Source organism: Ambystoma mexicanum, chromosome 3p (assembly GCF_040938575.1).
Source record: "Ambystoma mexicanum isolate Mex_15411 chromosome 3p, UKY_AmexF1_1, whole genome shotgun sequence".
Lineage (NCBI taxonomy): Eukaryota > Metazoa > Chordata > Amphibia > Caudata > Ambystomatidae > Ambystoma > Ambystoma mexicanum.
In genome coordinates, this window is record NC_090925.1 from 733260723 (window position 1) to 733545775 (window position 285053).

The 285053-nt window shown below is 47.6% G+C and overlaps 1 protein-coding gene across 1 annotated transcript; it reads right to left on the minus strand.

Moving 5' to 3' along the window:
• Positions 1-32209: 32209 nt before the first annotated feature.
• On the minus strand, positions 32210-243314 carry RPUSD4 (RNA pseudouridine synthase D4). The gene is made up of 7 exons (XM_069651606.1): positions 242859-243314; positions 154997-155162; positions 112194-112395; positions 78490-78583; positions 78111-78261; positions 34106-34203; positions 32210-33979 (listed from the first exon to the last, which is right to left on the minus strand). Exons 1-7 carry the CDS (start codon positions 243012-243014, stop codon positions 33764-33766), a joined length of 1083 nt encoding a protein of 360 aa, XP_069507707.1. The 5' UTR covers positions 243015-243314; the 3' UTR covers positions 32210-33763.
• Positions 243315-285053: the final 41739 nt, after the last annotated feature.

Genomic DNA, 285053 nt, shown 5'->3' on the forward strand with positions numbered 1-285053 from the left:
TTTGATATTTCCTGGATGCCAGACAACAAACTTCTCCCACCAGCCCATTGTCAAATTCGCATACGAGGGAGCAAACGTAGTACCCATAGCAGTGCCTTGAAGCTAGATAAAGAACTCTTTATCAAAGAGAAAACAGTTGTTGGTTAAACAGAATTTGATCATCTCTAGTATCATGAGGCCATGTTGCATATAGTTCATGGATCTGGTATACAAAAAATACTTGCATGCTTTAAGACCATCAGAGTGTCGGATTAAATAACACGGTTCCCATGAGATACCTTCTATTCTACTCAGAAAATCTTTTGTATCCCTTAAATAAGAGGGCAGAGTAGTAACAAAAGTAATCAGTGTTTCATCCACAAACCGTGAAAGATTTTCCAATAATGCCCCACATAGTGTAACAATTGGTCTGCCTGGGGGTCTAGTCAAACTCTTGTGAACTTTAGGCAAAAAATAAATTGTTGGAATGGTAGGGAATTTGGGTTGTAAGAATGTGCAAATGTCTTTGTCTAACAGGTCTCTCTCCTTCCAAGTCTGTAAAAGATTAAATAGTAAAACACTCATAACTTGTTAAGGATCATCTTGTGATTTAGCGTAGCAAGTCTTGTCCATTAGTTGTCTGTGGGCCTCCTTAATATAGTCATTCCGATTGATTCATCATGACTATATTAGTCCCCTTATCAGATGGTTTGATTATGTACTCCGTCATTGCACCAAGTTGTTTCAATGTGCGTTGTTGTACCGGGGTTAGGTTTGTTCTCGTAGGAGACCGTTTCTTCCTGATCTTTTTAAGATAATTAATTACCAGGTCCTGGAAAGCCTAAACATGGCCTCCCGGATTAAACATAGGGTTAAATCTGGGTTAAATCTGGATTTAATTTTTAATGCCGTTTTGCCCGGCCAACTGGTATCAGCATTCATTAGTTCAAGTTCTTGGTCTGTATTGTTCATATGGTTTACATTTTCAAATTCCAAATCTTCAAGAATATGTAAGGTGAGAGTGTCCTGGATGGAGATGTCTGTAAGTCCTGGATAACAGGCTTTGGGTTTTGGTGGAAACATGGCAAAGAATTTTTTTAGTCTGATTTTACGCATAAATTTATCAAAGTCTATGCAGGTATATATAGATATTAAATCTTACACAATCTTACAAAAACCATCATCCAAAGTACAATATCATCATCAAGCAATGAGGCAAGAAAACTGTAAAAATGCATACCTCTTCCCAATCTGCACATTTAAAAATGACAAATTCACAGCAGTTTCTGGAAAGATGGGCCTGCATGTTGGCGAAGGCCTCTGCTTTACGTTTCATACAAGAAGCAAATTGATCCAACAGTATACACACACTCTACTAAATCTACCCAGTGTTCTGTGTAATCATCTGGGTCACGTGGGGGGGGGGACTGTGATGGTTCCTGGGGGGTGGAGGCATTGCCCTATTGCAACCATGCGTTGCTTATCCGGGTCAACAGTTTGAAAGGTGCTATTTTTTGTACCACAACGTGCCTCCTGTACCCCTGTTGAAACCATCCTCATTGTGCTGCTAGGCACTGCTTTGGCACAGCATCAGAGCCCCAGCTGGCAGGTGCAGAAGATCACCAACATAAACACGATCACAGGAACCAACATCTTCATGATATCCCCCATCCAGGATGGTGCCCACGAAAAAAGGCTGTTGAACCAATCACTCCCATGTATGGCAGCTTCAGTTTGCATGTGAGTGCCAAGAATGTGCAGGGCCCCTATTAGGTTGGTGATGGACCCATTTTCTGCATCATTAGGAGGTACGTAGGTGCAACAGGAATCAACGCTCTTTTTGCAGACAGCAGTTTCTGGAAAGATGGGCCTGCATGTTGGCGAAGGCCTCTGCTTTACGTTTCATGCAGATCAGTGAAAAGAATAAACACGTTTAAAAAAGAGAAGACCGTTAAAGGGGTCTACAGGTATTGGTTATGCCAACGTTAATGGACAAACACTCGCTACAAGAGCAATTCCCAAGTACAAAGCCATTCGCACTGCACATAAAATCCCTTCAGGAAGAGAACCAAGAGATGACCTAAGAAAGAAGGTGCTGGCATCGCCCCAGGCCCAACTAGGGCCAGGATTTGAAAATAATTCTTTAAACAACACAAATAGACAAATGGAAAGCAATTCCTCATAATGATTGCATCCCATAAATGGCAATCTGAGCGGGCGAGAGCCATTGCCGGCAAAACCAGGTTGATTAGTTCACCCACCGACATTCCAAAGTCGAATAACACTAAAAAGAATAGATGAATGCCAAAAAGATCCAGCATCATTTGCCTCACTAAAGGCCTTTCGTCCCACCAGACTAGCAATGCAAAAAGCCTTCGCATAGATGCTACATATTTTTACATCCAACTTTAAATCATTTTTAGAAGGACCCTTTGCCTACCACTTTGGGGGCGGGGGGCTAGAATTCCAGAATGACCATGACCAAGTCCCACTGGCCAGTGAAAGTAGCCACTGCCCGTCAGAGGGCGAGCAAAGCCCTGCCTGCATGCACACTAGGTGGCTACTGTAGAGAAATGCACCCCCATCACTCCCCAACGCCCAAACCATTAAAAAAATGCAACCCACTAGGGAAAAAGGTCCAGCACACCTCTTGCACTCTTGCAAGGAGAACAAGGTTTTATTTCCACAAAAATAAAGATGCGCCAGTAAAGTACTCTCCTGCCACAGGACTTTCTGGCGAAATCGGTATGAGCAATACTTTATGGAGGCACACATCATCATCAGTGACGTAAATTTATTATTATTTTTTTTCTCGCTGTTTTGTTTGGTCATAATTGTATCGTTCTCCAATTAATTGTTGATAAATTAATTGTTCACGATCCTGTTAAACTTGAAATGATGAATTGATAATGCAATGTTATGCTTTGTTGAATAGAGATGGACTTGAGGGAAGATAATGAATTGTTAATTAACCTGTTAAAGTTGAACTGATGAATTGATAATGCAATTTTATGCTTTGTTGAATAGAGATGGACTTTGAGGGATGATACTCTAGACTGAAAATTTGATGCATTGATATAGGGGCTCCTTCCCCTTGCATTGTCACTATTACTGTTGGATCAATTTGCTTCTTTTTGAAAAAAATGAATAAATATATATATATATAAAAAAAAAAGAAATTACATAATGTATAAATCCAAATGGCTGGTTCGTGAGACCCTGTACATAGGCTACCTGCTCTTTAAGAGATGCCAGGCCATTAGTCCCAGCCCCTTCTGTCCATCTTCATCCACATGGGTTCCTCCTTGCACGTCATCAGGCATGAAGCTACAATTAATTGGTCATTATGTGAAGAAGACCAATACATGCTCCAACCTAATGTGCACCTGGTACTGCAGACTACGGCTAAGAAGACACTTCGAGGTCATTGCATCTAACTGACTACAGCTCGATTCCAGACACATAGGCGCCCATCAAAAGCTCCCACCCTAGTTTTAGATTTGTTATTTTGCCCCTCCTAGCACCTCGCTTGCACAAATCATATGACCTATGATGAAGGCAACTGGTCTCTGCCTTCTGATCTTTTCTGATCGATTGGGGGGTCTAACAGTTTCATGGTCGGTGGTCTGGGACTGACTGGTACCTAGGAATGCTGGGGTTCTTGGGACGGGGCCTATGAGTACTATTACTTAGAGCTGGGACCGGGAAGGTTGGAGGTTTGTGCCCTCGTTCTCGTGGGATTGCTTTTCGCAGAAAGCTCTCAGCCCCTTGTGGCCTTGCATGGCGCATTCCTTCTGGGATACGAAAACTGGCAACATGAGACAATGAAGGGAAGGGTCTATGAATCTCTGCAGCTGTGGCCTTTCTCTCTGGTGTCCAAGCTACATCCTATTCCTGCATGCATACACTTATTTCTGTGTGTGTGGCTTGGGCCTGCGCCCCTGGTTGCAGTGCAAAGCTAGGCCTCGATTTCAATACAGCTGCTACTATCTACGATGGCATTTGATTCCCCATGTACTCTAGAGCTGAAGCATGCACCACCCTCCCTGCACTATAACCCCCTTCAAAATAAATCTCCACCCTCCACCCTGTACCCTCCTAGAGTCCCTACTGCACACTTCCATGCATCTGCCTCATCACTTGGGGGTTTGGGACGATCATCCCTCCTTCCGAACATTGCCCCCTTTCGTTAATACTACACTAATGAGCTCCCAGGTGACCTTCCTGGTCTATCATTCTCTTCCTTTTCAATCTCTCATCTTCCAAGTATGGAGGTGACCCTTCCTTTGGTACCCATGTCCTGCATATATACACCCATATACACACACTCTACTAAATCTACCCAGCATTATGTGTAATCATCTGGGTCAAGTGGGGGGGGGGGACTGTGATTGTTCCTGGGGGGTGGAGGCATTGCCCTATTGCAACCATGCGTGGCTTCTCCGGGTCAACAGTTTGAAAGGCGCTATTTTCTGTACCACAACGTGCCTCCTGTACCCCTGTTGAAACCATCCTCATTGTGCTGCTAGGCACTGCTTTGGCACAGCATCAGAGCCCCAGCTGGCAGGTGCAGAAGATCACCAACATAAACACGATCACAGGAACCAACATCTTCATGATATCCCCCATCCAGGATAGTGCCCACGAAAAAAGGCTGTTGAACCAATCACTCCCATGTATGGCAGCTTCTGTTTGCATGTGAGTGCCAAGAACGTGCAGGGCCCCCATTAGGTTGGTGATGGACCCATTTTCTGCATCATTAGGAGATACGTAGGTGCAACAGGAATCAATGCTCTTTTTGCACACCCCTCCCTCCTTCCATGTCTTTGAGGAGGACCAGCACATAGAGGTTCTGCAACATCATCAGCCATTTCCATCTTGATTGCGTTGAGACGTTGTTCAGTGTTGTTGGCCATCTGGATCATTTCCCAGCGTACAATTTGGAGTTATGTGGCATTCATGGCAGTCTCCACTCCTAGTAACAATAACAAGGTGTTAGAAGTTTCTTCTTTGCTTTGGGTCTTCTTTGGGTCTTCGAAGGGCAACCGCCAATGGAACAGGCAGGCATTGTGGAAAGTTCTGAAAAGTAAAGATCAACAATTCTCTATGAATACCAATGTAAACTCGGAACATGTGACTAGTTCCTTGCATGTACTGTCTTGAACGAAAAGAAATTGGACGCAAAATGATTATGGTACATGGCCTTACCTTGACGAACAAACAGTTAGATGCAGGGATCAGAGTAGTTTCTTGTCGTAGAACAGGGAGCAGTTCACAGGTTGCAAACTGACGAGTTTCCTCGAAGTGGTCACGGAAGTTCACAGAGACGAAGAGCAGATAACCAGCACCTTCACGGGTTGACTAGCAAAGCGCAAAGAAGTGCTCATTAGAAATATGAAGTGGGTTATAAAGAATTCGAAACAGGGGTGTGTTTGTGAATGAATGACGTGTATATGTCGTGGCATTATGTGGATTGCAGGGGGCCGTCCAGCGTGAGGGGGGATGCTTGGCAGGAGACACGGGGTCTGGAGGTAGACATGGGAACAACAACCCATGCTCTATAGACCACTTTGAAGTGTACATGGTCTTTGGCACCTCTTGGCCTTTATCGCTCCCTGACTGCTCCAGTTGCCAGCACAAGTACCCCGGTGCGAACTGCCTTTGATAGGGCGGGGGGTGGATTGGGGCGGTGGTCGTGCAGACAAGACACAGGAAGACTCGTGAATGGAGACACACTTATGTGGATTGCAGGGGGCCGTCCAGCATGAGGGGGGATGCTTGGCAGGAGACACGGGGTCTGGAGGTAGACATGGGAACAACAACCCATGCTCTATAGACCACTTTGAAGTGTACATGGTCTTTGGCACCTCTTGGCCTTTATCGCTCCCTGACTGCTCCAGTTGCCAGCACAAGTACCCCGGTGCGAACTGCCTTTGATAGGGCGGGGGGTGGATTAGGGCGGTGGTCGTGCAGACAAGACTCGTTTGCCGCAGGGCCTCACCAAGGAGAGGCCATCTAACTGCATGTAAGAGGCTGGCTGCAGGATCTAGTACATGGAAGGCAGGGGGGTGAGTTTATAAATACCTCACCCTCCCAGGAGAATATATGGGTGCAGTTCACCCTGGAGACCCTGGATGCCTAGGCAGTTAGTCAGCAGCAGGCTGGCCTGTGGTGGCAAGGCGGCACGGGCCAGAGGTGGTCATCCCTGTACCCGGTGCCCAAAAGGATGATTTATTATGATCAACCATATTTACCTATAACCATGTTTTGTATCAATAAAATACAACGGCCTTCCTTTTATTGCCAACGCTTGAACAAATCAAAACAACCATTGTTAAAATATATGTTGGGTTTTATTTTAGATCTTAATTTCAATTGAACATAAATAATAAACATTACACATTGTAAATTTGCGGTTGCAGCACATCCAGGGAAAATCCGCGGTATTGTCCACTGTCTCTGGGGAAATGTTGTCTAATGGCAAGTACCGCACAGGCAGGTATTACTCTCCGAACGCGGTGTCCGAGCCTCCCGTGAAGCCACCAAGTGAAGCAACGATAGGCCACCAGCCTGTACCACCTGTGAAAACGAAAGATGCAAACTGTATTAAAATGACAAAACTTTCTTATCACTGTCGATTCAGGTAAAAAATGTCATTCTGCTTTGAAAAAAATTCTATCTAGAAAATGCACAATATGGAACCAATTTACATGCATTTGAATGATATGTAGATGTAATTTTATATGTGGGAGACGACCATGACATAGTAGTGGCATCACTGACATCACAACCAGAGTATACTTACTCGTTACTCGGATTACGCGGACGAACATCATCATCATCCTCAACACGGTCCGTGAGAGGCAGGCTTCCCTGAACTCTGGCAGCTCAGTGATGCATTGCGGACTTGGCTCGCCTTCCGAAATGTAGGCCAGGCATCCCGAGTTTTCTCGGCAGCAGCAGTTCTCCTCCTCAGTTGGCATTAGCTCGCACCGATTGCACGTGCACCAGGTGGAGACGCCGTCCATGCGACATGGTCCAGGCTCTTCATCCGTTGACTGGTCCTCCCAACTGCCGTCCGAATCCCCAACGTTTTCGCGTGCTTGCCTTTCCAGTAGTTCTTCCTCGGTGTACTCGGGCTCGTACATATACGGCATTATTGTAGCCATTGTGTGGTAAAGAAAGTAAAATAATTTATAGCGGTGGTACTGGTATCTGTTCACACGGGCTACAATCAACGAAGGTAGCTGACCAGAGCACAGAAACGAGTCACAGAATACTCAAAGTAACACAGAGAGAGGAATGGATTCGAAAATCTACTGCTGTGTGTTGTGAAACGGTCTGTGTATACTTATTGAGGAAAGAGGCGTCCTGCCATTTCCATGGCGACACTTCATTAGCTGAGGCGCAGCGATTGTTGACACGAAACGGGAAATGGGCGGTACGCGTCTGCTGATGTCAGGCTCAGGGGCGGGGGATTTGATTTAGTGCAGCAAAAGCAGGTGAGCCAGGGCGATGGGGGGAAATGATAGGATTATCATAAAATGGCAGATGTTTTCGAGTGCGTTAATGGACGAAAAGTCGGGTAAGGTCCATAGGAAAGTTTTCTACGATCTACCGATTTATGCTTAAAAACACATGGCGGAACCATAGGAACAATAAAAAAAAAGTCCCGGAACTATCCTTTAATCTATTTCTTGAGTAATTGTGAAGAATTTTGCGATTGATAATTAGATCTTCTCCTTCTCTGAATACCAAATATGGGCTTGTGTGGTGGCACTGTGGTGGGGATGCCGGACAAGGGTGTAGATGTTGGGGCCGACAAGCCACGTGGTTCCACTATCAAATGTTCTTCAGGTACTACCAGGAGTGCCGAGTGCAATGAGGTCAGCGTGCGGGTGCCCCTCCATGATGGCAGGAGGTGCAGAAATGCCTGCTGGCCACACACTCCGTAGTTATCCATCACAGCTGCTGTGCCTTTCTTGAGATTTGGGACGTATAGTGTTGTGTTGCACCTACTGTTGGTCGTCACAAAGATGCTCCCTTCATTGCAAAAGCACAGCTCGTTTTCTTCCTGCTTTTACACTTTCACTGGTTTTTCCATTGCCTCGTTCCACGCGAGTTTTGCTACTTGCTCATTTCAGTACCCACTGCATTCACTTTCTCAATCACTTCTTCTCCGAATCCTACGAGTCCACCTGCTATGCAGCTCATTTTAGTTTCTTGCCATCTGCTTGCCAAAAACCTCATGCCTTCCAACTTTAGGTACAGTCTTTGCAAGCACTGCACACTCTTGGAGTTTTGAGCACATTGCAGTTGATCAGGGTCCATTACTTCGAGTCACATGCTTCGTGCCTGGAAAGTGCTTTGCCATCTGCACAAGGTCAGATGAAGTAAACATTGACTCTCCAAAATTGGAGTTTCCTGTGGCATTAATACCTTGGGTACTCCCGACACATGCGGTATCGAGGAAAAAAAATATCAGCTTCCATTAACTTTTGTTTTCCCCACTGAGCTTGTGTCTGCATACCAACTATTATTTAACTCTGCATGGTACACATCTTCTATTGTGCCTAACCCAAGTCCTTGGTACTGATCGTATTTGGCTCTTCAAACTTGTCTTTTTTTAAAAAAAACAATGCAACAATTAACAATCCAAGAATTAATTTTGTACAACTTAATATAACCTTCATATCTCAACAGTTCTTCAGCGTTTCATGTGTGCAACATAAATGTCAGTGTTGAATAACAAAGTGTACAATTCAAATTTTCTCGATCATTTGGTATATATAAAAAAAAAAATATATATATATAGTTCGCCGATGTGAGTTCATCAGGTCAATCATTTCTCTTTAGCCAGCGCAATGCAGAAATTCATTGAGGGGTGGGAGACATCCAAATTCATAACACAGTTACTGCTGGTGCGTCTTATCTACCTGAAGCACACAAATACAAAGTTAATATGACCATGGGGATTTTAAGCATTCATAAAGTGCTTTAAGAGTAGTGGCTGAAAATACATATGTTCTTTATCAGACACAAAGTACAAAAAAGGGCGCCATATTTTCCGATATCTCGAGAGTTTCCCCTCTATCACAGCTGTAAGTTTTTCTAAGCCCAGCAATTCCCACAATTTGAGCCACCAGTACGCCAGGTGTCGACCTTCTATAGTCTTCCAAAATCTAGCTCTAGTGGTACGGGCAGCCACTAATAAGTGGGAGATTAGACTTGCTTTGTGTCCTGACATTGGAAAGGACCCATCTTCCGGGGCGTCCCCCAATAAGAACACTCTAGCGTCCATAGGGAGCAAAGATCCTGCGATTTCCTTCATTTTTGATCTCACCTTCAGCCAATACGATTGAATAATCAGGCAATGCCACCACATGAGCCATATCTCCTTTTTCACCACACCCATGCCAACATATGTCCGGATATTCCGGGTTAATGGAGTGAAGCCTGCTGGGGGGGGAGGGGGAAGTACCATCTAAAACACAGTTTGATAGCATTTTCTTTTATTTGGGTGCAGCGGGAGCTGGTCTGGGCACGATACCAGATTCTCTGCCACGACTCGTCTGAAATCTCTAAGCTCAGTTCCCTCTCCCAAGCTTTCATATATGGGAATTTCTCTTCTATGGAGGCTCTCTCCAGGAGTTTATAACATAACGAAATCTTATGGGATTGGTGACCTTCAAAGATTTTCAATTCTATGCCAAGGGGGGTTCTTTGGGCTGCTCGGCGGATGTCTCTATTAGTAAGCCAATGGCGCAGTTGTATGTATCGAAAGCGTTCTGTCTCAGAGAGACCAAACTTGCATGCTTGGAAGGTCAGTGGTTCCTGATCTACGTATAGATCTCTCAGGCACAGCGGTTTGTCTCGACACCAGGTTCGGTATGCTGCAGGCGCAAGGCCAGGGGTGAAAGCGGGGTTTTGGGTGATAGGGGACAGTGGCCCTAGCCCTTCTGGAATACCTCTCTGCGATGGTGCTTTATCCCAACACCTTAGGGTAGACAAAGTGATTGGCAACATTCCAGTTTTAAAGTTACGTGCTTCTTTCTGAAGAAACGGGAGATAAGCCAAAGGGAGTGCGGAAGCGGCTTGTTCTATCTCTAGCCATTTGGGAGGGTCTGGGGAGTTCTTCCAGGAGAGCATTATGGCTACCTGTGCAGCTCTGTAAAAACGTGGTAGCGAGGGAAGGCCCAGATCTCCTAACATTCTTCCCCTCGTCAAGAGTTTACTGGGGATACGCGGTTTCTTCTTCTTCCAGATAAACTGGTATATTTCCCTTTGGAGATTTATAAGCTCAAATTCTGGGATGGCTATTGGCAAAGAATGAAAGGAGTATAATAATTTCGGGAGAAGTGTCATTTTCACTGCATTGATAAGTCCAAGCCATGAGATTTCCTGATTGCCCCACCGCTGTGGTCATTCTTTCAATTCTTTAAACAATGGGGGAATGTTCGCTCTATAAAGGTCTGCGTATTTTGGAGTTCGTTTCACCCCCAAATATGGAATCTCCGTTAGAGACCAGGGGAAGCTCGTCAACCCTCGCAACTCCTCCATTCTACCCAGATCTTTAGTCAGGGGCATACCCATTGATTTAGTGGGGTTAATTTTGAAGCCAAATATCTCAGCAAATTGATTTAGGAGACCTAAAAGGGGCTGGAGTGTGCGAGGGGCATCACGTAGGAAGCAGAGTAGATCGTCAGCATATAGTGCCAGTTTATGTGACTGTCCCTCTACCTCAAAGCCTTGGATGTCTGGGTTTGGTCTAATATGTTGGGCGAAAGGCTCCATTGCTAAGGCGAATATCAATGGGGACAAAGGGCAGCCCTGCCTCGTACCCTTGGCCGATTCAATAAGGGGAGTCCAATTCCTATTAACTTTAATTTTAGTCGAGGGAATTTGAAAGTTTGAGAATATTAATCTGGAGAATTCTGGCCCAAAACCAAACCTCTTCAGTACTAGTTCCAGATATCCCCACAACATACTGTCGAAAGCTCTGTGAGCGTCTAGGGACAGGATAGACAAGCTGCCTGGGATCTTGGGGGCAAGGGCAATCAGATCAATGGCACGGCGTATGTTGTCATAGGTGGACCGATTATGTATAAAGCCTGTCTGATCATTATGTATCAATGACGGGAGAGCCGGGCCTAGGCGATTCGCTATTATTTTCCCCTAGTAATTTGGCGTCCGTGTTTAATAGCGCAATAGGCCTGTATGAGGCACAATCTGTAGGGTCTTTTCCAGGTTTCATCACTAGTGTAGTAGCTGATTCCGCCATAGATGTCGTGACCACCCCCGTCCTCCATATTGAATTAAACAATTTCGTTAGGTGAGGGGTTAGCCCCTCCCGAAAGGTCTTATAGAATTTATTGGTAAGACCATCCGGTCCTGGAGCCTTCCCTGATGGGAGGGAGCGAATTGCCCTTTCTGTCTCCTCTAGGGTTATTGGGGCCTCAAGAGACTCTCAAAACGCAGAGGATACCTGTGGGAGGTCAGCCTTCTGGATAAATTCCCTGGCTAATTGCGGGTCGGTTACATGGGCAACCGAATGGTTCCTGAAGAATTCCTCTACAATCCGAAGCTTCCCTGATTCAGTGAAAACCCGTTTCCCCTCTTTATCTTTTAAAGAATCTATATGGTTCGCTTTGTCTGTTGTCTAAGTTTGGCTACTAGCAAGCGATTTGCCTTGTTCCCCTTGGAATAGTAGTACTGTTTTGTACGCATTATACCTAAAGCTGCTCGACTCACATGGTGGGCCTCGAGAGCATTCTGTGCTGTGCGAACCTCCCTAAATGCCTGTCTGCAGGGTTTCTTTCTGTGCATCTCTTTCGCTTCACGAAGCTGCGCCTCTAATTGCATTTGGGTCTGCCTATGGACTCTGCTACGCTCAATTGTTTGGGTTATGACCTGACCCCTAATGACCGCTTTCGCTGCGTCCCACACTATTGCATATTCCAGATCCCCTGTATCATTATCTACAAAGTACTGTTCTATACTATCAGCAATGCAGGAGCGTGCCCAAGAATCCAGCAGCACAAATTCATTCAACCGCCAGGTTCGAGAAGGCGCTGGAAGCACATCAGGCGGAGGCATGGAGAACAGCACTGGAGCGTGATCAGATAAAGCTTTTGGGAGGATCTCCACTTCCGCTACATGGGGGATGAGGGCATCAGAAAGAAGGAACATGTCCAACCTAGAAAACCCTTTGTGTACGGGAGAGAAAAAAGTATAATCCCGCTCCCCCTGGTGGAAAAATCTCCATCCTTCAATCAACGAATGTTCCCTAAGGAGAGAGGTCAGGGCTACAAAATTCTTCTTGTCTGCCAGGGTTGGAGGGAGAGACTTATCCTCTAAACGATTAATTACAGCGTTAAAGTCTCCCCCGATTATGAGGTCACCCTCCGCCTGTTCATTCAGCATTCTCAATACGGTGTCAAAAAATTGGTGTTGGTTAATATTTGGTGCATACAGTGATAATAGGGTCATCTTCTTACCATACAGTGTGACTAGCGGTAGAACATACCTTCCCGCCTTGTCTGACCAGGTTCTATGAATTGTCAATGGGGTCCCCTTCCGGATAAGGATGGCTACACCACCCCTCTTTGTCCCTGAAGAGGCACAGATTCTGGTTGGGTAGAGTTTATCATTCAGGCGAGATTCATCCGCCGGCAACAGATGTGTTTCCTGTAGGAACAATATTGTAGGATTGTATGTCACCAGCTGGTGAAATAACGCCCGTCTCTTAATTGGGGAATTGAGGCCCTGGACATTGAGGGTCAAACAGATTATATTCCATGTCAGTGTCTCAGTGTGCTCATCCGCAATAGGCATCTTTTACATAAATATCTGTCATGCACCATCCCTTCCCCAACGCCCTCCCTGCCCAGGTCTGGGAGGCCCAAAGTTTAACTACCAAGACACTATTCAATTCATCCCTGCTAACCCATCCATCGAAGCACTTTGCCGATATTGAAGATTTGAAGCCGATATTATGAGGATTGCCCCATTGCTGATGGTCTCCTTCCGAGCCCAACTCAACCTTAGTGTTCCAAAATAATAAAAAAGGATCGATAAAAGTTTGGAAGGAAACCAAATCAAAAGAGGAACAAATAAACATAAATAAAACAGATTGCACTGTCGGATAATATGCTGTAACATCTTGAAGTATGATAAACCAGAAACTGAAAATAATTTTCATTAACCTCAATTTCCACTGTAACCATAGTCAACTTCCAACAATACGGGCGCTTTCTGATTTAGGGCCCCCATTTTGAAAGCCTTATAAAGTCCTGTACATTGCATAAATCCCCTGCAAGAATAATTTCCCTTGGGATTACTCAACGTCACAAGTCTAATCAGGAGACCCAGGCGAGGCCGCATGGCCCCTAGTACCATTGCACAAAAACAGGTTCCTTAGTAGTGATCAGACCCATCAGGGTTTCAAGCCGCACTAGGCTGTATCAACCGTTCAAGGTACAGTTCTACCTCTTTGTTTTCTAGTAGAGGAGGATGTGTTCTCATTTCAACTTTATTTCTACTCGCCGTCAGGCAGGTGCTTCATCCATCTGCAGGAGATTAGGTGAATTAGAGCGATCGCCTGGGCTATGTGGGGATAAACATGTCTGACCCACACTTGTAGCTCGTTCATTGTGAGAGGTGGGATCACCTACTCGCCTCCAGCCTCTAGGCTTCTTTCGTCTGTCTGGCGAGGCAGTTCGCAGGCTGGACTCTATCCGGAAGAGCTTTTGGACCCAATGTAGACGCCGCAGGAGATTCCATCATTAGTTCTCCCGCTTCCATCTCTGTAGAAATCGCATAGTATTGATTGCGGAAATCAAAGAGTAGTTTGCAAGGGAACCCCCAGCGGTAGCAGACTTTCTGGGCCTGCAGCCATGAGGTGACTTTTTGCAAGCGGCGTCAGCAGGATAAAGTATATGGGGAGAGGTCCTGGAACAGGCGAACCGTCGCACCTCGAAATTGAACCATCTCTGTCTTCCTGGCCATCAACATAATCTCCTCTTTTTGGCGGAAGTAGTGGACTCTAGTAAGGACATCCGGGAGAAGATTCTTTCTCTGCTGTATGGAAGAGTACACTTGGTGGGTTCTGTCCAGGGTCAGAGCGTCAGAGGAAGCCAGACCCAGGAGGCCACGAAACAGGTCGCTTACATATTCTGTTAATTCCTGATCAGTAATCTGACGGGGGATACCTCGAATGCGCACATTATTACGCCTAGATCTATTTTCGAGGTTATCACTAACTCGTCCCGAGAGCACCTCCGTATCACGTGTTAGTTCGCAAGTGGTGTCTTCAAGATCATTCACTCTAGTTTCAATGCCACTAAGGTGGGAGGTAAACTCAGCCAAAGACTTAGCCAGTGAGTCTCTAGAGGTGTTTATCTCTGCCGTAATATCCCGTGTGATCTCTTGCTTGAGTGCTCTCAGCATGTCTAAGTCTGGTTTCGAGAGAGCCATGTTCGCTATAGGAGCTGCAGCAGGAGCAGGGTGTATATCTGCAGATATCATGTGCCTTTGGGGTTTAGGGGCTGCGTGGGATGTCAGGAGAGTCTTGATATCCTGCAATTGATCTCTCTTTTTAGAGCCTGCCTTGGGCATAGTTGGGGAGGCAAATCCCAAAACCCCAGGCAGAACGTTGCAAGAGGGTTGAGGGTCCCAGTGGTAACAAGACTCCACAGTGTCGAATGAGGTGCTCAGAAAGGGCCAGCGCTGGGTCGCGTGATAAAGTAGGGATTATCCCATCGATGATTGTAATCAGCCAGGGCAATAAAGCCTGGCGATCCTCATGAGCACCCCTTCTCTGCCTACCACCGGGAGCAGGAGCTCAGTACCGGTCCCCCTGGACCTCCTCCCTCCGAATGTGTTGAACGGAGTCTGCTCCCCCTCCTCCGACAGGACAGAAGATCACCCCAGTCCCGAGACAGCAGCTTTACTCTTCCCAGGGTCCCAGCATCTCACCTCCAATCTCGGAGTCCTGTCGCCGCAAAGCAGTTCGTGCTGACAAGCCCCGATATGCGACGCAGCGGTCCGCGTCGTCCGCCAGCACCGGTGAGCTCCAAATCTCTCAGCTCACCTCCTCGACTGTAATCAGTTACCTCCGCCGCCTTCCACGTCAGCACAGGGCCCAGATCGCTCGCTCCCCCTCCGATGCCCCTGGAAGGCTAGTCAGAGGTTAAGGGGGGGTCCTCCCTCCCGTCGAGAGCACAGGCAGGTGTCCGAAGCAAGCTCCCCAAGGAAATGAAGCTCCGACTCCGCCACTCCAGCAACGATCCGGAGCCGGCCCGCGCCGCAGGCGTCCCTCCTGTGATGAGGCAGGGGAGGGCCCTCAGGGTCTCTTCATCTCAGCCGGAGGATCGCAGCCCCAGACATCAGGGCTCCCTCCGGTGCCGCGAAATGGCACGCACCGCCATCTTAATCGCGATCATCATCGCCAGGGGACTCCAGCTTATCTCCGCCAGTTCACCCGCTTTCTCGCCTCGTTTCTGCTCCAAACTGTAATCCGCAGGGTCCCGGTTTATGTATCTCCAGTTTCCTGCGTTTGGGGGCAAAACAAATGCACAGGACTATGTAAATAACGCTAATAAGGGGGCCCGTCAGTAGAGCTCATAGCAGACACGTCTTCATCGTGTGCTGCCTAGCCACGCCCCTCAAACTTGTCTTTTAAAATGTTTCAGACCAACAAAATGAGTAACACTAGGAGAGAAAGTATCATTTGCACTCATGCTAGAAAACACATTAGGAAATAATGATAACATGAGTTCATTTGCAAGATTCCCTGAATGTTGCTGGGTGACAAGTGATCATTACCAGATGCATTAGGCTGTGTATAATGGACTGTGGCTGCAGTATTAATCATTTCAGTTACATTTGCAACATTTTCATGTGTTAAGGAACCCAAAGAGCCATTAGTGGTAGTTGCATTTTTTTATCCCGCCCCTTTTATATGACCACCCCATACAAAACGACACCCTAGATATATTCATATTCCAAACATAGAAATTGCAAATATACCAGCTACCCAATGCATAACACATGTATACTTGGGGGGAAAACACTGTTAAATGAGAATCTTTCTGAAAACGAGAAAATAGCTTTTTATAAATGAGTTGTTAGACCTGTGGGCATCCATTTCAGAGTAAACGATAGAGAGATAGCGCTTTTGTGCAACTAGTGTGCAGCAGAGTGTCACTGAGGTAGGTTGGTTGTAAGACCTTCAAAAAATAAAATCAAGAACACTCCGGGAAGGAAGCAGCAGTCACTATGCTGTTAGACATGCTTCTTAAGTAATACAACTTGGAGGAGAGGGTCAGAGTGCAGTACTCAGCTTTCACTGTTAGTATTTTACTGAACTTGGGCAGGTGGTGTTGCCTGGGGTGCTTTGCGAACATCAGACAGATGCACCCATTATCGCAACTCACAAACCTTTACCGCAAGGGGAGTAGGATAGACGACCACAAAGGGGCCGTTATAACTAGGCTCACTCCACCAGCAGGCAAAGTTCTTTACGTAGACGAGGTCAGCAGGGAAGAGCTGGATAGGAGGTGATGGTGGAGCATCAGATGCAGCGCTGGTCGTCTCTTCAGTCCTTGATCGGTTGAGAGATCAATTTTATTGCTTTTGTTAAGGCACATAAATCACTTCCAAATTAATCCCCTAGAATAGGCAGCCCTGTGAGCATCGGATCCTCTCCTGATTGGAGATATGGGCATGTGCATATGCCATCCAGTTACCCCCTCATGGGGCGATAAGTGGTGTTCCTTACAGGGTTGCGTGCACATGCTAAACAGAGCAAGAGGCAAGCAGCGCACTCAGTTCTTTTTTGATATGGTGCACAGCTTGGACAATTTGCTTTTTAGAAGACCATTTATCCTCTCCACAATCCCGTTGGCCTGGGGGTGGTAAATTGTACACATCTGATGCTTGATCTCATTGAAAAAGTGCTTGTCGTTGTCAGGCCTTAATACTAATTCGCACACGCCCCACCAAATGAAAATCTGTCCGCACATTTTGTAACAGGGTGTTCACAAGGGCCAGACTCCACCTACTGTGTTAAAGCACACACAACTATTAGGTAGCGAGACCCATTACACCATCGGTGCAGAACATACGGCCCGCGGGCCAGTTGCGGCCCGCCATGCCGTTTTGTCCGGCCCGCGAGGCACAAAGACTTTCCTAATGGAGGGCGGCCCACAAGCAGCATCGGCCGCCCTCCATTAGGAAAGTCTTTGTTGTCTTTCGGGCTGTACAAAACACTGGCCCTCATTGGTTCAGTGCACACGAACCACGCAGCTCCTACGAGCCACGTAGTGCGTGTGTGCTGCACCAATGGTGTGCCAGCACTACGGCTGGCGTGGCCAGTAAGACTTGATGCTGGTAGGCATTTCAGCCTTGCTTGCCACGCCAGCCGTAGTGCCAGAAGCCTCGCCAGCGTTCCAGCATGTCTGGGTAAGTACATGGGGGGAGGGGAGGCTGTATGTTTGTGCGTGTGTGTGTGTCTGTCTCGGGTCCATCCTGACTGTTTTTTGTTTTTGTATGTATGTTGAGATGCAGAGGTGGGGGGGAGGTGTCAGGTGGGTATGGGTGTATTTGTATGTCTGCAGTGTATGTTGAGATGCAGGGGTGGGGGGGTGTCGGGTCTGCTTGAATGTGTTTGTGTGCAAGTGTAGTGTGTGTTGAGATGCTGAGGGGTGTGTTTGTCAGGTCTGCCTGAATGTGTTTGTGTGCAAGTTCAGTGTATGTTGAGATGCGGGGGTGGGGTGCGTGTCGGGTCTGCTTGAATGTGTTTGTGTGCGAGTGCAGTGTGTGTTGAGATGCGGAGGGGGTTTGTGTGTCAGGTCTGCCTGAATGTGTTTGTGTGCAAGTTCAGTGTATGTTGAGATGCGGGGGTGGGGTGTGTGTCGGGTCTACCTGAATGTGTTTGTGTGCAAGTGGATTGTGTGTTGAGATGCGGAGGGGGGGGGGGGTCGGGTCTGCTTGAATGTGTTTGTGTGCAAGTGCAGTGGGTGTTGAGATGCGGAGGGGGTGTGGGGGTCGGGTCTGCCTGAATGTGTATGTGTGCAAGTGGATTGTGTGTTGAGATGCGGAGGGGGGGGGGGTCGGGTCTGCCTGAATGCGTTTGTGTGCAAGTGGATTGTGTGTTGAGATGCGGAGGGGGGGTCGGGTCTGCCTGAATGTGTTTGTGTGCAAGTTCAGTGTATGTTGAGATGTGGGGGTGGGGTGTGTGTCGGGTCTGCTTGAATGTGTTTGTATGCAAGTGCAGTGTGTGTTGAGATTCGGAGGGGGCGTGGGGGTCGGGTCTGCCTGAATGTGTTTGTGTGCAAGTTCAGTGTATGTTGAGATGCGGGGGTGGGGTGTGTGTCGGGTCTGCTTGAATGTGTTGGTGTGCAAGTGCAGTGTGTGTTGAGATGCATGGGTAGTCTTTTCTCTACCAATACCTCAGATCCCATCTACTAGGTGGACCACTGCCGCTCCAGTATGCCTCAAACCCATTCCTAGTAGATAGTTTCTGATCTGTCAACAAAAAGCACCCCCTACCCCTTGGGTAGGGTGTCCCTTACTTTCGGGACATTGTTGTCCTCTCCCTGAAATGTCACACAGCCGTGCACCGCAAGGTCTTCCTCTGGGCATGATTCTGTCAGAAAGGTTGCAGGATTTACAGTTTTGCACCTCACTATATGAACGTTCGGGCTGGACAGAATGATCTCAAACGCAGATGCCAGTTGTGTGGATTTGGAGGATTCCAAGATGGCGAACACTGTGTGCTCCACATACAGTGTTACAGAACACCCCATGACAATTGTGGAGCTTTTCTTAATCGCAAATGCAGCTTCAACAAGTGCCTGTTTGTATGGGAACTGGCCCTGCATCACAGAATCTAGCACTCCAATGCAATAGGCCAATGGCTTGTGGCCCATCATGCTTTTTTGTGTAAGTACGCAGTCATCAGCTGGCCATTGGAATGTGAGCACAGGTAAAACTCTTTGGTGGGATCAGGGGTAGCTAGCACTGGGGTTGTGGAAATGACCTTCAGATCTTAGAAACTGTTGAGCGTGTCCTCTGTCCATGCAATCTTATGGTCTTTCTTCAGAGCCTCCTGGAGACCCTGCCCTGCAGTAGTTCCACAACCCTAGACATTTCTGCATCCCCTTGAAGGTTTTGGGCTGGGGAGTGCTGAACACTGAGGCAGCACGATCAGGTATAATTTTCTTCCCATGGACAGATATCAGCTGGCCCATATGGAGTACTTCTTGGAGGCAAAATATTGCAGCTTCGCCTTGTCTAGCTTGTACCCCTTGCTTGCCAGCAGCTGCAGGATGGTAGTCATTCCAGCACTACTGCTCACTGTGGCAACACACCAGCAAATGGTCAACATACGAAATGATGGTACTGGGCACTTGAATGTTTCTTAAGTCTGCATGCAATATCCTGTTGAAGATGCTGGGGGACTCACAGTATCCCTAAAGCAATCTGGTGTGCTTGTAACGCATCCTCCCCATGCGTAAAAAGCAGCGAGGCACTGCAAATCGGGCTGCAGAGGTATGGAGAAGGCAGCTCTTTTGAGGTCCACCACCGTGAAGTGGGTCGTCTCCTTGGGGATGCTGCACAGTATCATTGCAGGGTTCAGACCAATGGGAAATTCCGCCTGGACAATGCCATTTAGAGGGCAGAGGTCCTGTATCATCCTCCAACTCTCCCCTTTTGCCTTTCTTAATCAGAGATAGCCATGTTGCATGGGGAGGTGAAGGGCACTATTATTACCTAATTCAGGAGTGCCACAATGGTGTCCTGTATGCCCTCTGCTGCCTCTTTGGGCAGCAGATACTGTTTATCTCGAGGAAACAGTGCACCTGGCTTGAGTGTTATTCAGACCGGTGTCACCCCCTGCAAGAGCCCTACGTCGTGGGCGTTGGTTGTCCATTTTCTTTCTGGGACTTGCTCTAAGTCAGTTTCAGTGAAGGGGGCAGGGCAACAAGGGCCATCAAGGAACACTGTACCTTCGAAATTGCACCATAATGTCACAAGGGATGTAGATGGCTAACACAATCTCTCCATATTTAATTCTGTCTTCAAACAATTCTGCATCCGTCACTTCTTTGAGGTGCACCATTGGGTCAATACACAATACAGTATGCCACTCGCACTCACCAGAGTCCATGCCCACCACAACAATCATTTTACCTGACTCAACCAGACCCTGTAAATCTAGAGAAAGTATAGTCTCTGTCACAAACTCTGGTGGTACTCGCCAACACGCCGTACCAATCTGGGGCACTGCATCAAGCAATACAGTCATCCCGTACACAAGCATGTCTGGGTCAACAGTGATACCGCGAACCACCACTTCCCCTCCTCTGGCCTGTATGATGACCATGGCCCTAAAGGCGCACATGCCTGGCGTGGCACATACCACCCCACGGTCGATAAAGGAGATGAACATGTTCAGTTTGCTCAACAAATCTATCAGGAAGGCCTCTGAATACAGTAAGGGTGCACGAACCACTTTTCCTCTTATTTTGATAGCTACCTCTTCTGTATAGGGAACCATTGTGACATCCACAGAGAATCCCCGTGTGTCAAGAGTTTCACCTGATAATGGAAAGTTTCCCCCACTGGTGCATGATTTAGTGGCACCTATGTCAACCATAAGGATGAATTGCTGATTACCTCTATCAGCGCCCACCAAGGGTTCCTCATCAGTGAGGGTAGTCATGTACAGGACTGGGCATGCAAGGGATTTCTGTGGGCTGATCTAATCAGGATACATATTGGTACCTGGGAACATGAAGTGGTTTTCTCCCATGATGTTGACCCCTCGGTAAGGTGCTACCTTTCCATTCGGCACTGCATTGGATGGGGCCATTGGGCCTCCGTACAAGACATTCTGCTGGGCCGCTTGCTGTTGCACATTAGGTGGTGCTTGGGCCTGCATGTGTGGGGGGTTTGGTGGCAACTGGGTGTAGGCCTGGTGCATTGCATAAGGTATGGAGCTGAACATCGGGGGCGCTTTGGCAGGTTGATTGTATGGGTTGTACCCCGCTCCCTGCCTGCTTCTACACCCTCTTACAAAATGTCCCCACTTTCCGCAACTCTAACACTGAGACGGTCCCATACCACCTTCTGAGTACCATTCCACCAAATCCCCTCTGCCCCCTCCTCTTCCCCAATGCTGACCTCCTTGGTGGCATTCAAGATACTGATGCAGGGGTCCGCCGTCCCACTGCCCTTGTCCTCCAAAAAAACGCTATCCTCACATCTGTGTGAGCTGCAGCCTGCTCTGCTGAATTTATTTCAGTGTTCACTGTCACCGCCCCCTCCACTGCTATTTTAGCTAACTCCTTCTGCACCAGTTTCGTTCGTCGGCCTGCAACCTTTGAGCTGTTTTCTTTTCTCGTTCTTTGATCCTTTTACAATGGATGGTGTATAGTTATAGTCTGAATCTCGGCCCACACCTTCGCCTCTATGCCCACTCTTGTCAAGCGCTTTCTGAACTTCCTTAGGCAATCCCCTCTTGATAACAAAATAGAAAAGTGGAACTGATAAGTGCCACTGGTCACCAGTCTCTTCTCTCCAGATCTCCTGCACTTTTAAAATGTACTGAATAGCGCCTTCATCATCCCCCATGGTGTACTGCATTATGTACTGTAAGTCTGGTGTGTTAGGGTACCCCGCTGCAGCACGTTCCACACCTGCCCTCTAATATTGTTGAAAGTGGCCCCATCCTGCGCGTCGTCATGCATTTTCACTCCTGGATATACTGCCTTGACCCACGCGTCCCCAGCCTGATCTCCCAAAATTGCAACAAGTAAACTTTTCATGTCTCCCACCGGACAAAGGAATTCCTGAAGTCTGTTTTTCAAATGCATATATCCACTTGCCGGCCCGGCAGTAAGTGGCGGGAGCGATTTGATCAAATTATTCTCATCCAACTGAGCCCATGGCACATAAGGCGCCCTTGCAGGTCTCTTATGCAATAACGGGACCTGCAAGGGCATGCTGTGCCTATAGTCTGACATCTAGTGGTAATTGCGGAGTATTGCATCTTTCTTTTCGAGGATCGAAAGTGGACGTCAACCTAGGCATGCCTGTAACACTATCTCTAACATGACGTGTAGTGTACCCAAAATCCATCACGCGTCATGGGCCTTCCGATTGTGTTTTTTCTGCCGTAAGGGAGCCTTTTGACCATCGTGAGTACAGAAGAGAGAGGTGTAAGATGTCTATGTTCCTTCGACTCCAAGAGGAGAGGAAGAGTAGGCTCATGTGAATCTAAGCAGATGCACCCATCAGAAATGCTATTACGGTAAGTAATATGCTTGTGAATCTGCTTTGAATCACATGCTGTGCATAGACTAGCGAGCAGTGCCCAGAGATGGTGGTGGGATGTGTGAAGGAACAGTAGCCAAGAGATATCTTCGCACCGCTTGTCCCACCTGAGAATCGGACCTAGAGCGAGTATCGAGGAAGTAGTGTTTTGTAAAGGTGTGTACAGAGCTCCAGGTTGCTGCTTTACAAATGGACTCCAGAGGAACATTTGCAATGAAGCCCCTGTGCCCCGAGTAGAGTGTGCTCTAGGCTTGAAGGGCAGACCTCTTTTGGCAAGAGTACAGCACAGTGTGATGCAGTTTACGATCAACTTTGATATAGCTGATTTACAGACAGAGGCCCCTTCTCTGCCAGCTGCCACTGAAACGAAAAACTGGTTAGTTTTCCTTAGTGGTTTTGTGTTTCCAGATAATAGATTGCTGCTCTCCTCACATCAAGTGTGTGGAGGCTTCTTTCTGCCACATTAGTGGGGTTCTGGAAAAAGGTGGGTAGTTCTATCGATTGGTTCACATGGAATGTCAAAATAAATGTAGGCGCAAATTGTGGGTGGGTGCGCAGGAGGACCACCATATCTTTGTGAATCGTGACAAATGGGTCTTGAACTGAAAGGGCATGCAGTTAAGTAACTCTCCTTATTGATGTGACTTCCACCAGGAAGGCGATCTTGTAAGTGAGCGCTTTAAGGCTAGCCTCATGCATAGGTTCAAAGGGAGACCCCATTAGTCTACTCAGTACAACGTTCAGGTCCCATCCGGGAGCTGGGTTGGAGATAGGATGATGAAGTCATTTAGCCCCCTCGATAAAGGCCTTGATTACAGGAATTTTCCACCACAAGACCTTCTTCTGCGACATGGTGCAAGCTGAAAGTGCAGCTAAGTGGACTTTTAAGGAATTTAAAACCAGGCCTGAATCTAGTAGGTAAGTTAGGTACAGGATGATATGTGTTGGTGAGCATTCAATAGGATTGATGCTCTTGGCATTGCACCAGATGACAAAGCGTTTCCATTTGCTGGAGTAGCAATGTCTGGTGTTAGGTTTTCGTGCTTCTCCAAGTATGTCCATGCATCTTTGAGGGAGCTTGAGGTGTCCGAACTCTATGACCTCAGGAGCCAGGCTGCTAAATTGAGAGTTTGCGGGCATGGATGAAGTGTTCCCCCCTGTCTTTTGACAGCATGCTGTATGGGCATGGCAGCTTCCTCGCAGGGGAGACTGACATTGCCATCAGATAAGAGAACTAGGGTTGGCGGGCCTACATGGGGCCACCAGAATCTTCATGACTAGTTCCTGGTGCATCCTGTGGACTATCTTGTTTGGTAGGGGAATCGGTGGGGTGGGAGATTGGTGCATAGACACATTTCCCTGACCATGTAATCCAGAGTCTGTTCCCTTTGGAGAGGTTCTGCAGGTAACCGGAGGCCTTATCTGGGCATTGTGCGTTCTTCAGAATTCTGAACTGGTCCATCTCTGGGATGCCCCAGTCTACAAAGAAGTTGAGGACAATGTCTTCATGCATGTAATCACCATTCATACTCTACGGGTAGTGGGAAGTCTCTGCTGAGCACGTCCGCCTGAAGATTGAGGTCCCCTGGAACATGTGACAGGAGGAAGATCTTGTGTTTGAGAGCCCATTTATTATGTTCTCTGACAGTTTGGATAGCCCTGGCGAGTGTGTGCACCCTTGCTTGTTCAGATAATACATGGCAGTGGTACGGTCCGTGAGGACTAAGACTGTCTTTCCCTTGAGGTATGACTGAAAGGCCTTCAGGGCCATGAACACTGCTAGCAGTTCCAATAGGTTTATGTGGTTGGATGCTACTGCTGGGGACCAAACGCTGTGCACCGTCTGATGAAGGAGAGGAGTCCCCCACCCTGTCAGATATGCGTCCGTGGTAAGAGTTTCTTTTACTGCAGGGGTGGTGAAGGTCTTCCCCCTGCAAGAGGTTTTCCCTCTGCCACCACTGCAGAGAGAGAACGAGGGCTGCCGGGACAACCACTAGATCATCCCATTGTCCGCTGCCTTGAAACCACTGTCTCGAGAGCCACTCTTGGGGCAGATGCGCAAACGTGCGTGTGGGACTAGATAAATGCAGGAGGCAATCATCCCCAACAGTCGCATGGCTTTGCGTACGGTCACCTTGCGATTGGCTACATAGTGAAGGATATCGAACAGCATGTTTTGAACTCTCTTGCTGGAGGGGAAGACGAGTCAGTCTTTGGTCCGAATTGGTGCCCCCAGAAATTGCTCGACTGGGCTGGGCTGGGGTCTAGGCTGGACTTTTTCTCGTTGATCGAGAATCCCAGACTGAAGAGGAGATGTACCGTTTTCTGGGTGTTTGATAGGCATATTCCATACGAATCCCCAGTTTTTAGCTAGTCATTGAGGTAAGGATAGACTGGAATGGACCTCCTGCGCAGGTGAGCCGCTACTACCGCCAGTACCTTCGTAAACCCCCTTTGGCCTGAGGCAATGCCGAAGGGAAGCACCTTGAACTGATAGTGTGTGTTCTAGATTATGAACCTTAGGTACTTTCTGTGCGCTGGCAACATTGAAATATGAAAGTATGCATCTTTCATATCCAGTGTTACCATGTAATCCCCCTGCGTCATCAGTGGGATTACTTCCTCCAATGTTGTCATTCTGAACTTTTGCGGCTTGACAATGTGTTCGCTGGGTGCAAGTCTAACGCAGGGCGCGTGGGGAGATCATTTTTGGGTACAAGGAATTACACTGAATAAATACCCTTGTTTACCTGATGAATGGGGACGGCGTCTATGGCACCCTTTTTCTGAAGGATCTGCACCTCTTCCAGCAGAATCTGCAGGTGTGCTGGTGATAGGGGTCTGCATCTTGGACGGTATTGAGGTGGCCGGTGGAACTCGATACAATAACCATGGATGACGGTCTTGAGCACCCACTGGTCTGAGGTGATCCCCTCCCATGTGTGAAGAAAAGATGTTAAACGTCCCCCAACCGGGGGGGGCCTGGGAGCGGACCTGGACTGGCGAGTCATTTCGGAGCAGATGCCAGGGAGCCTCTTGGGGTGGAGTTTCTGCCCCTACCTTTGCCTCTTCATTGTCCCCTTTGCTGGTATCGGTTGTTGCCTTATCCGGAGGACCATGGGGTACCTCTTGTGCTATACTGGTTGTGTGGAGAATGGGAAAAAGACTGGCCCCGAAAGGAACGGTGAGAGTTACCTCCCCGTTGTTAAGGTCTGTCAGTGATCTGATTCAGAGAAGAGTTTTGTGCTCTTTTTTTCGCAGTCTCCAAGGCATCATCTATAGCCTTGCCAAACAAATTTGTCTTCCACAACCAGGGAGTCTGGAGTGGAATGCCCTCAGATGTACAACGGGTCAGAAGGAGAGGGGCGAAACTGTTTTTCAACCCGAGGGTTGACAGCCCTTGTAAGGGAAGGGGACAGCAAGGAAGGTGCGAGGCACTTCTTGATGGAATTTAACAGGATGATTGACAGGATGATTGACTGACTTGTGGTTTTTTTTTTCCTTTAGAATGTCCTCAACAAAGTCTGTGTCTTGACCAACTTCCTGCGTGGCAATTTGGAAATGGTCTGCAACCCTTTTCAGGATTGCATTAAAAGCCATATGTTCATGAGGGGGCGCTGTTGCGCGCAACAGAAAATGGCCGCCTGACGGAGAGCTCCGGCTCTTGAAAAAATCCTGCCGCTCGAAAATCCTTCCATTGCTGTCCCGAACGCTTAAAAGAGACAGAATCTGCTGGCAGAGGACTCCGGGAGCAGGCACCCGAAAAATAAAGCAGATCGGTGACTGCGAACCCCTCACAATCGACAGGAAGAGTTCTGGCAGTCGAGAAGAGCTGGCGAGGCCGACCGCCGGCTCCACAGATTATTCACTGTGTGCCGGTGGTGCGCCGAGGGAGGCGGGCCCTGCGGGGGCCGGGCGCAGCGGCAGCTTTCTTGCTGTTGGTCCGGAGAGAGGGGAGGCCGCCGTCACCCGCAGCTATGCTCGGCGAAGGAGCTTGGCGAGAGAGCTGGGCGTGCAGCAGGCCGCGAGGGCGAAGGTGTCAGAGGCGGCCACCGAGGCCGTGATACGCACAGTGCCGCGTCTGCAGCGGCGGTACAGCCAATCTGTCCCCGGCGGGCCGTGTGAGACACGAAAGGAAGACGTGCTGGAACAGGGGGGCTCTGTGTTGTGCCCCCCATAACAAGTAAGTGCAGCAGGGCCCCCTCCCCACCAAGGCGATGTTGGGGCCACGCCATAAGCCTCTGGCGAGTCACGGGAGTAAACAAAGTCACAATTTGAATACTTTTATTGAAATGAACTTACTTCAAAATCCTATGCAAGAATATAAAGAAAGAGGATAGTGCCCCGACGAACAGCACCGGAGGAGATCCTGGTCCCGCTGCAGACAAGACGCGCAGTAGGCCAATTGTACCTGCACCACCCACCTTGCTGACATCCTTGAACCTCTTTACAATAGCATGTAATACGAGGGAGGACATAATCCACTCTAAAGTCCACTCTAAGGCCGCGCATCACGCCACATGGGACGCACAGAGAGGAAAGGCACAGGAGGGAGAAAGACTTGGCCAATGGACTCCTTCGCCAGCTCCCAGCCACAAAGGGCGGCCGACGAGGCCCCACAAGACCACGGCAAGCAAGGGGAAGACCCTCTAGATCGTCTGGCGACACTGGTCCAAAATGGATTCATGGCAGTAAATGTAAAACTCAATGACATAGTCGCTACAATTGGGTCCCTGAACGCCCGGGTGGAGAAGGAGAGCATGCAAATCACAGATGCGGAGACCAGGATAAGCACGAACGAGGACACCATCCTACAACACAGTCGAGACATAGCCCACCTCCAGACAGAGCCGCGAAAAACACAACACAAATGCGAAGATTTGGAATCAAGATCTCGGAGGAACAACATCCGGATTGTTGGAATCGCGGAAACGTTTGGGGAAAGCGACATGGAAAGACAAGTGGAAAACCTGTTGAGAAACATCCTAGGAACAGACTCTTTTTCCGAACATTTTCTGGTGGAGAGGGCCCATCGTACGCTGGCACCAGTACCAAAACCTGGGGCACCTCCCCGCACAATAATAGCTCGCCTTCTCAACTATAGGGACAGAGACTTAATACTCAGACTGTCCAGAGAGAAAGGCACTCTACATTTTGAGCACAACAGGATCCATATATATGCGGATTTCTCCACCGGTATACAGACGCAGAGGCGATCCTATGAACCAGTTAAAAAACAGCTGCGAATGCGCAATGTGCCGTACGCCTTCATCTTCCCAGCAAAAATTAGACTACAGCATGGAGGGCGAGCTAATTTTTTCGAAAACCCCACGGAAGCCATGCAATACATAGAAACCTCCATTCCACTACCTCCCAGAGACCGGATGGTTGACCAGAACGCCAGACGGCCACTCGGAGAGGAAATACTGGATGCGGCTGAATGACCAGGGTACACGGTCTGCTCTAAACACTAATCAGCAGGGGAAAATGTGTTCTCTTTTCTTCCTAGAGGGGTGGCCGGCTCCTCACCCTTCTGAGCAAGGACATTTTACAACATGGACTGACTGGATAAAGACTTATGATTTTTGAGCCGAGAGCCTCCATCGGGGTAAGCCAGGTGCAAGCAACGGGCGACCCTCAGGAAGGTTCCACCAGTTTGAGGGGGTGAGCAAGATGGGGAGGCATTGTCAAGTTGGGGGAGATGATGTGGGAGGGGGGCTGAAGGATTACAGGATGTGTAGCTCCGTTGAGCAACTCAGGCAGGGGTGGGGGGGGACTGGGGGTTTGGGACTCAGTTGGAGGAGTCCTACAGGTTAAAAATTGTGGTGACATTGCAGTGCATGGAACTCTCCTGAGTAACCGTAAATTTAGAGACATAACAAGGGTATACGGACATGGTTGATTCTGGTATGAAGGCCCAAGGGCTTAGACTTAAACTTCTTACATGGAATGTCCGGGGACTGAACAACTGAACTAAGCTGCGAAAGGTGGGAGCTTATGTCACTCGGCACCATCCCCAGATAATTATGTTACAAGAGACTCAAGCGATCCAGAAGGTTAACACTGAATTCTTGAAAGGGTGGGGGTAAGCACAGATATAATACTGAATACTCTTCGCAAGCCAGGAGTGCTTGTTTTAATCCACCACTCTGTGGGGTTCAGATTGGGGAAAAGTAAAATTGACCCTTTGGGTCGCTACGTAATAGTGTGGGGCAACATCGCTGGGGTAGAATTGATATTAATAAACACTTATGGTCCGAATTTAGATGACCCAGATTTCTAAACTGATGTAATGCAAGAGGTGGGCTACTCTGGAAGCGAGCAAATATTGTGGGGGGGAGATTTCAATACCATATTGGACACTGCTCTAGATCGCTCCACATCCACACATCGTAATCCTACAAAAACGGCTGTTATGCTACAACAAATAATGTTACAATCAACACTGGTGGACGCATGGAGAACTTTGCACCCCCACCGAAGGCAGTATTCCTTTTACTCCTCGGTGCATGATACCGAATCCCGTATAGATTACTGGTTGGTCTCTGCGTCCTTAGCAAACCATATTGATAAAAGCAAAATACTTCCCTGGACCTTGTCAGACCACTCCCCCGTCCTGTTAGATATGACACTAGGCGACCTGAAGCCCCCCGACCAGGAGGTGGAGAATGCCCCCTGGCATACTTGAAGACCCCGCAGTGGCAGAGGAATTACACACAGAGTTAGAACACTTCTTTAAAATCAATAGGAACTCTGCTGACAGCCCTGCAACATTGTGGGAGACATTTAAGGCATGGATAAGGGGGATACTGATTTCCAAATCCACTGGGCTGCTGAAGGCGGTTAGAGGGGAATTGGCCGAAATAGAGAAGCGACTGGGGGTGCTGGAACAGCGATACACAGCCAAGCACGAAGATAGTACCCTTGCAGACATAAATAGTGCCCTACAAGAATTTAATGAACTGGCTACCAGGGAGCTTCTATACATGGCTACTCCAATCAGAGCATGCCGGTATGGCGAGGAAAACAGGGCGGGTCGCACCCTAGCCAACCTATTGAAAACCGAAAGACGTCCCACTATGATTTCCAGTATAGTAGCAGGGGATGGCATGGTAACCATGAGCGAGGAGGGCATAAACAGAGAATTTACCCGATTTTACACAGAACTATATGCCAACTAGCGACCACGATCTGAAAACTCCCGATGAGTGTGGTGCCCCCATTCTCGGTGACGGCCTCTACGGGGGTACCACACTGTGCCTGCATCGCGTAGGCCGCCCACCAGTTCGTCTGCCTATCTTTTACCGTCTCTGGACGAAAAAGCTTGCAGGATCGCTCGTCGTGGTCACGAGGTAAGCACCTATTGCACTTGCAATGGGTGTCCTTCCAAGGGTGTTTTCCGTTAAAATATGGACAAAATTTAAACAGAGTCTTCTCCATAGCAGATGTAAAGGGCGGCAGCTAGACCAGAAAAGGGAAGGGGGGGGACACATTCTCAGAGAATCAAACCCAGAGGTCCCACTCTCCCTAATGTATAGGCCTGGCCGGAGGGCCAAGGCCATGCGGTCGAGAGCATTGACCGGTGCACCAGTCGCCGAAAGCAGTGGTTGTCTACGGCGTATGGGTCCACGAAGTAGCCGTCGAAGATGAAAGTCGCAGATGAAAGTCGAAGACTAGACGACCATCAGAGAGAAATGAAACCCCAGTCGTGGCTCGTGAGGATATCTGCAGCATAAGAGTCTGAAGAGAGCAGTCTTCAGCCCTTTTCTGAATTACAGGAGAGCAGGGACGTCTGATGTCAGGTAGAATATTGTTCCTTATTCTCTGTGCACCGGTTAAGGTGGTTTGCTTCCTGGTCCTTTCCTTTATCCAGTTCTTGGTTTGCAACCTGCTAATATCCAGACCTCTGGTGGCAAGCTGGCCTTCAGAGATGGTAAATTTGTTGGCAGGTAAGTGTGGACATTGATGGTTAGCCCCTTGGAGATGTGTCAGGCTGAGATGCAGACCCAAAGGGACAGTGTAGTTCAGTCATGGTCGGGCAAATATGGTTGAACTGAATAGGCTCTGTTACGTAATCTTCAGGGGTCACTAGCAAGGAGGGTGTTGCCATCATCCATGTGAGATACTGTTAGTCATTTGGCAATGTCCTCAAGTCTGATGCAGGTGTGATTTTGCAGAGGAAGTAGTGTTGCTATCTTGCAATTTACCTCTTCATGCTGATATGAGTCCTGAAAGCTGTGTAGTAGTCGTTATAGAATCCAAGTAATTTGGTGTGGATTCTCCAATTGATTCAGGTAAACAAGCCAGGTCTGTCGATATCTGTGCTTATTGCATGTAAATGAAGAGAAGGATGGATTTGGCATTTGTTGTGTTATTTTTCAAGTATAACTTGGACATCCAATCTCATTCCTATATAGATGTGCATCTCAGAGGGTGTCAGTGCATGGCAAACTGTGCAGGCTCACAACTGAGACCCAGCCACTCAATTCTCTGAAAAAGAAGCAAAACAGCCCTGTAATCCCAATGCAATGACAGAGGTCACAGGCATGTTGCCCTTGAGCTGTCTGAATGAGAATATACATTGTAATGTTACGGTGAGTGTGTGAAAAATGAAATGCAAACCAAGCCCAGTGTGGATTATGTACTTTGTGATTCAAGTGACCCTTTTATCGCAAAAATACATGTAAAATATAAATCTATGTGGCCATTCTTGTTCTGCCAAAATACTCTTTGGTGCAATGCAAATCAGCAGGAAACCACTATTGTGGCCAGTTGTCCCATTCCCCGGCCTCACAAGGGTATTTCAAAAGGGTACAATAGGGTTTACCAGACTTTCCATTTCGCCAAGGTAAACATCAAAAAATAATTGTCATAGCTATTGTAGGTTAAGATAATGTTCCTTGGTAATTAAGACAAGTGCAACATTCTTATTACGACTACAATATTTAATAAAAGTCAGTGCTCCACATAAGAGTTCTTAGGTATGTTACTCTCAATTTCTGTGATTAAAAATTATTTTTGGGGTTTAAAAAAAGTAAAGTCCATTCCAATGGCAGTATTTTTCTACTAGCTCAAATATATTTGAACTCAAATGATTATCTTTTTGTAATGCATACTTCTTTGCACCTAGCAATTCATGCAAATTATAAGATGCCTTTTACCTCTAGGTTTCTATTCGGATCACATTTCCCTCTGACGCTGCTCTGTAGTTGCAACTAATCCGAATATGTTTTGTTATTGGGCATTTGTATATCGCCTTTTACCATTGGTATGATTCCAAGGTGCTGTAAGCGGAAGATAGAGGCAGCATCCTCTTTGTCTATTGTTTCCTTTTTGTTGGGAGCATTTTGACTCCCTATTTTTTATTTTGGGCGTATTTGCTATTTTTTGGGAGGAAAAGTGGCTGGTATACCACACATCTGCAGGCTGCTGTGAGTGTTCAGTGGAAATGAGCATTATAAGAATTTAAAAAGTCAACAATCCATTAATGCCGATCCAGAAATGCACACTGAGCGCTAGCGGCCCAAAGAGGGAACAATATTATGTGGCTAGTAACCTCATAGTTTAGATGGGGCTTTTCATCTAATACATGTGACCACCTCATCATTAACAGCTACAGAAACCTGCGAACATGCCCCATCTCCCAAGAGGCCACCCTCAGTGAACAACGTCTGGGTCATTTTCATCCAACTGGATTATGCTCACAAAATTCAGATGCTGTAATTCTGCATCTCGTCATCAAAGTACCTAGAAACACCTGTGAATTTAGTAAGCGGACAGAAAGCTTTGGCTCTATAAGATAGCATTTCTGACAGGAGAGACACACACACAAACACACACAAACAAACACACACAAACACACACACTCTAAATAAAAGAAGAAAGAAGATTTCATTGTGCCAGAAGAGCTTCAAACTTTTTTTGATTTATGGGAATATAGAGGTTCGGGTTTTATTCAAGATTCTTACAAGTACACACATTTGACTCTTATTCAGTTGTTATTTACAAAGATGCACATCGCAGGAATGTTTTGGAAAAATCCCTCCAATCAAGACCACATTCTCCTAAAATACAAATTTCTCAAACATGATTATAAGGGACTTCACCAAAAAGCATATGTCTGGCTTTTCTATGATGTTATGGCTTTTATAAGGAAACTATTTGCATTTCCATACTTTAAATGCTCCACCAGTCCAACCCCTTTCCTGTAGAACCTTTACAGAACCACTAATATATGTATTGTGAGATATTAGGCAATGAGGAAGTAGCGCAGTCATCAGGACAATTCACATACCTACAACTATCAAGAAGGTACATAGAGCATATTCCTCAAAATGAGCTTCAAAACCTTGCTTTCACAGGACCCCAAGCGCTATGAAGACAGAACAGTTCATGCTTGCTGGCTAAAGGAGCCTGGTGAGCTTGATGCACCCAGTTAACTTTAAGCCTGTGCTTGCATCCATGCTACAGATCACTCAGAACCCTGCTTCTCCGTGGGATAGGTGGGTTAAAGGGCTTTAATGCAAGTCCTTGTTCCGGCAGCCTTGTGGCATAAAAGGATGCTCACATTTTCCAAAATCCTAAAAACGCCCATGAATCACTTAAAGGAAGAGGGTAGGCATTTATAAACAAACAGGGAGGTAGATTAAGGGCACATTAAAAGGAAAAACTGCATCTCAGAAAAATGGAGGAATCGATAGGAAAATAAGAAGAAAAACCAGAAATCGGCATTCTACTTGAATGAGATTTTACAGTTAGAACGGATCGTTTACGCTGTATGCTGAGTGTGGTACTGTGGACATCAGTCAAATCTTCTCACCCAGATCCCATCAAAGCTCTCGTCTTTTTCGGTTCTGTTCAGTTCCTCGAGTGTAGAAAGGGCATCGAAATTGCTCCTTCCTCTTATTAACCCTTACAGACAGGACTGCTGGCTATGGAGCAAAGGTTCCCACAGAAAGTGGGGGAGAAGTAAACAAATGCATGAAAATATAAAAAAGTTAAACAGTTGAGAAACTAGGGCCCACAGAAAGCCTTTGCTTCAGTTTTGGGTAGGCTCCATCAGACTTTGACCAGCAGATTGCCTAATGTTGCAGGGTTTTGGGAGAGAGGAGTTAAGCGAGGAAAATACCAGTAGGAGTATTGCAGGAGAGAGACAGGGGTTCATCCCACAAACATTGCACCTTACCCACACATTCCAAAGTAGACTATCCCCACTACTCTCTTCCAGATCTCAGGCACATCACTGACTCATCAAAAAACAAAACGTCATACTTCCTCAGGAACATTGCCATTGCCTATTGCTTCTGTTATCCACACCTGCATCAAGCAGCCTTCAGGGCGAGTTTACTGCCACTAGAAGTAGGGAAAGATCACCACACTGTTTTCACCTCCTTCAACAGGTGGCCCCTGAAATAAACTGGTGCCTCCATTGCAGCCACTTCCTTCAAACCTCACTCCCACTGGAATCTGGCTCACTGGCAGTCAGTTTCAGTCTCTGCAAGGTTTTCAAGAAGAATCGCGGAGGTTTGCACACTAGAGTGACATCTTTCCCGCCCTGCAGCCCTGGCAAGCAGAGCTGACGGGCATGGAGATGGAGTGGCAGATAGCGGACCTTAGCCTGTTCCAAACCTAGCTTCTTTAGAGCACCATCTGAAAGCTTCTGCAGGGACACAAAAAAGAGAAATCAGGCGAAGGCCACAGATCAGAATTCTAGCAAGTAGACATTACCCCACCTCCCTCTCCACCTTCCTATAACAAGGATCACTTGGTGACAAACATATTTTACCTGAGGTGCCAGTTTGTCCCAGTGAGAGTATTTGTGATCCCCCAGAATCGGGCACCCCAGTCCAAAGGCCATGTGAACTCTGAGCTGATGCTTGATGCCTGGAACCAAATAAAAAAGCAACAATTTCATTATGGAAGGGAAGCATCCCCATCATATTTCCTTTAAATAAAACAGGCCAACAAACAGGAATGATGGGATTCAGCTTAAATGCCTGAACTAGCCAAGATAACCAATTGAATATTAACCACAGTGCAAAGCATCAAAGTAATCCTCTCCAAATCCCAGCGCCACAAACTAAAATCAATTGCTCTTATCCAGCTTTGCATATATTTTGTTTACTCGTGCAAAGAAATTAGTTCTTACTTTAACTAGATTTGTATTGGTTCATTAATGCAAACACATTTATGTCCAAAATGAATCACTTTCTTATACTTGCATACACAGAAGAATACATTACATCGGTCTAGCATCCAAAACTAATTAAACTTATCAGAGCTTATAATGCCTCTCTTGGAGAATGAAGCAGACATTAGCAAAAGCTTTGAATCCTTGTACACAGATTTGTACAGTTGCACACACAAAAACAAGACAAATATGGAGGCGTTTGAACAATCTTGCTGTGCAAACAGTAATTGAGGAAGACAAGGTAATGCAAGTATCAGATTAGAGGAGGTGAGTGAGGCACTACGGCCCAGATAGTAAAGCACATTTCTGGGACTGGACAGTCTCCTGGTGGAGTTGTACAAAATACTAAAAGAGGACCCATTACCGTTCGACACCCAGGTTAAAAGGGGAATACTGCGAAGCAAGAGAGTTCCCAGGAGAAATTGAACAAATCAACTGTGACAGTAATACACAATGTAGGACAAGACCCTGAAAAATGTGGAAACTACAGACCCATTTTCCTCTAAAGGTGGATCACAAGTTACTGGCAAGAGTGCATGGAATCAGTACTCTGCTGTTTTTCACGATGAACAATCTGGCTTTGTAAAAAAACATGAGAGGAAAGGAGACAATAGTTCTAAGACTAGATGCGGAAAAGGCATTTGATAGTATCCTTCTCCCTACTGCAACGACTAAACTTCCCAGAACAGCTTGGGTTGGTCGTGGTGTTATATGCATGACGCAGGATAAGGGTAATTTTAAACGGATGCCTCTTGGACGAATTCAGAGTGGTGAAGGAGACTAAACAGGATGACCTTTGTTACAGCAGTAGAGCTTGCCGCAAAAGGATGGAAGAAGCAGTACAATTGGTGCGTGGAACAAGGAGATGTAATCAAAGGTTCTGTTCTCCATGGATGACCTCGTTTTGACACTTAAGCAGCCAGAGATATTGGGCCAGGCTAAGATCAGCATCCGAGCTGCTCCAAATATTTGCGGCATATGAAATGAACTGAATATTTGCAGAATATAGGATGAGCTGGACAAAAAGCTAAATGATGGATCTGTAGAGTAAGACATCAGAATTGCCTTTTGGGGTGGTGGGGGGAGCATAGAAATGGAAGAAATGCATATAAAATATGTGGACATTTGGTTCCTGAAAAGGATCAAAAAGGTTATTCAATACAATATGACCCTGCTTCTTAACGCCCTGAAAAGAGATGAGATATGCAAAAATCTAGGATTAGCATGATGTGCAAATTTAAGTGTCATTAAGAGGGTCATGTTACTCTGGGGGTGCTGAACAACATGCATGTTGCGGTACATGACAGAATAGATCTCAAACTAGACACTCATTTCAGCGTTCCTATAGGCAGGGAAGAGAAAAGACTTCAGACGCCCATTCTCTCCAGTGGTTCCGAGCTACCATGCTTTGAACCATATCAGAACAGCGTTGTCTTTCAAAGGCTAGGCACACTTCCACAGCTGGACAGAATGACGTCCCTGACTCAGTGAAGGCTGAATCCACTACAGCACCACCTGAATGTGCACCAGGAGCTTGATTAAGAAAGATCTACAATTAAAAGACATATGGTACTGATGGACTTTTCCGTTTAAACTGGTATTTGAGCATGAAGGTCTTCGATATTCCGTTGTGGAAGAGGTGAGTGACCTGCCGGACTAGGCAGAATCGGCACAGAGCGAGATGAACGACACAGATGATCCTCAGGGGAAAGCAAGGAGAAGACCTCGGGCGGAAGCCAAGAAGGGGGCGGGGGAGAGCGGAGCGGGACAACCCAGCAAGGAGGACCCCCACCTTCCCTATGGACACAGAGGTCGCATGAAGAACGTGATGGTAATCAGTATCAAAACTGTGGTTGAGTCTTCAGATGGTTCTGATGGGGGTGGAGATATGGTGAAATGGGGACTTGCCGGTATGGGATGGAGTTGGACTCTGGGCACGACATGGGGATTGGGGTGAATAGGTGGTGCCGGATGACCTAGGCTTGGCCCGGAGCACCCAAGGGCTGCTGCGATACTGGGAAGAACTTGGGGTGGGGCTGATTAAAAGGAGAATGTTGTGAGGCTTGGATCGGGGATGGGGGCTTTGGCCCAGGGGAGTACTGAAATACCGACCCAGGAATGTTATCAGTTAATGTTGATATGCTACAGTTAATTCTTGATCCACCAGGATTGCATGCTTTGTTGCGTTGGGACCATTTTGATTCGAAGTTTATTATTTTTTGGAGTATAACTGCTCATGATACAACGTCCTTTTGGGAAGGGGTGGTACAGGCAGGAAAGGGGGGCTAGAGATTTTAATACAAAGGGTAAGATGGAAGGGAGGAGAGTGCAGTTACTTTTAGACTATGGCTGAGCTGCAATGCTTGACCCTGAATGTTCAAGGCTTGAATCCCCCCCAACCCCAAGAAAAATCGATTTTCGGCAGGTTACTAGAGATGGAGGTGGGGATCACATTTTTGCAGGAGACCCGCCTACTCCCAATAGATGAAAAGCGCATGCAGCAGAGATTTTTTCCAATGCCTTTAATTTGCATAAGGGGAGGAAAAAGATAAAGGAGGTGGCAATACTGATTCACAAAAGTGTTAGCTTTCAAAAGAAGGTGGTATTTAAAGACCCGGACGGTAGGCTGCTTATGGTCAGGGGAAATCGCTCAACAACATTTATATCCCCTACACCCCCAACAATCACCAGGATATATTTTTCAAACAAGCCCTGTATCGGATTGTGGCTTTTTGCGAAGTGGAACTGATAATAGGAGGCAATTTTAATACCATATTAGATTTAGACCTAGACAGGTCGTCTCCCATCACCAAAGTGGATAGGACAAACCAACAAACTCTTGCAAAAACAGTCGAGAGATTTGGCGGTGATAGAAACAAGCAGATTTTGTAATAACACTGGTAGGGGTTATACTTTCTATTCGCCTGTGCACCAGAGCTTTTCGAAAATAGATATGTTGCTGGTTCCGGATACCCTGATAAATAAAATCACAGATGTCATAATTGAGATTAGACTTATCCCCACAATGCCCCAATTAAGGTTAAAATTAGGGACATTATACCAGAAAGGTTAGAAAGGAAACAGAGTTGACTTTGGGGGACCGAGAAACCTGACGGTGTCTCCCTAGCTAGCCAGTAATCTGTCATCCAGGTGGCCAGGACACAGCCATTGCTATTGGATCCAGTTCCTGGGGGTGGACCAGTGAGGGAGGATCACCTGGATGGGGGGTCCTCGGGGAGTGGGACACAAGACAGGCGAGACACGGTATCCCCCTTACTTTGACTCCTTTTCCCCCATCCTCTCACATAGGGCATTCCAAACCTCTGCCCCAGTCCCCCTTTTCCAACACAAACACTTTTGCACAACCCAAAGGACTAACACCAGAGCCGTTTACCAGACATGTCCCACCAATACAAGGGTCAGGCAAAGTCAATTGAACCGGGGGGAGGGAGAGCTCCCTCTCTCCCTCCCTCCCTCTCTCCCTCCCTCTCTCCCTCTCTCCCTCTCTCCCTCTCTCCCTCCCTCTCTCCCTCCCTCTCTCCCTCCCTCTCTCCCTCCCTCTCTCCCTCCCTCTCTCCCTCCCTCTCTCCCTCCCTCTCTCCCTCCCTCTCTCCCTCCCTCTCTCCCTCCCTCTCTCCCTCCCTCTCTCCCTCCCTCTCTCCCTCCCTCTCTCCCTCCCTCTCTCCCTCCCTCTCTCCCTCCCTCTCTCCCTCCCTCTCTCCCTCCCTCTCTCCCTCCCTCTCTCCCTCCCTCTCTCCCTCCCTCTCTCCCTCCCTCTCTCCCTCCCTCTCTCCCTCCCTCTCTCCCTCCCTCTCTCCCTCCCTCCCTCCCTCCCTCCCTCCCTCCCTCCCTCCCTCCCTCCCTCTCTCCCTCTCTCCCTCTCTCCCTCTCTCCCTCTCTCCCTCTCTCCCTCTCTCCCTCTCTCCCTCTCTCCCTCTCTCCCTCTCTCCCTCTCTCCCTCTCTCCCTCTCTCCCTCTCTCCCTCTCTCCCTCTCTCCCTCTCTCCCTCTCTCCCTCTCTCCCTCTCTCCCTCTCTCCCTCTCTCCCTCTCTCCCTCTCTCCCTCTCTCCCTCTCTCCCTCTCTCCCTCTCTCCCTCTCTCCCTCTCTCCCTCTCTCCCTCTCTCCCTCTCTCCCTCTCTCCCTCTCTCCCTCTCTCCCTCTCTCCCTCTCTCCCTCTCTCCCTCTCTCCCTCCCTCCCTCCCTCCCTCCCTCCCTCCCTCAGGGATAAAAGAGCCATAGAGCACAGTATGAGCACGGCAGACAGCACGACGAGACGGCTAATCAGGCGCGGCAGTTCAAACAAAGGAGAAAGACGTCAGGAATCGAGAGGATGGCGAGGAGGGAAGTGACTGCACCCTTTTCGTCCCAGATCCGCAGAACCTTTGGGGAAGAGAGTCTAAGACCATGAACAATAGCACAAGGTGTCTTGCAGCAGATGTCAACGGTACACGGGGCAAGCCTATGCCGAAAAGCAGGAACGAGGGAAGCTCCCGCAACCGTGGTACCAGCCTTGACTCCAATGAAGAGGATAGCCAAGCGGTTCATCACAGCGGTTGAGTTGAGGGGAGAGCTGATAAGAACCGGGCTGTGTTAACTGATAATCGCAAAGTGGCAAGTTTTGAACCAAGTTTGAGGAACTGTGAAAGAAATGTAAAGTGTTAAGGGAAGACCAGCTGCAGAGGGAAACTGGCACCACGTGGGTGCTATCTCAAGAGACTCTGGTGGATCCCCATGAGAGAGAAACTCCAGATACCAGCAGGCCATAGGAGAGCCAGCGGAATAGGTCAAAGTCGTCATACTGAGGGTCAAGCAAGATCCCTGTACAATCGTAAGACTTTGATCTACAAACCAAGTTAAAGAAAGGGAAGCGAATCCCAAGAGGGGCAAAGTCCCAAGAAACAGTGTTGACAGACGTAAAACACGACTGAGGGACATACACTATGGACTGTTTGAAAAGACATTGAGAAAACAAGGGAAGTGAATCCTGCTAAAGAGAGAAGGGTCAGCGGCCAGAAGAGGGGGACATGTATGTGCATTAATCAGTCTTAAAAGGTATTCTAGCTTGAATAGGGAGCCAATGTACTTCTCTTCTGATGTGAGAGATATGTTCATTCCTTTTTAGTCCAAAGGCTGCCCGTAGGGCTTTGTTCTGTAGAAATTGTAATTTGGCATGGTTGGTCCTTGTAGTTCCTAGTAGAAGGATGTTGCAGTAGTCAAGTTCTATTCCGTGGTGTTTGGAATTGTCAGCCGAGTGAGATGATTTTGGATGTATACGCATTAGAAGAGGATCGGGCATGAAAATGTTTAGTCAGAGAGATTGGCATCTAAGTGGACGCCCAATGTTTTTACATGTTTGAGGACTGGGATGGAGGTCTCATCGATGGTAATGGCATATTAGTCAGTGTGCAGAAATTTTAGGTGGGCAGGCGAGGCTACAATGAGGAGCTCTGTTTTTTCGTCATTCAAACAGAGGCTGTTGGTGGCCATCCAATTCTGTATGATGGCATAGATCTTATTAATGGTGATGGAGTCTTGTTTGTGATCTCCCATGATGGGGATCAGGATCTGCGTATCATTTGCAAAGTTAGTGTAGATGACTCCCATAGAATCAAGTGCTGTGAATAGGAGTTTAGTGTAGGGGTTATATAAAGTGGGAGATAGACAGGAGCCTTGAGGGGCCCCCAAGGGTACAGAGATGGTGTCAGTGGCCTTTTCCCCAATAAAGACTCTAGAAGTGCGTTCCGACCAGAAAGACTTAATCCACAAGGTGGCTTCTGGGGAGAAGTTGAAGTTTTCTGTCAGAGCAGAGCACAACTTGTCATGGTCTACCAGGTTGAATGCCGCCAACAAGTCAAGGAGGAGGAGAATACCCATGTTACCGGAATCACGAATGCTATCCATCTGGATTTTTAAGTCTAGTAGAGCTGTTTCGGGGCTATGTTTAGGCAGGAAGCCCGATTGCCTAGCTCCGAGCAAGTGGTGGCTTTCCAAATAATCTTGGATTTGGGTATAGGCTATTCTATTCACTATTTTCAATAGGAATGGGACGGTGGTAATGGGGCGGTAGTTAGTGAAGATGGAAGGATCAAAAGATGGTTTAAGTAGTGGGGTTACCCATGCCGCTTTAATGTTAGAGGGGACTGAGTTGGAAGTGAAAGAGGCATTAAAAAAAAGTCGGTGATAATGGGTACTAATGCAGGAGAACACAGTTTGGCCAGCCGGGCAGGGAAACTATCGCCTTTGCAATTAGACGGTTTCAAGGTCATGATGGTGGTCTGGACCTGGTCCTGTGATGCAGAGTTACATTTCAATTGGGTGACAGTGTTATTAGTAATGGTGTCAGGGGTGATCGCAGGCATACTTGACAGCCAGTAGTTTTCTCTTATTCAGTATTTTTTCTTGTAATGTGAAGATTTTATGTGCTAAGGCATTTTGGATAGTGGTGCACCAGGCTTTGTCAGTGTTAACAGCAGTAGATGAGGGCATAAGAAATTGTAATTCTCTATGTATAGAGATTAGTTCTTCAGTGTTGGAGGACGCATTATTGATGCGAGTATTAAAGGAATTGACTTCATGGGATATCACAGCTGATTTGTAGGTTTTAATAGCGGCCAAAAGGGTTTTAGTTGTGGTAGTGGACCGTTTATGTTTGTGGAGGTGTTCCACTGCTCTTTTGTTGCAGCGTGGGAGGGTGAGCTCTTCATCAAACCAGAAGTTAGCTCGTTTTAGTTTCTGAGGCGTTTTAGAAGAGTGGGGCTACTGAGTTAATAGTGGACTTAAGGGAATTCTGATAAAAGGTGGATATGCTGTCTGGGTTGGTGTCTGTCGTTGGGTAGGTCTTGAGAGTGTCAACAAGAATGGGCATAAGATTTTCTACTGTGAGTTTGCAGGTGTTTCTAATAGAGATGGGACATGAGCTAGTTTGAGGAGAAGCCGGAAGCTTCGTGGTTAGGATATCAAAACATATTAGGTGGTGATCCGTCCAGGTAACTTCCGAGATAGATTCTAATGCTATTCTTACATTTAATATCAAGATGCAGTCCAGGATTCTTCCTTTGGAATGGGTGGGTGAATTGACAATTTGAGTGAAATGCATTTCATGAAGGGCCGCGGAGAATGCAGTAGCTTTCTGGTCCAGTTTATCATTGTATCCAAGGTTGACGTCTCCTAGGATAATTAATTTAAGGTTAGGTTTAAGGAGAGGGGTGATGGGTAAAGGGATGTCAGATTTGGGGTTGTTGGGGCTATTAGATTGTCTATAGATTATAAGAAATTTGACTGTAGTTTTAGGGTAATTTGTAAGTTTTAGTAGAAGGAGTTCGTATCCAGGCAATGGGTCTAGAGGGCATGATCTAAACTGCAGTGTACTCTAAAGATTGTACGTCTGGTGAGATAGCTAGAGTGAGAGACGATAATCTCAATTGTCTTGAGGCCCCTAGAATGGGTACAGTAGTGGGTTGTAGGATTACTGCTCTCACACTAAGGTGCTCATGACAAGTCGTGCATAGGCACAGGTTAGTGGGTCCTGTTTGGCCTAAAGTGCTAGATACAGTGGTGGATAATGTGGGGGGTAGGATGTGGTTTTTAGGGAAGTGGGTGAGAGAGGGTGGCGGGGAGATGTGGAGGCATGGGGGGGGTGCACCCGGGATTGGTGTTTAGAGAGGAGGAGCCATACATGTGGCTAGAAAGGAGTTTGGGAGCTTCTATGCCTTGAGGTTCAGTGGATGCTGTCGCAGTGTCAGAAGGTTGTGTGGGGGGTGGTGGGGCTTTCGGTAGAAAGGGTGTGGGCAAGGGTAGGTGTGGTGGCGTGGACACCAGAGTCGAGCGACACCGTTCTCGAGCTGATCAAAAGTGCCAGCCGTGCAAGGCCGTTTACTCATCTTGATTGGTGTTAAGGCTATGATTGGCCACCTGTGCAAGTGGTAAGCTTTAGGGTACTCGGGTTGGGGCCATAGGCCTTTCCTTCCTACTTGAATGATACGCCATGTTCTGGAGGGTAGATCAGCAGGCTACAATAGGCAAAGGCTAAATAGAGTCCTGGGGTATGCCGGTTCCTGGTTTGGGAATGTCATCAACAGAGGTCAATGTTAAGGGTAGCTGGGGGGCTTGGCTACTGTCAATAGGATGCCATGGTGTCTGCTACTCAGGCATTTGACTGATAACATGTTTTAGCATAGCTGAGACTATGGCACAATCCGGCCGTCATGGGTGGATACTCGCCTTTACACGAGGAGTGGAAAGGAGATGCAATAGTGGGAGGCAAAAGAGCATGAGTACTATGGCTCAGTGCAGTACAACAAGTGAATGATTAGGATATTACTTCAGTATGGAGTACATTCGCACAATGTGGTTTCATCTACAACAATAATTAAACATGAATACAGTACGAGCAGGTACTTGATTTTCGACAAGCACAAAAGTCATTGAGGGGGCGCGGCACAGCTGCATAGGACTGGGATAGTCTGATTGGTCCTCGAGCATGAGCAGTAATTCCAGAAGGGGTGCTCATAGGTCACAGCTGAAGAAGTATGTTGCGGCCGTGATGCGAAATAAGTGAGAGGGCAGAATAGATGAGACAGTGACTTCTTTCCGTGAGGTTAGGGATGCGGGGCAAAAGAGGCGTCGGCTCACAGCTCCACAGCCACGGACAGGCACAGATAGGGGCCTTAGCGATTAGGCATTAGCAGAGAGGGCCAGCTTCAACGATTGGCAGAACTTAAACAAATGCAGGCCAATCACGATCAGTTGACGAGTTGTTAGGGAGAATTCTCAGAAATGTGCTAATTCCTATCTACCTTAAAGACCCCCAGCACTGTTGCTGGACTTTAGGACTTTTAATTGCTAACCAATGGTGTCGGTATTGTAATGACAACAACTGTATTGAAACCCTCAAACATTTAGTAGTATCTTGCTCTACATTAGAAACACTACGGCAAATATATTTTAAAACTTCCCTACAGCTCTACTGCTCTCGTTCTGAGGATGAAATTTGGGGCCTACTAATCAATAGTGAACGCCCAGCGATTTTAATCGCTTTAGTTAAATTCATAACTACTATCCTCCATTAGATGAAATTGTTGCAAATATAAGGAGGTATTAGACAATTTCATGTCGCTTTGTATGTTAAAGATGAAATGTATTGAATTTTAAGTTGTTATATGTTGTTAGATTCAAAATAACTCCTTTCTTCTTTTGTTTTATTGTGTTTGTTTTATATTAAATATTTGAAAGGTTGAATATCAGCCAAACAAATAAAAAAAAAAAAAAAAAAAAAAAAAAAAATTGCTAACCTGGAGAGAGCGAGACCTTCCCCCCCCCCCCTCTCATGTATTTTTCTGTGATTTGGACTCGGTGTTCTTTTGACTTTTGGAGTTGGACAAACTCCATAGGCATCTTTACATTGTGACACAAAGCACCTTCAGTGAAGTGACACTGGGGAGTCTCTTAGATTTCCCAAAGCTAACTTTCTAGACCCAGCACACAGTATCTTACAATAGGGTGCTGGAGGGGTTACCTAGTATCCCCTTTGTCTAGTTTCCCATGTAACATTTTTAGGTTACCCTTTCTACAATGAAATGCTGGTGGCAGTGGTTTACTTTTTACTACCATTGTGTGTTTTTACCGCGGGCTGCGTTCGCAGCTGCAGTAAGGCACCCATGGGTGCCCATTTTGTCAAAATTGCCCGGTCTTCTTTTTTCACCATTTCTTGCTGGAAATGTCCTTTTTGAGATTTACTCTGCGCGCTAAACCAGGTTTGGTCCCTTTGTTCATTTTTGTCTTTGGCGGAATTCACGAGTGAAGCCCACCTCTGGGATCCAGTATGTCTGGCAGGGGCAGGAAGTGAGGGAGGTGTCCGAAACTCCCTGTGCTTAATCCCCTTGGTTACAGGAATGCACCCAAAGGTCACTGGCTGCTAGATGTCTGGCAAGGACAGCCACCCTGCTGTGTGATTGACAGCTAGGCTGGAATGAATGTGAGAACCCTGCATAAAAGGCAAGGCTTTTTGGCTTGGAAGGCAGAGTCAACCACAGGCCGAAGGAATCCGAAGAATTTGGAAGAGGCGCCTGCTGCTGTGTTGAAGCTCCGAATTCTCCTCGACTAGAGAAGCCCTGCAAGGACGACTTCTCCCCTTGGGTTGGTGGGGCCAATCAACCCCAAAGCAAACTCGTCTGGACATCCTCTCGGGGCTGGTTGTACTTCTGCTGCTGGAACTGAAGTGCCAGGGAGAGGAACACCAAATCGAGTGCATCGTTTTTAAGTTCGGACCTGAGCCTCAGGAAGATCCTCTGGACTCCCTTGAAACAGGACTGACCAAGCCTGAGCCACCTCAACAGAGTGCTGGACCCCAGTTGTGAGTAAAGGCTAGCGTGGTATCCGAGAGTCCATGGTGATGCTATTTGCTGAGACGCGAGGAGCTGAAGCCGCAAAGTGCCACTGAATTGAAGTTTGACCTTTGATGCCGCCGACCGTCCCATTGTGTTGCAGGAGTCCCCAGAAGTCCTCCCTCTTGTCCCCACGACTGAGGCACAGGAACAACAGGATCTGTAGAGCCACGCAGGAACAGAAGCCAGCTGGACCATTTCTTCTAAACAACGGTACTGTAAACCTAAAAGGACTTACCTCTTTTTGTGTAGCCTTACTTGCTCTCAGTTGAGACTTGTCTTGGTTGCCCTTGCAGAGTTGCTTGCAGCTTTACCCTTCAGAAGCATCACAGCTTGTGGCCATTCTGTGAATCTTATTTCTACAAACTTTTCTAAAAACATTGTGCAAGACTAACTTACCAGCAAAGAGGATCTTCAGCACCCCTAGACTGTGTTCAACTAACCTTGACTGTCCTGGCTCCCTGAGAGACTCTTCTACCTCTGACTTTGTGCTTTTGCCTTTCTTCCAGGAAAGGGTTAATTTGCTTTGCATTGGAGGGTCTTAAAAGTACTTACCAGTTGATTAATTATTTGTTAACCTTCGTTTTATTCCTCTACCTAATCCTTTGCCCCCAAACTCAGTATTGCTCTGAATGTAACAGTGATAAATCAATGTCCACAGTGTCCTAGCTATTTAAGTCACCTTAGGGTGTAGGAAGTGTCTGTGTGCCATCCCCAATGGGTATCATCTGATTCAGAGAAACAGAGTGTGCTTTGAAGTGTATTCTAACTGTTACAGGTTTTGTCCCTTCTGAAGAAGGCTTATATAACTGACTTATGAATACATTAATAATTGTTTAATCAAGAAACCTTGAGTATAAGTGTGTATTTGTATAATTGTCACTGTAACACTCTGTTACAACCTTACTGCTCACATTGACCCCTCTGGAGATAAGCCTGGCTGCTCAGCCACAAGAGCAACCTGTGTGGTAAGGTCTTATACCAAAGGTTGGGTTCCCATTGCCAGGAGGTCAAGGTTGCTGTAGTCTTACAAAGGATACTGCACACAATCTTGCCTAACAAGGGTCTGCTGGTTTGGATGCATAAACAATGCTGTTGCTATGATACAAGCCCGGCAGCCATTTTAGCAAGTGCAACGGTGCTCTTAATCAGGGAATAAATGAACATTTCAGGGTGCCTACATGGCAGATGCAGTCGATGCGGTTGGATTGTAACCTGCAAGGAGGGACAATTAAATGTGCATGAAATCCACAAATAAGCAACAACAAGTAGCGGACTCAAATAGCATGCGGCTTGGCCCTGGTGCTGATTTTAGCCTTACCTAGTGTGCTAGGTCTGTATTAGCTGCTCCTGCAGCGGCGGTGGCGATGTATGGGCTCCTGCTACTGAGGAAATGGAGTGTCAATTGCAAGGAACTTTTGCTTTTGTTAGTTGAAGACCTCAGGTCCTCAAAGGCAAGAGACTTTCAAGTAAAACGAGTGTGGCCATCGACAGTGCTGAAAACTGCCATTAGAACTGTCGTCTCGTGCCGGAGAAGCCAAGACTCTACTGTGCTCCAAGCTCCCATTTTAAGTCTGTGCTCAAAACGTGGGGAAGGGAGACCCAGGCTACCCGAATCCTGACATATTATTTGAGAACACTTTTTTCTTTTCTTGAGAACTATCCCACACCCTGGCAATAGGTTTTTTAGTATAGACCTTTTTATGTTTATTATTTGATAATGCACACAAAACCCAGGGGTAGCCGGGCGCAGCAGGTACAAGGTTACTTAAGCTTAGGTTGCATACAGAGTATATAAAAAACATAGCAATGCGGTACATACATGTCAAAGCAAGCAGTTGGAATGAAAAGCTAGTATTGAGAGAAAGTACTACAAGGTAAAGGTGTGAGAGCAGAATCATCTTAGATTAGGTTGCAAGGGTATCGTGGCCGTTGGGAGCCATGAGAATTAGTTGTCGTTGGACCAGAGCCAGTTTTTTACCTTGCATCTGAAGTTAGAATAGGGTATGTTAGCTCTCAGTGCAATGGGCAATGCGTTCCAGGCCTGGGCAGCTCTGACAGGGAAGCTTGCTCCGCCCGCTTTAGATCGTCTGAATCTAGGAGTTTCGAGCAGGTTGTGGTTGGAAGCCCTAGTGTGGTGACTGGATGATTTTCTGGTCAGTCTGGCCGAGATGTAAGGGGGTGCTGTGTTGTTGAGCCCTTTGTGGGTGAGCGATAATGTCTTCAGCAGGACTCCATCGCTGATTTTAAGCCAGTGGTGGTCTTTCCTAATGTTAGAAATATGTGCCCTGCGTGGTATGTCAAGGGCTGCTCTAAGAGCGTTATTTTGGAGGATTTGCAGTTTCTTTATAATGGATTTGTTGGCACCTGCATAGAGGGCATTGCAATAGTCCAATTTGGACATTACTAATGCGTTAGCTAGCATGATGCAATTTTTAAGAGATAAAGTGGAATCAAGGTAAAAGCCTAGGGTTTTTACCTCAGTAGCCACCTTGATAGTGTTACCATCTATATTGAAATTGCGATAGTTGGGACTCAATTTTTTTAGATTGGAGTCGGAACCCAAGATCAATATCTCAGTTTTGTCGTCATTTAGGCAGAGGCCATGGGAGGCGATCCAAGCCTGAATGAGGAGGTACATTTTGTTTACTAGAGCGGTGTCTTCGACAAAGTTGCCCAATAGAGGTATGAGAATCTGCGTATCGTCCGCGTAGTTGGTATAGGTTACCCCTAGTTTGTCAAGTTTGTTGAAGAGAGGCTTAGTAAAGATGTTATACATTGTCGCGGAGACACATGAGCCTTGTGGGACACCACAAGTGATCTGGATTGGGTCCGCTGCCGCTACAGGGGAGAATACTCTCATCGTACGGTTAGCTAGAAGGATTGTACCCATGCTATAGCTTCGCTTGAGAAATGAGCGGCGGACGCTAGGTGGTTGCATAATACTGCATGATCCACTAGGTCGAAGGCCGCTGATAGGTCAAGGAGGAGGAGCATAGCTTTGGTGCCATTATCCTTCAACTCGTCGATTTGTGTTTTGAGGTCAATGAGGGCCGTTTCAGTACCGTGCAGTGGTCTGAAGACCAATTGCCGTGAACCCAATAGTTGGTGTCTCTCCAAATAATTTTGGATTTGGAGGTAGGCTACTCTATCGATAATTTTAAGGAGAAATGGGACCATAGTAATAGGCCTGTAGTTAGTGGGGATTGCTGGGTCGATTGTCTGTTTTTTGAGTAGGGGCAGAACCCAGGATTCTTTAAGGTTAATGGGTACATTATTTTTATTTGACAACGCCACTAGGGCTGCCTTATTTTTCATTTGATGGTCAACGCTTGCTCCCATCTTAGATTTAGGTTTAGAATAGGCGTTTTTCCAACCTGCATACCAAATTCATTGTTCAATAAACACCCTTGAACTTGGATCACTTGGGTCTGTCTTATTTGTTGCCACCATGAGTTCCTCACAGGGACAAAGTCATCAGACAAGAAATAGCAGAAGTGATCACTAATTACTTCAACGAAAACGTGACCTGCTGGGGGGAGGGGAAATCAACCTGGGAAACTCTCTGGGATGCTTGCAAGGCAGTGGTTAGGAGAGAATTTATTAGCAAAACAGCTAGATACCAGAGGGCTTAGGAAGATCAGCGCATAGACTTGGAGAATATGGTTAGGGCCTATAAGGAACATCATAAGAAAACACACTGCTTAAGAGCGCGTTGAGAATAGATAATAGCTAGGAGCTAATTGGAGTTGTCATTAGTGGGCCAGTCAGCACAAACAATACTCAATGCCAGACAGACCTACTATACAAAAGGGAACAAGACAGACCGCTTACTGGCAGCAACATTACAGAAACATAAGGCCAGGAACTATATTGCAACTCTTAGGGACCTAGATGGGAGGCCTAAATCCACAGAGGATAAAAGGGTAATAGTATACTCCTCCTTCGATAAGCTTACAGCAAAGGGCCCAATGGACCCCGAAACTCAGGACCTCTACTAGGAGGGTTTCAACCTGCCAAAATCTCAACAGAAGTATAGGAAGAACTGGATCAGTTTCTCCAGAGGACATTTAGAGCCTTTGGGTTTGGGGCCACGTTTCCTAAAATGGTCCTGGTGAATTTCCAGAACTCTAGCACCAGGATGAATAACTCTTCTCAATAATAGCACGCAACGTATCAATATAAGACAGGGAACTCGGCAGAGTTGTTCCCTGTCCCCCCTCATTTTTACCCTAGCGTTAGAACCTTTGGTGGTGCAGATACCAGAAGATGCAGAAATTACGGGAATGTGGACCAGGAAGGAATCTGATATAATTGCGTTGTACGCTCACGACATGACTTTTCCATCAGATTCAGAACATACCATTCCTAGACCCGTTCAGGTTCTCACTGACATTAAAGTAGTATTGGGCTTCACTATCAACCGGGGAAAATCAAACACCCCAAGCATAATTGAAAAACCAAAAGTGATCAAAAGCTCAGTGAAGCCTACTCCTTAATATGGCAAAATCCTTTACTGTCGTATCTGGGGGTAAATCTTACCACCTCATATGACGGCCTTTACAATGCAAACACACCGGGCCTATAGAGAGATGCAGAAAGGGACCTTGAAAGATGGGAAGCGCAAGAAATCTCACAGGTGGGTAGAATCGCAGCAGTCAAAATGATGCTCTTGCCCAGGCTACTGTATGTGTTTCACACCATCCCGATTCTTGCATCAGCACAACTTGGGAGGATCCAGGGACAAACATTGTTGTTCTCCCCCCCCTGCGGGGGCAGGGGAGAATAAATTGCAAAATAATGATGTTACTATCTAGCAGCACAAATAAAACCAAGCATGGATTGGGCTTCTCAGAGCGGCATAAAGAAATGGAAGGATGTCTAAAAAATGGGATAAGGATATTCCCCTGACCAACCCACCTTTCCTCACAAGGGGAGCTAGGCAAAGAGAAGAGAAGCTTCTGTCCTCTTCGGATCACTCACTGGCCTGCTAGGAAAAGGGATAGAGGAGTAAGGGCATACCTCGAGTGGGACCGATGGCCCTGATACTTTACAATTCTGAATTCTATCCTGGAATGGGGGAAAAGGGATGGGGGAGGTGCAAGGGACCCTTAGAATGCACCACATGTACTTATAAGGAGTGCCCAAGATGCTTAAACAATTTAAGAATGCCTGGGGTTAGGAGAAGGGGAAGGAAATCATTACGCTCCACCACTGGATAACACAGATATCAAGGAGGCAGGGATTGGGGAAGCAGAGGGGATAGGAATGGCGTTGGCTGAGGGGATGGAGGGGAGACAGCTCTCTAAATTATATAGGCTGCTAATACTTCAGATAGCAGGTTGCCCTCATATGTGACTAAGTAGGAACAGGAATTGGGTATGACAATCCCAGATGAATCATGGGGCCAAATATGGGAGAGAGCACATAAGATGTCTAGGTGCACCACCATGAAGAAAGGGATGATTAAGATCACTCAGAGGTGGTACGTGACCCCAGAAAGGATCCATAGAATCAATCACTCAAACCCACGACAAGCTCGAGGGGATGCTCACAGATGGTCAACACGGATCACATGTGGTGGACATGCCCAATAGCCCAGGTATACTGGAAAGGAAGTTCATTAAAGATATCACAGGATGTGTACTTCCAATGTCACCGCGTATTAGTGTTGGGGGATGTTGACGGAGAGGCGGCGAGGCGTACAGTATGACAGGTGCCACATCCGATTTGGTCACTAATTTCTTGAACGCGGCTAGTCGCAATCTGGTGCTGTCCTGGAGGACCAAATTGAAGGGTAAAGATATGGGAGGTGGTTGTCGGAGAAAATATGGCATTAATACACAATGACTTTTCAAAGTATTACCGCATCTGGGCCACATTCATCGATTAGTAGGGAGATAAAGAAAACTTCTACCACAGAACATTTCTCCTCAAACAATTTGCACTGGTTTAGAGGAACTTAGAGGAACGTGCCTTATGGGGCAAAGGGGAAAGGGCATGTCGGAGTTGTTTTAAAGGGGATTTTTTCCCCTTCCATTTCTTTCTTCCTCCATCTCGCCATAGAGCTGACCCCCACTGGTCCCGGGGAGCATATTGTATTCTGTTTTTGGAGTTACTGAAAATAAAGAAAATAGGGAATGGAGAGCTACAAGAATGTATAAACTTGCCTAGGGGTTACTGCAAGTGTATTGTTCACAGGAAGCAGATAAGGGTATTGTTTCAATTGTAGTATGCAAACAACTTCAGTTCCCAAAGAAAAATAAAGGTAAAAAAAAAAAAAAGAATTGGTCTATAATTCCCTACAAAGTATGTAAAACACACGCCACACCATGAGAAAGCTGTGGGCCAACAATAAGGATACCCTGGACGGTTCAAACCATGCAGATCAGGCGCAATCCATTCTTTAAAATGACATGAAGTGCTGGAAAAATGGGCTAACAGAAATGTTTGGCAGCTCAGACAACTGATTAAAGTGGAGTGAAATCATTCAGCACCCTGATGATGGAGTTTAAGCTTCTACATCAAGAACTTTTGTTTCAAAAGTAGTTCCACTACTTGATTGAGATAGGGCAGAGTGACCTGAGCGAGCCAGAAAGCCTCAAGAGGAACTTCTATACCAAAAGGTGGGTTACCTAATACCAAGAGGACAAGGGTTGTGTAATCTCCCACAGGGTTACAACATCAATTATTGCCCAACAATAGTCTCAACAGAGGGGGGAAACCCAGCATCCTGCACGGAGCAGGAGGCAATGGAGAGACAGCAACATAAAAGCCTTCATGAAACATCTGGATGAATGGTGCTCGACGTATCTGGCTATAACTGGGGAATGTATTTTTGAGCGACCTCAGAAGTTATTAACTGGACTAGCCCAGACATAAAAAGCGCTGTTTCTGAATGCACTTGACACCACAGCACATATTTAAAGCTAAACTAAGCAGTACAGAGGACTGCTGAAAATGCTGAAGGTGAGAAGTGGGACTATAAACATTGCTTCTGGTCGTGCTCAAGGACGAGCCCTAACTGGGAGGAGATGGGCGAGCAGATGTTCTTGTGACAGGGAGAGAGACTCCTCTGGTTAAACCGACTGCGCTCTTCAACAATATCAGAGATGGGTAGGCTGGGAATGGACTGAAAAGACTCTGGGTGAAGAACCTTGTTCTAAGCAACTGGAAGAATGAAAGAGCACCAAGAGTGGAGGACTGGCTAACAGATTGGAGGAAGCCAGTAACAATAGACAGTAATTCTAAGGTACCAGAGAATACTTTTTGATGGAATTGGGGAGAGGTGGAGTGGGGCTTAAATGATTGGAGTGCTATGATGTTGGCCCCTAATGGCCACACAGAGGACCAGGGGGTGCTGTGTTGCCTCCAGAGACTGGGTTGTAGCTTTCCTGGCCGTGAGGCAACTTGATTCTGGCGAGTAGACTTACCTTACTGTTAGGTTGAATTTTCATATTGTGTGTAATTCTCCCCACTTGCTGAGTGCCTGAGCCCTTTTTGCTGGACTATTGGATTTTTGTCTGACTTTCCCGAGTGAGTGGGAACCCTTTTTTCTCACTCACTTTTCGGTGACTCCAAGAACCCTTTTTAGTTTCTCTTGATGGAATCGGCTTTCCTCCATCTTTTTGTGGCATGTCCAGTTTTCTAGTGCATTACACAGCACCTTCTGTGCAGTGTTGCTGGAAGCTCCTATAGTTTACCTCTTTGGTTTTCTTTTACATTTCGGTGATAACATACTGTTACCAGGATAGGGGGGATATTTTTTCACCTACATATGCTTTTCTTTTGCGAGATCCTCACACCTCACCTTATGTGGAGTGATGAGGAGACACATGGTATCCCTTTTCTCAATTCTCCTGTAATTTTCTAGTTACAGTGTCCAGTCTGAATGGCTGGCGGCAGTGGGTATTTTTGAATGCCTTTTGTGAATTTTAAACACATGCTGATATCACAGCTGCGGTAAGGGACACATGGGTCACCATTGACCTGTTATGGTGCCCGCCTACTTTTTTCGCCAGCTCACAATGGCTTTCCCTTTGAGCCTTCCTCTGCTAACCCTGGAGGAGGCCAGGTGGGCTGAGTGGGGAGCGGAAGGAGGGAGGGGAATCCTGCTCCCTCCTACGTCTTCGACAGACTCCTACTGAGAAGCCTGCAGAGAGGGTGTCTGGGAAGACACCAAAACTCTTAAGGTCTTTGTCCTCCAGCATGTCTGCCTAGATCCAGTTCTGACTGGGTGCCTGGCTGGCCCCTTGGGACAGCCATCACCAAAGGTTTGAATGTTGCATACATGCCGATTGGCTGGGATCCTGCATAAAAGGTGAGGGTCTTGATGCTGAAGCCAGAGTTGACCACTGGAAGATCCATTCTGAAGAAGAAAGAGGACGACTTTGGTAGCTAGCTCCTGTGACCGCCAAAGCCGACTGAGTGACCACTGTTGCTCCAACCCTCTATTCTGTGCGACAGGGAGGATCCAGATCGAATCTCTTGCTCCCGTGGACTGGGGAGCGTGACCAGTCTCGAGACCAGCTACAGTTTTGAGCCATCCCATGATGTGCTGTGACCTTTTAGGCCTCTAATACCCAAATACTGTGGGGCCTCTGGCACTGCTGCCATGCATAGTTTTGTCCAGTGCGGTTCCGGCTGCAAGCTTGTAGGCATCTGTCTGGGCCTACAGAGACTCCATCCTGATCGTAGCAGTCCCCTCAGAAGAGTCGAGGACCGAGAGAAGGAAGAAAGTCTGCCGGAAGACAACTGTTGCTGCTACAAAGCCTGTGTCGACAACCAAGTGCTGCAAAGATCATTTGCTGGGCATCCCTGTGACTGAGTCAGACCGCCTGCTCCCGCCAAAAGTTCCTCCTTCTCCTCCTCCTATTCACATTGGAATAGTTGTTCCAATGTGGATAGGAAGTGTCTCTTAACAACAACCTGAATTTGGATCAGACTGCACACTACTCACTCTGGATGTACAGAGCTTATATGCATCCAATCCACACAGTGAAGGACTTGATGCCCTTGAATGGGCCCTATTGAAAGAAGTACACTTTCTATCTAATATGATCTTTACAATTGAACTTACCAAAATCATCCTGTACAATAACTATTTTCGATTCAACAAATACTACTATCTACAAATATCAGGTACATCCATGGGTTCCCTCCATGGCACCTGTATACGCAAATCTATTAATATAAGCCTTTGAATCTGAACATAACCTACAACATCCCAGCTGGAAAACCAAACTGGTTGAATGGAACAGGTACATATTTGGGATCTGGAACGGCTCCACAGAAGAATTACAATCCTTTCTGGCATATATAAATGGACGTCATGCAAGAATCAAATTTACACTGGATATTGGACCGCCTAACGTCCACTTCTTAGAATTACTTGTGACACCCTGTGTGAATCACCTTAAAACATCCATTTACCGCAAAACCTCAGATTTAAATAACATGTTACACTATACAAGTTACCACCCAACCATCTCAAGGATAATTTGCCAACAAGTCAGTACATGAGGATCCGCAGAATTACCTTAGATGAGACGATGTATCAAGAAGTCACTGACACTATGACCAAGAGAATTAAATTGAGGTGCTACCGAGACGACACTAGAAGAAGCCAAACGAAAAATCTCCAAAGGAAGAACAAACTTCCTAGCACCCAAGAGGCAGAATACCGATCCACCCCGGATTCATCTAATGAAGTTCTCTAAACAATGCTACCAAATTAATTGTTCCCGAAACCACCAATGGTAGCATACAAACGGCAAAAGAACTTCAGAGAGAGTTTGGTCAGAGCAGAAAGACCTGTCCTGAATCAACAAAGTTTCTTGAACAAACCTAAAAACGTCACGTTTCCATGGTTACATTGTGGCACGCCCTGTGTCGACGCCCATTTTCGAGTTTTGAAAAACAAACTGTAATACTCCGCAGCTTCCACTAGATGTCGGCCTATGCACAGCATGTGATCTAAGCAGATTCCACAAGCCTCAGAAATATATATATAAAATCAAGAAAAGGATTATTGACCATAAATCAAACATCAGAACGCAAAACACCAAGTCTCCTGTGGCAAGACACTTCACAGAAAAAAAAGACACTCAATAGCACAGTTGAAATTCATAGGGCCTCATTAGAACCACCCCGGTTCGGTAACATGGTGCCAGTAAGCCTACGGGCACTGTTGTTACCGGACCGACACAGTACGACTCTGCAGGCAGGTGCCGTCAGGCCCGCCAGGGTCAGACCTGGTGGGCGGAACGGCACCCGCCCGCAGAGTTTCACGGAAGCACCAGCACCGTTAACGGCGCTGATGCTTCTGTGGTCCCCATTCCCATGGAGTGGGAATGGGGACTTTCAAAATTACTGATGCCCGACTTCCCGGTCGCCGGGGGTTGTAATACCCCGGTATTATCAGGAAGTCAGACGCTGTTAATTTTTTCCAGGTCTGGCGGCAAGCTGCTATCACCGGCAGGCTTACTGCCAGACCCGTAATGAGGTCCATAGTATTGGAAATGGTCAGATCCCCACCAAGAGGTGGTAATACACAAAAACTATTAGCCAAAAGCGAGATGGACTGGATTCACAAACTAGACTCAATGAACCCAACCAGAATGAACAAAGAATTTACACTTACTCCGTTTCTATGAAACCAGGAACTTGTCATTTTCTAACTTACACCACAGATAGCATTAACAACCCCATCTATACTCTATTTAGAGCCTACCCTTTACTTGACGTCATCTATACGATTTATTTATCATGTTCATCTATATTGTTGACCTTAGATGCAGAACTAATGTCCCAGAAATGATAATATAGAGACATACCCAAGACATAATGATAATTTCATTACTTAATTGCAGTGCCATTCAAAAAACAATGTTAATCAGGTTTCTGTATAAATCTCAAGAATGGTAGATGCTAGTATCACAGGACAGTTAAACAACTATTGCAAAATCAAGATGATCATGTGATGAACAATGTATATTGATGAACAAATGAGATTTTATTAGATTCAGAATAAGAATATGATCAAAAGTGCTCAAGATGCCTACTATGTGCATTTATTACATCTATAATATGCTAATTGAACTTAGATTCAGACATTGATCTGCATTAGAATATATACTTAGTACTTCATTCATAAATATGTATAGGCATTGATCTAAACATCTGGAAACTTTGAAAATCCATTTGATTCGCAGCACTGGTGAATTGTTACACTTATACACTATTACATAGAAACCGGAACGATGTTATGCATTGCCACTTAGCGAGATAGAATTAAATAATTTTTAATAGGTGCGCGCTCTACCACCTTGTCCTAATATCATCCACACTTTAATTTAGCTAGCGAGTGACAATCTATTCACTTTTGTATTACATCATTCACAGGTATCCATTTAGATACCTTGGGACCTTCAGACTTGGTGTACATACGACATCAATTGCGCATACTGAGTGCAGCAATAAACTGCTGATCACGACATTAATAGTCAACACAAATGTTCTATTACCATCAGTTAACCCCTATATTTAGCTCACATGAGATCGAACTACAGCTTACTCTTGAATTGCATCACAGAATTACTGTACAGGCATTCTCTTAGCCCTCTGATAATATGACGTCACTTCCTGCGACTAAGGCCCTGGTATATGCTTTAAAAAGCTACCACCAGCCGGAGCATGTCCTTTCAGTGCCTGACTCCACACATACACGGACAACCAGACAAATCACAGGTAAGACTATTACACATCGACAGGTCCTTTCACATGACCTGACAGGCATATTTTAGAACCATAGACTTTTTAAGAATCTTCCTTACGCTTTATGCAGACTAGACCTTGTAAGTAGCAGCACTTACCTTTTTCATAAACAAGATGTCTTCCAGCAACCTGTTCAACCTATTGAACCATTCCCTAACAAGCACGCTTTGAAACTCTGGTGGGAGGTACAACGCTTTTATATTAAACTTCTTCTCTATCAGTGAATCACGTTAACATTCCAATTATCCCTAGACAACATTCGTATCTTTTTTCACCAGACCTCAACCGATAATTGACAGGACGAATTGACAGGACGCATACTGCGGACATTTGAATCCTATTGACACCAGACAGGTACGAACAATGATACCCTACATCGATTCAGTAGTTGCGACCACATTAGTTGTTATCTTCTTATACATCACATGTTTTTTGGTTTAGCAATCTTCAACAAAGTGGACACAAGACACAGACTTTCACATTGAGGCACTTGAACTACAACCTAAGTCGACTCTTTAATTCAGACTACTTGATGTACTTTAACAATGATTATGTAGAAAAACACTCACGGGTTATCCTTTATTTTACTTTGTAGAACGTTTCTGAAGCTAGAATTTCAAACTCCAACTTCATGAATGTAATGAAAACCTCTCTCCTGATTAAGGGAATTGTTTCCCGAAATGCATCAAGCTCATTCTTAATTTATTATTACTTAAATGTACATATCAGATTCAAATTCATTTTTTTAAATAAAATTAACTGAGTATATGTTGAATGAAAGTGAAATCACAAATTTACATGGACAAATTGTATTTGATCTCTTAACCCAAATGATATGTCTCAAATCTAATAAAAATGTTGACTGATAACTTGATCCGTTTATGAGGTGTACAGGGAATACGAGTTCCACTAGTTTCGGACACTCATTTTTCCTGTATGTATTGGTGACTTATTGTGCCAGAGCCGCATTTTCTCCCCTGCACCTTTAAATATACATAGAATACTCTTTACCTATCCCTGACCATATTTCAAAAGAGGTGTGCGCCCCTTTCTTCTTTGTAGTGGATACCTTTTTACCATTTATGTGCTAGCTATTCGCAGGCTGTTTCACAGCTGCAGTACAGCACCCATGGGTGGCCATTTCCCCAAAATGGCCCCAGACTTCTTTTATCGCCATTTTTCGTTTGTGTGTCCCTTCCTGGCCATTTTTCTACCATTCCAGGTGGGGGTGGGTCCCCTGAATTTTGCCTTTGGCGGGATCCTTTTGTGAAGGCCTGCCAAGGCTGCAGTGTCTCTGCTGAGACAGGAAGTGAGGGAGGAGCCTGAAACTTCTCGGGCCTTTGTCTGAAGGTATGCCTGGATGGAAGCAGTTATAACTAGGCAGCTGGCTGTCCTGCAAGGGCAGCAACCCCCAGGTGATTGACAGGTCCACAGGACTGAATTAATGGGTTCCTGCATAAAAGGCAAGGCTTTTGGTCCTGTAACCGCAGAAGCACCACGGAAGTACCGCTGCTGCCCTGACCCCATTTTTGAGTCGACATCGAAGTTTCCGCCAAGGACGACTTCCTCCTCTGGGCTGGTAACCAGCCTCAAGACATTCTCCGATTTGAACTATCCCCTGACCTTCCTGAGCTGTAGAACCCCAATACCCGGGGTACCTCGACCACCCTGAAGTGTGGTGACATCGGTGTGGACCTCCAGAAGCATGAATCCTCTTCTCAAAATCCCCTCACCAGAGTGTATGACTGGGAAACAAAGAAGATTCCAACTGGCAATGATCGTTAGCCACTGGTGCTGAGAAAAAGACGCCAAAACCATGTATCGACGCCGGAGTAAGAAGAATTCTTTGCTGGCAAGTCTCTCTCTCGACAACTGCTGCAGGTGCCCATCCAGACCCCCATACCCTCCCCACACTTTCGTCACCACTACCAAGGTCTAGGAGACCAGGTTTGCAGCCGTGCATCCAGAAGGCGTCCAGCTGCAACAGCTTCTTCACTCACAAGGTTCTGTGGGGCTTGGAACTGGGCGGGTGGCTTTCCTGCAAGTAAAACAGTGCTCCAAAGCAAAGGAACCACACAAATTGCTTCAGGTAAGTTTGGTAAACTTACCTGAAGACGTGTGTGTGGCTCATTTGCTTTGGAGAATTGTTTTACTGTTTGGGTTTCATTTTCAGTCACCCAGGCCTAACAGCCAGTGTCCCTTCAGGAAGGTTTCTCCTAAGCCCCTGAACTTCTACAAAGACCAACTAATGTGTTACTTACTTGTGTTAAGAAAATTTGCATCAAAACTGCCGCATTCCTATGGACTTGGGCATTGCTGGTTTCCCAACAGTAAATCTTCTAAACCTCTTGGCTTGGGTGTCGCTTGTTTCCACCAACAACCTGAACTGAAGAACTCCTTTCTTGTTAGGGAAAAGACTGCCTAAACCTTATAAGAGTTGCTACTCGTAGTGCTTACCTGTGATTATTTCTCTTTACATTCTTAAACTTACCTAACTTGAATAAGGCAGAGTTAATTTAAAATAAGCACTTTTACTGACCTCAACTGAAGTCACTCCGTGTATGGATAAGAAAAGTATATAACAATTTACTCACCTGCTTTATTCTTCCTTGCTGTTCTAAATGTACATTTGAGGTTGCTAGTTGATATAATCTTTTAGTTTTTAACTGCCTTGGGTATATATAAAATAAATCATTATTTTTGATATAACTGCAAGTGGGTAAGTGTTTCTTTGGGTCTATGTATCTTCTGATTTCTTTGTAGTGATTTACAGCTCACATTCCTCCTCCCAAGATAAGCCTGGCGGCTGTGCCACAGTACCAACCCTGGGTAGACCATGCCTAGATTAGAAGTTGGGCCCTAAAACCATGGGCTACGTCTTGTAGCGTCCAATGCCAATTGGACTGTAGACAAACATACCCAACAGCTTATCATTAACTAGATTGGTTGGCATAGATTTTAGAATGTATTTAGTTGAGAAGCATGGGTGCATTCTGACGACCACCTTCTTTTCATGTATTGTGACAAAAGGCTCCGTCACAGGCAAAGCCTGAAGCTCACTTACCCTGCAAATAGATGTAATGGCTATAAGGAAAACAACCTTTTAAGTGATATCTTTGAGGCTTGCTTTCTGCATTGGCTCAAAGGGAGAGGCCATGAGTTTACTCAGGACAATATTTAAATCCAATCCTGAGTGTGGGTTTGCAATTGGAGGTTAAAGTTGTTTGACGCCTTCCGTGAAGGCTTTGATGACTGGAACTCTCCACCATGAAACTTTACTCTGAAATGTTCTATAAGCAGATAGTGCTGCTAGATGGACTTTTAGTGAATTAAAAGCAAGACCCGAGTCTAATAAGTGCAATAGGTAGTGCACTATATGTGATGGCGAGCAGTTAATTGGGTTAATATTTGACTTTTTACAACACACTTCAAATCATGTCTATGTGTTAAAGCAGTGCCTGGTGTTGGGGTTACAGGCTTCCTTTAGAATTTCCATTCATCCGACAGGAAAATTAAGGTGTCCAAACGCTATGACTGCTAAATTGGTTGTCAGGGGTTGAGGATGCAGGATTAACCCCCCGATTCTGTAAAAACATGTTGCAAGGATGTGTTAGCTTCATTGGTGCTCAAATTGTCCAATTGCTCAGGTGGGAATACCACGCCTGATGAGCTCACATTAAAGCTATTAGCATCATTATTAAGTGCTCCTAGTGCATCTTGTGGACTATTCGGTTCAAGAGCAGGGTTGGAGGAAACGTGTATGCAAATCCCTGTCCAACTGATCCACAGTGCGTTCGTTTCCTTGGATGCTTTCTGCAGGAACCTGGAGGCGTAACATAGGCATTTTGATTTACCACTGTAAATAGATCTATGTGTGGTTACCCCCATAGTGAAAACATTTTATTTAGAATTTTTGAATGCAACTTCCACTCGTGTTCAGGGGGATGATTTGTGTCTATGCTTAGTGTGTCTGCTAGGTAGTTGTGTTCCCCTGAAACAGGTTGAAATTGGAGATGTATTCCTCTTTGGAGGCTCCATTTCCAGGTTTTCTGTGCTAGTGTAGTTTGAGGAAGTGCGTCCCGCCCCGTTTGTTGATGTAAATAAATGACTGTTGTGCTGTGTTATAACCAGCACAACATTCCCAATTAAGTGATGATGTTGGAAAGCTTGTAGCACTTTGTAAACTGCTAGCAATTGCAGAATATTGATGTTTCCTGGAAAGTTTGTGTGTTCACATTCCTTGCCCCATTTGGTGGAGACAATGGGCTCCCCAACCGGAGAGTGATGTTTCTGATGGGAGTGTGAGGTGTGTTGGCGGGTGAGTTGTACCTGCAACATGTTCTCTTTCGTCCACCACTGTATTGCCAACACCAATGTTTGCGAAACCTCCACTAGATCGTACCAATTGCCTTTTGCATGCCACCATTGTTTTGCTAACCCCTCTGGCACTGGACACAATTGTAACCTTGCATGTTGCACGATTAAGATGCATGGTGCCATTATGCCGAGTAGTTGCAATATTTTCCTGTTATCTGCTGACCAACTGTATAACAAGGGATCTGTTGAATTAGGTTTTGGACCCTATCGTTGGAGGGAAAGACCAAGGTGTTGGTACGAATTACTGCTCCTAGGAATTGTGTGTGTCGGCTGGAGATTAGGCTTGACTTCTTTTCGTTGATAGAAAAAAGGCCAGCTGCTGCAGAAGATTTGTTTTCTGTGCATTTTGATGAACGACTTCTGGTGTCACTCCTGTTATTAGACAGTCGTCCAGATAAGGGTATACTGGAATACTCACTCTGCATAGATGTGCTGCCACCACAGCTAGCACTTTTGTGAATATGTGAGGGGCTGATGCGAGCCCGAAGGAGGGCACCTTGAGATGGTAATGCACTTGGCCCACTTTGAACCTTCAATATTTTCAATGTGCTGGCAGCTTGAAATATGAAAGTATTTGTCTTTAATATACAGTGTTGCCACAGAGTCTCCCCTTTTGAGCAATGGGATGACTTTTTGTAACGTTGTCAATCTGAATTTTTGCAGGTTATGTGAGAAACCCGAGGGCGTCCACACTTCTTTTCCCCAGGTGTCCTCTTCTTAGGTGTACAGGAAAAGGCCATCGCTTTTGGATCAAGACATTGGGGGTGGATATGCGAGGGAGGACCACCTGGGTGGAGGAGACTTGGGGAGCATGGAGAGGACGTCCTTAGGAGGGACATGGTATCCTCCCAATTTCCCTTTCACCACAAACCCTCCATACTTCAAGCCTTCATAGGCTTTGGTCAGCCCTTTCACAGTGACTCTCCTTAAGTAGCCCCAAAATTTCATCAATATGGTACTGGGACGAAGAAGAGGACACATAGACCAACACATACTAATTTCTTAAACACTAACATTTATCAACCCCAATTGAGTAATGGGACGAGGAGGACCACCATAAGAGCAAGGTAGGATTATCACTTTGCCGGTGAGCAGTCTAGTTATTTTTGAAATGCAAAAGGCGAGAGCTTGAAAAGCTGGAGACCAGTCACAAATGGAGTCCGCTGCGGAAGCACGGTCAGCTGTGGGAACACAGGCAGCTGTGTGCAGGGAGACCTCTCTGGAGGCTGTGTGGCAGAAGGAGAGGTGGATGCCCGGGAAGCAGTGCCGGACCAAAGGAAGCGGTCCTACATATCCTGCTTCACCATGGAAGAACTGCTGGGTGTACGCAAGCCACAAGACAACCGCCGGAAGAAGCGATCGACCACATGGAGAACCAGAAATCCGTGGCGGTGGAAGGACTCGGGAGGAGCCATAAAACCGGCCAATGAGTGAAGTCAGAGAGGGGGGGAACACAGGACTGGCAGGCGGTGATGCTGAATGGAATTAAAGCAAGTTAAAGCACATTTTGAATACCGAACTAATTGAAAGCAAGTTGGAAATATTTTGGCATTTTGAAAAGAGTGAAAGAAAGACTGTAAACTTCATTGAACCGAAAGTTTGAAACCACATGGAAATAATGAACTGCATTAACTGAAACAAGTGCTAGCAAAGCCAAGAGAGCACAGGGAATCGAATGCAGGATATGATAAATCCAATATTAGTGCAAATAACTGTATAAACAAGCATTGGCAGGAGGCAAGGTAATATAAGGATGTGTCACAAGCAAGATAGTTGTCCAAGCCACCATACCGTTTCAGGAGAGTGTGACATGTGACTGAGGCAAACCTCACTGCTGATGAGAAGCATTGGACTGGTGTCAAAGGAGAAGCAGTCAAGGAATGCATGGCCTGTAATGGGTGGGCCGTGTGGTCTGACAATTGCGCCTGGACCGGGTAACCCTAAACAGTAAAGTCACTGAAAACACCTATAAAGAATATTGTGTTGTGCCAAGACTGTGTTGTGATACTTAAGTCAAGTGTTGTTTTGAAAGCTGGAAGATTTGAACTCTTGGGGAAGGAAACCCCTGTATTTGATCAACTACTTTGAACTTGGGGAAGGGGGAGCTGATCACAAGCCCGAGAGCTAGAAAATGCTCTGAACTTTACTTTGAACACCATTCCTTTTTGATGCCGACATCCCCACACATTCTATGCAGTTAGTTGCGAGGGCAAGTATAGGTTTTGGACAACGACAGCCGTTTTATTTTGGACTTCTTGACATAGACTATCCTTAGTTTTCTTTAGGTAGGGAAATGCCACCTTAGCATAAGGCATAATAGGTATTCATCCAGCCTGCCTTGTAAGTTAAATAAAACTTGTTTAAGAAAACTGTAACCTGTTGTCTGTGACTCAATGATGCCTTCATACTGGACGGTTGTATACGAATAGTTCGAACTACAATTGACCGAATTGTGAAGGTCAATTGTTACATATATGCGGGGGGAAAGCCCCCGCAACCCGTATATCACACACACACACACTCAATTGTGCAAAGGTCAATTCGGACCCTTGACTTAAGGTCAATTCGTTCATTCAAACAATTGTGTTCGAACAATTTGGGTAATACCTACTGGACATAAGTGTCTGCTGGTCCTAGGTCCCGCACTGGGCATTTTTCTTTTTTTGGAGCATGGGGTTACACTTCATAAATACCCTTGTTTATCTCTGATGGTGGAACAAGTTCTATGGCTCCCTTTTGTAGTAGTGTTTGTACTTAGTCTTGTAGAATTTGAAGATGTTCTATCAGTATTCTTTTGGGTCCTGGAGAGTGATCACGGGGTAGTTCTTGAAACTCTATGCAATACCAGTTTCCTACTGTTCACAGCACACATTTGTCTGAAATGATGCCCACCTTCTATATGCGGGCAAATGAGGTTATGCAATCCCGTATGGGGGTGATATGGGAGAGGACCTGAACCAGAATACTTGTTTTGCGGAGGTAGGCAAATCTCTTGCGGTTTGGCCTCTGCCTTTACCTCATCCTCTTCTAAATTGTCTTGGAAACGAGGACTGAGTGGTAGACAAGTGTCCTTGGTTACCGAATCATGAGGAGGAGCCAGCACCCGAGTATTAAGTTGCAGACTTTGAGTAGCTTTCGCAACGAAAAATCTGATTGGACTGGGTTCCTCTTTGATGAACAGGCCGGTTTGAAATCTGGTTCAATGTCTTGAGCGTTTTATGTTCCTCTTTAGCAGTTTACACAGCCTGATCAACTGCTTAACCAAATAGTACCTACTTGTCTATTGGCATATTTAATAATGTAGCTAGAGTCCAAGCTCTAAAGCCAGAGATTCTGAGCCAAGCATGTCTTTTTATTAAGGTTCCCCCAGCAATGATTCTACCAGCAGTATCCGCTGCGTCTAGGGTGTTTTTAGAACCGCATTAGCCCTTTGTTTCCACTCTGATAATGCTTTGAGTATTTCAGTTTTAAGGGGCTCATGGACATTAGTAGTCAGTTCTTCTACATGGTCCGATTGGGCTCTATTGAAACCAGCCATTAAGGCTTTATTGTTGGCAATGAGCATTTGATATGCTGTAGAGGTTGCCACCTTTTTGCCCAGCGCAAACATCTGTTTGCGCTGGGCAAAAAGGCCTTCAATGTTGCCAATGGAGTACACACCCTTTTGCATGTTGTAGTCACGACCAAAGGGTCTAGTTTTAAGTGTCCTTTGATTAAAAAAAAAAAAAAAGGCTCTGGTTGGTAGGGGTTTCAACCTTTTCTCAACGTGTGGGTTAACTGACTTTGTTAACCCTGGAGTTGTTAGGGAGGGGCCTAGTCGTCTCTTTATGGATTTAAGTAATGGAATGTACTGGCTAACCTGTTTCTTTTCTTCTCGTTGGGGAAGTCGTCCCCAAAATCTGTGTCCGCCTAAAATTCTGGGGCATCAATCTTGAAATAATGAACTGCTTTTTTAAGTAGATCATTGTGCAGGACATTGTTATCTATAGGTGATGTGAAAATGGGGTCATCAATATCTGGTATGGGTACAGTGTCTTCCTCAAAGTCTTCCTCTTTTTGTATACATGTCTATCTCCACTGGTTCCTCTTAAGGGACAGTGGGTTCCAGTTCTTGACGTCTTAAAAAGGTACCTCCTCTTCTTTTAAGTGCCGTTTGTATTTTAGTGTTTTTTTTTCTAAAACCTGCTCATAGTGACCGAAAAAATGTTTTTGTTCATTCCCCTGATGAACTTGGGGCATGCCCCCTCAGGTGGAAAAACAACATTGACCCTTTTCTTTTTAAGTGCCAGATACAGAGGAGCTAACTTCTGTGTGTGTGGGCTTCTTTTTTCCAACATGCGCCCAAATGGGTATTTTCGTCGCATGCAATTTTAATTTATTTGTACTATCCTTCGGTGCAGAGACTGTCGGCGTGGACAGTCTTTTTTATTTGCGTTGAGTGAGAAGCACTGGAAGCAGATGTCCTTTGCTCGACTGACCAGCTAGGCGCAGAGGTTGCCTGCTCCGGCGAGGACGATGAAGGTGTCAAAAATGGTGAGGGCAAAATGTATTTTGTACTTGCAATGTGCTTCGATTTGGTCTGCGTCCCTGCACAATGCGCCGAAACGTTCCAGTGCACTGGCTCAACGTGTTTAGCCTTGTCGCCAGGGGAAGCCTCCAAAGTACCGCTTTGACGCCTGCCATTCGGAGCTGGAGACTGGCCCTCGGCAATGTTCCGTTTGCAGATCTGAAAGCGATTCGGCTTCTGATTCTAAGCCGGGTCTGTCCTGTTCTGGCTCGGATTCCTCCACACTTTCAGGGTATTCTGTTGATGACTCAGCTTGCAACACAAAAGCCACCAAGCATTTCAACTGCCGATCTTTAAGTGCTTTCGCTTAAAAACCTTACACAACAGTCATTCATTCAGCTTCCCGGTGGTCTCTCGGAAGTCAATCGTTACATACTTTATGTGCGTCTTTCCACAGAAACATCTTGTTACATGTAGGCTGTATTTTTTGGTTCCTTGATCTCTTTTTGGTGGCCAGAGGGACTTCATCTGAGGTCCCCATCATTACATCCCAATTTACCTTATAGAAGGTATATGGAATTGGATCGCCCCTAAGGCATTCACTCCCATGGGTGTCTTTCAGGTTCCCCAATGTTGCCCTAGTATGATTATACCACTCTAGACATGTTTTAGTGAGTAGGCCGGTGGCAGTTATTGTTTAGTTTTGGCTTCACTAAGGGTGCACACCATTTAACTGCATTGGTAGCTAAATGTACCATTTTCATAGCCACTAGGGTAAGTCCTGCTCTCAAGTCATTATGCGTTTCAGGACTTTCCTTTGTCTAGACCACCATGCGATATGCTTAAATTGGCCATCCTGTCCATGTGGGCTCTGGGAGCCCACAATGGCAGCCTCTATAGTGGTCCCAATTGGTTTAGGCCAGTATCAGTCGCTGGACTATCCCTCTCAGTGGGGGCATCTAAAGCCAAGTGGCAGCCCTACTGACTACCCCAATGACTAACAAGTATGGTTGATAATTTGACCCTCAGACTTGTTTGTCCAACGGTATTTAGGTTTTGTCATGCCCTGTTGCACCCTCTTCCTTTCCTGTTCCTATAACTTGGAGGTGGCAGGTCTGCTGACCGGTTAAAGGAGTTTTACTGCCGATTCCTGCTGTTTCTGGCATTTCTAAAGCCCTCACTTAGCAATACTGCTAAGTGCAGTGGCATGGGCATATCCTGGTTTGGGTTTTTTGCTGCTGGGTGTCCAGTCTGGGCTTCCTCAAGCTGCGTGGTGACTCCCCATATCTGGTGGGTCAGGTTTTCCACTCTTTATCTGGGCCATTTTACTGCTGCACACTGAAGTTCACCACCAGAATAATCTGACTGGCTTTGGGTCACTACCGATGTTCAGAAGGTGTTGATGCCTCAACTACCTGCTAGATCATCAGCTTAGGACATCCAAGGGTGTCACCAGAAGCTGTCCCCTTCCTGGCACCATTTGCTGCTCTGCTGCTGCAGGCTTTTGTTCGAACTACTGGAAGTGGGATTCTCAGGTTCCCTCTTCTTCTGGCAGGAGTCTTCCTCGTCAGATTTATCACTTCCAGCTTAAGAAAGATGTCCCGCGAAGAGCCTTTATTACTTTTCTTGGCTGCTGGGATCTGCGTTGGCTATGAAGAATCAAATCCTGAAAGCTGCGCCTGTGGAAAAGAGCCGTTTACTCACTGCATTGTTTTGGGTTGCTGGAACAGTTTTTGCCAACGCCACCGACGTGAGAACGTACTTTGGGGACGTGAGGTGGGTGATTAGTTGAGGTACTCAACCTGAGTTGTCCCCATTTCATGGTAGGGATTCCTGGGCAAGACTTCACTGCATTTCTATGGGATTTAGGGGGTTTCTCCTGTTCTGCTACTTCTTCTGGGGCATGGATCCATCTCCAGACATATGGAACACTTTTTTGGGGTCGCCACTAGCATTCCCTGGGATTGATCATCATAAGAGGTAGATCAGACTCACCTCCACCAAAGCGGATGGCTTTAACTTTTCTCAAATGTGAACTTATATCTGGAACCTACCTAAAATTGACTCGGTGGTACCTGCCTGCTCCTGGATACTTTTCCTGGAATACCTAGGTATTCAGTAAGCTCTTGGTCAAGTTTTATATTGTTGGACAGTGATTTTATATTCATTTTTGCAGTCGTACTCTGCATTCCTATCAAGGTGAATATACTTTAAACATGAACTCTTTCTGGCAACCAAATATTTGTCTGTGGGTTACACCCATTTAAATTTTCTCTATGGTTTTAATGTATTATTATTTGTGACTGTGCATTAGTAATTACCTAATGCCCTGGGTGTCTACACGATTGTGTATTAATGTTATAGGCCTCAGGCCTAAATATTTTTCCTGTGGGTAAAATTGGGTTTCTCTGTATATTAGGGTTGCAGTGTTTATTGAGGACACTGTACATTATTGTAAGCCCATAGGGGACTTTGCTTGGTAGGTTTTCTGGTTCCCAGGTTCTTCCCCCTCCCCCACTTTTTTATGTTGGGTGCCAACCTCTGGTAGTGGGACCACATACAGACTTTGGGGTGAGGAGAGTCCTTGTATAGACGTTAGTGTTTTTATAAGACGCCAATTTCTGATGGTTGTATCTGCTTAGATTCACATGCTGTGCATAGGTCCGACATCCAGTGGTCACTGCGGAGTATTGCATTTTGTTTTTCGTAGTCGAAAAGGGGACGTCGACAAGGCGTGTCTGTAACACTATCCCTATAGTGACGTGTGTTGTACCCACAATCCCTCACGCGTCGAGGTCCCTCTGTTTGTATTTTTCTGCCCTGAGGGAGCCTTCTAGACGTGAGTGATTACAGAAAAGAGAGAAATATAGAAAGATGTCTATGTTCCTTCCATCCAAGCGGGGAGGAAGGGTGGGCGCATGTGAATCTAAGCAGATACAACCATCAGAAATGCTTTTACGGTAAGTAATGCATTGTCTTCTGATGTTTGTTAATCTGCTTAGAATCACATGCTGTGCATAGACTAGCGAGCAGTACCCGGAGTTGGCGGTGGGTTATGAGAAGGAACAGTAGAGAAAAGATGTCTTAATACTGCCTGTCCCACCTGGGAGTCAGATCTAGAGTGTGCATCTAGACAGTAGTGTTTTGTAAAGGTGTGCACAGAACTCCAGGTAGCCGCTTTGCAGATGGACTCAAGGGGAACATTTGCAATGAATGCTATGGACGCCCCCGTGCCTCGAGTAGAATGTGCTCTTGGCCTAAAGGGCAGTTCTCTCTTAGCAAGAGTATAGCAGAGAGTGATGCATTGAACAATCCATCTAGAAATAGAGGACTTTGAAACTGCATCCCCTTCTCTTCCTGCTGCCACCGAGACGAAGAACTGATTAGTCTTCCTCAGTGGTCTGGTTCTTTCCATGTAGAACATGACCGCTCTGCGCACATCTAGTGTGTGCAGAGTCCTTTCTCCCAAGTTGGAAGGATTTTGAAAGAACGCTGGTAGTTCTATAGACTGGTTTACATGGAATTTTGAGATGAATTTTGGAGCAAACCTTGGGTGAGTGCGTAGAACCACTTTATCTTTGTGAACTGTAACAAAGGGGTCTAGAACAGAAAGAGCCTGTAGTTCACTTACTCTCCTGATGGAGGTGATAGCTATTAGAAAAGCAGTCTTAAGGGTGAGGTCTTTAAGAGATGCTTTGTGCATGGGTTCAAATGGTGAGCCCATGAGTTTGGTAAGTACCACGTTAAGGTCCCATCCGGGAGCTGGGTCAGCTATCGGGGGGTGTATTCTCTTTACTCCCTCCATGAAGGCCTTTATAACAGGGATCTTCCACCACAACACTTTGAGTTGGGAAGTGGTGTATGCAGAAAGTGCCGCTAGGTGGACTTTAATGGAATTGAACACTAGACCTGAATCCAATAAATGGGTCAGGTATAGAATAATATGTGTGGGAGAGCAGTCAATTGGGTTGATGCTCTTTCCTCTGCACCAAATGACAAATCTCTTCCATTTGCTAGAATAGCAGTGGCGAGTGTTAGGTTTTCTGGCTTCCCTGAGGATGTCCATGCATCTCTGTGGGAGCTGTAGATGTCCAAATTCTATGATCTCGGGAGCCAGGCTGCTAAGTTCATGTTCTGGGGGCATGGATGCAGAGTCCTGCCCTTGTCTTGTGACAGCATGTTGTACGGGCAGGGGAGTTTCACTGGGGGAGATAGAGACATCTCCATCAAGTGAGCGAACCATGGCTGTCGGGCCCACATTGGAGCCACCAGTATCATGGTTACTTGTTCCTGGTGCATCTTGTGCACTACCTTGTTGAGAAGGGGAGTAGGGGGAAAAGCGTAAACAAATCTCCCTGACCATTGAATCGACAGACCGTTCCCCTTGGATTGGTTCTGGGGGTACCTGGAGGCGTAACTTTCGCATTGTGAGTTCTCCAGGGTTGCGAACAGGTCTATTTCTGGGAACCCCCATTGCGTGAAGACGTCGAAGACGATGTCTTCGTGCAGTCGCCATTCGTACTCTTCGGGCAGGGGGAAGTCTCTGCTGAGTTTGTCTGCCAGCAGATTGAGTTCCCCTGGTACATGTTGTGACAGAAGGAACATATTCTGTTTGAGAGCCCACTTCCATATGTTTTGGGCCAGTTTGGACAGTCCTGGAGAGTGGGTTCCCCCCTGTTTGTTGATGTAATACATGGCTGTGGTGCTGTCTGTAAGGACCATCACTGTCTTGCCTTGTAGGTGTTCCTTGAAGGCTTTTAGCGCCTTGAACACCGCTAGCAGCTCCAGAAGATTGATGTGTTTGGATGCTACGTTCGGAGTCCACTCTCCGTGAGCAGTTTGATGGGATAGGTGAGCCCCCCATCCTGTAAGGGAAGCGTCTGTGGTTAGAGTGGCTTCCGCCGTGGGTGTGGCAAAGGGTTTCCCTTTTTCTAGGTTTTCTTTTGTCCACCACCGTAGCGAGAGAACTAAGGCCTGCGAGACCACCACTAGGTCGTCCCATAGTCCGCTGGCCTGACACCACTGGCTGTTGAGCCACTCCTGCATTGGGCGCATGCGCAGGCGCGCGTGAGGTACCAAATAAATACACGACGCCATCATGCCTAGCAAGCGCATTGCTTTGCCTACCGTCACCTTTCGACCGGACACATATTGAGGGATCTGAAACAACATGTTTTGGACCCTCTCTTTGGAGGTGAAGACGAGGCCGTCCTTTGTTTGAATTAGAGCCCCTAGGAATTGTTTGATTTGGCTGGGGTCTAGGCTGGACTTCTTTTCATTGATGGAGAAGCCCAACTGGAACAAAAGGTCTACAGTCTTTTGGGTATTGGAGAAGCATGTTTCGTAAGAATCCCCTGTTATGAGCCAGTCGTCGAGGTAAGGGTAAACTGGGATGGACAACCTGCGCAGGTGGGCCGCTGCCACTGCCAGTACCTTTGTGAATACTCTCGGTGCTGATGCTATGCCGAAGGGTAGCACTCTGAACTGGTAGTGTTTGCCCCCTATCATGAACCGGAGGTATTTTCTGTGCGCTGGCAACATTAAAATATGAAAGTATGCATCTTTCATGTCCAATGTTGTCATGTAATCTCCCTGTGATAGCAGTGGGATCACTTCCTGTAGGGTCACCATACGAAACTTTTGGGGTTTGATAAACTTGTTCGCTGGGCGCAGATCTAATACAGGGCGCATGGTTAGATCCTTTTTGGGTACAAGGAAGTACACTGAATAAATACCTTCCGTTACCTGAGATAGAGGCACGACCTCTATGGCTCCTTTTTCCAGCAGTTGCTGTACTTCTTGTAGAAGGATGGCAAGATGTTCCGGTGACATGCGTCGTCCCCTCGGGGGTTTGTATGTTGGGGAACTGTTGAATTCGATGCAGTATCCGTGGGCTACGGTGGAAAGTACCCAGCGGTCTGACGTTATACCCTCCCATGCTGGAAGAAAGGATGTTATCCGGCCCCCGACCGGTGTTGCATGGGAGGGGACGCGAATCTTCGCGTCACTTGGTGTTGTTGGGGGCTTGGGAACCTCTGGGGGTGGACCCTCGCCCTCTTCCTTTGCCCCGGCGCTGTCCTCTTTGGCTGTACTGGCCACTATTGGTCTGGAAATTGGTGGCAGGGTACTGTTGCTGCTGGTTTTGTTGTTGGCGTTGGCCACGAAAAAAGCGTTTATTGCCATAGCCGGCTTAGAGATTTGGTCAAGAGTTTTGATCGTATCGAACTCTTTTTTAGCCATCTCCAGAGCCTCATCCACTGCTTTCCTGAAGAGGTTTGAGTCTTCAACAGGTTTATTTATTAAAGACGCCTGTGTCTCCGGTGTGAACCCTGAGTTGGGCAGCCATACGTGTCGTTTTAGGACTATTCCCTGAACTAGGGAACGTCCCGCAGTTTCTGCCGCATCCAGAGAGCTCTTTACAATACTCTGGTTGACCTGGGTTCCTTTGCCAATAGTTGAAAGCAGGCGTGTACGTAATGGTTCCGGCGCTTCTTCGGCGTCCTTGCGCAGTTTGGCCCACTGCGCGTCCGCATAGCTAGCGAGCAAAGAATTGTTGTTGGCAATTCTTGCCGAAAAGGCGGCCGAGGATGTAATTCTTTTTGCAAGGGCATATAACCGCTTGCCCTCCTTGTCAGGTGGTGCCTCACTGGTGGAAAGTGGTACCCCTGCCCTCTTTCTTGTGTTGGTTACCACCAGGGAATCCGGAATGGAATGTCCCCTGATGTACAGCGGGTCTGAGGGTGAAGGAGTGAAAAGTTTTTCAATTCTAGGATTGACCCCTCTGATTAGTGCGGGTGTGGACAGCGAAGGGATGATTCTTCTCCTCACTGAAGCGAGGAGGGGAATTGTCTGACTGACCGGGGGTTTCTCCTTAATTACCCTTTCTACAAAGTCTAATTCAGGGGAGAGCTCCCCAGTGGCCAGTTCGAAGTGTGCTGCTTCTCTGCGCAACAGGGCATTAAATGTGGGTTGATCGTCAATGGGAGACGTGTTTCTAACAGGTGAAATGTCAGGATGATTTAGGTTCAGGACATCAGTGTCGGAATATATTGATGGTGATTGCCAGGGGTGAGAAGGTCCTTCTTCTGGATTTTCTCCGAAGCCTTCTCCTACCAAGTCTGGGCTGTCTTCCAGACCTTCCTCCTGGTTCCGTCCGTCTTCCTCGTCCATAAAATCATCCTCTTCCTCAAAATAATGTTCTTCCCCAGTGAGGTCATACACACTGTGGAAGTCTGAGGCTGTGTCCTGGTGGGGATTGCCTAATCTTGGAATTTTGGCCCTGGGGTCCTCCTGAGGCCCTTCTCTTATTCTCTTTGGAGTGGGAGGGTTTTGGGCATTCATAAACCTCTCCATTCTTTCCATGCAGAGATGGAGCCTTTCCATGGTTTCATGGGGTACCCCTGAACGGTCTAGCGGGGGAAAATTGGTGTCTTGTAGCTGAAAACGGCTCGACCTCTCCCATAACGTCGAGGAAAGTGTCCCGTCACCCTCCGAAAAGCCTTCAGGTGTGCTGGGAATCCCTTCGACTGAAGGAGATCGTCCCTGTGTTTTCGGCGTGTCTTTCGACCTTTGCGTAGCGCTCGACGTGTCTTTCGGCGTACGCTTGTGGGCGTCGGCTACCACGATCCTCGCCAAGCTCTCAGCGACTCTTTTGTCAGCGGAGAGCTGTGGTTTCAACGTTATGGGTGTCGAACGCTCTACGGCGGCATGCGCTTTCTGCTGATGCGCTCCGGCCGATGATTTGGGAGCGGCGCCCTTATTTGCCGAAAGCCAAGTCGCTGGTCGCGGCTGCGGTTGCGAGAGGGGCTTCGAACCCGAACGGTCCGAGGAGGCCGCCGGTGAAACCTGCGTCTCCTTGGGCGCTGATGCTCTCTTTGCCTTCGGCAAAGAAGAGCCATGGGTTGTGTGCTTATGTGTGGTCTTGTGTGCGTCAGTGTCGCCGGGGTGTTCATCCCCATAAGCAGGGCGTGAGCCGAGCCCGTCGGGGCCGGGGACAGACGACGAAGCGCGTGTGCGCTCTCTAGGGGGGTTTACGACTTCCGTAGCGGAGGTCGTGGTATCACGTTCCTCGTCACTGTCGGAGGTAGCGACGGTGGGTGGAGCGTCGGCCTTCGACATAGCGTAGGCCGCCCACCTTTTGACCCTACGGTCTTTTAGAGTCTTCGGCTTAAGAAGCCGACAAGCCGTGCAACCTTCCTCCTTGTGATCGAGGGGCAAGCAGCGGTTACACCGTGAATGCTTGTCCTTCCAAGTAAACTTGCCCTTGCAAAGCGGGCAAAACCTAAAGGGTGTCCTCTCCATAGCCAAGGCAATAAAACGTGATAACCACCCCAAGGGAAAGGAAGGGGAAAAGGAAAGGCATTCTCAGAAAAGAATTAGAGATGTCCCACGACCCCCACTCTCCCAACTGTATTTGGCCTGCGAGGCCAGGCCACGTGTTCGGCAACGCCGAAGGATCTCCTCCGCTCGTCCCCTCCGTCGAAGATCTTGCTCGGCGGAGACAGCTTCACAACAGCGTCGAGGGGGGGATCGATATGTTCTATATTAATATAGGAAAACGACCAAAGGTCGAGGAGATGAAATCTGCAATGTCTCTCGAGGAGCTCCGCATAAAGGCGACCAGTAGCTGGGCGGAAAAAAACAATCTGAGGGACCTCGACGCGTGAGGGATTGTGGGTACAACACACGTCACTATAGGGATAGTGTTACAGACACGCCTTGTCGACGTCCCCCTTTCGACTACGAAAAACAAAATGCAATACTCCGCAGTGACCACTGGATGTCGGACCTATGCACAGCATGTGATTCTAAGCAGATTAACAAACATCAGAAATTTAAATACTGTATATTATTGCTAAAGTCCTTATTTCACCCGTTAGTTTTACGTGTTTATTAAAGTACATCTTTTGCAGTATGGTGTATTTGGACTAATTTGACCAACGTTGTGTCCGCCTACTTCCTCCGAGAGTTTAGCTTTGTCGCTCAATGTTATTTACACAGAGGTTTGGCTGCACTTTCTGGTCAGGTGTGCTTAGCCTCAATACCAAGGTTAGTTTTTGTAGCATCCTAACACCACCCAAAACAAACGAACAGGGGGTTGGGAAGACAAGGGAACCACACAACCTAACTAGCATTGCCTGGGGTTGAAGTGTTAAAGCATTGGCCCAATCTATCCATCCTACAGATCAGGACTGTGAGGACGTCCAATTTGCCTTTGCAAACAAACTTAAGACTGCTCATGACAAAATCAAAAAGGGGCCTGAAAAATTAAGCTGCTTGTCCGACCGCTCCTTCTTTAACATCAAAACAAAATATTCGACTACGTACAGAGAATTGGTTGTCAACAGCCTACCTCAAATTTAACCCCACAAAGACCAAATTCATCATCATCAGTCCTCCCGCTAAACAACAACTTGTTCAACAATTAATCAATGATATGCGCCTAGAAGGATTAACTTTACAACTCTAGGTTTCAAATCCTTAGGCTTCACCATCGAAGGCAGCCTGTCCTTCCCGAAACAAATGACCAATAAGGCCTAAATGGCCTGGCGTCAAATCGCCCTTCACAAAATCAAACGCATCATTTTACCACAGGAATTATGGATGGTAGTGCAGGTCCTCATTGTCCTGCACCTAAAAGGAGGAAATGCCCTCCAGACAGGGCTCCCAGACGCTCACTTGGATCCCCCTAATAGCAGTGTACCACATCGTAGCATGCCTCATAATGGTGTGCAGAAATGACAACTAATCACCCATGTCCAATGCAAACTACATGGTCTTCCTCGAGGCCAGGATACTTTAAGGCTGCATATATCATCTACAAAGCAGTCACAAGTAGCAGGTCAGCGTATCTAGAAGCTAAGCTCCACCTATCTGGTGGCACCTGCTCCTCTCGCAGAAAATCAACCAACTGTAATGCTTGTGCGAAATGCGAGCTAGAACAACATGGCGCCGGTGCACAGCCATTTTGGACACTCATTTCCAATCACTTTAATAAAAGCCTGCGTCACCGCGGGCCTCACAGAATAAAGGAGCATTTCAGTAGCGAAAGCAGAGCAAGGTCACCTAACTACATAAATATTTTTTCTGAGTAGACTTGCTGTGGAGAATAGTTATGGTATTGTCCACTGAAGGACGAATACGAGAAGGGAGTTGGAGCATCCTGCAGGTGCATGATAAGGGGTTCTGGGAATGAATGCGAGAAGAGGGGCGCTGGGTTTTTCCACTCTCGGCCCCTTCCACTTGTGATCTGCTCTGCGGCCAAGTGCAGACAGAACAGAAGGGCGGGGACATGCCCCCCCCCATAAAGAAGAGGGCATTCTGTGGCAAAGTTAGCTAGAATTTGGACCCCCGTGTGATTCAGTTTCGCTGAGAGGGAGGACGCTCCGCCTCAGACCCCGTTAGCACAAGTGATCTCTTCACCTACCTGCTCAGGGACTAAGCAGTGTCGTAGTGGCCAAGATGGTTTCTTCTGCATCTTTGCTAACGGTAGAGCAATTTGTATCTATATTTCTATATATCTAAGTGTATGTTTGTTATGTATGCCAAGTTCATATATACATATATTGTGCGAATAAAGGGCCTATAATGAGCCATCTTCATTAGTCTGTGTGATTTCTTGCCTGTAGGAGTCCAATAACTTGTTTTGCCTGGGGCCAGGGAAACATAAGTAAGTGTTCCCCTCACGTGACCAGGCAAAAGCAAAAACACCAACTGACTCGAATCACAACTCATCCGCTAAGAGAAGACCCACAAACCATCCTCCTCTTATCATTCACCCACCCTCTAGAAATCAACCCCATTATAGGCTTGGTATGCTCCCACAATTCTCCAATTTCAAAAATCTCACACAATGTGGCTTTTTCAACAACACCTTACCAAGGATTAATCCCAATGGATGCACACACTGCAACTCACAGTACTGCACTACTGTTAAGACGCAGAAGCCTGGGTGTACCTTTCTAGTTTATAGGTAATCACGAAGGGCAACTTTACCATAACAGGCCCAGTCTTCCACTAAACAAGTAACTCATTCGTGATTGCTACAAAAACCTAAACTGCCATTAAAAGGAGGGTCTAGGAGATCCTCAGCAGCCTGAATCAATACAGATAACCTCATCTTATGTGGCCCTCCAGACACAACCCTATGCCATTGGTCTCAATGTGCATATGCAGTCGCTCATAAAGGTCAACAATTACGTATCTTTATCATTGGACAGTCTAACACAGAAATTCTTAAGAGGAAGGCATCCTTCAAGGGGAAAGGAAAACTACCATGGGGTAAAAAAAATGTTTTTAAAAAAGTTGCCCAGCAAAGTTGTCCACGATAGCAGAGCAACTGTCACTGCAGGGTTGTTGTGAAAACCCTTTTGTTACAATATAATCCTCCTCGCCCAGACCAAGTTATTAGGTTGCACAAGCACTTGTGGGTTGTCCCACAAATCCCACTCACTCACTGTTCGCACTTGTGAAGGCTTTGCAGTCTCGCTAGGATAAGAAGCTGCTGGAACAGCTCACCCTTTCACTTAAGCCTATCCTAATTGCTGCCTGACCAGAAACAATAATCAGTTATCTATTTCATTTCCTGTTCACAACAAAGCCCTAAAAATCCCAAGAAGCCAAAGACTACAGTGTAAGAGGCTAGTAAAATATCGGATAGCAGAGATGAAAATAAGGTTTTAGCAATTCCTGGTTGTCCGCCTGCACCCCAAAAGAAGGAACTACCTCGGGGGAACTAGGAGCAATTATAGAGTGTGCCACAAAAGTAACTCCCATGTGAGATGCAATTATGTTTGTTAGATGTGACCAATTATGCTTAAAAAGGTCTTCTAGATGTGCTCGAATGCTCATTTATTCAGATTCCCGAACACACTGACATGTCGGGTAGGTTGGTATGTATTGCACTAGTTGGCCTGGGGAGCCAAATGTAGCTGCTGGTAGATGTTGGTGTCAAACTAACCAGGCTATTCTAGGCTACAACCAATAGCTCAAAAGCTCTCCAGCAATTTCCAAACCTGGAAGTGTGTGTGCAGAGAAGTGCCATGCAGGTTTAATTGTAGTAGGGACATCGTCCTTTGCTCGGAAGGAAAATAAATGCCAGGCATATGGAAGAAAGGGTTAGAGAAAGAAGTTGGCAATAACATACTATCACAATATTGTGTTTATAGGTCGTCAGGCTGCATTTCTCCTGCCACTAGGCACTATAATAGCAGCTCTTATTACCTAATGTATTGGTGCCTAAATGTGTCGATCTTGGAAGGACAAAGGGCTTAAACAGCCCTGCTAGGATTAGAGCGTGGGAAGTACAGGCTGGCCCATTTCAAAGTCAAGTGCTTAACTTATCAGCTACTCTATGAAGGCACTCAGCACATTGAACTGTCCTAGAGACTTGAAGACAACAGGCTTCACTTTCTGCAGGGCTGACGGTCTTTCATGCTACGATATATAATTCAGTTTGTAATGAACATCATTTTAAAGAAAGTGAGCGGGCAGGAACAACTTAAAGTGGGGGAGTGCCGTCACTCCCCACTGCCCGCAGTAGCGATGCAGTAAACTCACCTGTGATTGGCTGTAGCTCCACAAGGGCACTGGACCCTAAGCTATCTAGCACCCGATACTGGGTCACTGCGCTCTGTGCATCACGCCTCAGACGTGTCTTCACCAGTTTCCCATCAGTGCTGGATACCCGGTAGTTTGGAGCCAACATCATCTAGAAGAAAATGGACACAAATATCTTCTCAACTGGAAAATCACTGCTCCATAAGGGGCAAAGGGGAGGCAATGTGCGTCAGCAAGCAGTGCAAAGAAAACAAAGTGTCTGAAGCGCAGTGTAAAAACTAGTACTGGTTTCCCCTCACTGATCGAGGGAAACAGGAGGCTCTATTAAAAAGGTGTACAGTGAAATATATGGAGTAAACAGATCACAGTCAGTGTTCACCTTATAGTGCTGCTGCCGGCCCTGCACCTCCTGTTCCAGGATTGGAATCTCCAGGATACCCTCTGAGGGCACGGGGACGCCAACACTTAGAGCCCTGCGCAGAAAACACATGTTACCCGAAGTCACAGCAAATCACAAAATAAAGTAATTTATCACCAGTATAAAATCAGAATTAGTTGCATACAAGTAAACAAAAGTGTTCGAGCATGGGTCACAAAATAACAGAGACTGATAGAGTGGGATCTCAGAAGAATATGCAAATTACCACATGGCAGAGTGCCTAAAGAGCCCGAGCACCTCTCGGGAAGTACACATTGCCCACAACACATATTAACTAATAACTATAGCAAAAATCAGTTATGGAGCAGTTGTAAGACTATAAAACCTGTCCTGCAACTCTGAGGTGATGATGCTCTTTTACTTTCCCTGCCCGGTTTAGCTCACGTTTTCCATGATGCACCCTTATGTGTGGCCTTATCCAAGATGCAAATACTGTTAGTGCCCTGAGATGTCTTGCGTCCCCCTGATTCAGGGTAAACCATGTGCCCCGTTTTCCATGTGGGAGTCTCCTTGCCTTGCACAGCAAGTGGCCCTTTTGGACCCAATGGTTGGTGGCAGCCTTAATGCAATTCAAGTAGTCTACAGTCTGCTGCACTCTGCAGGTGTCCCTACCAGGACACCCCCCACCCTTTCCCCCAATCTAAAATGCAGACCCTGTTGCTTCCTTCAGGTTTGAGAGGCGAACACAGATGTGATTATATAAAGTCAGGGTAAATGCCTACATCAGACAGCGAGAGCTAAAACCAGCTTGAACCCACACCTGAAAGTCCTACCAAGACTTCATAAAACCATACATCCGAGGAAGTACATACGCTCCACTCTTAGTATAAGGCTGTACCACCTGAGAATGCGGTAGCTGGACAGAGAAGCCAGGCTTATCTTAGGAGGGTGAGAGTGCTGCAGCTTGGTGCGAAGAAATTGTAGCATACATATGGTCCAAAGAAACACAAACACTATGTATTGTAGCAAATAAATGGTTAAATATAAGTAGGCCAACTAGAATCTTGGGTAAATAAGTACCAACACATTACATAAAAGCACAATTTTAAAAACCAACTCAATACTTAATGGATACAACCCAAAGTATAAACTTATTAAGAATAGCAATCAGCAGTTCAGGGTGAGCCAAACCTGTAACACATTCAGAATGCAATCAGCTATTCTTGGGGAGTAAAACCAGGTTACATATACTTTCTGAATACAGACAGTAGTTCAAGGGTAGTAGGCTCTGTCCGTCATGCAGTGACGCTCAGTTAAGAAATTGCATAGTAAAGTAACTCTGTTACCAGGATACTTTTCTGAATAGTGGAACACAAATTCATGGAACAGTATCAACCTATAACTACATTTAGGATAGCCTCCAGTCATACCAGGTGAGCAAGACCTAGGATTGTAATACACTATTACAGCTGAATTTCAGATCAGTGAAACACAGATTAAGTTAAGCAATTGCACTATTTTAGGATTGCACAAAGCAGACCAAGGTCAGTAAAACCCACAGTAGACTTATTCAGAATGGCACACAGCTATTCAGGGTAGGTAAAACCCAAAGAATACTTATTCTAGACAGGCTATACAGTAGGTTAAGGAAGCAAACCCCAGTTGGTGAGCTTATACACTTTTATTCTGAAAGAAATATTTAGATGAAGCCAACAACACTACTTTTGGGAAGAGGAGGATCCTATTCACAGTTAAGTAAAATAACCCTACATACTTTTACGAATGGCAGAACACGTTCTAAGGTAAGTAAGAACTTTTGTAACTGTTGATATTTCAGAGGGACAGTTACCAATACAACTCCTACATCAGTAAAAGACTTTCAAAACTTGATACAGTTCAAGTCAAAGGCCTGAACTTGTAAGTCTGTCCCTAATCTTTAAGCATGAGTTTGTTTTCTCAGTGGCAGAAGAGGGACCCCTTTGGCCTCGAGGGCAGCTTTTGGCAGGGTCAGTATAGGCACAGAATGCTGAAGAGTCAGAGTTCCTGAGGAAGGCTCTTCACTCAACTTCAGAGTTGTAGAAAGGGTCGATGGATTTCAGAGAAGACACCCTAGTGGGATTCCAGCATTTGACCTGGCTGAACTGGATAAGAGGACTCCCAATCACATGAATCACCCCCCCAAAGATTCACAGGAATCACACATGGTTTAAGGTAATACCCCAGCAAACACAGAAGTACAGAGGAACAGTTTGCAGCAGGACGTGTTCAGGATCTGCAACCAAAAACACCATCCTTGAATTCCTTGTCGTGGTGACTGAAGAAAGGACACTGGATGGGAATTTGCAGCAGGGATCAACGTGGAAGGCTCCAGCAAAGAGTTTCTTCGTGGCTGGATGCAGCTCTGGTTTTGGCACCCTTTTCAGAGGAGAAGTCTGAATATCGCTAGTCGGATTCCCGCCACTTATCTGGTCCAGCACTCTGGTGAGGGGACTTCAAGGATTCAAATCAAGTCTCTAGAGGTCCAGCAGAATGCCCCTAAAGTTTCTGCAAGATTTAGAATTCGGAAGACTGTGCATTGCGCAATGGCTCGAGGTCACACAGTTTTGGGCAATTGCAGCCCAGCAAGCCATGTGATGGCTCAAAATGCAGGTCTTCTTGAGACTAGTGGATCTCACCAGCTCTGGGTAAGGAACAAGTTACTGACCTGTAACTGTTGTTCTCCAGCATGGGTCTGGCATGGATTCACATGCTCATGAATATTCCCCGTCGCCAGGCCGGGAATCCTCGGTAAAGATAAAAATCAGTATCAGTTTCGTTTCTGATCTGTCTTTCTCAGGAGTAACCAATCACTGGTCTCTGGGTCATACTGCCCCCAGCCAATGACTGCCCTCTCCCTAAGCCCCGCCTCTGGCAGCCATCCTCAGATTTGGTAGCACGTAAAGTGGCAGTATGACCAAGTGAAGAGCCGCAGACGGGTAGGGAGGGAGGTAATCGCATGTGAATCCATGCCAGACCCATGCTGGAGAACAACAGTTACAGGTAAGTAACTTGTTCCTTCTCCAGCATGGGGTCTGGCATGGATTCACATGCTCATGAATATAAGAATACATAGCAGTACACACATGCACAACCACGTGAGGTGGCAAAGGCTCAACATTAAGCATTACATCAAAACTCAACATTAAGCATTTCTTACCTCCTCACCAGGCTCACCTTAAGCAAACAGGTTACGCAGCACTGCTTGGCCGACCCTGGACTCCTCCCTGGAATCCCAGTCGACGCAGTAGAATCTCGTGAAGGTGTGCGCCGACCTCCGCATAGCAGCCCTGCAAATGTCCAGCAGGGGCATAGCAGCGATAGCTCTGGTCGAATGGGCTCTCGGACGGCCGGTCAACGGTCGGTTTACCAACCGATGACAGTGCATGATGCAGCCGGAGAGCCATCTGGAAAGGAACAAGTTACTTACCTGTAACTGTTGTTCCCCAGCATGGGTCTGGCATGGATTCACATGCTCATGAATATTCCCCGTCGTCAGGCTGGGAATCCTCGGTAAAGAAAAAAATCAGTATCAGTTTCGTTTTTCATCTGTCTTTCTTAGTAGTAACCAATCACTGATCTTTGGGTCATACTGCCTCCAGCCAAAGACTGCCCTCTCCCTAAGCCCTGCCTCTGGCAGCCATCCTCAGATTTGGTAGCACGCCAAGTGGCAGTATGACCAAGTGAAGAGGCGCAGAGGGGTAGGTGGGAGGGTTCGCATGTGAATCCAGGCCAGACCCATGCTGCAGAACAACAGTTACAGGTAAGTAACTTGTTCCTTCTCCAGCATGGAGTATGGCATGGATTCACATGCTCATGAATAAAAGAATACATAGCAGTATACACATGCACAACCACGGGAGTTGGCAACAGGCTCAACATTAAGCAATACAACAACTCAACATTAAGCATCTCTTACCTCCTCACCAGGCTCACCTTAGGCGAACAGGTTGCGCAGAACTGCTTGGCCGACCCTGGACTCCTCCCTGGAGTCCCGATCGACGCAGTAGAATCTTGTGAAGGTGTGCGTCTACCTCCACATAGCAGCCCTGCAGATGTCCAGCAGGGGCACACCAGACAGGAACGCCGTGGTAGCAGCGATCGCTCTGGTCGAATGGGCTCCCGGACGGCCGGGCAGCGGTCGGTTTGCCAACCGGTGACAATGCATGAAGCATCCGGAGAGCAATCTGGAAATGGAAGTCTTCGAGAGAGCCTTCCCTTGATTAACAGACCCAAAGTTCACAAACAGTTGTGATGTCTTCCGAAACCGAAAACTCTTTGTGCGGTCCACGTAGAACTTCAGCGCTCTAGCTACATCCAGCGAGTGCAAAGTCCTCTCGGCCGGCGTCGAAGGCGACAGGAAGAAAACTGGTAACACCAAGGGCTTGTTGAGGTGAAGTCCGGTGGCACCTTGGGCATGAAGGAGGGGTGCGTCCTCAGCACCACCCTCGTGTCATGAAAAGTTAAGTATGGAGTCTTGCAAGATAGTCTCTCCCACTCGTCGTGCAGAGGTGATGGCCACGAGGAACGCTGTCTTCCATGACAGGAACTTCAAAGGCGCCGAATGCAGAGGCTCGAATGGGGCTCCCATGAGCCTGGTCAGCACCACATTAAGCTCCCACGCCGGGGCAGGGGCCTTCTCCGGCAGGAATGATCGGAATTGTCCCTTCATAAATTCCTTTACCAGGCGATGAGACCACCAGGACGCCCGTCCCGTAGTCCTGGTATATCGGGAGATGGCAGCCAGATGTATTTTTATGGAGGCGTGAGCCAGTCCAGCTTTGGCCAGCGACAGTAGGTACGGCAGCACTTGAGGGGCCGTAATCCGCAGAGGGTTAATCTTCTGTGCACGGCACCAGACAGAGAACCTCTTCCACTTATGACCGTAACACTTGACAGTCGAGGAAGCCCTGGCCTTTGCAAGAACCTCTCTGCAATCAGCCAGGATATCGTACCAACTATAGTGCTGCAGGAGCCTGGCCTGCAAGTTCAGCGACTGTGGGTCGTGAGAATGGCGCCTCCTTCTCTGGAGAGAAGATCTGCGTCCGCCGGCAGCTTGACTGGTGGGGACGTTGACACGTCCAGAAGGTCCAGGAACCAGAACTGCCTCGGCCATGCCGGTGCGACGAGGATCATCCTGCACCTGGACTTCTTGAGCTGGCTGATGAGGTGGTGCAGCAATGGCAATGGAGGGAACGCGTATAGAAACAGGCCGTCCCAAGAGAACGAGAAAGCATCGCCCATGCTCCTCGGCTGTGGGAACCTGCTGGCGAACCTCTGGCACTTGGAGTTCGTCGCCGTCGCGAACAGGTCGATCTGGGGTTTGCCCCATCGGTGGAAGAGTCGATCCACTTAATCCTGGCGCAGTTTCCACTCGTGGCACGAGCGCAGCTCCCTGCTGAGTGAGTCAGCGATGGTGTTTTTTATTCCTGCCAGGTGGAAGGGAACAAGAAACATCCCCTGGGTGACGGCCCAGTGCCACAGATCCTGGGCCTCCTTGGATAGGGCTGGGGATCTGGTGCCCCCCCTGCTTTCGTATGTAGGACATCGTGGTGGTGTTGTCGGTGAAGATCCTCACCACTTTTTCCTTGAGGGACGGGAGGAACGACTTGAGCGCCCAGAACACTGCACGGAGCTCCAAGATGTTGATGTGAAGAGACCTCTCCTCTGGGAGCCTAAGGCCTCTTGCGTGGAAATCTCCGGTGTGGGCCCCCCAACCCTCCAGAGAGGTGTCCGTAGTCACCGTCTCCTGAAACGCCAGGGTTTGAAAGTCCATGCCCGTCGTGAGGGGAGCCCGGGTGCCCCACCATAGGATCGCCCGACGGAATTCCTCGTCGAGGGGGATCCTGTTCTCGAAGCAGCCCCTCGCCTGAAACCAGCGGGCGTCGAGGAACTCCTGTAGCGGACGCATCCGAAGTCTGCAAAGGGGTACAAGGTAGATGCATGAGGACATCATCCCGAGAAGGGACTTGATGGACCTCACCCTGGCCACGTCCGTGGCTAACAGGTGCCGTACCTTGCCCAGGATGGTCTTGGTCCTCTCCTCTGAAGGGGAGGCCAATTGCTCCACTATATCGAGCTTCGCCCCCAAAACAGTGCTACTTGCGATGGAACCAGGTGGGATTTGGGGTAGTTGATGGAGAACCCCAGCTCTGTGAGCAACCGGACGGCCCTCGCCGTATGATCAACAGCGAGTTCCCTTGACCTTGCCCGGATTAGCCAGTCGTCCAGGTAGGGGTAGACGTGGATCCCCTGCAGGCGCAGCCACTGGTGCCAGGCACTTGCCAGGCACTTGGTGAAAACCCTGGGTGCCGACTTTAATCCGAACGGTAGGGTTCTGAATTGGTAGTGGCATCCTTGAACCACGAACCTGAGGAACTTCCTGTGCCTTTATGAATGGGGATGTGGAAGTAAGCATCCTCCAGGTCCAACGACGATAGGAAGTCGCCTTCCTCCATCTGTCCCAGCACGTGCTGGAGGGTGACCATCCTGAATTTCTGCGCCTTGATGTATTTGTTTAATCGGCGCAGGTCTAGGATGGGGCGCCAAACGCCCGTCTTCTTTCTGACGAGGAAGTACCTTGACTATACTCCGGAGCCCCGGAGCCTCCTGGGGACGAGCTCTATGGCACCTTTCTTGAGCATCGCCTTTAATTCCAACAGCAGTTGCGGGACGTTATTCTCCTTCCTGGCCATGGGAGGAATGCGAGGGCACTTCTTTAGGAATTCCAGCGAGTGCCCGTTGGCCAGGGTGTCCAACACCCAACGATCGGTGGAGATGGACTCCCAAACCCTGACGAACTTCGTTAGCCGGCCTCCCACTGGGGTGCTTCGGTGGGTGCCCGACAACCCGACAAGTCTGGCTTGGAAGGGGCCTTGCCGCCTTGGTCTCCTTGGTGACGACGGCGGGAACCCCCTTGCTTGCCGTGACCTCTGTAGGCCTCCTGGGAAGAGGAGCGGGCCGTCTGGCGGTAGGTGGAGGAGCCACCGCTGGATCCTTTGGAGGCACCCTGTCTGCCTCCAGGGCTCCGAAAGGGCCGTCGCTGCTGAAGCACCCCAAGGGCCCGGGCCGTCTCCGAGTCGGTCTTGATGGCCTGTAGAGACTCACCTACCGCCTTACCAAAGAGGTTGTTGCCATCGAACGGCATGTCCAACACTCTGGTCTGGACGTCCTGGCAAAAGTCTGTCCCCTTGAGCCATCCTCGTCGTCGGAGGCAAACTCCGTTGCCCAGTTGGCGAAATCCGGTATCTGCAATGTCCGTTGCCACCGTAATGGCGTGATCCGACGCCAACTCACACTCCTGCAGAATTTCTAGGGCCTCCGCCCTTTTGTCATCAGGCAGAAAATCTAGCAGGGGAGCTATCTTGAACCAGAGCTCCGTGTCGTAGCGGGCCACGATCGCTAAGGCTTTGGCCGCCTTAATCGTCATCGCCGCCGAGATGACTCGCCGTCCCATAGAGTCGAACTTCTTACCCTCGCTGTCCGGCGGGGAAGTGGAAGTTGAAGCCGCCGCGCCTGCTGCCTTCTTCTTAGCCGCTGCCGAGACGACCAAGTCCGGTGTGGGCTGGGCCCTGAGGCACAAGGGGGCGGCATTGGGGACTTGGTACTTCTACTCGTACCTGTCCCTCTTGGCAGGTGTCATGGCAGGGTTCTTGAGGACAGCAAGCCCCTCGTCCCAGATGTCGTCGAGTAAAGGCACCGCGAGGACCGTCTTCCTCTTAGCCTCTCGTCGTTGGTACAGAATCCCCTCCTTTCTGTTCTTCAGGGGAGACCTGGAAGAGCGCGGATGCCCTGGTTATCATGGCGTGGAAAGAGCCAATCTCGTCGGCTGGGGACGTCCGCGGGAGGGGGGGGGGAATGTGGAGGGGTGACGACGTGATGTCTGCTGTGTCTGTGTCATCGCCGCCGTCATCGTCCGTCCCTGTCGCCGTATCTGTCGCCGTATCCTCTCCCGACGAGGGGGATGAGGGGTCCACCGGTCTCGCAGGCACGAAGGGCGGAGCGGGGTGGACTCTCCTCCGCTTGTTCGGAGGACTTCCCGACGGGCCTGGTTCTGGCTCCTCCGTCGGGGTGCGTGGTAATCTCGTCCTTATCTCGGTACATAAGGATTGGATTGCCAACAAAATGGCCACCGAGCTATCCTGGGGCTCGGGTAATGGCTGCGACGGACGGGATGGCCGCTCCACTGGACCCTGTTCATCGTCGCTATCTTCTATCACGTCAGCAGGGACCGTCCCCTCGGATCGAACCTTCTCGAACCTCTCGTTGAGGCCTACAGACCTTTCGTTGAGGCCCTTCTCGGTCTCCACCAGTTCCTCCTCAGAGGCTGATTCCGAGTCTGTAATGGCCACCGCCCCCCCCCTCTTCTTCAGCCGGGGGCTTCACGGGGGTCATAGGGATGGGCTGGAAAGAGGAACCCCCCCGCGGCGGCAGGGATACTCTGGGCCCAGAGGCCGTTTCCATTGGCGTAGTCTCAGCCGGCTCCGCCAGGGTCGCAGCGACCACTTCGGTAGAGGCCTTAACCGGGTGGATCAAGGCCCTCACCACCTTAGGTGCGTCCTGGCCCTTTGCCTTGGGGGGAGGGTCAACGCCTCGCTCCCCCTTCGAGATCGACCGGGTCCGCTCCAGCGGCCTACCCGGGTTCTCGGACTTCCTCTTCCCCGAACCAGAGCGCTGGCTCGTGGTCGAACGTGCCGGGGAAGTAGCACCCTGCTTGGCAACCCGAAGAGCCCGACCTTTCGACGCTCCCAGACTCACGGTGCTTGGCCTTCTGTTGGGCCCCTGTCGCCAGGGCGCCCTCAAAGGACTTAGAAGCCCGTTCCGACTTCTTCTTTGCCTTCTCACTTGCTGTGCCCTTCTCCAGCGAGGTGGCGAGGCGGGAACGATGATCTTGTTTGGTCCGTTCCGAAAGGTTCTTGCAGAACGCACAGTCCTTCTCCATGTGCATCTTGTCCCCATGGAGGCAGTAGAGACATCGCAAATGCTCGTCCTCCTTGAAAAAGTTATATAATCCGCATCCAGGGCAGTTCCTGAACAGCTTGGATCCGGACGTCAAGCTCCCTTTGTCCTGGGCCATGTCCGTTGAGGTAGGCCGCAGATCTTCCGGAATCCTCCAAGAAGTGTAAACTCGATGAAAACTTCACCCTTGAGGGGCGTAGAAGAATTCCGAAAAAGGGTCCCCGTTATCGGAAGTAGAAACGGTGGAGCTTGAGGCTTGGTTAAACCGAAAAAATGAGAAATTCTCCTGAAAAAACGTGAAAACGCAGTAAAAAAACTCGAGAGCTAAGCACGAGGACTCCCAACACATGAGCGTGCGGTGAAAATCTGAGGATGCCTGCCAGAGGCGGGGCTTAGGGAGAGGGCAGTCATTGGCTGGGGGCAATATGACCCAGAGACCAGTGATTGGTTACTACTAAGAAAGACAGATCAGAAACGAAACTGATACCGATTTTTTCTTTACCGAGGATTCCCAGCCTGACGACGGGGAATATTCATGAGCATGTGAATCCATGCCAGACCCCATGCTGGAGAATGGAAGCCTTCGAGAGAGCCTTCCCTTGGTTCACAGGTCCAAAGTTCACAAACAGCTGTGATGTCCTCTGAAAACTCTTTGTTCGGTCCACGTAGAACTTCAGCGCTCTAGCTAAATCCAGCGAGTGCAAAGTCCTCTCGGCCGGTGACGAAGGCGACGGGAAAAAGACTGGTAACACCAAGGGCTCGTTGAGATGGGAGCCCGACGGCACCTTGGGCATGAAGGAGGGGTGCGTCCTCAGCACTACCCTCGTATCGTGAAAGGTCAGGTATGGGGGCTGCAGGATAGCGCCTGGATCTCTCCCACGCGTCGTGCGGAGGTGATGGCCACCAGGAACGCTGTTTTCCACGACAGAAACTTCAACGGGGCCGAATGCAACGGCTCGAATGGTGGACCCATGAGCCTGGTCAGCACCACGCTGAGCTCCTACGCCGGGGCTGGTGCCTTCACCGGCAGGAATGATCGAAACAGTCCTTTCATAAATTCCTTAACCAGGCGATGAGACCACAGGGATGACCGCCTTGTAGTCCTGGTGTATCGGGAAATCGTTGCCAGGTGTATCTTGATTGAAGCGTGAGATAGCCGAGCTTTGGCTAGCGACAGTAGGTACGGCAATACTTGAGGGGCCGTAATCCGCAGAGGGTTAATCTTCTGTGCCCGGCACCAGATAGAGAACCTCTTCCACTTATGTCTGTAGCACTTGAGAGTTGAGGACACCCTGGCCTTCGCAAGAACCTCTCTGCAGTCGGCCGGGATATCGTACCCTCCAAACTCTAGTGCTGCAGGAGCCAGGCCTGCAAGTTCAGCGACTCTAGGTCATGATGAAGAATGGCGCCTCCTTCTCTGGAGAGAAGATCTGCGTCCGTCAAGACTGGTGGGGACGCCGACAAGTCTGGGAACCAGATCTGTCTCGGCCACGCCGGTGCGACGAGGATCATTCTGCACCGGGACTTCTTGAGCTGGTTGATGAGTCGGAGCAGCAACGGCAACAGAGGGAACGCATATAGGAACAGGCCGTCCCAGGGGAACGAGAAAGCATCGCCCAGGCTCCTCAGTTGGGAAAACCTGCTAGCGAACCTGTGGCACTTGGAGTTCATCGCCGTCGCGAACAGGTCGATTTGGGGTTTGCCCCATCGCTGAAAGAGTCGGTCCACTTGGCCCTGGCTTAGTTCCCACTCGTGGCACGAGTCGGCGATGGTGTTTTTTATCCCTGCCAAATGAAACGGCACCAGAAACATCCCTTGAGCAACGGCCCAATGCCACAGATCCTGGGCTTCCTTGGATAGGGCTGGGGACCTGGTTCCGCCCTGCTTCCGGATGTAAAACATCGTGGTGGTGTTGTCGGTGAAGATCCTCACTACCTTGCCCTTGAGGGACGGGAGAAAGGACCTGAGGGCCCAGAACACTACCCGAAGCTCCAGGATGTTGATGTGGAGCGGCTTCTCCTCTGGGAGCCAAAGGCCTCTCGCGTGAAGATCTCCGGTGTGTGCTCCCCACCCCTCCAGGGAGGCATCCGTCGTCACCGTCACCTGGTGGGTGGGGGTCTGAAAATCTGTTCCTGCCGCCAGATGAGCGTGGGTGCCCCACCACCGGATCACCCGATGGAAGGTCTCGTTGAGAGGGATCCTGTCTTCGAAGCTGCCCGTTGCTTGTATCCAGCGGGCGTCGAGGAACTCCTGTAGAGGGCGCATCCGAAGCCTGCACAGGCGCACGAGATATATGCAGGAGGACATCATCCCGAGGAGGGACTTGATGGACCTCACTTTGGCCATGTCCGTGGCCAGCAGACGCTGCACCTTGCCTAGGATGGCCTTTATCCTTTCCTCCAACAGTGAGGCCAGATGCGCCACTGTGTCGAGCTTGGCTCCCAGAAACAGTGCGACTTGCGAGGGGACCAGGTGGGACTTGGGGAAGTTGATGGAGAACCCCAGGTCTGTGAGTAGCTGGACGGTCTTCGCTGTGTGTTCCACGGCGAGCTCCCTCGTCCTTGTGCGGATGAGCCAATCGTCCAGGTAGGGGTAGACGTGGATCCCCTGTAGGTGCAGCCGCGCCGCCACTGGAGCGAGGCACTTGGTGAAAACCCTAGGTGCCGATTTCAGTCCGAACGGGAGGGCCTTGAACTGGTAGTGCCGCCCTTGGACCATGACCCTGGGGAACTTTCGGTGTCCTTTTAAAATGGGGATGTGAAAGAATGCATCCTCCAAATCCAACAACGACAGGAAATCGCCCTCCTCCAGCTGTCCCAGCACGTGCTGGAGGGTGACCATCTGGAACTTCTGTGCCTTGATGTACTTGTTCAGTCGTCGCAGGTCCAGGATGGGTCGCCATCCTCCTGTCTTCTTTTTCACGAGGCAGTACCTTGAGTATACTCCGGAGCCCCAGAGCCTCTTCGGGGCGAGCTCGATGGCACCTTTTTTGAGCATCGCCCTTACCTCCAATAGCAGTTGAGGGACGCGATTTTCCTTCCTCACCATGGGTGGAATGCAGGGGCACTTACTTAGAAATTTGAGGGTGTGCCCCTGGGCCAGGGCGTCCAGCACCCAACGGTTGGTGGAGATGGACTCCCACACGCTGACGAACTTCGCCAGCAGGCCTCCCACCGGGGTGCTTCGGTGGGGGCCCGACACCACGGTCGGTTCAATCTTGCTTGGAGAACGCCTTGCCGCCTTGGCCTCCCTGGCGATGACGGCGGGGTCCACCCTACTTGCATCGTCCTCTATAGGCTTCCTGCGACGAGGAGCGGGCCGCTTGGTGGTATGTAGACGAGCCACCGCCGAATCCCTTGGAGGCACCCTGCTTGCCTCTGGTGCTCCAAAAGGACGGCCTTTGTTGCCGGAGAACGCCTAGGGCCTTAACTGTCTCCTTGTCTGCCTTGATGGCTTGGAGGGACTCATCCACTGTTTTCCCAAACAGATTGTCCCCATCGAACGGCATGTCCAAAACCTTGGCTTGTACGTCCTGGCGGAAATCCGTCGCCTTGAGCCACCCTCGTCGTCTAAGGCAAACGCTGTTGCCTAGCTGGCGGAAACCAGTGTCGGCAATGTCCGTTGCCACCGTTATGGCGTGGTCCGGCGCCACTTCGCCTTCTCCTTCTTGCAAGATCTCCAGGGCCTCGGCCCGCTTGTCGTCCGGTAGGAAGTCCAACAGGGGGCGATCTTGTACCATAACTCCCTGTCGTAGCGGGCCACGATCGCGAGGGCGTTGGCCGCCTTAATCGTTGTTGCCGCCGACGAGATAACTCATCATCCCATTGCATCCAGCTTCTTTCCTTCGCCGTCCGGTGGGGAAGTTGATGTTGGGGCAGATGCCCCCCCCCCAGCTTTCTTCTTGGCTGCCGCTGAGACGACCGAGTCAGGGGTCGGTTGTGCCCTAAGGCACAAAGGGGCAGCGTCAGGGACCCGGTACTTCTTCTCGTACCGATCCCTCTTGGCAGGCGTCGTAGACGGGTTCTTGAGAAGGGTGAGACCCTCGTCCCAGATGTCATCCAGCAGAGCCACGGCGAGGACTGTTTTCCTCTTGGCCTCGCGCCGTTGCTAAAGGAAGCCTTCCTTCTTCTCTTCGGAGCAGAGCTGAAAAAGCTTGGATGCCCTGGCGATCATTGCATGGAAAGATCCGATCTCGTCGGGCGGGGAGGCCCGGGCTGGGGGCGATGGGAGCTCCGTCCCGTCGTCACCGCCGTCGTCGTCGGTACCCGTCGTGGCCGTGTCCGTCCCCGTGTCATCCCGGGGGACGTGGGCAAAGGTTGAGTAGGCCGCGAGGACTGAAAAGGCGGGGCTGGATGGATCCATCTTCTCTTGTTTGGGGGGCTTCCCGCCGGGCCTGGCTCTGGCTGCTCCGTCGAGCCTGGTTCTGATTCCTCCGTCGGTGGTAAGGGCAATCTCGTCCTTATCTCCGAACATAAGGATTGTATTGGCAACAAAATGGCAGCCGAGTTGTCCTGCGGCTCCGGAAGCAACGGGTGACTAGGACCCTCGCCGGTGCCGCCGTGGGGGGGGGGGGAGGGGAGTCACCGCCTCGCTCCCCCTCGGCTGGATCCTTCGAGCTCGACCGGGGCCTCTCCAGAAGCTTCGCCGGGTTCTCGGCCTTCCCCTTCCCTGAGCCAGAGCGTTGGCTCGTGGTTGATGGCGCTGGAGAGGATGCGCCCTGCCTGGCAGCCGAGGAGCCCAACCGGTCGGCGCTCCTGGTGCCCGCGGACTTGCAGTGCTTTGCCTTCTGTTGGGCCCCTGTCGCTGGGGCGCCCTCACAGGACTTAGAAGACCGCTCGAACTTCTTCTTCTTCTCACCTGACGGGCTCTTTCCTTCCAGCCAGTTGGAGAGACGAAGGTGTCGGTCCTTGATGGTCCGTTCCAACATGTTCCTACAAAACGCACAGTCCTTCTCAATGTACGCTTTGTCCTCGTGAAGGCAGTAGAGACATTTTGAGTGCTCGTCCTCCTTGAACACATTCTGCCGCTGGCATCCAGGGCAAACCCTGAACAGCTTTCCGGCCGTCCAGCTTCCTTTCTCCTGGGCCATGTTCGGGTAGGCCGCAGAAACACCTGGACTCCTCCAAGAAGCGTAACTTGACGAAATCTTCACCCTTGAGGGGCGTAGAAATGTAGAGACGGTAGAGCTTGATGCTCTATTTGACCGAAAAATGAGAAATTCTCTTTGAAAAAAGCGTGAAAACGCAGCAAAAGCTTGAGAGCTAAACACAAGGACTCCCAACACTTGAGCGTGTGGTAAAAATCTGAGGATGGCTGCCAGCGGCGGGGCTTAGGGAGAGGGCAGTCATTGGCTGGGGGCAGTATGACCCAGAGACCAGCGATTGGTTACTACTGAGAAAGACAGATCAGAAACGAAACTGATACTGATTTTTTCTTTACCGAGCATTCCCGGCCTGATGACGGGGAATATTCATGAGCATGTGAATCCATGCCAGACCCCATGCTGGAGAAGAGTTGTTGCGTTTGGGACACCCAGGTCGATTGGAAGAAAGGGCTACAGCAGGCTACGGTTACACAGCAGGCTCTCCTGTCACTGGAAATCACTACAGCTGTTGTTTCTTCATCTTCCTCCTCGGTTTCAGCTCCTGTGGATGACTTGTCAGCAGCTTCTAGGTTCTGAGTATTTAACAGGAACTACAGCACAACATCTGCACTCTCCCCCTGCATTTTACAGAAAAGGGCGGTCTGGCTGTCCAATAAGGACAGCCAGTCCCCCACTGGGGAAGTTGGTTCCTTTCAGGCAAGGTGGAACTGCAGAGTTCTGGACTCCTCCCTCGCTTTCTGCCTTCCCAGACATTCTGGAGCCTGGGTGGGGAATCTAAAGAATTCCCACCGAAGACAAAACATCCACCGAGGTCGTTCCCACCTAGAATGGCAGGGGAAGTCCTCAGAAACAGCAAGCACACAAGAAATGGCGGAAAAGGAAGGAGCCCACCATTTTAGGAAAGTGGTGACCCTTCTGTGCATAACCGAGGCTGAATTAACAGCCTGCGAGTAATAGTGACTAAAAGTCATGACAGTAGTTAAACTACCACCAGCCATTCAAGTAAACTTGCAATTGTAACAAAATGTTACCAGGTTAGTAAGAAAGTAGATACATTGTATCCCTCCCAGCACTCCACATAAGGTGGGGTGTGCTGACTCACTTATACAAAATGTAAAGGGGATGAAAATCCCTCTTTACTACTTCTGAACAGTAGCTCATCGAAGTGTATGAAAGAGACAATAACAGAGGAGCCCAAAGGGGCAACTCAGCCTAAGCCCAAAAGTTGTAGGAACCTATAACTTCAACCATACACTACGGAGAGACATAAAAATGCCTCCAACGATTGCGGTCTAAATTTTCCCAATATGCTAAAGATAATGGACTTGTAATCAATCCTATTAAGACCAGGAGTTTAGCAATTTCACAGGGAAAAAAAGCATAAATCTATAGTCTGGTCGTAGGAAAACAAGGCGATAGGGACGATTGATTTCCTGGTTTACTTGGGTTTCCAGATAAGTGCTCAGCCAGGGCTGAAAAACATTAGACAGAGCCGACTAAATAAAAGGGAAAATGCTAATTAACCGAGCCCTAAAAGTTGAGAAATATGGCTGCTTTTTTTTCGATTAGACCGGTGTTCCATTTTTTTTAAGGAAAGATTGTGCATAAACTGATACATGGTTCCATTTTTAAAGGTACCGAATAACATGGAGGCCAAATTATGCTATAAAATTCTGAAAGTCACAAATGCTACACCATTGGCAGAGATTAGATTTGAATTGGGGAGCACCTCAGTGGGGGCACAGGTGCAATGGTGGCTGTTCTTATTCTCGAAATTGATTGACCAGATGACAAACTCCTTATAGGAGGACCTGGGTGCACAATTGCTGGTTACGAAGGATCAGCGGAACAACAGTGATTTTCCCCTATTGCTGGGAGTGAGTTGTATTGGTATTTTAATGAATTTGGCGATGGATAGGGACACTTTGTTGGCTAATCCAGAGAAAGTAAGGAAAGCTCTCTACGAGCAAGACTGGGTGAGCACCAATGATTTATTCCATTCTTACCCCTCTCGGAGTAATCTGGTATATGAACATAAAGGCATGGAGTAGCATTGTTTATTTTGTCTCAATTTCCAAATCATTACTATAGAACGATTCTTTTGAGATTACGCTGGAACCTACTTTTAACAAAAGAGATTTTATTTAGGAGAGACATTACTGAGCAAGAGACTGGCTGTAGGTTTTGTTATGAAGGCCCCATGGAAACCTCAAGGATGTTGATGCTGTTACACTCAGACACCTCTGTACGAATAAGATTAAACGCGGCAGGTAAACTCTCCAAACTCATGGCTACAAGTTGTGGAGTGAAACAAGGGTGCATGATCGCCGCAATCTTATTTAATTTATATCTGTCAGATATGATGAAAGTATTTACCCTACCATAGGCAAACCCTGTGAGGGTCAATGGTGCGACTATTGGTTGGCTCGCCTATGCGGATGATCTGCTGTTATTGGATTATACTCCAGCAGGTCTTCAGCATATGCTCGACTCCTTGGTCACCTATTCCACTGACAATGGATTGACCATTAACAGATAAAAGCAAAATTATGGTCTTTTCAAAGAAACGCAGACCGAAGAAATATTCATGGAATCTCGCCCTTAAAAAAGTGGAACAGGTGATATACAAATATTTAGGAATTATCATCGATGAAAAGATGAATTGGGACAAACAATGGTCTGCAATCAAAAACCGTTGTTTCGCGGCTACAAATGCCCCGAGTGTTTTTATCAGCAGAAACTGTGGTTTCTCGGCTACTGCAGTACTCAATCTCTATTTGGCGAAAATCAGGTCAATGTTATTATATGCTGTTGAGATATGGGGTCATAAATTTGTCAAACGTATTGCGATACTTGAATCTCAACTTTTGAGAAAATTACTGCGCCCACCTCCAAATTTAAGTGTAGAATATCTGTACCTCGAGTTTGACATCAAAGGTTTCTGGTATGCATATATCTGCCAATGTCTCCTGTCCTATAAAAAAGGGGTTACACTATCCACGGATACGATCATTGTGCCATATGTGAAAGTGTATCTTAGTCTTGAAGGCAATGTGCTGATTGGTACAATTGGCACCTTGCAAAGATTACATCGTAAATGGTCATTTGGGTGTGTCCCAGGAACCCTGCCCATAACAGTCTTAAAGAAGAGACTAAAGAAGAAAGTGTTTGACTTCTGGCACGAACAGAATACGATCAATCTAGCATCGAAAGCCTATAGTAGATACTACTTAGGTGAGTATTTGGCCAGAACCATGCTTCCTAAGTATATTGAAGCCTATCCAAGCACAAGCACTTTTCGTTCCTACCTACTGATGAAATTCAACATTAGAGAAGCATTGGAGACAAAAGGCAATAGAATGGGAGTTCCATGTACTTCTAGGAACTGTCGCCTATGTGGTGTAATTGTTTGAGTCATTTTATCATCTTATTATGTGCTGTGAAAGTTTAAACGATCTCAGAACTATGCATTTTAAATCTTATAACAATGGAATTGAAATGACAGATATTTGATCTGTGGATGATTTTTATGAGAGGTAATGATATTAATCTTATATATTTTATTGTAGTATTTAAAAGATTGTGGCGATTTTAAAATGTATTGAATGAAGTATTTTGGAAACGTAAATGATTTTAGATATGTTTATTAATGTTGTATGTCTATGTGTTATACAAACCCTTTTGGCTAGATGTATATCTAATAAATAAATTAAGTTATTAGAATGTGTGACACTAAATATGTGTAGAAAATTGTGTGATCAGAATAATACAATGAGTTTATCAAAATGTGATTATTATTGGATGTAATGTAGGAATATAAATTCTGTATCGGAGGGTTTAGCGGTGGGCGGTTTTATTAACACTGTGACTTTGATTAATTGATGTATTGAAATTGTGTCTTCAATGTTTTTGCTGTTTTCTTGATTCATTGTTTTGTAAAGTTTATTTTTTTTAAACCAGATACAAAGTAAAAAGAAGAAAGATAAAAGTCACCATAAAAAGAGTAAAATACCAGGTGAGAAGGGAAAAAAAGATTCCCCTTCACCTAGGGACATGGTAATATAGTCACCAAGTCAAAGCAAAATGTTCTGGGGTTGACACAGGTCAGGAAGATTTATCATAAATATGAAAACCTTACCTACCACAGTCAAGTGCGATGGTTTACACAACAAAAACATGCCTCTTGGATGAAGAGATATAATTGCAAGTACTTATGATGGCTGCTTCTAATTACAAGAAAGTCAGAAATTCCACTGTCTTTCACAGAAAGCTCCACTTGACGCACCGAGCTCCGGCATGGCTTCTTTCTATATCACAAGCTCAAGTCCTTAACTCGCACTCTGGCGGACGTTCATCTCCAGGTTCTAGCATACAGTGGGGGTTGGTCTGTGGTCCCTAAGTGTAAGATACTTGTTGCCATGTCAATGTCAATTTTTACTCTGTGTATGTACTTCAAAGGATTCACACTATGTTCTAAAAAGCTTGCTCTATTGTCTGTGCTGTGAGTTGTTACTCACACGGTCCCTTGCTGGAAACCTTCACACAAAGTAACAAAATAGTTGGTCTCTTAGCTCCTCAGTGTTGGTAGTGGTTACAGTGAGTTTTTCCACAGCTCTCAGGGATACCAGGAGAGGAAAGGGTGTCCACAAAAACAGACCAAACACCTATTAGGAGCTTTTGATGTGAAACCATCTGGCCTAATGGAAAAAAGTGTTCGAACCAAAAAGGTATACCAGGCCTTTCTATAAATGGTAGCTGTGGCAGGGCAGTCAAGCTTAACTCAAGGGAGGGAGAAGGCTTGTAGTGAAGAGCAGTAGATCCAAATAAGATACTACACCGGTATATTGAAAAATATACACTATTATTAAAATCAGAGAGTGATTATTAGTTCAAATAAGTACTTAGGTTAAACAAAACTCAGTATAAAAACACAGTGCAGGTGTGAAGATCCTACCTGCTCCCTATACTAAATGTAGGTCCACTATCTGGTGGCAGGCCTTATACATATGGGATAAAGGGTGAAAAGAAAAGGGAACCCTAGCCAAAAATAAACATTTATGATTTGGGGTTGTTTTACTGTGACTGAACGTTCGCGACGGAAATTACCGCATGAGAAATGTACGTAATACAAAATTGTTCGTACATTTCCCATTCAGTCATCCAAGGTAAAACAACCCCAAATCTATAGAAACCCTAACCCCCTCCCACCGCCACACCCCTACTTACCTTTCCTTCCGTCTCGCTGGTTTCTGCGACCCCAGTTCCCTTTCACTTCTGTATGTATGTACCCAATGTATTTTTGTAACTAAGCTTTAAGTTTACTTGTCCTGTTGGGCCCAGCTACCCAAGGGTTCGGTGCGCACTACCAAATAAATTAACAAACAAAAACAAACTTCTGTGATCGGAACCGGCGCTGCAGCCTTTTTTTTGGTCAGGTCAGCTGCAGGGTTTCCCCCGCATCCCACGCTCACTATACTGTATAGTATAGTGAGCAGGGTGTTGCAGGGGATACCCTGCAGCTGTTCCGACCAAAAATAAATAAATAAAATATGACCTACACCACCTAATAGATACTACAAAATGTCCTATGACCATTTAGTCAGGAGACCATTTAGTAATATCTATTTTAGGTAATTTGGTGGTGTAGGTCATTTGGATTCGGTCATTTTGACAGAATCCATATTTACGAAGTCATAATCAGGACCCAAAATACCACACAGAAAGAGCAACAACAAATCCTAAGCCTGAAAGTAGGAGGAGGGAGAGACAAACAACTTCCAGATCAGGCTCTCAAAGGAAGAGTACTGCTGGGTGGGTATAAGGGAGGAAGGAACCCACTCAGGGAAGATTAGGGCAACCCCTCAGCAAGCACGGTGGGGTTGTGGCTTGTAAACAATCTTGAAGCCATCAGGAAGAAGGGAGTCAAAAGAAGTGACTGAGCCCACATTGAACCAAGTCTCAGTAAGAGCGAGAATATCAAGGTCAGTGTCTTCAAGAAGGAAGCAGATGTCGGTGTTTGTTGGCTGAACGGATGTTAAGAGTAGCCAGGTGAAGTAGGTCTCGGCCTTTGAAGGTGTTCCGAGGAGGAGTACAGGGGCGTGGTACACTGGTTGAAAGGGGAGGGATAGAGATAGCAGATGGGGGAGAGGCAGGTGAAGGAAGAAAGTTGATGAGGGACAGCATGCGCTGGTCAAAAAGACAGAGGTTCGGTTGAGGGCCCTGAACCAAGATAGTGCCAGTATGGTAGACATTAATGGTGCAGCGTGATAGTAGGAAGTCTGCCAAGAGGACTTGCCACTTTGTGCCACAATTGAAGGGAGAGTATGTGAAAGGAGAGAGATGAGGAGTCCATAGATCTGGGGAGGGGACAGAGAAGAGGATACCAGTGAAGACCTGTCTGGAAGTTGCAAAGAAGTAGGCTTCTGCGATGGGTAGGCCAGGGTTTGCACCGAGGATGTCTTTTTTGTGCTTTTTCCTTCTAGACTTTGTGAGAGAGGGAGCATAGGTGATAGTGCAGTTAAAGAAGATCGGAGAGATGGTGAGTGCCATCAGGGTGGCAGAGGATAGTTAAATGAAAGAGGGGGAGCGCTGCACAGCAGAGTTCTGGCCCTAAATCACCAGATGGCCTAGCAATTCCAGGAGGGGCACAACATACAATGCAAAATGTAGGGTGCAAGATTTGATTTTCAAAAGCAATACAGAATGCAGTGCAAAAGAGGTGCAATGATGTAACAGCACACAACTAAATTAAATTTTCAAAAAGGTACACAGAATTGCAGTGAGAGAAGTAGAATAGGTGAGGCAGAAAAGGCAGAGTGAGATGGGCACAGTTATGGTTCAAGGTGATTAGTGGAGGAGGCAATGGAAGAGTTCAGCCATCACTCACTAGTAGAACAGGAGAGTATAGAGGTGTTGGGGCCCAAGTTTGTGGGAGAGCAGGTTGAAACCACGGCAGCATCATTGTTGAGGAGGTGGGGGCCTTCCTCGGCACGGGCAAGCCCAGGCAGGAGACTTAGGAATGGGCCCTTGGGCAGGGGGGCCGGTGTTCACCTGCCAGCTTCAGGATTGGCTGCTAAGTGAGCCTGGGCAGCCAATCAGAGCAGCATCAGGCTGCAGGAGGCCCAAGACACTGCATTGAATTATGGTGCTGCCATTTTGAAGAGGTGTAGCTGGTAGTGATGTGCTAAGAAAAGCTACACACAGGCCGATATCGTAGCGCACTTGTGCGCTTCAAGAATAGAAATAATGCTTTCTTGTTAAATCCCCAGAAAGGCGGAAAATGTACACAACGTAATGCCTGGTTCTTCCTTTTAGCCCGCAATGGTCTACCTATATAAAAGAAATGCTGCTGTGTCCTCTGCAGGTAGCATAAGCCTCGCAGAGATGAGGGAGGCTCTCAAGTGTGCCCGGTCCAGTGATCGACAGGGCTCTGTTGTGGTTATGAAGGAAATCTCGTTACATCCATCGCAGTCCATATGCAAAGGGTGAAAGTACAGTACCTTTATGTAGCCGTCTTCCACTTGTACTGTTATGCAGTGCGTCAAGCTCTGCTCTGCTGTGGATGGCTGCCATAGGCTACATGAACTGCTCAAAGGTGTGGCATGGATGACATTATAAACACATTTTCCTCCATGGTGGTGTTATTATTAATGTTAGAGCTACAGCAGCGCAAGTTTTCTCTGCAGCAGAACAAGTTAATTCTTACCTTGTAACGTTCTTTCGATGGGATGTTCCTCTGACATATTACTTATCTTGATAGATTACTTCCAGCTTGCTGGCCTCAGAATTGTTTTTCAGTAGAGGGCACTGCGCATCGACATCCCTCGAGTTGGTGTCCGACAGCCTCCGTATCGGCGCCGGCATCATCGTGTGTATAAATAGACTCGCGCAGCGTCCGTTGCTCAGTTCCGTTTTGAAGCTTAAGAGTAGCTGTGCATGAATTGGTTATTGACCTTGAAGGAGCATAAGCTGCAACTATGAGGGAAGCTTTACTGAGGGCATGGATGGGAGGGGCGATAAGGAATACGTTGGAGGAACATCCCATCGAAAGAGCGTTACAAGGTAAGAAGTAACTTGTTCTTCCAAGGGATTGTGTCCTCCGACGTATTCCTTATCTTGATAGACTCCCATAGCAGTGGTGTGTAAACGGAGGTGGGAGTAAAAATTGAAATATTTCCCTTTAAGAATGAACAGAGTGTAACACAGCTTTGCCAAATCTTGTCTCCTGGCTAGAGGAGGAATCCAGATTGTAGAATTTTTGTAAAGGTATGTGCGGACGACCATGTGGCAGCCGCACATATGTCTCGAATCGGTACCCCTCTTTGGAGGGCCGAAGAGGCTGCGATGAATGAGCCCTAAGGTGTTGAGGGGGCTCTTTCCCTGCCAATTTGTAGCATTCTAGAATGGCTAAAATAATCCATCTGGAAATGGTCTGTTTTGTGATTGGCAATCCTAATTTGAGTCCTGCATAGCCTATAAACAGTTGGTCTGCTTGCTTAATCCTAGCAAGTCTGCTGATATAAAAACTCTAGGTTCGCCTTGGATCCAGCCCATGTAGCCTCTCTTCCTCTTTCCCAGGATGGGGGGGGGGAGATAGAATGAAGGTAAGGTTATCTTCTGAGTGATGTGGAATTCAGAGACTACCTTTGGGAGGAAATTAGGTTTCACGTGTAGGACAACTTTGTCTTTGTGAAAAATTGTATGAGGAGGTTTGCAAGATAGAGCATGTAATTCGTTCACTCTTCTGGCAGATGTCAAAGCCACTAGAAAGACTGTTTTAAGGGTGAGAAATCTTAATGAACAAGAATGGAGTGGTTCAAGGGGAGTACCCATCAGGAAATTTAAGTCCCACAAGGGAACTTGGAACGGCTATGGGGGATAGATATTAGTCAACCCCTTCAGAAATTGGATTACTAGGGGTAATTTGAAATATGATGGCTCCTCCGCAGTGCACTTGAAGATCGACAGCGCTGCGAGGTAGCCCTTGATCATATCAACTTGAAGACCTGAATTTGCCAAACAGCAAAAAAGATAACACCATTGGTGTACCAAATGGAAAGGGTTCGATATTCTTTTCTCTACACCAGCTGCAAAACTTGTTCCAACGGCAGCGGTATAAAGTCTTTGTTGCTGGTCTTCTAGCCGAAACCAACACCTCCATGACGTCATCTGGGAGGTCCCAAACCTTGTATCTCAACCTTTCAGAAACCAAGCGTGAAGGTTGAGGGTTCTGATGTCTGGATTGAGAACCCAACCTCCCTTCTGCGAGAGAAGATCCTCCCTGTGTGGAAGACAAATCGGAGGGCAGATGGACATGTCCAGAAGGTCCGGGTACCACATTCTCCTGGCCCAGTCTGGGGAAATTAGGATCATAGTCTTCCAGAATCTTCACAGCCTCCTGATCATCTGAGGAATGACAGGGACTGGAGGAAACGCATACAGAAGTGGAAACTCCCAGTCCACTACGAGCACATCCCCTAGAGCTCCTCTCGGGGGAAATTCCCTTGAACAAAACTGATTGCACTTCCTGTTGATACTGGTGGCGAACAGATCCACTTGAGGGGTTCCCCAAAGGTTGAAGATCTCTTGAAGGACTTCCTGAGCCATCTCCCACTCGTGGGAAACTGTGCTCTGCCTGCTCAGAGCGTCCGCTGTCAAGTTCTTCTCTCCGGCTAAGTGAACTGCCGATAGAGAGATTCCTTCTTGAATTGCCAAAAACCACAGCTGCATCGCCTCTGCACAGTGGCAGTGATCCTACGCCTCCTCTTTTGTTGAAGTAGTGCATGGCCACTGTGTTGTCCGTCATTATTAGGACATTTTTCCCCTGTACAGATGGCAGAAAAGCCTTCAGCGCTAGTCTGATAGCTCTCATCTCCAACAGGTTGATATGTAGTCTGGACTCCGATGGAGACCAACGACCGCTGATGGTTAAGTCATGGCATGGGCTCCCCACCCCGTGAGTGAGGCATCCGTGACTACTGTTATGTCCGGCCATGGTTGCCAAAACAGTTCTCCTTTCAAAATGTTCTCCCGAAAGGCCCACCACTGAAGATCTCAAGCCACTTTGTCCGGGACCTGAAGGAGATCTGTCATTCTTCCTGAGAATTGCAACCACTGGGTTCTTAGTGCCCACTGGAGAGATCTCATTCTCAGGCGAGCCTCTGGCACAAGGAAGATGCAGGATGCCAAGAGGCCTAGCAACCTCAAAATGTCGAAGGCTGGGAGACGTTGGGCATTTTGAAACTTGGTGACCATATGCAGAATATCTTGAGCCCTCACCTCTGGTGGCGAGGCTTTCCCTAGGGAAGTGTCCAGGACCGCTCCGATAAACTGGAGTCTCTGTGATGGTATCATCTGTGACTTCTTTAAATTGAGGGAGAAGCCCAGTTTGTGAAGGAAGTGGCAGACATAATCTAGTTGGATCTTAGCTTGTTCCGAAGATACTGCTCTGATCAACCAATCGTCTAGGTAGGGGTAGACGTGGATCCCTTCCCTCCTTAGACTTGCAGCCATTACCGACATTAGCTTGGTGAAGACCCTCGGGCGGAGGTAACTCGAAATTGATAGTGAGTTGCCAATTGCGAACCTCAGATATTTCCTGTGTTTGAGATGGATTGGCACATGGAAATTAGTATCCTGAAGGTCTAGAGATACCAGCCAGTCCTGAAGCTGGAGGGCCTGAAGGATCTGAGAGAGAGTCACCATCTTGAACTTGTCCTTCCTGAGGAATTTGTTCAATTCTCGTAAGTCCAAGATGGGTCTCAGTCATCCGTCCTTCTTCTGTACTAGAAAATAGGGGGAATACCAACCCTTGTTCCTCTCCGCTACAGGTACCGGTTCTATGGCACCTTTCTCTAGCAGTTCTAGAATCTCCTGCGAAAGGAGCGGATCTGGAAACTTCAAAGAGTTGTCCCTGGTGGATGACTCTGAGGGGTGCGTAGAAAAGGAAGGCAGTAACCTTGGGCAACTGTCTCGAATGCCCAAGCATCTGACGTAATAGCCTGCCATTCCGTCAGATGTTCAGTTAACCTGCCCCCTACTGGTGTCTTGTGAGGAGAGACCTCAGAGTGGTTTAGAGGCGGCTGACGCAGATGCCGAGGGCAAGGAGGCACCTGCTGCGGCTTTTGTACTTTTAACCCGTCCACCGCGGGTGAATCGTTTCTGGCCCCTTTGAGCGGCTGTCCTCTGCCTTTTCCGAATGCGGAATAAAAGCTAAAGGACCTACTTCTCCAAGAGGTTCCTGAGGGGCGATACGGAGTTTGACGGATTACAGCTCCAGGAGATTTCGCTGCTGCCTTGGACGTTTGTAGCTTCTCTAGACTGTCATCAGCCTTCTTACCAAACAAAGAAGTGCTGTCAAAGGGCATATTCAAAAGTCTGGCCTGTACATCTGGAGCAAAACCACCGCGCAAATCTACGGATTGTAGTACTTGCCGCCATGGCCCTGCTGATACTGTCAGCAGAATCAATGCCAGTTTGAAGGGACTCACACATTGTCTCTTTACCATCTTAAATGATGTTCAGAAATGCTTCCCTTTCCACTCCTTCCGGGAGACAGACAACCGCAGATGAAGCACACTCCCAAAGTGTATGGCTGCATCTTGCGAGCGTGCAAGTAGCATTAATGGATTTAAGCGCCATGCTACATGCCGAGAAGACCTTTTTTGACATAGCGTCAAACCTTTTATCATCCCTGTCTTGTGGAATAGTAGGGTATGCAGATCTACTGTTCGATGAAGTTGCTGCTTGTACAACCAAACTCTCTGGGGTTGGATGTTTGCTCAAATATTCAGGGTCAGAAGCAGATACCCTATATTTGGCAGATAGTTTTTTGTTAACTGCCGGGATAACCTCAGGGGTTTCCCAGTTGACAGATATTTTTCTCTGCAATGCAGTATGAAAGGGAACCACAGGATCTTCCTGTGGGCCTTTAAGTAAAATGTCCGTAAAATCATCCTGTTGAAAAGAAGGTGAAGGTGTAGACCACCCCATGAACTCTATTATTCTGGCCATTAAGACCATATAAGGGGTCTCAGCATGTTCCCCTGGGTCTGGTTTAGCGAATTCTACTTCTGGAGAAGTATCTAAACCACTTGCTTCATGCAAAGAGTCTTGAAGGTCCTTCAATCTATTCTCTTCAGAGATAAATTCCTCTGGTATAGGTGTAGTGGTCCTCTGTAACCCAAAAGGTCTTTCATGGTCAGAATCCTCCCCATCCACATATACAGAGGACAAAGCTCTGAAATAATCTGACCTTGGGTATGGTTTAAAACCCATTTCTAAAGCAGAAGGGGCCAAACTTGTAGTCACCAGTTGAGAAAACGTCAAAGTTGTCGACGCCGAAGTCAAAGGCTTTGATGAAAACGAAAAAGGCGGAGAAAAGGTATGAAGAGGCCTCGAAGAACTCAAGAGGATCGGGATCCTACTCTGAGTCGCCGAGGTTATTGACGACATCCTCGAGGTAATGGTCGAAGCCCTCAGTACGTCTACTGACAGATGTAGTAACAGCAGTAGGTCTGTCCTTTATCGGTGTCGACAGCGGCGTTGAAGACGGCGTCGATTCGACCGATTTGTGTATCGACGGGCCCTTCGATAAAGGCGTCGATGATGCAGATTCATGAGTCGAAGGAACCTTCGACGACGGCGTCGATGACGCAGTCTTACTGCCTTTGCTCGAGGGTTCATGACGCTCTGGGGCAGTTTCTTTCGCCGGGTGCAACGACTCGCGGCGTTTCGATTTTTCAGGTCTTTCACCCAGGGTATCACCTTTAGCCGTCTCCGAGGGGGTCGAGGCCGCTTTCTCGAAGACGCTAAGCATTTTTTTGCAGAATTCCTCCCACTTAGCTGGAGAGCTGTGTTTCGTGGGGCAGGTGACCCTTTCCGGGGAAGTGGAAGAAGACGAAGAAGAGGGAGATCTACGATGCCTCTTTTTCAAGTGTTTGGATCTCGAAGACTGATGGGAACCGCTTCGAGACCTTGAGCAGGAATGTTTCCTATGACGGCTAGGAGACGAATGTCTCGACTCTGCCGAGGAAACTTTCGAAGAAGTAGAAGTTTTAAGAGTCTTACTTCTTTCTAGCTTCCCCTTACGCTCCTTCAAGGCTTTCGCCGTCATGGACATACAGTCCTCTCATTCCGAACAGTGATGCTCCGATCCCAGGCACCACAAACAGATCCTGTGAGGATCCATCAACGACATTTTCTTCCCACAATCTCGACACTTTTCGAAGCCGGACCGTGGGGTGGAAGAGGAAGCCATCGAATGAAGAAGATATCTTTGAGGAATAATAAGAATATACTTGAACAAAGAACTGAGCAACAGGATTCCGAGGCCCACGAAGCGCGGAAAAACATAACTGAGCAACGGACGCTGCGCGAGTCTATTTATACACACAATGACGTTGGCGCCGATACAGAGGCTGTCGAGGAACACCAACTCGAGGGACGTCGACGCGCCCTCTACTGAAAACATTTTCCGAGGCCAGCAAGCTGGAAGTGATCTATCAAGATAAGGAATACGTCGGAGGACACAATCCCTTCGAAGTGTAGTTACTGGTTAGGGATCATGGAGCCAAATTTCCTCTATGGTATAGTTTCATTTGAGTCCTGAGCAGAAGAGCCCTCTGCTTGGCTCCGCCCAACTGAGTGCAATTCGCCAATACGGTGTAACTGACAACATTTTCTTTGAATAACAGAAGAGGATACCAAGCCCACCTATTAAGGCTCTCGATTTGCGGACAATAGCCTTGAAAGTCAAAACACGTGTTGGCTGTTTCAAACAAAAAAACAGATTGAATGATTAAAAGCACCACTCAATACTCTCAAGAATCAGGAATATTTCTTTGAAAGACGGTTTATGAAATTAAACTCTTGTTTACAGCAAGCCAATATTGCAGGCAAAATAATGTTTTTGTAAACAGAGGCTAAGCGCAAAGCGCTAGTGGATACTAAACACATTTCTCGAAACTCTATGGTTTAAGGGTTAGCCATAAACCACCAGCCACACAGCAGGCCCATCTCTAAACTCCACCTGTCTCAGTGCATTTGGACACATTATACCCTACCCTCACTTTGATAGCGCGTGGAGCTTAGCTACACCAATTCATCATGATTGTGATGTAAATATGCAGACTAGTGTTATCTGAAAACAGAAGGGAATTACGGTCAGGATTGTTGCTGCCCAGAAGCTCAGCCCTCACAACCCCCCCCTTTTTTTATAGCCCCAATTGCCTGAATGTTCTACAAGCAAGGAAGAAATGGCAAAAGAGAGGGGGAGACCCAGGACAAAGGAATGCCAGGTTGCACCAGGATGCAAGAAAGAATGTATGAGCATTAATGCTGCATATAAACAATCATCCAAACTAGTTCCACCTCTCGCAGCACTTCCATTGAATTCATTGTACCGAATGTGGGATACTATAGGCAAGACCAGAACTGGAGGGAAGGTGGGGCCTCACTACATGACAAACGTGGACACAGTTGTAAAGCAAAGTATGCAATAGCCAAGATGCATCCTGCCCGAACGCAGACATACAGACCAGAAATAATCTGCTAGCGCCCAGACAGGAAGAGGTATAAATAATGGCCATAGTGAGACAGGCTCAGGTCCCTGTCTGGAGTGGAGGACCTGAGCCTTTGCGACACCCCTTGTGTGCCATAATAATAATAAATAATAATAATAATAATAATAATATTTTGGCATTTATATAGCACTACGAACCCTCAGGTATCTGAGCACTACTTATTATTACCCACGGTGTGTGGTGCTCATTTATTGATCTCGGAAGGATAAAAGGCCGAGTTTGGCGCTGCCGGGATTCGAACCTGCGTTAGCAAGCTCTGCACGGATGTCAAAGTGAGCGCTCTACTCGCTGTGCCACTTGACTGGCATGTGGATACTGGCGCAGCCCTGTGTTGCGAAAAGCCTCATTACTTTTTCTGTCAAGTGTTCTCCATTTTCCGTTTCAGAACTCCACCTCCCATGATGCACCTGGAAGCAACTTAGAAAACTGCACTTGAGTTAGAAGCAAAGAATCAAGTACATTTATTGATCTCGGAAGGATGAAAGGCTGAGTTTGAATGTCCCTATCTACTTATTATTACTCACGGTGTGTGTGTGTGGAAGCAACTTAGAAAAGTGCACTTGAGTTAGAAGCAAAGAATCAAGTACAGCCAGGAAAATTGCCTTGAATGTCCCTATCTAACAAGAGTGCGACATCCAACGCCCGACCTGACACACCCAGATGGACCCAAGGTGAACGGGTGCCGAAATTAAATGAACTGGGAGTGAGGGTAGACTGCAGGGAGACAGGAGAGATACAGAAAGCCTCCCCAAACCGAATTGGCAACAAAACCCACCAACACCCAAGGAAAGGCACTGGGAGAACAAACAGATTGAGCCCCTGGTTACCACACCAGAAACGGTTTCCAAAATCATGCTGGAAAAGGGGCAGGATCTTACAGAGGTTTTTAAAGCCGCTCACCTGCCCAATCCTGCTCCTGAGGAAAAGGCGGGCACAGTCAGGTTAGTGCTGCAGTCAATTAAAGAGGATGGGGCAGAGAAAACCACAGTATAAAAAGAGACAAAAGTAACGTCAGTGTGGGGGCTGTCGGGTGAGATCAGAGAACAGGAGGCAGATCATGAGACCAGGTGGAGGAAGGACGGTGCAGAGAAACGTGGATGCAGATTACTCAGGGAGTGTGCACAGTGAGGTATTTGTTAGGGAGAGTGGTGCCAGTTTGTGAGAGTGAAGCAGTGAATGAGGGAGCATTTGTGAAGGGGAGGGCAATATGGAGGGAAGAGTTAAGATAGGATTAGGGGAGTGAGGGTAGAAGGAGTGATTGTGTGTTGTGAGAGCGTAAGTAGAGTAGAGAGGAGTGCAGGAGACGAGGGGGGATGAGAATAGTGAGTGTATTGCGAAAATGAGCAGGGCACTATATCTGCAGGTACATGGTGAGAAGGGGTGAAGAGAGGTGTAGGGAGTGGTATGGTGAGAGTAGTAGTGGAGAGGGGAGAGAAGTAGGGGTGCAGAGAAGGGAGCGCATTGGTCAGTAAACGCACAGGGTGGAGGTGAGAGAGGGATGATCCTTGGAGGGATCGAGAAGGAAGTGTCAGCGAATGTGAGCAGAGACAGTGGGTGGAGTAGGGGGGGTGAGAGTAGGAGCAGAGAAAGGAGCGCGATAGGGAGACATAGGGAGAGGAACAATAGTGTGTGCAAGGAAGAAGATGGAGTGGGGCTTAAGCATCTGCGAGGCACAACCCTACAAGCGGGAAGACAGTTACCAAAAAAGCAGTAGAGCAGAAAACTAAATGGAATCCTAGAAAAGAGCTGGGACAAAAAGGTTGGTGGTAAAATGAGGAATGAAAGAAAAAAGAAAAAACTGCAGTAGCCTAGGGACCGAAGGACATAAAATCAATGTATTAAATGGGCAAGGGTCTCCATCGGCAAACTAAGAAAAAGGAGACAATCCAAGGAAACCTGTAATAGCAGCCAAACAATCGGTCAACAAAGCTGGAGCAAAAGCACTTTCCCAGGCACACAGTTCAAGAAGTGTCGAGGAGTGCTGGAATTCAGCATATTAGGCCGTTAGAAGTTGTAGTATTGCTAGATCATAGTCCATGTACTCTCCACTCATGCCACCCATATGCACTATATGGGGATGTACGCAGAACACTGCAAGAGCAGCCGTGCGAGCAGGCAGATTATGTCAATTACCCCCTCTCCACTCCCTGCACCCCCACCACCTGCCAAAGACTCAGTGTGGAAGCCACCAGTCACCAGGCTACTTTTTGTTTCAGATTTGTTTGTTTAGTTAAAGCACCTGAAATCTCAGGAACACAAAACTCCAACTCTAAGAATTTTGCATATGTACCAAACTGCTGCATTTACCATTTAGAGGAATCACTTTGCTCCGTGTAAAAATTCACCCAAAGTTCCAACCATGCTGCTGGCAGAAGTCCCCTGTAGCCCGCTATATAGAGGTTATTTTTATTTATTTATTGTGCATTTGTAAGGCGCTTGTACATCAAGTAAATTGTGTTTCAAAGCGCCCACAGGGCAACAGGGAGGGACCATGGGAATGAAAGGCAAATATAAAAATTAGAAAGAGAGAGAGAAAGAGAGAGAGAAAGAGAAAGAGAAAGAGAGAAAGAGAGAAAGAGAGAAAGAGAGAAAGAGAGAAAGAGAGAGAGAGAGAGAGAGAGAGAGAGAGAGAGAGAGAGAGATGGTCCTACTAGGCCTTATGAGCATTCAGAGTGTGCAAGTGCAGAGAGAGAGAGAGAGAGAGAGAGAGAGAGAGAGAGAGAGAGAGAGAGAGAGGGGGAGAGGGATGAGGGAGGGGGTGTGCTAGAAGTAACAAGGAGGGAAGTGCTAGGGAGTAAATTGCAACTGTTAAGTGACCGTCAGCGATCACTTGGTGAGAGTGGTCAACTGCCAATAAATAGGTGCAGGCCTGTGATGACAAAGGCCAGTGGGCACCTAAAGCAAACGGGAGCCAGTGACGGGTTTTTAGGGCTGGAGAGATGCGGTCCCCTGGGCTTGAGACCAAGAATAAGTATTGCAACTCTATTCTGGATTAGTTGGAGGGGATGTAAAGAGGAAGAGGGTAGATTAAGTAAGAGGCTGTTGCAGTAGTCAAGCCTAGAGATTACCAGAGCTCTAGAGCCATTGGGCTCCTGGGGAAAAGTGAGGAAAGGAAGGATTCCTTTGAGGAGGTCTAGTTGAAAGTGGTCCTTCTTGGCAAGATCCTGAAGGTGAGGGAGGAAGGAAGGAAAGAGAGGAGTCGAAGCAGACTCTTGGCTTCAGATGAAGGCGAAGGGGAGAACCCATAGAGGGTGGCCAGAGTGAGGGGAACAAAGAGGGAGCAGGAGTCCCAATGGGAAGGATCTCAGATTTGCTGACATTGAGGCTGAGATCATTGCAGGCTCGCCAGGACTGGATGGCAGATAGGCAGCCAAGAATGATGGAGCAGGTAAGGAGAGGATCAGAAGGAAGTGTGAAGAAGAGTTGTGCGTCATCTGCACAATACTGGAAGTAAGGTGAGTAGGTGGAAATTAGGTGTGCAAGCAGGGCAATATAGATGTTAAAGAGCCAAGGAGAAAGGTTGGAGCCCTGGGGTCACCACAGGTGGGAGAGGAGAGAGAGCCCAGCATAATCTGGGAGGTCCGGTCATGGAGAAAGGAGGTCAGCCAGTCCAGTACCTGCTCCGAGATACCTAGGGTATCGTGTAGCTGTTTTACGAGGATGGAGTGGTTGACCATTTCAAATGTAGAGGAGAGATTAAGTCGAATGAGAATGGCAGGAGAGTTAGAAACAAGAGATGTGAGTAGTTCTTTCACAGGTGTTCAGAAAAGCTGTTTCCGTGCCTCTGGATGCTCGGAATCCAGACTGATGGTCGCCAAGGCAACCAACAAGCTCACTGTGCTGGGTCAGTTGGGGGATGACCAGCTTCTCCAGGACTTCCCCAAGGAAGGGAGTGATAGAGATGGGGCACAAAAGAGTGCTTGAGGCAAGAGGGGAAAGACCCAGTAGCAAAAGAGTGATTGCAGAAATCAGCAAGTGCAGGGGCAATAGAGTCAATTTTGTCCTGGATAGTTCTCAAAGAACAGGTGGAGACCTGTTTGGAGGAAACCTTCATAGAGTGGACGACTCTAGTGAACTAGTCAGCTGTGATGGGAGAGAAGGAAGAGGGGAAAGGCAGAGGGAGGATGGGACACCATAGGTGGCAGGAGGGTGGGAGAAGGGGAGGGGGACAAAGAAGCAAGGGTGCTCAGGATGTCCCGAGTTTTTGCAGTGAAGTGTGCAGCCAGTGTATTGCAGAGAGCCTGGGAGCGAACAGGTCAGGTGGAGACTGCAGAATTGTTAGCTAGTTTCTTAAAGATTTTAAAGAGTTCAGCCGTGCTGTCAGATGCACCAGAGACGCAAGTCTGGACGTGGGCCCTTTTCTTGGAGCAAATGGAGAGTCAGTATTGCCTTTGGAGCAGGCGACAGGCCAGTTTGTCAGAGGGTGAGCCTGAGGCCTGCCACTTCCGTTCTGCAGCTCGGAACTGGCATTTCAGGGCTGCAATTTCAGAGTCGTACCAGGTGTTACGCTTGCAGGCATGTTGCAGACCCTCATGACTGGGGCAAGAACGTCATCAGTGTTAGTGATGGCAAGATGGAGGTTGCTGGGAGCGGAGCGAGAGGTAGAGTCTGCAGTGGGGGGATAGATGCGAAGGCAGCAGCGGACACTCGTTTCATCGAATGGATGTTCATAAACGAGGTTGGTAGGGCTGGGGTAGGTGCAGCCAGACTGCAGAGAGGGCTCAGGTGGGAGGAGAGCATGGTGTGAACAGGAGAGTGGGGTGGTGAGAGAGGAGGAGAGCAAGAGATCAGTGTGGATGATGACATTGAGAGTGTGTCCAGCCGAGTGGGTAGGACCAGAGGGGAGAATGGAGAGGGAGAGCAAGGTGCAGAAGTCACAGAAGAGAGAGGATGCTATGATTGAGGAGTCAGGGTGGAAGTTGAAGTCACCCAGGAAAAAGGGTTTAGAGGTGGATGAGAGGAGGAGAAACCCACCCATTCAGAGAGGAACAGAGTTAGGCAGCGCACTTCACACTCATACGCACCAGTAGATCTTATGCACTTGGCGTGTTCTGAAGAGTTTATGGACACGGTCCGCAGCCTCCTCGCTCCGAGCTAGAACCATCACCCCTGTGGTCTCCTTGTCCAGACGGTGGCAAAGCCGCAGAGGATCTGCCTGCATCCCGAACAGCATCTTGGCAAGGACTGGCAGCACATCAGAAACACAGTTCTTAACCCCAGGGCCACCTGGAAACAGATAATATAGAGGTGTGAAGGGCAGAGAAAAGAGGTAAAGGGGGCACAAGGCAAGAGAGACACTGAGAAACTAGCAGTGCGGTGCCCCAAGTCGGGGGGCGATTCGCAAAGCAACGAGGCACAGCGAACAAGGGTTTCAGGTGCAAGGGACTAGAAGCATGCAGGGGACACAAGCCTCCTAAAGCATGCATGAGGCGCAAGGAGTGTAGAAGGCTAGAGGTACAGGAGGTGCAAAGTGTGCAGGAACATGAGCCACAAGGAGCACAAGTGGTGCAGAGGGCATGTGGAGCAAGGGGCACAATGTACAAGGGGTGCTTGGGCACGGCACGCAAAGGCAATATATTTTTATCCGAGAGGCCATTCTAGATGACATTGCAGTTGAGAAAAGAGGACCCACTGCAGGAGGGTCAGGGCTAGGAGGCTACATTGAAAGAGAAAAGGTAGAAAACATTCTAAACTGCATTATTGTTCTGTAGGACCAGTGAAAGTTCAGCATCAAAAAGGTAAGCAAGTTACAGGACTGCTGTGTGGGTGCAGGTCAAGAGTATTTAGTAGCTCAGGGGTTCTGTCGAGCAGCAAGTGGATGAGGATGTGAGCCACTGCCGCTCCGCTGGGGCCACCAACATCCTTAAGTCTTAATCCTGTTTTATACACGTATCCTGAAGGAACAAGTTACTTACCTGTAACTGTTGTTCTCCAGCGTGGGTCTGGCATGGATTCACATGCTCATGAATATTCCCCGTCGTCAGCCTGGGAATCCTCAGTAAAGAAAAAATCAGTATCAGTTTCGTTTCTGATCTGTCTTTCTTAGTAGTAACCAATCACTGATCTTTGGGTCATACTTCCCCCAGCCAATGACTGCCCTCTCCCTAAGCCCCGCCTCTGGCAGCCATCCTCAGATTTGGTAGCACTCCAAGTGGCAGTATGACCAAGTGAAGAGCCGCAGAGGGGTAGGTGGGAGGGTTCGCATGTGAATCCATGCCAGACCCATGCTGAAGAACAACAGTTACAGGTAAGTAACTTGTTCCTTCTCCAGCATGGGGTCTGACAGGTGTCCAGTCATAATTTCGAAAACATAATTTCGAAAGTCAAAAAAGTCGAATCAAAAATGTCGAAAAAAAAAATGTCGAATTGTTTTTTTTTTCGATATTTTTTTTTGGGCTCTAGTTTCTGTGAAAAAAATAGGTAAAAATAAAAAAAGGGGGGGTGGGGGGGGAACCCCCCCATTTCGAAAAAAAAACGTCATTAAAAAAAAATTCGACATTTTTTTTTCGACGTTTTTTTTTCGACTTTTTGACTTTCGAATATTTTGTATTCGAAATTATGTCTATGAACCGGTCTGACATGGCTTCACATGCTCATGAATAAAAGAATACACAGCAGTACACACATGCACAACCACGGGAGGTGGCTCAAAATTAAGCAATACAACAACTCAACATTAAGCATCTATTACCTCCTCACCAGGCTCACCTTAGGCGAACAGGTTGCGCAGCACTGCTTGGCCGACCCTGGACTCCTCCCTGGAGTCCCGATCGACGCAGTAGAATCATGTGAAGGTGTGCGTCGACCTCCACGTAGCAGCCCTGCAGATGTCCAGCAGGGGCACACCAGACAGGAACGGCGTGGTAGCAGCGATCGCTCTGGTCGAATGGGCTCTCGGACGGCCGGGCAGCGGTCGGTTTGCCAACCGGTGACAATGCATGAAGCATCCGGAGAGCAATCTGGAAATGGAAGTCTTCGAGAGAGCCTTCCCTTGATTCACAGACCCAAAGTTCACAAACAGTTGTGACGTCTTCCGAAAACTCTTTGTGCGGTCCACGTAGAACTTCAGCGCTCTAGCTACATCCAGCGAGTGCAAAGTCCTCTCGGCCGGCGTCGAAGGCGACGGGAAGAAAACTGGTAACACAAAGGGCTTGTTGAGGTGGAAGTCCGGCGGCACCTTGGGCATGAAGGAGGGGTGCGTCCTCAGCACCACCCTCGTGTCATGAAAAGTCAAGTATGGAGTCTTGCAAGATAGGACCTGAATCTCTCCCACTCGTCGTGCAGAGGTGATGGTCACGAGGAACGCTGTCTTCCATGACAGGAACTTCAAAGGCGCCGAATGCAGAGGCTCGAATGGGGCTCCCATGAGCCTGGTCAGCACCACATTAAGCTCCCACGCCGGGGCAGGGGCCTTCGTCGGCGGGAATGATCGGAATTCATAAATTCCTTTACCAGGCGATGAGACCACCAGGACGCCCGTCCCGTAGTCCTGGTATATCGGGAGATGGCAGCCAGATGTATTTTTATGGAGGCGTTAGCCAGTCCAGCTTTGGCCAGCGACAGTAGGTATGGCAGCACTTGAGGGACCGTAATCCGCAGAGGGTTAATCTTCTGTGCACGGCACCAGACAGAGAACCTCTTCCACTTATGACTGTAACACTTGACAGTCAAGGAAGCCCTGGCCTTTGCAAGAACCTCTCTGCAATCAGCCGGGATATCGTACCAACTATAGTGCTGCAGGAGCCTGGCCTGCAAGTTCAGCGACTGTGGGTCGTGAGAATGGCGCCTCCCTCTCCGGAGAGAAGATCCGCGTCCGCCGGCAGCTTGACTGGTGGGGACGTTGACAAGTCCAGAAGGTACAGGAACCAGATCTGCCTCAGTCACGCCGGCGCGACGAGGATCATCCTGCACCTGGACTTCTTGAGCTGGTTGATGAGGCGGAGCAGCAACGGCAAGAACACGTATAGAACAGGCCGTCCCACGGGAACGAGAAAGCATCGCCCATGCTCCTCGGCTGTGGAAACCTGCTGGCGAACCTCTGGCACTTGGAGTTCATCGCCGTCGCGAACAGGTCGATTTGGGGTTTGCCCCATCGTTGGAAGAGTCGATCCACTTGGTCCTGGTGCAGTTCCCACTCGTGGCACGAGCGCAGCTCACTGCTTAGTGAGTCCGCGATGGTGTTTTTTATTCCTGCCAGGTGGAAGGGAACCAGAAACATCCCCTGGGCGACGGCCCAGTGCCACAGATCCTGGGCCTCCTTGGATAGGGCTGGGCATCTGGTGCCTCCTTGCTTCCGTATATAAAACATCGTGGTGGTGTTGTCGGTGAAGATCCTCACCACTTTGCCCTTGAGGGACGGAAGGAACGACTTGAGAGCCCAGAACACTGCTCGGAGCTCCAGAATGTTGATGTGGAGAGACCTCTCCTCCGGGAGCCAAAGGCCTCTTGCGTGCAGGTCTCCGGTGTGGGCCCCCCAACCCTCCAGTCTGTCGTCACCGTCTCCTGAAACGCCGGGATTTGAAATTCCGTGCCTGTCGTGAGGTGAGTACGGATGCCCCACCATAAGATCGCCCGACAGAACTCCTCGTCGAGAGGGATCCTGTCCTCGAAACAGCCCCTCGCCTGAATCCAGCGGGCATCGAGGAACTCCTGTAGTGGACGCATCCGAAGTCTGCAAAGGGGTACAAGATAGATGCATGAGGACATCATCCCGAGGAGGGACTTGATGGACCTCACCCTGGCCACGTCTGGGGCTAGTAGGTGCCGCACCTTGCCCAGGATGGTCTTGGTCCTCTCCTCTGAGGGGGAGGCCAATTGCCCCACTGTATCGAGCTTCGCTCCCAGAAACAGCGCTATCTGCGATGGAACCAGGTGGGATTTGGGGTAGTTGATGGCGAACCCTAGCTCCGTAAGTAACCGGACGGTCCTCGCTGTGTGTTCGACTGCGAGTTCCATTGTCCTTGCCTGGATTAGCCAGTCGTCCAGGTAGGGGTAAACGTGGATCCCCTGCAGACGCAGCCGCGCCGCCACTGGTGCCAGGCACTTGGTGAAAACCCTGGGTGCCGACTTTAATCTGAACGGTAGGGCCCTGAATTGGTAGTGGCGTCCCTGAACCACGAACCTGAAGAACTTCCTGTGCCTTTTTAGAATAGGGATGTGGAAGTAAGCATCCTCCAGGTCCAAAGACGATAGAAAGTCACCTTCCTCCAGCTGTCCCAGCACGTGCTGGAGGGTGACCATCCTGAATTTCTGTGCCTTGATGTACTTGTTTAAGCGACGCAGATCCAGGATGGGGCGCCAACCGCCTGTCTTCTTCTTGACGAGGAAGTACCTTGAGTACACTCCAGAGCCCCGGAGCCCTCTGGGGACGAGCTTGATGGCACCTTTCTTGAGCATCGCCTTTAACTCCAACAGTAGTTGAGGGACGTGATTCTCCTTCCTGGCCACGGGAGGAACGTGAGGACACTTCTTTTGGAATAACAGCGAGTGCCCGTTGGCCAGGGTGTCCAACGGTCGGTGGAGATGGACTCCCACACGCTGACGAATTACGTCAGCCGGCCTCCCACCGGGGTGCTTCGGTGGGGGCCCGACAACCCGACCGGGTCAGTCTTGCTTGGATGCGGCCTTGGCCTCCTTGGCGACGGCGGCGGGAACCCCCTTGCTTGCCGCGACCTCTGTAGGCCTACTGGGAAGAGGAGCGGGCCGCCTGGCGGCAAGTGGAAGAGCCACCGCTGGATCCTTTGGAGGCACCCTGTCTGCCTCCGGAGCTCCGGGGCGTCTCCAAGTAGGTCTTGATGGCCTGTAGGGACTCATCAACTGCCTTACCAAAAAGGTTGTTGCCGTCGAACGGCATGTCCAACACCCTGGTCTGTTCGTCCTGGCGAAAGTCTGCACCTTGAGCCATCCCCGTCGTCGGAGGCAAACTCCATTGCCCAGTTGGCGAAATCCGGTATCGGCAATGTCCGTTGCCACCGTTATGGCGTGAGCCGACGCCACCTCGCCTTCATGCAGAATTTCTAGGGCCTCTGCCCTTTTGTCATCAGGCAGGAAGTCTAGCAGGGGAGCTATCTTGAACCAGAGCTCCCTGTCGTAGCGGACCACGATCGCTAAGGCATTGGCCGCCTTAATCGTCGCCGCCGCCGACGAGATGACTCGTCGTCCCATAGAGTCCAACTTCTTTCCCTCGCTGTCCGGCGGGGAAGTGGAAGTTGAAGCCGCCGCACCCGGTGCCGTCTTCTTAGCCGCTGCCGAGACGACAAAGTCCAGCGTGGGCTGGGCCCTGAGGCACAAGGGGGCGGCATCGGGGACTCGGTACTTCTTCTCGCACCTGTCCCTCCTGGCTGGCGTCGTGGAAGGGTTCTTGAGGACAGCAAGCCCCTCGTCCCAGATGTCGTAGAGTAAAGGCACGGCGAGGACTGTCTTCCTCTTGGCCTCTCGTCGTTGGTACAGAAACCCCTCCTTTTTCTGTTCTTCAGGGCAGAGCTGGAAGAGCTCGGATGCCCTGGTTATCATGGCGTGGAAAGAGCCAATTTCGTAGGCTGGAGACGACTGCGGGGGGGAGGGGGTGAAGACTTGATGTCCGCTGTGTCATTGCCGCCATCATCGTCCATCCCCGTCGCTGTATGCTCTCTAGGGTCCGGCGACAGGGATGAGGGGTCCACCGGTCTCGCAGGCACGAAGGGCGGAGCGGGGTGGACTCTCCTCCGCTTGTTCGGAGGGCTTCCCGACGGGCCTGGTTCTGGATCCTCCATTGGGGTGCGTGGTAATCTCGTCCTGATCTCGGTGCATAAGGATTTGATTGCCAACAAAATAGCCACCGAGCTATCCTGGGGCTCGGGCAATGGCTGCAACGGACGGGATGGCCGCTCCACTGGGCCCTGTTCATCGTCGCTATCTTCGATCACGTCAGCAGGGACCACCCCCTGGGAATCGAACCTTCTCGAACCTCTCGTCGAGGCCTATGAACCTCTCGTTGAGGCCTAAGGACCTCTCGTTGAGGCCTAAGGACCTCTCGTTGAGGCCCTTCTCGGTTTCCACCAGTTCCTCCTCAGAAGCTGATTCCGAGTCTGTAATGGCCACCGCCTCCCCCCTTCTTCAGCCGGGGGCTTCACGGGGGTCTTAGCGATGGGCTGGAAAGAGGAATCCCTCCGCGGTGGCAGGGATACTCTGGGCCCAGAGGGCGTTTCCACAGGCGTAGTCTCAGCCGGCTTCGCCAGGGTCGCAGCGACCACTTCGGTAGAGGCCTTTGCCGGGTGGATCAAAGCCCTCACCACCTTAGGTGCATCCTGGGCCTTCGCCTTGGGGGGAGGGTCAGCGCCTCGCTACCCCTTCGAGATCGACTGGGTCCGCTCCAGCGGCCTACCCGGTTTCTCGGACTACCTCTTCCCCGAACCAGAGCGCTGGCCCGTGGTCGAACGTGCCGGGGAAGTTGCGCCCTGCTTGGCAACCGAAGAGCCCGACCTTTCGGCGCTCCCGGTGCCCGCAGACTCGCGGTGCTTGGCCTTCTGTTGGGCCCCCGTCGCTGGGGTGCCCTCACAGGACTTAGAAGCCCGCTCAGACTTCTTCGCCTTCTCACCTGCTGTGCCCTTCTCCAGCCAGGCGGCGAGGTGGGAACGACGGTCTTGTTTGGTCCGTTCCGAAAGGTTCTTGCAGAACGCACAGTCTTTCTCCACGTGCGTCTTGTCCTCATGAAGGCAGTAGAGACATCGCAAATGCTCGTCCTCCTTGAAAACTTTCTGCAATCCGCATCTAGGGCAGCACCTGAACAGCTTGGATCCAGGGGTCGAGCTTCCCTTGTCCTGGGCCATGTCTGCTGAGGTAAGCTGCAGATCTTCCGTAATCCAGCAAGAAGTATAAACTCGATGAAAACTTCACCCTTGAAGGGTGTAGAAGAATTCCGAACAGGTCCCCGTTATCGGAAGTAGAAACGGTGGAGCTTGAGGCTCGATTAAACCGAAAAAATGTGAAAATCTCCTGAAAAACGTGAAAACGCAGTAAAAAAACTCAAGAGCTAAACACGAGGACTCCCAACACTTGAGCGTGCGGTAAAAATCTGAGGATGGCTGCCAGAGGCGGGGCTTAGGAAGAGGGCAGTCATTGGTTGGGGGCAGTATGACCCAGAGATCAGCGATTGGTTACTACTAAGAAAGACAGATCAGAAACGAAACTGATACTGATTTTTTTCTTTACCAAGGATTCCCAGCCTGACGACGGGGAATATTCATGAGCATGTGAATCCATGCCAGACCCCATGCTGGAGAAGTGTTTTTACCTCTGTGTGAAAGCGGAAACTGCTTTGCTGTGCTCATGAATGAAAACGGTAGCTGGGAACCCCCAGGACAAACGCCTTTTCGGCAAGATCCCAGCCAGGTGCCATTTTGTGGATGAAATCTGTGCTGTTGCCTAGCGGATCGAGGCGGCAGAGAACTGCGGGAGAGCAAGGAACGAGGCACCTGCTGAAGCACTGCTGAGCAGAAGTGCCAACAGCAGCAGCCCGTAGTGGACCGGCAGGTGACCCTGGGTGTGCCCGGTGTGGGAACACAATCTCCGGAGAGGCGAAGAGGGAGCAGGGTCACCGGCGGTGAACATCGCAAGCGGCAGGCTGCCGCAGTGGGAATTCAGTCTCTGTGGTGGCAAGGACAAAGTGGGAGCTGGGCTGCGGCGGGAAACTGTGTTTTAACAGAGATAGAGGTAAGATCTCGGAGAGTCTGCCCGGAGCGAGACCCTGATCCTCACAACAGCAGCTACATCGGAGGTAGTGAATATTGCAATACCTGATGAGGTGGGTCACCTAAGATAAGATCGGAGGGCCGGCACAGATCGCGCCTTGGCAATAGGACCCTCCAGGGTAGACCGGAGCGTCCAAGGGCCACTGGACAGTACAGACAGCAGCAGCAGGAGGACCGCACAATCTGTGGATACACTGCTGTATGTGGGGGCGGTTAGGGGGGCACAAGTAGGTGGCATTGGAGAACTGGGCCTGTGAGATGCCCCCCCCACGCAGCCTGTGAACGTAGCGCAACGGGTGCGTGGCAAATGCAGACAACGGTGGTCTGAGACCAGGCCACCCGTGATGTGCCCCGGGGCAGAGAGAGACCCAGGCAAACGACCTGGCACCTGCCGCGTGGACCGCCGTAAAATATATATGTGGTTGCATTGGGGTGGGTGGCCCAGTGCCTGTGGCGGGTGGTGAAGCCAATAAAATAGAAGAGAGAGAGACCAAGGTGATACCTGCAGTGCAACACAGGGTGGGGTCCGAGGGGGTCTCTGATGGTGTACGCCCCCCCCCCCCTGAATTCTGAGGGTCGGCAAGAAGCCGACTTGAGCAGGGTCTGTTGGTGGTGCTCTCAGAGGTACTTGTGGGACGAGTGTGGGGCGCAGCGGTGCAGTGGCTCCCTGGCACTGGCTGGGAGTGCTGCAATGAAAAGCCTGGTTACATATACCCGAATCCAGCTAAGGGTAGTGAAAGCAAGTGGCACTGTTTATGCTGGCATAATTCGAAGCCGTTAAAAGTGGTAAAACGGAAACTGTGGCTGAATAATTGGTCCTGGACTGCACTGCAGGTGGGCATAGTGGGGAGCATTGCTTAGTGGACTGGTCGAGACCTGGCTCCCCCCAGCAGACATTTTGAAACAAACATTCAGGGGCAAGGGCAATCTCATGAGGTGGGCAGCCTAGTGCACTCCGGGGGCTGCGCGCACGGGGAGGTCACCAGTCCTCTCCTCTGCCAGAACCTGGCACAAAAGAAACAGATGGTTGAAGGCTCAGTTAAGAGACCCACTGGTGCAGGGGGGCAACCACTGAAGACTGAGGGAGGGATCCCTCCAAGCCTATCATACACTAGTAGTTCAGGGCATTGATCCCCTGGGGGTTGAGACCCTCCCCATCTTGTAGCTGGTTGGCTTGTGGTGGTGTACAGCCGAGGATTGCGGCACCAGAGGTTGAAGGTATCAGCATTGCAGTGCGTTCTCCTGATCCTGCTTCAAGGTACCCTTGCAGAAAGGTGGCATTATCAAGGACAATGAAAGTTGGTGGGGGAGCATTGATAGTTGCCAGGGCCTGCTTGAGCATGAACGACACCTGTGGTGATGGCCAAAGATAAAATCCACAAAGGTTGTATGCAGAACAAGATGGAACGCGACACAGTAAGTGCCCCTCTGCCTTCCGGTGTGCAAAAGGAGAAGGAGATGCCCTGCTTGGGGTGCCTCCAGTGAAGACCAGAGGATATCACTCACAGACATCATGAGCAGTATAGGAGATTCCAGGTCCTCGATGGAGGGCAAGATTGTTAGGCTGGCCTCAGAGGTGTCCTTCCTAAAGCAAGATTTCTGCAATCTGTCTTGTCGGGTGTGTGAGGCGGAGCAACGTATACCTGATAATGAGGATGCGATCAAGAATATGGAGCGGCGGCAGGCAACCGTGACGCAGAAGCTTAGCATCCTGGAAAACCGTGCCGAGGACAGCGAGGGGAGGTCTCAACGCAATAATCCGTGCACACATGGGCTGCCAGAGAAGGCGGAAGGGCCCATTATCGAGCTATTTCTAGAGCGTTGGCTGACCGATCTAATGACACCCGAAAAACGTTCAAACTTCTCAATTGAACAGGGTCACCAGTTCCAAAGGGCCACCGTATGCCTTGAGCACCTCTGTATACTGTAATAGCTTGCTTGTTAAACTACAGGGATTGTGATACTCTCCTACACATGGCGAGGGCAACAGGCCCGATCACGTATAATGGGAATCGAATAGGCTTCTTCCCGGACTATACAAAAGAGGTGCAGCGGGCCAGACAGTCTTTCGACTCTGTTAAGAAGAAGCTGATGTCACTAAGTATCAAATACGCAATGTTCTTCCTGGACTTACTCAAGGTTTACCACAAAGGTACAGTGCACCTGTTTCATACCCCTAAGGAGGCCTGTGACTGGATGGAGACGCACATCCTATCAGGCTCTGTCTCTGAATCACAGAGGGGCCAGGCTAATCAGAACCGCGACCATGAGACGTACCCAGCTTTATTTGATACGCAGGAGCTTGTCCAGGCTTTACCTGTGGGTGTGGGACAGGAACATGAAGACGCAGGCTGACTGGGGAAGGGATGGTTGATCCCTGCTACACTGAGTGACAGCCGCAGGCTTATGACCACCATTGTGTCCAGCTTTAAATGTGAAGACCCGATAGATGGTGGTCGCGAGCAGGGTTTCAAAAAGGGGGCTTGGACGGCTCTCAGTGATCCCAAATAGGTTTCCTGGGACAGATGCTTCTAGTTGGGGGGCGGTTTATACTAAAGGTTGTTGGAGGAGTTTGGGGGGACTGGGTGGGATGATTCACTGGATTGGAGCACTGCAAGTGGCCCTTAATTGGGGCGATTTATCCGTTCTCTGTCCAGATCAGGGTGCGAAGGGAGGGCTCTCTGTTATGAAACCGTTTGTCTCAAATGTATGGAGGGGGAGCCTAGGCCTAGGACAATTTCCTTTTTAACCTGGCACGTGAATGGTCTGGCGTCAAGCATCGATAGACGATTGGTACTGCAATTTCTCAACTGGCATTCACCCGATGTTGTCCTTCTTACTGATACCCACTTAGCGGGATCAGAGTGTCTCTTCTTCAAACGAACTAACTATTGCACGCCGATACATGCAGGTTTTTCTATGGTGGCGAGGGGCGCTATGATACTAGTGCATAAGCAGATTCCCTTCCAGCTTCTGAAGGTGACACAGGATCCGAGGGGGCGCTTCATGCTGGCGACTAGGGAGCTATGCAGTGAGGCTTGGGGAGTGTTGTGCGTGTATGTGCCTCCACCCCTGGCATTGGACCTCCTGAACGAAATACAGACAGCACTTTGGCATAACCAGGTGAATAGGTGGGTCCTTGGGGGGCGATTTCCATGATGTAATGGAACTAGCACAACATCGCATGCATGCATGCCAGGGGTGGACTGGTTGGCACTACCACTAAGATGAACATATTCCCCCTCGCAATGGGGTTGGTGAACGCCTGGAGAGTGGCGCACCCTTTGGATGGCGGTTTCTCCTTTTTGTCGGGTGTACATGGCACACTTTCTTTAAGATGGGGGATTCACATAAAATTTGGTCAGCCACTTTCATAGCCAGTGGCATCCCTTTCATTATGGTACTTGGCACAGGGGAAGGGAGGGATAGGCCTCAGTGGCGTTTGAATAGCTACTACCTGGGGTTTCCCGAATATCTGGAAGGGATGGTGTCCAAGACAATTGAATACTTTGACATAAATACAGGGTCAGTACGCTGCCCAGCAGTGTTATGGGAAGGCTATAAGGTGGTCCTAAGGAGTGAGACGATCTCCCTGGTTGCAGCGTGCAGAACAACTCTGACAGGCAGTGGGTGAGGTGGAAGAACAGAATAGATCAGCGGAGGTAGCATACCTGGAGCATGGTACCCTGAGTGGGAGGGAGGAGCTCCACAAAGCAGAGGAACGACTCCGGAATATTTCCTTGGACAATGCAAAACAAGTGCACTGGCTCAAAAGAAGTCAGATCTATGAATCGGGGAACTGTGCTGGTAAAATGCTGGCCTGGCTGGAGAGAACGGAGGAAGGGCACAGGCACATTAGAGAGGTGATAGGTCCAGATGGGTCATGGATGAGGGAAGACGCTGGGATCGCAAAATCATTCGCCACTTACTATGAGAAGCTTTACCACTCCCTGGAGACTGCGGAGCAGCTGTAGGGTTCCCCAGATGTCACTCTCCCACGGCTGACCACTGCTCAGAGACAACATGGAGGCAGATATCACAGTGGAGGAGGTGGCGGTGGCTGTATCGCACCTCCAGTCAGGGAAGACCCCTAGACCCAGCAGGTTTCCGGGTGAGGTTTGGAAAAAGCTGGGCGATCGGATGCTTCCGCACATACACAATTTATATAATCATTTGAAGACTACTGGCATGCTTCTCCCGGACCAGAGGAGGGCATGAATAGTTGTCATTCCCAACGCAGGTAGGCCACCCCGGAGTCCTACACCTCCTATAGGCCCTTCATCATCAATGGAGAGGTCAAGATCCTCTCTAGGGTGCTCGCGGAGCGCCTCAACAAAGTGAATGTTAGGGAAAATCCTCATAAATGTGCCAATTCCCTTCACCTTAGAGACCCCCTGCAGCTGGATTTTGAGGACTTGATTTTTTTTACCTGGAAGAGTGTGAGCCTTTTTTCCCCACTCTTTAATGTATTTTGATGTGTGTTTTACTCTTGTGTTCTTGGATTATGGAGTTTTAAGATAACACCATAGGCATCTTTTTATGTGTGTTACACAGCACCCTCAGTGTAGTGACACAGGGATGTCTTTTTAGACTTCCAAAAGGTTTAAGTACCTTCTCTGGGATAAACTACTGTTTCCCAGAGAATGTAAGGTTAAATTGACTTTACTAGTCTTTTTAAATTCCTAGACCCAGCACACATTATCTTCCTATAGAGTGCTGGAGGGGTTACCTAGTATCCCCCGAGTCTAGAAACTCATGTAGCAGTCAAATGCTACCCTATCAAAATGGCTGGTGGCAGTGGTTTTACAACGAACTACCATGATTGGTCTGACCGTGAACACAGTTAGCTAAAAAATTGCGGTAGCCATGTTTTTCCAAGATGACGCCTTAAGCCCCTTTGTTTAAACGGGTCCCAGTCTTTTTTCGACGTTTCTTTTTGGAAAGGTCCTTCTAGAGTTTGTCTCTGCGGTCCAAGTTTGGTCCCTTTGTTCGTACGCCTTTGGCGGGCTTCATCACTGAAGACCTCCTCTGGCGCCTGAGTGTCTGCGGTGGGCAGGAAGTGAGGGAGGTGCCCATAACTCCCTGTGCTTAGTCTCCCAAGAGACCTAAATGCACTCTGGCGTGACTGGCTTGCTGACTGTCCGGCAAGGACAGCCACCCTGCTGGGTGAGTGACAGCTAGGCTGGAATGAAAGGGAGAAAACTGTTTAAAAGGCAAGTCTCTTGGACTGGAAAGCAGAGTCGACCATTGCAACGAAAGAACCGAAGACGAGCTGGAAGAGGAAGGCTGCTGCAACTCCTGAACAGTTGGTTTGCCCGGTGAAGCCCTGCTGCTGGTCCGAATCGCCAAGTTAATCTCGACAGAGAAGCCCCTTCAAGGATGACTTCTTCCTTTGAGTTGGTGGGACCAATCAACTCATAAGCCACCTGGATACCATTCTCGGAGCTGGTTAGGTTTAACCAGGAGGAAGGACACCAGCTTGTGTGCTTGATGACAGCTACTCGAACCGAAGATCTTCCATTTTGCCAGCTTGTTTGACCCATCCCTGTGCAGTGCAGGAGTCCCCCGACGTCCTCCCTCTTTGTCCTCACTACTGAGGCTCAGGAACAGTGAGATCTGCAGGAACTGCCAGGAACCAATGTCTTCAGCTGCATCTTTTTCTTCATACTAAGGTACTGTGCCAACCCGATTGAGAGAACTTACCTCTTGCGGTGAAAGTTTGTGAAACTTTCCCAACTTGCAGGCCTAGTCAGCTTGTGACCCAACATATTATTCTATTTCGTACAACTACTACTGAGAACTTTGGCAAACAATTTACTGTTTACTACAAGAACTGCTCTTTCCTATCCAAGACACTAGCCCATTGACTTTGGCCTAGGCCTACTGAACTGAATCGAGTCCTCTAGTGAACTAAAACTATTTGCACTGCCCAAGAAAGTAATTGTGATCTATTTTATTAACTTGTGCCTTTGTACTCCTATTTAAAGTGACTGAAATGCCATTTTGCTGTTATTACAGGGGAGCCTAATTTACTTAGAAACGTATTGGTTTGGTATTGAAGTGTGTTTGTGTATAGTATTAAAGGCATGGTCTAGTAAAAAATGTTATTGTCCCTACCGGTCGGCCATGTTTTTTTAAGCCTAAGTGGCGCGATTTTAGAAAACTTTCCTATGGACCTTACCCGAGTTTTCGTCCATTAAACGCACGCAAAAACAAGCACCAGGGTGCCGCCATTTTCTGATAATCCTATCTTTTCCCCGATCGCCCTGGCTGACCTGCTTTTGCGGCACTAAATCAATTCGCCCGCCCCTGAGCCTGACATTATCAAAACATTCATATTCCCCGCCTCTCCCCGTGACGTAACTGTGCTGCGTAGGCAAACGCGCCCAGTCGTCTTCTGCGCGACTCCACACAGAACCCGGAAACCAACACAGATCAACTCACAACACAGCGCGCCACAATTCGGAATATGAAACTGTACTTTAAAATGAAACAGCAACACGGTACATTTGGTAAAGTACATTTATTTGACATTTAATGTTTAGAGAATATTCAGCAATTGCCATATGAACTCCGGAAGCCATTTATTTTCTTTTATCTGTATCCGCAATAACTGTTCCGTTTCATCTTGAGTCACGCGCTGTTCCTTTATGGTACACAGGGTGTTCATTTTTGTAAAAAGAATCACTTTCAAAACACGGTGAACCACAAGGCTGTTCCATCAACTAGGCACTAGTCCAGCCTAAAGGTTATGTTGCTTCTAGCCACTAGTACAGCATAAGGGCACGTGGGCCCTTGGCGATAGTCCCATAATATGATGATCGTGCTCCAGTTGTTGACAAGAAGCTGCAGGTGTCTGCTGAAGAATCCATCCGCCGGTGTCTCAAACAGATGGCAGTGGCAGAATGGGATCAAATACCTGTTATGAAAACAAAAAAATGATAATTAGTCTCGCTAGCCGAACTTCATTAATATTACTCATTTTATTTATTACGGCCGATCAGAAACTATTTGCTTGCCAGGATAGTTCAATGGAGTATGTTAGTCTCTAAAATCAATGCGAAAAGTAACGAGATAAATCGAGGCCAACACACAATAATAAATGACAGTTAGTCTACATGCGTGAGGAATGATATTATATATGATATGGCATTTGTAACGCGCCTATACTCAAGTGTTTCTAGGCGTGACGAGGCAGGTGGGGAACAAGGGCAGACAGACAACAATCCTACTAGGCCAGGTGTCTTTCTGATCGCGCATGGGGAAGGGCTGTACATGGTTAGTTGAATACAAATTAAATAATAGGGCCAGCTGGTGGCAAGTGCAAGGTAAATGCCGGGAGAAGGGGCTGAAGGATACAGAGACAGTCCCGTAGTGCAGGTAGGCATTGCAGGCAAAAGTGGCTGGGCCAAGGACCAAGATCGGTGAGACCAGTGGACCTGCATGCCCATGTGCCCACTACAAACAGTTTTACTTGCTTTTCCTAGCTCTTCATTCATTCATTTATTCATGCATCCATTCATTAAATCTTCATTCCGGTATAAAAGCGTGTAAAGATTTACTTACATTATATTTGAAATTTCCATTGTGTCTCTTCGTAATGCAGTCTGTAAAACGGACCGTGCTCTTGACAACGATTTTTCGTATACTGACCTAAAATGAAACTCGGTCTAGTTTCTGAATTTTCTGCCTTATCGTCTCTTACGTTATTGCGCACTCCCATCAAATGTAGTTCTTTCGGCATGGTCCCTGTCTCAAGGTCAAAAAACAATAGACCCTTATACTTCCAGTGCGACTTGTGGGCCTCATCTGGGCGCTGTCCTTCGCATTCTTTATTTGCAACATCACGTAGTATAGGCATCTGTGAGAACTTGAAGTTTAGAATCTGTCTATGTAGTGCGCTCAATGTGCAAATGCGAACTGGCTTCTCTCCCAAATGCCACGGCCCGCTTGGCTGGCGCGTTCTAAGTGCCCCAATTTTGTCCCCGTTGTCTGCGAGCTTTGCAGCCCAAATTGAGACATTTAATTTTTGGCGGAAGGTCAGGGAAAGTATAAAGTACCACAGGAGTTGAGTTAAAAGTGAGATTTATTGTTTGTTTGTTTTATTATTTGCAATATGCAAGCCTCCCCTCCGTTAACAGTGCGCAGCATTTACATTTACATGAGATGAGACATGAGAAAAATATATACATACACATATGTGAGGTGAATAGAGAGAATTCAAAGATGACACCCAGCTTGTTCGCCACCCATGATGGTGAAGGTAGGGGTTAGGTTTACAGGTACACTGTACAATAACATTTATTTACAAAAAGACAAATCGTATTGCAATTATTTAAACCAGGATTTGTACTTCACAATCAGCTGTGCTTCGGGTGGGCATGGCACAGTCGCAATGTTCGGTGGCAATGGATCACTGCTCTGCACAGAAACGTCCAAAATTCCATATCTGTGCTTCTCTAACACAGCAACAATAAGGCCTTTCACAAAGTCGAACTGCATTTCATCATAGACTGGTTTGATCACCCATTGCTCACTTCGTTTTGAAAACACCTTAGTGTAGCGAGGCATCCTTACTTTACCCCTAGTCCTAGATTGTTCACGTCCGACATTGCTGTTATGGGCCAAGACCGCTAGTAGAGTGCGATGTTTCATGCCCCGAAAGCTAAAATGCAAGCGCTTTGGCCTGTACTTTAGGCACATATTGTGGAACACCTCCAAATCTCCTGTGTGACAGAATTCTGTCAGTCCTCTCAAATCTCTTGATAGAGTTTTGTCGAAAACAGTCTTCTCAATGGCTTTGTGTGTCGGTGAAGATGGAATCAACCACTTCTTCTTCCGTGCCTCCTCTGGGGACAAAGGGCCATGTTCACATTGGTGGAAATGTTCATTTGCTGTCCAGCGGTGAACGTTGGTACAGTGGTGCATCAGTGACCGCCATTTTTCAAGTAGTATTTCCACTGACCCCTCACAAGTTTTTGAGCTCCATCAAAGATGGTTGGTGATAGAATGTGACCACTGCAAAATACTTTCAAAACCTTTCTGCAGCCAAGATTTTCTTATTGATTGATTTAGCAAGATGCCATGCGTCAAATTGATGTTTAATATGTGGGAACTGCTCTCTCATTGTCTTGGCAATTGAAACGTGTCTATCCGTGGCTATGAGGTCGATGTGCATTCCCCTCGATTGTAGATATTCCACTGATTTTATAAAACCTAGTTTCTCCATGGCCACTGAGGATGTACATTGTGTTACCTGCACGACCACCGAACTCACAATTTTCTTACTATCCATGTCCTGAAAGTGGTAGGTGCAGTACTTGGCAGAAAATCCATGGCTGTCACACTGTCCATCGCCGGCTAGCCTGAATCGTTTGCCTTCGAATGTACTTGCTAGAGACAATTGTTCAATTTTCCAAGCATCACTAATGGCCGGAAACAGATAATCACGTTGGTATATGTAGTACAGCGCTTTAGAAATGAAATGGAGTCCCACAAACTGAAAGAAAGCCTCTAACTTTCTAAAACTGGAGCCACTAAAAAGTGATGCAGCTGCACACAGTAGATTGCCTGCTGGCAGTTTCCCCAGCATCGGTTGTGCAGACCATGAGAACCTATGATTTAATCTACAGGCAGCATTTATTTTGACGTTACTGCCTTTTATTTGACGAGTCACATTAATCAATGGCTTCCCACATACTTTCCCTGTAATGGAATGCACACATTTCAGCATACTTATAATTTCCATTAAATAACTGTCGAATACAATGTATTTGCTCTCTTTCATTAGACTGTCATCCTGCGTCAACGTTGTTTCGGCCTTTGACTTTGTGGAGATTTCAACACATTGGAAAGTAATATCGCTGATATCAAGTTCTGATGTGTCTATGGATGCTGCGGCTGGTTCATTCTCTGTCGTTTAAACATCTATTACTTCAACATTGATGGGAGAACACAACAATGTCGACAGGTTTTTTGGTGGCAAATTTTTGGCGGGTGTAGATTGTGTAAATTGATCTGCAACTACTTCAGAGCTATCTTCAATACATTCAATAACATCTTCTTGTGGTGGTGCGGTCGCACTGTAGCTATGGTCCAATGCAACTTTGCTGTAGTCTCCAAACACAGTTAATTCATGTTCTGGCCATTGGACATGAGCATCTCGAGCCTGAACACGCCTCGCCTCAATTAATAGTTCCTCCATAGTGTACACGGTCTGGCAAGCCACATCTCTCATTCGCTTCACTGTCTGTGTGTGTATAGTTCTGACACCCACAGGTAACTGGAGGAGAGATTGGAAAAGGGATGTTCAGTTTAAACACAAGATGGAGTGTAGTAGAATTGACTAGAAAAAAACATAAAATAGTCCCCAGCACAAACATTTTTTTAAAGTTATGAACTGTTTGTAAATAACCTTTTTTTGTTTTTTTTTCTTTGCAACTTTTTTGACTCGACCTTCAACATCTGAACGCTGTAGCTCCGATTCGTTTCCGCATGTCCTCCCTTCCTCTTGCGCTGCAACGACTATATTTTCTGTATCCGCAACGACTATATTTTCTGTATCCGCATAGACCGCACGGAATGAGGCTCCATCGTCTCCCTGAAACATAGTACTTTCATTACTATGTATCAAAATATTGTTAGCATAAAACACACGCGAGGACGAACACACAGGTACATCTCAATAGCCAAACACGATTTAAACATTGTGTGCAACAATCAAACGACAAGTATTCGACCAGTGATGATCTATTTCGATGGAACTGTCAGTATCCATACCTTGGCTCCGCATGGACTGCCACGAATGGTTGTATTGGAGAGGAGGCATCCGCATCTCCCTGAAACACAGTACTTGCTTTTCAATATTGGAAACACAACACACACTTGGGGTCTACGGCACAGGTACATATAAAGAGATAACCGCAAATGATGCATTGTCCAAAAGAATTTAGGAAAATCTAAATATGATCACATTTCATCGACTTTTTTCAACAAATTATTTACATCTGCATCATCTAAATTGGATGTTGTGATTGTAGTGGAAGCTTCGTCGTCTCCCTGAAACACAACACTTGCGTTAATAGGGAAGAAAGTATAGCAAATGGAATGGTTATATGATCACGCATGATGGAGCGGTCATTATCCATACCTCGTGCTGCTGAAGAATATCTATGGATGTTGCAAATGTAGTGCGCACTTCCGAAAGCTGTTGCGCCGATTCGTGTACTTGAATGTCAGGCTCTGCATCAAGTGCAGGGGTTGACACTCCATCAACTGCCTGAAACATAGTACTTGCATTAGTGAGGATTACAATTGTGAAAACATAACACACACCTGGGGTCGACAGCACAGGTACATATCAACGGCTAACCACGAATGAAACATTGTGTAGAACAATCAAACGACAAGAATTCCAGCTCAGATGACGACGCTCGATGGAGCTGTCCGTATCCATACCTCCTGCTGTTGAACATCTAGAAATGTTGTAGATGTGGCGGACACTTCAGCATCTCCCTGAAAGACAGTACTTGCATTAGTATGGATAACACTAATTATAACTGAAAACAAACACCAGTGGACGATAACTAAGGTGTATATCAATTGGAAAGCAGTAACCAAACATTCGGTAAAATAATTACACGATAGAATAAAACTATTACTTGACAGGCATAAAACAAGTATGTAGCGGATTAGCCTAGTAAGATTACCTGATACGCGCCAGAAGTGGTTGATAACTGCGACCACGTCAAGGATGTAGAATGTTCTTGCTTCAGATTCAAGGGAAAGTCAAGAAGTTGTAAAGGTCAATTAATGATTGATAATGAAATGCCAATATTAAAAATAGCCATGTAAGGCGACAGAATACTTAAAAAATGCTCAATACAGCACAGTTCCCTGTCCCCATATATATATACATTGCGTTTGTGGGTTATGAAATCGAAAAAGAATATATTGTTAAATGTCATTATTCAAAAAACTATACACTCATATCAATATCGAAATTATTACAAGGGATAGAACACCTACAATATCAATTAATCCGTTCGGATCCCTACACACTACCCCAAGGCCTAAAGCTAAATCCGGACACTTGACTCACCGGTGGCGGAATGTGGACGAATAGAGTGGGAATAGCGTTTTTGAGCAATTTCCGTGTCGTTCGCCGTTTATTCTTCTTTGTTACCCAAGATGTTGTGTACATGTCCAAGGAAAAGTGCCGGCTGCAGATGCGGTATCGATCACCCCTCTTGTCCTGTAAGACTTGTTGGACTCTACTTTCCAGCTCATCCAGTGGATATCCGCAATATCTGAGCCATTCTCTTATTCGATCAACAGTTTTCTGGAATACATGCATTGTAGTGCCTTCAGATTTCGCATGGGACTTCGAAGGGCAACCGCTAATCGAACAGGCAGGCATTGTTGATAAATCTGAAAAGTAAATATCGACATTATTATACAATCTTCAAGAATAAAGATTTGATACAAAAGTAAATGAATCATACAATGATCAATGCAAGGTTTGTTTTGGTCGCAGGAACTATACCAGTTCATTATGTGCGGCTTAGTATTTGCATAAGTTGCAGAAATGTATAAATGATGTGACTAAAAACTGAACATGTGACTCATCCCTTGAATGTTCTGTATTGCACGAGAAGGAAACATGCTTACATCATAGCCTGGATCCCCGAAGGATGCAATTCGATGACAATTGACACAGATGAAAATAAATAGATCTATTGATAGCATAGCAATGGAAATTCAAGTCAATAGCAATGAGACCAATGAACATAGCACTATTGGGTACTCTACTCGCAAATAGATAGAAATTTAAAAATCTGCGAAATATGACCAGGATACATGGCCTTACCTTGACCAACAAACAGTTGGATTCAGCAAGCAGAGCAGTATTTTGCGGGAGAATAGGTGGATGGCCACAGGTAGCGCACTGATGGGTATGCTCGAAACTGTCACAGAAGTTCAAGGATAGCACGACGACGAGCAGATTAGCATAGATCTCAGTGGTTCCCAGGTAGCACGTTCAGGAGTTGACTTGCAAAGCACAAAGATGTTCTCATGAGACATATCGAGTGTTTTTTAAAGTATTAGAAACTGGGGTGTGTTTGTGAATGAATGACGTATGTATGTCGTGGTATTAGGGGGCGGCCTGCTTGAAGGGGAGGCCTGCATGGAGACACGGGGTCTGAGGAGGCCATGTGACCGATGGCCCCTTGGCGTGGGACACCTTTTGAAGTGTACATGTAGTTTGGCACCTTGGCCGTTTGTGCCCGTTACAGCCCCCCATGCCAGCGTGCATCCACCGGGGCGAACCGCCTTTGATACAGGGGGGTGGGATGGATGGCCCTGGGGCGTGCAGATAAGGCACAGGGAGACTGCTGAATGGAGACAAACTTATGTGGATTGCAGGGGGGCGGCCTGCCTCAGGGGAGGCCTGCCTGGAGACACGGGGTCTCAGGAGTCCATGTGAACAATGGCCCCTTGGCGTGGGACACCTTTTGAAGTGTACATGTAGTTTGGCACCTTGGCCGTTTGCGCCCGTCACAGCCCCCCATGCCAGCGCGCATCCACCAGCGCGAACCGCCTTTGATACAGGGGGGTGGGATGGATGGCCCTGGGGCGTGCAGATAAGGCACAGGAAGACTGCTGAATGGAGACACACTTATGTGGGTTGCAGGGGGGCGGCCTGCTTCAAGGGGAGGCCTGGCTGGAGACACGGGGTCTGAGGAGGCCATGTGACCGATGGCCCCTTGGCGTGGGACACCTTTTGAAGTGCACATGTAGTTTGGCACCTTGGCCTTTCGCTCCCCTGACAGCCCCTCATGCCAGCGCTCATCCACTGGCGCGAACCGCCTTTATATCAATATATAGTATATCGCCTTTATATCAATGATAGTATATCGTTGCTTATCAATAACAAATGCCACATACCGGAGATTCTTGTGAGCACAGACCCACACTTCAACCGGTGTATTATAGTGGTCAAGACCCTAAGGCCGGTATAATCCAATGGTAATTGTTAGTATAGATATGTGTGTGACTTTTATAGAGACATAACCTACTGAAAGACTTTGAACAAGTGTTATTTAGTGCATACATTATCGAGAATATGTTACGTTAGCTTAGATAGATAGTGACCACCCTGCTTCACAGCGACCAGACCTTCACCCATTCGGAGCACAGATGTCGGACGTCCATCCTTGAATGGAGACAGACTTGATTCATTTAAAAAATCGAAAACAAACGTTAAAATATATGTGGTTTTTATTTTGTATCTTATTTTCATGACACAAAAATACAAGACTTTAAAGATTATACAGGTCAGGTGCAGCACAGCGAGAGAAAATCCCCTGTACTGACCGCTGTCACTCGGGAACGTTTCTCTAATGGCACGAACGGCACAGGCGGGTATCACTCTTCAAACGCGGTGTCCAAGCCTCCCGTGGAGCCACCATGTAAAGGAACGATAGGCCACCAGCCTGTACCACCTGTGAAAAGGAATAAAACAAACTGTTTTTAAATGACCAAGATAAGTTTAATAAACGTTTGTTGTCAATGACAATTCTTGTAACTAATGGCATTCTGCACGGACAAATGCTATCTAGACAATGCACACTATTGAACGACTTACATGCGTTACAATGATATGTAGATGTAATTTTGGATATAGTAGAAGAACATGAAATAGGAGTGGCATGACAAGCAGAGTATACTTACTCGTTACTCGGATTACGAGGACGAACAGTTGCGCGAAGTTCGTGCATAAGCACCATCATTATTCTCAACACGGCCCGTGTGAGGCAGGCTGCCCTGAAGTCTGGCAGCTCGGTGATGCATTGCGGTCGTGGCTTGCCTTCCGAAATGTAGGCCAGGCATCCCGAGTTTTCTCGGCAGCAGCAGTTCTCGTCCTCGGTTGGCATTAGCTCGCACCGATTGCATGTGCACCAGGTGGAGACGCCGTCCATTCGACTAGGCCCAGGCTCTTCATCTGTTGATTCGTCCTGCCAACTGCCGTCCGAATCCCCATCGTTTTCGCGTGCTTCCCTTTCCAGTAGTTCCTCCTCGGTATACTCGGGCTCGTACATGTAGGGCATTATTGTAGCCATTGTGTGTTAAACAAACTAAAATAATTTATAGCGGTGGTACTGGTATCTGTTCACACGGGCTACAAGCGACGAAGGTAGCTGACCAGAGCACTGAAACAAGTCACAGAATACTCAAGGTAACACAGAGAGAGGAATGGAATCGAAAATCTGCTGCTGTGTGTTGTGAAACGGTCTGTTTATACTTATTGAGGAAAGAGGCGTTGTGTCATTTCCATGGCGAAACGTCATTAGCTGAAGCGCAGCGAATGTTGACACGAGACGTGCTTTGGCGTAGGGAAATGGGCGGTACGAGTCTGCTGATGACAGGCTCAGGGGCGGGGGAATTGATTTAGTGCCGCAAAAGCAGGTCAGCCAGGGCGATCGGTCTAAAGATAGGATTATTAGAAAATGGCGGCTCCCTGGTGCTTGTTTTCGCGTGCGTTTAATGGACGAAAACTCGGGTAAGGTCCATAGGAAAGTAAGTTTTCTAAAATCGAGCCACTTAGGCTTAAAAAAACATGGCCGACCCGTAGGGACAATAAAATTTTTTACTAGACCATGCCTTTAAGTTGCCTCCTTCTAGTGAATGTTTTCTAAATGACTGTGTAATAAATTAATAAGTGTTTTACCAAGAAACCTTGAGTGCAAGTGTCTACTTGAACCACTGTGAAACATCCTTGTACTGCTCACATTCCCTCTTGAGATAAGCCTGGCTGCTCAGCTCGCTACCAAAAACTGTGTAGTGCAGACTTATACCAAAGGTTGGTTTTGTTTACACCTGTAGTCCTAATTGTATGTGGTGGTCCCAGAGGGTGCTGCATGCAATTCATGATTACTTCCCTGATCCATCCGGATCAATGTGGCTTTATGGTAAGTCCACCAGGATGAATATCTAGACTGTTTACGGCAGTGTCTCAGGCACGCACAGTGGAGGAGCTGCTTGCGCTTCGCTCAGTAGACTTGGAAAAGGCCTTTGACTCAGTGGAGTGGAGGTTCTTGTGGAAGGTGTGGTCTCGCATGGAGTTTGGGGATAGCTTCCTGGGGTGGGTGCGCTTACTCTATCTGTTTCCAAGTGCAGAGATCTAGGTGAGCAAAGTGACCTCCTGGGCATTCCCCTGGAACGGGGGACGAGGCAGGGCTGTCCTCTTTCCCCGCTCTTATTTATGCTGGCTATTGAGCTGTTGGCCATTCACTTACGAACAGATCGAACATGGTCCGGCTTCTGTTAGAGGCACGGGGATGAGGACAAAGACTCATTATATGCAGACGATCTTTTGTTTTATCTTCGTAAGACGCAGGAAGTCTGCGTCTGGGTCACACATACTCTGCAGGAGTTCCAACGGGTCAGTGAACTGAGGCTGAACTGGGACAAATCCTTCCCTTTCCCCCTCCAGGGGATGGAAAACTATCCACCCCAGGGTTGTCCATACCGGGTCTCAGCCGAGGGTATCAAATATCTGGGAGTATGGTGGGTCCTGACCTAAAGAACTATGTGCGTTACAATTTAAACCCTATTACGGAGAGGTTCCTGCGGGATGTCACACACTGGCGGTCCCTTCCGTTGACACTACTTGGGAAAGCAGCCCTATTCGAGATGTTGCCCCCCCCCCCCCACGGTATATGTACATCCTTCAGAATGCCCCTCTTCAGATCCCCAAGGCTGAATTTGATTCAGGACTCTTCTTTGGTTGGCGGGATGGGGGGCTGGGAGGCAGTGGTCAGCCCCTTATTACCCTGGCTACACTGCAGCGCTCAGTTTGGGAAGGGGCATCAGGCTCCCCAATTTGCGCAGTCATTATTGGACCGGCCAACTGGCGGTTGTAAACAACTGGCTGCATGGAGATGAGTCACTGTCACACATTAAGGTGGAGCGGGGATGGATCATGCGACTCCCTCCCCCTCGGGTTCTGTACAGTCTGCAGAAAAAAATCCCACCCATGATCCAACATACTAGGCAGGTAAGGCGGGACGCCCATCGTTATGCAAGCTGGGGAGGCAAGGCCACCCTCGTTTAGCCTCGATGTGATAATGCCTCTGTCCCAGAGGTGGGTAAGATTGGTAGACTTGGCATCTGGTAGAGAAGTCAGGTGTGTAGGATGGGGGGTGTGGTGATAGAAGAGGTGCTTGTTCCATTCCCTGAGTTGTGTGACAAATTTGGCTTGCTGGAAACTGAAAGGTACCATTTTTTGCCATTGTCAAATGTCCAATCAGCTCAGTTTCAGTCCCTTCAAGACCTACCGACCTGCTCCCCGTTAGAGGCAAACCTTATCCCACAACGTTCAAAATGTTATCTTCACCCTTTACCAAGTCCTCACTTGCTTTGGCCTCAAAGGAGTTGGCCTCCCTCAAGACAAGGTGGGAAAGGGAGCTGGGCCCGCTGGAACCCAGAGGATTGGGTGGAGGCCCTAAAGTTCCCCACAGGGTATCTTCGCTCAAATACGGTTGATACAACTAAAGATATTACATAGGATTTATTACCCTCGTATTGCCTTATTCAGATGGGGGCAGACAACTCATGCTGAATGTCTCAGATGTGGGGGGGGGCAGAGGGCACCTTTTTTCTCACTTTCTGAGAATGCTTGCAGGTGCGTTGCTTTTGGCAGAAATGTTTGGGTAAGCCCTGCTCTGTTTCTGCACTGGTAATTCCTGGGGACCCGACACTACTACTCCTGGGGGTGCGGCGAGAAACTGGTTTCACTAGGTTCGAGAAACTGGTTGTGTACACGGCTGAAGCAATTGCAGCAAAGTGGGGGGACAGCAAACTACCTAGGTTGGCTAGACACAACTGTTGTATGGCCCTGGAGAAGAGAATATACAATGCAAGGGGCTGTCGTGGGAAATGGGAGAAGGTTTAGGGGAAAATGGAATGTGGGAGGTTAGGGAGGGCGGGACCAGCCTTTTTGATCCTTTTGATTGTGAACTCTTTGCATGGTTTCTGGACGATTCTTCTTTTGATAATGCTACCCTTGGTCTACTGTTTGTTTGAAGCTGGCACTGTCATCCAAACGTATTTCAATATTCTTTTCTTATATGTGGAGTTGTTAGTTTTGCAAAATAATTAAAAAAGCTTTTTCTTTTAAAGAAAACAAAGTATTTAGCTCAAGAAAGCACCAGTCTTTTATCAGTGTATTAGTACATTATAACCAGTTTATTTCACATTGCTCCAACACCACTGTTATGGAAGTTTTCCTAAAGTCCACTTGAGGTAAGACTCTTTAAAACTATCACTTGGCATACATGTCTCCAACTCTTAGTAGAAGTCTGTACTACACACAGGATCTTGGTATAATGGCAGAGCAGGAAGGCTTATTTTAGGAAGAGGATGTGAGCTGTAGGTAAGTACAATGAAACCAGTAAATATAATAGTCCAAAGAAACTTACACTGTAAATGTTATATTAAAAATATACATTTATTCTTACTTACACAAAGAAGGTAGGTATAGATAAATACTTATTTCACTTAACCAACACACACAGGAATTATTAGCAATACTTCTTAGAGGTAACTTTCAATAGTAGTGGCTCGTGGTTGCATTTGTTACAGAGAATGACACGAATGACATTTCTACCATATTATCGATACCACTGCACACTCACATTGATTTACAAATATACAGCAATTTTATTTGTTTAGTAAACCACATCAGGTCTGCAGCAAGGAAAATAGTTGGTTATACACACTTCAGCAAATCTTTACGTTGTAGCGACAGCTTTATAGGCTTCTAAAGTTTTTTAAATCCAATCCCTAAATATCCCAAAAAGTCAGCGTAGCAGTGGAACCAAAGTCTTATGTAGCAGCAGAATAGGTAAAGTTCCTCAGTACACTTTAGTCACATAAATGGAAATGTTTAGTAAGATTAACACAAAGTGGAGAAGCCCTGCAAAGCACTCCGTTATGGGACACAAGCTTTCAAGCCTAGGCCCGAGATATGGGTGGACACCAGGACACCTAACGCACGCCAGTCCTCCTGGACCAACTCTTTGACTTAAGGCAAGTTCTACCTTTAGCCCGACAGTACCTCAGGTTAGAAGAAGTAAACATAGCTGGATTCTCTCTTGTGCAGCGGCGACCGACGCAGGCTCCAGATTTCATGGACTGGTGACAAAAGGAAGGACTCTGAATCGGATGTCACAGCAGCAATCGCGAGAGAGGACCCTCAGCGTGGATTTCTTCGGTCTCTTACTCTGGTCTGCGGTTTTGGCGTCTTATGATCAGCTCCAACAAAGGATGGTTATCGCCTGGTCGATCTTCCTCGCTTCTGTCGCCCGGCACTCTGGTGAAGGGACTTGGATGAGTGGGATCGTGCCTCTGGAGGTCCAACTGTAGCCCCTCAAAGTTCTTGGCAGATTCATCTACGCCAAGATGTTGCACTGCAAATGGGTCGGAGGTCTCCTGGTATTCGCGGTTTACAGCTCTGCAGAGTGACAGCACCTCGGGAGATGGCTGAATCTGTAGTTCGTCTTGGGGCTAGTTGGTCCCACAAGCCAAAGGGAAGGAGTCATCCTCTTCGGAGCTCCGCGGTCATTAAGCAAACGGGCTCAGGACAGCATTTGTCACCTTCGCGGTTACTGGAAGGGTCTGCATGTGTCGCTGGTAGTCTTCAGCTTCGGACCTACTGTTCCAGTGGTCGACTTGCCCTCTACCTCAGGAACCTTACCTTATATTCAGTTTTTCCCAAACACTTATAAGCAAACTTGCTCTGCAGTTTACAGAAATGGGTGGCCAATCAGGATAGCCAACGCCCCAGTGGGAACTGGTTCAATTCAGGCACTCTGGCAGACAAAGGACACGGGCGTTTTAAACTCCTCCCCTGCTTCCCGCCTTCGCAGACACACCAGAGCCTAGCCAGGGACACCTAAGGTAATACACCCTCTCAGAGTGGTAGAAGCAGGACTAACAAAGGACAATTATACGAGAAAAAAAGGAGCCACCATTTTAGAACATAGGTGACCCTATTGTACAAAACCAGGACTGTAAATACAGTCTGCGGAAATAAAATAGCACAATAGTTGGTAGAACACGTCCACTGCTATCAGCCATTACTGTAGGGTTTTCACTGTGACTAGAAAGTCACAGGAGCAGACAGAAGGACATACTAGGTATCCCCCTAGCACTCCACATAAGGTGGTGTGTGCCAATTTCTCATAGGTTAAAGATTTAGGAAGGATAGAAAGTATCCCTCTATCCTTAAGAACAGTCCTTAGATTTTCCGAAGCAGCACAGCTGTGGTGATTACTGTCATAGATATGGAATAGTCCAAAAATCTCAATAAGAGAACCCAAAGGGTCCCCAGCAACACTGCACATAGGGTGCTTTGTGCAGGAAATTTTAAACACAGGTGCCTTTAAAGAAATATAGAGGAAAGCAGACTCCACAGAGAACAGATTTCCAAATGTCAGAGCAAAATAAGACTGGGGGGGGGGGAATCTATGTGATCACTACAACCCCTAGAATTCCGACGGCCCAAAATGCAGACTTTTGTTTTGTAAACCCCTTTACACCACATGCATATGCGGGGGGAGACCCCCCACAGGCCCCCATACAACTATATCCCATCCCCCCACATATCTATGTGGTGTGAGGGGGGTCGGAAAAGAAAAAAAGTCAGATTTTCGGGAGTCGGAATTCTGAGGGCGACATTTTGGGCCATTAGCAGGAAAAAGGCTCCACTCAGTCAGGATAGAAAGAGAAAGTTCCAGAAGTCCAGCAAAAAGTGCTGGGGATCTCACTAGGAGAGAGGATTAAGCATAAAACTGAAATCTACCTAACAACCACGTGTGCACTGTGTGACAAAGCGTTACTCTGATCAACAACGCACTGAAGTACTACTACATTACCTGTGAAAAAGGGGCCAAAGTAAAAATAAAAAAAAGAGGGAGCACCAACCCTGCCAGCCATAGTTTCAGCTGTTACCCAGTCCCCAGGACTCTCAGCGGATGGGAAACTGGCATGCAGTTCTACTCCAAACAAGACGTAAGCAATGAACATGCATGTTGCATTTGTTTTGCATCTTTTTGACATTGTCGCACAGACACCAAGTTTGTGGTCGATACAGATACTTAAAATAGTGCCAAATGTTAACAAAGAAAGGGTTGGAAACAAGATGATTCTTACTCCGCTGTCCCTATCAAATAATAAATAACCAATATCTTTTCAAATGTATTCTCCAAATTCTGGATTCTATAGTTACCTTCACCCAGTCAGTGGAAAAGAGTCGTGACACATAGCAGGGGGAGTCTGGACACAGAGACGACCTGATTAAAGCTGCGACATCCATGGGTTGCACAAGACTACGTTTTAGAGGAAAATGCTACAAACAGAAACATTTGGAGTTGAAGTTCTGAGTCAGATGCATAGCAAGCAGCATCAGTGTAGGGTCTCGCATGCGACAAGCCATCAATAGAATATTCAGGTCTTTTAAATGCTCTGGACTTTCAGCAAAGAATTCAAACTTTGGTGTTCTACAGTTAATGTACTCACAACCAATTTCACCAGATTTTGAGAAGCAGTTCAAATGTCCTCCTCCTATAGGAGCAGAATTGCCACTACTCAATCCCTGAATCCTTCGGCCTCATACAGACTTGCATTATCGTACCTACGTGAAACCTTTCAGACTTTGGGATCCCATACTACATAACGCGGCCACTATAACTCATGCCCATCATTGCTTCTTTAGATCATCTTACATAATTGTGTGTGCAATAGCACTCACTCAAAAACACAGCCTGCAAAAAACAGCATTGGACAAAACGAGGCTAACAGTCAAGCCAAGTTAGTGAATTGCACCTACAATGACTATAAAAAATTAATTATCTCTCGTGAAAGAGAAAATGAGAAAAAGAAAAAGACAAGGATGCATCCCACGGCTGGCTTGCACTTTTTTAGGTCTCTTAGTGAAAAAAGCCACGTCAATCTTATCAGTGACTGCCCTTGCTTCAACGCCCACAGGGAGATCCAGAAGGCTTCCTTTCGAAGTACGCTGGTCCCTTTAACCACGCCATGCATATACACTCACTAAATGGCCCGACACTTAAAATTATGTATTGGTGGTTGATTCTGCCTTTATGTTCTGTGATTCTTGTTTTAGTTTAGCTCAGGGTGGCAGGTGATCTTACACACAACAGCAAGTATGAACTGCATATCCTCCAGTACAGGGGGGTCTGTCAAAGAGTGCCTTCCCCACACTTGAAGAGGTGATCACAGAATGGGCTACTACCCACTGTGCATCATTGCAGGCCAACCATTTTGGCTCCTATCACTGGGTCTCTTTGCAGGCTCAGCTTAAATACGCCCACCCCTATATCTGTAGCCTTATTTGCGGGTGCCTAGCACTGCAGTGCAGAGCATGAGGAAAGCTTGCCGTCATTGTGTCATTTGGCCTGGTTGGTTATGTGGGTTCTAGGTCAAATATTTGAAAACAAAATGGATCGAATGCCTTTTTTTCCAACGCCAAAAGGATCGAAAAAAAAGGTCGCATTTTTTTTTATGGGGCAGCCCCCCCCCCCGCCCAAACCCCGGTTTTCTCTTTTTAAAAAAAACTTTTTTTTACATACAAAACTAAAAAAAATATATAAATAAAAAACCATTCGACCATTTTTTTTCGATCCTTTTGGATTCGAAAAAAAGGTCATTCGATGCTTTTATTTCGATACTTTGACTGGACACCGGTTATGTGGCCCTGGCATCCACTGCTGTACTTGGTCACACACCCTCCTCAAGCATCCGATATACCAAGAGACTACTTCCTTGCCCATCATCACCATTTTCTTCTATGACCTTTGACTAATCGCACAACACCCTGTTCACATTTTACCATGCACATTTTAAGCTTGGCCACTCACAAATCAACCTTGATGGGTCTTTTGCACCAGCCCTATTCGCATCACCTTCTGCTGCTCTCCCTCCCTTCCTTCCATCCCATCATCGCATGCACCGTGGGCTTCTGAAATACCCAATTTGTGTAATAGGTCTTCCTTTCTTTCAAATCACAACTCACCGACCTCCATCTAGCAATCATGGCTGTCACTAAGACGTGGATCACCTCAACGAAATTATCATCCTCATTGCTCTACACAGTGGCTGAGCAACATCCCTCACTCCTCTCAAACGTCCATGAGTGGTATTGGTTGTGGAGTGTGACTCTTTATCAACAAAGCTACCACTGCTGCCCCCTCCATCAGATTTTCAGCTCTGCTCATCCCTAACACTAGCAATATTAAGGGTGCGCTAATCAACGTCAGATCTCTCACGGCACATGCTCTAGAAGTAGCCGACCTCATCCTAACTCTCGACCTCGACTTCATGGCTATCTTCGAAACCTGGCTTCACGCAGCCTCTGGCCCACTACTTTCTCTTGCCATCCCTCCAGGTTACAATATTATCAGACATGATCGTAACTCCAACCAGTCCAAAGGTGGTGGCATTGCCATTATCCATAAAAAAGCTTTAATCTTCCGCCTCTCCTATGTGCATTACTTTTCCTCTATGGAAGCACTGACAGCCAAACTAGCCGTCACCCCTAACCACTCTATCACCCTCCATCTACTGTATCGGCCACCTGGGCCGCTATCCTCCTTCGCCGAGGACCTCTCTAACGCCATCACTCATAACACCAAAACCAAATCTCAAGCCTTGATACTAGGGGATTTTAACCCTGGCCTTACTGATCCCAATGACAATGCGGCTATGATTATTGACAATATGCTCATGAATGCAGGATTCATACAGTTTATCAACCAACCTACCCACGCTAAGGGCAGAACCCTCGACTGGCTAGCCGCCCACAATTGTCCCATCCATATCATCTCTAACCAACAGTATGCATGGACCGACCACAATTTAATTACGTTTAACATTGAGTCCAAACCTGCTAACCCCTCTCCTATCATTGCACCGGCTACTGCCACCCGCAATAAATGTGAGATCACCTGTGATAGACTCCTCCCCCTTCTCCTGCCTGCTCTCAACGACCAGGTTCGCTCATGCACTGACCTGACGGCTTTGATTGACACTTTCAACTTTGCAATGCAAAAAGCCTTAGACACCATCGCCCCATCCAAACTGAGAAAACCCAAACCTCGAGCCCACTTGAACTCCTGGTTCACACCCCAGCTCAGAACCCTGCGCAAAGATAAACGAATTGCGTAATCACATTGGAAAAGCAACCAGTCTGCAGCTAACAAATTGTGTCTCTTCCTGGCCACCCTTAACTACAAGGAAGCCATATTCCAGGCTAAAAAAAGACACTTACAATAAACGTATCGAAGAAGCCAAATCCAATACCAAAGAATTGTTTAGAATCCTAAAAGAACTGGAAACTCCCGTCACTGCACCAGATACTTGCATTAAAGACAGCACTTGGTGCACCAAAATCCAAGAGGCTCTCCTTGGCAAGATTGCCACTCTCCAAATTAAAATCAATGATAAACAAACGAGCCTACAATCCAATCCACAACCTAACCCCATCCCCACCCTAAACCAATCCATCCCAGATTCTCCGACTCCTTTTAACTTCTCTCCACTCTCCATTTCCGAAGTGGAAAAGATCATCGCTAGCCTTAAACCGTCCAACTGCCAAGGCGACCTTTGCCCAGCGCCCATTATTAAGGAAGCAGCCCATGACCTAGCGCCATTCATTACTACGTTCATCAACTCTTCCTTTAGCTCTGGGATTGTACCTGACAATCTAAAAGATGCATGTGTCATCCCCCTACTGAAAAAACCTACCTTGGACGCTAGCATACCCACAAAGTACAGGCCAATCACCACGGTCGCATTTTTACTAAAAATCCTCGACCGTGCAGCATATCTACAAATCCAAGATTACCTCGAATCTAACAAACTCCTGGGATTTAGGCAATCTGGGTTTCGACCACGTCACGGCACTGAAACTGCCCTCATAGATTTAAAAACACAGATTGAAGATCTAAAAGACAAAGGCAAACTCGCTCTCCTACTTCTTTTGGACCTCTCGGCAGACTTTGATCTAGTCAATCATGAAATTCCTTGCCACCACCTTAAATCTGCTGCACACTTCTCCGATAAAGCTACATCCTGGATTAGCTCCTTTTTAGACAATAGATCAATGCGCGTCTTCTCTCCAGTAGCAGCTGCCCCTCCTGCATCTGTCTCCTGTGGCGTGCCACAAGGATTGCGTGTTTCACCCAGGTTGTATAACATGTTTACCAAACCCCTTTTCGATATCCTGGACTATCTGGGTGTCATTTACACCAACTATTTATCCGACGACACCCAGATACTAATCCCCATCTCAGGTGACTACACGGCTGACTCCCTCGCCATCAATGTCATCTACCAGGTCATCCAAGCATGGATGGCACAACACGGACTCTGTCTTAATGATGAAAAGACAGAGCTCCTCATTCTTGGCTCGCCGCGAAAATTTACCAAACTCGACCCTGCGTTTAAGTCCTTCATCATCGATGGGAATACCATCCTAACCGCCAAGGACACTAAAACCCTAGGGATTTACATTGACTCGACTATCCCTGAACAGACAAACCAACTCAGTCTCATCCGCAGCGGCATATTCCTGCAAGCTTATTACAGCCGGTCACCCTTTTCTCTCTGCAACCAATTGTGTTACCCTGGCGAGAACTCTTGTATTATCCAAGATTGATTACTGTAATGCACTGTACCTAGGCACTACTCGCTGTAATCTAAACAAGTTACAAATCGTCCAAAACAATGTGATCAGAGCTGCCCTCAACATTCCCAGACGCCAACACATATCTGACACTAGACGCAGCATTCACTGGCTTTCAATTCCTCACTGAATCTCCCTGAAAACCCTGGCTCTCACTCACAAATGCCTTCAAAACCAAGCTCCTTGTTACCTAGCCAACCGATTTGCCCTTCATAACCCCATTACACCCCGTAGAATGGCTCACTCAAACTGCCTTGTTGTTCCACGCTTCAATCTCCAAAGATCAGGTGGAACCAGCTTCCCTATTATGGCAGCCAAATTATGGAACACACTTCCTAATGAACTTAGAACAGAAACCTCCTTCCTGAGATTCAAACACCTTACCAAAACCTGGTTGGTCGCCCAAGACATTTAGCTTTAGGTGCACTGCTTAACTTGTACATAACTGTACCTTGTATATACTATCTGCTTGCCCTTTATTGCTATTATTTTCTTTTGTAAATGCTGTATTAGGCCTGTATACTTCTGTAATTATTGTGCCGTCTTTGTTCTCATGTTGTAACTAAGTGATGCGCCCGGTTGCCCCTGGGCCTGGTGCGCTATACAAATAAAATAAATACAAACACATACAGTGCCACCCTGCTCCAGTATCCTACCACCCTCACTAATCTCGTCTTTTAGGACCTCCCAAATCCTTCCTTAATAATGGCTGACTTCTCTCTTTACACTCCACTTTCACTAATGCTCAAGTAGCCTTCCTAGGGGGGACTACACAACCACCCCAAAATCTCTTCCTCCACCACCAGTTTTAACTGGACACCCTACTCTCTGATCACCAAGCACACACACCCACCCCACACACACCCCCCCTCTAGTATTTCCTTCACCCTTTCTCTCCTCTTCCAATATCACTTGATAAATCTACATCTCACTTGTCCACTTCACTCTAATGGCCCTTCCATCACCCTTCCACTATGCTCCTGACTAAACGCACATTTAGACCAAAAGCCCTAGCTCCCAACTTAAGAAGTCTGCCCTACCTGCCCTCAGCCTTTCCCAGGCCGTCCTCAACGAGCAAGCTTCACTATTGCAACATCGCCCTCAGCTAACCTTTCCATAACCACTACATCTCACACGCCCTTGGATCGCCCCTAAAATTCTAAGACTCCCAAAAAGTATTAATCTTCAACTCTGCCACTGGCGCATCTATTGCTCCTCCTTACTGATGCCCTGTTACAAGGCCACACTTTACTACCATACCACGCTAGACCAAGATACCAGATACTTCACCAACCTGATATCCACCCACTAAGCCCACCCCTATAAACCTCCTGACTACCTTAAATCGCGCTTCTCCCTGCTCCATTTCCATGTCCCTGTGTGTCAATTAATTAATCCTCTACCAAAATATGTAAAAATGTGAACTTCTTGCGCCCCATCCAACCTTCCTCCGTTCATGCAATTTCTTTTCCTACGTGCCCTTTACTACCTACAGTCCCTCTTGAACTAGAGACAATTTTCTGCAGCGCGAACCCCCTCAGGGCTAAAATCTACCATTTTTACCTACAGAAAGTAAAAGCTGTAGCCACTCTTCTGCCCTCACCCCTCCTGTATGCCTTTAAATCGGGCATCTTTCACAGCAGTTTTAATCTGTCAGTGAATCCATTCACAAAAAAGGCTGTGGATGATCCCAACAACCCTGCAAACTTTGACCTAGTCCCATGCCATAACTAAAGCAACGCATAGTAAAGGCAGGATCATCGATTGGCTATCCCATCGTAACTGCCCACCAGTTATCACAGCCAGCTCTCCCCTCCCCATGGACGGGCCACCATCTCATCCTCTTCACCCTCTCACCCCCGAAAATCCAGAAACCCATTATCATGCCTCCTCACCAAAGAAAGGTTAACTCCTTACCTCACGGTCCCAGCAGTATCGGCCCCTTTCTCCAAAGACCCCAATGTACTTGCCACCTCCCTCAACCACATACTCTCGAATGCAATTGAACCATCGCTCCCCTAACTATCCGCAAAGCCAAACACACCAAGCATTCCAACACCTGGTTCACTCCAGAACTCTCAAACCTGCGCTCGGAAAATTGAGCTGCACTATCAAGGTGGCAAACTAACCAACTTGTCTCAGACACGCTTCAGTTCAACAAAATATCCAATGAATACAAACAAACCATCATTCGCGCCAAGGCTAATTCATTAATTCAACACTAGAATCAACAATGCTAAATCTAACAATAAGGAGATATTCACCATCTTCAGGGAGCTGGAAACTCCTGCCCCCCCCTCCACCACCACCCCAAACCATACACAAAAATGAAGCTTGGTGTGAAGACATGCAAACAGCTACGCTACACAAGCTTGACACCCTCCAAGTCAAGAATCGAGCCAACCAACTTCACCCACTCCCCTCTGCTACTGCCCTGGTGAGGCTCCTAACATAGCACCCTTTTCATTCAGGGAGACCGATGTTACCTTGGTCATGAAGAACATCAAACCATCCATGTGCAAAGGGGATCTCTGCCTGCCTCTCTAATCAAGGAGTGTTCAGTCCTGCTAACACCATTCATCACTGCTTTTATCAACGCCTCCTTTGCTTCAGGAACAGTACCTCCCAGTCTCAAAGAAGCCTGGGTTTGCCCCCCTTCTAAATAAAAACATCTCTCGACCCTTCCGATCCCAATAACTACAGGCCTATAACCACTGTCCCCTCTTACTTAAAATCTTGGACACAGCAGCCTACATGCAAGTCCAACAATTCCTAGAAGCAAATAACATCCTGGACTCCCGGCAATCAAGATTCCGTCCTGGCCATTGAACTGAGACAGCACTACTGGACCTCAAAAACCAAATTGACGATATCAGAGACACAGGCAAACCTGCCCTAATCCTACTCCGAGACCTCTCAGCAGTGTTTGATCCGGTGGATCACAAACTACTCTGTCAACACCTCTCTACCTCAGCCTTCTTCTCTCATGAGGCAATCACATGGATCGCCTCCTTCCTTCAAGGAAGAGCTATGCGCGTCTTCTCAGCCCAAGCAGCCGCATCCCCAGCCACCATCCAATTTGGAGTTCCTCAAGGTTCCCGCAGGTCACCGGCTCTTTACAACATTTTCACCATCTCCCTATTCACCTTACTCGGCATCTTTGGTAGTGAATGAAACGGGCATTAAAACAATGGAACTGGCTGGAAAATGCCACAAGAGTGCATGGAAAAAGGAATACCAAATAGGACTCCTTGGACTTAGAGTCACACACACACTTAAGAGGCACAACTATCCAGTTAAGAGTCATTACATGCAGGACCCCAAGGCTAATGTGGACTCACTACACGTCTGACTCAATGAATTGGGCTTGCAACGTATTTGTAATCTTTTTCTCTGAATCTTTTTCTTGAGCAACTCATGGTATTGCATAGCATTAATATGATGTCACTGTCCCCAGAACCCTGCTCTGTGAGGATTGCTCATCCCCGTTCACTACTTCCCCAGATTATCTGAAGTTAAATGTAGAGCCCCAAACATAGGAGAATATACTTAAATGGATGCATGCATTTTGTTTTGTTTAAAGAGGCATATCATAGTGAGAAAATAATAATCTTTATTGTAACCTTTTCATAGTTTACATCTGGCAATGTTTTCAAAATCGCTTTGGCGGCTGTGTGAGGACATCAAAGTTGCAGTAACAAATACATCACACAGGTTCACTGCCACCATTTTGTTTGCTACAGAACTCCATGGCACTTTGCCAACTGCTGAGCCCTGAAGGCAACTGAAAGCCCACAATACTGGAAGGTGAGGGGAAGGCCAGTATGTTGGCACGTGTCATTCACAGCTATTCTAGTGATTAAATGGACTGGACCCTGCCAAGAGGGAATAGGAACCTCTCCCAAACTGGGGCAGACACTCTACCAGGGCAGAACCCAGTGCCAGCACTGTCCCAGAGGCAGAGAGTGGGAGTTGCAAGGACGGGGCGTCGAGTCCCAGTCCCTGAAACGTCCTCATATGCAAGCTTTGACTGAAATTACTGGTGCCACCTTCTGTCACACAATGCCTCCTAGTATATTTTCTGACCAGAATTCTCTGTTTTGCATCGTAGGACTGAAAGTACCAGAAGTCCAAGCGGTGAGACCCAAACAAAGTGAGTAGAAAGCGAGAGGTGTCAAACAGAACAAGATCTGCACCTCCATACCGGAAAGCAATACCACATTTAGAAAAAAGGCAAACTCCTCACCGGGACCAGGACAACCAGAAACACCAAACTCAGAGCACATACTGGAAACGGAAGAAGAAATCACACAGAGAAAGGGGGCAAGGCTAGAAAGGGGTTTTGAAGCCCCACACCTGTGTAACCCCACCCTCAAGGAAAGAGTAGCCATAGATTAGCCTGAAGAGCCAGGTGAGAGTTGGAAGCAGGGGCGATGGGGTGCAGAGTGATGGAACTAGAGGAAGAACTGTAGAAAAGGAAACAGAATGAGGGTGAAAGTGTGGGTGTGGTCGGAAGGAGTGAGGTCGGACCGAGCGACCAGGAGGAGGAAGGGCGGTGGAAAAGAGTGCAGTGGCGTTGGGGGCGGTGCTGGTGCAGAGTGCAAGCAAGATGTTAGTTGCGAGATGGAGTAGTACCATTTTGTGAGTTTGACCCTGTGAATGTGCAAGAGTGTTTGTGGCGAGAGGGGGACAGACAAGCAGGGGGGGGGGGGGAAAGGGGGCAGCACTGAAAAGAGGGAGAGAGAAGGGGGGGCTGAAATAAGAGGGGGATGACTACGAGAGAGGGGGACAGGAAAGAAGATGGGAGGGAGTGAGAAACAGGGGAGAGGGAGTAATAAGATCAGGGAAAGGAGAGAAAGTAGTGATTGAAGCAGAGAAAGGACCAGAGCGTCGGATATAGGAACCACATGATTCTTATTGCGAAAACCTAGGGAGTGGTAGGTTAGGGAATTCTTAAAAGAACCCCACAGGGAGTCCATTAAGGCCTTGGCATTTAGGCCTGCACCTATCACTAGCTTTAGTAGGTGTTACAGATCGTAAGTTGGAAAACCTGGGTTTTAGAGACACCCGGGTTTAGAGTGGAGGGAGCCTAAGGGAGGCTAAGAGAGTTCAGCCCTTTACTGAACCCGGCCCACGTCCTGAACAGACTAGAAACTATCCTTTGGAATCTGTGAGTTTGCACCGAAATCAAAGACAATATTCAACTGGACAGACTGTTCAAAAGCAACAAACGGGATTTAAATACACTGGCTTGTGTGTTAATTAAATGATATGGAAATAATTCTGTTTGCAGTTCAACTTTTCTTTTGGGAATATTTTGTATATAGCTCCAAAAAATGTATTTTGCCCCTCACATTTTTGTTTTAGGAGTCAATGACTGCTTAAGCAAAAAGTTAGTCTGGAGTACTGAGAAGCCATTGCTAACTGCTGAGAACAAAGATACAAGTTTAACCTTGAGGCGTGATGTAAAGAGGAAGGACCATAGCCACTTTAAGGTGGATTCTGCAAATCCACCATAGGGCCCCAGCTGATATCGGAGAATACTACAGTTCACAGTACCCAAGGCCACAGAGAAATTTAGGGTAAACTGTGCACAAGCTTGTATTTTTCACAAATGCTCCTCCCAGATATTCATCAGAGCCATTTCAGTTACAAGTTCTGTCATTTCGAAAACAAGAAAGGAGGAATTTTGTTCCAAATGAGAGGTGATTTGTGTTGTTAGATCACAACCACACAAAGGAGGGCCAAGAAAGATCTAGAATGTGCTAGGATCGAGGAGTCAGTATTAGGGTTTGTTAGGAAATACTTTTATTTTTACAGCTTTTGGCCATCTCATTCAATGGGACCCCACTATAGCTGCTGTCTGTGATCCTGCCCTATTTTTAGTGAGCAATCTTTTTAACCTCACTCTCTACTAGGTTAACTATTTTCTTTTGGGGGCAACAGTGAGTCCTTGATGCAACCAGTGTAGGAGGACCATGTTATGTTTATTATGTAGCACTACTACCATCCTTATAGACAGTACTGTAGAGAACCCTAGTTTTCTCCTTTTTACTTTAAAGGCATCTTTAGCTTAACCAGTGCCAGTGTAGCTCAGACAAGCTGATGGAAGTGGTGGCTCCATGGGGTCTTGTCAAAGGCCAAGTTTGCTGAAACCAGTGTTTCCGGACCCATCTGTCCCGCAGTGGCAAGTCCTCATTTTCGCAGCCCACTCCCTTTTCTTCCTCCCTCTAATGTGGGGGACTCCCCTGCAGCCCATAGACCATTGTCACCGTCCCCCTCCATTGGATCTGAAGCATGAGAGGCCGCAGATCCACGCCCTGAAGCTTCCGCTGTGATAAGTGCTCCCAGAGCAAACATACAGAAACAGCAGCTCTGTTCTACTCTATTGACAAGCAGAGGCCTGCACGTTGCCTCCATCCCTGAAGCCAGTTGGAACAACTAGTTCACGGTCCTGCACCTTGTTGGAAGTCTCCTGGAAAAAGTGGTTCTGTAGCTGGCCTGCAACTGCTTGAGTGGGGACTCCTCTGTGCCTGGACATCATGTGACCTACAGTGCTGCACAGCCTGCTGAGCAATCTTATCAAGGTACCTGGACTTTGTGGCTCTTCTGCTGCTGTCCACCAGGTAGGGGTCCTTGGTGTTGCTGAAGCCCTCCTCCTTCACTGTTCAACCAATGCTTGCTGGGTCGCAAAGCTAGCCATTTTTGCCAGATGTTAAAATAAGCCCCCTCTACATCCATGACGCCCAACTTCCCTCCCACAATGCAGCAACCAAAAGGTGAGAACAGTCCTCCCAAACACGCCCGACTTACCTGGTCACCATGGTCAAGGTGCGGCCCTCAGGCTGCATATCTTTTTATGACCGCTTTGCTACCAATTAAATACAATGGGGCATGAGGTCCTACATTGCAGCATCCATTGTCTTACATTTGGGAGTGTAGCCTGGCATAGGACACCGGTCAATGATCCCCCTTAGGATTGGTGGCTTCTTTCTTCCTCCAACGAGAAAGCTACAAGTATGGTCTTCCCAATTTTCACTATATACACCAACCCGATCAGCCTAATCTGACCACCTTGCCAGCCCTAGATTTAGAAGGCAAAAAGCCGGAGGCTGTAGCTTCCCAGTGATATCTGCCAAACACTGGAACTCTATACCTCTGGCCTTAAGATCAGACCCTTCACTCTGGTCATTCCATAAAAAAACCTCAAAACCTGGCTGTTCTCCCAAGACAACCAAGAGTTCCTTAACTCATTATGTAACCATCATATTTGTCTGACTAAAGTACTGTATTCCATGAATTTTCCATTCCAATGTCTTCACTGTAATTAATGTCCTCTACCTATGTAAAGTTTCAAAATAGGGATTGCCTTACTGCCACAGGTTCTTCAGGCTAAATATAATGGAACAACAAAAATGAACCTGGGCGACATGAGATCAGAACATCTGTACACATTTAAACAATACCAGGTCTTGTCAAAAAATATATATATTTATTTATAAACAATTTACACAAATATTTATTGTTCTCAACATCCCCATTTAAACACCACCATTCATTCCATCATTCATTCACACTCTCACTATACATGTCAATATTCCACACTTGTGGTCCTCAGACCACCTAGAACCAATATATTAACATAAATTTCAACACCTCTTGGTGATTACAGTAAGTGTTAATATAAAAACAAATAGCATCCTGCTTATTTGCTGTAACTCAACATATGTTTCGGTCGTCACAATAGGCCCCTAAAACTCACGAAATTTGGAGTGTGTGCAGGACAAGAGAGAAGGAACCCATGGAACATTGAACTGGAATCACCGCGCAGTGAGAAAAAACTGGGGTACCAGATTAGAACATTTCTGGACTCGGCCACATGAGGCGAGAACAGGGATTTTTCCTCTTTGGATTTATTGACTAAAGACGCAAGACACCCCCATACCTGAATCTTTGATCAGTATAGGCGCAGAGTTATCTAGCACCACTGCAGGATTTAGTCCATCGTTGACACGCGTCTCCATTATTTCCCGTGGAGATTGAGGTTTGATGACATCCTCCACCTTTTGACATTTCGGAGTGGTTGCAACAGAACCATCCGTCTCCTGAAGAAGGTCGCTTATATTTACCGGTTTGAATTAGGGGCCTATTGTGACGACTGAAACATATGTTGAGTTACAGCAAATAAGCAGGATGCTATTTATTTTTGTATTAACACTTACTGTAATCACCAAGAGGTGTTGAAATGTATGTTAATATATTGGTTCTAGGTGGTCTGAGTACCACATGTGTGAACTCTACCTATGTAAGCAATTGTCTGGAAACTATACTGAGATAGATATTCTTGTAACCAACCGGATTAAGCTAAAAGCGCCTAGATGCCTACTGGCTTGGTGCGCTATACAAAGGTCAAAATAAATAAAATAAATACAATTACACTACCATACAACTACACTGGAATATTGCACTGAGCACCACTGACTCCTTTGGGAGAACTTTGCCAAATGTTCTCCACTCTACATAAGAATCCAAAACAAGGTGTTTATCATGCTCTTGTTCAATATGGATGGTGCGCGTAGGGTTGGACAGCTTAAGCTTATTTCCTAAGTGTTGGTGTGCCTTAAAATTTTAAATGGCTGATAATACATTCTACCATCTTTTCCCCGAAAAATTCATTTCTTTAATAGTGTATTGTTAAATAACTATATTTGGATCTGAAGTATGGTTGGTAGCTCAACTTGATATCTAGCTTATGTTATGTATATGTGTGTGTAGTTTTACTTAACGTGTAGTATTCTTCGCTTAATGCATCTGTTCCATTCACCTGCCTTCACCCAGTCATTCCCCTCACCTTTCTCCCTCTTATATTCCCTCACTGCACATGCTCTGCTACCCCTAAAACCAACTGCATAAAAGACTATCACGCTGCGTGACGCACAGTACGACCGGATAAAGCAAGTGGTCTGGAGAGCGGACAAAAGAGGCAGTGGTCACCAATGCAGGTATGCGGTGGGGGAAGGAATTGTGGGGGCCAGGAGGGGGGGCAGAGCCATGCAGCTGAGGGACCCAACCGCAAAATGTACAGGTTGGTGGGGGGCGGGGGGCGCGACAGAAGACCGACCTTGCGGGGGGCAGCCTTCATGGGCTGCCGTCCACAACGTTGGTCTTTGGTCTGCAGAACTACATCTCCTGCTTGAACATACAGCTTATCCCGCTTTAACCCCCGCTGCTACATTTGTCATGTGCCTTCCTCACTACTCTTACCCAACTGTTCCTATCACAATCCTTTTCTGCCAGCTCTTCGCAATGATCTTGTCAGTGTTGCCCTCACCATGTACTGGGACGCCGTAGGGTTTGTCAATCACCACTATCTCGTCATTCTTGTAGACAATTCCCCGAGTCAGTGCTTTCGCCAGCACATTTGGATGGACTTGCTGAAGCTGTTTGGTGTACCGGACCAACTCGCGCACCCTCTGCTGCAGTGGGGTGAGTGCTTCCTTTGGAAGGAAGGAGAAAAAGATGTCATTAGTAAGAGGGTGGCATATTGCACACCTGTCAGGCAAACAATCCCATCCGATCTATCGAAGAAATGCATATATCCTAAGAGAACCATCAATCGGGGGCATAGACTTCCCCACCCCCATCAAGTAATATGTAAAGCATACAAACATTGTGATAAAACCAAGGGAATTCCCATATTCCACTTCTGCAATGTTTCTGGGTTAGAAACGATGCATATTTCCCACACCATCAATAAATGTTGCATCGACCGGTGTCATTTTTATTAATAATGAACATCTAGCTGTCCCAAAAAAACAAGGATCCACTCCCTTGATCACTGATGCCTGTAGTCCATGAAGGCCTTTTTGTCCTCCCGCAAGTACTGGGCTGGCTCGCCGGCCTCTTGTGGATGGTGCTAGTCAGTTCAAAGCGGTTGGCTTTTTTTTCAAATTAAATTAAGAGTTTATCATTGAACAGCTATGATGCAGAACATCTAATGGATACAAAAATCAATAAACTGAAGAGTAATCACTTGCAGCGAATCAGTCAGAGCAACAGTCCTATGAATCTTGACCAGCTTATCAGGAAAGCAGTGTATACATGTCCCAAACAAATACCCAATAGGCAATGATGGTACATAAGAGTGAAATTCATTACACATGTGCGCACTTGGGGTATACAATATTTTATTTCACACTCTACTTAAAAGTAACAGAACTCAGGCAACATATCCCTAAGGGTCTAGGGGAATGCACAAACACCCGAATGGCATCCTCTGCTTCGATTTGCCATAGTTGACAACACCATTGACCCCAAACTAGGCAGTGCCAGCCTTGGAAAGCACCAGGATAAAAGTCATGAACCATGCAATAATCTTTGGTTGCAAATGGTCTATCCCCAGAATGCATAAAAACACAATCGAGAACCCAACAATTTGCCAACTGCAAATGAGATTGCAGAATAGGTCTTATCCCAGAATCCCTTCATTACTGGGCCTGTCCACAACATATGAACAAAGTTGGCCTTCGGTAATGAGCAACAATGGTGGCTGAACACAGACCCATATTATCTAGGAAATGCTTAGGGTGTTGGATATGACCAGGTGTGGCATATATAGTTTATTAAACTCAATCTTGATGACATGGACACTTCATTAGTCAAACCACTATTCTACACTGGTTGTCATTCAAAGAGCCAAGGCAGTCTATTAAAAACCCCAGGCGAGATGTGCCTAAAAGGTGAGGTTATCCACAGCCACTGAATTTCCTTCTAAGAGAGCAAGGGGAAGAGATGCCGAATATCAGGCTTCACATGAAGATTTTCTCGTGGGTATTATGAATCAATAGGCAAAAATCAAAGAAGCCCTTTTAGGCACAAAAGTGTAAAATGAGAACATTTAAATCAATCCAAATTAGAGGACTTGGAGCTTCTAATAGTATTACAACCCTGAAGAAGAGGGTTGAAGCCCACCCATATAACGCAGATACAAATAAACAATCACCCAGGAAACATATTCTAGAAGTAGTAACCTTTAAGTGGTGGGATTTCCAGAATGTGCCAAGATGCAGCGACCTATTAAGTTTCTGCAGAAGGTTCTGCCCTCAATCCTGCATCTCATCCACAAAAGACTTGCAGAATGAGTGCATTGCTCCCCTTCACTCGAAACCTAAATAAGCCTGAACAACATGACCATTGCTGACATTTTTGCAAATTCCCATTAAGGACAAGAGAACTTCAAAAATGTCATATGGAGAGCAAAAACAGAACACAAATATGTTATAATGACTTGAGTAGAGAAGCAGTGGAGCAGAGGAAAGCTTCATAAATGGGAAACTGAAAGAAAAGCAATAGCTGTAAAACATGGTTTAAGGCTGATCCGATTATGCTAAACAGGACAGTTTACAATCTGGGTGTTGTAGATGCAGCTCTGGAAAATTGGTTAATGTATATGGATATTAGGGGTAATCATGTAAGTACGAGTCTTTAGCAGTTTCTACCAGTTACGATTGTTGAAATGCTAGAAATACGAAGGCCGTCAGCAATACAAAGCCCCTGGCCCTTACATAATTTCCTTAGATATGTTCAAACATGAACTAAGTATATGGGCAGTGATGGCTCGCCAATACAGGATGCTCTGGAACTGCCGCTCAATTTTTGGGACACAGTTTTCCATTTGCTTAACGGTGCAAGCGCCTTTCACTCTCTATAGTGCAAGTGTAATATTTGCAAACATGAAAATATTTAGATTCTTGTTCATGCCAAGACTGGTCACCTAATGCCCTGCCCAGTGAAACGCTCTGGCACAGACTCCTGTACAGCTCTCTGAAATGCATTGGGGATAACTGCTGTGGCGTCACTGCCTTCACTGACCACCACGAGGGATGGAAATTCCACTAGTGGAGTATACTTAAAGTCCCGTCATCAGTCCCTCCCTCCCACCCTCCCTCCCTCCCCCTGCAGAGCAGGCTTCTGACCATAGCAATACCCCATGTTCTAGTACAACTATTCAAAATGTTGCTAAGCAGCCACAACTGCTTCCCTCCAATTCCTGGGTCTTTTTTGAGATCTCATAGGCTTTCTGCCTCCTTACTTTATACGCAGACTTGTCCACCTACAAGCCTTGGGTTTCTCACTGATAGCAGTTACAGTAAATTGGAACCTTGTGATCCATGATTCAAAGCCAATCCTGTGGCTTTGAAGGACCATGTTGCCCGATTTGCACAATGTATGATCTTCCACCAATACTGGGACTATGGCAAGAACGCATGGTGCAGGTTAGCTGAACTCTTACAAGTTGGTTATGTCAGAAAGACACTTGTTCAGCGACTTATTTGCTGTGGTTTTGTGCAAACGTCTGTTCCTTTTAGTCAGACATCTTAGACACACAATCATATTCATTGCAATGTCGCAGTCGGTCACAAGCCTTGGACTGATCCCTTGAATGCCATCAACGGCTTTGTTACTATGCTGGTCATGCTCTGCTTATCCGCAGTCTTCGATGCAGTGGATGAGGATATTCAGTTTCAGACCATGCATTAAAATGGTTTCAATCTTTTCTGAAAGGTCTGTCTATGCAGGTTAAACTGGGTCCATACTCGTCAGCCAGGATTGAGGCCTTTTCTGGTCTCCCCCAGGTTTTACACTGTCGACCCTTCTTTTTAATATATACGTGTGCGCGTTATTAATGATTCTTGCAAAATATTATGGCCCAATGCCTCAATCGTATACTGAAAATACACTGTTTTACTTTAAAGTCCAGAACCCAGAGGGAGAATGGGCATTATTACTGTCTGGTGGAAGTAGAGGGTTGGATGCAATAGAACAGGCTTTATTTGAATCCCGGGAAAACCGATATCATTCATTGGGCCTCTAAACATAATCATCACAAAGCCGAAGAATTGTATACTGCATATGCTTTATTCAGATCGCCACTAAACTTAAACGATAAATAAAATTGGACTGTACTGTCAATCCAATCTAGATTTAAATTATCAAATTGAAGAAGTTACAAAAATTGTATTGAAACGCATTATTGCCTACTTAAATAAAGAGCATAAATATACTGTTACAAGCAGAGTCATTCCAGATTGGATTATTGTAATGATCTATATATGGGGACCCCAGATTATTGATTCTCACGTCTGCAAAGAACGCTAAATGTGGCATTTCGATTGGCCCTTGGCCTTCTAGGTACTCCTCTGTCGCTGCCGGGTTTTTCTCTGAACTGGATCACTTTCGATTGCAGACATTATACATGGTCTTATGGTCTTTAAATGCTTGCTAGGGATGGCCCCAGGGCATCTGCAAAGCCAGATTCACCCATATAGGCCATGTCAACCCAGTCGCTCAGAAAATATTTTTCTACTCGAGACCCCAAGAGACAAATCTAGTACTCAGGGTGATCAAAGTTTTTCTGTTGGGGCACCGCACTTATGGAACGATTTAGCCCTGAATCTCCAGAAGGTTGGTAACAGTCTGGTATTGCTTAAATCTCTTACACTGGACTGTTCTGTTAATCACATTTCCATAGGGGCTAGCATTGAGATGTGTGCACCTTGATGTAGCCGAGTGCGCATGTGGTGCCTTACAAATGCCAAATAGAGATAGAAATTCCCCTCACTGATCACTCCACTGAAACAGTCCTGCTAGGCCTTTTTCGTTATCAAACACACCTTCTTACACTTCCTCTGGTGGAAGACTGGATCCAAGGCATGACAAACTGTCAGTGATAGCCAAAAAATGGCATAACAACAATAAAAACGTATCTTATTAGTCGAAACAAGTTGAACTACTCATTTTCTATTTCTTCAACTTGTAAAGTACAGCTTAAGCCAAAGCTGCATCTGGGTGCAGACAAAATCTCAAGGCAAACTAGCCGATGCACCGAGAAACCCATTGTAAAGCTATCTGAAAGAGAAATTTGTACGTATGAAACAATGCCAGGTTTAAAAATACATAAAATTGTTCAGATACAACTACGAAACAGAACTATGGTCACCATTTACAAATTATTAATCCCAAACCCTATGCAGAAAAATATTACAAAGCAATACAAATCCAATTAGTTTCTCTATATAAAGAGGACAATTTAAAAAAAAGTTTTCAATCATTATATGGACCATAGGAAACTGATGAATCGAGGGAATTCATCCCTTCTCCCCAAGTGGAAGCCCCCTCATGCGAGGCTAGGGAGGTGAGCCTGCTCCGCAAAAGTCACCTTAGTGGTGAGGCAAGTGAGACCTCACCGTGAGAGGTTCCCCCTTTGGGGACAAAGACTCCCATCCCTCTGAGGAACGCCCTGATGCCCTCCAAATGATGGCATATATGGGACTATCTAACATATAAACTAATAACAAGTTCCAAGACTCGAATGAAGAGAAAGTGAACGTATGCCACTACCAGAAAGAAAAATCAAAATTTCCAATTAAATGCAACAAGTACGTTGAAGAGTGAGGACATGCCAAAGGAAGAGAAGAGGGAGCGAGAGGAAGGCAGACGCAGGCAGGGGAGGACGCCTACGTGTAGAACACCTGAAGGAGGCATAGCTGTAGCAGACGCTGAGCCTGCAAAGTTCAGAACTGCTTCGAGCAAAAGGACACGCTGGAAGCCTGGCATGTACGAGAAGCCGGATGCCAAGACAGCTGGAGCGGAAAGCTTGGTGGTGGCATGACCACAGAGCAATTGTGGTGGGCAGGCTGCCTGTTCAACGACACCACCCCAGGAAGGAAGCAAGTAACGGTCTGATTACCCATAGCGGTATCGAGAAGGAGGGAGAATCTTGCACGCAGAAAGAGAATCTTGGACGTTGCAGAAAGCAAACCGAGAAGCAGAGGAAGGAGAAGGTCCCAAGTATCTACAGGCACCAAAGATATTCCCCTGCAATACTAAAGGTAATGGGAAGAACGTAAATACAAGGAAGACAAAAGGGACTCCTTATTAAATCAGAGAAACTCATCACAGTACAAATGATGAAAGCGTGAAACCCAAGTTGATGAACTTGAACTATCTTAATGTGATAAAGTGGAGCATAGAAACCCCAAGGAGTGAGAAAAATAAAATTGGAGTATCACTACCTTGGGAAGGAGGGAAACCCATTATCCAAGAAACAAATTGTGGACCATAACAGAGAGAGATAACTTAACTAAAGACCAGAGAGGTCCTTAGGATAAAACATGTACAAGAAAGTCCATACCAGAAAAAGGTGAACTGTACTTATTTGGAAAGCGAAAGCCCCAGAGGAGAAGGCACTATACAAGAATATTCAGAACTCTCTAATATAGAGTGAAGGACTCCAACAAGAGCAAGGAAAAGCCATACTAAAAAGGAGAGAAATGCTACCAGTCCCGTAAGTGAGTTCCAGGAACTGATACAGAGGATAACGAGAGACTATTTAAAAATTGCATGACACAAACTCTACAAGAAGCGAAGAGAAGTGCAAAAGCCCTGCCATCAGGAGAAGGGAGTAATTCTCCTGCCCTTAGTTGATTAAACTAGTGGTAGGGTCAGTTGAGGCTAGTTTTGAACAGTGGACTTATTCCTTTTGGACATTCAGTTAGTAAAGTAGGTAGGGAACGCCCCATAGTGAAAGAGAAAGATAGGCCCTATTATTTAATAAGCACATGGTGAAAATGTCCGCAGAGTTTGTCCATGTCCTTCTTCTGAGCAGCCACAAAACTTGAGTACTGAAGACTTATAATGAACTTGCCTTTGATGATATTCAACTAGGGGAAGGCCAGCGTTATACAGGTCACTTAATAGAAGAAAAAATTAGATCATTCTTTTTTCTTTAATTTAGACTTTGAATTCTCCAATAAGTCTTTTAATAATTTAACAATGCTGGTATGCCATTCCTAATCTAATAGCTTCCAGAGAAAACAGATTTCCTTAACCTAAAAAAGTATTTTCAGAAGAATGCTTTCTTAGTGCATTCATCACATACATTTTAAACATGATCCTAGATCTTAGAGAATTAAAGTGATCTGACCCTCGCATTCGTTTGTCAAAATAAAATCCTAAATATTTATACACAAAACTGAGATGTTATACATGGCTCTGGGCAAGTAGTTCCATGCCCAAGAGTACTGAACAGGGAATGAACGAACACCAGGGCAGTTTGACTGAAACAGCGGGACAATGAAAGATTTGGCAGACAGATATAACCACCACAAGCAATGATAACCATGTAGTGTAGATGCTCAAAACAAGGCACAATGGGAATGGAAAAACCTAAACACGCGACAAACGGCCTTGAACTTCATTTGTTTGGCAACAATAAACAAAAATCAAACAATAGCTGGGAAGTCGTGGTCTGACATCTTCAGGCCCAATAAGGAACAAGTTACTTACCTGTAACTGTTCTCCAGCATATGTTCTGGCATGGATTCACATGCTCATGAATATTCCCAGTCGTCAGGATGGGAATCCTCAGTAAAGAAAAAATCAGTATCAGTTTAGTTTCTGATCTGTCTTTCTTAGTAGTAACCAATCACTGGTCTCTGGGTCAAACTGCCCCAGCCATCCTCGTGCTTTAGCTCTCGAGCTTTTACTGCGTTTTGCAATTTTTTTTCAAAGAGTTAAAGTTTTTCAGTCAATGGAGCCTCAAGATCCACCGTTTCTACTTCTGATCAACGGGGACCCGTTTCGGAATTTTCTGCGCCCCTCAAGGGCGAAGTTTCGTCAAGTTACGCTTCTTGGAGGATTCCAGAAGATCTGAGGCCTACCTCGTGGACATGGCCCAGGACAAGGGAAGCTCGACATCCGGATCCAAGCTGTTCAGGAACTGCCCTGGATGCGGATTACAGAATGTTTTCAAGGAGGATGAGCATTCGAGATGTCTCTACTGCCTTCACGAAGACAAATGCATGTGGAGGTGGACTGTGCGTTTTGCAAGAACATGTCGGAACGGACCATGAAGGATCGGCGTATCTGCCTCACCAACTGGCTGGAAGGAAAGAGCCCAGCAGGTGAGAAGAAGAAGAGGTCCGAGCAGTCTTCTAAGTCCTTTGAAGGTGCGACGGGGGCCCAACAGAAGGCAAAGCACCGTGAGTCTGCGGTCACCGGGAGTGCCGGGCTCCTTGGTTGCCAGGCAGGGTGCACTTTCACCAACTCCATCAACCACGAGCCAACGCTCTGGCTCAGGGAAGAGAAAATCCGAGAACCCAGGTAAGCTTCTGGAGAAGTCCCGGTTGATCTCGAAGGAGTGACCCTCCCCCCCCAAGGTGAAGGCCTCAAGCGCGCCCAAGGTGGTGAAGGCCTTGATTCAACCGGCTAAGGCCTCTATCGAGGGAGTCGTGGCGGCCCTGGCGGAGCCTGTGGAGGCGACCTCGGGGCCCAGAGTTTCCCTGCCACCGCACAGGGAATCCTCTTTTCAGCCCATCGATAAGACCCCGTGAAGACCCCGGTGGAAAGAGGGGGTGGGGCCAGTGGCCATTACGGACACGGATACAGCCTCTGAGGAGGAGCTGGTTGAAGTCGTGAAGGGACTCAACAAAAGGTTTGAGGAAGTCCGGTCCCACAGGAGTAATCCCGAGGAGGCGGACGAAGAGAGCGACGGTGGTGCCGACGAGGCTCCTGTGGGAGAGGAGCAATCATCACGCTCGTCGCAACCAGTGCCCGAGCCTCAGGACAACTCGGTGGCCATTTTGATGGCAATCCAATCCTTATGCACAGAGATAAGGATGAGGTTGCCCCTAGCCCCAACGGGCGACCCAGCAGAACCGAGCCCGTCGGAGAGTCCTCCAAGCAAGCGGAGGAGAATTCACCCTGCCGCCCTTCCAGCCCTTGTGGCCCGTTCAGCCTTCATCTCCTTCCCCTGATCCTAGGGATGAGACGGGAACAGATACAGGCACGACGGGTACGGATGACGACGGTGGTGACGACGGGATGGGCCTTCCATCACCACCACCTCAGGCCTCCCCGCCTGACGAAATTGGCTCCTTCCACGCCATGATTGCCAGGGCATCCAAGCTTTTCCAGCTCTGCCCCGAAGAACAGAAGAAGGAAGGCTTCCTCTATCAAGAGGAAGACGGTCCTCGCGGTGCCGTTGCTTGACGACATCTGGGACGAGGGACTTGCTATCCTGAAGAACCCGTCCACGACGCCTGTCAAGAGGGATCGGTACGAGAAGTAGTAACGGGTCCCTGATTCCACCCCTTTGTGCCTTAGGGCACAGCCGACCCCGGATTCGGTCGTCTCGGCGGCGGCAAAGAAGAAAGCGGCGGGTGCGACGGCTTCAACTTCAACCTCCCCACCTGACAGCGAGGGGAAGAAACTGGACGCCATGGGACGACGAATCATCTCGTCTGCGGCGACGACAATTAAGGCGGCCAACGCTCTAGCGATTGTGGCCCGCTACGACAGGGAGTTGTGGTACAAGATCGCTCCCCTGCTGGACTTCCTTCCGGAAAACAAGAGGGCAGAGGCCCTGCAGGAAGGTGAGGTGGCGTCGGACCACGCCATAATGGTGGCCACGGACATCGCCGACACCGGGTTCCGCCAGTTGGGCAGCAGTGTTTGCCTTTGACGGCGGGGATGGCTCAAGGCAACGGATTTCCACCAGGACGTGCAAACCAGAGTTTTGGACATGCCCTTCAACAGGAACAACCTGTTTGGGAAAACAGTGGATGAGTCACTTCAGACCATCAAGGATGACACGGAGACGGCTCGGGCCTTGGGAGTTTTGCAGCAACAACGACCGCCCTTTGGAAATCTGGAGGCAAGCAAGGTGCCTCCAAAGGATTCGGCGGTGGCGCCTCTACGTACCGCCAAGCAGCCCGTTCCTCGTCGCAGGAGGCCTACAGAGGGTGCGACAAGTCGGGAAGATCTCGTCGCCGTCGCCAAGGAGGCCAGGGTGGTAAGGCCGCCTCCAAGCAGGACTGAACCGGCTGTAGCGTCGGGCCCCCACCTGAGTACCCCGGTGGGAGGCCAGCTGGCGAGATTCGTTAGCGTGTGGGAATCCATCTCCGACCGACCGTTGGGTGCTGGATGCCCTGGCCCACGGACACACTCTCGAATTTCTAAAGAAGTGCCCCCGCATTCCTCCCGTGGTCAGGAAGGAAAATCACATCCCTCAACTGCTGTTAGATGTAAGGGAGATGCTCAAGAAAGGTGCCATCGAGCTTATCCCGAAGAAGCTCCGGGACTCCTGAGTATACTGAAGATACTTCCTCGTCTGAAAGAAGACAGGCGGTTGGCGCCCCATCCTGGACCTGCGTCGGTTAAACAAATACATCAAGGCCCAGAAGTTCCGGATGGTCACCCTCCAGCACGTGCTGGGACAGCTGGAGACAGGCAACTTCGTATCGTCGCTGGGCTTGGAGGATGCTTACTTCCACATTCCCATTCTAAAAGGACGCCGAAAGTTTCTAAGATTCGTAGTCCAAGGACGGTACTACCAATTCAAGGCCCTGCCATTCGGATTGAAGTCGGTGCCCTGGGTATTTACCAAGTGCCTAGCACCAGTGGCAGCGCGGCTGTGCCTTCAGGGGACCCACGTTTATCCCTACCTAGACGATTGGCTCATCCAAGCAAGGACAAGGAAGCTCGCCGTCAAGCACACAGCAAAGACCGTCCAACTGCTCACGGCTCTGGGAATCTCCATCAACTTCCCCAAACCCCACCTGGTTCTGTCGCAGGTCGCACTGTTTCTGGGAGCCAAACTCGATACAGTGGCGCGATTGGCTTCTCCTCCGGAGGAAAGGACGAAGGCCATCCTGGGCAAGGTGCAGCGCCTGCTGGCCACGGACGTGGCCAAGGTGAGGTCCATCAAGTCCCTTCTCGGCATGATGTCCTCTTGCATCTTCCTGATGTGCCTATGCAGGCTGCGGATGCGTCCTCTACAGGAGTTCCTCGACGCCTGTTGGATGCAAGCGGCGGGCAGCTTCAAAGACAAGATCCCGCTCAACGATGTCTTCCGCCAAGCTATTCGGTGGTGGGGCACCCGCGTGCACCTCGTGGCGGGCACAGACTTTCAGACCCCGGCACACCAGGAGACGGTGACAACGGATGCCTCCCTGGAGGGATGGGGAGCGCACACCGGAGATCTTCACGCGACATCCTGGAGCTCTGAGCAGTGTTCTGGGCTCTCAGGTCGTTTCTCCCGTCCCTTAAGGGCAAGGTGGTGAAGATCTTCACCGACAACACCACCACGATGTTCTACATCCGGAAGCAGGGAGGAACCAGGTCCCTGGCCCTATCCAAGGAGGCCCAGGATCTGTGGCATTGGGCCGTTGCCCAGGGGATGTTTCTGGTGCCCTTCCACCTAGCAGGGATAAAGGACACCATCGCCGACTCGCTGAGCAGCGAGCTGCGCGCATGCCACAAGTGGGAACTGCGTCAGGACCAAGTGGATCGGCTTTTCCGGCGATGGGGTAAGCCACAGATCGACCTGTTCGCGACGGCGGCAAACTCCAAGTGCCAGAGGTTCGCCAGCAGATTTCCCCAGCTGAGGAGCATGGGCGATGCTTTGTCGTTCCCCTGGGATGGCCTGTTCCTGTACGTGTTCCCTCCGTTGCCTTTGCTACTGCGACTTGTCAACCAACTCAAGAGGTCCCAGTGCAGGATGATCCTCGCCGACACGTTGTGCAAATGATTTCTGTCTACCTCTGAATGGTTTTACAGTACGACAACTGAATCGCAAAAGCCAGCAACACCCAAAAAGAACTATTTAGCATCATTAATTAAATGAAGGACCCACGTCACTAGACACAGAGGAGACGAGATGAGAACCCCAACGGCCAAAGCCCACAAAAGTGAACGGATAGTGCCCTCTTCAGCTTCTATAAGGAGAGTTTAGCCATCACACAAAACAAAAGCGGACAGCCCTTTGAAGCTTAAAGACTCCCTGAACACCCTCAAATCCACGCTGAAAATGGGCTCTTGGAATACGAGGGGCTTCTCTCATTTAACCATCAAATCGGATGTAAACTTGTCCAAATTTGATGCCCTCTGCCTCCAAGAAACGTGGCTTATCACGAAACCATCACTAGAGGGTTTTGAATTAGCCCACTCACCAGCCCAAAAGGGCCCTAAGGGCAGACCCAGATCCGGCCTAACAGCAGCAATAAGAATGGGCAGTGGACTGCACCTGAAACAAGTCATAAAGACAACTGAATTTATCCTGTCCACCATCATCGAATGGTCAAGACATCCCTTTCATAGCAATCCTTACTGATCAACACCTACTGGAATCCCACACGAGTGAGTACCGAGAACTTCCTTGAACAAATGGAATCCCTTATCGATCGGACTCTGCTTAATCAGAAGACCATTCACATTATCATCACAGGTGACTTCAACGTCGACCTGTCTTCTCGGCTGGATAACTCAAGAGGGCGAGCTCATCTATGGAGCAAACTCATGGATTCTTGAGATTTACACAATCTTCATCAAGTATCGGAGATTAACATCCTCAAGTAGCAGACATGGGAAAGAAAGTGGCAACAATTGATAAAACCCATGTCTCACAAAGCCTCTTGATCCCACTGGAATTATTCAAAGTGGTCAAGACCAATCACAGTGACCACAACATCTTGATTTCAGCATGGCACTCTCTGAGACCTAAAGTGAGTCACATGAATGCCAGCCTTGAAGCTAATACTTGAGGTAATAGGATAAGAGTGACGGAAAAGGCTATTGCCCTACTTTCAAAGAACTACATCCGCCAAAGGGAAACAAACAAAGCAAGCCTCACCAACAGTCGACTACTCCTCAGTTCTGTCAGTCTTTAACCCAAAAAAAGAAAACATCCTCCAAGTATCCCAAATTCACCTTACATACATACATATAACTAACAAGTCGTGGAGAGAAGAAAGTCAATCAGAAAGTTGAGACATGAAGCAAACACATCGCAATCTGCAGTTAAAATGGAGGAATGAAAGGTTACCGAGCTTGGCTGAGAAACACCAAATACCAAAGACATCAGGAAGATGCCTAGTAAATGCTGTGTGTAATATGCAGCAAAAAGTCAAGAGACCTCTGGTCACTTATTAAGGGCAATGGTGAAGGAACCAAGCTGTCGTTACTGAACTCAGTGAGTGATCAAAACATTTTGAGGAGCTTTATAGCTCTCCCACCAAAAGAAAGATCTTGAAGACCTCCTCTACAAGCGATAATTGGGACATACCAATTGATCAGGACATGAGCCTAATGAAAATAATAAAACTTACCAGTTCCCGGGCCACCGGCCCCGATGGAATAACCAACTTTGACATAAAACAACATGCAGAACCTTGGTCCATTTTCATTACGGAAGTGTTCAAAAACTGTATCAAGACCGCAGCAATCCCACCTTCATGGAAAAAGGCGATAGTGGCCCCAATTTTCAAGAAGGATTCTAGAGATAATCCTAATTACTATCACCCCATCGCCCTTCTGGATTCAATAGGGAAACTATTCGGCTCTCTGATTTTGGATAACTTACAGCAATGGACAAAAACCTCCAAAACTGCAGATCCTCTCTAAGCGGGCTTTGTGAAAAACCTGGGGATGACAGCAAACATACTGGCACTGAGCTCACTAAAAGCCAAACTCTTGGAAGGTTGACTGAAAATGTACATGGCATTTATCGACCTGGTCCAGGCCCTCGACCAGGTCGACAGAGCCCCGTTATGGGAAAAACTGGAACATCGTGCTTGCCCACCACAGATCCTGAACCCATTTAAGGCCCTATATTCAGGAACGTCGATGGAACGCCTTAACCAAGCAGGCCTGCTATTATCGTGGATTAAAACTGGCCGTGGAGTCAAACAAGGTTGCCCGATTATAATGTATAATGCTTACATTGCGATTACGGGGACTTCGAGAACAGAGTCCACTCCTTCCCCCGACCCTAGGTGAAGCAAAAATATCACGCCTGCTATATGCAGACTACATAATCCTCATAGATCGAACGCCAATAGGCCTGCAGAGACAAATTACCAACTTGGCTGCATACCTGAAAGACAACAACCTGCAGATGAATAGAGAGAAAATTAAGATAATGGTTTTCGAAAAGATCACGAGGAAAGCAGAGAGCTTCACCTGGATGATCAACAACCAACTACTAGAATTAGTGAATGACTTCAGATACTTGGGAATAACATTGAATAAAAACAGCAAAGAAGTTCTGATCTAAGAGTGCCTAATGGCAAAGGCGCGACTCCTGATCACCCAGTCCAGAGTCATCAACAAAAAATATGGACGCTTCACACTGTCCCAGACATTGACATTTTACAAATCGAAAGTCATCCCCAGCCTCACCTACGGCACGGAAGCTATGCCTTACCTTCCAGAGACATTTTGGCCGAAGCTGGAAGGATTATATTGGAGGAAGGTTTTAAACCTACCACCAACCCTGCAGATTTCCTTGATAAGGAGAGAATTAACTATCCAATCTCTGAGATCCATTGTGGCCCGGAATGAACTCATGTTATACAGGAAAACATTGTTGCCCTCACCTCCTTTCATTCTAATGGCCATCAGCAAGGAAATACGAACAGGCTCTTGTAAAATGTTACAAAACTGGGCATTCAAGAACAGGTCTCTTCTGGATAGGGTAGGCAGTACTGAACCAGAGCTCATCAACAACCCTGAAAAAGTTAAAAAACTGAAGAAAACTCGAAGACGAATGGTGGAGCAGGCTAAGGAGTGGGGAACAAAACCTCCTGGCTAATAGCTGTTTTTGGCTATTTTGAAAATCTTGTTTAACAGACAGATAACCGGAGCCATTGACGAGGTACGAGACAATTAATTAGCAGAGGCAAAGAGAAACCTTGAGAAATGCGCACATTGGGGCTACGAGCATGACTGGACTAACCAGTATGAAGATGGGTTAACGGGATAATCCTTGTAAAAATAGTTTACATTTCAATTGAAACAATTAAAAAAAAAAATTCACTTGGTTGCAAGAAAACTCTGGTATCCTCACTCACAATGACCTTGCAGAAGTCTTCAAAAATTAAAATCAGCGGCCTCCACCGAATCATACAAAGCAGACCAGTTAACCAAAACACTAAACCCACACCCCCAAACGTGGAAGGTCAATACAAACTCCAAAACATCCCCCAAATGCCAGTCAATTTGTCAAGCTAATAAGAAACAGAAAAAAAGCAGGCTCCCCCCGTGGACCCCTGCCCTCCAGACATCTACAAGACAATCCTCGCACCGGGCTCACCTCTGGAATACTACAGAAACCTCTTTAACCCATCACTCACAACAGGGACAGTAATACGTTAATTCAAATTGGTGTACTTAAAACTACTCCTCAAGGACACGGCAGGCAACGTGGAAGATCTCTCCAGCTACAGACCTACCTCAAACATTCCCTAACCAGCAAAACAACTTGAAACCTACGTCTACGGACTAACACAGGAACACATAGAAAACCACCAGCTGTTAGACCAGGCACAAGTCGGCTTTAGGCCTAAGAGAGGGACAGAGACGGCACTCCTCTCTCAATCTGGGATGATCTCAAGACAAAAGCAGACTTTAACACAAACTCAGCTCGGATACTGCTGGACCTTCCCGGAGCATTCAACACAGTCATCCTTAGCAAAAGACTAGAAGAAATAGGAATCACTGATTTACCCCTACTCTGGATTAAATCATTCCTAACCAACAGAACGAACACCGTCTGGATTAAACCTTTTAAATCCACTCCAAGGAAAACCAACTGTGGAGTGCCACAGGATCGTCCCTATCCCCACTGCTCTTCAATATCTACCTGACCCCATTTATCAAGCTCATAAAAAGACACAGCGTTACGTGCTAAAACTACACAGACAACAGGTAAATCATCTACAAAAATCGAAGACACACAAGAAGAAAAACAATGCTGGAAGAAATCTATGAATGGATGAACACAAACTACCTCAAACTCAACCCAGGAAAAACAGAAATCATGGTTATATCCAAAAACAACCACTACATCACCTTGCCCATAGAATTAGGAACAGTAGTGATACCATTGAAAACAGTAAAAATTGGAGTCCCAATGGACAACAAACTAACACTAGAGCCACTAGTGAACACAATAATCAAGAAATGCTTCTTCCACATGTACACAGTAAAAATGACCATACCATTCCCCTCCTTCACCCATAAAACACTTACCATCATTTCCCTCATCATGTCCAGTATAGACTGTGCCAATAGCCTATACCTCGAAATGCCGGAACGTCTGCTAAAGAAACTGCAATGTATGACTACTGCGAAGGGAACACACCATCCCAGCGCTAAAAATGCTACATTGGCTGCCAATCAAACAACAAATCACACGCAAAACAATAACGTTCAGAGCAATCCATGGCCAAGGAGCAGAATTCCTACAAAAGAAAATAACGATCTACCGACTGACATGACCACTCAGATCAAGCAACGAAATTCACCTGGAACCAAAACCTTATCCAAGAAAAAATATTGGGTGGGTGGTCTAGGGGGAGGGCAGTGGGCCAGGGGGGTTTTGGGACTGGTCATCTTTCCCCTACTTGGCAGCAAAAATGTGAACACCCTCCCGAAAGAAATACGCAATACGAGGATCACCAAAAATTCTGAAAACGACTAAAACCTGGCTTTTCACCTCTGAATCTGTAACGCTCACCTGGTATCAACGGGACGTCACTCAGCCTGTTCTGACCTCTTATGACCTCGAACCCTTCCCTGGAGTCTACTCGACTGGAGACTGGGCCTGAAACCCAGGATTGGTACAGTTTAACTCCCTATTGTCTCTGTGTGCTTGAACCCCTTCTTCCCCGGGGTCCAACCCTTACCTTTGATCCACAGCTCACCTTGTTTTCTTGGAAAGTGTGCTCTCCGTCCTGCTTTCAGCGCAGGGGCGCGTTGATTGATGCAGGCTCGTTGCTGCCTAGTTACTTCACTGGCAAGAGTCCGACAGGTAAGTATAATGGGTCTTTTGAACAGTTCTCCAACTTCGTTCCTTTCCTTCCTTAGATGATGGCCGGCGTCTGGGGATGGCGATGTGCTGCTGAGATGAGTAGCGCTGAAGGTGAGTGAGCGCGCGATGCGACCCTTTCGTATTTGTATTGAACTGAGTTATTTTTCTTTGTCTTTTAGGTGCCGCAACGTTTTCAGCATGGATGCCGGTTATGAAGAAGAAATGCGGTGAGTAAGCGCGGTATGCGGCGCCTCTAGATGTTTCCACGCTAACCTGGAGTGTCTTTTCCCTCTTGCAGATGGATGAGACGTTCCGGAGACAGAGTTCCCCCAGAGCGGCTGGGATTCAGGTAAGCGTTTGAAGCTCGTACAGTCTTTAAAAATAAGCGAAGATTTGCTGAATGCTTACTAATGCCTTTTTTCTGTTCTTTTCCCTTAGGAAGCGGCATGCCGGAGTGGGAATGACACCGCCGAAGATCCCCGCAGAACAGAAGAAGCGATGAATGATGGGCTTCTACGGTTACAGGTCAAAGGATCGACAGTAAAAGGATCGAATGGTCAAAGGGTCGACACCAAACGAGCGAAAACCAAAGGATCACATTTTTTTTGGGTGTTTTTACTTTTTTGGGGGGGGTTCCCCCCAACCCCTGTTTTTTTGCTAAAAACAATTTTTTTTACATATACGAAAACCAAAAAACAAAATATAATTTAAAAAAATGTGATCCTTTGGTTTTCGGTCCTTTGGAGTCGATCCTTTGACCATTCAACCCTTTTTTTTCGATCCTTTGACCAGACACCCAGAAGCGCCACAAGGTAAGGCTGTTCCTAACAGTGTTCTGGTTCTTGCAGGAGCCGAGCGCAGAATAAAGATGCAGGCCTACTGGAGACCGATCTGAACACAGTGAGTGTCATGCTGCAGGTGCAGAAAACACAAAGCATGTTTCTCAGCCTGGGCGTGGCTTAAATAGCCTCTGGGTATCCCAGGTGTCTCTGGGCTGAACCACACCCAAAAGACTAGACTGCACATGCAGTTCTGGGAACCGAAATATCTGAGGGCATCCATCTTGTCCCCATCAATGCACTACAAGTCCAATCCCCATTGTTATCCTATGGGAGTGAGTGAGTCTGGTGCCACAAGCGCCAAGTCTAACTCCAAGTGGGTCTTTGGAGGGATGGAGAGGCCCTTGAGGGCCATGTATGTGATCGTGGCCTGGCTCCAGTCTGACATCTTGGAGGGCTGGGGACATGAGGGGCAGGAATCATGACAGAATCAGACTGGAACGACTAGGAATGACAAAGTCACCACTGGAAACTGGACACACTGCAGCAAGCACACATGGAAGGAAGAAGCCAAGGATGGACCGACCTCCAAACAACAACCCCACTCTAGACATCACCCCAGGGACAGGCACCATATCTGCAGAGGTAGGAGCATTACCCAATTATCTGGCACCCCTGGAGGCACTAAAGCACCTTCATCTTGGGGGGGACCCCGCACCAAGGGCTGGGGGGAGGCAAGTGTGGGCACAACCTTGGCAAACTAAGAGCAAACCCTTCAACCATACCAATCTCCACCCAGGGATGGGGGGGGGGGGATCTTCACCACCTCATAACCATAGACCACTAGACAGTTCGAGGGGAAAGCCACAACCATGCGCAGAATGCGGCTAATGAACCGTTACAAACGCACAGCACAGGCAGAGACTCTGAGCACAGAAGACCGAACCAACGAGTTAAGAAAAGCCCCACTAACCCAACCCCAAAATCTGAAATTTCACATACACCTCTTAATCACTGAACAAACACAACCTCTTAACTGCACAGCAATCTGCAAGCACTTCTCTACACTGTAGCAATAAAACAGGGAGGATAGCTCCCTATCCTGTCTCGGGAGGATAGCTCAGGGGCAACATGCTCGCCTTGGAAGCAAGACGACATGGAGCAACACAGGTTCGATCCCCGGGTCCGCGCTTGGAAACCTCTGGGTATTAAGCATGTTATTAAAACAAATCATATCATTCCATAAACCACACACAGTTCCGCACAACAGCACATGGGAATCTACTGAGCCATAAGTAACAACCCAAGCTCAGCGAATTGTGCAAACCGAACTGAAGCAGTGAACAGGAGATCACAACTCGCTGTACCTCTTCCCGCTATGCCCTACAAACCCACCCCCCAAACCCCATCCTTTTCAGATCTGCCAGAGCGCCAGGGGACCACTCAGGTGGCGATAGTGCACAGTATAAATTATCTTTAACATTAACCCATTGATGCCATCCTAGGTACAGACCATATATTTGAGATTGATTGCTCTGGCTATATGCCGAGGAGCGAATCAGATAGTGGATTACCTACCAAACATTTCTGAATGAGTGTTTACAATGTGCATTTTGGGGAGGTCCCCAAAAAAACGAAGGGGAAAATTTGTACAAAATGTTTAACTTTAGGGCTGGTTCTCCTGAAGAAGAGCTCAATTTAGCAAAGTGGAAATCTGGAACAGCAAAAGCATTCAAAGCATGGTGCAGGGACATGCAGAAATTGGCCTCAACAGAAAATGCCGTAAGGAGAGGAGTAATATCAGCAAGAGCAGATAAGCCCTTCCACACAATAGGGGACATATTCCTTCAAAGTAGCCTTTTGCCACCGATGCAGATACCACCATGAAGTGCTTTTGTAGGGAACTGTTATGAATGCATTATATCGCAATCAGATGCTTTAATTTACCTCAATAATGGTCACAGTGTTCATATACTGAAGGGGGATTGCTCAACCATAGAAAATAGATTGAGCATTTGGATTAGAGCTCTACTAGGTGATTCAAGGAGTTAGGAAGTGTGACGGTGGCTGGATGTGGGTGACATGTGTTGCATTTTAAGACCCACTAGGTTAGAGCATGGTTTGATCAATATTGCTGCCTTCTGCAAAATGAAAATAATAAAAAAAGTTACAAAAAACACATTGCTCACAAGGCTTGCTGAAAAGGTACCAAACATTGCCCACAAGGCTCGCTGAAAAGGTACCAAACATGATTCTAGGGGAATCGGCTGCAGGCAAATTAAATTTCAACATCATGTGTTGCAGTCCCTGTATAAGTGGAGTTCTGTGGTTTGAAACGTCAAATCCCGAATAGCGTCCTAGAGTACAAGGAAAATAATTTGTGAGGGCCCCAATTAAATGCCACAAGATGCCTCTCTTTGATCAGTATTATTCCCACTTCTAGATGTCCCGGAGTGACAAGGGCCTTATGTGTTGTGGAGAATCAAAACACTCTATGCAAGGGTTCCGATCTCCATGTATCTTCTCTGATCATAAAGCTAAACCAAGAGTACTGATATACAACGGTAGTAAATCAGGTCACTAGTGGTCGTCATTGCGACACCTCAAACACTGATTGCATAAAACTATACTGCAGTAATCCAAGACACACAATAACTACCTGCCTTTGTAATATTCCCTCCCCTACCCCAAAAATATCAGCCCAACTGGTGGGTTCAAACTCTTGTAACCTCAAACCCACAAACCCATAACATGGTTACATCTTTAGAGGACAATATACACCAGTTACATGAACACAGACTGCACAGGCACTTCGCACATCGCTGGAGACAGTGCTGTACAACCTGAAAGGGAAAGTGTAGTAGAATTTCTGGGGAAATAAAGGTTATAACGCCCCCCAACTCTCCAGTCTGTGGCTTTTCACCGGGGCCTCCTCCGCTGTGGGCCAGAATATTGGCTGCTGGTACCAGAGGTATGGGGGGGGGGGGGGGTGGAGGCCAGAGTCATCGGTCTCCTTGATAATACCAAAGAAGTGTGTTCCCTCTGAAGACCACTCACAGATCAGCTGTTGATATAGTGAAATGACATACATTACTCACCGTAATAGCATTTCTGATGATTGTATCTGCTTAGATTCAAATGCTGTGCATAAGGTCCGACATCCAGTGGTAACTGCAGAGTATTGCATCTTGTCTTTTGAGGATCGAAAGGGGCCGTCGGCATAGGCAGGTCTGTAACACTATCCCTACCATGACATGTAGTGTACCCAAAATCCCTCACGCGCAGAGGTCCCTCCGATTGTATTTTTTCTGCCATGAGGGAGGCCATATCGTGAGTGAGTGCATAAAAGAGAGAAAGTAGTAAGATGTCTATGTTCCTTCCACCCGAGCGGGAAGGAAGGGTGGGCGCATGTGAATCTAAGCAGATACAATCATCAGAAATGCTATTACGGTGAGTAATGCATGTCTTCTGATGTTCGTTAATCTGCTTAGAATCACATGCTGTGCATAGACTAGCGAGCAGTACCCGGAGATGGAGGTGGGTTGTGAGAAGGAACAGTAGTGAAAAGAAGTCTTCGTACCGCTTGTCCCACCTGAGAATCAGGCCTAGAATGAGTGTCTAGGCAATAGTGTTTTTAAAGGTGTGTTCAGAACTCCAGGTTGCCGCTTTGCAAATGGATTCTAGGGGAATATTTGCAATGAATGCTATGGAAGCCCCAGTGCCTCAAGTAGAATGTTCTCTAGGCTTGAAGGGCAGTTCTCTCTTAAGACTAACAAGGTGTGATGCATTTGACTATCCACCTTGAGATAGCTGACTTAGAGACAGGATCACCTTCTCTGCCAGCTACCACTGAAACGTAAAATTGGTTCGTCTTCCTCAGTGGTTTTGTTCTTTCCAGGTAAACCATGGACTGCCCTGCGCACATCTAATGTGTGTAGGCTTTTTTTGGCAATGTTAGGGGGGTCCTGGAAGAAAGTGGGCAGTTCTAGTGACTGGTTCACGTGGAACTTGGAAATAAATGTAGGCGCAAATCGAGGGCGAGTGCACAGAAACACCTAAATCTCAGAACAGTAATGAAAGGGTCTAGTACTGAAAGGGCCTGTAGTTCACTAACCCTTCTTATAGAAGTGATGGCCACTAAGAAGGCTTTCTTATAGGTAAGGTATTTTAGACTTGCCTTATGCATAGGCTCAAAGGGGCACCCCATGAGGTTAGTCAGAACCACATTTAAGTGCAGGGACGAATCCTCTTAACCCCTTCCATGAAAGCCTTGATAACTGGTATTTTCCACCACAACACTTTGTTGTGACGTAGTGTAGGCTGAGAGAGCAGCTAAGTGAACCTTTGGTGAATTAAAAACTAGGCCTAAGTCCAGTAAGTGGGTCAGGTACAATACAATGCGAGTAGGAGGGCAGTCAATGGGATTGACGCCCTTGGCATTACACCAGAAAACGAAGCGTTTCCATTTACTGGAATAGCAGTATCGGGTGTTGGGTTTTCTCGCTTACCTGAGTATGTCCATGCATCTCTGAGGGAGTTGAAGGTGTCCAAACTCTATGACCTCAGGAGCCAGGCCGCTAAGTTCAGAATTTGCGGGCGTGGGTGCAGTGTTTCTCCCCTGTACTGAGATAACATGTTGTACAGTTTCATAGGAGGGGAGAGGGACATCTCCATCACATGAGAGAACCAGGTTTGGCGGGCCCACATGGGTGCCACCAATATCAGGGCGACTGGTTCCTGCTGCATCTTGTGCACAATCTTGTTGAGTAAATTAGGCGGGGGGAAAAGCGTAAACAAATTTCGCTGACCACGTTATCCAGAGCCCGTTCCCCTTGGACCGGTTCTGTGGCTACCTGGAGACGTAATCTTGCCATTGAGCATTTTCCAGAGTTGCGAACAAGTCGATCTCTGGCAAGCCCCATTCTGCGAAAAAGTTGGAGACTATGTCTTTGTGTAGTCGCCATTCGTACTCTAAGGGCAGTGGGAAATCTCTGCTGAGCATGTCTGCCAGAAGATTGAGTTCCCCTGGAATGTGTTGGGACAACAAGAACATCCTGTGTTTGAGAGCCCATATCCAAATGTTTTGGGACAGCTTGGATAGCCCTGGAGAGTGTGTGTCCCCTTGTTTGTTCAGGTAGTACATGGCTGTGGTGGTGTCTGTCAAGATCAGGACTGTCTTGCCCTGTAATTGTGTCTGAAAGGCTTTCAGTGATTTGAATACCGCTAATAGCTCCAACAGATTTATGTGGTTGGACGCTACTTGTGGGAACCACACACCGTGCGCCGTGCACTGTTAGCAACAACCTAACACGTGTTTCGAGCCTTCCACAGCTCTTCATCTGAGGCTTAAAAGGAATAGAACCTGAACATTTTGCTGAAGGGGCAATGCCCAAAAAGTACTCTGGAGGATTCGCAATTGCGGTTAAGGCTGGTCGGCTGATTAGATAGACTGAAGAAAATCAACGCGCCGATTTTCAGGTTCTATTCCTATTAAGCCTCAGATGAAGAGCCATGGAAGACTCGAAACATGTGTTAGGCTGTTGATTGTACTAAACCTTTGGACTTTAAAGGCTGTTCTTCCATACAAATCACTTGGACTTCTTATCTTTATTTTGCTATACTTGGCGCAGTGAAACTGGGACTTGTTTGTGTTGCAAGAAATATATTTACTAACCAATCCAGAATAATATTGAGGCCTGTAAGGGTAAGTACCCCCATAATAACCATGAACCCGGAGCCCAACTCTATGAACAGACAGCAGCCACCATCCCAGGACACCTTGATTGAAAAAGTTATTATTAATCCTGAGATAGATAAACCGCGATGGGACAGGAACAAACAACAGTGTCCAAATAAAGTAATTACTGCAGTACATACCAAGACAGAAAAGAAAGGCCCACAACACACGAATGAAGAGGGACTAGATATTTAAAACCACAAAGTAAAAGCCGGCTGTCAGAGACACAGTCCTCAAACTCAGCTAGCAAAATAAAATCTATTTCAGAGCTTAAAATCAGCTTACTCAATACTTGAATAAACATGCACAATGCATCTATGACAGGATTATTGAGGAGGAGATAGATATATTTTACATCACAGAAACATGGCTTAAAGAACCCATGGGCCCTACATGCGATATTGCAGTTCCGGAAGGATACGCAATATATTTCACCAACAGAGAAACTAGTCAAGGAGGTGGAGTGGCAGTAATTGCAAGGCGCTCCATTCTTCTGTTTCCAGGTAAATCTACATGTAAGGGATGTGAAATTCTTCATTTAAAGTACCTTCCGACTGAAAATAGCTGCCTTAATTTGGTAGTCGCATATAGACCACCTTCCATTACACCGGATTTCAATGATGCCCAATAGCATATCTGTGGTAAAACTGCATTTAGAAAGCGTGCCCAATAGCATATCTGTGGTATAATTGCATTTAGAACGCATGCCTAATAGCATATCTGTGGTATAGCTCCATTTAGAAGGCCGCCTAATAGAATATCTGTGGTATAGCTCCATTTAGAAAGCATGCCAAATCATATCCGTGGTATAGTTGCATCTAGAAAGTGTGCCGAATAGCATATCTGTGGTGTAGTTGCTGTTGAAAATCTGCCCAATAGCATATCTGTGGTATAATTGTATTTACAATGTCCGCCTAATAGAATATCTGTGGTATAGCTCCATTTAGAAAGCATGCCAAATCATATCCGTGGTATAGTTGCATCTAGAAAGTGTGCCGAATAGCATATCTGTGGTGTAGTTGCCAAAAACACACCAATTTAGCTGCATTTAGAAAGTCTGCCCTATAGGACATCCGTGGTCCAGCTGCATTTAGAAAGTCTGCTAATACCATACTGGTGGCTTAGAGCCACTCAAAAATCTGCCTAAACCATATCCATGGTCTAGTTGCATTTAGTAAGTCGGCCTTTAGCTTATCTGTGGTCTTGTTGCATTCTGAAAATCTAAATAGAAACCCTAATTTAATTATACCAAGAAACGGTGAACAGTCTCACACTGTGGTATAGCTGTACCTGGAAACCGTGAATAATAACCCTGTGTTATAACTTAACTCAGAAACAGAAAATTAATCTTACCCTGTAGTATATTTGAATTTAGAAACTGAGAATAATCTCACCCTATAGTATAGTTGGATTTTAAAACTGTGATTAACTTCACCTATGGTATAGCTACACTTAGAAATACGAATAATACCACCCTGTGGTTTGTGAATCATCTCTTTGGTACAGTTAATCATAGAGGGTCCATACAACTAATCATCCGGTAGTATAGTCGAAGTTAGAAGATCTTAACGAAATCATCCATCGCCAACTATAACACAGCCCAAACTAACCAAACCATGAGTCCTCCCAACCCACCAAAGTCCGCCGAAAAATGACCCCCAGGCGCTCCCGTCCAACCCCGCCCGCCCCACCTCCCATTCCCCCTTCCCCAAACCATCCTGCCCTCCACCACTTCCCCTGCCCATCCCCTATCCAAACATCAAGCCAGAGGGGCACGATGGCAAGCCAACCATCCTAAAACTACTCCTCCTCCCATCCCCTCCTCCCTCCCGCCTACTATCATCATACCCCCTTCCCCCGCGAACCGCCAGCCTATCCCCCCAAGCACACCCATTCCCGCTACCATCCAACCCCCACCCCCTCATCAACTCCCACCATCTCCCCCCCGACCCCACTCCTTCCCCTCCCTAAAAATTGCACGCCTCGCCCTGGCAAGAACAGTAGCGGCTTCCCTTTCCCCCCTCCCGCCCCCCCTACCCTCTCTCACACACCAACCGCAACAAAATCATTGAAGAGGAAAAGTACTTGGTCTCCCTCAATCTCTCAGTACTCCTCGCCACTCATGTCTCACCACACCTCCTCATCCTCCCAATCTCGATCTTCACCACCCACCCCCCTGCCTCACCCTACCTGAAATCCCTCTCCCTCGAATTCTCTCCGACCACATCTGAAACCCCTAACCCCCACCTTCAAATCCTCCGACCCAATTCCATTCAACCCGTCACACCAGTCTGACTCCAGCCCCCCAATCCCACCAAATCAACTGCCCACCTCCTCTTCCCATCGACCCCCAAGCACCCCTTGCTGCGTGCCCCCCTTTCTTTACCCTCTACCCCCCGCCTCCGCAACTCCCCCAGAATCCTCCATTACCAAAGTAAATGGCATCCTTTATAATGCCCTGTCTGTAGCAAAAAACAGACAGCATCTTTGACCTCCTCGCCTCTGACAAACCGGACCTGGTCTTCATCACTGAAACCTGGTTCTCTGACGACTTCGCCCCCATCGCAAACAAAGCCTTCCCCCCAGACTACTCCCTTATCCCACTGAACTGTCCCTCTAGAGCAGGAGGAATAGCAATCACCTTCAAGTCTCACTTCTACGCCTCAATCATCGACAACCAGCCATCCGTTCCTTCCTGCGAATCACTCCTCGTAAAACTATCCCTCCCCCCCATCATTCTCCCACAGCTTCCTAATCATCTACAGACCCCCTGGCTATGATAGACAATTCTCAAACAACCTCTGCGACTTTATTGCCACCCTCCAACTAAGCCATCCCACCATCACCTCCTAGGAGACTTCAACATATGGCTTGACATACCGACCAACCCTATGACCCACTCTCTGGTTGACGCCCTACACGCGATTACCCTCCATACCCACATAAACGGGCCTACACACTACAAAGGACACACACTTGATGCCATCTTCAGCTCCCACAACCTGATTCATCTACACCCCCCCCACCCCTATCATCTGGTCCGATCACTTCATTGTCTCTTTCACCATTCACTCACCCAGCCCGCTCCCTTTACCAGAACCAGAACCTCAGATTCTACGCAAATGCTGGAAGAAACTAAAAATCATTCTCGACCTAGCGAACACACTCCTTCTGTCTCCTCCCCCTACCTGCCTACCCAACGAACCACTAACCTCCGACGCCTTTGACTCATGGCTCAACACCTCACTAATTCCGCTCACTCCCTCCTGCAAACCATCAGCTCGCCATGGCCTTTTTCCTAGATGGTTCACACCAGAACTGAAGGTAACTAAACAGCTATTTAAATCCCTCGAATGCAAATGGTGGAAAGATAAAACTGCCCTGAGCAGATCCTCCTTGGCCCAGCACCATCGCCTCTACAAGGCTGAAATCCGGAAAGCTAGAAAAGCCCACAACTCCCGAATCCTAAACTGTAAAAACCCCAGCAAAGAACGCCACAAAATCATCGCCGAATTCACCAATCCATCATGTACCCCCCCTCCCCACCTCCTCACAACCACTGTGCGACTCACTCTCTCTGCACTTCTACACCACAGCTCTCGAAAGAACAAACTCTCTAACCAACAAACCATTTCTCCTACACCCACCGCACAATCCACCCAACCTACCTGCCAGCCCACCGCCTGCGACCGCTACACAAAATCGGGTGTCCAGTCAAAGGATTGAAAACAAAAGGATCGAATACAATAGGGTCGAGTCAAAAGGACTGAAGAAAAAGGTCGAATGCCTTTTTTTAAATGTCTTTTTTTTGGGTTTACGTATAGGAAAAAAAAAAGTGTTTTTTACACTGAAAACAGGGGTTTGGGGACCCCCCCAAAAACAAAAAAACAACTTTTTTTCAGTCCTTTTGAATCAAAACTATTGCATTTCGATTCCTTGTATTCAATCCTTTCACCCATAACCACCCAACCGACCTTCAACTCATTCACTCCAATATCAACTGACCAATTTCTCTAACTTCTCTATGACCGCAAACCATCCGGCTCCCCGCTCGACCCCTGCCCAGCCACAACCCTTGCAAAGAAATGTTCGCATCCACGCGCAGGAGAACACTCGAGAACCATCATAAACGACTCCCTGTCCTCTGGAATTTTTCCTGACGCAGTCAAGCCTCTCCTAAAAAATAAAAAAAAAAATCTTCCCTCGACCCACTCGAGCCCAAAAACTACCACCCCATCTCAAACGCCAGGTTCCTTGCCAAACTCATTGACCGAACCAACTACTCCCAGCTAAATGCCTTTGTCGAAGCCAACAATCTCCTTGACCCAGCTCAATCAGGTTTCAGAGCCCGATACGGAACCGAAACCACCCTAACCTGAATCTAGGATGACCTTAAAAACACTGCTGACTCTGCCGGATGCGCCGCACTAATCCTTTTCGACCTATCAGCCGCCTTCAACACAATCAACCACTCAATCCTCCTTGACCACCTCCACTCCCTGGGAATCCGTGGAAACGCTCTCAAATGGATAGCATCCTTCCTCGACAATAGGAACCAAATAACCCTACTCTCCACCTTTGCTTCCCACGCCCGACCAGTAAACACTGGAGTGCCTCAAGGAGCATGTCTATCAGCCCACCGGTTTAACCTCTATATGTCCACCCGCCCACAAATAATACGCTCGCACAATATCCTGTGCTATAACTACGCTGATGACACACAACTAATCCTAAAACTCCTGAATTCAAATCCCAACTGCCAACCCGACCTCGCTTCCTGCCTCCTCGACATAGATCACTGGATGACCACTAACCACCTCTCGTTAAACCCCTCCAAAACTGAAATCATGGTATGTGGCAACGCCGAACTTCTCCCACACCCACTGCCCTGGCCATTTGCAATGGGCATCTCCCCGACACCCTCAAATTCAGTAGAAAACCTTGGATGCACCTTAGATTCAGACCCAACCCTCTCGCTCCTAGTCAACAACGTTTCCAAGTCCTGCCACTACCACCTTAAAACTCTTGGCCGCATTTTTCCATAGCTCTCCTTTCCTAACAGGCTCTCTGCAGTCCAATCGATTGTTATGTCAAGACTGCACTATGCCGCGGAATCCACACGTACCAACTGACTAAACTACAAAGAGCACAAAACGTCGAAGCAAAACTTCTACTAGCCCTTGGCCCAAGAGACCACACCTCCCCAGCCCTCAAAACTCTGCATTGGCTTCCGGTTGCCCAAAGGGTGACCTTCAAAACCTTATGCATATCCCACCGAGCAATGCATAAAACCGGACCTCAATATCTTCAAGACAAACTAAAACCCTACCATCCTCCATGCACTCTAAGATCAAGCTCTACCAACCTACTGGTCATACCTAAAACCAACTCAGTCAGGTTTGGTGGATCATCTTTCTCAGCCCTTGCCCCCACTCTGTGGAACGCACTTCCAGCCCACATCCGACTCACTGAGGACCTCATGTCTTTCCGCAAATTACTGAAAACTTGGCTCTTCCCCTAATTTTGACTCCTAACTCAAACTGGATAACAACAATCAATGACCTTAGCCCAAAGCAGCCTTATCATAAATAATAATAATAATAATAATAACAGTCCAGCGTCATGATCCGAGCGAGGAATCGAAAACTAATAACCTCCGAGCACAAATGTAAAATTAAACGGATAAACTGAATAGCAGCGGTGAACTGGACCAAATTATTAAAGCGGATAAAGGAATAAAACTCGATGAAAGCAGTGATGTGGTGAAATAAAGGAAATGGATATCAATGAAATAGAGGTGAGAATCAAAGTGGATGAGAGTAATAAAGTGGACGTGAGGATGGAAAAGAGGAGTACATAATACAGATGGTATGCACAGAACAGATGAATGCATGGAATGAGGGAGTGCCTAGAATGAATGGAACGGATTAGATAAATCATTTGCATGACATGGATGGAGTGCATGACATGGATGCGTGCATGGGGTGGACGGGGTGCGTGAGACGGATTACGTAGGTAGAACGAATGAAGTGGGCGAAACGGATAAAGAGTTGTGGAGAGGATAAGGAGTCATGGAGTGGATTGCGTCCGACGGATAAAGAACGTGGAGCGGACGAAGAGTGTGTGGAGCAGAGCAGACGTAGAGTGCTTGGAGCAGAGCGGACGAAGAGTTCGTGGAGCACAGCGGACGAAGAGTGCGTGGAGCAGAGCGGACGAAGAGTGCGTGGAGCAGAGCGGACGAAGAGTGCGTGGAGCAGAGCGGACGAAGAGTGTGTGGAGCAGAGCGGACGAAGAGAGTGTGGAGCAGAGCGGACAAAGAGTGTGGAGCAGAGCGGACAAAGAGTGTGGAGCAGAGCGGACAAAGAGTGTGGAGCAGAGCGGACAAAGAGAGTGTGGAGCAGAGCGGACGAAGAGTGTGGAGCAGAGCGGACGAAGAGAGTGGGAGCAGAGCGGACGAAGAGAGTGTGGAGCAGAGCGGACGAAGAGAGTGTGGAGCAGAGCGGACGAAGAGAGTGTGGAGCAGAGCGGACGAAGAGAGCGTGGAGCAGAGCGGACGAAGAGAGCGTGGAGCAGAGCGGACGAAGAGAGCGTGGAGCAGAGCGGACGAAGAGTGTGTGGATGAAACGGAAGAAGTATTTGGATGAAACAGAAGTAGTATGTGGATGAAACAGAAGTAGTATGTGGATGAACAGAAGAGTACGTGTAAGAATCGGAAGAAGTACGTGTAAGAATCGGAAGAAGTACGTGTAAGAATCGGAAGAAGTACGTGTAAGAATCGGAAGAAGTACGTGTAAGAATCGGAAGAAGTACGTGTAAGAATCGGAAGAAGTAGGTGGAAGAACGGATGATGTATGTGGATGGAACGGGTGAAACAGGGTGTATGGAACGGGCCAAGTACGTGGATGGATGATGCATGGAGAACGGATAACGTGGGTAGAACGAATGAAATGGGCAGACCAGATGATGAAGGGATAACATGCATAGATCGTACAAAGTGCATTGATCAGAAGGAATGCATAGAACGGATCGAACTGATAGTGTGCATAGAACTGAGCGAGTACATGCAACGGATGGAATGCACGAACAGATAGAGGGCACAGAATGGACACTGTAAAACAGTTGGAGTGCATAAAAAGGTTGGAGTGGATGGAATGGTTTGGAGTGCATGGAACAGTTTGGAGTGCATGGATCTATTGGAGTGTACAGACCACCATATCACATCTCCACGCTTACTCTCTTCTTTACACCACCACTCAAATAGAACACAGCGATACTATGACACCATTCGGTATAGCTGTTCTCATACCATCACTTGCCTCATACTCCCCATCATCCTAACTAAACACAGCTGGCTACACCAGCCTAGGCGTTCTCCACAGGCCTAACACAGCCAGAATCGGTCTGGATAACAACCTGCCAGAACGAACACATACTCTTGATCTCCCAACCACCACACTTACCGCTAAGAAGCAGCTATCACACAAATGCCTCACCTGCTGCACACATATCCGGTGCTCACATGCACCTTAAGACTCTCTCTCTCTCTCTCCCTCTACTGACTTGAACTTCGGTTCCCGAGGGCGTTCAACCTACCAGCACCATGAGATCATACCAATGGTACATAAGGCGCTATATAAATGCAAAGTAACATAACATAACATGAATTCTCCTTTCTCCTCAACCTTCTTAAAAGGTCCAAATTGCACCACGCTGGTAGCAGGAGACCTTAATAGATGGCACGTCAAATCAGTAGATAAAGACGCCACCAATCTAGAAAGACTACTGAATAATATAGATTTTCAGGTTACCAACAGTGCTCCCACAATGCAAAATGGGCATCAACTGGACTGAGTAGTGACAAACAACTTAAACACACACGACTACAAGACACAACCTTGCATTTGGTCCGACCACTTTAGCGTCACCTTCCAAATCATCCCTCCATCTCCTAGAGAGAAAATTCCGAACCCCTCAGTGAAAATAGCTCAAAGGAATTTTAAAAACATCAACAGCTAGAATTCTGTCTAAAGGACATTAATGATAATATCAAAGAAGAAGACACTTGCGAAGCTATGATGACCAATATATAAAGGGACAAGAGAAAATTAGAAAATGTATGGGGAAAAAAACAACAGTAGAGAACAAAGACAAATGGAAGAACAGAGTCTAAATACAAGAAAGAGATAGCAGAGGCTAAAAAACTATATTACAATGTGGGATGTATTTACCCATGCATCCGAGCCCTACCTCAAAACTGTGCAGTACTGACATGGAAAACCTCATGATGGCCAGAGCTTCCCAGAAAATGCACAGGGAAATGCATGAAGAATAGGCTGCCACTCATTTTTGCCGATGTTATGGGCACAGAAGGAAACTGCCTAAAACCACCATTGGACTACCCACACAGTAGTCTGAAACCATTGGGATTGGCAATGCTGATTGCCAAATGCAACCTAGAATTGTGGGGAATTCATTTTCTTAAATCCCAAAAATGGGTGCAGTACCAGTACTCACCACTATCCAAAAGCCGGCAGTTTAAAACCACCCTGTGTTTCTCTGAAGGCAAGCCAAAGTGCCTATTTCAAACATTGCAATATGTGCAAAATATTCACTGAACACCAGCAGACATTTGGTAGAATGGAGTTTTGTGTGCCTACAAAATCTGGGAAATGAAGAGCCCAGAACAATGCTTATAACAAGACTGGCTGCGCTGTGGATTTCAGCAGTTTAAGTAAATTTGGACTGAAAGACACTAAAAAAAATCTAAATGTTCAAATTGACTGAGTGACCTACTTTTGAGTGTCACATAGGTTGAAATTGTTTAAATGTCATAGTTTTGAACTTAGAATCAGCCTTCTAGCTGCATATGTGAAAATGTTTAGTTTTATTTGAATGCAGAAACTGGGGAACAGAAATGACAGCTTAAAGAGATTCCAATTTGCCTGGCAACTACCCCCATCAGGAGTGAAACTTGAGTCACAGCTGTGTTCCCAGGCCAACCTTCCTTTTGCTGCTTACACTAAGGATATGCCATCTATCTGATAATTGAATTACCTGTGCTCTGCAGGAGAGTGAACAAAGCCCTCTTCACTCAGGCAAAGGTTTTTATTACCGCAGTCGTAAAATGTAGCTTCCTCTTGGCAGGAGCTGGGAGGGGCACTGCCTGTGAGAGCAAGCTGGCTTGGCAGAACTGGATTAACCAGTATTTCTACCTTGTGCTGAGAGAAAACCACACCCCTTTGTAGCCAGAATATTGTTTAGAAAAAGATTAATAACTCATGGTGCGGACATGTGAACATTGTATAAATGATACCATAATTCTTGTGATTTTTCTGCCCACAGTTTAAGAGGTTTTTAGAACCGGTGGTATGTACAGGGGGGTGTCAGCGGAAAAGTGGATATTACTCTAAATGTGTGCATGTTAAAAATCTGAAACTTCATCAGTTAATGTCCCTACTCCCTGCGCACATGTATGTAACGTTGGGTCCATGTCAGAAATTGAAAAATCAGTTAAAAAGTCCATTATGTGCCATCTCCGAATGCAAGCTCCTAGAAAGAGCAGATTTGGACAGAGACATGGCTAAATTCAGCCACACCATGTATATGTAATTTCAAGCAACTGTGTAACTGTGAAATATGTCTTTTATTATCAAATATAGAATGTGTGCAATCTGACAAGGGAGTGCCCTCTTGGCAAGCCATAAAATGACATCACTCTGACTCACAGTTCATTCCCCAATCAAGTGATGAATGGAAACTTGACCAATGACAAGTGAGAGGGTAGGGGCTAGTGATGCTGCATACACACCCACTCTAAAAACACATAAAAGCAGAGAGTCAGGACAGATGGAGACCTTCAATTCCATTTGCTGCAACGCACTCTGCCGGAAAAATCCATACTTACCTCCATCAATCTTCAAAGAGCCAACCCTTAGACTCCAAGATAAACAGAGACTTCAGAACCTTAACCAAAAAGGCCACTGCCAGCAAGAGTATTTGTCAGCAGGCCTCAAAATATTTTTGCAACTGAACTCTTCAGACAGCCGGGTGAGCCGTCTGAATTTTGCCAAGAACTTTTGCAAGAACCCGGTGACAGAGATATCCAAAGAGAAGGCAGGACCCGACCCAGAGAACCGGTGCCTAGCAGAGAGAAAGCAGTGCTGTACCCAGAGAGACCCAGACCAGACCGCTGTGAGCAGTTCCAGAGGCCAGGCGCTGTGAGCAGAACCCGGGAAGACCTGACCAGACTGTTGACCAGATCGTGACAAAGCCGCTTTCCGGTTCAAAATCTCTTGTGAGTACTCAGCAAAACTCAGAACACATCTCTTAGTTAAAATCATATAATTCAATCCATTTTTAATCTAAGTAGAACTGCAGCTTAGCAATTGTGTTATCCTGCCATCAATTTTAAAGCTGAAAAAGTGTGCGTTTAAAATTTGCAAAAACCAAAGACGACCTCTAGTAAATCGGTCATATCTCCGCAACCGTTTGGGCTAGAGACTTGCAGTAACTTTCCTCTGATAGCTTAGAATCGTGGCTTTCCTACGAACCTAGAACCGCATTCCTACCCCCTATAGTTTTACCGCAATCGCGGAACACGCATCCACGAATTTTACCGCAATTTGCAATTTCTTCACGTGTAAAAAGACAGCAGTTTTGCTTTTCCATTTGCCAGAAATTCGTTTAACCTGTTAACTATCCCTGCATTATTGCTAGTGTGAGCCTGGACTAATATTAACTAGATACCACTCACCCTGAACCTCTGAAAGGGAATTAAAAGCAAATTTAGCATATTTCTCATCCATTGCTAGCACATATCAAAGCATTTGGGCTTGTGTTTTCAAAACTCCTATCTGTTTTCTGTTGTCTAAGCTTGCTGGGTTGAACTGAATTACATTGATTGCATTTCTGAGAACTGTGTGTTTCCTCCCATTTCCTTGCATTGCATAAAAAGGGGGGGGAGTGAATAGCCAGAGAAAAGTGATTACATTGTTTGGTTGAAATCATATTGAGTATTTTCTGTACTGCATTCATTGAATATTGCATCCACCTGAGCTTACATAAAGCATCCTCTACCACATTATACTTTTGTTCCTATTTACCAGTGTGCTACCTTATCCATTTCATGTCAACTCATTAGTGATTATAAGAAGTGTGCTAGTGCCAGATTCTCCGTTGTTGATCTTTATCATATCAGATTAAGTGTGCTATTCAATTATTAATTTATTATAAAGCGTGATATATATATCTATTTTAAATTATCAAATAAACCTTTTAAACTTGCAAAACAGAACTACTTCTTGGCTCAGTGGGGTCAGGGGGATTCCAAGAGAGGGGTGTTATACAGGGGTAGTCATCCAGAACGCATGAACTGGACCTAAAGATATATCAATAAGGGTTTTCATTCAGTATTCTAGACTAGGCGTTAACTTAGCTGTAGTGCTGAATTGAATCCTCTTACAACAATAATCAAATCACATCAGCAGGTAATGCCACAGGTAAACTATTTAGTATCCTGAAGTCCATTGAGAAACCTAAGGCAATCTCCCCTCCCTTTACCCCGTCTCAACAGGATTGTGAAAATACCCAAAATTCTTTTTTCTTGAAAATTGAAAAAGCTAGAGAGATAATCAAGAAATCACAACTAAACAATCTACCCCCTGAAGAGGCTATTGATAATGTCAAAATGTTTAACCTCTCTAACATCACCTCAGAGGATATGAAAAGGATATGAAAAAAGCACTTGCCTCAATGAAGCCAACCTCTTGGGTTGAAAATATCTTACCAGCAAAAATGATTCTTGAAAATATTTTTGCTCCTCTATTTTCCAGAATCATTAACACTTCATTCCGAGATCAATTAGTCCCCAATTAGTCCCCAAGGACATAAAGAGGGTCACTGTCACTCCTTTGGTCAAGAAACCAGGCTTAGACCCTAGAGACCCTAGCACCCTCAGGCCCATTACTAATTGCAATTTCCTATTAAGAATTATGGATAAGATAGCTACCTCACAATTACAGGCACATGTCGAGGTGTCAGAATCCCTCCATTTTCAACAGTCAGGTTTTAGACCTGCACATAGTACTGAGTCGGCTATGATATGCTCAGTATTATGGACAAAGGGAAAGCAGGCCTTCTTATCCTATTGAATCTAGCGCTGCTTTTGATCTACTTGACCATAAGCTCCTCGAAATCGCTCTGGGTAAAAACACCCAATTGTTCATCAGCAGCTAAAGGGTGGATAATGTCATTTTTAAAAAATAGGACATCACGGGTTCACCGGGGACACATTTTTGACAGAAAGAGACATTCTTTGCAGGGTCCCACAGGGAGCCAGCATGTCCCCTCTGCTGTTCAACCTATATCGTAGATTTCTCTGCTAGGTTCTAGATCAGACAAACATCTTTTTTACCAACTTCGCTGATGACACTCAGCTAGTGATGGAACTCAGCTGAGATCATGAAAAGGACAATTACAACTTACTTAACATCTATTCCAGTATAGATCAGTGGATGGACAAAAACTGGATGTGCCTGAATGGAAAGAAGACCGAGTTAATGGTTTTCGGCTCCCAGCAGGCCAGAAATTCTCTCTCTCTACAATACAGTTCTTTTCAGATCGAAAATACACACATCAAGGTTCTCAACAAAGTGAAAACACTGGGCATGATGATGGAAGCATCATTTGGACCCGAAGCGCAGACACAATATTTAAAGAAAACCTGTAGCTATTATCTTAGACTTAAAGCCATCAGACCATATCTATCACAGGACAATTGCACTACCGTGGCTAGGGCAACCATTTTGTCCCGTCTGGATTATGGTAACGCACTGTTGGTAGGGGCCAATAACAAATGTCTCCAGGTCTACTAGACCATACAGAACAATGCTGTCAGAATCATTAGGCGTATACCCACATTTGATCACATTAGTAATGCTAGGAAAGAGCTGCATTGGCTTAAAGTGGAAAATAGAATTCGGTTTAAGGCCCTCACCATTGCACATCGCTGTATCTATGGCAAGGCACCAGGGTACCTGAAAACCAAAATGTACACTTACGTACCAGCCCGCACTTTACGATCAGCTTATGAAAACAAGATTGCGGCAGCTAAGCATAAACACAAGCTAGGTCTTGGTAAATCCTTTCCGATTGTCACAGCAGGATTATGGAATAACCTGCCCCTTAATATAAGAAAAGAAACAAACTACTTACGATTCCGTAAGCAGGTGAAGACACTGATTTTTAACTAAACGCCTTCTTCAGCCAACTAGATGCATATTCCTGCGGTCTTGGTATTGTGTGTTTGTCTCATGTTGTTTCATGTTCCTGCGCCCGGAGACTTGCGAGTTACTGGCGCATTAGAAATGAAATAGAAATAGAAAAATTGAAATTTGAAGACCAGAACAAAAGAGGAAGAAACAATTAAGAGCTGGTAAGAATAACGGGGATAACATACGTTTATTTTTGATGCCCTGACTAGATGTATTCAAAATTACTAAGCAATGGTTCCCTTCTTTATATATTCCCTGGTAGGGAACTCGGAATTCAAGACGACTGTAGAAGGAAAAGGGACGCTCTCCCCCAACCAGAAAATGGAGATTGAGACATGAATACCAACCTTGTCTTTTTTAGAATTTTTTTTTACAACTTGCCCAGTGTTGTCGAGTTAGAGTCCTGAAGAAAGCAGATAGTGATACTCATCACCCTGAAACTGCTCGACTAGAAGCAGCTCAGGGTAATGACCTGACCTCCGAGACAGGTTTCAGAACTTGCAAGCTCTGCCAAAATGTTAACATTTTAAGTGAACAGATTGACTCTGTAGATATAAGTGTGTAAATTGATATACACATAAAAAAGACAAAACACATCAATCTTCACATTAGATTCCAATTTAAAAAAACACAAGAATTGTTGTTTGTAATTGATAAGTCCCACTGTGAGGAAGAACGAACAATAAAAAGACGCATTTAACTTCCAAAAGTGTGCACCTATTTTTTAGATGCTAGAAAAAGTAATGAGAGAGGGTAGGGCTAGTCTCTTTTCTATCCCCCAACGTAGACAGGCGGCACACCAGCGCTTACTAGGGAGACAGCATACACTTGAGGGATAGTTAATCTCTTTGGGAAAAGGGATATTTAGTTAGTCATAGGTGACCTTACATGTAGAATTTAGAACATTTTTGAGTTAAAAAAAATTACGTCTGTTTTGTAAAAAAACGTATATATGGGCTCAGACAGAACTTGTTGGCCCGAAGACTTCTTGTAATTTACTGGTTAAATAAGGTACACCTTGTATGCTTACCTTATTGGAAAGCTTGCATCTTCCACACAAAACCTATATGTAGCAAGCAGTGTTGTAATGGACTGTCAAAAGTCACAGGGGGAAAGAATATTACAATTTCACTGATGCAATCGCCAAATTAGTAAATTCAATGTATCCATTTGTTTCCTCGTCTTACCAGATGGTTAAAGTGAGAGGAAAGCACACGCAGAGCTCATGGAGGGACACATAATTAAGCAGGTACCTTTATAATAGATCCCAAGGAGGAGGGGGAAAGGACACATGCAGCGCCAGTCAAAATAAAATCCAAAATATAGCGTTACCGTTATATAGCCTTAGACCAGCCCCTTGAGAGACCACCTGTAGTGTAAAGTGTAGATGCATTAGCGCAGGTGCATTGACTCACTGAGCTAACCACATTGCATATTAGGCCTATAGCTTACTGTATTAACAGCTAAGACTAATAGCTTATTCGAAGAGTGTACTAAATGCTGATAATCATAACTTTATAGATGGCTTAGTAATGCTTTAGCAGCGCCTAGATATCAAGCATAATGAGCTATATTAAATGTGCAGGACTCTTAGGGGTGGAATGTTATATAATGATGCGCAGGTGCAAAGCCTGCTGAGCTAACTACATTGTGCACAAGTGCATAGCTTGCAAAGGGAGGACAGAGGACTAAGTTTAATAGCTAATAGAGGCATGTATTGAGTACTTGCAGACCTGCAGTATTAAAGCATTATAGCGCCTAGATGGCCAGTCTTGTAATATTATGACACTAACTAACATAGTGCAGGGCATGTAAAGCTTGCTCACTAGGGGTTAATTGCAATGCATATGCTTCAGCTTCCCCTGGAATATTTTTCTTTCGCAACCGTGGCTCTGCCATCCTTCATAAACAGGCCCTCATTCGCATGAGAAAAGCAGCTTGACCAAGCACTTGTGATAAGAGATATACCAGAGAGCTTGCAGCTGGGCTCCGAGTTGAGAGGGGAAAGGAGTGCCTTGGATTGATACCAAGTGGGGGTTTTCCACCAGCACAAACATGTTTTGCACTGAAGGAAGAAGATTGCGTCATTCTGATTAACAGCCCAATCTTATATGAATGCATGCCCACATTAATCGTCGAGGAATCTCGCGTGGGCTTGTGCAGGTACCCGGGGTTTGATTTGACCCCGAGCGGCATTCCTTTCCACATTCTCACTTAAGGACTGGGAGCGGGAGGGTGCAGTGTCTGACCAGAGGAGAGACATCCAGGGATGAGAGGCCGGTCGTTAAGCAGAGTGGGGTCCTAAACATTGGCTAAAAGGAACGTGAGATGAGACTATGTTCTAAATATCTGTGATTTATAACTTGCATTTTCTTCCCATTTTACTAAATTTGCTGTCTGTTGCTTATTGTTAAATGAATGCTAAGTTTTTTATGCTTAAAGTGTTCTCTCTGGCAAAGTCGAACCCGGTAGCGGGGAGTGTGTTATGGTAAGTGGGCTGGTCCCAGAATTGTGCTTACATTCCCTGAGCAGGAGCACATAGCACAATCAAGAAACAGCTTAAACCCATTTCCACAAGTGAAACATATTTCCCCTGACGCCCAACCCAAAGGAGCAGCAGACACCATATAAAAGCCCAGTCAGCCCAAGCAGTCATGCCAGTCCTGGGCAGCACATGGAGGAGGCAGAAGGGACTGGACAGCTGAAAGGGAGTCTGGGAAAAGCTTTGAGGGAGCCAGATCCTGGGATACTAAGTTAGGAAACCTGATGGGTGCCACCTTGGAGAAGGAGGGTTGCTAACTGGGAAGCCAGAGGATGAAATGGGAAAAGAGTAAATTCATGTCAAAGAGAGACAACTGTGGAAAATTGAGGGGAGTCCAAGGAAGAGACAGATAGAAAAGATAACTAGAGAGACACTTCAGAGGGAGAGGTTTGGTGGCATGAGAAGGCTGAGAGAAATCAGAAAAAATGTTAACTGAGGACCACAAAAGCAAGACCTGTTGGAAAAGCGAGGAGGAAGGGGAGAGCTTTAAGAGTGGACTAGCATCATAACCTCTGGGAACAGAAGAGGGGAATAGAGAGCTTCCGAGGATCACATTGGTCCACAAAAAACAACAGTAGTGTGAGGAGCTTCGAGATGCCAACACTTCAACGGTAGACGAGGAAGAAGAGACTGGAAAGAGGGAAGGAAGGAAAAGCAGGCCAGGTAGGCAACACAGGAAAGGGAAGGAACGGTTAGGAGCAGGGCCCTGCTTTTCCATCCAGGCCCACAAGACCAGCAAGAACCCCCCAGTGAGCAAGACATTGAGCAAAGACAGTGAAAGAGAACTAGATGGCAAAAATCTGATAGACCACCAAAACTCTTCTCTGCCAGAGAGCCATGACAATGAGGCAGAGGATGAGTCGCTGGACAAGGAGGGAGTCGAATAACCAAACCAATCTTCCCTACAGATGTTACAGGAAGAGAAGAGGCATCCTCCTTGAAGACAAGTCTTGGTGTATGTTGTTTGGACACTGGGATTGTTTTGTTTAACTTTGAGGTTTTATGTTGCTATGGATTGTGAGACTTTTGTTGAACTTTCATGGAACACTACACTTTTGTACTAGGACACCCTTTGGAACAAGAGATCTTTTTGAACCATTAGTTAGAAAAAAGCACTGGCCCCCTCCTTTTTTAGTGACCGACACTTTAAGAAGATTAACCATTACTTTATTTCTGCCCACTGTTCTCTTTAATGTCCTGACATCTAATGTTCTGTTGAGCACAATCATAGAGAAACAGTTAAAACTATCTTTTTGCCCATCTGGCTGTATTTCTTATAGCCCAGGTGACAGGTTGGCTAGCCCACAGTCCACACAGCCGGTCCTCACCACTGAAGGCAAAGTGGCAGTACTGACTCAGATGCAGAGAAATAAGGTTCCAATGACCTGGTGGCATGATAGAAGGCCAAGGAAGGTGGACTTGTATTTACATGTGAATTCTGCATTCCTTTATCTTAGCTATGTTCATCTTTTACTCTTTACCACATCTTCTCCCATTTAACGTCCCACCTCTTAACCTCTTTCGAGTGAACTGAAGCAATTAGCTTTGCATGTTGGCACAGTATAAATCACCAATAAACTAAACCAGAAAGGCTTCTTCCAGCGACTGCTTCTTTGCTTTCAGCGTTTGGTCCTGAGTCTTTACCTATCTACAGTGAACTTTCAGCAAGTCCGCGATCATGCCGTCTGTGGTAGCTCCAAAGTGCCATGCTAGTGCCAGATCTCAGACTCAGTGTGAATATATCTATTCCAGCGACGTCTGGTCTCCTTGCAATCTAGTGTAGAATGTGTACAGAGACTGTCATCTAAGTGATTTGAGCATTCACTGGAACTGCACTATGAATGAAGCAAGCCACCATTGACGATCCTACAAGAAAGGGGTGGGGGTTAGACCCCCCCCCCTTTAAATGTGCTTTTCTATTTGAAAAGTTGGCCTGGAGAACAAGGAGGGAACAGCCAATGAGGAATGGGGAAGGAGCCGGAGGTTAAAAGGGGCCAACTGATTATTCAGGATGGACCAGAGGAGGAGGCAGACCAAGAGACAAGAAGGATGAAGGAAGGTGAAAAGGAGTGTGGAGGCCGTTTACAGCAAAGGTGGGGTATTCTATAGTGAGAGAAAGGGGCACTGTGTTAGGAGTGTGTGTGTGTGTGTGTGTATGGTGTGTGAATGGAAGTGGGGATAGCAGGGGAGGGGAGAGTAGGAGTGGTGCAGAGGGGGCAGTAGCAGTGGGGCGGTGGTTATGGTGATGTATATAAGAAACGGTCAGACTCTATGTTACCTATTCATCACTCACATGGCAGATTGAATCGTTTTTTGTGATTTTGCATACCTAATACATGCTCAAATCTAGTTCCACTATATGCACCCAATCATTTACATCGCTAGATTAAACAACCAAACAACCTACATACCAAATTCAAACAACCTACATACCAAATTCAATCATAGCTAGTCTTGCCAGACCGTGTGACCCACAAGCCCATCACATAGATCAGGGTGAGGAATTTGTACTAGCCATTGGACTCTTGGTGAGTAAGGAACGGTGTGCTGTGTGTATCTATAGAAAGGAGGTTGGCAAGTAGCTTCAATTTTATTTATTTTTGCCCCTGACAGATGAAATACTTCCAAGCTAGACTACTTCATCATCATATAGCAATACACACTGCAGACTGCAGGAAACCCATAAAATATCCAGATTCCACATCATCACCCATGCATCTGCACTGCAAGCTAGCCCTCTCTAGTACTTCTGGAGTAACTCTGACACCCACTTCAAAGACACATTATTAGCAAGGGGTATCCACATGCTCTCAATCCAGCACACTTTTTTCATTAAATGATACCTAGAATTCTCCTTCACTAATCATACCCCAAGATAATTTACCAACAAGTTAATCACAACCCAAGGCCCAATTAAACTAGAGGGTATGCAAGCAACCATCACCCCTGCCCTTGCGCCTCGACCGTTCTTCTAGCTCCACCCCTCACCCTACAGTCTAACTACAACCGGCAACAAGATGCCTAGAAACCACATTCTCAGAAAGTAATAAAGGAGAAGGAAAGAGTTGGAAGTGGCCCTGGACACTCCATCAGATCACTGAACCAGAGACTCTAAAAGGCATCCACTTCCTCGGCTCAGGAAAACACAAACAGCCTTCACCTGCAGATACCTCCTAAAGCACCCACCCAAAACAAATGGCTATGACCAAACATTAGACAGGGAAACAGGACAGAACACCAATCCAGCATCCTCAACTATGCCAACTCTGACAGCCATCCAAATGCACCATAAGACTGCTACTGCAAGATGCAATCCCTACTAGAGCTCTCTTATTACCCTAAACCATCCATTACAACCTCTCAGAGATGGCAGATTCAAGAACCAGACCCCACAAAGATCCTGTTCAGCCTCTTTGAACCCAAAAGCTGCAACATAAAACACTGGAAAATGCAGCGGTAGTATAGCTCAGTGCGCTAGTCTTGGAAGCAAGCCGACGCAGAGCAACACAGGTTTGAATACCGGGTCAGCGCTTAGAAATCTCTTTGCTATTTAGTGGGTTACAAACAATTATAATGAAAACAACCAAACTACACTATTTCAACCAACCAAACCCACCCTCGTATGATGGGAATCAATGCATGGGTTTCCAAAATTCCACTGACCTATTCAACGACCTAGCAAAATAAACCTACTCTTCATTGAGGAAACTTTTCTTTCCGAAGACCAATCTCCAGTTATCCTAGAAAGTATTCCATCAGACTACAAGGACATATGGGCAAATCGTCCAATAGGAGAAGAGTGAGGTGGGCACTGGTTCACAGTCTCAACGCCCTCGGATCCACAACATCCCGGAAGGAGTCACTCTCACTGACATGATTCATCTTGCTCATCTCATCGTATGCTACCTCTTACTATACAGACCACACTTCACAGAAAGACTTGCTGATGCAGCCACCAACTTGCGTGGATAGGCAACTAACTATACTTGGCGACTTCAACATCTGTCTCGAGAAAGACAAACATGCCACAAAATCACCTGTAGCCAATCTAGCCACATTACACCCCAATCAAATGGTTAATGGCACCACTAGCATAGCTGGTCACAAACTGCCCAGCATTTTCCTCAATGAAAATAGGAATATCTGCTACCCAGTACACTGCCCCTGGGGAGAACTCTCATGCACAACTTACACAAAAATCAGAGAGACACCACCCTGACACAAATGGACTAACTGCCAAGCCAGATGCAAATCTACAAAACAGTTGCATAACTGAAGCACTTAGAAGAGACAGCATTGTGCAATAGAAACCTTTAAAGCATTCACAGAAGATGCTGTATAGGTGTGTCTGCCCAAAAGCTGTAACAGCTTGAAAAGGGCAAATCATAAACTTCAGAAAATCTAGAGGAAAAAACTACAAACAAGCAAACTTGGTTATCAGCAACAGCAATGCTTTTACAAAGCAGAAAGTCAAGAAATCGCAATACTCCGAATGCACTCAATCGACACAACGCAGCCAAATGAATATGATCAAGATCAACCAAGAACGCAAAAACTAGACAGCCTCCAACACAACTTCTACTCCAACTCTGCAATCAGATCGCTATAAACTTCAATGAAAAGATCCACCATATACAAGAGCCACTGAGCAATAAAGAGCGATCACAATTAAAGTTCATAACAGAGAAACAGTATGTACATAATATATCATCATGTGATAATAACAAAGCCAACAGAACTATATACACCAGAAAACCGCCCTTCCCCCAGGAGTCACAAAACAATCAATAAACTGGTCTAATATAGCAAAAGAAATTTACCCCAAATCTCGTTAATTAATGCACTTTTCTTATCTCTCCAATACAGCACCTTCTCCATATCCGCTAAAGAGTGCATCTCCGAAATCCATGCCTCAATAGTAATAGGGTTAGATGCTTTCCAATGTCTCAAAATTAGTTTCTTCCCCACCATTGCCCCTCGAAAGATCCATTTCTTCTGAGAAGTAGTCAGGTCATCCAACAAATCCTCACTACCCAACACTATTGTCTTAAAATCCATATGAACCTTCTCCTCCAAAATCTTTTCACAGATCTGGTCAAACTCAAACCACAAGCCTCTCACCCTCGAGCATTCCCACAGCATATGCTCCAAGGTGCCCACCTCATGTAAACATGCCCAACATTCAGAGTTGTCACTCATCCCTCTTTTCATCTTTCTCTCAGGTGTCCAGTATATTCTATTCAAAATCTTTATCTGACGAGACCTATCAGCAAGACTCAAACAACACAATTTCACATTCTCACAAAAACGTATCCAATCATCCTCCGTAATATCCTCACCAATTCTCCGATTCCAATGCAATCTCAAAGCATCATTAGACCGATAGTTCGACACAACCAGTCTATAAACATAGCTAACCAGGCCACATCCACTCACTTCAGGCACCCAACCAAGCATGTCTATGTTGATTCTCTTTTCCAAATCCACCTCCCCCACCGCCTCCCTGATCTTCCGATAGTCTGTCAAACAAAAAGTAGGAATTTCAAACTTCAACTGTATTTCCCTAGCCGTCATCCAATTCAAACCATTGAACAGATCACTAATCCAATGCACCCCAGCTAGATACCAATCCTGCCAGAACAAAGTTTTCCCTTCATGCGTAACGCTCGGGTTCAGCCAAATTGAAGCACTCGACTCAGCACATATCCAATCCACATGTTCCGATTTGAGAAAATCAAATATATTCCGCGACATAAAAGCCAGATGGTGTGCCTTGAAATTAGGGACCCCCAGCCCACCCTTAGACAAAGGCAATTGAAATTTGCTAATCTTCAGTCGCGGAGGTTTATTATCCCACAAAAAGTCCTGCATGAGTCTATCTAACTCACGGCAAAAATGCTTCTCAATATCTAAGGGGATCATACTCAGAACAAAATTCACTCGAGGAGTCAACACCATTTTTAAAGCATTCACCTTCCCCCAAAGGGAAAGGTGCAACAAACTCCATCTTTTCAAATCCGATTTGAAAGTAGTGCACACCATCAACATATTTCCCCTCACAAAATCAGCGACATTAGGCAAAATCCAAACCCCCCCCCCCCCCCCCCCCCCCAAGTACAATAGTTTTTCAGCACACCACTTGAATCCCAACTGGGTAATACATTGTTTGTCACACAACGGCACTAATGGTAAAACCTCTGATTTTGCCCAATTAATCTTGTATCCAGAGCACCGGTGAAAAGCTTCGAGAATGTTCATATGGACCGGCACTGATTCACCTAGGTTCTTGAGGACCAATAACAAGACATTAGCGTATAACCAAATTTTTTGTAGCATCCCCCAACAACTTATGCCTTGTAAACCTACCTCATTTATCAATGCTATAGCCAAAGGTTCAATACTCAGTACGAATAACAAAGGAGACAATGGGCAACCTTGTCTCGTGCCACGTTCTAATTCAAAACGTGTTCACCTCTGACCATTATTTTTGACATCAGCCGTAGGCCTGATATACAGTAGTTTAATCCAAGAACAGAACTGAATCCCAAAACCCATCTTTTCCAATACTTTAAACATAAATTACCAGTCAACTCTATCGAATGCCTTTTTTGCATCAAGTGATAGCACAGCCGAGTCTTCAGGCAACTCCGACGCCTTCGTGATAGTACTTAGCAGTGTCCGCATGTTACTGGACATCATCCTACCTTTAACAAAAACAGATTGATTCCGATCTATCAGCCCCGGCAAAAGATTTTCCATTCGCAGAGCTAGCATCTTGGCCAGAATCTTATTGTCCACATTGATCAAACTAATTGGTCTGTAGTTGGACGCCAGTGTCTCATCCCTGTTTTTCTTCAGAAATAGAGTGAGTTGCGTGTCTAGTAGAGTCTGGAAGTATACCCCTAGCCTTGGAGGTCTTATACATATCTGTCAAAAGTGTCAACGCCGAATTAGGCAACCACCTATAGAATTCGACTGGCAATCCATCAGGCCCTGGAAACCTACCAACATTCAATTTTGATATTGCTAGCTTGACTTCATCCACTGAGATATCATCCTCCAGTAAAGTAGCTTCATCACCTGAAATTACTGGGACCTCCATTATCTGCATCAATATGGGATTCATTCTTATATAAATCCACATAAAACTTTCTGAATACTTCATTTATACCATCCGGAGTGAATGTAACCTGACCATCTGAATCAGTAATAGACATGATCGAACGCTCACTCTTTCAGCCTCAATCTATACGCTAACCAGCAATCACATTTCTCCCCATGTTCAAAATAAGAGCATTTTTAATGGAAATACTTCTTATCCAGCCGAAATAGATAACTCCATCAACTCTCTTTTCAGCCTGTTTAACTCGGGAATCAATTCCACTCTCGTAGGATCCACCATCAGAACAGAACCCCTGACAAATCCCTAATCTTCAGTTCCAGTACATTCTGCGTATTGTCCCATTTGCTTTTCAAACCACTCGCCAGACTAATAAATATACCACGAACTGTGCACTTAAATGCTTCCCAAATCATACCAGATCCAACTTCCCCAGTACAATTCTCCACTACAAAATTGTCTATTTCGGTCGCAATTTTGTCCATCATCTAGATTGTCCAACAATATGGTATTTAGTCTCCAAGTTTTTTGTCTACACATAGTATAACTCCAATCCAAATCCACTGAAACATGAGCATGATCAGTCAGCACAATATTACCTATACCACTAGTTTTGTGTAATCCTGCAACATATCTTCTGCCATCAATACCATGTCAATTCTGGAATATGAAGCATGTGCACCGGAATAAAAAGTATATTCCCTCTTCAAAGGATTTTCTATCCGCCAACAGTCTTTCAGATTATGTTCCTCTAGCAGATCCTTTAATGCCCGAGACTGCACGTCCATCCTTCTGAAATGTCTAGTATTGCTCCTATCCAAAGCAGAATCCATAACTGTATTGAAGTCTCCACCCAAGACTATGTTACAAGGTCTTCCATACAGTAAATCCAACACCATATAAAGTTTTCAGTTCCCCCGCCATATCCCAACCCACTCAGATACACAGACCGTCTCCCCCACCAGACCACCCAATTATCTGTAGACATAACCCCAACGGTGTTCAATGGTATATATCGAATGTCCGAACAGCACAACACAGCTGCAAGCTGAAATCTCAGGTATTCAAAGTTCTCAACACCATACATTTCCAATTGACTGCAGCACAACATCTGTGCATGAAATGTGGTCTTGCGTGCCCCCCCATATAATCCCAAATCATCCCCTGGCTCAGCACAATACATGTGGTGCCGCCCAACGTGTGAAACAAAAAATGCCAATGAACAATGGCAGAGTTCTTCAACCAAAATTAAACATGTGAAAGTCTTTGTGGTGTTGGTATAATTACACATGCATTGAGGAGAAAACCAATGAACGTAATGCTCTACTCTGTATTACGCTTACACCCCATTTCTTCAGCATGTTTCACCTCCAACAAGGGACGGCGGCACATGTATAGCAAACAGCCTTTGTCAAGCATTTCATCACAGGACCTGAATTAGACCTTATTAAATGAGTATGACGGTATCATTTGTACACCCTGGGAATACAATAAAAGGTCAACTACAGTTTAATAAGCAATGAGGCCGAACATACAGTGGAATACGTGCCCTATGGCGCATCCACACCTGTAGACACCCCAGGGATTCATCCTCCACAGAAGGAACACCAAAGTGAAATGTGCATATCTACCTACCGCATCAAACAGGTACATTAAACTAAATGTCACAATAAACCGCTGAGCAATATACCTGCTCTCGACACATCCCAAAGCTGAACCTTGGCAAGGAAATTGCAATGGGCGCTATTATAAATCCACCTAAGTGACGCCTTCCACCACCACCTCTCTAAACTCATAACGCCTTTTCTCTGCAGAGGCCTTATTCGCTACCATCGACTCCTTCAACCCAAATTCATCTCTGGAGAATCTGTGCTTCAGAACAATCCATCAACAAATACTCCACATATTACAACATGCATTGCACATGTTGACTTCTCAATGACAGGAAAAACTAAAACTCAACTATACCAAAACAGAACTGATGCTCTGCAAACCAGATATCTCAATCCCATGGCCTGACCCGATGGGCCCATAACTGGTATCATCCACAGCAGTGAGGAATCTGGGATTCACAATGAACAATACCCTCACACTTGAACCCTATGTCAGAGCACTCATCAGGGACTGCTTTCTCCAACTCGGCACTTTGCGCCGGTATCATGTCTTACTTTACTTTCACCCACAGAACCATGGCTGTTATTTTATGAATATTTATAGAGCTCACTTACGCCCAAAGGCACCATGGCGCTAGGCTGGCAGGGGAGTCAAATGAACTAGAACAAGAAGGTTTTCAAGGAACGCTGGAAAGAAAGGTGATCAGGAATAGCCCGCAGGGGATGAGGGAGAGAATTCCAGGCCTTGGCTGCAGCAACTGAAAAGGCACAGCCACCCATACGGAAGAGTCTGACCCGAGGGGCCTGAACCATAGGAGCAGACTGAGAATGAAGCGGACGGAGGGGCCGGGGGGGTTGAACAGAGTGTAAACTTAGCCTGAAGGTATTCCACGCCCAGTTTGTAAAAGGCATGATGCACAATGCAAAGATTTAAAGAGAACACGCTTCTCAACGAGGAGCCAATGAAGCTGCCGAAGTAGAGGAGACATATGCGTGCCCAGCAGAGGATGAAGCACAGACCTGCTGCCCCATTTTGAAAAAGCTGGAGATGACGCATGAGATGGCAGGGCTGACCAAGGTAGAGTGAATTACAATAGTCAATCGTAAGAAGTATGAGTGCCGCAACAGGGGCCTGAAATTGAGGCAGAATGAACAGAAGAACGTTCCTCAAAATGTTCAGTTTTTTTTAAAACTTTTATTTTTATTGCACTTGGTCACAACGTTCACCTGGTTACAGAGACATAATTATAGACATTACATTTTACAATACTAATCACATTACAGTATCAAGCTGTTCAAGTCCGCTCTTTTCGGCCAGATACTGTTTGTACCTGCCCCAAATGTTTTTCGGGCGCGAGGCTGGGAGCACAGTGTCGATATACAGTTCCTCCATGTCGTTTGCCCATGCCATGTCCCTTTCCCAGTCAGCTTTAGTAGGGGAGTGCGCACTCTTCCATCTAAGGAGGATCGCCCTCTTGGCGAGGAGCAGGCTTACATTCAGTAACCTCCGCCACATCGGACTTATTTTTTCAATTGATCCCAACAGGCATAACCGTGGAGTCCACTCTAGCGGGTGGTCAGCCATCTCGTCTATCGTCTGACATACAGCTTCCCAGTATCCCCTCAGTGTAGTACACTCCCAAAGCATATGATAAATGCCTGCATTGTCCGCATGGCATCTCGGGCATTCTCCTGTCATGGTTGGGTATATGCGCTTGAGTTTCACTGGAGTGTAATGTGTTCTCTGAAGAATTTTATAGTGGATTAGCCTGTATTTAGAATTGCAGGATATCTGTTTCACAAGTGCACAGTATTGAGACCACTCCTCTTCCCCAATCTCCTCCCCAAGGTCCTGTTCCCATTTGGCCCTAGCCGTGCGCTGTTCTTGTGGGCGTGTGTGGAGTATGGTCTTATACAGTATGGAAGCTGATATTTTTTGGCGTCCCCCCATAAACATGTATCCCAGACCCAGGTTGATTGGGGGTTCATCGGGGAAGGTTGGCCATATATTCTGTGTAGCTGCCCGCAGACCAGTGTATTGTCGCCTAGCCGTAGGTGTGTTACCCACCTCCTCCCTGATGTCCTCCCATCGAATGAACTGCCCGTCCATAAATATTTGCCCCCATTGTGTTATGCCCTTAGCAGACCAGTGGCGGGCCATCTCTCCCTCTAAATTAAAAGGAGTCTGCGGCATACCCCAGAGCGGCATACTAGGGTGATATATCCTTTCACTTTTGTACATTTCAACGATCCTGGACCACGCAGTGATCACCACTTTGGATGGTCTCAGGGAGTTGTAATGCTTAACACCAGACCGTGTAATGTGGTGGAGTGCTAGTGTGGCCTCTTTTTCCAGTTGGTTAGGAACCGGGCCTGCAGGGTTGATAAACATCGTCGCCCATTGGTTCGCATGTTGTGCCTGCGCGCTCAGGTAGTAGAGTTCAAAGTCTGGGGCCATCAAGCCGCCGGCCATATAGTCGTTTGTGAGTGTCCCCCAGCCCACCCTCGGATGGCCATCCCACACAAATGAGGAGCACGCACCCGCCATTTTAGCGAACAAAGCACGCCCAGGCCAGACCGGCACCGTGCTAAATAGGTAAAACAGCTTTGGAAGGATGATCATTTTCACCAGTGCAATCCTACCCATCATGGATACAGGGAGGGCCCCCCAGCGCTTCAGTTTCAGACACAATGAGTCCACAAGCAGGGTGTAGTTCAGAGCGCGAGATAGCTGAGCGTTCCGAGCAATCCATGCTCCCAGGTATAGAACATGCGTCGGGCACCACTGTAACCCATGCAGGTCCCGTGGTTTATCCGTGGCCCCTGTAAGGGGGAACACTTCCGATTTATTAGTGTTAAGTCTAAGTCCCGAGAGTCCACCGAACCGCTCCACCACTGCAAGAGCCCTCCCCAGCGTTCTGTCTGGATCTCTCAAGTATAGCAGAATGTCATCTGCGTACAGGTTTATGATGTGCATTGTAGCCCCTATTTGTAGCCCATAGGCGCCGGCATGAGCCCTTAGTATGTCTGCTAATGGTTCAATTATCAGGGCAAACAGCAATGGAGAGAGCGGGCAACCTTGTCTCGTGCCCCCCCGGAGCTCAAACTGTTCTGTCAGGGTGCCGTTAATTCTAATCCTAGCCTGTGGGGACGTATACAGTAACTTTACCCATCTCATGAAGTTCGGGCCAAACCCATAATTTCGCAATACTCCGAACAGAAATGGCCAGGACACCGTGTCGAATGCTTTGCGCATATCCAGCGACACTGCTATCGCCTGCTGATCTGGGGGGGTCGTGGTTAGGACCTCATGGCATCTCCTAATATTAGTAGCTGCTGACCTGCCGGGGATGAATCCGGCCTGATCCTCGTGTACCATGTATGGCATCCACGGTGTCAGTCTTGTGGCAAGTATCTTTGCTAACAATTTGGCATCTGTGTTGATTAGTGATAGAGGTCTATAAGACCCGCAGTCCTCTGGGGGTTTACCAGTCTTAAGCAACAGAGTTATCACCGCCTCCCTTGTGGTCGCTGGGAGCTCCCCTCCCTCCAGAGCCTCGGTCCACATAGCCAGTAACCGGGGTGCCAGAAGGAACTTAAATTCTTTATAAAATTCAGCGCTTAGGCCATCTGTACCTGGGGCCTTCCCATTCGGGAGAGCTTCGATGGCCCGTATCACCTCCGCCTCAGTTATCGGGGCTTCCAGTACCTCTCTCGTGTTTGCAGCTAGCAGGGTTGTCGGGATATGGGAGAGATACTGCTCGATCTCACCTTCAGTGGCGTCTGACTGGGGTGAGTACAGCTCCTCGTAGAATTTAAGAAACGTGGAGCGTATACTGCCCCGATCTGTAGTGACCGCGCCCTCCGGCGTTGTTATACATGAAATGTCGGTCGGTCCCCTCTCCCCCTTCACTGCTCTAGCCAACAACCTCCCCGGGCGTTCGCTCTCACCATAGCGGCGAGCGGCCGCCGGTCTGTCAAAGTAGCGGATCTCTTGATCGGCAGCCTCATTGAATTCGTCCAGTGTGTTTTTTAGGTCCAATGCCAGCTGTGGTGTCGGTTGAAGCTCATATTGTGATTGTATAGCAGCTATTTGTGTTTCAAGGCGTTGCATCCTATTCCTTATGTCTTTGAGGATGCCACTCTCACTCGATATAGAGGCGCCTCTAATATACACCTTGAATGCTTGCCACAGAGTCGCCTGGCGAGACACAGAGTTGTCATTAAATGCAAAATACTCCTGTACGTGTTGTTCCAGCGCGGTCCTATAGACCAGATCACGCAGCGCTGCAGGTTTGAACCTCCAAGGAGGTCTACACACTGCTTCGCCCGGTAGCCGGAGGTCTAGCACTATTGGTGAGTGGTCAGAGTATGTCCTGGGCAGCATCTGTGCTGTGAGTACCCAGGACAGCACCACGTTGTCTAGCAGCCACAGGTCTATCCTGGAATGCATGTCGTGTACCGTGGAGTAATAGGTGTATCCCCTCTCGGATGGATGTAACGTCCTCCATGCGTCTTTTAGTCCCAGGTCTGCCATGTGAGCCATTATCGCCTGAGCGGCCTTGGTTAAAGATCTCGCTTGTGTCGAGGTGCGATCCATGTCTACATTCAGAATGGTATTGAAGTCCCCCCCGCAAATCAGGTGGGCTGCTGGATAGTGGGCCAACATCCCGAAAAGTTTGGTGTAAAACCCTGGGTCATCCAGGTTGGGACCATAGACATTAAGGAGAACCACCTCTCTATCTTGCAAGTTGCCATGCACCAAGACATACCTGCCCCCTTGATCGCACTTTACCTCCTTGCACGTAAATCGGAGGGTTCTGTGTAACAGTATTGCTACTCCTCTGGCCCTATTCGAGTAGGTTGTGAAGTATTGGTGGGTTCCCCACTTCGGCGCTAGTTGTTCCCCGTGTTGCGGGCCAATGTGTGTCTCCTGTAGGAATAGGATTTGTGGGGCGTGTCTGTTAATGTAGGCCATGATTTTCCTTTTCTTAACCCTAGACCCCAGGCCCCGAACATTCCAACTCATGAATCTGATGTTCTCAGAGATCATTCCAGCCATCCCATTCAATGTGAAAGCATTGTGAGTCTATAGAGGAGTGTCTCATATAATTCCCATTTGTGCAAGTGTGCTGTAACCTCGTGCTTTTACCTTTCTCCCCATAACAACAATAACACATCCCCACTTCCATCCTGATCCCACCACCCCCCACCCTCACAGCATCCCGAACTTCTACTGTGCTTAAAGAATCCCCCTCCCTCCCACTAACTTTTAACATATGCACCTGCAATTGGGGGGCCTGCAGAGATTCCCAGGGCATATGCTCCTCCAAACATGAAAACACTTAGTCGGGTCCGGTATTACTCTCACACATGTTACTGGCGGCAAGGAAAGTCAACACGTAGCACAAACCGTAGACAATGATTTCCCACCTTAGTGAACGTCTCCATCCGGGGGGAACCGTTGATATATGTGGAGCGGCATGCAATGCCGCCCCTCTCCTGGCCTTCCCCAGGGAGGTCATTCTTGATTAGCTTCCTCGGTGCTCCCCACGTCCGCAGGGATGTGCGTCTCCACAAAATTGGCGGCCTCCTCGGGGAAGGTGAAGAAATGGACTTTGTTCTTGTACAGGATCTTCAGTCTCGCCGGGTAGAGCATTGCGTATTGGACCTGTCGCTCTCGTAGCAGTTTCTTGACACCCGCAAATTGTTTCCTTTCCTGTTGCACCGCCAGTGTAAAGTCTGGGAAGATCCGTATCACGCTAGCCTCCCATCTCAGCTCCCGCTTCTCTCTTGCCGTTCGCAGTATCAAGTCTCTGTCCCTGTAGTTAAGCACGCGTGCAATTATTGGTCTTGGGTATGCTCCGGGTTTTGGTTTTGGAGCCATAGATCTGTGTGCACGCTCTATTAGGAACATGGGGGACCATCCTGGGTCGCCCAGCAGATCGCGGAGGAGGGCCTCCACTCCCCCCTCCATTGGGCCCTTCATCGCATCTTCAGGCACACCTACAATGCGGATATTGTTGCGTCTCGATCTCGCCTCCAAGTCCTCGCATTTAGATTTAACAGTTCCTAGTTCAATCGCCATTGTGGACACCGTGGTTTTCAGGTTTTCGAGCGCATCTTCCGCGCCTGATATTCTGGTTTCAGCTTCGGTTATGCGCGTCGTTGTCTTATCCAGTTTAGCCTTAATGGATGCCACGTTTGCGGTGATCCCGTCAAGTTTGTCGTTCAGGGCGCCGAACCCTTGCTGCATAGCGAGAAACACCGCTTGGGGATCCATCTGGGCTTGCGGTGTCGCTTGTTGGTCCGGGGTGGTCGCCGGTGGCTCCATCTGCGATATGGTTTCCTTCTGAATATTTGTGGTGTACTTGTCGATGGCCCCCCTGGTCTTCTTGGATCCTAGGCTCTTGGGCATTATCCGCTGTATTTAGTATGGACTGATCGCCCCGGACACCACGATCCTCAGTACATACGTCGAGCGAGAGGCCCGGTAATGACAAGCGTCCCCCAGTGCCACCGGGCGTTCAACAAGGTGGCGAGCCGGTGGACCAATATAGCCCAGTTGCACAGGGCTGACGTCCCCGCGGCCGCTCCCTGGCTCACGTCGTAGCGTGGTCGGGTGTCGCACCCCCTCAGCACACCGTGCCGGAGAGGGGACCACAGGCCTCCGGATTGAGGGCCGCGGTTAGCAGCAAGGAAGTGTAGCAGTCGGCTCCCGCCGGGCGGGTAAGGTTCCCGTATTCAGCCGCAGCAGTCGATGGGCGATGGGGTGAAGCCGAGGGGCCGAGAGAGGGCCACAGTGTCAGCCGGTATGGAGGGGGGCTAAGCAGCGCGGTGGGGAGAGGCCCGTAACGAAGGTTCCTCCGCGAGCAGGCCGCGGATTGCGCTCGCTCTCTCCCGGGCTCCTCCCCTCTCCAGGCGGCCCGAGTGAAGGCCCCGCGCGCGGGCACACTCAAGAATCGCGATAACTCAGGATGGCAGCCAGCGTTCCGCCCGAAATTTCACCTCCAGGTAGCCCAGTCGCCACCGCACCCTCGGTGCGTCGCCCGGGTGTAACCGGACCCGTTATACGGATATATTTGGAGTTCTGCCCTGGTTCACTCCGGAGCTCACACAGAAGCGGCCATCTTCTTCTGTGCGCAACAGCGCCCCCCCTCAAAATGTTCAGTTTGAAATGGCCAGACCTGCAAACAGACGCAACCTGGTGAGCCATAGATAAGGATGGCGCAATCTTAACACACAATTTTTTTACAGTAGAGACAGGCATGGGAAAAAGGCCCAAGGCAGTGGGCCAGAAATTAGCCGTCCAGAAAGAGAGAGGGTTGGAGGTGCCCACAAACAGAACCTCAGTTTTGTCATCATTAGGTTTTGGCCAGTTTACCGCCATCCACGATCCCAGGTCCTCAAGGCAACTCCTCAGCAGTACAGCAGTATCTGGCCGAGTAAGATCAAAACAGACCAAGATCTGTGTGTCATCAGTATAGGATTAGAACCTGAAACCATGGGATTGAATGAGGCGGAGAAGTGGCCTAAAATAGATGTTGAATAATGTTGGTGACAGAGAGCAAAACAGACTTAGAAAGAAAAGGAGGAAAAGAAACCGACTGGCAGCGATCCATGCCAGGACGTGTCCAGACAAGCCAGCCAACGACAACCAGGAGAGCAGGGGGGGTTTGGTCAACCGTGTTGAACGAAGCTGAAAGAGCAAAGAAAATTACTGCAATATCACCACCCATGTGGGCAAGATCTCCAGCACAGAAGTGAGGACTGATCCAGTCCCCCTCCCAGGAGAAAAGCCAGACTGGAAGGAATCGAAAAACCCAGAGGATTCCAAGAAAGAAGAGAGCTGTGATATCACTAGAACTATATCTAGACTGGACTGTGCCAAGAGCCTCTACCTCAGACTCCCGGACTATCTGATAGAAAAGGTCCAAAATGCAGACACTCGGTTGAGCCTCGGGATGAAGACATGCAAACATATCCTACTAGCATTACGTAATCTCCATTGGCTAGTCAAGAAAAAGGATTTAAAAACCCTGTGAATCGCCAATCGCTGGTATCATGGAGGCGGCCCGCTATCCCACAGAAGGAAATTTCGGCACTAAACTCCTTCAAAAAACACAATAGACCAGCAACACCACAGTAGGCCTAGTGCCCAACTACGATAAAAATAAGTACATTAAAAAAATATATTTTTAAAAAGCAAGGAAAATCTTTATTATCCTTTCTGTCCACAAAACCCTAGAAACTCTAGACCAGCATACTCAAGCAACTTTGCCTATAATTAAATTACCAGACATTTAGGAAACCGCTAAAAACATGGCTCATCAACTAACCAACTCAAACAATACAGCAATGAATCAGGAGCTAGGCTTATGGATCCCCTGCTGCAGGAAACTGGACTACACCGCAATCTCAGAGAAATCTACTACAAAACAAAACTAACACCACCCCCTCCCATCACATTGCTTCCAACCGTTCACAACTAAAATCTTGCAACTTTTCACTCCATTCACCCCATCAGACAAGCCACCATGTCTAGTGTACTTAACTGACTCCTACCTATCCTCTATTAACCACTTCAATCAAAGCTGCAGAATAAGCCCCACCTCCTCTGCACCATGGCTAACCAATACCCTTATATAATCTCACCGAAGGACACACAGAGCCTTCATATTGGCACACAGGTAACCGGTACTTGCACCCATCAACGCCACAGTATTTTAGCATCTGCCTTTCCACTACCCGACTAACACCTCACTCTTTTTCCTTAGAGCCATGCGCAAGGAGAACAACATTGACAAAAGGAGGGCTTTAAGTGGCCGGAGCTAGTCGTGCAGAGACCAGGCAGTCTCTGAAAAGTGCTCCTGTGCCGTGGCTTTGCCTGGCTCCCCCAATAACCATAGAGGCACCAGACACTGCAGGCAGGCCTTTCACCCAACAGAGATGGTTTCTGCCACGTGGTGAAAGTGGCAGGGCTACCTGCAGGGGTCAGAGCTTCTCATTAAGATACAAAAGTAGGGGTTGGTGTATCAAATAGAAGTGTGCCAGCCTCTCCTTTTGTTTCTTAATCAGTGGAGACGGCCACCATGTGCAGGGCTTTCACCAGGTGGCAGAGACCATCTTTGTTGGGTAAAAGCGCTGCCTGTGGGAGTCAGTGCCTGTGATTAACAAAAGGGGATGCAGGCAAAGCAAAATCAAGGACAGAAATGCACCCACCTTTTTTGCCTAGGTCCCAGTGTGACCAATTTCCAGACCCATCACCGTGCCCCCCCTATTCCCCATACTTAAGCCACGCCCCATAGTCAGAGACCCTGCCCCCCTTCGATTCTTCAGTCCACTGGGCAGAAGGAGGCTATATAAAACCATTTACCTTAAAGCCTTGAAATTCCCAGTGATCAGTGTCTCATGTCCGCCTATTATAAGCGACTCTGGGTTTGTTTTTGCACAAAGGCACTTATTAAAAGAAATTCTGGTCACTTGTTGCAGTTTTTGTCCACTTATTTCCCCGATTGTGCACTTATGTTGTGTTTCTTGGCTGATGCTTCTTGGGTGATGCTGGCCCTATCGCCATTCACAAAAAAAGAAAATAAACGTGAAAGAAGAATGAATGTCCCATCCCGGAGGGTCAGGCTGATCGCCCCAAGCAAAGCCACACGCAGTGTCCTAGACTGGGCTGCCTGCAGCCCCTGAACGACATGCAGTCACTCCTTTATCACCAGCAAGCCCTTCTTAGGTATGTGTTAGACATTTGACACTCATGGAACCTTTCCATCTGAAAGGCCCTGTGAAGGCTTATTACCTAGAAAATAATGTCCACTTATAGGGCATATAAAGCAAGTTCCCCTTTGAAAAGGCTAGTCATGATGTCTACCTTGACATGCAAAAAAGAGGTTGCTTTATATGGATAGGCAAACAATCTTAACAACAACATAACAGCAAGCTGGAACTTTGTGACAAAAGTAATCTGAATCCAAGCGACCTCACTGGAGTGGTGTAAAGAGATTTTTTCAGGCTTGTATTATTTTGCAATCTGGGACTTATACTTTCCCCTTCAGGATGTGGAAAATAAAGATACAACAATACTCTTTTGGCCCAACAAAAGAGTCGCAGAATTCCAAGCAAAAACAGGACTGGGTGGCCACATGCATCACCACGAGAAATGTGAGTGCTCTAATCTATTAAAAAAACAGCATTGAAATCCAACATTTTACTATTTGTGCCAAGCTTGGAAGTAATGATAATGATGTTTTATTTATTATAGAGCCTTAATCCAAAGCGCTTTACAGAGCACCTATTTACATACAATATCACCCATGCGAAATTGGTACTCATTTATCGACCTCGGAAGGATGAAAGGCTGAGTTGGCCTTGCCGGGATTCGAACCCGCGACCAGCAGATCACGCTCAGATCGCAGCAGCGAGCGCTCAACTCGCTAAGCAAGAGTCTAAACTGTAGCATGGGTAAATATCCCAGCTTCACATTTAAACAGATCAGGTTACCCCGGGTAAATTGTGTATTCTCTTCTAGTATAGAGGACTGACTGGAGTAGAGTCAACATTAATTTCCTCCCCTATTGCTGCCAGTCACCAAAGTTGGGGGCGGGGGGGACCAGAGTGCTGCCGCACAGGAGAAGGAGTAAAACACTTTGCTATGCTATGGGGCCTTGTACAGCACACAGTCTATAATTTTCAGGATCTATAAGAGGTGGGCTAGGGGGCTAGTGTAGGTGATGGGCAAAGGTGCTTATTGCAATGATGTGTGCATGATCTAACAAGATAAGGTTGTCAGTGGTGTGTAAGATTTATATATTTTGAGAGTTGTCTGGAGAAGTGGATAATGTGCACCCCAGGTTGGGAATGTAAATTGTCTAATTGTGGCGTCTGTCGGAGTGGTCTTTAAGGGGGTCCATGTTCATTGTTCGCCTTTTTTTTTTTTTCGCAGCACTTTTTGCCGAAATGTTTTTCTGAAAAAAAGAATCGATTTTCTTCCAGGGGGGTTGGTGGGGGAATAGAGTGCTCCAAATCCCCCTCCCCTATTATTTATTCCATATACACCACCCTACCCCTTATATGCCCTCAATTCCCCCCCATATTTTTTGATGTTTTTTTCGGCAAAACTTTTTCGGCAAAAAGTGCCCCGGAAAGAAAACGAGGGATGAATGAACATCGTACCCTTTAAGGAGTGTGGACAATTGTGCTTGTTATCTGGGGTGGGCCAGTGCGCTATTTAAGAACATTTAACGTAGACCTATGTCTTTCATGTGGTGTGTCTGCTCCATTGTGTAACCAGTGTTGATTCGGTGGGTGATGTGTGTAGAGATGTGTTGTTGGTTAGGGTATGAATGATTTTCAGGTGGTTCATGTTACCATATCTTGCAAATAACACTTTATTCTGGTAAAAAATGTTCCCCATTCACAATAACATTTCAAAGTCTACCTGCGGTAGCAGTAACCAAGAATTGAAGACCGCCGACCAATGTAAACAAAATAACGGCATGTTGTCAGTTGGTCGTGGCGGTTTGAGGAGTTATGGGAACTGCCAACTTCCTCCAACAATGAACAGAAACGGCATGTTTGGAGGCATAGCTGCTTTTAGACGGATTGGACCGTCCCATTCCGGTAATTGTGTGTCCTTTCAAGAAGACGCAATAATGGCAGATTTAACATTTTACTTAGCAGGGGGAGCTCGACAAAAACAAAATACAGGAGGACTGCAACTAAAAGGAGAACGGAGCTGCTGCCTAAAGAAAATCTGTTGCCCCCAATCTGACATCAACATTTGAGGGGTAACTTAGGTTCCCCCCATAAAAGGGCAATTGATCAGAGACTTCTTTAAAAAATCTTTCTCAAGCACGAGGGCCAGATTGGTGGCAAGACCATAAGCCACCGCGATAGTGGATCACTCCCATGTGAAGGATCCAAGTTTGATAGACTTTGCAGATTCAATGGCCTTGGACTCCGCCCCACTCCCTCATCAATCAAGTGTGATACAGCAATCTTTTGATGCTTCAGTTTTCGGCTCTTCAACCGATTTGGTAAATTTATTGAACAAATCTATTGCAGGTCAGCACTCGTCAGACTCAAAAACCAACTACTTAATAAGTGGAGGACTAGGGCTTCACCATACTTACAGGCCGATTCATGGAATTAATGTACACCGAAAATTGCAGGGAAACCAGCGCACATCGATTCATGGACGTCCGTGCGCGAGAAAAATATTGGATGTGCGCTGAAAAAGTGTGTGGCGCACGCCAGCGCACAGGTCATCCAACGGCGTGCGCCACGGCCACAGCGAAATCACACATAGCGCGGTGCACATAACAAAAGTAGGCGGAACACGGGGCGTAACACTCGGAATGGGGAACAACGTGTGAAAATATGGGCGTCACAGGGGAAGTACAGGAGGCAAGTGCGCAGAACGCCCACACGCTCGCCTACAACTCGTATTCATGGAATCGAATAGGGCAAACCAGCGCACTGTCGCGCACAGGGCCAAACAAGTCCGCCACAAGAAAGCAGGCGGTAGCGTCCCTGCGCCTGAAATAAATGTGCGCCAAAATGTGCGCTTACAAAAAGCACCTATATACAGCTATGATGAATGATCCATACTGTGGCCCTCTAGGACAAATGAGGTGCAAAGGGGTACCGACAAACACGGACACCCGCTGTGTGAAAAATAGCGTGTGCGTGTATTTCGGGGTGCGTGGGAAGTTCCACACGCGATTGGCCTGGGTACATGTATTTCAGGTTGCGCAGGAAGTTCCACACGCGATTGTCCGTGGTACGTGTATTTCGGGGTGCGCGTGAAGTTCCACACGCGATTTCAGCAGGGTACGTGTACTCCGGGTGCGCGGGAAATTCCACACGCGAATCCAGCAGCCTACGTGTATTTCGGGGGTGCCGGGGTGTCCTACACGTGAATTGGCCGTGTGGGTCCTCCCAGCTGTTCCCTCTACACCCTCCACGGCCCCTGCAGGCGGCCCACAGCACAGTGGACTATCCTGCACCCCTGCACATGTCCTGCAGGCAGCCCATCCACCATGGCCATGCCCCCCAGCCAACCCACATGTCACCTTGCACTACTGCCCACCAACGCATGTCTCCCAGCACCCCCACCCCCCAGCATCCAGGGGCACCCTCCACCAGTCCCCCAATCATGTCTCCCACCCTCCCCACCCCCCAGCATCCAGGGGCACCCTCCACCAGGCCCCCACTCATGTCTCCCAGCACCCCCACCCCCCAGCATCAAGGGGCACCCTCCACCAGGCCCCCACTCATTGTCTCCCTGCACCCCTACCCCCCAGCATCCAGGGGCACCCTCCACCAGGCCCCCACACATGTCTCCCAGCACCCCCACCCCCCAGCCTCCAGGGGCACCCTCCACCATGCCCCCACACATGTCTCCCAGCATCCAGGGGCACCCACCACCAGGCGCCCACTCATGTCCCCCTGCACCCCCACCCCCCAGCATCCAGGGGCACCCTCCACCAGGCCCCCACTCATGTCCAAGTCATGTGCCCCTGAACCCCCACACCCCAGCAGTCAGGGGCACCGTCCACCAGCCCCCGCTCATGTCTCCCAGCACCCCCACCCCCCAGCAGTGCAGGGCACCCTCCACCATGCCCCCACACATGTCCCCCTGCACCCCCACCCCCCAGCAGTCAGGGGCACCCTCCACCAGGCCCCCACTCATGTCTCCCAGCAACCCCACCCCCCAGCAGTGCAGGGCACCCTCCACCATGCCCCCACACATGTCCCCCTGCACCCCCACCCCCAGCAGTCAGGGGCACCCTCCACCAGGCCCCCACTCATGTCTCCCACCCCCCAACCCCCAGCAGTCAGGGGCACCCTCCACCAGGCCCCCACTCATATCTACCCCCTCCCCACCCCCCAGCAGTCAGGGGCACCCTCCACCAGGCCCCCACTCATATCTACCCCCTCCCCACCCCCCAGCAGTCAGGGGCACCCTCCACCAGGCCCCCACTTCATGTCCCTCTGCACCACCACCCCCAGCATCCAGGGGCACCCTCCACCAGGCCCCCACTCATGTCTCACAGCACCCCCACCCCCCAGCATCCAGGGGCACCCTCCACCAGGCCCCCACTCACGTCTCCCTGCAGCCCCACACCCCAGCATCCAGGGGCACCCTCCACCAGGCCCCCACTCATGTCTCCCACCCCCCAGCAGTCAGGGTCACCCTCCACCAGGCCCCCACTCATGTCTCCCACCCCCCCACCCCCAGCAGTCAGGGGCACCCTCCACCAGGCCCCCACTCATGTCCCCTGCACCCCCAGCATCCAGGGGCACCCTCCACCAGGCCCCCACTCATGTCTCCCAGCACCCCCACCCCCCAGCATCCAGGGGCACCCTCCACCAGGCCCCCACTAATGTCTCCCAGCACCCCCACCCCCCAGCATCCAGGGGCACTCTCCACCAGGCCCCACTCATGTCCAACTCATGTCCCCCTGCACCCCCACCCCCCAACATCCAGGGGCACCCTCCACCAAGCCCCCACTTCGGTCTACCGGCACCCCCGCCCCCCAGCATCCAGGGGCACCCTCCACCAGGCCCCACTCATGGCCAACTCATGTCCCCCTGCACCCCCACCCCCCAGCAGTCAGGGGCACCCTCCACCAGGCCCCCACTCATGTCTCCCAACTCCCCACCCCCCAGCAGTCAGGGGCACCCTCCACCAGGCCCCCACTCATGTCTCCCACCCCCCCAGCAGTGTAGGGCACCCTCCACCATGCCCCCACACATGTCTCCCAGCACCCCCACCCCCCAGCATCCAGGGGCACCCTCCACCAGGCCCCCACTCATGTCCAACTCATGTCCCCCTGCACCCCACCCCCCAGCATCCAGGGGCACCCTCCACCAGGCCCCCACTCATGTCTCCCTGCACCCCCACCCCCCAGCAGTGCGATTTGCCTGGGTACGTGTATTATGGGTCTGCGTGAACTTCCACACGTGATATCAGCAGGGTACATGTATTACGGGGTTCGCGTGAACTTCCACACGCGACTGGGCCTGGGAGAGCGTGTTACGTGTATTCCTGGGGTGGGCGGGAAGATTCACTCGCGACTGGGCCTGGGAGAGTGTGTTACGTGTATTCCTGGGGTGGCCGGGAAGATTCACTTGCGACTGGGCCTGGGAGAGCGTGTTACGTATATTCCTGGGGTGGGCGGGAATATTCACTCGCGAATGGGCCTGGGAGAGCGTGTTACGTGTATTCCTGGGGTGGGCGGGAAGATTCACTCGTGACTGGGCCTGGGAGAGCGTGTTACGTGTATTCCTGGGGTGGGCGGGAAGATCTACACGGTCGCCTACAACGCGCCAAAAAAAAAAGGTCCAATCCAGAAACACGTATGCCAGCACGAAGCAGGCGCACGTCCCGCATAGCATAAAAGCGCGCGCAAACAACAAAGAAGCTCAGACGCCAGGATGAATATACCGTTCCTAGCAGCAGTGGCCGTGGGATACCGCAGGAGAAGGAGGAGGATAGTCAGAGCCAGAATCTTCACACCCAGAACCAGCCTTTTTGGTATGCCTGATGACCAGGTGTATGGGAGTTACAGGTTTCCACCTCACATAATACTCGACCTGGTCAGTGAGTGGGAGGATGACCTCACATCACCCACCCTGTGCTCCCAAGCACTGAGCCCCCGGGAGAAGGTCCTCAATGTACTGCACTTCTTGGCTACCGGATCATTTCAGCGGACAAGTGCCATAGTGGGGGGGGGGGGTGTCACAGGCCATGCAGTCACGGTGCCTACACCAGGTGTTGGCCATCATCACTGCACGCCCATCAGTCCGCAGGCACATATACCTGCCCAGAACACCTGCAGAAAGGCAGGCTGTCAGCCAGGATTTCTACAAGGTGGCACAATTCCCCAAAGTGCTAGGTGCCATTGATTGCACCCATGTGGCTCTACGTCCCCCCAGGGCATCTGAGCAGATCTATAGAAACCGCAAGCACTGGCATTCCATCAACGTCCAGGTAATATGTGATGCCAAGGGAATCATCACCTCAGTATATGCCAACTATCCAGGGTCCACCCACGACAGCTTCATTTACAGGATGTCAACTGTAAACCGGGACATGGAAGCTGGGCGGCATGGCGATGCATGGCTGCTTGGTGAGTATAAATGCCACAACACACGCATGCATGACAGATACATAGTAATGTCACTACCCCACTAATGATCCCCATCACCACCTCCCCAGGGGACAGTGCCTACCCTCTGAGCACCCACATGATGACGCCAATTCGGAACCCCATCACGCCTCCTGAGGTCAGATACAACACAGCCCATATTGCAACCCGGGGCATAGTGGAGCGCATATTCGGAGTGCTCAAGTCACGCTTTCGCTCCCTTGACCGTTCTGGCGGGCAGCTGTTATACGCTCCCCCAGTAGTGTGCAGGATCATAGTGGCAGCATGTGTCCTGCACAATGTTGCAACACAAAACAAAAAGTGTCTAAACTTAAAGACACTCCCGTCCCCTGCACACCTTACAAGCTGAAATAAATCAGTCAAATTTCATAACATTTGCACTTTTATATATAGAAAGAATTGTCAATTTAGAACATAGGTAACAAAATATCTTCATAAAAGTACAGAAAAAAGCTATCAACTGACTTCCAATATGGCCAGCATGAAAAACAAATCAAACCAGACAAAGAAATAAGCTCCCAATTTTGAACTGCAGCTTCAAGCTCTACGCGTTTCGGGGACTATCCCCTTCTTCAGGAGCAAAAATATCTGCAAGTATAGATATATATACAATTAGAGGACATCTCACATATCATTAAAAGTTTGGACAAACTAAACACATTAAATAAAGAGAATACATTAAATAATTATGTACACATAAATCGAACCACAATTCTACATAGCATACACAAGTGGTTGTATATTCACAGTGGTACAACTGGTATGGCTCCAAATGTAAATCTCAAAATGCATTAAAACCTAAAACACTTATTCGTATGTACCTCACAGTGGGAATGTTGTCAAAGAAAATAGAGTCTCTGTCTGTGCATCTGTCTGTGCACGACGTACACATAACCAGGATCCCTGCGAATACTCCTGCCGTCCTCAACAAGTGAAATGCGATTGCCGAACTCTGGAATACCAAAGTATATCTATCAGCTCCAATTACACGTAATTAAATCACCAAACCTTAATGACTAAACAACTAGTTCAAAAAACACCTATTACTCATTGGCAACTAATCTGTGCAGCTCAACGATCACCAAAATCCACAACCTTGTGCCACCACCTCATCTTTGTGCCAACACATCAACTTAACACAGAAAGTTAAAAAGCCCAAATCCTCAAAGAAAACCCAAAATTTAAAATGTGCAACTCTTCCAACATATATTATTTACCTAAGGCAAATCAATAGCCAATCCAATCCAAATTCAGGACTTCCAGTACTCCGCATCCAATGTAAAGCATCCTGCTGATTATAGATATGCATAATGCAACTAAAAAACAAACACAAAATATACCATTTACAAACTAACACCACCTTTCCAATACAAACATAAATAAATATAAACACATCCACACAGCTTAAACTTACTTCCAGAAGCGCACCTCTTCACCTCAGATTCAACGGCTCCTCTCCAATTTACACGTAACAGATCCCAACCCACAACACACTTCCTGGCTCATTTTATACTGTTTCCTGGTAGTCACATGATAAAGTCACGTGACCCGCCGGCACTGAATACTAAAAGAATGCACAAAACTCCCTGCAACCTGCCAAATACACAGCTAATGCTAACTAAGCACACAGGTACTGAGTGAGTAAATCAAACAAAATAAAAAAGACACCAAAGATAAATGTGTGTGTGTAGTTAAAAAGGAGATAGACATAGAAGAAAGACTGCATTTTTGAAAAAATAAAAAAATAATAAATAAGTGCCTTAAAACTATTGCTGTCCATCAACCATACTTAACTACGCAGCAAATTCAGAAATAACCAAGTAAACAAGTTATGTACTAAAGATAAATGTGTATGTATTTAAAAAGAAGATAGACATAGAGGAAAGACTACATTTTTGAAAAAATTGAAAAAATAATGAATAAGTGCCTTAAAACAATTGCTGTCCATCAACCATACCTAACTACGCAGCAAGTTCAGAAATAACCAAGTAAACTAGTTATGTACTAATTACCCAAACCCAATAACTACTATTCCATACACCTCTAATGGAACAACCAGTATGTAACACCCGGAAAACACAAATCCCTCCATGTGACCTCAAACTCATATCAATTTATGCATTATGAACTACGCGGCAAATTCAGAGATAACCAAGTAACCTAGTTATGTACTCATTACACAAATCCAATAACTACTCTTCCATACACCTCTAATGGAACAACCAGTATGTAACACCCGGAAAACACAAATCACTCCATGTGACCTCAAACACATATGAATTTATGCATTATGAACGACTTAAACCATTCACCAACCATACCTCGACACCTACACAAAACAATTCAAAGAGAACTCTTCATTGAGCCCTCTTGGAGATAAAGTCCCCAAGAGGTCAATCCAAAACATCTCTCTCTGAGCTAATATTCTCAAAAAGTCACCTCCTCTGGGTGGTTTCTTCACCACTTCCAAAACATTAAACCTCAATTGTGCAATAGTATGTCTAGACATATTAAAATGCCTAGCAACTGAAGATTTCTCATTTTTACACCGTATTTGCGATTTATGTTCAGTCCATCTTTCACGTGCGGATCTGGCTGTCTGTCCAATATACATTAATCCACACGGGCACTTAATGCTGTAAATCACCCCTGTGGATCTACATGTGGCAAAATCTCTAAGAGTGATTTTTTTGCCCGTCTGCGGGTGAAGAATGTATTCTCCTTTAGCCACATTGTTACAATGACTACACGACAAACAAGGAAATGTTCCCTTTTTTTTAGTCACCAATGTCATCTGAATTTCCTTCGGGCCTCTTTCGGCTCTCACAACCCTATCTCTCAGGTTCCTACCTCTTCTATACACCATCATTGGTGGAGATGGAAACAATCCCAGAAGTATAGGATCATGATGGAGAATCGACCAGTGTTTATGTATGATTCTTTTAACATGCCAACTTTGTCGAGAGAATTTGGAAATATGCAAAATTGAATCAGACTCCTTCTTCACCTTAGGTGTAAGCAATTGCTCCCTTGTAATCGGGAGCGCTTTTTAACTTTCTGTGTTAAGTTGATGTGTTGGCACAAAGATGAGGTGGTGGCACAAGGTTGTGGATTTTGGTGATCGTTGAGCTGCACAGATTAGTTGCCAATGAGTAATAGGTGTTTTTTGAACTAGTTGTTTAGTCATTAAGGTTTGGTGATTTAATTACGTGTAATTGGAGCTGATAGATATACTTTGGTATTCCAGAGTTCGGCAATCACATTTCACTTGTTGAGGACGGCAGGAGTATTCGCAGGGATCCTGGTTATGTGTACGTCGTGCACAGACAGATGCACAGACAGAGACTCTATTTTCTTTGACAACATTCCCACTGTGAGGTACATACGAATAAGTGTTTTAGGTTTTAATGCATTTTGAGATTTACATTTGGAGCCATACCAGTTGTACCACTGTGAATATACAACCACTTGTGTATGCTATGTAGAATTGTGGTTCGATTTATGTGTACATAATTATTTAATGTATTCTCTTTATTTAATGTGTTTAGTTTGTCCAAACTTTTAATGATATGTGAGATGTCCTCTAATTGTATATATATCTATACTTGCAGATATTTTTGCTCCTGAAGAAGGGGATAGTCCCCGAAACGCGTAGAGCTTGAAGCTGCAGTTCAAAATTGGGAGCTTATTTCTTTGTCTGGTTTGATTTGTTTTTCATGCTGGCCATATTGGAAGTCAGTTGATAGCTTTTTTCTGTACTTTTATGAAGATATTTTGTTACCTATGTTCTAAATTGACAATTCTTTCTATATATAAAAGTGCAAATGTTATGAAATTTGACTGATTTATTTCAGCTTGTAAGGTGTGCAGGGGACGGGAGTGTCTTTAAGTTTAGACACTTTTTGTTTTATGTTTAACACATGCTCCAGTGTCAGGGCGTGTATTCCTCCCCAGCACCCACAATTGTAATAAAATCTCTCTAAATAGTTATTTAGTCTTTGAGTAATTAGGTGTGCTCTGATAGATACTTCTTTTTGCAATGTTGCAACACGCCGGGGCCTGGCTGTGGACATGATGGTGCCCCCACATCCCCAACCACATGCACGCCCGCTGCGCATGGGAGAGGAAAGGGCATGGGGTGAGGCAGCCCGTATGCAGCTGGTGGCTCATTACTTCACATAGAAATCACACCTCTGTGGAGTGCACACAGCCCTGGCACATACCATCTGACAATCAATGATGACTCAATCTGACAATTCTGATGAATTAAGGGACAGTCAACTGTCAGAACCATAGCAGCCTGAGATTGTTCACCTGGAAGTGTCACAATGTGTGCATCCCTACCTACACAAACACCACCAATGCAGTGTCATCAAAAGACACACTTCTATGCAGCAAAAATGAATACCCACTTGCAAAATACAACATGAGAACAGTGCCATGTCACCCAACCCCTCCCCGGCACCGCCACAACACACCATGGCATGTCATGCTATGTGAGAGCAAACAAATGAATCCCCACAACATGACACAAGTGTCACAAACTACAGTGTCCCTAATGGAAACTGGTCACACATGAAATGCTCACAGTAATGCAGGACCAACAACACACATTACCAAATATTTACCAATAATACTAATCACCTACACAACCTCCAACCGACCATAAACATGACAGTACGGATTTAATAAATGTGTAGTCTCACTACCTGATAATGCCAGCACTTCGAACACTTCCAACTGTATAGTGTTAGCGCCACGCAAAAGTGTAGGTGCACTGCTTACAACATGGACTCCATTTCCAAAGTAGACCGCCTTGTGAAGACATGAGAAACGGGCCTGCAAATTAGGAGGATTAGATGGATGCAGAGGCACATATCAATACACCATGCAGTGTACAATACAACAACAATATGCACTAGGAATGTATACACAGTATTGACTACAGACTGCCCACACATCAAATGGGAGTCCAACGTGACTGTGTAAGTCAATGTCACTTGGGCACACCCTTTGCAAGCCCATGGAAACGGGAAGTAGGAGGGGTGTGTGTCACACAAACCCAAGCATCTAACCCAAATTCAGGACAAGCCTGCATGTGCCCAGCCACAATACAGCGTATGCCCACAGGAGCCACACAAGGCAACACACTGTCAAAAAAATCAAAAATCAAAAATGGCCAGGAATGGGCCGGGGGCGGGGGGGGAGGCCACCCAGGAGATCCGAGGACAGGGTGCACACCAAAACCCACCTGTGTGGATCTTGCGAAAAAAAACACCTCCATGGGCTCATGGCCTGCACGGCTACCCTATTGTGAGAGATTTGCTGCTGTCGCTCTCCTCACCCTCTGCAGCTGCATCACTAGGTGGTGGCACTATGGGAGGCAGCCCACTCAAAGCCCTAGTCTGGTCCTCCATGGCAGCAAGCATGCGGGTGTGGAAGGTCTGGTTCTGGAGGATAATCGTGCGGAGGTCCCCATGCAACAACTCACGGGATGCCCGGACCTCCTCCCTAGTTACCTGCATCTCAGCTGAGAGCGTACGTGTGAGCTGCTCCAGCTGCTGTTCTGTCCTCGTGTCAGTTGAAGCCTCAAGCTCAACAAGAGTCACCCTGAGCTGACGGAGTTCCACCCTCAGGGCTTCCCTGTGGCCCTGGGACTCAATAGAAATGGCTTCCCGCAGAGTCTCCAGTGCCGCCCGTCTGTCCCTGTTGGACGCCAACATGTCCTCCCTGTGTGACTGGCAAATGGAGTCTGTTGCCTGCTGTAGTTGTTCCATCAGCCTTTCTTGGGGGACAATGGAAGTGGCCACGCTATCCATGGCCTGAGCCATCATCTCAGATGATGCTGCCTGTTGGTTTGCCATACTGTATATGGATTGCTCCCATGCGGTATTGCCAGGTGGCGTACAGCCACCGCATCAGCGGGCACCACACCTGTCTGGTGCAAGGCGAACTGCGCCTTGCTGTGCCGGCACTGCCTGAGGCTGCAGGACTGCATTCCCCCTCTGATCTGCTGGCCCAGAAACAGGATCAGATGTTGCGGAGTGTGACCCTGCATCCGTAACCACCAAAGGCGGACCTACCAACACTTACATCCCCATTGAGGGTTCTACCCCTGGTGGAGGTGGGTTGGACAGTACAGAATCCCTCCCAGAAACACTTACCTGCGACCGCACATAGGTCTCATCATCCGAATCGACACCTGAATAGAGCTTGGGGTAGGTGCACCCAGAGACACCCCTTGAGATAATGGTCTGCAGCAAGTGTGGGTTCTCACCCACCACCACACCACGTCCCTCACTGGTGCCCGGTCGGGCCGCAGACCCCTCCTGGGTCTGCACCATCTCCACAACCCCAGCAGTATCAAGTGTGTCATCCCCTGCAAAGACATGAAAGAAAAGAAATGGGAACAGGCATTAGCACCATGGCACACAATTAGGGCTGAGAAGCAACAGAAACAGTACTTCATTGACACATGTCCCACATGACTACAACCCTGCCATGCATGCACCGTCACTACGTATGAAGGGGAGGCAAATGGCACACATTGATGACACCAAGATGGAAGACCAACACATTTGCTGCATGCTGGCTAGCAGTGCCATCACACATTGGCCTGTGATTGGCATGTCCAATACACATACATGACACATGCCATCACACAGATGGCATGTACCATAGCCATGTCACACATGACAATAGGACTGAGAAATGCCTAGTGAAAGCGGTGGAATGCAAACAATCAGCCTGAATGAACACAGAATAATACGCAACCATGATGTGGCAAGATGACACTTCAAGGGCAACTGGCGTGAGGTTGGGCTGAATGTCTACTGTTGCCAGAAGGGATACTGCAATACCCAAATCCTGGTGCGCAGAATGTATTGGATGAAGCACATGGGTGACCCAAACCACTCAGGCACACACACCCTCACCTGGCACTCAATCAGAAGCCCTCACACACACACCATACACATGCATGTGCACTCACCGGACAATGCCTCGTAATCTGGCAGGTCTCCCACGCCTTGGATCTGTTCCTCCGTGACGTAGGTCCCAGCAACATACTCATGTGGAGTGAGTTCAATGTCCTCTGCTGGAGACCCACCTCCAGTCACTAGAGTTGCGGCATGACTTGAGGCCAGCTTTTTCTTTGCCCTGCGCTTCAGGTCATTCCAGCGCTTGTAGCAATCATTAGCTGTGCGCCTCACGAATCCAAGGGCACTTATGATGTCCGCGATGGTCTGCCAGTGTGTCGGACGTCGTGCAGGTGTGGTCTTGCATCCTGCAGTAATCACCATTTCGCTGTCATGTGCGGACATATACTCCACAAGTGCATCAAGTTCGGCCTGATTGAAGCTGGGCTTCCTTGGTGGGCCGGACTGTGTAGCCGTGTCTGGGGCATCAGCCTGTACTGGATGAGCACTCTTCCTCTTCCGCTTGGAAGGTGGTGGGGATCCTGAGTGTCCTACGCCGCTCTAGACACTAGGGGCAGGATCCACGGTGGACTGTGGACTAGGAGTGTGGGAATGAACACTCACCATGGGACTTAGTGCAGGCATTAGCTGAAGTGTGATGTAGTCAGGGGGAACGTCAGCAGGATGGACTGGGACCGACACTGTCCTCGCTGGGAGACTCAGAGCTGGGGTGGATGGAGCCGCAGCTGACCCTGCAGCCTCCCCACCCTTCCTACTCGGGGCAGCAGATGACATAGCTGCCCCTGATCCACGTGGCCTGGTGACACCAACGTGCACCGCCACACGTGGCCTAGACCTGCTGAGCTGGAAGTCAGCCAGGGAGTCCCCTTGCGCCAGGGCTGGTCCAACAAGGGCTGAGCAGGGATGGTGGCAGCCACGTTACCCTCAACCAGGAGGGGGGTCCCTGACTGGTCACCCACACATGAGGGGCTAGGGGCACCCTGCAAGTCCCGGCCACGTCCCCTACCGTATCCACCACGGCCACCTCTTGAGGCTCGGCCACCTTTGCCACCCTTACCGCGTGCTAGCCTCCCAACCATGGCACTGATGTTGTTGTGCGTATGGGAGTTGCAGTAAACTATTGTCGTGGGCAATTGGGGGTCAAAGGGGTAGGGTACTAGATGGAAATCGTACCCTAGTGCTCTAGCAAGGCTGTATGTGACCCCTGGGGGAAGATGATGGGTCACGCAACGCACAGGCACCCCAAAAAAGGGAGATAATGTGCACGCAACCCCTCCGAGACCACGTGCGTGGAAAAATAAACCTGCACTACGCTGTGGCACCCAGAAACACAAAAATGAACGTATGCGTGTCACACGCAGCCTAGACTGACCTCTGAAGGGGTACGCAACACACGGGGAAAGCACAGATGTTAAATACGTGCGCGACTCACTGTCTGCCAGGAAAAATCGCGTGAAAAATACGCGTTGGCAACACCCAGGCCTCCAGATAAGGTGCGTACTAGGCCTTTTTACGCATGAAAATCTTGCAAATACAACAGCTTTATTATTTTCCTGTGTACATTTACACACAGGTTTAGAACAGAGGGCAGTGCAAAGGTCAGGTTACTTGACAGAAAGCAGAAGACTTATTTTGGTTTTTATCTACATGGATGTAATTGCAAGCCACCTCTGAAACAGAATGTATTTCTCTGAAGCCGGCTAGGTTTTTGTGATTTCAACATTTAAATATATACAGGAGAAATCAAATGGCCAGACCTTAGAGAAATAATAAAAAGTGTATTCTGTCACAATGCAGAAAGCTGCTGTACGGTAAGGATTTACATACAGTTTGTGCATGCGTCGCTGGATGTCACATACATTTTACTCTCTTGCAAAAGAGAAAAGTCATTTTTACTCTCTTAAAATGACATTTACTCTCAAAGTTTAAAAACAGGGAGTAAAATACTCCCACCTCAAAATCTTATCTGGAGCACTGGCAACACCCCCGCCAAAAGAAGAATTGTACGCTGTCTGAGGAGACAGGACAACAGAAGAAGTGAACGCTGTTTGAGGAAACAGGCCCAGGAAAAAGACAAAAAGAGAAAAAGCTGTCAGAGGTAACAGGGAGTATCAACTTGGAACGCCGTGAAGTAAATCGCGTATGAACCGACAAGAAGTACAGATTTCACCCACTCGCTCTCCACGAAAAGCACGTACAAGGAAATGGCGTTCTACACGTACCTTTTAAACATGCCCACACGTCCAGCGCCACTTCCGCGTGTACGCGCTAAGGCCCTATCCTCCAATTACACGAGCTGACACTCTGACGTGCAGTCATTGGATGTGTAACATGCACCCGTGTACAGGGAAACGCCCGCGCACGCACGTCACAGATGCGCATACGCAATAAGGCCCTTTCCACCAATTGCACGGTATGACACTCTGACGTGCTTATTTTTTCTACGCGCCATGGAAAACGCACATGCGCGTAACGTCATAGATGCGCGTACACGCTGGGGGCCTCTAGGCCAATGAATTTGCGTACGTGTGCCGACGCGCTTACGCGCTAAGGCCCTTTCCTCGAATTACACGCAGACGTGCTGGATTTTCACGTGCCAAATCACTCCCTATCAAGCTGGCCACGCGTAAGCACACGGAAGACCACGCTCCTGCCCAGAAGGTCGAATTACTGCCCCCCAGAGCCCCGAGCACGCTCCCACCTGCCATCTGCTGCTGCCTGATTGCCTACTGCCCACGTGCCCTGCCATTTGCTGCCTGCACATCAGCCAGGGGTGCTGTTGCTGTGACCACCCCTGCTGGAACCGAAGACTCCCGACTGGGATTCCATCGCTCCACAGACCAGCCCCAGGACCCAGTTGCCCACCAACTCCTGCCTCTGGGGTTGTCATGTCGGGCACGCAACATCTGGCACCACTGGCAACAACCGGCCAGAGAGGCAGAGGGGCACCAGCTTCACTGCCACCGAAGTTGGTGTCCTGGTGGAGCAAGTGCTGGGACAGTATGTTGCCCTCTTCGGAAGTTTGCGCGCCAACAAGGAAGGACAGACTCGGATCTGGACGGACATCGTGACTGCCATCAACGCGGAGGGGGTGGCAGTCCGACTATTCCATCATGTCAAGAAGCGCTGGGAGGACTTCAGGTCCAGGACCCTCAACAAGGCCCGGCGCCTCTTGAAGGCAGCGGATGATAAGGGGTGCCGGGGGCACTTGTCGGGCGATCAGACGAGGGTCCTGGAAAGCATATCCCTAGCGTTCCACGTCCAGGTCCTTGAGAGGCAGATCCGTCTGGAGTCGAGCGGTAAGTGTACATGCATCATGATTCTAACCTGTGCGTGTCGTGGTGTGCCAGTAGTGTGCAGGTTGCACATGTGCTTTTATGGGGCCAAGTATGGGGGGGGTGTACAGGGCCGTGAGGCTAACACATGCGAGGGCTCTCATGTGTGAGACATGGATGGTGCTTGTGTGTGTAGGCTTGCATGCCAAATGCAGATGTGTGGGCACACATGTTTGGATGAATGTGTATGTAAGTAGGGATGTTCGTGATGTCACACATGGATGTTGGTTTCAGCTGCATGTATCAGCACTTTGTACATGTTCATGTGTGTGTATTTGACAAGGGTGCAACAGTGATGTAACATGGATGCATGCGACAGCGGGATGTGGAAGCCTGATTGGCGGATGTGACATGGATGCCAATCTGAACACTGCGACAGTTGGCAGAGGTGTACACCTGCATGCAAGTGTGGTGGTGTGTGTGCATGTGTAGTGCACTCCCTGTGTTGCATGTGATGTCTGGCTCACCTTTGCCTGCTCATGCTGTTGTATGTGTATGGATGGTGCTGGCTGTTGCAATATGGCTGTGTATGGCTCATGTGTGCAAGTTGAAATGACATGTGTGTTGGCGAATGTGATGCCATGTCTGAGGTTTCCAAATGCCACTCATGTACAACTGTCATGTGTGTATGTGTCTATTGTACAGTGCCCTGATGCCTGTGTTTTATTTCTCCCTGTCTGCAGAATCAACTGATGAAGAGGGCGGAGAAGGTGCTGTGGAGCACAGCGGCAGGGTTTGCACCGCCAGCCGGAGACGCAAGGCCCGGCTCCCCTCCCAGGTTGTCATCTCGTCGGGGAGTGAGGAGTCTGGTGCCGCGTCCCAGGCCGCAGCTGCCGGGGGGAGGTGCAAGAGGCGGAGGTCGGAGTTGGACTCCTCGGCAGCAGAAGGGGCAGCTGGGACCCCACAGGGCCCAACAGGGGAAGATGGCACAGAGTCATCCAGGTTGGTGGGGGGGTTTGGTGGAGGAGGAGGCCGTGCAAGCGACAGAGACGGGGTCTGGAGGTGAGGATTCCACTGGTGCTAGTGGTGCAGTGCAGGACCAGGGACAGGAGGCAGCACAGGCCGCCGCGGAGGTGCCTGTGTGCAATCATGTCCCTGATCCTGTCACTGCATCATCTTGCACCAGCAGGGATGCCTACGTCCAGACCCGTTTTTCAGCCTTCCTCTGCCTGCGGACGTGGCTATCCAGGTACGGGTTGAGCCTGTCCTGACTGGTGTGGCGTTGCATCAACGGGCCATGCGAGGTGACCTGCAGTCCTTTCATGAGGAGACTGCACGTCATCTTTCCACCCATTTGTCACCTGGGTGCCCTGTGGAGCTGCCTCTGACGGTGCGGCCAGGCTGGTGGAGGACACATCCCTGCCACAGTCGGGAGTCAGACGTCCAGCAGGGGTGGCCACATCAACGACTGCACCCCGGCCGGTGGAGGATGTGCAGGCAGCAGGAGCCAGGGCACGGGCAAAGGCGCAGCAGCAGCAACGAGGTGAGAGCCATGATGGCTCGGGGCCTTCGACATCGGAGGGGCAGGCATCGGCCAGAGGGCAGGAGGACCCAGGACGGGAAGTGTCTTCCATGTGGCAGCGGTTGCGCCACGCCATAGATGCGGAGCGGCAGCGGGCGGAAGAGGCACGGCTCACGATGGTCAGGGCGGAGAACTCCATGCGGAGGGCCCTGAGGCGGGCCGAGTGCCTCGAGGCAATCCGCAGGGAGTTGGAGGAGAACATGTCGTCGGCCCTGCGGACCCTCAGGCCATGGAGGAGGACCGCCTCCGGGACATTGAGCAGGAGTTCGATGATGCCCTGGCCCGGAACATCCAGAAGTGAGCCGTCGGACTAGCCCACTGCCCTTGTAAATAGTTCTTTAGTGAGTTTCCTTTCGGTTTAGTTTTGGGGCGCTTGGACAATGCCCCAACTTCTTGTATATAGTTCTTCATTAGGTAGTATTTTATTTTATAGGTTTCATTTTAAGGATTGGGCACATGGACCCTGGATGTTCACCTTGTACATAGTTTGACAATGGATTTTGATTTTTGATTTTTTTTTCACATGGATCAATGGTTTTTTCTTATTTCGGATTTATTTCCTCAGACTGACATGCTGGATTTCATTTATTATTTCCATTTTCTTCTGTTCCATTTCATTGCCTTGCTTTTCTGTTTAATACATTATAATTTGGTACTTCAATGTGTGGTATTCTCTCTTTGGTTTCATGCATGTCACAATGTGTGTTCTATCATTCACATTCTGTCATTGTGTGGGTTTGACGGATATGTGTTGATGTGCAGACTAGCCATTTGGGATGCATCATGTGCTGGTGATTTCTTTGTCGGGTGGATGTCATACCTGGTGGTGTGTTCGGACTGGGGTGGCGTAGGCAGTGTATTGAGTGGGCATGGGGGCCATGATTATGGATCGTCATGAGGTGTTGGGGGGGACATGTATGGGGGCGTGCTGGCAGGTGCCTTGCACTGCTGGGGGGTGGGGGTGCTGGGAGACATGTGTGGGGGCATGGTGGAGGGTGCCCTGCACTGCTGGGGGTGCTGGGAGACATGAGTGGGGGCCTGGTGGACGGTGCCCCTGACTGCTGGGGTGTGGGGTGCAGGGGGACATGAGTTGGACATAAGTGGGGGCATGGTGGAGGGTGCCCTGCACTGCTGGGGGGTGGGGGTGCTAGGAGACATGAGTGGGGGCCTGTTGGAGGGTGCCCCTGACTGCTGGGGGTGCAGGGGGACATGCGTTGGACATGGGTGGGGGCCTGGTGAAGTTGTGCCCCTGGATGCTGGGGTGTGGGAGTGCTGGGAGACATGTGTGGGGGCATGGTGGAGGGTGCCCTGCACTGCTGGGAGGTGGGGGTGCTGGGAGACATGAGTGGGGGCCTGGTGGAGGGTGCCCCTGACTGCTGGGGTGTGGGGGTGCAGGGGGACATGTGTGGGGGCCTGGTGGAGGGTGCCCTGCACTGCTGGGGGCTGGGGGTGCTGGGAGACGTGTGGGGGCATGGTGGAGGGTGCCCTGCACTGCTGGGGGGTGGGGGCCTGGTGGAGGGTGCCCCACAGTGCTGGGGGATGGGGGTGCAGGGGAACATGAGTGGGGGGCTGCTGGCAGGTGTCCCACAGTGCTGGGGGGTGGTGGTGCAGGGGGACACGAGTGGGGGCCTGCTGGCAGGTGTCTGAAATAAAGACTGAATGCGGAGATATGAGGAGAACGATCTTTAATATGTGGCCCCCAGAGACAAGGGCTGTTAGCTGGGGAATGGCGTAGGGCGTTCCGTGGTAGAACCAGGGGAAAGGCGTTCTCCGTTCCGGGTGGAACGAAGTGACGAATCAACATTATAACATGTTGCCCATGAAGGGCTAAGTCAAGTAGCTTCTTTCTGAGTGCCACAGCTGGGATTACTCTGTTTCCCCTAAAGATGTGATTTTCACTTATGGATATCTCATCTTTAAATGGTGCGAAGTTCACCAATTCTTGTCCAGTACCAATCCAGTCATTCATTACGGCCCTTCTTATTTCCTGTTGTTCTGTGTCGGCTTTGGTGATGCGTGTCCATTCATCTGAGGCGATGGCAGGATTTATGGTGGCTACTATGTCCTCCTCTTGGTCTACATTTTCGACGACTTGTTCATCTTGAATGGTGGATAGTCTCGAAAGACAATCTGCTACTTGATTCTGTGGACCTGGATTGTAGTGAACTTGAAGGTTGTATTGCATGATGTCTAGAAACCAGCGTCTTATTCTCGGTGATATAAGGTGTGGCAATTTGGATTGTAGGACGTTAACTAGAGGTTTGTGGTCCGTCTTTAGGAGGATGGGTAGGCCCCAAATAAGATTTCTGAAATGTTGTAGAGCCCACTTGACAGCCAAGGCCTCTCTTTCGATGGTGGAATAGTTCAATTCGGCACCTCTTAACACTCTGGATGCAAATGCGATGGTCACGATGTTGCCATTCTGTTGTTGCTCTAGCACCCCACCAAGGCTGATCTTGCTGGCATCTACTGACAGAATGGTTTTGGCTTTATGGTCGAGCATGCTCAGGGCTGGAGCTTGGTTGATGCCGGACTTGAGGTTCTCAAATTCTTTTTTGCATTCTGTGGACCATTCAAATCTGTTGGATTTCTTCACGAGTTTCCTCATGTTTGCAGTTTTGTTGGCATAGTTGCTCACGAATTTGGAGTAGTACTCCGTCATCCCTAAAATACTTTTCAACTGGTCTTTGTTGGTGGGTTCAGCTAAACTCAGTATTGTGTCCATAAGTTATTTTTTGGGGCGGATGCCTCTGGCATCGATGGAATGGCCAAGGTAAGAGACTTGACTGCACTTGATGTTGCATTTCTCTAACTTGAGGGTGAGTCCACTTTTTTGCATTATTCGTAACACGCCCATTAGCTTGCCATCGTGTTCTTCCTCCGTTTTGTCTGATATGAGAATATCGTCTTGGAAGCATTGTACTCCATCGAGGCCTCCAAAGAGATGCGGCATGAGTCTCTGGAAGACTGCTGTGGCAGAAGCGAGCCCGAATGTCATTCTGTTGAACATGTATGCTCCTAAAGGTGTGACGAAGGAAGTGAGGGCTTTTGAGCTGTCATCTAGGGAAATCTGGTGGTATGCTGATGAAAGATCCAAGGTGCTAAAAAAACTCGCCGATTCCATGGTCGTGAGAAGTTCAGATATGTTAGGCAGTGGGTGCCTGTCGACCCATATGTTTTTGTTTAGGTCCCTTAGATCAACACACATCCGTATGGAATTGTCAGGTTTCTTTACTAGGACGATGGGGGCAAGCCATTCGGAACTTTCTATCGGTTGTATAATATTCTCATTGCATAAACGTGTGAGTTCGTCCTTAAGTGCTGCTTTGGTCCCAAAAGGGGATTCCACGTACTCGATGGACCACGGGAACAGCACCCCTTTTTAATATGATTCTGTGTTGGAAACCTCTAAGCAGTCCTATTTTATTGCAAAACACCTTGGGGAATTGTTCCGCCAACGTGGATTTGATGTCGGTGTTGTTTTTGAACACGCTCAGTACAGGGATCTCTTCCCCGGGGTGAATTCTCACTTGGAGGGCTGCTTGCTCTTCCCATCCCACTACCGAGGATCCATTCTTGGCCACGTACAACTTGCAGCATGTTTGTCTGTCATGGAACCTGAGCTTGATCCATGTATACCCAATGATGTCAATAGGGGTCTTTCCATATCCTGTGGCCTTCACCGAAGAGCTCCGTAGGTCATGTACCTTGCCATAAAGTACTTTCGCAAAGGTCTCGAGATCTACCATGGTATAAGGGGATCCTGTATCCACCATTACTTTCAAAAGTATGTCGTTGACATACATGTTGACCCATGGACCACTCGATTCTTGGAAAGAAGTGACCGTGAGGATTTGCACTTGCGGTTGTGTCTGGTTGATGGATAACATGCTGTGTGACATTTGGTCGTAGTCCACTGTCTTCACAGACCCATATCTGTTGGCAGGTCGTCTGTTGCTGTTGTCAGATCTACCTGGCCCTCTTCGGTTGTTTCGGCAGACTTTGGCAAAATGGCCCAACTGGCCCCATTTGTAGCATTCGACATTATTAGCTGGGCACATCTTTCCAGCGTTTATACCACCCACACTTCTGGCAGCACGTGGGGTTTTGGTTGCCATAGGGTGATACTCTCCCTCTTCTGGAGTTACCTCTGGTATTTTGAGGCGCACTTCTCACAGCTGCCTCTAATGTGTCTTCTTGATCATAGCAATAACTGCCTTCCACCGACTTCACTTCAACACCCTCTTTCAGGATCAGTCTCTCCTTCATGCAACGGTCCCCGAATTCCATACTCCTCACTATTTCGGTAGCTTGCTCTAGCGAGGGATTTTTTGTCTGCCACAGTTTTTGCTGTATGCGGGGATCAGCCACATTAAGCATGAGCTGGTCTCTCAATTATTCATCATTAACACCTGTGAATTCACATGTAGACATCAGTACTCTGAGGGAAGCTAGGTATGTATCGACAGACTCGCCTTTAGCCTGTTTCCGAGCAAAGAACTTGTATCTTTCTAGCACAACGTTCGTCTTGTTGCCGAAGTGTTTGGTGAGTTTGGCTAAGGCAGTGTCAAACTTTCGATTGCCGTCTTCCCCTGCACCGTCTGGTTCTAGAAGCGCCCTGAATAACCTCAGGCCCTCGGTTCCTATGCAGTTCAGGAGGGTTGCCTCCTTGAGGTCATCACTGAATTTACTTCCGCCAATGGCCCTGAGATATATCTGAAAGCTATCAAGCCATTGGTCCCAAGGGCATGCTGGGGTTCCAGGGCAGGGAAGAAACTTGGTGGGGTGTGGCACATTCTGCATGATTGGCCGGTGTAGGCGGTGGAGGCTCTGCGGGCTGGCTGCGCCGCTGGTTAAGAAGGTTGGGGCAGCGATGCGATGTGAGAGTGGCGCTGATGGATATGTTATGGGATCACTGGGCGGTTGGTCACTTTCTTACAGCAGTGTTCATAGTAAGTACCCAGGGGCTGTGGATGACTGACAATAAGAGTAATGGGGTGCACTAATGTTTGGTGCACCGTCAGTCTAGTGTGCTTTGGATGCTATGCACTGTTATATGGTCACAGTTTAATGGTTTATGTGGTCACAGTTTGATGGAATTGTCTTGTGACTATGTTTGACAGAAATTGTCTCGTGATATCTCCCCCATCCGGGATAGGCAGTTGGCAGGGTATAGCTGAGCACAGCTGATGAAAATCAACGGCTTCGTCGCCGTGGAAACAAGGTTGGACCTGCCAAAATGGCTGCACGCACGACACGTAGAAGGGTCCTTTCCTCTAATCGCCGTTGGCCGGCGGCTCATAAAATGCGTGCTTGTGCAGTGTGCTCGCGGCGGTGTGATAAACTGTGGCCCAAAAATGAGGAAAAGTTACCTCAATCACGGTCGCTGCACTCATGTGGTTGCCGGCGGCTCCTTCCCCTCCAGATCTGTAAAATCAGGGAAGCAGGCGGGGCGGCGAGGTGGAGGGCTGCCAGGGAGTTGCCAGGGAGCCGCCGGGGCTGACGCCGTCGCTGGGAATGGCAGGGACACGGGCAGGGGAGCTCCGGGGGCCGGTTGTAGCTCGCTGAGGAAGTGCTCGTCACCAAATGAAATAAAGACTGAATGCGGAGATATGAGGAGAACGAGCTTTAATATGTGGCCCCCGGAGACAAAGGCTGTTAGCTGGGGAATGGCGTAGGGCGTTCCGCGGTAGAACCAGGGGAAAGGTGTTCTCCGTTCCGGGTGGAACGAAGTGACGAATCAACATTATAACAGTGTCCCACAGTGCTGGGGGGTGGGGGTGCAGGGGGACATGAGTTGGACATGAGTGGGGGCCTGGTGGAGGGTGCCCCTGGATGCTGGGGGATGGGGGTGCAGGGAGACATGTGTGGGGGCCTGGTGGAGGGTGCCCCTGGATGCTGGGGGGTGGGGTGCAGGGAGACATGTGTGGGGGCCTGGTTGAGGGCGCCCCTGAATGCTGGGGGGTGGGGGTGCAGGGGGACATGAGTTGGACATGAGTGGGGGCCTGCTGGCAGGTGCCCCACAGTGCTGGGGGGTGGGGGTGCTGGGAGACATGCGTTGTTGATCAGTAGTGCAAGGTGACATGTGGCTTGGCTGGGGGGCATGCCCATGGTGGATGGGATGCCTGGGGGACATGAGCAGGGGTGCAGGGTAGTCCCCTGTCGAGTGGGCTGCCTGCAGGGGTGTAGAGGGAACACCTGGGAGGACCCACACGGCCAAATCACGTGTAGTACTCCCCGCGCACCCCTGAAATACACGTACCCTGCCGAATTTGCGTGTGAGACTTCCCGCGCACCCCTGGAACACACGTACCCAGGACAATTGCGTGTGGAACTTCCCGCGCACCCCTGAAAGACACGTACCCTGCTGAATTTGCGTGTGATACTACCCGCGCACCCCTGGAATACACGTACCCAGGACAATCGCGTGTGGAACTTCACGCGCACCCCTGAAATACACGTGCCCTGATCGAATCGCGTGTGAAACTTCCCGCGCACCCCTGAAATACACGTACCCTGCTGAATTTGCGTGTGAGACTTCCCGCGCACCCCTGGAACACACGTACCCAGGACAATTGCGTGTGGAACTTCACGCGCACCCCTGAAAGACACATACCCTGCTGAATTCGCGTGTGATACTACCCGCGCACCCCTGGAATACACGTACCCAGGACAATCGCGTGTGAAACTTCCCGCGCACCCCTGAAAGACACATACCCTGCTGAATTCGCGTGTGATACTACCCGCGCACCCCTGGAATACACGTACCCAGGACAATCGCGTGTGGAACTTCCCGCGCACCCCTGAAAGACACGTACCCTGCTGAATTCGCGTGTGAAACTTCACAACCCTGAAATACACGTGCCCTGATGGAATCGCCTGTGAAACTTCCCGCGCACCCCTGAAATACACGTACCCTGCTGAATTTGCGTGTGATAGTTCCCGCGCACCCCTGGAATACACGTACCCAGGACAATCGCGTGTGGAACTTCCCGCGCACCCCTGAAATACACGTACCCTGCTGAATTTGCATGTGAAACTTCCCGCGCACCCCTGAAATACACGTGCCCTGATGGAATCGCGTGTGAAACTTCACGCGCACCCCTGAAATACACGTGCCCTGATGGAATCGCGTGTGAAACTTCCCGCGCACCCCTGAAATGTACGTACCCTGCTGAATTTGCGTGTGATACTTCCCGCGCACCCTTGGAATACACGTACCCAGGACAATCACATATGAAACTTCACGAGCACCCCTGAAATACACGTACCCTGCTGAATTTGTGTGTGAAACTTCCCACGCACCCCTGAAATACACGTACCCAGGACAATCGCGTGTGAAACTTCCCGCGAACCCCTGAAATACACATTCCCCGCTTGGCGTTTGCTGTTTGGCAGCCCTGTGAACTGGTCCAGAGTAAGCGCAGACATTTGCGATGAATTGGGGATTTTGATGGCTTTTCCTTGCGCGAGGGCGTTCTTGGGGGCGTAACTGGCGCTGCTGCAGGGTCGTTGCGCCACTCTGCGCCACGGCTGGTTTTGGAGGCTCAAATCCATGAATACGCTGTGCGATGAAATGGATTTTATCGCACGCGGCTGGCGCAGTGTATCGCACGGGGACACTGTGCGCCAGCCGCGTGCGCCACTTTTGTGCGAAATTCTATGAATTACCCTGTTAGTTGGAAGCAGATGAGCAAATACGACTCACATCACCAACAATTTCAGCATTGTAGCACTATATGACAACAAGTACGAGGAAATGAAAGGCCACTCCAATTATTTGGACACCATCACTCGAAAGCTGGACATCATGGGTGAAATTATATGATATGACGGTCGTGCCACTGTTACTTCCAGAAGCTTGCACATCCTATTTGACCCTATTGTTACAGATTCATCTTATGAAGAAGCCGGGCCAACGCCTGAAATCTTGGAGATTCAGGAAAGCAGAGGGGAAACTCTGCACTCGAGGGCTCCAAATCAACAGGAAGCAACTGTATCAGAAGCAGAGTTCACACCCTGTGTTGCGGTCATGCATAGGAAGGACCATAGGTCCCTTTGAAATCAAGAAAAAAAGTGTAAAGACCCAAAAGTGATTGAAAAGTAACACAGCGTCTTCAAGGAAATACCTACGGAATTTGACAATTGCGGACCTGCTGTTCGGACACCCGGCTCAGAGAAAGCAAAAGGCTCCGGATCAAGCAAGCGTAGTTATGGAGGTGGAGGGGCATCACGCAGGGATTGCCTTGATAGAAAATAGACTGTAACACAACCTAAGGTAACCCAAGATAAAAGTACTAAGAGGGACGTGGCAGTTCAGTTCGACATACCCTTCTCATTAAGCACCCAAACCGATATGACTAGAAACTATCAAAGGGAAAAGCTGCACTGTGGTCAAGTAGGCACATCAGTGGAGGACAAGATATGTTGTGAGGAGTGCACTCAGAAAAAGGGTGGAAGTAAGGGCTTTGAAGCGGCTTCCAGTATGAATCCAGAAAAACGCTTAGGAGTCCCAACGGCCTTAACATGTATTCTTGAGGCAATCCCTTCAGGAAGCAGTGGCATTGGACATTGGGAAAATCAGAGAAGCAACCCCAAAATAGTAGAAGGAAGAGAAATAGCCCCTTTGAACTTCAATAACTGTAATACGAATGTAGACCTGGATCGACTGTTTGGTAAACTGTACTGGCCGGCGATACAAATAGGAGCCCCAAGTAAAATGTGGACACTGGAGGAGCCTTCAAATGATGATGATAAAGAATGGAGAGAAGAGCAACAACTGCCGACTAGGTTTCCAGCAGGAATCAGCAGGTAATACCTGGTCTACAAGAAGGCCTCAATGAGCCCCATGCGCCCACCCATGCGCCTGCCAGTGTGCTAGGTAGAATGGGATGTGTAGAAGGTAATCAAATCCATCAAGCCCCTACATATCAGAAGGAGAACTGCCGGCAGGCAGGCATTACGGGCATTTGGCTTGGAACTCAAATTTAGGCGAAATAAAAGCTGCCATGTCGTGCATTTTGAACTGTGGGGTGGATGTTTGTTTGAATAGATCTAACATGCTAACCATCTTTGCGGAAATCCCAACACTAAGATCAATCCCAACACTAATATCAATTTCATCTCCTGATATAGAAAGGATACATTTTCCAACTAGGTCATAGTCGAATGTATGTGTAATCTACTTCCTTTCCCGTTTGGTTATGGGGCTGGTACTAGCAGACGTTGCAAGGTCCAATGCCTGGAGAGGATGAACGCGTGCTTCCTCTGGCCGAATGTTGGATTATCTGATTACAGGAAAGGGGGAGTCGAGTCTGGCACAGAGGGTGTTTCCCAGATCTGACTTTGAAAGGGTAACACAAGCTCAAAGGTAGAGGGGAAGTAAGTGACCATCAGGACGGGTTACTGGAAAGGGGCCTGAAATTGGTCTCTTGGAACTCCCGGGGCTTTTCGCATTTGCAGGAAAACAACGAAGCTTGGTCCATTTTAACAGCGAATGGTTGTATACTTCTACAGGAAACTTGGTTAGTTACCTGTCCACTGCTGGATGGTTATGATGGTTGCTTTCAGGCCGCCTGGGCAGGTGCGGTGGGTTGACCTTCAGGAGGATAGCTAGTAGCAATTCGTACAGGCCATGGATTGTTAGTGAAGGCCATCTCAAATATGCCGTCCAATTGGCAAACAAAGATGTTTTGGTGAACCTTCCATTGATCAACATTTATGGTGACAGATCTGGACACTTTCCTGGGGCAGATTCAAGAGTGTATAACGACCTGGAAGGGGATTTTGATGCAGACTGCCCGGATGCGTTTCCAGGGGAAGAAATACCTTTAACAGTCCCAGGCTCTATTCCTCAGACCTTCAAGATCCTGGAGGGGCTAAAATGGGTGGCAACGTTGACATCTGTTGGTTCGAATAAGAATGCCCGTGCAGAAGGTATTTCGGGCAAACCGGTGTACACTTGGCAAAGGGGAGACAGTACATCAGTGCTTGACTACGTCATCACGAACTACACCTTGTTTGGGGCTTGCTCACACATGGACGTGGTCTGAAATAACTGGAGTGACCACAGTATGATCTGCGCAACCTTCAACATATGTTATGCAAGGTGTAGTGCCACAAAGGATTTAACATTGGTTAATAGGGGAAAACAGGTTGATATAGACATCAAGGAATGTGTCCAACTTAAACCAAAGCTTCACAGAATATACTGCAAACCACAGCATATGAAAGAAAAACCTTCTGTTTTGGAGTTCAAATTTAAGTGGAAACTTTGGCGGAGCGCATGCAACAAAAAAAAAAATGATCGATTGGTGGGTTAAGGGAAAATCGCCCACATACAAAAATAACGATAAGCATTTGGTCCTTAGAAGGAGAGAGTTGAGAAGGGGACTGAGGCTAATAAAGATTAGTTCAGTAGACCCAATAGAGGAAAAGTGTAAATCTCGAGCCCCAAATCAAAAATATAAGAATTAATGTAAAAATTATAAAGCCATAATTTTACATGTCGATGCGGGGCATATGCTCAAAATCTTAAGAAAAAAAAAAAGACCCTCAGAGCTTTAGGGCCACAGTGAATTTACTGAACCAATCACAGGCACTGGGTCAACTGAATGTAGCGTCGGACAGTTCATGGGTGAAGCATTTTGGGGAATTGTACTCTCTGAACCCTCCCCAGTCACAGGTCGAGCGCATTGATCAAGCGGTACTAGAACCATTCAGATATGAGCTCAAGCTGGATCCAAGCACAATCAGCATATTGATAAAAAGGGCTGCGATTCCGGGACCTAGTGGGATTACAAATGATGTGCTAATGAACAACATGAATTGGACACCGGGAAGTTCCAAGAGACATGGAAATCAGCGTATGTCATCCCGATGTATAAGGGGGTGGGGGGAATCAGTGCTTTAAGTGTGCTGGGGTTAGCCGGAGCTGGGCCCCGGAAGTCTCCGCAACGGGAGATGCGCCCGCCATTTTAATGTCAGGCAGCATCGCTGAGGCTGGCTGGCGCTTCCGTCAGTCACTGTAACTTCCTCTTGTGACCCCCTAGGATGAGGGGTCACAAGAAGTTATGGTGCCTTTGTTTATCCTTTCCAAGTCACTTACCCTAAACGTAACGGCGGGCTCCGTGATCTAATCAGCAGATTAGATCACAGAGCCATGCAAGTTTGCTGAGGGTCAAAGACGCCTCAGGCTCTGTGATCTATCTGCTCTTCAGAGCAGAGCACAGATCACTGAGCCTGAGGCGTCTTTGTCCGTTGGCAAAGCTTTATAAAAGATGCCTTGAATTGTGGACTTCTCAAGCCATCTTTTATAAACATAGAAATATGAAACATATTTCTATGTTTATAAAAGATGCCTATAAAGATGGCTTGAAAAGTACACAATCCAAGCCATCTTTTACAAAGCTTTGTTGACGGACAAAAACACCTCAGGTTTTGTCAGTCCTCAACGCTTTATAAAAGATGGCTTGAATTGTGTCCGTTTCAAGCCATCTTTTACAAACACAGAAATATGTAACATTTCTATGTTTATGAAAGATGGCTTGAAAAGTACACAAACCATAGTAATGTAAGCATACAAATATATAAATGCCTACATACATTTATATATTTGTTTGCGCACCTTACTATGGTTTGTGCACTTTTTAGGCCACGCCCACATTGGAGGCCACACCCCCAAATGAGCTCCCTCCCCCATTTCTTACCCCTCTTAAAGCACTGGGGGATACATGGGACCAGAGGAATTACAGGCCAATCTCCCAGTTGTACATAGAAAGCAAAATGTTTGCAGGAATATTTTTGCCTCATCTTAAGAAGTGGGCAAGTTCTACAGCGAGACCTATGTGGTCTATGTACGTTTGCGTTGTTTCTTATTTTTTAGACCTCTAAACAGTGTTTTCGATGTGCTTGTTTGGATGGGAACAGTTTGTTTTGGGAATGTTTTGAAGGACGTTTCAGCTATTTTTTTCCGACCTGGCAACACTGCCAGTAACAGATTCGGCACTACAAGTCCCAGTATGCTTCTGACCTGGTAACACCGCCATTGATAGATTCGGGACTACAAGTCCCAGAGTGCAAAGAAAACATAACTAAACCAGCATCTCTACAATGGGGGAAATTGGCATATAATATGAAATTGGAATCCTGTGTACCCCATTCGACATATGCCAACCAAGGTACAACACAATGTGTTTTGTAGCGCGCATGTAACAGCACATGGGCATTTCAACGTACGGTTGGTATTCACACTCATGATGGCCTCCCTATCCGCTCCCCTTTCACCTGTATTGGCTCATTTCGACTCTTCTTCTCTCCGCGCAATTTCTCTGCCAGCTTCCACGCCCCAGACGACTCTGTTGCTCCATCTTCCACACTGTTCCTGACCCTTGAGTTCCTCCGACCTATAGCTCTCGCTGCTCCTCTGATGGGCGCCGCCATCTTCACTTTCCTTCTGACCCGACTTGAACTTTACCGCTAGAATGCCATCTTAGTTTGGGACCGAATACTTCTGTAGATGCTGGTAGTGTCTAGTTCCCATCCGAGAAACGGACCATAGCAACTGCCCGCATACTCTTCTTCACGTGACTTCCGACGTGTCGACGTAATCGTGATTTTCGGGAGAAATTTTAGCGAGTGGACAACGTGAGGCTCTGGCTGTAAGGCTGCAGGAGCAGAAGCAATCTGAGTGCTCATACCGTGAACGTTCGTGCTAGACACCAGATTGAGACCTTTAAAAATCATGTTCAGCTACTCAACGTGAAAGATATGGAGGGCTAAGAATAGGCAGGGACGGTGGATCGTGGTGTTTTACTGATCAAAAGGGGCTAATAGAGAAATTTAATGTTTGATGAATGTGTGTTTAGGATGGCTGGTTTTACAGAGGGTCGGCTGGGGCTATCTGCGTGTGGTTCGGGAGAGGCACATGGGCTTCCTGGTGTGGGTCTCCCAAGGGGTAAGGGGCATCTTGCTATGTCGAGGGAGGATGGGGCATTGCATTATGTTATTGGTCTATACGGAGGGATGGGGTGGGGTCTGAATGGTTGGATATGGACACGCTGGTGTGGGTCTGGAGGGAGGGGTAGGGACACAGTGGCATACATGCCAACATTCAGATGCACCTGGGAGGGAGATTTCCACAGGGAAATCGGGAGAGGCATATTTCCCCATAGGAATACATTGGGGCTACAGTTATTTTAGGGGGGAGACCGTGAAAAATAGCAATATTTTTCACCTAAAAATCGGGAGTCTCCCGCCTAAGTCGGGAGGGTTGGCATGTATGCAGTGGTGTGGATCTGGGGGCAGGGATGGGGTACATTGGTGTGGGTCTGGGGGCATGGATGGGGTACATTGGTGTCTGTCATGGGGCAGGGATGTGGTACATTTGTGTGGGCTGTGGGGCAGGGATGGGGTACATTGGTGTGGGGCAGGGATGGGCCACATTGGTGAGGGTCTGGGGGAGGGATGGGGCACAGTGGTGTGGGTCTGAAGGGAGGGATGATGGCATCTTGGGGTCTGCAATGGATGGGGGCACATTGGTGTCGGTCTGAATTGTGGGTCTCCGGGGGAGGGACGGTTCGTCTAGGTGTGGGTCTGGAGGGCGAGATGGAGGCATCGCTGTGTGGATGGGGGGGATGGTGGCATCTTGGTGGGGTCTGCAATGGATGGGACACATTGGTGTCCGTCTAACAGGTATGGAGCATCTGTTGGTCTGGAGGGTGGGATGGGGCATCCTGGTGTGGGTGGGATGGGTACATCTGTGTGCATCTGGAGGGTGAGGTGGGGGCATCTTGGTGTGGCTCTGGAGGGAGTGGATGGAGGCACGTTGGTTTGATCGGAGGGACGGGTCACATTGGTGTGGGTTTGATGGGAGGGACAGGTCACATTGGTGTGGGTTTGATGGGAGGGACAGGGCACATTGGTGTGGGTCTAGGGGAGGGATGGGGGCACATTGTTGGTCTGGGGGTGGGATGGTTCAACAAGGTGTGGGTCTGGAGGGTGGGATGAGGGCATCTTGCTGTGTGGATGGAGGGATGGTGGCATCTTGGTGAGGGCTGCAATGGATGGGGGCACATTGGTGTCGGTCTGGAACAGGTATGGGGCATCTGTTGGTCTGGAGGGTGGGATGAGCCCGTCCTGGTGTGGGTGGGATGGGGCATCTTGGTGTGGCTCTGGAGGGAGTGGATGGAGGCATATTGGTGTTGGTCTGGGGAGGGACGGGCACCTTGGTATGGGTCTGTAGGGAGGCATGGGGCATCCTGGTTTGGGTTGTATGGGGACATCAGTGTGGGTCTGAAGGGAGGGGATGGGGGCACATTGGTGTGGGTATGATGTGAGGGACAGGCACATTGGTGTGGGTCTGCAGGGAGGGATGGGGCATCCTGGTTTGGGTTGGAAGGGGACATCTGTGTGGGTCTGGAGGGAGGGGGATGGGGCACATTGGTGTGGGTTTGATGGGAGGGACGGGCACATTGGTCTGGGGGAGGGATGGGCCATATTGGAGGGATGGTGGCATCTTGGTGGGGTCTGCAATGGATGGGATGGGGCACATTGGTGTCGGTCTGAACAGGGATGGGGCATCTGTTGGTCTGTAGGGTGGGATGGGCCCGTCCTGGTGTGGGTGGGATGGGGCATCTTGGTGTGGCTCTGGAGGGAGTGGATGGAGGCATATTGGTGTTGGTCTGGGGAGGGACGGGCACCTTGGTATGGGTCTGTAGGGAGGCATGGGGCATCCTGGTTTGGGTTGTATGGGGACATCAGTGTGGGTCTGAAGGGAGGGGATGGGGGCACATTGGTGTGGGTACGATGTGAGGGACAGGCACATTGGTGTGGGTCTGCAAGGAGGGATGGGGCATCCTGGTTTGGGTTGGATGGGGACATCTGTGTGGGTCTGGAGGGAGGGGGATGGGGCACATTGGTGTGGGTTTGATGGGAGGGACGGGCACATTGGTCTGGGGGAGGGATGGGCCATATCGGAGGGATGGTGGCATCTTGGTGGGGTCTGCAATGGATGGGATGGGGCACATTGGTGTCGGTCTGAACAGGTATGGGGCATCTGTTGGTCTGGAGGGTGGGATGGGGCATCCTGGTGTGGGTGGGATAGGGACATCTGTGTGCATCTGGAGGATGGGAATGGGGTATTTGATGTGGGTCTGTAGGTTTGGGCACGTTGGTGTGGGTTTGATGTGAGTGACGGGGGACACTTTGGTGTGGCTCTTGGGGGGAGGTACGGGGTCACAGTGTGGGTCTGGGGGCGGTATGGTGGCACAGTGGGTCTGGAGGGATGGATTGTCTAGGTGTGGGTCTAGAGGGCAGGATGGTGCATCTTGCTGTGTGGAGGGACTGATGGTGGCATCTTGGGAGGGGGTCTGCAATGGATGAGGGCACATTAGTGTCGGTCTGGAACAGGTATGGGGCATCTGTTCTGGAGGGTAGCATGGCTCATCTAGGTGTTGGGTGGGAGGATGGGATGGGGCATCTTGGTATGGGTGGGATCGGACATTGTGCATCTGGAGAGTGGGATGGGGCATCTGTGTGGGTCTGGAGGGAGGGATGGGGGCATCTTGGTATGGGTCTGGGAGGGATGGGGCATATTGGTCTGGAGGGAAGGATAAGGCAAATGTAACTCAGTCTGAAGGGTGGAATAGGGCATCTTGGTGTGTGCAGATGGATATCATGGTTTGAGTCTGGAGGGCAGGGTGGGGGCATCTGCCTGTGTGAAGGGAGGATGGGGCATCATGGTAAGGGTCTCAAGGGGGGATTGGTGGCATCTTGGTGGGGTCTGGCATGGAGGGTTAGTGGCATCTTGGTGGGGTCTGGAATGGAGAGATGGGGCATCTTGGTGTGGGTCTGGAGGCATGGTGGCATCTTGGTGTGGGTCTGGGAGGGATAGGACATCTTGGTGTGGGTCTGGAGGGAGGGATGGGCACATTGGTGTGTGTCTGGATTTAGGGATGTGCCACATTAGTGTGGGTCTGGAGGGAGGGATGGGGGCTTATTGGTCGGGGGAGCAATGGGGGCATCTTGCTGTGTGGAGGGAGGATGGGGCATCATGGTATGGGTCTTGAGGAAGGGATGGGGCACCTTAGTGGAGTCCAGATCGGAGGGGGGCATTGTTGATCTGGAGTCCAGATCGGAGGGGGATCGTTGATCTGGAATGGAGGGACAGGGCATATAATGGGGTCATGTCAGGGAATGATGGAGCATGTGGGTCTGAGTGAGGGCTGGAGCATTTTGGTGGGAAGGAAGGGAGGCCTCTTGGTGTGAATGGAGGGATGGGGTATGTATGTCTGGAGAGAAGGATGTTGGTCTATGGGAGGGGTGGGAGCATGTGTGTGTCAAAGGGATGGGGTAATCCGGGTGTGGGTATAGAGAGAGGCCAGATGGTGCCATCTGAGTGTGGGTCTGGAGGTAGAGGTGAAGCATATGGGTGTGGCTCTGGAGAGGGATGGCGCATCTTGGTGTAGTTATGGAGGGACGGATGTTGGTGTCTTTGTGTGGGTTCGGAGGGAGGGAGGTGGAATTTGAATCTGGAACGTGTGTTTGTAAGGAAAATGGGGCATTTGAGTGTGAATTGGGACGTGTAGGGCTCCAGTTAAAAGTTTGTTTTTCCCGAAGTAGGGAAGTGATGGGATGGACTATGTACGAAAAGTCTGCGATGGTGAACCCCAGGTAACTCTGGATTGCCTTGACGGAAGTTGGTGAAGGCCATTGCAGTATTGCTTCCACCTTGCGGTTATCCATCTGGATTCCCTGGGGAGTGAAGATGAATCCTAAAAACTCAACCTTAGTCACGTGGAAGGCACACTTCTCGAGTTGTGCAAACAAATGGTGCTGGCGTAATTTTTCCAAGACCGCTCTCAAGATGTCATCTATGTACACCATAGCGCAAACATCCAGTAATTCCCTCAGGACGTCATTCATGAAAAACTGGAATGCTGCCGGGGTGTTACACAGCCCGAAGGGCATGACAGTGCACTCAAATAACCCAGACTTTGTGCGGAAGGCCGTCTTCCACTCGTCGCCAGCCTTCACGCAAACCAGATGGTAGGCTCCTCTAAGGTCAAGATTTGTGTAAATCTTTGCACCTTTTACCTAGTCCACCAGCACCGGAATCTGCGGCAGACAAAACCGGTTCTTGATGGTGATTTTGTTGAGTCCTCTGTAATCTATAAAGGTTCTAAGGGTCCCCCTCATTGTTGTGGATGAAGAAAAGGGCAGAGGAGGCGGGCAACTTAGAAGGCCGAATAAAGCCGCTGGCTAGGTACTGGTCTAAGTAACTGCGCAGATGTTGGTTCTCCTTTTCCGTAAGGGCATATATGCGGCTGCATGGAGCTTGGGCCCCCGGGACCAGGTCGATTTGACAGTCATAGGGCTTGTGGGGTGGCAGGGTGTTAGCTTGATCTCTCTGGAAGACGTCCTGGTAGTCCTCATATTCTGGAGGCAGTTGCTCGATGATACCATCAACACCTTCCGTTCCTTGTTTTGTGATCCGGATGCGAGCACCTGCGCATGGACACTGACAGATGTGGCTGGGTAACAAATTGCGGGTGTTTTCCCCTGAGAAGGTCAACAAATGGGTTTGCCAGACTAAGGCCGGATTATGAGACTCAAACCAGGGCATGCCTAGTATGAGCTAGAATTGGGGTGCATTAATGAGGTCAAAGATTATGTGTTCACAGTGACCGTCAAGGCATAACAATACAACCTTCCCCGTACATTGGGTCACTGGTCCAGATGTCAGCTGCGTCCCGTCCACAGAAACAATGTTGTCTGCTTTTTCCCATTTGTGGATGGGCACACCTATCCGTAGGGCCACAGTGATGTCCATGTAGTTTCCTACCGCTCCACAATCAATGTATGCTTCCAAAGCATGCATCCGTTGCGGCTGCTCAGGGCACAGCAGGATTACTGTTGTTGTAAGATGCAAGACGGTTGATGTCTTCTCCTTTCCTGACAAGCCGATCTCTATTCATGTCGAGCCATAGTTTTCCGACGGCTCCTTTGGTTCTGGTATGCCTACTTCGAGAGCTCCCTGTGATCTCCGGGGTGACTTACTTGGGCAGTCCTGCCTTGTCGCAATATAAACAGAGTTGTTGCCGCCTGCGTTGCTTTCTTTCTTCTTTGGTTAAGGGCCCTCTTATACTGCCCAACTGCATGGGCTCAGGTGGGTTTTCCGTGGTTCAGGATGGGACCTCTCGGGGACGTACATACAAGGGATGGCCATCAATGCGAGACCGATCGGACTGGCTCGCCGGCAGCCGGTGATCCAGTTGCACCACTAAGTCAATGTATTCTGCACAACGTTCAGGTGGATGCACAACCTGTGCCAAAACGTCCTTCAATTGGCTACGGATTCCCCGGTAGAATAGGGCGGTTCTCTTGTCTTCGGGCCAATTGATCTCGGCTACCAGCCGGTTGAACGTGGTAATATACACTAACAGATCCTGGGATCCCTGTCGAAGAGTTTATCCAATTCTTGCTGGAAACCGGCAAAAATGTATAGAATGGGATCATCCCGGTTAACCAGTGGCACTACAACTGGCTTCATGCACCCCTAGCTAAGACAGAACAAAAGCCACCTTGGTTTGGTCGGTTGAAAATGCCTCTGGTCGACACAGGAAGTGAAGCCAACATGGATTTATGAAAACAGGATATGTTTGTGGGTCCGCCAGGCATCTCTCAGGTGGAGCTAAGGGGGCAGTAAATGGAGTAGTCACTTGTATCTGAGGTTACGCTGCTGCAGCGCCCTCAAGCAAGCCAGGTAAGGGGGTCTGTCAGGCTTGTGTTCTAGTCAGGCGCTTTGCTAACTCCTCTGTTCTCTCCCTATTGACTATTAATTCCTTTCTCATAGCGTTAGTCTCTAAGCGAGCAGCATGTACCCCTTCCCGTAGTTCACCTAGCAGTGCGGATAACTGATAGACCTCTAGCGCCATCACACTCAGGCAGGGCGTGTGCACGTGGGTTTAGCGTTCTGTAATGCTTTCCTCTGGTGCCCTGCAGGAGTGCCTGGTCCGGATCGCCACTTGTGTGGCTCTTGGTGGTATGCTGCTCAACCAAACCACTCCCTTCCCACTATTAAGCTGAAAAGGCTGAATGCCCAGCGGTCGGGTAGGTTGGGAGTGGGTTGGAAATCCTGGGTGTGATGATTTGGTGCAGGGCCCTGTGAGGGTATCTACAGGTGAACGGGTGCGGGAGTATGTATCACTGGTGAGCAAAACCTCACCTATCTACTGACTCTGGAACACACAGGTGGTAACTGTCCCTAGTCGGAAGCACGCCCTGACCCTGTCAAGGCAATCTCTCCCTAGGAAGAACAGTGGTGTACCGCCTATCTAAAAGGGATAGCGAGAGATCTGTTCCTCATCTACACATCAACTTGATTTATATCAAGGGTACATAAAAAACCAGTACAGGTATGCTGAGAGACTGTATGCATTAGATCATACCTCTTGTCTTTTATAACTATAGGGGGTAGCACCAAGTTGGAATTTCTCTGTCAGGTTTTAATCACCAAATCCGTGGGGCCCTCCTAGACAGTCAAACCTATTTACTGGATAGTTAAAACAAACTTGTCCTACACATACCTAGCATGTGAGACCTCCTAGTATCAATGTGCCCAAAGGGGGCTACTCAACATTCAGATTGTGTCCACATAAATTGCTTAGAACATCAGACTGGTCTTGAGTGGTCTCATGAACCTAAGGTCGACCGGATTCGATGACTATTCTTGTTGAAGTCATCTTCTTCAGGACCAAAAGATTTGTATACAGTGTCATTCCATGTAGGGTCCGCTGGTGCGGATCTGGCGCACACTCCGTCCTCTAAGGAAAGAGTGAAAAACAAAAGGGGATCTAAAAATCTAATCCCAGTTTTTTGTTGCTCACTAGCAGTGTGTAAGGTTATTATGAGGACAGTCTGTGCGTGAGAAGTTCATACGTTTCAAAGCCACTTTATGTTAGCAAAGCCCACAACTATGGGCTGCTTATTTGTCAAGTGGTGGAAGTGAGGGGAGAAGAAATGGAAGGGGGATAGGAGGTGAACGCAGAGAGCCCAGGGCTGTGCTCAACATAATATGCACTTTAGTGGCCAAGTCAATGTTGTAAGAGGTAAATCGCATGCAGCACAATTTGTTAGGTAATCACAACGTCCCAGGGCTAGACCCAGAGACCCCAGGGCTGCGCTCAGCCTAATATGCACTAAAGTAGAAAGCTCAATGTAGTCAGAGGTAAATCGCATGCAGGACAATTAATTAATGGTAATCACAGCATTCCAGGGCTAATGCTTCTGAAATGCTCCAGTCGTCAGAAATCATAGTAGTGGCATGGTGCATAGATCAGGGACCTTGCTGCACGTGGTATCTAAACAGTCAATGCAAACAATCAGAGACGTTGTAATATGTTCTTGTGTACTACAAGCTCTGGAACAAACAAATGCAAAGAGGAGTCACCCTACCTTGCGTGCGCATTATAGAGGCGTAAGATGCACTTGTGAAAAGCTCGCTGTTTTGCTTTCGTGTCTGCACGAAAGCGGATAACAACAAAGGGGGGGGGGGTTTAATAAAACCGCAAAACTGATCCATAGAGGAGTGGACGAGACCCTGCTTACCTTCCCCAAACAGGGGCATTGGCAAGTACAGCTTCCTCAGCTCTCTGCAATTAGTCTGTGGATGGGAGCCGTCTCGTCGCCAGACACAATAACATACACCCGAAGGTTCCCTGTTCCAACCGATTTTCAGGCACATGTTTTAGTTTTGTTGAGGTAGGGAACCACCTTCAATTAGGGGCAAGACAGGTTTTGCCTACTTTTATCCATAAATAATGTTTATAACCAAAACCATGCCTGCTTTTGGTCAGACTGCACAGTCCTCTGGGACCAGGCCATCAAGGAACGATTTTTACTTGGGTAAAAGCCCCTCCCCTCCAACCCGTCTTTACTGTTTGAGAAGATCCAACCTCAATAGCAAGCTCCACAGGGCTTCCGAAATCAGCACTTTCTGGTTGCTATACCACAACCTCTTGAGCCAGTTCAGTGAAATCAGGGTTAGATGGTAGTTGCTTGTGTGCTTCAGTCAGACTGGTGGAAAGAGTCCGGCCATCTCAAGTGAGGAGAAAGGCATCCCCGTGAGAGTTCTCCCACTTCGAAGATGCATACAGAGTACACTTTTTTCTTCTGTGTCAGCATACCCCAAGCTCAGAAGATTAGCTCTAATGTTTTCACATGATTTTCCGATTCATGGTGGACGTATGACTTTCAACTCAGAACATCCACCCATACATTCTCCTCTTTCGTCACGTGGGACGCTATTGGGAAAACATTGCAGGCACCAGCCCCACAACTGGAGTGCGAACATGCAGAGAGTTGCAGACCTCAATCATGCTGACATAAAACAGAGTTGCTGTGTTGTCCATCAGTATAGATCAACACAGAGTGGTGACCTGCCAGATGGTACAGAACGCCTTCAATGTCAGATTGCTCGGAGTGCTAGTAAATTTATATGGTGTGCCTGTTCCTCAGAGCTATAAAGGTTTGTTAGGGAGAATTCTCATTTCATGGCTAATTTCCCTTACCTATAGAGTCCCGAAGCAGCTTTGCTGGATTTGAAGGGTTTGTTTCTTTTTACCTGCTAAGAGTGAGACTCTTTTTCCCACTCTTAGGCATTTTTGGCTATGTGTGTTCTAGGCTATCTTTTGTGTTTAATGCCTATGGGATTTTCTCTCACCCATAGGAACCATCTTTATGCACATGTGTTACACAGCACCCTACGTGCAGTGACACAGGGGTGTCGTAGCAACCCCCAAACATAGACTCCACACCCTGGGACTGACTACTGTCTCCCAGAGCATGTGAAGTCTCCATTGACTTTACTAGTCAAATCTTACGCACTTAACCAGTACAACCCATCTTACTATGGAGGTACTGGAAAGGGTTAATAGTTTTTCCCTTAGGTTCATTTTCGAGGGGGTACCTACCTTAAAGTCCCGCTCTCTAAAGTTTCTGGCTGGTGGCAGTGGTTACTACCAAAAATATTCAACCGCAAATATTTTCCCATGGGATTTTTCCATTGTTCGAGGCTAATACCTTTACTGACAGCCTCTAACATACCGCCGGTTTATTTTATTATTAACTTTACTCCGGTAGGTTTTATTTGCCAGAACTTTAATATAACTTATTTCTTGAGTCTTACTCTATACTCCTAACCCAGGTCGGGGATCCTTAGTTCGCTCTTTTGGCAGGCTTCTGCCAAGAAGCCCTCCTTTCTGCGCCTCGGACTCTGGGGTGGGTCTGTTGTTTGGGAGGGGGAGTAGAACCCCTGGACAGAGTTGCCACAACAACTCAGGTCGCACTCTAACCTGATAGGCTGGAGGGTCACCCGCCAAGAAGACCACTCCACTGTGTGAGCGACAGCTAGGCTGTATGAATGGGTCTCTTTCTGCATAAAAGCAGGGTCCTGAGGACTGGAAGAGCAAGACGTCACCACTGGAACTACGGAACCGAAGGGGAGAGACGCCACAGACATCTTCAGCATCTACACCACCGGTGAAGCCGTGCCGGATCGTCTCACCACTTTTCTTCCACATGACGAGAGGAGATCTTCATCGAAAGAGCCTTCTTCCCTTGAGCTGGTGGGAACAACCAGTTCACCCATCGCTTCTCCGGACCTGCCTTGGTCGAATCGACAGTGCCCCACACTTGGAGACCGGATAGCCAGGCAGCCATCGACCCAGACTGCGATTAAAAGGAGCGTTCCTCTTAAACTTTGTTTGGCAGCACCGCGGCTGGTTTCATCCCTGGGTAGTGCAGTGACTCGAACCTTCCTCCACGACGAGAGCCTCTCTTCCTCTGCTGGACCCCTCGAACTGCAGGAACTACCAGGAACAACCGTCACCGCAGGAGCCACTTCTTCACGTTTAAGGTACATTGTTCTACCAGGCCTCCCTTTCCCCGTGGTAGCCCTAGAGGTGTTTTAAATCCTTTATCTACGTGTTGGGTTGGCCACCCTCTCTCTTAACATTGTCTTTCTCCTCGCATCTACCTCTTCAATATTTTTCTACTAAAGACTTGACTGCAGCTACAAGAACATTTTTGCTCCTACGCTCTTGGTCCTGGACCACTGACTCTGGCTCAGGCATATTGACTCTGGCTGAATTGTTAGATCTGCTCTCACTAGATTGGTTTTCAATGAGAAATGTGTTGATGCACCTAAATCTTCTAAACCCCTCTTCCTTCCTACTGTTTTAACTTGTGGAGTGCCATTTTGCTCAGTTTTCATTCACTTATCTTTCTGCTAAAGTGTCACTGTGCATTACTTGTTCACAAAACATCAGGGAAGTGTTGCTAGGGGGTGTCTGAAGATATTTCGGTTTAACTTGTGCTTTCCCTCCCTTTCGGTAAATTGTTAGAGTGCCATTTGTAGTTGGTTTTCACTGTGCCGTTTTGCTCAGTTTTCACTCTACCGCAAACTTGTCTACAATTGAATAGGGAGTTGTATATGCTTTTCCTTGACTACACTTGACTTACTTTATCAACTGTGATTTACGTGTTGAACTAGATGTGTATAGAATAAATATATTCTCTTTTTGATAAAAGCTTTGGTCAGTGTTTCCTTGTTCCATAGTACCGTGATACCTATTGTATAAACCCTGAATACTGCTCATCTCTCTCTTGAGATAAGTCTGACTGCTCATCCACAGCTACCAACTAAATCTTTGTGGTAAAGACTGATACCAAAGGGGATTTATTGCTCTCACCTGTAGTCCTAATCTGGTGTAGTGCTCCCTAAGGGAACTGCACTGGATTCTGCCTAACAAGGTCATGGACCTCCCATTGCCCCATTAGGCTCCTCAACCTGAAAGACTGGAGTCCATCACAAGGGTCTTGCTCGGGTATGGGTAAAAGGCATTTGCAAAGACTGGTTGCTTCCCTCTATTCAACCATGCAATTCCTGACAACCTTTTCCCTCTGAGCCTATGAACAGAGGCTTGCAAGGTTTAATTGTATATCTTTCATGTGTTAGGTTATAACCAACACTTGTAAACTGCAGCGTACACCCAAAGGCATCTTAGCGCCAGCTAGTGGAATGAGGATGGAAAGAGCTAGACAAGATATGTTTTTAGTATCAGAGATAGTTCTCAGTGGCACATAAAGCATGGGGGAATAGAATTCCAAAGGTGGGCCGCAGCGACCGGAAAGGATCGGTCCCCAATACGAGTGGCCTTGAATCGGGGGACAGAAACAAGACAGGCGGGAATGTCCAGACATAAGTTGGCCTGTAGATATTCTGCCCCAGTTCCATAAAAGGCATGATGAACTAGACATTAGGCCTTTGCCTTAAATGTGCTTGACTATGGGTAGCCAGTGAAGATGGCGCACAACTGGAGTAATGTGAGCACAACTAGGTGTGGAAGTGGCTACTCTGGCTGCAGATTTCTGCAGGGATTGAAGGTGCCATAAGAGGTAGATAGGTTGTGCCAGAAATAGGGGCGTTGCAGTGGTCCATGAAGGACATAACAAGTGAGGACACCACAGGGGCACGTAACTGAGAAAGGAGAAAAAGAATGTTACTACGGGTTTTCAGTTGAAGCTAGCCCCTTTGATATACTGCACTTATCTGAGATTCCGCAGACACAAAGGCTAATATGTTTACCCCTAAATCCTTCACTAGCGGAACAGGAGAAGGAAAAGGGCCCAAGGAAGATGACCAAAAAGAGGGGGTCCAAAAAGCAGTAGAGGAAGGACGGCCCACCACCAACACCTCCATTTTTCCCCTTTCAACTTGAGCCAGCTATTACACATCCATGTACCCACAGCTTTGAGGCGGGCCCTAAATCTGGTCGCTGTCTCGACAAGAGAGAGATCTAAACAAACCAGAATCTGCGTCATCTGTTACGAGTAACATTGGAAGCTGTGGGAGCAGATAAGCTTGGTAAGAGGTTGCATGTAAAAGTTAAACAAAACCTGCAAGATGGACTCACAGAGTGAAAAGGGGGAGGGAATTGAATGTTAGGTCAGAGAGAAACTAAGAAAACCAGGAAAGAACAGCACCAGAAAGGCCGAGCCGGATGAGTAAGATGGCATGGTCAATGGTATCAAAGGTGGCTGATAAGTCAAATAATAAAGCACTGACCCCGCCCAAGTCGTGCAGCTGTGCCACATCATCAACGTTGGGAACCAGCACCCCCTCTGTGACACGGTCTGGACGAAAACCGGATTACAAAGCATGGAAGAAGAAAGATTACTCAAGAAAGGAACTCAGAAGAGTGCAGACTAAGGCTTCAAATAGCTTCATAAGAAATTGAAGAAGCAAAATGGGCCAAAAATTAGACAGGACAAGATGGTCTAAAGAAGGCTTTTTCATAAGTGGAACAACCAATGCGTGTTTGAGAGAAGCTGGGATCTGACCTGTGAGAAAGTATTAACAGCATGTGTGACCAGAGGACCAATCAGGGGACACAGTCGTTCAAGAAGCCCAGGGAAGCAGTGGTCCCGGGGAGCCCCGGAAGGGTCCCCGTCCCTGCCCAGAGGGAAAAGGTCTAAAGGCCCCCCTCTAGAGCTCCAGGATGGCCAGGGTTGGGTGCTGCTGCACCCCTGCATGTGGGCACCTGCCAGTGAGGGGGGGGGTCAAAGTACCTTCCCGTCCAGGCCCATTGGAAAGCATTGCACAACCAGATGGCTCTCTGCGAGTAGGGTGGCCAACTTTCTGAAATCATTTTACAGGACACTTGCCCAGGCGGGGGAACTTTTACCTCCAGGGAGGCGCGGGGACCACACCAGGGCTCCCCGCGACCACCACTGGGCTTGGGGACTTGGTCAAACACACGTGACACTTGCCATGGAGACCGGGACTAACCCATGAATGCCATGCAACTCCGGGCCAGCCGCTCTTAGCGGTTCTAGTCCCACAGAGGAAAGGGGCCCTCTCGCGGTGACCGTTGTCAGCGGCATCTCGTTTCTGACTTGGTCACACAAGGGTGACATTACGCCAAGGACGGCGAAGGTGCCACGGCCGACCCGGAGCTCTGGCCGGGCCGCATTACCAGCCTCTACCCATGCAGAGGTACGGGGACCCCATAGGGTCGCTAATTCCTCTACTTGCACTTGCCTTAGCTCGGCAGCAACCATAGTCAGAAACAGGGGCCGGAATTTCTGTGTCCGACTTCCATCTGCGTACGGTTGAAGGTCCGCACTCTGAAACATGGAATGGTGCCGGTGCTACCATCAAGGTCTGCGAGCGGGTGCTGTTCCGCCTGCCAGGTCAGACCTCGCAGAACTCGGGAGTATGCCGGTCCAGTAACAACAGTGCCGGTAGCTTACCGGTACCGTTGTTACCTAACCGGCATACTTATAATGAGGCCCAATGACTTATTGCAAAACACTAACCGCATACCTAACAGAAAGAGCTCATCAAAAAAACAAGACTACATATCAAAACATGCAAATAAATGCATGTTAAATACAGACAAAACTGCCTTGTACATACAAATCCATTATACATCCATATAAATGTGCTGAGTGCAAAATGTGTCAAAGTCAATGCAGAACCATATTACATTTTAGCTAGAGCTCTCTTCTATCTAGACTTGAGTACTGCAATGCCTTATATATTGGGGCCAATAAAAACATCATACACAGAATACAAATTCTACAAAATAATGCCTTGAGAGCAGCCCCTGGTATTTCCAGACGATCACATATCTCTAAGATAAGACGTAACAACAACTGGCTGTCGACCCGAGACAAAATCCTACTGAAAGTTGCCTCCCTCACACATAACGCCCTGAACAATGCGGCTCCTCCCTATTTTAGGGATAGGCTTGTAGAAAGTAGATCCTCCAGACCATCAAGAATCTCCAACGCCAACACACTTCTCATTCCAAGATTCAAACTGACCAAGGCCGGAGGCGCCAGCTTCCCTGTCCGTGCGGCCCAAGTATGGAACTCACAGCCCCACAATATACGTGAGGAGAAATCATACCTTAAATTCAGATCCAACTACATTAACCACCTGAAGCAATCGATCAACTAGCCAGTGCCTCCTCTCTTCCTACCACTCTGCTGATATATTACCTGTATACTGTATAATATCCTGTATATAATTTACTGTATTATTGCTACTACCTGCTTATTTTACTAGCAGTATGTGTAATCATGTAACTATGTAACCTAAGCTTCGCATATCCTGTACTGCTGCGCCCTCTTACCCTCGGGTCTGGTGCGCATTATAAATTAATAAAACAAACAAACAAAACTTCACCAAGGCAAATCATAAATATTGGAAATGCCTGACTAAAGTGCAGAGTATAACCGATTCAAAAAGTGCCAGGTGCGCTTCAGAAAAGTGTCAAGTGTTTCTGATTTCCTTCCACTCTAATCACATTTTTAATTTTAGGCAGTGTGAGTTGCTTTTCATGTTTAACTCACTTTCATATAAATCCATATTTCGAGTGAAATTCGTAACTTGGAAATGTTCTTTATGAGATCTTTGGTTGTATATAGTTTACCCGTACTTGTTCACACTACAGCACCATTATTCAAAGCAAATAATGTATAGATCGATAATTGCGTCACAAACCTCTGGCACTGTATCAGCGTGCCCCTGCTGAAGGTGTGAAGTCGTAATATCTGTTGATCCCTTACAGGAAATATTGTGGCAAAAGGTTGTGAGCATTTGCAATGATAAAGTTTGCTTTTTTCAGTTATCAAATTCTTGCAGCTTTTCATGTGTAGTTATGAGAACTGTTTTTCCACAAATATTTCTCTACTAGGCTTCTTTTTCTTCCAGTCTCCCACTCCCCCCCCCCCAGGTAAAGCAGGTGCACTCTATATGGCTCCACCTATTCGATCTCTGGTTTTAAAATGGCAATTGCCAAATATACTGTGTAATGTATAGTATGTATCCAGTCTAAACATGTATATGTACTATTTGTTGCTTTACATTATAAGAACTTGTCATAATAAAAACACTTCCATTACCCAATTGTCTATGTATTTCTTTAAGATAATGTTTGTTATTCTTTTTTAAAGTTGTGTAGATTTTTATTAAGCATATAAGTGAACATAACAGTATGATTATAGGTTTATGTATTTTGGTTGAACCCTCTTCCCCCCCCCCTGCCCCTCCCCTCAATTTCTTTACATGTTTTATACCACCAAAGGTAGATCGTGTGTTGGGGGGTCAGGCCATATTGAAATGTATAAGGGGTGGGTGGTGGAGGGGTGACCTACCCCACATTCTGACATTTAAAAAAATTAGGTACAAAACATTAGGAAAAAATGCAACTAGTTCAGGTTCAATTAGAACACATATATCCATAGTTTGTTTTGCAGAAAGGTCTTCTTTCTGCTTACAATCAGCCAGCTGGAAGCTTTGGCAGTAGAGGTAAATGCCACGCGGGTGAGTGTATTTCAACCTGATTTCTGCATCGCTGATTGATCCATTGATGTGCTGGTAAAGCACAAAGGCCTCACTGCTCTTACTTGTGGATTGCACAGTTTTCGCTGTATTTACTATCTGGGTGGCAATCTCTGCGTTGCCCTCTTTTGTGACAGAGGAGCTATTAGCCCCATCAGGGGTTGTGGTCGTTGTGCAGTTGATATTTTATCGTTTTATTGAGAAGTAACAGCTTTTGGACTCTGCTACGTCTTACCTGCTAATTGGCTGAAGGATCAGCTGCTTTCTCCATAGCTACATAAACTGGGGCTGCGCATTGAGTGTGCGCACGAAGTGCCCCGCTAAGTGTTCTGCATTCAGCGGGAAAAGGAAAGGGGTAGTCATAGCCGAGCAGAGCAGGTAAGCTTGTGTGCACCCTGTGCATGCAGTGGGCTTTTATCCAGTGTTTTCGTTCTACTAGTCTCAACCCCAGTTCATTAGATGACCTACAACTTGCATAGTAAAAGCAACTCAAAAGGAGGCAGTACCGTGGAGGCTGAAATTGTTAAAGATATATTGGCTACTTCCCTCAACGGGATCAAACTTAAAAACCACAGTCAAAATTACTGATTATTTTAAGCAGCAGTCTGGCAGCCCACCACATACCTCTGCACTGGTGGTTGGCGATCCTATTTTAAACTCTTTCCTACTACCTTTTATTGATAATTTCCTCCTTAATTTGTGGTACAGCCTACAGAATGATGCGAGGACCAGGACTGTGCACACCATCATGAACCAACATATCGTAGTACCGGCAGAACGCAATCTTGAAGCCTCTACTATTACTGCGACTCCCAAGCTTTTGGATATGGATTTTGAGTCCTGTGCACAACTTGTTGGGCGCTCCTATGGTTATGGAAGACAACACTGCTTGTAAAGATCCTTTAGCTGCTATGCCTAATTAAGGTATGTAAGGATAGGAACAGGACCTAAATGGATCAATACGCCACACTGGAAAATATAGAAGGCCTCTTGATTGATGATACACATCGGCAAACAGCCGGGTTCTTGATTTACTCCCCTCCAGTGTGCCCCTGACAAAAGTGCCATCATAGTTTCTGTTTCACAACAGAGAAAAATTTCTCCTAGGTTGATGGTCTCGTCCTCTCCCAACCATGAGGCGTCTATTAGGTCTCTCAAGAGGATGAGCAACACAATATTTCTTGGTCCCCATAATGCAAGCAACATTCCTTTAATCTCTAACCAGTTGGAAATGTCCAGTCCTAATCGCCATTCTGGTTGATGCCATTAATGCGACAGGCACTCGAGATCGCCTGGTAAACAAAAGAAAAAGAGCAAACTGGGAGTCATTTTTTTAATAAAAAAGACAGGAAGAAGAAACAAACAACGTCAAGTTAAAATTGACACGCAAACGGAAATGAAAGAAAAAACCTCTTGTTTCACACTGGTTTTGGATTCCAATACTGGATCCAAAAAAAGGCGGAAGCCAGAGAAAAAGAGGAACAAACAGTCCTCAGATAATAATGGCTATCTGTATAAATGGATTGTGAAGAATTCAGTTACATGTCCAGGAACCTCTGATGGGGAATATGCTGTTTGCATTGATGAGGGGTCTGTTTTGGTTTGGTGTTGTGATGAAGAGGGGGCAGACAGCTTTCTTCCACCAGCTATTGTGGACGACCCACCAAACCAGACAGCCACAAAGGTACAGGTTAAAACCATATGGTCAGCGAGTCACGTGGAGGAATTCCCTGGTGTCACTAACAGTAATATCAAACAGCCCACAACTGTAACAGTTTCCTCTCACAACATTTTAATTCATGAAATGTTTGATCCAAACATGGCGATCCCTTGAACAAAGCTTACGCCCTTTCGTTATTGCACACGATTCCTTACGTAAGAGTGCTTATATTGTGGGACATTGCTTGGGTGGAACAATTCTATACTTACGCTCTAAAAAGCTCTGTTCTACATTGTGGATCCATACATATTGCAGATTTTAGAACTGCATTCACAAAGGACTTTCTGAAAATGGGATATGACTTGGCTTGGAATAAAGAAACGTCTAATATATTGATATATTGATATTTCATTTCTATCGTGCTCATACACAAGTGTTTCAGAGCGCGACAAGGCAAGGGAAGGGGAACAGGGGAGAACAAAAACAACGATCTTACTTGGCCCAGTGACATTGAGAACGTGCAAGTGCAGGGTAGAGGGAGAAGGGGGAGAAGTGCATGGAAGGGGGAACACCAGGAGAGCGCGGAGCGAGAAGGAAAAAACTAAAATAATAATAGAATAATAAATAAAAAGGCAACAAACAATGGGAGTGCAGCCAGCAAGTGGCAAGTACTGGGTTTAGGGCAGCAGGCCATGTAGGTCTGAAAGTGCAGGAAGAAAATGGGAGGGCTGTATGGGTACAGATACAGACCCAAGTGCAGGGGGTGGCCGGAGGCAGTGCCTGAGGATGGCAAGATGAGTAGGTACCTGGGCCCGGAGGACAGAGGGTGGCCAGGTGCATGGTGCCGAGGGAGAGTAGAATCAACAGGGGAGAGGGGAGGAGAAGGCAGAAGCAAAGAGGAAGGTCTTGAGGTGCTTCCGGAACCGGAGATGGTTCTCCTCAAGTTTTAGAGTGGCAGGGAGGCTGTTCCAGAGGGAGGCCCCAGCCGAAGACAGAGATCTACCCCCAGCTCGTTTCCTTGAGAAACAACTGACCCTCAGGGAGTTAGAGGTAGCGGAGCGGAGTGCTCGAGATGGGAGGTATTTGCAGAGGGATAGCTGATGGTATGTTGGACCCAGGCCCCAGAAAGCCTTGTGGACAATGCAGATGGTTTTGAATTTAATCCTTGCATCCACTGGGAGCCAATGGATAGATTTGAGAGCTAGAGAGATACGATCCCAGGGCTTGAGGCCAAGGACAAGTCTCGCAGTCCTGTTCTGGATAAGTTGTACAGGGCGGAGAGTAGAGACAGGTAGATTAACCAGGACATTGAACAGTTAAAGGTAACTTGTGATTGGTCAGGGCGACGACTAGATCATAATCTGCAAATGACCGGCTGTGATAGTATCTGCAAACCGGTTAGAGATTGGGACTGGCTACCAGGTACATTGCAATCTGCCTTAGTGCAATGGCCATAGCACTGCTTTAAAACACTTTTCCATCTGTACTTGGAACACACAAGGTTACAAAAAATTGATCAACGATGGGGTGACAGCGCAGCTCCTTAAGTGTCATGATGTATTTTTAGCGCAAGAAATTTGGCTCATGAACAAGGTTTTACTGGATGGTTATAAGGTTTTTTGCCACACAGCTGTCAAGGGGTCCAAAGGGAAGCCCGTAGGTGGCCTGCTTACGGGTATCCCGAACATTTTTGTGCCTATAGAGGTCCCTACCGTTAGAAGGTCCCTATATCAGTTGTGATAATGATTAATAGTGGCCTCACTGTGGTGCTAATTCACATCTATGACTGCAGCCAGGAGGCCGGTAAACTAGTAGTATACTGGACATATTGGAGGAAGTCATTGAGAATTATACCTAGGCGGTGGGGCGTTAGTATCCTAGTGGCCGGTGATCTCAAAGCTTGATGCTGTGAGAATATAAGCGGGCCCATTAAACTAGGACGTCTGATGTTCTGATACTGCCTGCCACTTCTTACGGAAAATCAACTACTACATAAGGGAACCTATGGACAGTGTCTCTGGCCAAAACATATGTATGCTGAATGGCCACACAGCTGGTGATATGTCAGGCAACTACACCTGTGTAGAGGAGCAGGTAGATGCCTTCTCACTAATCCCCGCCCCCTCACCGCCATCATACTGGAATAGTCAGAGAAGCAAATGGGACCCCCTGTATTGTTCCTACAACACATTGAGTGCATGAGAGACGTTATGCACTCAGACAGCCATACAGAATGCAACCTCATGTTGAGCCAGTGGAAGTATGTCACAATGAAGGATGTCAGCATGCACCCAAGGCCATCATGGAACTAAAGTGAAATTTGACGAGGGCAGAGTGATGTTATTGATTGATTGATTGATATTTTATTTCTATTGTGCTCGTACACAAGTGTTTCAGAGCGCGATAAGGCAAGGGAGGGGAACAGGGGAGAACAAAACAGCGATCTTACTAGGCCCAGTGAACTTGAGAACGCCCAAGTGCATGGGGGGGAGAGTGCATGGAAGGGGGAGAAGTGGAAAGTGCAAAGCATAGGAGAAACAGATAAATAACAATAAATAAATAAATAATAAAGGCAATATATATTATAAAGAGGATATATAAACCTATATTGAAACGATATGAAAATACTTAAATCACCAAGAGAAATATATACCTAAGGCTAAAGTAATCGTGAATATAAAGAAGATGAAGTAACTTACTGGTCAATAACTGTAAATATGCAGTAACGCAAGGTAGAAAGAAAACATATAGAGGCTTGCTATAGAGGAATATATAACGTGGCAAGGATGGCCACGATAGGATAATCGACGATGGCTCATGTCAAATTCAACCAAACTATCACGGAGACAGACCAAGGCTGTAGAATCAGGAGACGGAGAAGAATAGTTCTGTGTGCAGAACCGACGACAAGTAAAGGTTGGCCCATAATTAAGGATGCTATTTTAATGAATAAGCACAGAGCGCAAAGGGAGATACATGGATAAGCTCTGAATATGGGACATTCCTCATAGATTGAAGAAGTAAACATCTGCAAGAGCCAACTGTTGGCCAATTAAAAGTGTACAAAGTTCATATAAGATAGAGTGAGCAAGTCTCTAGAGGGCAAGAGGAGCAAGCGTACCCTGCATAATTGAATCAAATAGCAGTAAATAGAAGGTTGAAATAGACAAATTCGTGGTTTGCTAACAGATCATTCCGAAGAAGAGAACAAGGGCTATTCACTAAGCCTCAGACGAAGATAGTGATGTGCTCACACTCCCTTGAATGTTCCAGGACAGTGAACAGGCTGCAAGGTTAACTACAAACAGAAGACTTTGGCTTATGGCCAACCGAGAGATGATGGACTAATTGGGGAAAACGGGGAGTAGTCCGATGGGATTCAAACACCTAAGTTTAGTTTCATATACATGCTGCTAAGGAGCCGAAATTCCAAGGTTGGGATAGCATGCCAACCAATCGGTGGGTTTGAGGGGAAACCTAACATACAATGTTGCAGAGACCAATCAACTGCTATTTTTGTCTGTTATAATCAGTACTATACATATTTAGAGGTAGTGTTGGACTCACCTGTTGTTTCTGTCGTATAGATGTAGTAGGACACAGAGTCCTTTGGGTTTTGCGTCTAGTTCGAGAGTCCTGTAGGTAGGGATGAGCCTCTCCTGAAGCCACACTGCCTGTTCCTGACTAATCAGAGGGAGAATACCTCCAAGAAAAACCGCCAAGTGTTGCAGGAAAAATCCTCAATCATAGGGGAAAAACAACCTGCATTTCTTTGTGCCATTGGAGGGTTTTTGATGGTTGAGATGAGCAGCACGTAGTCCCGAATAAGGTATAATAGGTTCCCCTTAACATCGACTGAAGAAGAACTCAAGGGCGGAATAAAGAGCAAAGTCCCAGAGGATTCAAGATGAACACCGGACTGCGGAACAACAGTAGGCTGAAGGATTATAGGTACACAAGAGAAAGACACAGAGCGGGAACGAAATTCAGGAGTCACAAAGGGAGAAAGGACTATAGAACGTAGTGCACAAAAGAAACGAAAGGCGGAGAAGAGCCGCCAGACAGCTACGCAGAACGAAAGGTGCCAGGACAGAATACAAGAACAAGAAAATAATTTCTGAGCACTAAGCTAAGATCAGAATAATAGCATTGAGACGCAATGGCAGCTTCCATAAAGCAACTATTTCGGAGGCTGAAACAGGAAGCGGAAATAGTAGCGTTACGAATATGCAGGACACTAGACTACTGCATGGAACTTCCAGCCGCAATGTTTGTAGGAGTCAAGGAATGCCGCAAACGAGGGGAGAGTCGCCATGTAGACCAGAGGGTCTAAGGGCTCCTAAACTTGACAGGTGGTTCAAGGCGTACCCTACAGACAAGCGGCAGCCAATGATGCACTAATCCTTAAATGTTCTGTACGTAGATATTTTCCCTTAATCAATCCCTTCCCTCAATAGGTTTTGTATTTTGCCACGTAGAATGATGTCATAGATGACTCATATTGGGGTCTAAGCCCTCTATGTAATCAAGTTACTGTGTGAATGTGCATGCATCAGTCCAATGTTTGTCAGGTCTCCCTACTTTATTAAATGAGAATAAAGTAGTACTTTGCCAAAATCCTTTAGTCTGTCCGGTTATTTGGTCTGAGATCATTATTTGTAATTCCATCTAGCACAAAAGATGCTTCAAGGTGCTAGAGCACACCTGGGTGATGGGCACTACAAAATCTGCTATGGATTATTTTTACATCAGTTGGAAAGATTTCCATTTGGCCAGGTCTCTTAACGTGGAGCATAATCATCTCACGCTCTTATATTGTCACTGGACAGTAAACATTCGAGTATAGGGAAAATAGGTTCTGTAGATATTGAATGCTAGGGGCAAAAGGGTGGGCTGGATTTCAGCAAGCATTGCAAACATTAATACCCACATTGACAATTTCAATGTCAATATTCTGTATAAATTAAACCACTGTTAAGTGGACGTTTTGTGAATGGATATACGGCAGGGGTGTTGCTACGTCTGGAAAAGATCCAGGACTACGCTAATGTCGGGACTCGGGGCTAGCTAGCCTTTTGGTTGTAGCCCCTGAGCTTCTATATGGGGCTACAACCAAAAGACCCGGGGCTTTAGCTCCTCCAGCCTGCCCACCCCCTAGCGACGCCTCTTATACATGGTCCGACACCTGCCTTTGGATACTTTACATGCAGATCTGGGCTAGAATGTGGTAAGAATTGGGCCCCATTTGATGTCTTTATTGCCCAAAAAAGTGTAGCATGAAGCAAGATGTCCGTAGTATTTGGGCTAGTTTGAATGTACCTTTGAATGAAAAACTGGCTCTAATTAGGGAAGACGAAATTGCTTCTGCAACTGGTTATGAACATATAGACATTCAGAAAACACTGCACAATGTTTACGCTTTGCACTATGGCCACCAACGACGGAAAGACATTTTGGAATCTGATCAACAAAAGTGCTAAATCGGATGAAGAAACTGTGCAAGCCTATTGCTACCCTGCTTTACAAAGAAGCCCAGGATGAGGTCCCTGCTAATTATTTTGATGTTGAGGTGGATATAAGCTGGTACACCGTGGATGCCATTGCCCGTCTTATTAAAAATCTTAAAAATTCAAGGGCTCGATGGATTACCCAATATTGTCCTGAAGAACAACAGCGAAACATGGGCTCATATTTTACTTTGCTACTTTAATGAAATAGTAGGCTACAATCACATCCCTGTGTCCTGGAAAGAGTCGCAGTACCAGTTTTTAAGAAAAAATTCCATTTTGAGCGAGCCAAATATCGGCTTCTTGCCTTACTAGATGTTGCTGGCAAACGTTTTGCTAAGGGAACTAACCAATTGGGCGGAGCAGAATCAACTTTTGCATCCTTTTTAGGTCAGGTTCACAAAGGGCCATTGCACAGCTCAAAGCATATTATTGCTCAGGCTCCTTACAGAGCAATGCACATCTGTATCTGGCATTTGTAGATTATTTCGCAACCTGTGATTCAGTTAACTACTCCTAGCTTTGGGTCAAACTGGATCATTGGGGCATACCGAAGGGCCTCTTTAATAGAATAGTTCGGCTCTACAAGGGCACCTCGGTAGTTGGTAAATCATATAAACAGCGGGCAGGTTACTAAGAAGATCATAACTAATCGGGCCCTGAAGTAGGGCTGTCTGTTAGCCCCGCATTTATTCAATCTGTACTTTGCGGATCTTCCAAATAAACTTGCAGAAGTAAGTCATTTTTTTCCCAAAAAAAATGAAAACAAGCATATTAGATGGTGTATGCGGATGGTATTGTCCTCCTGGATCACACTCCTGTAGGCCTGAAAAGATCTTTGAATTCCCTGTTTGCCTATTTTATATAGCACAACTGAACAATTAAGGCGAAAACCAATTTTGGTAAGAGAAGAAAATGCTGTTGCTCTAGTTGACCATTTAATAATACCGTCCTAGAATGTGTCAACTCATACGTATACATGGGAACGCTATTCCACAGCACCTATAGTGAGCAGGCTATCTGGGAGTCCATTGCTACTAAGGCTTTGACTAAATTGGCCGTAAATTAGACTCTGACCAAATGGATCAGGGTTGAAAGCCAGAGATCCAAATGTTCGAGGGAGAAAAGACCGTAGATTATTTTTCTGAAATAACCTCTGGTCTTTTCTCCCCTGAACATTTCCAACTTTGCCCCCGTCCCCACCCACACCCCCAGTCCCCTACATACCTTGCGGCCGCTGACTCGCAGTGTCTCTGCAACGCCTGTTCCCTTTCACTTCCGTAATGGGGAACTGCCGCCACAGGGTCCTTTGCTTTTTTGGGGGGGGGCTTTTTTGGGATGGCTGCGGGGGATAACACCACAGCAATGGTGCAGCGCACACCCCCGCAGCCCTTAACACTGCATGGGTGATTTGGTCCAACTTTTCGACCGTTCGGAATTTTTGAACGGCCGAAATTCAGCCAAATCACCCATTCGTGTCTAATAAACACTGTCATTTTGGATGATACTGACCAAATGATACTGGATTTGTGTATGAAGGGTACAATTCGGGCTTATAGCAACAGTTTGGTTCTCACTTTGCTGTATGGAATGGGGTCACCTGAAACATGACTCTATTGAAGGCACGATTTGGATAAAGCTGTTGGGGCTCTCAAACACAGTACCTATTGCTGTCATTAGACTCGAACTGGCTATCCCTTCGTTATTTGTGTCTGCCATGATCAGGGAAGTTACTCTCTATATAAAAATACATTAGTGCCTTGATCACCCGGTTTGGATCTGATTGCCAGTGGCCAATATGACTGGTTGAATACAATTTATAAACTAGTAATCTCTTTTCTGGATGCTGTTGAGTGGACTATTGATTGGAAGCACCCATACAAACAGTTGATGACGGTTTTTTTTTTTAAAAAAAATGTTATCTGGGAATATATCCATAATCATTAATTGGCTGTGGCAAAAAAAATCTACACAGGAATTGGTCATTTTTATTTATCACTTTTGTCAAGCCCAGCCATATCTTTTAAAATTTCCCAGCCCCAAATTAAGGCATTTATTTCTATTATTGTGCCTTAATCAGCCTTCCACACATGGCAGTATCAGGCTCTAGGCTTGGTCTTTCCCACCACTTTTCCCCCTCCTAAACCCCAGAGAGATGCGGTCTTCTCTGCACACAAAAAGAAGTCCAATACACTGCTAGGCATTTGTTATTAGAATGCCCTCCGCTCATCAGCACCAGTCCACTGCTCCACCTTCATCAGTACAGATTGCTTTTGGGTACGGCTGTCTCGCCGGTTATCAGGTATCTTTGACCATCGCACTGATGAAGCTTTGGAATATTATCGAAGCAAGATTTAGAAGTGCAGATACATATCCCTAATCTAGATGATGAACTTCATTGATCGAACAAGAAATGGGCTTTGTTTCCATTTATTTATTTTTATTGGACATTTGTATGGCACAAATACACAAGTGTTTCCAAGTGCCACAAGACAAGTGGGGGTCGGGGGGTGTGGGACATAGGACAGAAAGTAGAACAAAAAACGGTTATATTAGCCTTGTGGCAATCCTACTGTGCAAGTGCAAGACAAGATGGTAAGTGCAGGGGTGGGGGGTGTTTACAGGGAGAAGTGCAGGAGTGGGGTGCCCAAAGGGAGGCGGATTGGGCAAGTGCTGGGGATGCCAAGACGGCAAGTGCCACGGGAAAGAGAGGGTGAAGGGAGGATGAGTGCGGTGGACAGAGTGAACCAGTTTAGGGCTAGTCTGGGGAAGGGCGCCCCAGGACAAATGCTGGTGAGGGATGCTAAGGGGGGGGAACTGGTAGGGGGGTGGCCTGGCCCCTGTATGACTCTGAAGGGACCATGCCCCAGTTGTCAGCGGCAGAGGGAACGTTAGCAAGGGAGGGGGAGAGGGAAGGAAAAGGATAAAAAGGAAAGTCTTGAGAAGGTTCCGGAACTTAAGAAGCTTCTGCTCAAGTCTCAGGGGGACAGGGAGGTCATTCCAGTGGGGGGAACCAGCCGAGGAAAGGGGTCTACCTCCCATTCTCTGCTTGGAGAAACGTTTGACCTGCAGAGAGTTGGAGCCAGAGGACCGAAGGACGCTGGCAGGGAGGTATTTACGGAGGGAAAGCGGGATGTAGAGAGGTCCCAGGCCCCAGACAGTCTTATGGATGATGGAAAGGGTCTGGAATTTGATCCTTGCAGTCACCGGCAGCCACTGGAGAGATTTTAGGGCTGGAGAGCTGTGGTCCCTAGGCTTGAGGCCAAGGATAAGTCTTGCAGCCCTATTCTGGATTAGTTTAAGGGGCAAAAGGAGGAAAGAGGCAGGTTCAGGACAAAGCTGTTGCAGTAGTCCAGCATATAGAGAACCAGGGCTCTTGAGACTTTGAGCTTCTGGGGAAAGGTGAAGAAAGGTGAAGAAAGGAAGAATGCCCATGAGGAGGTGGAGCTGAAAGTTGGACTTCTTAGCAACATCCGTGATGTGTGGAGAGAAAGAGAGAGGGGAGTCAACGATTATCCCAAGGTTTTCTGCCTCACAAGTGGGCGAGGAGGGGCCAAGGAGGCTGGCCAGAGAGTGGGGGAGAAACAAGGAGTATGCATCCCAATGAGCAGGATCTCTGTCTTACTGGCATTAAGGAAGAGATCTTTGGCAGAGCACCATACCTGAATAGCAGTCAGGAGCCCGGTATAAGAAAGGAGGGGGAGGAAGTAGAGGATGGCAGCTTCAAGGACAGCTGTGTGTCATCGGCATAACACTGGAAAACAGGGGAGAAGGTGGAGATCAAGTGGGCCAGAGGGGCCAATTAGATGTTGAAGATCCATGGCGATAGGATAGAGCTCCGAGGGATGCCACAGATGGAGAGTGGGGTGGAGGAGAAACAAAAGGACCCATTTGCACTTGGGAGGGTCTGTTTGAAAGGAATGAGGTCAGCCACGCCAGTGCCCGGTCCGTGATGCCTAGGGTATCATGGAGATGGTTTATGAGTATGCAGTGGTTGACTGTGTCAAAGGCAGACGAAAGATCGAGGCGGATCAGAACAGAGGGAGTGTTTGAGTCCAGGTTAGAGAGCAGGTAATCACGGGTGTTCAGGAGAGCAGTTTGTGCCTCTGGACGCCCTAAACCCAGACTGGTGGTCAAGGAGGCAGCCAGCTATTTCAGTGTGGAGGGTCCGTTGGGGATGACAAGCTTCTCCATGAGTTTGCCCAAGAAAGGGGTGATGGAGATAGGGCGATACTCGGGCAAGAAGGATCAGCAGGCGGCTTTTTAGGAGAGGGTGCATAAGAGAGCGCTTATGGGGTTGTGGGGAGGAGCCAGTAGCAAATGAACAGTTGCAGAGGTCAGCCAAGGCTCGGGCAAGAAAGGCGATGATGTCCCTGATGGTTCTGGAGGAGCAAGTGCGCACCTGTTTAGAGGAGACTTTCATAGAGCGGACAACTCTAGAGATCTTGTTTTGTGCAATGGGAGAGAAGGAGGAGAGTATGGGGGGGAGCAAAGGAGGCAAGAGAAAGTGGGAATGGGGGGGAAGCAGATGACACAGGACCGGATGTCCAGAGTTTTGGAGGAGAAGTGGGCGGCCAGTGCAGTGCAGAGAGCATGGGAGGGAGGAGGAGAGGGGCAGAAAATTGCAGTAGGATTGGCAAGTTCCTTGCAGATTTTAAAAACTTCAGCCATGTTATTGGTGGCTCCAGAGATGCAGACTTGGATTATAAGCCCTCTTTTTGGAGCAGATGCCGAGATGATACTGCCTTTGGAGTAGGGGGCAGGCCAGTTTGTCAGAGGATGAGCTAGATGCCTGCCACTTCTGCTCTGCAGCTTTGCACTTGCGTTTCAAAGCTGCCAAGTCGGGGTCATACCAAGAGTTGCATTTAGAGGCAGGCTTCATGTGGATCCTCATGACAGGGGCAAGGATGTCAAGGGTGTTCGTGATAGAGATGGAGGTTATCTAGAACAGAGTCAGAAGGAGAGTCAAATGAAGGGGGCGGAGGAGGGATGAAGGAAGAGGCAAATGCAGCGACTGACGCATGCTTTATCAGTTGAATGATAGAAGGAGACTGGCAGTGCGGGCGGAGGCATCATCAGGGGACAGAGGTCAAGGTGGGAAGAGAGGAGAGAGTGATCAGACTAGGAGAGAGGGGTAGTAAGAGGTTTGGACAGTGGGGTGTCAGTTGAGATGAGAGCATCCAAGCTGTGTCCAGCAGAGTGGTTGGGCCAGATGGAAGGATAGTGAGGGAAAGAGTTGCAAAGGTCACTAAAGAGTACAGTAGCCACATCTGGCGGGGCGAGATAGATGTTAAAGTCCCCAAGAAAGATACATTTCGGGGAGGAGCTGAGATGAGAGGACAGGTCCGCCCATCCTGAGAGGAAGAGGGAGGTTGGTCCGGGGGGCCTGTAGATTGTAGCGAGAGTTATAGAGAAGTAGGGGAGACAGATGGCCTACAGATTAGGCTTTCAAAGGATGAGTAGGTTTGTGTGGGGATGATGGAGGCAGGAACCCACTCAGGGAAGATCACTGCCACTCCGCCACCAGGCCGGCATAGTCTGGGATTGGACAGGATCGTGTAGCCCTCAGGGAGAAGAGTGTCAAAAGCAGTAACGGAGCTGGCCATGAACCACGTCTCAGTGAGAGCAAGGAGGACAAGGTCTTCAAGGAGGAGACAGATGTCAGGGGAGTGTTTATTAGCAGAGCAGGAATTGAGAGTAGCTAAGTGAAGATGGTTGCCCCCTTTAAAAGATTTGCGAGTGGGGGCTAAGGGGTGGGGTGCCACCACTGGGGGAAAGGGGAATGAGGGATTTAGGTTTGGCAGGAGAGGGGAGAAGTTGAAGAGAGATGGAAGACGCCTGTCAAGGAGGAGGAGGTTGGCTGAGAGCACTGGTCCACGATAGTGCCATTGTGATAGACATTAGTGGTGCACTTTGAAGATGCGAAGTGAGCCAAGAGCACTTCCCATCTGGTGCCACCAGCAATGGGTAAAGAACAAAAAGGGGAGGGGACAGAAACCATATGTGGAGTCCATAAGTCAGAAGAAGGAAAAGCAAAGTGAATGTCCATGATATCCTGTATGGAGGAAGCATTTATGTAGGGGTCTGCAATGGGCAGTCCAGGGATGGAACTGAGGAGTGCCTTTTTACATTTCTCCCTTCCAGACTTCGTGAGAGAAGGAGGATAGGTGATGTAGAAACACTTAGAATAGTTAGGGGAGATAGAGAGCACCATGGGGGCGGGGACAAAAAAGGCTAGGGGGGATCGGAGCATAGAAGGGGAGAGAGTTAAAAGCACTATGCAACAAAAGAATCTCACCAGGCGGCCAAGCAGACAAAATCAATGAGCACACTAGAGATGCCCAAGGATTCAAAGATCATTAACAAATTGGAAAGCGCACCTAAATTCGAATTTGCCAGAAAGCACTAAAAAGCAGGACAACATGGAGGATGCACAGTTGGAAAGCACACCTGAGAATCAAAACTGAGTTTACACTTTTTTTGTTAAGCAAGGCATTAAGAAAACAGCAGAGAACATTTAGTAAGAGGCACAAGATGCATATTTCAATTGGTGGAGAGAATAGAGTTTATAGTTAGGCAGGTAGGGAAAGGATCAGGAAGCAACCAAAGCAGTCAGAGTGTCCATGGGAGGTGTGTGGTCCAGACCAACGCGATCCATGTTGCTTACCAGAGCAATTGAAAAGACAGGATGTTTTTCGTGGTCAAAGCGTCCAGTGGGCCCAGTCAGTGTGATTCAATTGGGAGCGTTGCCAAGAGGCAAAGGGTCATGGAGTAGCAGCAGGGAGAGGTGCTCCCACCAGCTCCAGACAGGGAGGGACCAGGCCCTTAGATGAGGCCCTTTGAGGGGGCCGGCGATCGCCTACCCGTCTCTGGCCGTGCTACAAACATTTTGATAATGCCCAGCCAATCAAGGCGGCAGGCACGAGAGACGTGGGTTGATCAAGTCAACTGGTGCTGCAGACCGCGCAAGGCGGCCATCATGAAAGGGCTTGCCAAACTAGATATCAAAGCACCCTCAGGGGGAGAGTGCAGGCGGCAGGAAAAGTGGCGCTCCAGCAGCGTTGTTGTGCAGATGTCGATATGAATGTTAATAATGTTCTGTGAACTGGTCTTTTTATGTCATTTTAATGTGTGTTTAACGTTTAATTTAAACTGTCAACACACTTCCTAATTAAAACAAATTTAAAAAAGGAAAATAAAAAAAGTTAGGTTTTCTCGGTTTATAATTGTCTTATTGGCAATGATTTACAACAGCATTTGCCTTTCATAAAATCAACTTGCACAAAAAACCAAGAGGATATTTTCTTCTAATAGGGTTTGAAAATGTTGTGCACATTTTAAATCCCAAGAATCAATGCCAATGTTTTCCCAGGAGAGTGTAGTGCCTAAATGTGACATTTCACCTTTAGCAGTTTGTTGTTCTTCACCGGGTTATATGGTGTAGTGCCTGACCTGTGAACCTGGCGACCACGGTTCGAATCTTCAGCTCGCTCGTATTTTTTAAAAAGACAAGTCAAAGGGTCTTGTTTTACACACACCTCTAAAAATACCCTTGGGGGCGTCGTCCGCCCGCTGAAAACGTGTGGGGATGCCGTCCCCCTCGCATTCCCTCGACTGTCTTGAGCTCTGCTAAACCTGAAAGTTCCTTTAATAAAAACACTACTGCTGTTTGATGAACATCTCAAGCCGCTCGTTCTGTATGTAACACACCCCTTGCTTAAGGGATACAGATAGCTGCACGGGTTTCTCTGTGCATCTCCTCGTGGATTCCTCTCTCCCGCACAGTCCTTGCCGCTGTTGAATATTTAATTTCTTTTACAAACCCCCATTTGCTTTATTACGACTGTAATTCCACCCTCCCTTGCCCGGCCGCTCTTTTCTTTCCTCTCCATTTCTGCCAGGACCTTGATAGCCTGCACACACCTCTCTTACCCTTTGATTTCCATTATTTTTCGTAAGGGGTGGGGGGACTTTGATCTTCATCTCAAAACCACGCTCACTGTATCCCTTCTTCCTCAGTACGACTCTTTCCACCTGAATGAAGGGAACACAGCCCATTCCATGTCCAGGCCTTCCCTCGAGCTGATCGTCTCACATTTCCTTCCTGACTTGCCTATCTCGGCTCTTCTCTTCTCAGCAACAATCCGATTCGCCTCCTTGTCCCCCTCTCTCTATCGCTCGATCTTTCATGTGACGTGACCTCTAATGTGTCAACACTTCTCTTTTATTCCAGATGTAAACTGTGGTACCCTTCCATCAGCAATCGACTCCTCCTCTGGCATCGCCTGCTCAGTGGACCCACTAAACCCCCTCCCATAAACCCCAACCCTGGCTAAGATAGTCTTTGAAATTCACTTGCACCAGATGGGATTCCAGCACTTTTATGGTGAGTTAGTGGCCATCTAGGCATCAAAGTGCCGAAGTAAAGTGCAAGATAGATTTTTCTTTTTTTAAATGAAGTAAATGGACTTCAGACATTGACACTCTAGCTTAGCAGCATTGTGGCACTATCATCATAGATAGGCCTGTGCTCATTTTTTACTTCACTGAGGGGTGTTTTAGGTGCACATATAATGTCCGTCTCAATCAAGTAACATATAATGCGCTTTTCAGAGCTTAGTTTTAGAAACGTTACTAAATTAAGTGGTGAGTTTTTAAATATTTTTTTCTTTATTCAAGTGCATATAGTTATTAACAACTTTTTACACCATCTAAAATTGCATTTACTAAACAGTTGACACTTCACACATTTGAAATTGTGTAGATACCTATAAAGAAAATGTGCACTGGCGTTACTCAATACAGATCAATGCGATAAAATACATTAAAAACTCCTTAAACAGATAAAAATTACCTCTACAATTAGTTCCATTAGACCTTGGTACAACCCACAGCACACATTCTCATTTTTCCATCTCAATTAAAACTATTACGAGAGCTTTATGATCTCAGGGACCGGGAGGATCAACACTTTGCTTCCAGTATAATTTTGGCAGAGTCAAACATTATGCGCGGCAGAAACCACCACATATGACTCAGCTGCAAAGAGCATACTCCTAAATTGGTCGCTCTCACACAACCTGACTTAACATAAGCTTTATCATAGTTGGCACTCAGATTTGGACAAGGCGTCAAAATATGTCTTGTGGTTTCAATTTGCCGCCCACACATCCGGCAAAGGCGCTGCTCAAACGGGATGACCTCCCAAGGTCCCCTGACACCAAAGACTGGCAAAATGTCTAGGTGCAACTCTAGGACAAATTACATCAGTACAGGAAAACGTTGCTTACACTGCCTTGGGCCCTGGAAGAACCCCCTTGTTGGGGAAAATACACATGTTTACGCCTTCCTGCTATGGTCGCAAGAGCCAGGATCCTGTCATGGTTCCTACACACAGCGTCAAGTTTGCCCAAGAAAACGGGGACCTCATGCTCTGAGCAACATGTCAAAGATATCTCAAGGTAATGAGCTTGTACCGTGCTCTCCAGTTTATGGTATCGTATAAGTATATATGGTTCAGGGATGCCTTTGCCTGTATCCCCAGGTACCTATATTCATCTGTTAGTTTCAGTTTATTTTACCCAAGTGCCTGTTAAACGTATTACTCCCCTGTGCTTTCCTGCCAAATACCATTATCTTTGTCTTTACCATGTTTATCCTAAGGCCATTTTCCTCTGCATATATCTGTAAGGCGTTCAAAGAATGCTGTAGGCCAGGGGGTGTTCTGTCCAGGATAACGATGTCGTTGGCGTATGCAAGTATGTCTACTACTTCTTGCCCATATCAGGGAGGGTGGTTATGAGCTGCCTTCATTGCATTATCCGGATCAACCATGTATTGGTTATATAGAATAGTGGGGCCAATACACACCCTTGCTTTAGGCCCACATTTGTCTCAATAGGCTGCGACAGGCTACCATCCTGCGATAATCGAACCTTCACCATTGTTTCGTGGTGCAGTTGTTTAAAATAATTAGAAAATAAATATTTTATAGCACCCTCAGTTCAAAGGGTAGCCATCAGAATTACATGTACTATGATTGCTTTACAGTGATTTCTCCAATCCAAAGGCACATGCTGGATCCCGTACCGGGATCGCAGATCTTCTAAATCTGGGAAAATGTCTGTGCTGCTGATCCTGAAGAGCGTCAAGAAATTAAACACAGAAGGAAACGCCCATAGAACTGTTTCTATACGCTTGAGGAGAGATGTTTTTACTCGGATGATTGGTTTGTAAAAATAATGTAATACACATTTCTTAATCATACACTCTGTGCAGAGCAACTGCTTCAAACATCACGTTGGACTGTAAAAATATAATGTGTCTCATTTTGAGTAGGATGGTGTGGTAAAAAAAAAGTGGCAGAACGTCATCACCATTTTTACTGCACTCGCCTAGTTGAAATTTGAAGGAAAAGTAGAGGGAAAACCTCCAGCACTGGGCAGGGGCTTTTCCTCCACTGTACCTACAGAAATTGAGGCGTTACCACGGGTGGTAATTCTTCCACCTGCCAATATGGAACATCATGGAGAATAACATCATCTGGAAATCTTGAGGATTTACCTTCTATTTCAAAGCAGCATTATGACCGCAATGGTAATCACCACTAGTAATACCCCCTTACTTGCAATGAGGCTCAATATAGGTTTTACTAATATCAATTTATTTATTTAGATTTGTAAAGCGCACTGCAGCCCCCAGGCATCGAGACGCTATAAAGTGAGCATATGAAGGCTTGATTCAGGGTTACATAGAATGCTGCCCAAGAAGTTTGTTTATAGGCGATTACAGGTTACAGGTAATGCCAGTTGGTGCTGTAGGGTGCACGAGATAGATATACACAGTAGAACATGCACAGAGTAAAACATACAGTTATTATATAAAAAGCCTCGTTTTGATGGCCCTGTGAAAGGCCTCATGAGAGTCGATGGTCCTAATGTCCGGGGGGAGGGAGTTCCAGTGGGTGGAAGCCAAGGTGGGGAAGCTGCTGCCGCCAGCGCGGGTTTTGCAGGATTTGGGGATAGTTATCCTGTTGAGGTAGGGGGATCTGGTTGGTCTGGAACCGAGGGGTTTGGAGCTTTTTTGCGCCAAGTAAGGGGGTGCTAAATCGTGCAGACACTTGTGGGTCAGGGCAAGGGTTTTAAAAATGATCCTTTCTTTGACTGGTAGCCAGTGGACCTGTCTCCTAAATCCGGAGATATGATCCATGCGTGAGAGCCCTGTGGCGGCCCCAAGGGCCTTGTTTTGGGCGATTTGGAGTTTGGCCAGATTTTTTTCAGAGGTTCCTTGGAGGACGGCATTACAGCAGTCCAGTCTGGATCCAATTATGGCCCTGGCTACGGTGAGACAGTTCTCTCTGGAGAGAAAAGGTCTGACTGAGTTGATAAGTTTAGCGTGGTATGCTGATGCCGACGTGATAGCATTTACCTGCCTGTTCATGGACAGTTTGGGTTCAAGATACACACCTAGGGTTTTAATGGCTTGCGCGACCATGATAGGGATGTTATCAATAGTGAAGGAGCAGTATTGTTTATCCAGCGTGCCCAAGGTGGATGGGGATCCAATCAGCAGAAGTTCGGTTTTCTCATAACCAGTTTTCTGCCATCCAGGATTGGATAGTAGAGTAGACTGAGTTGAGGGTGTTGAGGTCCGTCAAGTAATCACCTGAGAGGGGGATGAGCACCTGGGTGTCATCAGCATAGTTAGTGTATGAAATGCCCAGGATGTCCAGGATTTTAAACAGGGGCCTCGTAAAGAGGTTGTAAAGGGTGGGAGCAATGCAGGAGCCCTGCGGGACCCCACATTTGATGATGCTGGGTGTAGCACAAGATGATTCGGAGAAGACCTTCATCGCTCTATCCTGTAGGAACAAGGTTATCCAGTTGCAGGCCTTTGGGGAGAAGTTAGCTGCAGTGGATAGGTGATGGCAAAGAGTCTTGTGGTCTACCAGATCAAAAGCGGCTGAAAGGTCAAGGAGGAAAAGGAGTGCAGGTTTGCCTACGTCTCTGAGGTCATCCATCTGATTTTTAAAGTCAAGGAGGGCCGCTTCAGTGCCATGTCTTGGCCGGAACCCTGACTGACTGAGACCGATAAAATGGTGATCTTCCAGGAATTTCTGAACCTGCAGGTAAACTGCTTTGTCCAGAATTTATAATAGGAAGGGGACAGTGGTAATAGGTCTGTAGTTCCCAGGGACCGATGGGTCTAGGGTGGGTTTTTTAAGCAGCAGACGAACCCAGGCTTCCTTAAGTCCAGTTGGAACGTGGCCAGATTGGAAGGAGGCGTTTATGTATGCTGTGATGATGGGGGCAAGGGAAGGGGCACAGTCCTTGATGACTTGGGCAGGGCAGACGTCCCCTTTGCAGTTGGACAGTTTAATGGATCTGAGGAGGGCAGTGACTTCGGGCACAGTCATGTCCTTGAATTCAAACAAAGGAGTTTGACATGGATCAGTGGCGGGTGACGGGAGGTTATGGTTATTGGCGATGATTTTGTTCAGTGCTTGTTGAAATGCAAAGATTTTGGAGTGCAAGGTGTCGAGCTTGTTGAGCATGGCACCTTGAATTTTATTGCACCAAGCTTCATCCTTTAAGAGGGAGGCGGGGGCGGCAATGGTCTCCGACTGTCTGAAGATGCTTAAAATATCTTTGGTCCCTGATTTAGCATTAGCTATTCTTGTGTTAAGGGACAAGGCTTTGGCCTGGGTGATAGCAATTTTGTAGTCTTTAGACAGGGCCTTGAAGGTGGCTTTGGTAGTCTCGTTAGGGTTGTTATTCCACGTGGTAAGTGCCGCCCTTTTTTTGGATCGCAGTTGTGAGAGCTCCTGGGAGAACCAGGCATTGGCATGCTTCACTTTTTTTGCTTTTTTTTAGAATGAGTGGGGCAACCATGTCGACAGCTTTGGTGATTATGCTTTTGAATGCTACAGCGAGTTCCTCTGGGTCGTTGGAAAAAGGGGGCAGTAGTGCAGACACCACAAGGTGTTGGGAGATATTTTCCATGGTAAGCTGTCGAGCACTTCTCGAGAGTGCCTCAGGGAGCGGGATGGTGGACCTAGACGGGCCTTTGGCTGTGACAATATTGAATCTGATGGAGTTATGGTGTGATATCCAATCTAAGATCCGACCTTTGATGTGGGTGGGCTCAGCAATGGCTTGGGAGAACCCAAGGGTGGAGACTGCTTTGCTAAGGGTGGTGGCGTGGGAGTCAGAAGGGTCATAGAGCCTTAAGTTAAGGTCACCACGGAGTAAGACTTTGGAGGTGGTTTTAAGGTAGTCTGAGAGCGATTGGATGAGGGCTTCATGAAAGTCAGTGATGTGTCCAGGGGGGCGGTAAATGATGTGGAAGGTAATGGTGGAGTTATGGGAGAGCTTAAGTTTAAGTGCCAGGTAATCAGTGTTGGGACCAAGGTCCCTTTTGATTCTCCTGAGTGGGAGCGTCTCCCTAGCAATGACAGCGACCCCCCCGCGTCTGTGCGAGGATCGGTCTTGTCTATGGATGGTGAAGACATCAGGAATGGCGAGTGAGAGGGCAGGGCCAGAAGTCTCACTAAGCCACGTCTCACTGATGAAGAGTAGGTCGAGGTTATCCCTAGTCACTAGGTCGTGGACGTCTAGGGCATGAGCAGGAAGGGAAAGAGGAGTTGATCAGTGCACACTTAAGTGGGGCATCTACCAGAGAGAGCATGGTGGTAGTAGTCTTGCGCTGGGCTGGTGAAATGGCACAGGGTACAGTAGCATCAACATAGGAAGATGGCAAGGCAGTAGCAACATCTAGATGGAACATTAGCAGTGGTATTGTCAAGGGGTAGGGAGACAGTAGCACAAGGTACAAGGGCATCAGCACAGGCATAAGGCAAGGCAGTAGCAACTTCTAGATGTGGCACATTAGCAGTGGTATTGTCAAGGGGTAGGGAGACAGTAGCACAAGGTACAAGGGCATCAGCACAGGCATAAGGCAAGGCAGTAGTAACTTCTAGATGTGGCACATTAGCAGTGGTATTGTCAAGGGGTAGGGAGACAGTAGCACAAGGTACAAGGGCATCAGCACAGGCATAAGGCAAGGCAGTAGCAACTTCTAGATGTGGCACATTAGCAGTGGTATTGTCAAGGGGTAGGGAGACAGTAGCACAAGGTACAAGGGCATCAGCACAGGCATAAGGCAAGGCAGTAGTAACTTCTAGATGTGGCACATTAGCAGTGGTATTGTCAAGGGGTAGGGAGACAGTAGCACAAGGTACAAGGGCATCAGCACAGGCATAAGGCAAGGCAGTAGCAACTTCTAGATGTGGCACATTAGCAGTGGTATTGTCAAGGGGTAGGGAGACAGTAGCACAAGGTACAAGGGCATCAGCACAGGCATAAGGCAAGGCAGTAGCAACTTCTAGATGTGGCACATTAGCAGTGGTATTGTCAAGGGGTAGGGAGACAGTAGCACAAGGTACAAGGGCATCAGCACAGGCATAAGGCAAGGCAGTAGCAACTTCTAGATGTGGCACATTAGCAGTGGTATTGTCAAGGGGTAGGGAGACAGTAGCACAAGGTACAAGGGCATCAGCACAGGCATAAGGCAAGGCAGTAGCAACTTCTAGATGTGGCACATTAGCAGTGGTATTGTCAAGGGGTAGGGAGACAGTAGCACAAGGTACAAGGGCATCAGCACAGGCATAAGGCAAGGCAGTAGTAACTTCTAGATGTGGCACATTAGCAGTGGTATTGTCAAGGGGTAGGGAGACAGTAGCACAAGGTACAAGGGCATCAGCACAGGCATAAGGCAAGGCAGTAGTAACTTCTAGATGTGGCACATTAGCAGTGGTATTGTCAAGGGGTAAGGAGACAGTAGCACAAGGTACAAGGGCATCAGCACAGGCATAAGGCAAGGCAGTAGTAACTTCTAGATGTGGCACATTAGCAGTGGTATTGTCAAGGGGTAGGGAGACAGTAGCACAAGGTACAAGGGCATCAGCACAGGCATAAGGCAAGGCAGTAGTAACTTCTAGATGTGGCACATTAGCAATGTTCAAAAGTAAATGGTTATACAATGATGCAATAATTATGTACCGGGGTATATGTTGGGAATGCTTCCAATATGGGCGAGGGCGCCCTTCTTCAGGTAATGGTGGCATGTATATGCTATGTGAAAATAGCAAAATCGCTTTAAATGAGTTCCTCCTGGGATGTCATGTGCTAATATAATCAAAGCGCCTGGGGCCAGACAATGACAAGGGGAGACCTGCAGGTCTGTAAAACATGATTTTCTTTCTCAACATTATCAGGTCACTAATGTGGAGGACCTCCTCTGTGGCTGTGTTCCATAGATTAGCTGCCAGACCCCTGAAGGAAGTACCCACAGCCACTCCTGACAAAACTGAAAGATGCTGGAGAAAGTAGCATTAGCGCCGAGAAACAAGCTATCATCTGTTTGCAAGGTCAGGATGAATCCAACAGTATATTGCCCACGGTCGGAGAAGGATGGATGTTGCTCACCCATGAGTCGGCCTTCTCACATCTATCTCCCTCCTGCCACCTCACAATACTGTCTCTCCACCCCTCTCCGTCTACTCACCACTCATGATGCACTCCCACGTACCTTCCTTGCCAAGCGCTATTTCATTGCTCCCTCCTCCTCCCCCTGATGGACTCTGCCACGGACAGCAAGAATGGACTTGTTCCTGAGGCATGTTGTTTTTGGCAAATACACTGTTGGCACCCTGGCGGACATGCAAGAGTGCCAAGTTCTGCACCTATTGCCGGCTAGACAGTAAATTCAATGTGCCCTTATCAATGTTCTCACTTCACTCAGGCCTACTGAGGCTCAGCCTGGTGGACGGACCATGTAACAAACGGTCAAATATGAAAGACAAAAGGATCTCGTTAAATGTTTATTGACGTTTAAAAGGGGGAGCAGTTGCAGTGTTAATACAGATGGGCTCATGATTGAGCCTTTGTATACGTTTGGTAGGACTCGCAGAATGTTCTTCTGTTGAGGACAGAAGACTATTCTCTTCGTTTACAGTCGCTCTGAACACCCCTCCGATTTGTCTGTGTCCTTCTTCTGGTTGGACTGGAGACCCCAGTTGTCTTTTACTTTGCTTCTTTGGCTTCAATTGCCTGTCCATCAGAATGGTCCTATTCCTTTCACTAACAGATTCACCCCGTCCTGGGAATTCATTCCCATTGCTTTGTTCGCTTCTTTCCTTGGATGGCCACAGTTCCCCCTTTCTCCTTAAGATTCACTTGCTCTTTCGGCTTTCAGAGACTCTACTTTTCCACCTGAGATTCTTTCCTCGTCCCTTTTGGGGGGGTTCTCCTTCCTCTTTTCTCCCTCACTATTTCCAGGTATTCTTTCCTTCCCTCTTTCAGGGGGGTTTTCTTCTTCATAGTGTTCACTTAACTTTCCTTGTGTATGTCCTCCCTTTAACCTTATTGGTGTTCCTCTTTGGAATATACTTAATTACATTTCTTTTCTTTGCCTTTGCTGGCATCGTACTCCTTCCTGGGCACTCGTTTTTCTTCTTTTGGCTACTTGGGTTCTAACCTAATTTTTGTCCCCTGACTGAAGTAATCTGGGATTCACTAGCATGCCCTCGCTTCTATTACTCTGTGTCTTGGTTTGTTTTGTCCCTCACAGGTGTTTTCCTTCCTTCCCTTCCTCTAGGGGTTCTCCCCAAGAGCGTAGGTCTTCCCTCTTTGTTGAAGAACCCTGAGTCTCCTAACTGCTTGGAGCTCTCTACTTCTACTGTTTCATTTTATGCTCTTGGGTTTCAGGCTTAGAGTTTCTTCCATACTTGTATTCTTTCCACTCCAGCTAAGTTCGTTTTCTCCTTTTTACTGTTTCTCTACTTTGAGCAGACACAGCTTCCCTCTTTAATTAGTCTTCTGGTCTAACTCCAACTCTTTCTTCCTGGAATCTTTAGGGTAGGAAGTGGTCGCTTTCTTCCGTTCCTCATGTTCCTTTCTTCTCTCCCTAAATAAACACCTCAGCTCTTAGTTTACTCTGTTGAACTTCAGGTCCCCTCTTTCTTTTCACATGGTGTGTCCTATCGGGTAATAGCCTGTCTGTCTCTGTTCTAACCAATACTCAATGTTCTCATTTCTTTTATGTACTGTGAGTCACATTTGTCCCCCCCCCACCCCCCCGGTACTGTCGTCTTACATTTTTCATCTTCCTTTTCCAGATCCATAACCACGATATGGGCAGTACCTCACCTCTTTCATAGGCTTCTTTAGACATAACTTGGTTCACATGAAGATACCAATCATTCAGTAATCTTGTTATTCTTTACGCTGGCAGGGCTTGAACTTTGTAGTCACTATTTGCAGGACCTTCACCACCTCTTCTCGGAGGAAATCTCAGCTATCGGTACAATGCCTCGAGCTTATACTCAAGCAACTCTTGTTAACAGCTCTGACTTTATATGTCCAGCTCATGCTGGATGCTTTCTCTTAGGAAGATTTAATCTGCCGCTCACTTTGGATTCCTTTCTGGTCCACCCCTAGACAGCTTCTTTCCTGATAGTTTAATTTATTGTCCAGCCTCTCACAGTGTATGAAATTGGTCCTACTTATGATTGCATGCAACACCTCTGCCTATTTTGTGCATGCCTCCACCTATATCATGATTCCAATGCAGGTGGTCTACCCATGTGCCAGCCCACCAATCAGATGCAACAGATTTGCTTGTCTTGCTCTATATTGTAAATCGCCTATCAAACCCACTCTGTACCAGGCAGCGGCCAACTTCACCATACTTGCCTTTGCATTGTCCTTTATTGCACCATGCCAGCTAGGCCACTTGTGTGGCAGACACCTGGCCAGTTATATTTGGAGTAGGCTTTGTACTTCCCTAGGTTAATGACCCTGGACCTGCCATATCGGATCCCGTGACACCAGATCCTTCATTAAGAGCTGCTGGTCTCATGTGACCCCAAGAGCCGGAGGCTTTTTATCCGCTGGATTCCATCCCGTGCTTAGTTCTGTGCTTGTACCATCTGGTATGTCCACTTACGAAGTATTCTTGGTTTTCTTTCTTCCAATTCCGTCAGGGCTAGTGTTTGTCTATTTTGTTTATTTGTATAGCGCGCATGGCCCAAGGGCATCTATTAACTTCTTATTTCTATTTACATTTCTGATATCCCATTACCCCTTTTGGGATTCTGCAGATACATTCCCACCAGTCAATCAGTGTTCACTGAGAGACTGGGAAGGTAGCTCTTGTGCTATTACGGAATGTTGCTAACCATGCACTGTTTTTCTTAAAAGCCAGAGGGGTCTCTAGTTCAGGCACTTCTCTTGCTCGCTATTTGGTGCGTCTTTCCATAAGGTAGATCCTTCGCCTTGGACGGAAGAGTGGTCAGGAGGTATAGAGAGCTATCCTTAAGGAGACAACATATCAAAGGACACTGAGTTTGTCAAGCAACTACTGATTGCTCATATAGTCATGGATGCCACAGAGGACCCAGGTATCATCCAGGCCATTTGAATCTCTGTATTGAAATGGCTGCCACCCATGCCAATATTCACAGTAGTCTAGACAATATGCAAGCGAATGCAAACCCTCTACCCCTGGATGAGGATGATCCTCCTACAGCGGTAGGAACAGCCACTCCTGCCCCAGCACTGGTACCTCCGACTCCACACCCGATGACAGTTTCTCAGGAAACCGCGACTGTTCAGTTTCCTCTTTCCCCCATTCCTGCTGTCCTACCTGGTGGCTATTTGGGCTAAGCCTCTATTGGAGCAGAATGACCACCTTCTCTATGATTTTGATGCCTCGGCTACTGAGATGGCACACATCTTTGACTTTTCACTTATAGCGGGCACCCTTTAAAATATGAAATATCAAGCCTCCATACAGATTTATCACAATTGAGTTTGCACATTTATTTTAGAAAACAAGTCAGC

Bases quoted from the DNA above. Each gene is read 5' to 3' on its own strand.
- RPUSD4 (XM_069651606.1), bottom strand. From the start codon at position 243,014: ATGGCGGCGCCCATCAGAGGAGCAGCGAGAGCTATAGGTCGGAGGAAC. The intron at 34,204-78,110 runs GTGAGTTTACTG...ATTTGGTTCCAG, and splicing joins GGAGCTACAGCCAATCACAG to GCATCAAGCATCAGCTCAGA. The intron at 33,980-34,105 runs GTAAAATATGTT...GTGTCCCTGCAG, and splicing joins GGGACAAACTGGCACCTCAG to AAGCTTTCAGATGGTGCTCT.